This window comes from Anastrepha obliqua, chromosome 5, assembly GCF_027943255.1.
Source record: "Anastrepha obliqua isolate idAnaObli1 chromosome 5, idAnaObli1_1.0, whole genome shotgun sequence".
Lineage (NCBI taxonomy): Eukaryota > Metazoa > Arthropoda > Insecta > Diptera > Tephritidae > Anastrepha > Anastrepha obliqua.
This window is the reverse complement of record NC_072896.1, coordinates 76,791,266-77,064,422: the sequence shown is the minus strand read 5'-3', so window position 1 is coordinate 77,064,422 and position 273,157 is coordinate 76,791,266. Positions and strand designations below refer to the sequence as shown.

At 35.9% G+C, this 273,157-nt stretch overlaps 10 protein-coding genes and 1 non-coding gene across 17 annotated transcripts; 7 read left to right on the top strand and 4 right to left on the bottom strand.

Annotated features, from left to right (window-relative positions):
• The first annotated feature begins 7,917 nt into the window (after nucleotides 1–7,917).
• LOC129247782 (sodium- and chloride-dependent glycine transporter 1) lies at nucleotides 7,918–49,204 on the top strand. Of its 6 annotated transcripts, none has more exons than XM_054887083.1 (10): nucleotides 7,918–8,118; nucleotides 30,420–31,243; nucleotides 38,071–38,202; nucleotides 38,398–38,614; nucleotides 42,132–42,252; nucleotides 42,322–42,664; nucleotides 42,750–42,907; nucleotides 43,019–43,147; nucleotides 47,345–47,551; nucleotides 47,647–49,204. In XM_054887083.1, exons 2-10 carry the CDS (start codon nucleotides 30,805–30,807, stop codon nucleotides 47,917–47,919), a joined length of 2,019 nt encoding a protein of 672 aa, XP_054743058.1. In that variant the 5' UTR covers nucleotides 7,918–8,118; nucleotides 30,420–30,804; the 3' UTR covers nucleotides 47,920–49,204. The 6 variants fall into 6 exon arrangements, with proteins under 6 accessions (XP_054743058.1, XP_054743063.1, XP_054743061.1 ...); XM_054887088.1 differs by lacking the exon at nucleotides 7,918–8,118 and adding an exon at nucleotides 8,469–8,487; XM_054887086.1 differs by lacking the exon at nucleotides 7,918–8,118 and adding an exon at nucleotides 23,050–23,276.
• Nucleotides 49,205–61,309: 12,105 nt separating this feature from the next.
• LOC129248480 (sodium- and chloride-dependent neutral and basic amino acid transporter B(0+)-like) lies at nucleotides 61,310–73,263 on the top strand. Its single transcript, XM_054888039.1, has 10 exons — nucleotides 61,310–61,753; nucleotides 64,999–65,130; nucleotides 71,082–71,251; nucleotides 71,332–71,426; nucleotides 71,499–71,634; nucleotides 71,720–72,050; nucleotides 72,137–72,303; nucleotides 72,410–72,538; nucleotides 72,606–72,812; nucleotides 72,871–73,263. Exons 1-10 carry the CDS (start codon nucleotides 61,591–61,593, stop codon nucleotides 73,153–73,155), a joined length of 1,815 nt encoding a protein of 604 aa, XP_054744014.1. The 5' UTR covers nucleotides 61,310–61,590; the 3' UTR covers nucleotides 73,156–73,263.
• Nucleotides 73,264–95,268: 22,005 nt separating this feature from the next.
• Nucleotides 95,269–113,958, top strand: LOC129246804 (sodium- and chloride-dependent neutral and basic amino acid transporter B(0+)-like). The gene is made up of 10 exons (XM_054885426.1): nucleotides 95,269–96,508; nucleotides 103,906–104,034; nucleotides 104,135–104,304; nucleotides 104,399–104,502; nucleotides 105,265–105,406; nucleotides 106,296–106,623; nucleotides 106,920–107,083; nucleotides 107,406–107,534; nucleotides 113,120–113,326; nucleotides 113,441–113,958. Exons 1-10 carry the CDS (start codon nucleotides 96,346–96,348, stop codon nucleotides 113,723–113,725), a joined length of 1,821 nt encoding a protein of 606 aa, XP_054741401.1. The 5' UTR covers nucleotides 95,269–96,345; the 3' UTR covers nucleotides 113,726–113,958.
• Nucleotides 113,959–121,422: 7,464 nt separating this feature from the next.
• LOC129246803 (sodium- and chloride-dependent neutral and basic amino acid transporter B(0+)-like) lies at nucleotides 121,423–132,818 on the top strand. Of its 2 annotated transcripts, XM_054885424.1 has the most exons (11): nucleotides 121,423–121,750; nucleotides 122,325–122,511; nucleotides 124,821–124,949; nucleotides 125,013–125,182; nucleotides 125,277–125,368; nucleotides 125,430–125,571; nucleotides 126,344–126,671; nucleotides 126,924–127,081; nucleotides 127,372–127,500; nucleotides 132,093–132,299; nucleotides 132,414–132,818. In XM_054885424.1, exons 2-11 carry the CDS (start codon nucleotides 122,349–122,351, stop codon nucleotides 132,696–132,698), a joined length of 1,803 nt encoding a protein of 600 aa, XP_054741399.1. In that variant the 5' UTR covers nucleotides 121,423–121,750; nucleotides 122,325–122,348; the 3' UTR covers nucleotides 132,699–132,818. The 2 variants fall into 2 exon arrangements, with proteins under 2 accessions (XP_054741399.1, XP_054741400.1); XM_054885425.1 differs by lacking the exon at nucleotides 121,423–121,750 and having other exon boundaries at nucleotides 122,312–122,511.
• A 5,936-nt stretch (nucleotides 132,819–138,754) lies between these two features.
• LOC129248840 (sodium-dependent proline transporter-like) lies at nucleotides 138,755–151,658 on the top strand. Its single transcript, XM_054888452.1, has 10 exons — nucleotides 138,755–138,891; nucleotides 145,198–145,334; nucleotides 145,432–145,601; nucleotides 145,695–145,786; nucleotides 145,848–145,974; nucleotides 146,866–147,193; nucleotides 147,458–147,621; nucleotides 147,918–148,046; nucleotides 150,936–151,142; nucleotides 151,257–151,658. Exons 1-10 carry the CDS (start codon nucleotides 138,755–138,757, stop codon nucleotides 151,539–151,541), a joined length of 1,776 nt encoding a protein of 591 aa, XP_054744427.1. The 3' UTR covers nucleotides 151,542–151,658.
• Nucleotides 151,659–160,135: 8,477 nt separating this feature from the next.
• On the top strand, nucleotides 160,136–171,092 carry LOC129246802 (sodium- and chloride-dependent neutral and basic amino acid transporter B(0+)-like). The gene is made up of 10 exons (XM_054885422.1): nucleotides 160,136–160,659; nucleotides 163,053–163,181; nucleotides 163,245–163,414; nucleotides 163,509–163,606; nucleotides 163,668–163,809; nucleotides 164,588–164,915; nucleotides 165,188–165,318; nucleotides 165,646–165,774; nucleotides 170,328–170,534; nucleotides 170,649–171,092. The coding sequence occupies exons 1-10, from the start codon at nucleotides 160,497–160,499 to the stop codon at nucleotides 170,931–170,933; spliced, it is 1,782 nt and encodes a 593-aa protein (XP_054741397.1). The 5' UTR covers nucleotides 160,136–160,496; the 3' UTR covers nucleotides 170,934–171,092.
• Nucleotides 171,093–171,193: 101 nt separating this feature from the next.
• LOC129249362 (sodium- and chloride-dependent glycine transporter 1) lies at nucleotides 171,194–188,247 on the bottom strand. The gene is made up of 10 exons (XM_054889150.1): nucleotides 187,413–188,247; nucleotides 179,898–180,029; nucleotides 179,651–179,814; nucleotides 175,552–175,613; nucleotides 175,352–175,475; nucleotides 174,914–175,247; nucleotides 174,137–174,288; nucleotides 173,928–174,056; nucleotides 171,762–171,962; nucleotides 171,194–171,690 (listed from the first exon to the last, which is right to left on the bottom strand). The coding sequence occupies exons 1-10, from the start codon at nucleotides 187,645–187,647 to the stop codon at nucleotides 171,376–171,378; spliced, it is 1,848 nt and encodes a 615-aa protein (XP_054745125.1). The 5' UTR covers nucleotides 187,648–188,247; the 3' UTR covers nucleotides 171,194–171,375.
• On the bottom strand, nucleotides 180,285–180,481 carry Trnay-gua (transfer RNA tyrosine (anticodon GUA)). Its single transcript has 2 exons — nucleotides 180,445–180,481; nucleotides 180,285–180,320 (listed from the first exon to the last, which is right to left on the bottom strand). It is a non-coding gene; the product is annotated as a tRNA-Tyr (tRNA).
• A 5,324-nt stretch (nucleotides 188,248–193,571) lies between the features above and the next one.
• Nucleotides 193,572–200,216, top strand: LOC129249361 (uncharacterized). Its single transcript, XM_054889149.1, has 8 exons — nucleotides 193,572–194,642; nucleotides 194,708–194,963; nucleotides 195,026–195,495; nucleotides 195,567–195,860; nucleotides 195,928–196,019; nucleotides 196,103–196,248; nucleotides 199,470–199,558; nucleotides 199,626–200,216. Exons 1-8 carry the CDS (start codon nucleotides 193,716–193,718, stop codon nucleotides 199,917–199,919), a joined length of 2,568 nt encoding a protein of 855 aa, XP_054745124.1. The 5' UTR covers nucleotides 193,572–193,715; the 3' UTR covers nucleotides 199,920–200,216.
• LOC129249360 (thioester-containing protein 1 allele R1) lies at nucleotides 200,046–228,777 on the bottom strand. The gene is made up of 19 exons (XM_054889148.1): nucleotides 228,103–228,777; nucleotides 215,892–216,069; nucleotides 215,330–215,808; nucleotides 214,926–215,256; nucleotides 214,670–214,858; nucleotides 213,698–213,792; nucleotides 210,774–210,885; nucleotides 210,571–210,717; nucleotides 210,336–210,459; nucleotides 210,141–210,278; nucleotides 209,678–210,085; nucleotides 207,212–207,343; nucleotides 206,731–207,149; nucleotides 206,322–206,669; nucleotides 201,922–202,099; nucleotides 201,323–201,854; nucleotides 201,112–201,235; nucleotides 200,884–201,037; nucleotides 200,046–200,813 (listed from the first exon to the last, which is right to left on the bottom strand). The coding sequence occupies exons 1-19, from the start codon at nucleotides 228,201–228,203 to the stop codon at nucleotides 200,578–200,580; spliced, it is 4,425 nt and encodes a 1,474-aa protein (XP_054745123.1). The 5' UTR covers nucleotides 228,204–228,777; the 3' UTR covers nucleotides 200,046–200,577.
• A 3,296-nt stretch (nucleotides 228,778–232,073) lies between these two features.
• On the bottom strand, nucleotides 232,074–259,329 carry LOC129247280 (thioester-containing protein 1 allele R1-like). The gene is made up of 11 exons (XM_054886339.1): nucleotides 258,817–259,329; nucleotides 258,464–258,717; nucleotides 248,466–249,014; nucleotides 247,804–248,071; nucleotides 247,481–247,748; nucleotides 245,750–245,849; nucleotides 238,183–238,358; nucleotides 237,576–238,108; nucleotides 234,775–235,611; nucleotides 232,544–232,828; nucleotides 232,074–232,459 (listed from the first exon to the last, which is right to left on the bottom strand). Exons 1-11 carry the CDS (start codon nucleotides 259,297–259,299, stop codon nucleotides 232,241–232,243), a joined length of 3,972 nt encoding a protein of 1,323 aa, XP_054742314.1. The 5' UTR covers nucleotides 259,300–259,329; the 3' UTR covers nucleotides 232,074–232,240.
• Nucleotides 259,330–273,157: the final 13,828 nt, after the last annotated feature.

Below are 273,157 nucleotides of genomic sequence, written 5' to 3'. Positions count from 1 at the left end.
GCGCCCTTTGTTAATTGTTGAATAATTCGGAAAGAATTTATCGGATTCACTTCAAATTTTCACACAATATTTTTAAGATATTATATTTTAAGAAAATGCAAAAAAAGTCTCAATTTTTTGAAAATTCTGAATACCCCTAACTACTTAAACGATATGACTCGCGGCTCAACAATGCATTGAGACTATACAAATGTACTTTGCAAATGAGATTTCCTTTCATTTATAATATGAAAAATGAGCTTGAGCTTAAAAAAAAAGTTCGTTATAAAAGGTGCATTCTTTGTGAATTCCAGTTAGCTTCCTTTCAAACATTCACCTAAGAAATTTCAAAGTTTGCACACGCAACTTTAACCCAAAAAATGGAGTCTGAGCTAAGGCCCACTCAATGCAATGCCTGTTCGATCAGTTTATTTAACAAGTAGCTTTAGGTAAGTACCTATACTTATATATTGGAAATTCGCCGAAGTTACCTTGTGTCATTCCTAAGCCACGTAAATCATTCAACGCTCGATCAAATACGCACAGTCGAAAACACCATAGAAATCGCTATGAAAAAGAAAGTGATTTCAGACTTTTATTTACAATTTTTATCAATGAGACAGTCAAATATCTAGGCATAACACTAGATGCCGAACTGCGGTGAAAAGCTCACGCCAAGAATAAACAAAAATAGCTTCACTTGAGATTAAATAAGCTATATTATCTTATTGGTAGGTGCCCAAGCTTATCAATCCGCAATAAACTATTTATTTACAAACAATCACTAAGACTAGTTTGGACCTACGATGTACAATTCTGGTGATGCGCTATCCAGAAGTACATCACCTCTATCCCACGTCTGTAAAACAAAACCCTGCGGAGCATAGTAAACGCGTCTTACTATATAATTATAATGAATCATTGTGATCTTGGCATACCAACTGTGACTGAGGTAACGAAAGAATTTTCCATAGCTCACAGATTTTTTTTTTCCTTTTTCCTTGTTCACTCCACTCGGGAGCATAGGGCTTCAACAAGACTCAGTCTTGCGTTGGTTTTGGTTTTTGCTCACTGATAGCGACTAAAAAATCATGTCAACGAAGCAGCATCCAGCTTACTTCAGCTGAGTTCTTCTCAAATGCATAGCGGTAGCAGACCTTATTTGGAGTGAGTAGCGATTATAAAAATGTATTATATTATTTCATTTATAATATGAAAAATGAGCTTGAGCTTAGAAAAAAGTGTTGGTATTAAGAGGTAAGGAAACAAACAAATAGGAAAAACAAACAAAACATCCAAATAAGTGGAATTTTTTCGGGAATAATTTAACATAACTAGATTTAACATCATTAAATTTATTTTCCAGCAGCAAATGATTGCCTTACAGTACCATTACCAACTGTACATAGATAGGCTAGAATTCATTCAAAAACTGTTTTTAATTTTGCCTTGAGCGGTTTTCAATGGAACGCGCTATAAAGACACGATCTTCCCGTACTTAAGTCCTTTAAAGCCCATCAGTTCTCCCACTCTTGTCAGCTGTAAAAAAATTCTAGTAATATTTACGTTTAACCTGCTCCTATGGTTGGTTTCTAGGCCATTTCTTCAGACAGGAGTTAGCTTTAGTATTCCCTCTCGAATATCAAGATATTTAATGGATTATTTCAATCCATTCGCCAATATTTTAACTATCATTCCAGCACTGTTAATAAATGGCATTTGCTTCTTACCGTCAAGAAAACGGTTATATCCTCTCCCAGTAAACGACTGACGATGGCATGTATATATCCGACTTTTTATTTAACTGAAACAATTTAAATGAGGCTGAACAGTTTTATATCTCGGCACTTAACAAACTCCTGCATTTTCATGCACGCGCCAAACCAAAAATGATCTGCACGTTATGCGGTCTGCGCTACTTGCTTCCTTCACAGCTTCTTGCCGTCGATCTCAATTTGCACCACTTTCTTCCAACATTGCACGCGCATTTTTCTAAGATCAGCTTACACATTTTCTAGCCGATGCTTTCCATTTCAATTCAACCGGGCTATTCGGGTCATGTTCTTCGATTTCGATGTAACTGAAATATGTTGCTCTCTGGTCAAAATAATGAGACACGTATTTTTTTGTTCGCCCGAAAAATTTTTTTTTCAAGAGTTATCGGCAATTTTGTTTTTCGGCTCAAACTCGATTTTTTTTAATTATATAAGAAAAAAAATTTTTTAAATGCCTATAACTTAGTCAAAAATGAACCGATTTTAATAATTCTGGATTCAAAATGATCGTAATTACTTACACGAGCGACTTCATGTAGAAACAATTGCAAAAAAGTAGTTCAAAATTTTTTATTTAGCAAAAAAGAAAAAAATTGAAATTTTTTCGAAATTCAATATTTCAAAAAGTGTACTTTTTTTTATAACTTTTTCCAAATCAAGAGGACACCTCAAACTTCAATTAAGCTGAATGCCCAGTAGCTAAAATGAGTTGTTTTTGAGTAATGAATTTTTGAGTAAAAACCCCGTTTCGCACTTTTTGTTTTTTGCAAAATAAAACATTTTTAACTTCTTTTTTGCAATTGTTTCTGCATGAAGTCGCTCGTGTAAGTAAGGACGATCATTTTGAACCCAAAATTATTAAAATCGGTTCTTTTTTGACTAAGTTATGAGCATTTAAAAAAAAAATTTTCTTATATTATTAAAAAAAAATCGATTTTGAGCCGAAAAACAAAATTGCCGATAAAGCTTGAAAAAAAAATTTTTCGGGCGAACAAAAAAATACGTGTCTCATTATTTTGACCAGAGAGCAACATATTTCAGTTACATCGAAATCGAAGAACATGACCCGAATAGCCCGGTTGAATTGAAATGGAAAGCATCAGCCACTTTTTCCTCGGGCGTCCCCTTTCTTTCTCCAATTGGGCGAAGATCTAGTGCCTTTCTCGTTGATCGCTCCTTTGGCATTCTAGCCACATGCCCTAGCTATCTAAGTCGTTGAGACTTAATAAGTCTTATTATAGTTTCTTTCTTAACTATGTCTTCCAGTTCGGCATTGTGGCTAATGCGATAAGTGCCATTTTTAAATTAAACTGACATTTTGCCGTCTTTTACATCTCAAAACAAACACCCTTTGGACACATGACTATTTCATATAAGAATAAAAAATTTAATTGCAACTACACAGCGAATGCTCAAATGAACCTCTAATCTGTACGAATAGCTGCGGACCATTCAAACGAGTTTGTTACATTTAACTACCATTTGCTAATTATTAATACAAAATCCGTGTAATACATATTCGTTTTTAACCGCTTTAGTTTCTGTAGCTATACTCAGTGTGCAACTGAAAACAAATCCCCTGTGCATACTTGCATCGAAGTAGCAACAACGACGCCTCTTTAATACTCTGGGGATTGAGAATTTCAAGTTGGAAAGTTCAAAAATTAATAGCATAAATCTGACCGATAAATAATTGCTATAGTATGTTATATAAAATATTTTTTTATTTTTATTTTTTCATTTGGAGATTTTAAGCTAATCAAGATATAATGGGGCAATTCCTTAGAAAAGGAAAATGGTGGAGCACAGATTTTTCTTAAACTTTGTAGTAACTTTTGTTTTGTAGCACTTGGAGTGCTAAGTAACTGTGCTAGAAGATTTTTAAATTTGCTTTATTTTTTTAAATATTACCATTTGGAAATTTTAAATTAAAAAAAAAGTCTTTTTATCTCTAAAAATCGGACTAAAGGAAAGAAAAGTCATTTAAATCAAAGTCGGAAGTTTATAATATTCGAACATGAATTCGAAAACAATAACTTTTTAATAATTTGTTTAGCCCTTTGCCTTAAAAAAAAGGGTGGGAGACGTGATCCTATTTCTGTGTTTAAAGTGAGAGCTTCGTATCAGACACGTGCTGACTTTTTCTGCCCAAAAGAGAAAAGCTCGTATATAATACGATATTGTTTTTACGCACGAGGAAAGCTTTCATCGAAAGTGGCACACACAATGTTGGTCCGATTCATTAGACAAGGGGTTATGCTCTAATTTTTTATTGCTCAAAAATCATGGGATCTCAAAGAATTTTCAAACAAAAATTCCTAAAATTTGAAGTAATGAATTCTTCCGGTTTTTTAAGTTTGTGTTTCGAGTTTGAAAAGAAAAATTTCTGCATATTTTATTCAATCAAGCGCTCAAAATCAAAACTGTTGACAGTTTACAATTTTTTATATATAAAGTAGTGCAACAGTTTCTGTCGGTGGTGATATAAAAGACCTCCTTTAATATTTCTCTATTTTTTAGGAAGGTTCGAATTATTAGACATTTTTTTTTCTCCGGAATAATTTGATTTTCCCATAAAGATAAGTATTTAAACAAATTATAAAAAAAAATTATTTCTTACTTTTTCGAATTTTAAGAAAATATTTTTTGCAAAATAATTTGATTCTCCCAGCATTATTTCTGAATAATTAATGAACTTATTTCATTTTTTAATTTTTTTTTTTGAATTTCAAGAAAATATTTCTTTCCAAAATAATTTTTTTTAATGTGTTATTTCTGAATAATTAATGAAATTATAGAAAAAAAAAATATTTCTGAGTAATTAATGAAATTATAAAAAATATTGTTTTGAATTTGTTGGAATTTTAAGAAAATATTTTTTCCCAAAATATTTTTTTTCGAATTTAAAAAAAATATTTTTTTCTAAGAAATAATTTGATTTTCCCAGCATTATTTCTGAATAATATAAGATTAGTACTTAAATTAAAAAATATATATTATTATTTATCTATTATAATAATAAAGAATCCGACAATTTCCCTATATTTTTTACAAATGACTTTTTCTTGCAGGGCTAATAATTCTCGAGAAAAGGCTAAAGAAAATACATTTTTTTATTTGCTATTTTGAATTGTGAATATACCGTAAAATAGAAATAATTGTGCGCAATTCTTTAGCACAGTTATTTAGCCAACCCAAGTACAACAAAACTACGAAGTTTAAGAAAAATCTGTGCTCCACCATTTCCCCCTTCCCTCTGGAATTGTCCAATTATAGAAATATGAAAAATTAACTTGCATAGACATATAAACATATATTACTTCATTATATTGCGAGGTGGCACAAAATTAATCACTCTGTCAGAAGATCTACAATGTTTTGCAAATGTCAATCATATTTGACACTTGCCAAGGAACAGCTGCAGTCTACAATCAAAATAAAAATTTTCATCACTCAAAATCATTTTTTTTTAAATTTAATAAAAGAGTTATTCAAAAACTTAATTGGATGATTAATTTTGCGCCACCTTGTATTTTGCTTCTTATTATTATTTATTCTTAAATTCATTTTGAGTCTACAAGCAAAAAACTTCTGTGACCAGAGTGTAAAGAAAAATTGGAAATATTAACAAATTTGTATTGTATTTAATTAGCATACCGGATTCGTTTAATTTAATATAATTACAGTTAAGATATGCGCTTTCATACATACATACAAATTTACTTACTGGCTTCGGCAATTAGCTTCTCTTACTCATTTACATATTTCTTTATTGTTTATGTGCACAAATATATTGTATGGAAATATTTAATCACCTTTCATTTTTACATATACAAATATTTATATTTGTTTTGAAGTTCGACCCAACGGGAACAGTTGGAATAGTAGCTTACGTAATATCATAATAAATAATAATACAATGTGACTCAAAATTTGCACTGATCGTAAGTCATTAAATCACCCGTCAACCGTTGCAACGCCCGCTGCTTCAATTTCGGTTGTAGCTCACTTTTACCTAAAGGTGATTTTTACTCAAAGTGTTTGAAAGTTCAGAATATGGAAATAAAGATATAATAAAAATAAAGAATGCCCGATCTCAAAATTACTTAAAGGAAAAGTGATTCTTTTTTAAGAAAACACCTACATCGTTCAATATAAGTTTTTCCTTTTGCGAGAGCTATGAGGGTAGATAAAAAACTTAGCGGCATTAAGAAGAAGAATGCAAAATGATATAAAATTATTTTGCTTCTTCAATATAAATACAAAAAATTTCGCTTAAACTAGATTTTTAATAAACTGAATTTGTACCACGAAAAAAAATGTTTTGCCTTAGCCTTCAAAATCGGCAGAAATGGCAAACTCGATTTTATCATCAACATTAAACTTTTCCCCCCGAAGCTCTTCTTTACTTTTATGAATTAATTCTAGTCGCGAGAAGCTAAATTTGAATTAACTAGTTAGTTATTGGCGCAAAATTAATCATCCAATTTAGTTTTGAATAGCTTTTTTACTAAATAAACAAACAGAAAAGTATTTTGACTGATAGAAATATTTATTTTTACTTTTCACGCTCTATTGCTTGTCTTTAGTAACTTCCACTGTTTAGTTTACAAGTGTCAAATATGAATGACGTACGAATTGCATTAGCAAAATTATAAATCTTTCGATAGTGTAATTAATTTTGCGCCACTTTTTATAAGGAAGGTGGCCAATGTCGACCAAACTAATCGTCCATTGAGTCTATTTTCCCTTTCGATTTTCCTTAATGTCATCTTTTAATTTTCATGAGAGGGCATTGAATTCATCCGTTATCTGGACAACCTATTTCTTTATAATCGACTTATAAGATAACTTTTGAGTCCAGTTATTTCAAACTACTTCTAAATGGTATTGCAACTCTTTTGTGCCGTTGTATAGACTCTTATGATGGGAAAATGTTTACGAAAAAATTGATATTGTGTTGATGATATGTTAAAAAAATCGACGCAGTTACTTCTTTGCCGTTTGAATAACAACTGATTGGACGACTGTGTGGATTTGTGTGAAATAAGCGGGCAGAATTTTGTTGCAGAGTCCCCAAAGATAAAAACATTTTAAGTTCTTAATTGTTAATTAGACTTGACTCGTACTGGAAAAGAGAATTTAAATAAACATTTTAACACATTTTTTACATTTTTTTATTTTTAATGGGGTTCTAACTGTACCATTTTCATGACGATATTTGGCTTCTCCAGCTAAACGGGTAGTTAATAAATATTTATTGTGGTTCACAGTGTTAGAGATCGGCCAGATAATAACCATTAGGAGATTTGAAAAATAAAATAAAAAAGTTGGAAAAGTGTTAAAAAATGCAAAGAAATAAGCTATAACATTTAGTCATTCACATTTCAAAAGCTAACTTTCTGAGATCGATTTACTCCTCGCATTCTCCGAAAAGGTTAAATAACACCTCAAGCTTATGACATCCAGTTGTTTCATTTTATAGGAAATTTTGTAGGACGTCGTGGGAGAGGGAAAAATATTTTTTTAATCTTTCATATTCATTCACAAATTCCATACAAACACTCTCGTCTCAAAATAAAATACGATTATATTTCAAAATTATAAATAATTTGAAAATAATTAATGAAATTGAGAATTCGCAAAAATTTCCTACTGATCCCATTATTCACTTACTATTTGAAGATGTTTTCCGTACATTGCCTTTTGGACTCGCGACTCGTCGTTATTTGAAGCCACAGTAACAACTGCAAATAACTAACTACACCAACAATACTAAATATATGCTAACACAAAAATCTCTCAGAGAGAAAAAGCAGAGAAATGTGATTTGCGAATAAATCCCACTAATTCCATATTTGTGTGGAGAATGTTGTTGCTCCAACAAATACATATGTATAGCATTTCTACTGAGCGGGTAGTAGGCCTCGGCTCTCCAATATCAGCAGCCAACCAACAATGATAGCCACTGATAATAGAAGGTAATGCCAACAACAAATTCCCAACCAAAATACCCATGCAGCAAATAAATAAGCAAAAATTTGGCGAAAAGTGCAATGAAAATGAAATTGAATCGTCTCGGCATCGTATTGTGGCACACGGTGTGGCGCATCGTATTGCTTCGCGTTTTGTGTTGTTTGTCTGTTTTGGATAGTCTTTCGCGTCGTTGGCATCGGAGCGGTGCATTGATTGAAATCGATTTGTGAGAAGAAGCGTCACAGTCAGTGACAGAGTTTGCGACTGCAGGCGTTGTCTAGCCAAATCGGGCCAAAATAAGCCAAGTCGGGCCTGGCCAGACAGATGAGTGTTGTGTGTTGAACGGTTTTGCTGATTTCTCGCCTTTTTCGGGTGGAATACAAAAGTCGTGAGTTATTTTTCTACTGTTTGCCCGCTTTTCTTTGGCTAACTTTGACGGACTACACAAACAGTGATTATTGTGCTTGATTTTTAGGTAGTTGCGTAAAGTATTTTGCAATTTTATTTTTTACTGTTTTGATCAAATGCCAGTGCAAGCCAAAATTTATGGCTGATATGGCTAACACCAGAGCCAATGACAAAAGCACCAACATGCAACGGCAACAATAATTTCTGCTGCATAAACAACTAAAGCGAAGTGTTGGAAGCGTTTAACAATAAAAACTTCTAGTCGTGTAGCAGCAGCGAATGCGAAACGCAGGCCGTGGCAAGCAGCGGCAGTTGTGAAACGGTGGGCGAACGTGCAGTAGAGTGCAAAGTGTGAAAAAAATAAATAGTCTAAACTAAGAAGTAAAAAGTGCTAATAAAACACAATCATTTTTTTATATGCATGAAAACTTTAACAGTTTTATGTTAGAAGTGGAGTAGATAAATTAAAAGTTATGATAAAATGTATGAAAAAGGTGTGAAAAAATTCAATAAGAGTTCGTTCTTGCGGCAAAGTGGTTGCGAGTTTTCAGTGCCGTAATCGAGTTGCACTAAAAATAGCTGCGTCAGCCAAGGCAGCAACAAGAATAGCGTAACATTGGACAACAATAAATAAGGCAGACAATGCAGTCGATATGTTTGCAAACATTCACACACACATACTTATGTACACACACACACATAATATGCATGTAGGTAAATGAGTGGCGCCGGTATTGGCTGACTGTGTGTCTGGCTCATTGTGACTGTTGGACGCGCCAGCTTTGTTTGTGCATACCTATCTAAGTAGCAAATGTGCATACATAAATTTGTATTTCTATAGTTGGATACGTGCACATATATTACAAATTCCAGTGTGTGTAATTTACTTACGCGTTACATATTTACAAAGAAATTTATGTAGCTATGCTGGCGAGTGCAGTGCTCCACCCACGTTTTTTCTCGGCTAACCCAGTGTACCAAATCATAAGGCAAGGAGCAGCATAGTGTTTAATGGGATAATAAATACTTTAAATATAATTTCTTTCTCTCTAACGAAGAGGACAAAACTCTCGTCGTAATTTGTCTCAGAATAAATTATGAAACAAATGGCAGTATAACGGAAAGCCAGTTCAAGGCTAAAAACTAAAACTTTAGATATGAGATAGAAATATTTTTACTATTATGATGCAACTACTGGACTTGCAGAAGTTTTCACAATAAAAGCGACATTTTGCCAAGATTTGACAACTTAATTTTTTTAAATATTTGTTTTTATAATAATTAAGATTATACTACAATAAAAACCATATAACCATATAACCACACTTTACACAAAATTAAACAGAATTCCGCAAACCTTCACCAAACTTTCCTTCCACTTAAAACAAATTTCGAGTATTCCGTGTATGGCAGAAAATCAACAAAAAATAAAATAAATGTGAATATCAATGTGAATTTCTAGCCGTATTAAAATTGCGTAATATTAGATCAAAAAATTCTAATTAAAAAGTTTGAAATTTTGGTGAAAATGTGTTTGATTTTTTAAAAATTGTGTACAATGTGTGAAACTTGAGTTTTATGAATTTTGTTATAGTGTCACCTATGTTTTATAAAAAAAGGCATAAAATAAATAATTAGCCAAAACTTGACAAATACTGCTGTGCTATTATCGTGACCATGTCTGTATTTATATAGATACATCTTAGGGGCACCGGAAAATAATGCCCATTTTTACTTTTCTTCTTTCCTTAACCATACAAGTAAATTGAATGCAGAAGAAAAAAATAAATGTTAATAACATTACAATTTAGTGTCTTTGGTTTTACGGCTGGGCTACCAATCCTGCGCAAGCCACTCTATGTACGTCACATTTTTTAAAGCGAGTCTGTTGCTCTAAGAACACACATCGTCTTTCGATCGCATCCCATATGATGAATCAAACGTCAAGGAAAGTTAGATTCTTAACGAAGTTTACATCGCCGATCTGTGTATTACGCGGGAGATATTTCCTTTCTATTCTATCACGCAAATTTGGGAGGCATTCCTCTATCCTTGGGATACATCCTCTAGTTTTTCTTTTTAGTCAATGATGCCATCAACCTCGTTGGCAAGAACTTTTTACCATTTACTGAGCAAACTTTCAATGGCGGATCGATAAAAATCAATTGGTTTTTCAGCAAAATATCTGGAGATGGCATTTTTGGTATCAACCAAATTTAAAATTTTTTTTGTTAATCAAAAAGGCGCATTGTCGGATACTTCGCTGGATACTTTTCAAATAATGATTGATTTACTCGTTTTAATTGTTCACAATAAAGGTCTGTATTCACATTTTCACCAGAACTAAGAGCTTCAAAATGGATGTTTCCACGTAAACCACCCCAAACACATAAAAGCGCCTTTTTTGGATATAAACTTGGGTTAGCAGTCCTTTGAGGCGTTTCATTCAGAGAGAGCAACTGCCTTTTCCGTTTTGGATTATTATATCGGACTCATTTGTTACCTGCAGTGATCAAGATATCAAAAAACGGTGCTGTAGAGTACCGTTCAAGCAATAAGTTGTATGTCGTGAAACGGTTAGCTCTATTTTTTTCAGACAGATTATGCGGAACCCAAACACCTGCTCGTTTGTCTTATAATTTGTTGCAAATGTTTTTGGATGGTCGACTGAAGAGTATTTGGCAGTTCTTCGATAATCTGAAGGGGATTTGCTTAAACTTCCGCACCTAATGTGTCATTGTCTAAAGTTGTGGTACTTTCTATAGCTGCACACCATAACTCCATACGGGACTTAATATCTGCTTGTAGATTAATAGTTTGTTTTCTATCGTTAGAGCTGATCTGCTACCCATGAGCCATGACATGGTTTTAGCCGGTTGTCAAAAAAGGTGACTCAAAATTAATCACCCTAACGGAATATTTATAACTTTTGCAAATGGCATCATACAACTATTATATCTGACACTTGTGAATTAGACAGCTGCAACTGCGAACTGATAAGCAATGGAGGTGTAAGGTCAAAGTAAAAATGCCCATCACTAAAAATAATATTTTTATTTAATAGGAATAGTTATTCAAAAACAAAATTGGATGATAAATTTTCTGCTACTTTGTATAATAAAATTAAAAATAGATTTTGGTAGGCATAAGTAGAAAATATCACCAACTACTAGAAATCTTCAGAATTTTTTGTAACTTGATATATTTATAGGATTCGGTGATAGACTTTTAGAAACCAAAAGACTTTCGAAAATTTTGAAAAAGTTTTATTCTTCACCTTGATCGTTTTGCTAACCATTTTTTTAAGTATTCATGTTTTTGACACAATTAATACGATTTCAGTGAATTTTATAGTGAATATGTTATAGTGTAAATAAAGTTGAATCAGACTTTTTTTAATTTTAAAATTTTTATTCAAAAAAGTTAAAAGAAGTGTTTGACATAATTTTCGGTTAATTCGCATAAATTCTCGAGTTCCCTCAATACCAGATTTTTTAAACAGACTTAAATTAAAAAATTAAATTTTCATTAAAAATGTTAAAACTAACATTTGACTTGATTTCTGGTAAGCTGGCGTCGATTTTTGAGTTTTCTAAATATCGCTACAATATACTTTAATACTTTAAAAGGGAATTATATACACTGTAGTGGTACTTCGGTACTTTAGATATTTAAATTTTCTTTAAGGCGTGTGGAAACTCAAATCTGATGTTGTTATACGAAAAAATGTATAGGGGTTTTCAATAGGTGCGCTTCAACTTTTTTCCGATAGGGAGGGCGAACGACGCAATATTTTTTTATTTTTCGCTTGTCATTTGTAAACTTCATTAGTATACATTTCATCATGGAACGCTACACACTTGAGCAACGATTGCAAATCGTTCAAATTTTTTATGAAAATAATCGTTCTGTTGCTGCTACTTTAAGAGCATTACGGCCATTTTACGGTCCATTTAACAAGCCGTCCCGTTTTGGGGTTATGTGAAGTCATTGGTCTACAGTAACAAGCCGGCGACGATTTGTGAGCTCAGAGCCAATATTGAAAGCGAAATTGCTGGAATTTCGGCCGATTTATGCAAAAGAGTGGTCGAAAATTGGGTTCAACGATTGGACTTCGTAAAACGTGCACGCGGTGGTCATGCAAAAGAAATCGAATTTCATACTTAAATATATTTGTTCAAACTCGATAATAAAAAAAAAAATAGTTAAAAAAGTCAAACCGTTTGTGTTTTATTCAAAAAAGTTCAAAAGTTGAAGCGCTCTTACTGAGAGACCCTTTATTTCAAAGCATTTTTCCACAAAACAAACAAAAAAATAAAAAAAGATATATAACAAAAATTAGGCATATATAGTCAAGACACATTTTTATGAAAATTCTAAAATTATGAAAGAGATACAAATATTTTATTGCATAATACTCTGAATTAGGAACACTTTATTTCTATGTAGTAATCACTCCTTCGTAAGTTAGTCCATATTTATTGGTCCACGTATTTGTCTATTAAATCTTATTTGAATCTCGTGAGAGAAAAAGTGCATCTACATTAATTTTGTATTCAAATGAGCAAATCTGCCATCATTTGGTTCACTGGTCACAAGTTTGTATCTATTTTAGTTGCTGTCTCTTATCATTGCTACATATTTGTTGTTGCTTTTGTTGCTCTTGTTGCTTCAAATCGAGTATCTGCGCACTTCTGCTGATGCGCGTAAACAAGCGTTATACATATGTAAGTGGTAGAGGAAAACATATGTACATGCATACATATGTACATACATACATGAATACAAATATATATATATTACCTAGTATGTTGCCCTCACTTAGTTGGTTGGGGAAAGTAAGCAAATGCCTATGAAAGTATTCATAAAAGTTAGTAGAGTAGCTAAACTAATTTGATTACGTACGTAACAGATATATTCTCTGGAATGAGACTAAGTCATATGTCTAGATAAGCACAAGAAGTTTCAGTAAGATCAGGAAATATTTAGGATGAAATTAAATACGCACGTAAAATCTAAAAAAATATGACAAGAAAGTGCAAATAAAGCTTCGTATCTCACAACTTTGTTTGCACAAATAATTAAACGAGGAAGTGATAAATTAAGAAACCACTCATTTTGCCTCATATGTTTGTATAATATTAGAAGGAAAGTTAGTATTAAAAATAAAAATTAAAAAAATCAAATTATTTACACAAAAAATGATTGGTGAAAGTGAACAACAAAAAAAAGCTCCGCGTTACATAGTTAAAGTTAATTGTGAAAATAAGTTCATGTCTATGCACAAATTCTATGCATAATTGAATTATATTAGCTACTTTTGTTTGTTGTACAAGTAAAGTACGCGCTCTGCAAATCTTATCGCAAACTAATACGAACAACAAAAAAATGCAATAAATGTTTAATTGAATCTATAAAAGCATTAAAGCAGTAATCTGCTGGAGAAAAATAAATAAAAATTAAGAATAGTGATACTTTGTGCCCAACAACAAAGCCAACATGCTTTCTTTCACTTTATTTCACTTGCTCACGAATAGCATTACTATAATTGCAGCTGTAATCAACGAAATGACTCAGATCCATTAATAACCGACAAATAGCAAATAGAGACTGAAGAAATCGACAAATGACTTTTGCACTGCTAAGCTCATTTGATGAGAGTAAATAAAAAAGAACAAAACAAAAAAAGCAAAATATTAAAGAAAACTAAATGTGCAAGTTCATTTAAGTACATGAAAAGTAAGAAAAAATACAAAGTGATGTCAATCATTCAAGTATGTTAATTTGTAAGGCAAATAAACGATAAAATAATTCACTAAGAGCTACTGCCGCCGCCACTACCACGCTGCCTTTGCCACTGGTCACATCGGCATCAAAACAAAAATCAGCTGTTTTTCATCATGTTTGCTCATTGTTTACACACTGTGTTTACGCTCGTGCGCTACCGCTAAGCAATTAACACTCTCTTAGTGCCTCTCTTACTCGTCGCTCTTGCACTCTCACTTCATAAGCGTATTCTAATATATTTTCTTCGCTCTTCTTTTGCATTGTAAATTTTTTGTTTACTCACAGAAAAATACTAATACAACATTTTTAAACTGCTTCTGCTTATTTTGGCTAGCGCGCTGTCTCCACGCGACATTCCTCATTAGCAAACAATTATTTATTTTCTTTCCGCATGAATATGAATACGAAATTTTCACAGGCTCGTGTTAACTTCATACTTTATTTAAGGAAATAATTTCAAACGAAATAGCTTGCGTGGAAAAGGAAGTAATTAAATATACAGAATCTATTCAAAATAACAGCATCTGTTAAGCTGCCATGTTAAGGGTTATAATGTAGCAGATGCGTAGCTCCATATACTAGAAAGAGCTGTAAAAGTTTTACAGATGTGCTTTAACATTAGAAATTTCCCACGGCAATTCAATGTAATGTAAGAAGGTTTCTGCTCTATTTACATTTATTCTAAGCAAATATTGCGAGAGAGTTATGTTTCAAATTTACATTTGTTAAGAAATACATATAACCTGATAAAAATGGTTAAAGTGAATAACATTAAATATTATATTCAAATATTTAGATTCATACGAGTATATCTATATAATTGTCGCTTACACCTTTTTTGGGTGCTTGGTCGAGCTCCTCCTCCTATTTGTGGTGTGCGTCTTGATGTTGTTCCACAAATGGAGGGACCTATAGTTTCAAGCCGACTCCGAACGGCAGATATTTTTATGAGGAGCTTGTTCATGGCAGAAATCCAAACGGAAGTTTACCAATGCCTGCCGATGGGCGACCACTATGACATAGACAAATTTTTTTCTTCATTTTGGCGTTTCACGGAGATTCGAAGGTATGTAGCCCGAATTTCGAACGGTAGTCTGACAAATAATATGAGTACTACTGTCTGGCAAAATTGAATATATTTACTATTGCATTGCTAACATCTCCACTACCACCTATTATACTTGCGTGTCATATTCTCCAACAACAAACTTTCCTTTACTCGTTTCGTGCACGAACTGAGCACTCCACTAATACTAATAAGCACAAACAAAGGAGAAACTTCGTTAAAGTAGTGCTTAAGTTAGTATAATAATAATGCTATTTCGCTGCTTTCTGACAAAATTTTTACTCAAATATAGATTTTGCAAAGTATTTAAGTATTTTGTGATATCACAGGTAAATGGTTTCGACTTCTTTTTGGGCTATAAGTTTTAGATTAGATTAGATTAGATTAGATTAGATTAGATTAGATTAGATTAGATTAGATTAGATTAGATTAGATTAGATTAGATTAGATTAGATTAGATTAGATTAGATTAGATTAGATTAGATTAGATTAGATTAGATTAGATTAGATTAGATTAGATTAGATTAGATTAGATTAGATTAGATTAGATTAGATTAGATTAGATAGATTAGATTAGATTAAATTAGATTAGATCAGATTCTATAAGAGGTTTGCTCTTCGAACCCATGGTCTCATCAGAATACCTCATCCAGTCCCAGTTCCTCTTTATTATTACCATATTTGCTTTCACGCTATCTTGGATTTAGTATGTATTTACTTGAATTTATTGTCGCGTGAACATAAAACATGCCCACAAAACGCGAGGTACTCATTAGCAGAAATAAATTTTCTAAACCTATGAAATCTAAACGAAATCAAACAGTTTATTTTTTTTAAACCATCCAGAAAAAAATAAAAAATAAGATAAGATAAAATAAAAAATAAGTTGAGTGATAAAAAAGATATTAAGGCGAAAAATGACAAGTATATTGATAAAGCAAAGCGCTGGTTGACAAATGACATTGAAATATTTAGAGCATTAGAAGATTTCACATCTTTAATGGAACTCTAATTTTGAGAATGTTGGAAGATTGAAACAAATTATAATACGTTTCAGCTGCAGTAGCCAAATGCGTTGGTGCATGACTACCATTCGGAGAACATATGCTCGAATCTCTCTCAAACACCAAACTGAAGAAAAAGTTTTTTCTAATAGCGGTCGCCCCTTGGCAGGCAATGGCAAACCTTTGAGTGTATTTCTGTCATGAAAAAAGCTTCTCATAAAAAATATCTGCCGTTCTGAGTCGGCTTGAAACTGTATGTCCCTCCATTTGTGGAACAACATCAAGACGCACGCCACAAATAGGAGGAGGAGCTCAGCCAAACACCTACCAGCAGTGACGCGCCAATTATATATTAGTTTTTTTTTTAATTATAATTCTATGTATTGTATATATAATTATGTAAAACCAAACACACATTTTTACTAACTACTATAAATGGGATTTTCACAACCAGGTACTAGAAAATGTCTATTGATTATATGAATATTTTGCTAAAGTTAATAGTTTTAGTTAATAGTTAGTTTTGAAAATCTAATTACAGCAAATAGATTTTGACTTTTAATCCGCCCTACTTGTGGTTAATTAATCTATGTAAGAGTCACCACGGTTTCACCACGGAGGCTTAAACTTTTATCAATAAAATTAAAATTGCGTATCAACAATAACTAGCAGAATACATTTTCAGTTCACGTTTCGCAAAGAACCCTTAAATGCTTTAGTTCGATTTCTTTTTATGACATTCGGACAGGTTCTGTAAAAAACTTACGAGGAAATTTCAATGCAGTTGGCGGAGCATTTCAATAAAATTCACTATTTTATTTGCAACAGCAAAAAATACTTCTGTAGGTACTGCTCCTAATAAAAATACTTTTTTTATTACCGTCCGTCCGTTACTTTGGCGCTATAGCGGAAGCGCACATTCTGTGGGAATGTAAAGATACTCATACGCCCTGTAGGCGATGGTCAAAGTACATAAAATCCATCTATTATTACTTGTACGCCCTGTTGAGATTCAGCAATCCTTTGACCAATTCAAGCTCATATAATAGCCTAGTAAGACGGCGGCGTTAATAGCGATTACTGGCGCATTTAATTTTGATTAAAATTGTCGCGTGACAGACGGTACTTACGCAATTTACTGAACAGCTGATTTGCTTATTGGATAATTTTGTCTGTAAAAGATGGACCGCAGGCAACAAATGTGGGTATTGGCTGCTTTGATACTCAGAAATAATTATTTATTAAAAAAACATTAATTGCAATATCTCAAACGGCTCCGAAATACCAAAACCATTAATATAATTTCTAACGTTTTAGTACAAACTAGCATTCATCCAGTCTTTCTTTTTTCTATCTTTAAAAGTTTCATAATTTTTCATTCACAATAGATACGAACTGTTATTTTTTGGCAATTTTACCATCGAAAATTCCCCTAATCCACTTAAATTATAATAATTAAGTCTAGTTGTCAATCTGGATAGCTGCACTTAATTCCTGAGATAATTCACATTTAAGCCGTTAATCCCGATTAGCGTCAGTGAAGAGGCTATAAGGGTCTTAAAGTAGGTATTAATTCATGAGTATTTTATTAGAAAGAGTTTTGAACACCATTCTCATATATGAGGAGTAGATAAATCTAAAAACAAATTAGGCAAGTTTTCTTTTGCTGAAAAAATACTCAAATATTTTTTATCGTGCGCTAATTTTCCTTTATTACAGATGAAAATATACATATAAATTAACATTTGGAGCACTTTAGCGAGTTTTGATAAATACCTGATTCTTCGGCCCACAATATTTCTAAATGAGAAGGAAAACGCCGAACCAAGGCAGTGAAGTCACCTTGTGAGAAATGCGAAATGCTGGGAAGGAACACATAAACTGCTCTAGAATGCCTATAGTATTACCTCCTTTATAAGCTATGCGTGTTCCACTTTGCACCAGTCCTAATTTTAACACTTGAGTTGGTACGACAGTGTTCGATTAGCCCTTCAATTAATAGTGGATAAATTACCCTTGTGACCATTTAAAGTTCAAAGGCTCGGATTTCTTCTTACCAGCACTCAAAGTACCTGTATAGGTAATGAGCCAGCAATTTTGTTTATTATTTGCTTACAAAAGCTTTTAGCTACACTGCTTGCATTACTCAGTATTTGCTGCTGCAATTTAATTTTAGAAATATCAAGTAATTTTTTCCCCCAAATAAGTATAGCAGCAATCCATATTGTTTGCCAATTTTATTTAAAATTATCATAAAACAAAAACGACGGCCATAGCCGTTTAGGTTGGGCGTGACTACCATTCGGGAGTACGTAGGTTCGAATATCCATGCCTGAAACAGTGAAATTATAGAGAAAGTTCTTTCTAATTGCAGTTGCCCCTCGGCAGGCAAGGGCAAACCTTTGAAGATATTTCCGCCAAGAAAAGGTTCCTCATAAAAAATCGTGTGCCGTTTGGAGTCGGCTTAAAACTGTAGGTCTTTCGATTTGCGAGAAAATGTCAAACGCCTGCCACAAATAGGAGGAGAAGCTCGGCCAAACACTTAACAGAAGTGTATGCGCCAATTATTTATTTAATTCTTATGCTAAGAAGAAAAAAACACACAAATCACAACACAAAATCAATAAAATTTTATTTGTTTACCTTTCAAAGCAAGAAAATTCAGTAATTGAAACAGCCAACAAATTTTCCATTTTCAAATGGTTTCACTTATAATAAAAATTTCTTTGTATTTATAGCGGGCATTTCTGTTTGTAGCTTTGCTTAAACCTCATTACTTAAACAATATTTTGCGAGTTTGAAATGTAAGTTTTGAAATTAACTTACTTTTAAGAAAATAAAATATTTTCAGAAAGCCAATATAACTTACCTGTTTTATACAGGGGAACTAACAAAGTTTCTAAATATATTTTTATGATTATTTTTAATCTTCATTTTTTTATCTTCTCCACATAGCCACCTTAGTATCAATACATTTTTTGATCTGTTAATCCACTGTTGAAAAAAGGCCTCAAGCCGCGCTTTTACAGCTCCTTTAGTTCAGCATTAACTGCATCTATTATCTCTTCTTTGCTTCCAGAGACTTTTCCTCTAATTTTTTTTAATATTTGGAAATAACCAGAAATCACAATAAATGAAGTTACTTGCCATTTCAGCAGAGTGAGCTGGCGCATTATCCTATTTTCAACTAAATGTTTGCACACTTTTGGTAAGCAGTTTTCAGTATACCATTTGTCAGTTACTATCTAAGAAGAATCTAACGGAGTAGCAGCAACCATTTTTAAAGCTGCTAGACCCTCCGTTTTCGATTTTTTTTTAATATTGAGTAAAATTTAGTCTAGCTTCTTTTTGACACTCATTCAAAATTTGTGGAGCCCATTGAGCAGATCTCTTTACGTATTCCAAGTAACTATCCACTATTAGTAATATTGCCTTAGCATTCAAACCCAACTCACTACACATCATTTCTTCTATCATTAGTGGATTCCCGTCAGTTTTTCACTTCCCCAGGGCCACATTTATCTCGTCAATCGTCCTTTATTTCAGTCCTTCAGTCGCCACATTTTTTCATACTTCTCGAGACTCGTCCTCCAAATTTCATGCCTGGAATCTCTGATATCATTTACAAATAGTCTTAATAGATAGAGTGCCCATTTTATATGCAGTTTGGAACTCTCTGAAAATTTCCACAGGTTTTTATTGACGTCGAAAGCAGTGAAGTATTGAGTAATAAATTTTCTACTGCCTCGCTGGCGGCATTTCTACTGATATCAATTATTCTGCGTTTTCTCGTCTCCAATTTAAAGGATTTTTCTGCAATTTTAAATAAAACATTAATGACTATGACAACACTAATGGCATTTTAAAATAAAAATAAAAATAAAAAAATTTCGATCGATTTGCCGAACTTTTGTTAGTTCCCCCGTACATATAAACATCAAGTATTTTCTAAAGGAACGCCTTATTTCAAAAACCAAGAAAACAAAAAAGAAAAAAATAAAAGCCAAAATATCAGTAGAACCGGCGTGTAGTCTCCAAATTACGTTTCCTGTCTAAGTAAAAATAAAGACACTCTTTTTTTCAAGAAGAAAGAGTTGGTATATTTTTTGCTTATTCAACTAAAAAAAGCAATTTGACATACAGAGTTTTATATTTTCGGCAACAAATCTACTTAAGCTGATGTATAGTGAATATATGAATATGTTTTTTACATTTATGTACCTGGTATTGCATTTCTAATAATTTAGTGAATAAAAACTATATTTATTTACCTTTAAGCATTTGTCTAAAAATCATAATTGTACAACACATACAACTTGTTTTTTTAATTGACACTCCAAGATGGGTTGCTATTTAGCATTCGCTTAAATCACCACTAATACCCGTAGTAATTTAATTAACAGTTCTATGTCAATTCATAATTTTTTACTCTTTCACTAACATGAAAGGAATCTTAATTCAGCGTCTGCTAAAGAGGTGTTAGAGATGTGCTTTTCGAGCAGGAGCATTAATAGGCAAACATACATATATGTACATATAAAACAACATTGGTTGCCCTTTTCTTCTTCTACGAATAAATTTTGATGCAGCATTTTAATGGAACAAAAATTTTCGTATATATAAAGTTTTCTTGTTGGTCTTAACCAGTCCGTCTACGATGCTAATGCTCCGATAAATAAGAAGTGGCGCTAAATGAATCATCCAATTACGTTTTTAAATAACTAAATGAATTACTAAATGAACAAACAAAAACATATTTTGAGTAATCGAAATCTTTACTTTTACCTGTATGCGCTCCATTGTAAATGTAAATTCTAATATGGTTGACGCGCGAAGCCAATTCCAAATAAGAATCCGATAGGGTGATTAATTTTGCGCCATCTGTATGTAACTTTTTCTCAATTTTTTTTGGTTTCAGATTTATCTTAAACTAAATTTGCGCTACAATTAAAATCAGAAAATTATTTTTTGTGTAAGTGCTTAAGTTTCAAGTGTCTGTTGAGTAAGAAATACATAAATAAATAAATATATAACTAAAAAATAATGGCTATCTATGTGTATGTGTATCATTCATCATATTTTGAGTGGCGCTGACTCGCCAGGTAGTTAGCTAGAATAAGAAACAATCCATAAAGTGTTAAAAAAAATCTGTTTGAGTTTTGTTCATTGATTGACTATTAATGTGGCGTTAATTACTATGTTTATGTCCAATTTCTAATCTCTTATATTCAGCAAAGGTAAATTCAACACACACGCATAAGCATTTATGAGATCGATCAAACAGGCCTACTGGAGTTGGGTGTACAGGGTGGTTCATATCGTGGGGTCCTTTTTAAAAATGTTCTCCTAAAATACTCGCCTAAACGGTCTGATATTATTTGGGTTGTTCGTAACCTATTTTGAAATATTGAAAAAACCAAATAAAAATGGGGAGAATATTCGTAGAGGATTACCGATTATTTTGAGTTATTTCAAAACTAAAAACAAAAAATATTTTTGAGAATATTCGTAAAAGATTGCCAATTACTTTTGAAGAATTTAAAAATTAAAAGAAAAAATTGTGGGAATATTCCTGAAGGAATGCCAACTAAGTCAGATTATTTCGCAATTCAAAAAAATTGGTTATTTAAAATATAAAAAATGTATTATATTACTTATAATATATTGGCGCAGAGAATATTCGCGAAAGATAGCCAACTATTTTTAAGGAATTCAAAGATAAAAAATATGTTTCTGAGAATATTCGTAAACGTTTACCAACTTTTTTAGTTCAGCTATAAATTTAAGAAAATAAGGTTATTTAAAAATTTCAAAGTAGTACTCTAAGAATACTCGTAAAAGTTTGCCAACTATTTTTAGAGAATTTAAAAGTTGAAAAAAGAAAATTCTGTAAGTATTCGGAAATGATTACCAATTACTTTTAAAGAATTTAAAAATAAAAAAAATAAAAATTCTGTAAATATCCTAAACGATTGCCAACTATGTCAGGTTATTTGGAAATTAAAAAACAAAATGTTTCTTTAAATATAATAGCGGCAGGCTAATCAGCTACCCTGTCAAAAATCAAATAGATTAACAAAACCAATGCAAGAGGAGTCTTGTTGAGGCCCTATGCTTCCGAGAGGAGTGAACAAGGAAGAAAAAAATTTTATATATTAAAAAATTTACTCTGAGAATATTTGTAAAGATTACCAACTATTTAATATTATTTCAAGTTCCAAAAAAATATATTAGCGCAGAAAATATTCCCGAAAGATCACCAACCATTATTTTTTTTTAAATATCGTACTAAAAATATAAAAAATTATAATTTATAATTCCAAATATTTGAATATAAAAATAGTTTACATAGACATAGATTTCGTAAAAAGCTCTAAAGGTTTTAATGATGCTTTGAATTTTTTTTCGAAACTTAAATAAAATTACGAAAGAATAAATCAATTTTTCCTAAAACTTTAGACATTTTTTAATGAAAGGTTTTAAACGAAATTCAATTACCAATTGGCAGTAATAATTTCTAGTATAAATATTCTCTCCTGAAATTACTTAGAATGTCCCTTAAAGAGCAAAGCAAGCGAATTCGTATTTTATATTGATTAAACTTGCAAAATTATTCCAATACCAACAACAACAAGAATGCAATGTATGTACATAAGTAAAAGTAAATTGTGTGTAATCAACAAAGCAAACAAAAAAAGTATTCGTATCGGGGAATAACAATAGGCAGATCGAAAGAAAGAGTTAATACTGACGGTCAGTGAACAAAGAGACTTTGGAAGAATGACGCCAACAGCGGCAGTGATATATACACATGAGTGTGTATGTATATGTAGTAATATGTAGTATGTACTTATGTACATATGAATGCGGATAATCGCTGGCAGACGCTGCCAAACAGCCAGGCAATGTGGACAGCTGTTACCGCTTCCTCTCCCCGCCATCAGCGCCATAGCCAGACCAACACAAATGCTGGCGCATTGGAATTTTTAACAATGTCTATCTATCACCCGGCCATCACGTTTAGAATAAAATACAAATTATTTGCTTATTTTGTTGAAAAAAGAAACTTCAATGTTTCAGTTTGCGCGAAGGCAGCGTTGAGCGTAGAAGCAAATGTAGTTGTACGCACAGGACGGCATAGGTGGCGAAATATTCGGTTGATTGAAATTATAATACGTGATTACGCGATTTCAATTAAATTTCACACGAGTTTACATGGAATAGCGCACTATCGACAAAAGAGTTCTAAACGTGCATACATACATACGTACATGTATTGTGGTTTGTGTAAGCTTTTTCGTAATTTGATTTGTGTGAATTGTTTGTTTTTTTTTGGTTCGTTTTTGTTTTTGGAAATATATTTAGTGTTGGAGCATTTGGGTTAAAAGCGTATTTGAATGCGCTGAAATTAGCAGATTCCATGTGGCTTTGTTTACAAGTCTGTGGCCAAGTGCAAATTGTGATGAATTTGTAAATTTTGTGAATTGAAGTGCACGCGCGGTTATTGCAAATATATTTGGCATGCAGTTTCGAATTTGAAGGCAAGTAGATTTATTGTGCGGAAGCGAGTGCTGTCACTTTGACCCACATTGGGAAGCAATACTTTTTATTTTGCCAATAATGCGTACATATGCAGATTTGTGGTTTACAAGGTCAACAAGCAGTGAAAAATAAATGGGAGTCGTTGGGAAATATTTCGAAGCTCCAAAAAAGTAACTGTAGCTTGAAAATGAAAGTGTAATGAGAATGAAAGAAAACTGTGAAAGTGGAAATAACAAAATTTAAACGCTAAGACGCGTTTTTCGAACACATTCAAGAATATCCACAAATGTTTGCATGCATTAGAATACCGCCGAGTTGTTTGGGATTTGCAAAAGTGTTTATTTTTTTTCGCTCCCCGCGCGACTTTGGATAGCTTTAGAATAAAAACAAAATAAGATGCCAAAAAAAATAAAAAAAACTAGACATGTGTAGGGAGAAAAACTCAGTTAATTTGGACTTAAAGCCAAAAAATTTAAAAAAAAAATGTGTATAGCTCTATCAACTAATATCTTCTAAAATAGTTGTTTGTCGAAATATAGCGCAACGAATTTTTTTTATTTATTTATTTAATTTTTTAGTCAAAAAACTATTGACTTAGTGCTAATATAGACTATTAATAAAACAACAAATAAACTAAAAAACAACTTGATTAGAAAGAATACAATCATATTACCGAATTAAATGATGCAACAAAGAAGATAATTGAATTTTAGTTATTTTAATCTAACGATAACGGATTCGAGATCTCATTAAATTCGCGAAGTGCCCGATCAATAGGTGCATTGGACTTGAAATTCGTTGAGATGTCTTGAGATAAAAAGCGTAAGAGCTTCGTAAAGTTCTCACCGCAATAAGAAAGTTAATGTGTTGCAAAAGAAACGCACAATCAATGTCACTTTAAATTAAACACAAACGAAAGCGATAGAATCGGCCTTCTACACTCAAGTAAACGTTAAATAAAGAATAAATATTTGGCGCGTACGCTTCTGTTAGGTATTTGGCCGAGCTCTTCTTCCTATTTGTGGTGTGCGTCTTGATGTTGTGCAATAAATGGAGGGACCTACAGTTGCAAGTAGACTCCGAACTGCACAGGGTTTTTATGAGGAGCTTTTTCATGGAAGAAAAACACTCGGAGGTTTGCCATTGTCTGCCGAGGGGCAACTGCTAGAGAAAACATTTGCTATTATTTGATGTTCATGCACGGAGATTCGAACTTACGCACTCCCGAATGGTAGTCACGCACCTACCCACTCGGCTACGGCGGCCGCCTGTAATTCAATTATTAACAAGCGGGAGCTTTCCTCTTATAGCTGGATAGGAAAATTTAAAGATTATAGGGCAAATTTAAGAAACATCTTTTGTACCCGTTCTATTGCCAGCAAATTGCTGATAAGGTCTCCAAATAAGTAAAGCGTATCCCATCCTGGATCGAACAAACGCGGTAAACAGCAATTTCATGGTGTAAAGGTTTGAGAAGTTTGAACTGTTCGAGTATGATTTTGAGATAATATAATTGATATGACTTGAGAATGAAAGATGTCAATCAAAAATTACTCTTTGATCTCATCCACTGATTGGAGGGCATCATTAGAGATATAATAGGATGATTGTAAAATATCACGCGGTTTTAGAGTAAGTGACTTAAAAACATCTTTTAAAATTTAAAGAGATACATGAATATGTACACCAAGAAACGAGTTTATTAAGGTCAGCCTGGAGTCTAAGACATCTTCTGGGTTTCTTATTGAGACAAAATTTTGAAATCAGGGGGCAGAAGATTTTCCCTCAATTGTAACAAGACAACTTCTTTCATTTAGATAGGATTTTAACCCTAGAGGGAAAATCGATGCAATCAACTTGAAGTGCACATTAAGATTGAACACTGTCCGTTAGGTGTCCATGTCATGAGGCTGTCTGGAGGACGTGGTGGAATCATCTCAGCACTTTTTTTCAGCTGCTCTGCTCTCCTTCGGCTAAGGTTTAAACATCTGGGCTCTCACTTTTTCGCTACGCTAACGGATATTGCGGGTTTAAGTATCACACATCTGGTGAAATTCATCAACAGCTTGAAGCAAACATAATTCGCCACTCGTTGGTCGTCATCCTCAAATTCTCTAATCCAAGCCCTGGGTTCTGCATGGTTTCTCCCCCTCTCCTGTTAGGGGAGTCCTCTGAACGGTCATCTCTAAGGCAAGAACCATGCGGACAATATTCGTTTGATGACGAAGATCCGAAGATGATATCAGTGAAGATCCATTGGCTTTGTGATTTTGCAAATGAAGTAGACGAGTTCTCTTATCTTCATTACAAAAATGGCGAGTTAGCAAAAGACCTACATAAACAAACGAAAAGCAAAAGGACGAGCTACCTTTGGCATGCTTAATAAAGTTGCACAAAGTTGAAGATTTCCGACGCCAACGTGAAGTCGGTGGTAATATTTGGGTGTGAAACGTGGAAACTGACGAATTAGATATCTATCTTTAAACAAATCAAATTATAATACATTTGTTGAGGCCCTATGCCCTAAGCCCACCTAGGAACCACAAGAACGTATATACTCAATATATATACAAGGTGGCGCAAAAGTAAGCTTGCGATGTTTTTTGGCTGTAATTAAAAAAAAAATGAAAAACTTTGATTCTTCTTCTTTTTATTTGGTCTTTTAATTTTTTTTACATCAAGTCGAGAATATGATGTCATGTAAATGGCCGCCGCCACAGTTGATTGCCATTTGAGCCCTTTTTATGGCATTTTCCATCACTTTGGCCAAAACTTCCGGCGATAGGTCCTCACATTCTTGACGGATATTGCCTTTAAGAAACCCGCGACTTCAAAAAGCCCCAAAAAAAGAAGTCTGGAGAGGTCAAATCAGGCGATCTTGTTGGCCAGTGCAAATCGCCAAAACGGGAGATTAGGCGTCCGGGAAATGCATCCTTCAGCATATCGGTTGTGGCACGTGCAGTGTGTGCCGTTGCAGCATCCTGTTGGAACCACATGTTTTCCAATCCCAATTCATCAAGTTACCGCAAAAAGAACTCGTTGATCATTGCTTTAGCGCTCACAATTCACAGTAACCGTTTGGCCCGCGACGTCTTCGAAGAAAAAAGGTCCGATGACCCCTACAGCGGAAACAAACAGTGACTTTGAGCGGGTGTAATGGCTCTTCGTGGGTTAGACGCGGATTTTTAGTGCCCCAGAAGGGTAAACTTTGCTTATTTACGTACCCGCTAAGATGGAAATGGGCCTCATCACTCATGATTATTTTTGATGAAAAATCATCTTCCTCTTGGTGGTGATTAAGGATGGCTTGAGCGTATGTTGGACGCGATTGGCGGTCAGCAGTTAACAGCTGATGCACCGTCTGGACTTTGTACGGAAACATATTCAAATCCTGTATCAAAATTCGCTGTAAAGACCGTCGACTGATACCCATTTGCGTGGCACGTCGTCTGGTCGATGTCGACGGCGCTTCCATGACATCCTCGGCTACAGCAGCAATATTCTCTGCAGAACGGCTACTCCGGGGTCTGCCACGCCTGGCAGCATCTCGTGTTGTGCCAGTCTCTTCGAGGCGAGTGGCTAAACGTTGCAGTGTTTCACCAGTAGGCGTTGGACGGCGAGGAAATCTGCGACGAAATTCACGTTGTGCCAAAGACACCGACCGATTACTGGTCAAATAAATAGTCAGCAATATTCCGCGTTCTGGAGCAGTGTAGCGTAACATTGTTTATTAACGTGTATTTCGCATGTGTTTACTACACAAATGTCAAAACAGAACTGACATTAGGGGCCAATCGCAAAATTTATAGCACTTTCTGATAGGAGGATTACTTTAGCGCCACCTGTTATATCTATATATATTGCTTTTCAGGGCAACTTGAAATTAGATTGAGTTTTTGCTCAGCCAATGGTTTTGCACGTGATTGGAAAGGCTGGAGCTTTAGAAATCGTGCAATGAAAGTTTCAATGCTATACTGATAGGGGCTTTTCAGGACAACTTGAAATTATAGAGCGCGTTTTGCTCATTCGATTCCGTTGTTGTTTTACAACTGATTTTCAAAATTTACATAGTTCGAAAGGCAATCGTGCAATGAAATATTCAAGGCATTCCAAGCAAAATTGAAGGAGTTATGAAGTTACTTTGACTGAAAGGGGCTTTTCAGGGCAACTTAAAATTAGATAGAGTTTTTGCTTTTTCGTAACTCTTCTCAGCTACAAGAACAATGTTTTAAGAATAATGCAATTGAATAAACTTAGTTGGTTATACCACCAATAATAATAAAAAAAAACACTGATTCCAAACACTCCCTGTTTAGAGATTTAAGTAATTGAAGAAAAAATGTATTTAAATATTATTTATTAAAACCAAAAATTTCAAAAATGATTAAGTTTTGGACATCATGTCATATAAGCAAATTAAATAACAGAAATTAACCAGCCTGAAACGAATGAAATGAAAGAAACCTAAACCTTCTTTGTTAAACTATTTTGTTTTAAGTGCAAACCCATTGATCTGCCTGACGGTATCAATCAAGATCGATGAGCCGATTTATCTAAACCTATTGGCATACCACGCAAAACAGTGGCAAAGAATATGTCTGACATTCTTCTTCTCCTCCTCATTCTTGCATTCAATCTTTGAGCATGTCGACTTAGGGCGCAGTGGCCTATGATCAAGGCAACTAACGTAGAGAAGTTTCTCCTTGGCCGTTTGAGTAGCGCCTTTGCCTTTTTTAGTGTTACATGTCAGACTATCAAGCCATCTCGTGTTGGCTGAAGTGACAATGCTACTTGTATTATACCACGGAGTTTGTTGGTTAAGAGGAGTATACCTATAATATTCACATCAAGAGGCAGGCGAGAGGTAGTGTCCTCTCTCGCTAATGTATCTGACTTAAAAAATCTTGTATGTCGCTTTGCCCCGGCAGCCATATGAAACAGGTGAGGAAATATTCCGGCATCTTGTTAAGAGATGCCCGACATTTGCGAGCAATGATTGAATTAGTGACAGCCCCCACCAAGATATTAAATCGCCACTGAGCTATTAGAATATATGTATGTATATGCACTTCTCTAAAAGTAGTCACATTTTTGTCTAACTAGACAGCTACCCCATTAAAGGCTAGCATTTAAACCTGAAATATGCTAAAGTCATTAGGAAGGCAATTTCATCGTTAAGCTTTGAGCCATCAATAGATATATAAAAATATACTAATCTTTTGAGGTATTTTATAACTACATATATTTCATTGTCGCACTGGCCATTTTTCACCTAAACAATACTCTACAAGAGACCAAATGAGTTTTTTATTACTACTAATGGACTAAAGAGGTTAGCAGATAAACAATACCTATATTCCTTAAAAAAAATCGCGTATTTAATGTGGGGTATGTTAATATTTCAACCCGCAAAATAACCCCGCTCTCTCTACTAGGTACTAGGTTGTTAAATAAGTTTTGCGATTCGAAAAGAGAGGGTGTTGCTACTAGCTTACAGTTTTTTGTCATGTTGGTACACTCTTCATGTGAACGAATGTGAAGTTTCATTTTAATCTGTCAATTCATTTTTTTACAAGCCATTTAGTATAGACGTGAACGAATTTTGATAGTGCATATAGACTTTTCGCCCTCAATTAGTATAGTAGAAAGGTGGGCCGCTGAATTTAAACGTGGTCGTACAAGCCTTGAAGAGGATCCACGTCAAGGACGTCCAAAAACAGCAACAACAACACAAATTATAGAAAAATACAAGATACTGTATTGGAAAATCATTGAGTGATTGAACGAGACATTTTATTGGGCAGTATAAGCAATACTTTTACTGAAGTTTTGGGTATCAGAAAACAGTGTGTTTCGTGCGTCGATTCATCACTATAGACGAGACTTGGGTCTATCACCATGATAGGATCAAAACAGGAGGCTAAAGAGTGGTGTGGACCTAGTTCTTCGGCTCCGAAACGAGTTCGTGTCCAGAAATTGGACAAGAAGGTGTTAGTAACAGTTTTTTGGGATGCGAAAAAAATTTTGTTTGTGGATTACTTGCAAATTGGTAAAACCATAAATTCTGAATATTCGTTTAACCTTTTAGATCAGCTGAAAAAAAAGTCGAGAAAAAGACCCAGTTTGCGAGAAGATAAAAAATAAATAATGATAAAAAATATTTTCCATCAGGACAATGCACTGCGTCACAAGAGCATTTTGACAATAACTTGAAATCCATGAATTGTTGGAGCATCCACCGTTCGCACTAAATTTGGCCCCTAATGACTTCCATCTGTTTTCAGACCTTAAAAAATGCATGCGTGAAAAGCGTTTTTCAACAAATGATGAGGTCATAACAGCTGTGGAAGCATATTTTGCAGTTCTCCCAGATTCTAACTTCAGGGATGGAATTCATAAATTGGAATCTCGTAGGTGCAAGTGAATTGATGTTCAGGGGGGCTGTAGTGCATAAAAAGTGCATTTCAATTCATAAAGTTGTATTTTTCTTATCGAATCGCAAAAAATATTGAACTACTTAGTATGTTAAATTTTTAGTAAATCTATATTAACCCTTATTTACTTACTAACTCACTGGTCGGCAAATCCTGTGCCCCTGAGAAATTAACAAAAATTTTCCAAATATTAAAACATTTACAAGCTTATTCAGAGTTTTTATTTCTACCACTTAAAGAAAGCCCGTTCTATTTTTACTTTTCTATTCTATATCAAATATCGCGGCAAATTTAACATGTAAAAATAAGCGTTACTGCGAATCCATCAAGTGCGCAGAATGCAAAGTGAATTCTCATTTCAAATATAAATATTCCTACATGTATATATAAGTATGTATGTATTCATATATATTTATTGATTTCTAACGAGCTTTTTTCAATTTTTCAGCTGAACTAAGAATGAAAGTATGTGATTCCGAGAAACCGTATCAATTATTTCATTGATATATTTTCCAAATATGCAAATATGAGCAAATTAAATCAGTTGATAAACGCGAAAGCGCATTAAATGTTTTATTCAACACGTAACTACTGTACACAAGCCTTCCGAGCGAAATATTTACATGTGTAGTTGTGCACTACCACATGCATATACGGAAATCTACAAATGAATTTAGCAGCCAGCAGCCCAACTCAAATGCCCAGATGTGGCGAAATAATTGACAAATTACATCAAAACACACACAAAAAACCAAAAACTCATCAACAAGTAAACGTCATTTGTTGCCTCTTATCCCAGACACAACAGAGTCACACTAATAAAATCAACAACAATGAAATCGATTTACAGTGGCGCAAAACAACAACTTAGTAGCTGTATGCAGCACGACAGCGACGATATACCACCCGTCATTTTGGTGGCGAACAACGATTACAACCACCACCATCACCACCAAAACAGCTACCAACCACCGCCGACGCTTAACCACCATCCACGACATTACGACCACCAGCGCACACAGCTAACAAATCATAGTAGTAGTAATCACCAGACTAATAATAATAACAATGTAAATAACAGCTTTATCACAGCCGTTACGACGCCCATAACGGGCACAAGCACTTATGAGACGCTAGAGCGTCCCTTCAAACACGATCGTCGGCGAGGTCAGTGGTCAGCGACGGCAGATTTCTATTTTGCCTGCACGAGCCATGCTTTCGGCTCGATTATCTTCTCGGAGGTGCCAGTCTATGCAATGATTTTTGGCGGAGGTAAGTGGGTCTCATTGTTTATGTTTATGTACTATATATTCTGATTAGCATTCCAGAAATAATGACCTTAATTAATTTAATTAGTGCAGATGTGCTTAAATAGTCATTTCGTTTTCATCACTCCCTAATCTCCTTACCGGGTGGCCAACGTACTTCCTCCAAACAATTTTTAATTGGCAAAACCAGAAATATGCTACATATAATATATTAAGCTCTGCGCACACTTATCAACATACAAGGTGAAGTCCAAAATAAATAAGACTGAGCCAAAAGAAACGACATGAGCTTTGTTCTGATAACTTCGAGTATATTTATTCAAAATAATCCCCTCTGGCCTCGATACACTGTTTTGCGCGATCTAAAAGCTTTTTGAAGGTGTGTTTCAGGTCATTGACCGGAATGCCCTTCAGGTTGTCGGTAAAAGCTTTTTGGATGGCCTTTACGGACGCAAACTGTTTTTCTTTCATGGCTAAATGCAATTTTCCGAATAGGTAGAAGTCACAGGGAGCCATATCAGGCGAACACGGTGTGTGATTGATGGTTAAAATGCGATTTCTAGTCAAAAAATCATTCACAAGAGTGAATCGATGAGATGGTGCATTACCATGCAATAAGCGCCAGCTTCCTCCTTCGCGGTATTCAGGGCGAATCCGACTAATGCGATCCAACAAACGCTTCAAAATGTCAAGATCGAAAATTGCATTCACGGTTTGGTCTGTTGGCATGAAGTCCTTGTGGACGATTCCCTTGGAATCGTAAAAACAAATGAGGATCGACTTGATTTTTGACTTCTCCAAATGCGATTTTTTGGGTGATGGCACGTCTGGGGCCGTCCGGGGCCTTAGTTTCAGGCTTATGTTGGAAACACCACGTTTCACCACCAGTTACAATGTTGTAAAGAAAGTTCTCGTCTTTTCTCGCCTCTTTAACGAAGCTTTTCGAATGTTGAATTCTGAATTTTTAGTCCTCAGTTAACTTTTGCGGAATGAAACGTGCACAGACCTTTCGTAAGCTCAAATGATAAGTTAAAATGCGATAAATCGATGTTTTGGAGATATTCAACTAAGATTCCATGAATTTCGACGATGATTTCGGTGCATTTTTCATAAATTTACGAACGAATTTCGATGGAGTTTTCAGTGATTACTCATTTTGGGCGGCCAGTATACTCATTGTCATTTATGTCCTCACAACAATTGCTGAAACGTGTAAACTACGCATGAAGTCTGGCACGAGATAGACAATCTTCGCCATTTTCATCAATTTAAATGTTTCGTTAAACGTTTTATCGATTTTAAAACAATTGAAATTAGCTCTTTGTTCGAGATTCATTTTTGTACCGATGACATAAACATACTGATACTCTAGACGCATTAACTTCGCCTCCTCTAAACCGAATGTCACCAGGCTTTCACTGGAAGTGAGCTAGGGATGAAGCTTTTAACGCACTGACTCAATAGAAAGATACCGCCATCAAAATCATTTTTATGACGCCAGTCTTGTTTATTTTGGACTTCACCTTGTATGCATGAGAGCAAGGAATGTGTCTCGCTGTGTCTATTGTTAATCTATCTGCGACACAGATCTTGCTTACATTTTTTGTTAGCATCCATTTAGAATATTTGTGGGTTTCGTTTTTTTATTTTTTATTTATTTTTTTTTTTTTGAGTTGGCTTTTCAAGGCCTTTTGTTTACTCCGTTATTCGTTATCAGTTCCGTCATTAGCTGGCACCTCCCGGAAGCCGTATAATTAGCGCTCTATTTCGAATGAATTTCCTCTGCACGGCTCATTTGCAATTACTGCGTAGTTGAGTTGCCGAGAGATACATCGACTTATTGCAATAAGTGGACAATCGAAAACCTTGCAAACCTGTAAACCTGGCTTAGAGTTCCCCAGAGGGATGCCCGCTTTTTAAAGAGACAGATCCTTTGCAGATATCCTTCAATTTTTCAGTCCAAAGATTTTGGAGTCATCATTAATTGTGTCAATCCAGGTTTTGCTTTGGGCGACCCCTTTTATAAAGCACTTACAGTTGACTATTGTAGATCTTTTTTTGCAATCTCGTTTCAGTCCCTCCTCAGAACAGTTCGAGCATACTTAAAATACCGAAACTTGATGTAGCCGGTGATGTGGAAGTCGTTCAGCTCAGCTAGGCATTTATCGTTGTAACGAAGGCGTTAGTTGATGTGATTTATCCGCACCGGTCCAAAAATGCGGCGTGAGATTTTACTCGGAAATATGTTAAGCATTTCTTCATCTGCCTTACGCATCTCCCAGGTTTCAGAAGTACAAGGAACGTAAGGCCCAATTATTGTTTTATAGAGTTTCACTTGGAGTCTTGCACTAACTTTTTGTTTGGATGTTGCGTGCGCAGAGATGATAGATCCAAGATATTTGAATGCTGCCACCCGCTCAAAAGTGTAACTGGCGATCAATACAGCAGATCTACATTAATTTAAAACTTTTACAGTGCACACAAATTTTTATATTTGATTCGTTTATGCAGAGGCCCAAGATTCTGGCTGTGTTCTCAAGTTTTAGAAAATCCTTGTTCAAAGTAGCTGTGTTATTGCATATTAGACAATGTCATCCGCGACAGTTAGAATTTGCGATGATTTTACCATTGCAGGGCCGCACACTGGGGATTTTGCGGAAAAAAGTCAAATTTGCAACATACCACCTACGCAATGTTTAATGGTATTTCTAAATTCCAGAATAGAACCAACAATAAAATCAAAAAGAATTACTAAACTCCGACTTACAGTTTTTTTTTATAGATATGTCAAAAGTATAATTTTTTTATAGTATTGAACTGACTAAGAAGAAACTTCAAAGCCCAAGGTGGTTTTTTTTTCCTTTTGCTTGAGCCGACTTCCAATTTTTTATTTTTCATTTAGGGTACGATATTTTTATATATTTTAGCCGGAAGAACAAAGGCTGTAAAGCATTTGATTATCTATTTATAATTAATTTTACGAAAAAAAAAAAAAAAATCATATTCCTTCATATTCTTGGATCTGCAAGTTGAGCTACATTTACCTACGGTCAGAAACTAGTATCAACGTGTTGCTTAATAACGTCTCTTTCAGTTTTAATCAATTGCAGGTGCCACCAGGCGCCACAGATTATTTTTTGGCAATGATAATAACTAAACGCTTTCTAGTGTGTGCATAATGATAACGAAACACTTTTAATTTTGTTTTGACATTTTGAGGGTAATTCAGAATTATGAACTTACATGTATCCTGTGCGTAAATATTTGCTGGCTTATATTAATAAAAAAAAAATTAAAATTTATGAATTTAAAAAAAAAAATTTTTTTTAATTAAAAAAAAAAAATAGTTTTTAGACATGTTCTTTTCATACACAAATATATACAACTTCGTAATTAGTAAAAATGTAAATATTTTTTGGGATGTATATTTTTTTCCGCAACTCTATACAGAAATCCCCAGTGTGGGACGTTCAAGCATAGACATCCGCGCAATCTTCTCCAGAGCTAACCTGAATAAAGTTGAGGCAAGTGGATCACCTTGTTTCACACTCGTTCTAAAAACCAAAGGGATTCCTAATTATTATAGATGCCCCTATAGAATGAGGCTTGGACAAGTTCAAAACAAAATTTTTCACAATGTCACATGTCGGCTGTTTGAAAAAAAAAAAAATTTTTGCCAAACGTTTTTCCAAAATTCCGATTTTTTTTTTAAACTAAATGAAAAGTTATAGTTTTGAGCTGGGGTCATCTGATGAAGGAATTTATAAAAAACATTATCCTCAAATTTAAAGAAAATCGGTCTATTAGAACTCGAAATATCCTTACCGCCAGCTCGCAAAAAGTAATTTTGAGAAAAACGCGTTCAAAGTTTTCAGACAAGACTGATCGGAACCGATGCTATGTCACCTAAAAGGCTGTAACTCATGAATTTTAAAAAATCATCTTAACGATATATTCTTAAATATCTAAACTTTGAAAACAAAAAAATTCGATTTTTTTCAAAATTCATACCAGAATACCTCCTTAACATAAACTAAGGAGCTCGAAAAATCAAAATTGATCACATTTTGAACTGAGCAGTGAAATAGCGGTCTTTCATCGGTCTGCAAGAAAAACTGAAACTTGTTGTTTCAAATTGGTTAAATTTTTCCTCGTTAGAGTTTTTTAGAGTACCCAATACTTTTTAAAACTGCTTCGCACCTACGAGGTAAACTTTCTATTACATTTTGGCATCACCCCAAAGCAATTGAGTTTCACGGATCCTCAACTCCTTGTCATAGTTCATTGGTATTTTTTAATTTTTTTTGCCCAACCTCAACCTTAATATCGATTTACTGAGTTGAAATGTGGTTAAGGCTGGAGCTTTATGCTGGCCATTCCAAAACTGCATTTTTTTCTTTTGGAAACCAATTTTTCACCACTTTTGCTGTATGCTTGGGGTGGTTATCATACATGAGTAACGAGTGTAGTGCTATGGACTCGAAAGAGTATGGTTTCAAGCAATTTTGAAAATAGCAAGATAAGCAAACTTTATCCATATTTGTTTTGTCTATTAGTCCAACTCCATTCCAAGAAAATCATCACCAAACTTTCAAGTTTTCCCTATCGAGCTTCACCGACTTTGTAGTGTACCGGGAATTGAACTTTTGGTTTTTTCACGATGAACCAAAGTCTTTCCATCAGTACCAATAATATTAAATTTAGTTTCACCCATAAAACGTATTATTTCCCGAATTTTACGGCATTTGCGAAAGACCATCGGGCTGGATATTCTTTTCGACAGTAGAGGGTTTTTTTATGACACGGCTTAGTTTTCTTAACGATGGCCTTGTCCTGAATTGTAATCTTTCCCGCAGGCGACTTTCGCACTTAACTTCTTTGAACTTGACGACATTGAATACCATTTTATGTGAATAACTCATTATATCTGGCATTTTTATTTGTTTGTACCTTTTTCGTAAAGGTCCCAAATAATTTTGTGAGGTCGCATTTTCGTGACCAATAACGATTGTAAAAGAAACAATTATATTTGCAACAAGCAAGAATTTGCCAAAAAAATAAACTTTAATTATCCTAACTAATAATTGAAATATTATAAAACTGCGCTATTTCATTGTACCAACGCAATAGTATGCATTTCGAGTGAAACGTGGCACAAAAAACATTAACAAAGTTAACCTAACTTATTGTAGAGAGAAGTAATTCACAGCACAACATTGGCAAAAAAATATGTACGAATATTAACTAATATTCTAAGAAATAACAATTCGTATAGAGGACACTACAAGTGCCCTATTTCTCTGTCCATAGCTGTATATGTAAGAGTAAGCGTAATTCGCTGTGAAGATTAAAAATTACCATTATGAAATCCTGAAAACCATGATAACAGACTGCCTAAAGTGCTAAATGGCCTATTGATACCAGGTGTATAAGCTTAAATCCGCTGATTGCTCGTAGATGGCGTTAGTGAGCATATCAAGTTACCATAGAAATGCCATATTTTTTTTTGTATGTGTTCGACACCTGTTTACATCAATCACTGCACATCATCAGTGATTTCATACAGCAACACACTTTTTTCCTTGCGTAATCATGTCTAATTTTGTGCCAAAAAAAGAGCATATGCGGGAAGCTCTACTTTTTTGCTTTAATTTGAAGAAATCGGCTGCCGAATCGCATCGAATGCTTGTGGAGGCCTATGGTGACAGTGCATTATCGGAAACGACTTGCAGAGACTGGTTTCGTCGGTTCAAATACGGCCATTTTGACTTGAGTGACAAGAAGCGTGAAAATCGGCCCAGAAAAGTTGAGGACCATGAATTGCAGGCTCTTTTGGATGAGGACGATACCCAATCGCAAAAAATGCTTGCCGAGCAGTTAGGTGTCACTCAACCAGCCATTTCCATGCGTTTACGTGCCATGGGAAAGGTCCAAAAAGTCGGAAAATGGGTACCCCATGAATTGAACGATAGACAGATGGAGCGACGCCAAAACACATGCGAAATCTTGCTGGCTGGGCATAAAAGAAAGTCGTTCCTGCATCTTGTGGTGACTAGCGATGAAAAGTGGATATACTTTGAGAATCCTAAACGAAAAAAATCATGGGTCGATCCCGGCCAACCATCAACTTCTTCATCAAGACCTAATCGCTTTGGACGCAAGACGATGCTGTGCGTTTGGTGGGATCAGCAGGGTGCTGTTGAAACCTGGTGAAACTGTTAATTCTCATCGCTACCACCAACAACTCATCAAATTGCGCCGTGCTTTGCGTGAAAAAAGGCCTCGATATGAACAAAGACATGAGAAGCTGATTTTCCTCCACGACAACGCCCCATCGCACACGTCAAGAATGGTCCAAAACTATTTGGATACAATCAATTGGGAGGTGCTACCTCATCCCGCTTATTCACCAGACCTGGCCCCTTCGGACTATCATCTGTTTTCATCGATGGGTCACGCGCTCGCCGAACAGCACTTCGATTCGTACGAAGACGTCCGGAAACGGCTTGACGAGTGGTTCGCCTCGAAAGATGAAGAATTCTTTAAAAAACAGCGGATTTAAGCTTATACACCTGGTAAGCTCTCGTGAAACACAAGTCAGCGAACTTTCGATTGAAAGCAATTTAAAGGGCATTGAGAGGTGAAAATGAAATACTTGGTAGTGTCAATGACATTTCTGTCTATTACTTTTTTCAATAGCCGAGCTTAGTACCCCAGCTGCAAGCAAATGTTTCACCATTTTTTAATTCTTTTAAAATGTAACTAATTATGTATTTTATTAAAACAACTTCAGTTACTCTAAATCGCATTTTTATTTACAATTTCTTACAGTTTTCTTCCTGCCAATGTACTTGACCGCCATCTTCTTGTATGCTATTCCCATTTTTATTATACAAACATTTTTGGGACAATTTTCTACTTCCGGGTTAATATCGGCATTCCGTGTGGCGCCACTTTTCAAAGGTGAGTTCCGGCGACCTACAATTCCTGTTTGTTATAAAGCATACAAAACTCTTTGGTAACTTGACTTTTAATAAGTTTTTGAGACACCAGTTTTGAATGCTTTTTTAATTTAAATATCTTTTGTATTTAAATTTACTAAAAAAAAGTATTATATAAAAATTCAAATTTACCCTTTTTGTCGCCTTCCACTTTCAGGCATTGGTTATTCTATATTACTGCTAAATCTTATTTCTCTCGCCTATTATGGCATTGTGGCAGCTGTGCCGCTTATCTACGCTGCCAATTCCGTTCACGCTGTGATACCATGGATGAGTTGCGATAACGCGTGGAATACGCCCAATTGCTCGACACATTCAACATATGACGCTGATGAAATATCGCTCGATCCGCACGCGACGGTGGAGTTTTTTCGGTGAGTGTGTTTGCAAAGCGAATTAATGAAAAAAAATCGCACTAGAGCAAAAATGCCTTCTAAAATATTAGTGACTATGCTTAAAGTAAAAAATAAGTGACCTACTTTTAGGCGCTCATTTAGAAAATTGACCCTATTTCTAGCGAAGTACGATTGATTATGCTATTGATTAGTATTAATTTGTTGCCATTTACGTTTGTATATGCAGAGCTTGTTTTTACTACACAAAGAATTTCAAAATTTATTTTATTTGAAAAATGGAAAAATGTCACATTTTCTTTAAATATTTGCCTTTTAAGGAAATACATACATATGACGCTTCATGAGCAAGAACTTATTTTAATTTTCAATGTTAACTTTACTCAAAGTCAATTTAAACGACCCCAGCAGACCTTGACTGCTATTATCACTTCACATAAATATGTTGGATTTTGTTTACTTCAAATTGGAATGTCTGTATATTTAAGTATATGCGTCTGAGGCATATTTTGGGTTGTTGTGTTGTAAATTTGTTTCCGATTTATTTAGCAAATCATTAAATATTTAATTTAATTATTATTTTAGCAAATCATGAATGTGTTTAAAAACGGTTCATTCAATGTAGTATAACCATATTTTATTTAAACTCCTCCAATGCGTTCTTAAATTTAATTTATTGTCTGGCAAGGGGCCGTGTCAAGGTATCCTGAAGCGGTAGTAGGAATCGAGCTGCCGAAGCGATTATTTCCTCATTATTTGGCCGCTAAATTGCATTTTTTTTAATCACTCTAAACTGTCAAACTTTATTTATAGATTTTAACGTTCTAGAGGCGAAAAGCAAGAAAAAAATATATTGCTCTTGTTGTTTACGCTCTATTGCGCTTACCTGTTCAACATGGCTTGGACCTATTCACATGACCCAGGAGTTCAAGCAAATATCAGCAAATTTAAAGTTTAAGCTGGCTTTGAGGATCGTGAAAATTCTAATTGAAGCTAGCGCCTTTTCCTGGCTTGCAGAATCCAGTTTTTAAAAGAAGAGTGAATACTTAAAATTATTAGTTCATACTTTGACTTTTGCCAGCATGCGATTGAATGCTGGAAATTTTCACTTTGCTTCCCGCAAAATGGTTGACGGAAAACTTTTGTGACGAAAATGTCGGCAATAGTGAAGCATCACTGCCTCCAAGATCGAAATCCTGCGCTTTCATAAAGATTCTTGTTTTCAAAATTATGCGCCTGTTCTAAGTTGCGCGCACATAACTTTTTTTCAACCATTCTTCCATGAGGTTGTAACATTTTTTTCACTTCTGGCGATGTCCTTCTGACCATGGCTAGATCGAAAGTTCTCGATGGAACTTTTAAAGCAATAAAGCCTTAGCCTTGTGGGTGTCCTTACTGTATATTAACCGTTAGATAATCGCGCGGTGAGGCTTGACGTTGCATTGAGTTTTCTGTACAGCAGCTCTCTGGAAAATGAGATGTACTCATCTCAGTGGCTTCTCTTAAGCTGCCTCGTCGAGCTGCCATTCAGATATCTTGGCGCTCACTTTTTTACGCGTTGAATTTCATCATCGCGGTTAACGCGAAAGTAATTGAGCCATCACTCGGTCGTAAGCCTCTGTTCTACCTCTCTACTTCCTTTTTCCCTTTGTTCTGTTCTTTCTTTCTGGACCGATTTGATTCTTCGTCGAAGTGGGCGCTTCCATACGCAACTATTCAACGTAACTCAATCTACCCTCTAAAAAAGTGAGGTTAAGCGTTGTTCAGATTGTTTATCTGTGTACACAAATTCGTCAATTTGTATATTGCAATGCAGAAACTGGGGACGAGACGTAGTTCGTCAATCTTAAAAAGCAATATTACCTTAACGAAGGCATTTTTTGGAGGCATGTTTTACAGAAGCTATTGAATGATTTCAATTTACGTTTTATGAGTGAAGTCAGCTTTTTAAATAATCTCCTCAAAGGGAAAAAGAAAGAAAAGAAGGTGATTTATTTATTTATTCAATTTAGTCAATAAACATAAAAGTTCTTACTGATTATTGACTTAGTGCTAATATGAACCATTTTTTAATTAAATAACAAATAAAACCATAAAAATTATATTATTGTAGTAATTTAAATAATTAAGAAAGTAGGGAATTGATTTTTGGTAACTGTGAAATAAAACTACATGGAATCTGAGATCTCAATAAATTCGCGAAGAGTCCGAGCAATAGGTGCATTGGACTTGAAATTCGTTTCGAATATCGTGAGATAAAAAGGGTAAGCACTTCGTAAAGTTATCGCCGGAATAAGAAAGTTAAAGCGTGTCAAATAAACGCACAATCAATACCACATTGAATGATATTAAATAGAAAAGGAAGCGATTTAATCGGCACTCAAGCGATTTTAATTCAATTAATAACAAGCGAGAGCTAAAAAAGGGAAATGGGACAAAAAAATTTAAAGATCTTAGGGCAAATTTAAGGAAACATCTTTTGTTCCCGTTCTTTTGTCAGCAAATTGGAGATAAGGTCTCAAAATAAGTCAAACATATTCCAACCAGTATCGAACAAAAGCGGTAAACATCGTGTAAAGATCTGATAAGTTTGAACTGTTACGTCCAACAAAGTCCAAGATCAGGCATGATTTTGAGATAATAAAATTGATATGACTGGAGGTTGAAAAATTAGAGTCAAAATTATTCCAGGAACTTTGGTCTCATCCACATATTGCAGGACATTATTAGAGATATAATATGACGACTGTAGAAGATCACGAGATTTAGAGTAAGTGACTTGAACTTTTTTTCGAATTTAAAGAAATACACAAATATGTACACCAAGAAACGAGTTCATTAAGGTCAACCTGTGTTTCTTATTGTTAAAACAAAATAATATTAGTTAAATGAATTTATCACTTTGAAATATTTTTTGAATCCACTTTCACAAATTCCTTTCTTATTACTGTCTACAAATAACAGAAACTCCTCTTAAAGGAGAAAAGTAAATGCAACATAGCCAAAATTTTCGCTTTAGCTCTCATTTTTCTCTCTCTCATATTTCATTGTTCCCATATTTCATTGGTCACAAATTGCGTTACCGAATTGCCGATTGGACTTCACAAGAGTCACAGTCAAATATGCCCCTAAATCAAATGTATTCCAGTCTCCCCTAGTTCATTTGTTATGAACTACTTTCTAATGAATATTTAGGAATTTTTTTACTTTTTACCGGTCAAAGTATCCAAAACATCCAAACTTTAAGTGCTTCGGTTCAAAAACCAAATAAGACAATCCACGTCATTCACAGAATGTGCAGGTTTTGACTTACACCCTTAAAAAAATTAAATAAATCACAAAAGTGTACCTTGGTTCTGCAAAAGTTATGGTCATGTGCCTACCGCAAATTCCTATTGCAAATTTCTCTCTATGACGATTTCACAGGCATTGCATCGTTTAATCTCGAACATTTTTCAACAAATTTTTTGCATACATTTATATTGACTATTTCTTTAATTGTCCATTATATCTAAAACTCTCTCTTTCTCTCCCTCAGCTACATCATTCGTCCCGACGATGATACGACTCAAGAATATGCGATATCTTGGCCGGTGCTATGTGGTGTGGTGGGCGTTTGGCTGCTTACTTTGGGAATACTCCTGAAACGTGTCTCATTTGTGTGTAAACTTCTCAAAACAATTCTTTTACAATTTGCATTAAATTTTTTACTGTGTGTTCCCTTGCAGATCGGCAAATTTTTTCGCTGCATTTGTGTTATAATGTTTGCCATTTTTTTGGCGATTTTCGTGCATCTCATCTGTTACATCAAACTCGACTGGGACACCTTTACGAGCTACTTTAAACCAACATTGCAGAGCAGCTTTAGCGGCATTATGGGTGGTTTGCGTACAGCGATTTTCATGTCCACCTGGCTGCTGGGCCCCGGCTGGGGTAACGTACTAACACTAGCCAGTCATAATCGCTTTCACCGCGACAGCGAGAAGCTCACTTATTGGGTGAGCGGAACGCATGTGCTGCTCGCGTTCATGGCGATGATTTGTGGGCGTATCGCTTTCGATCACTTTGAAGGTGCTGCATATTTTGAAATAATTTGAAAAAAAAAAAATCTGTAAATGCTAATAATTATTTTCTTCTTTTTTCGTTTTCTATATAGATCACGTGGGCTTTCTGCACTTCCACTTTGACGAGGAGCACTACATGCAATTTCTTTACCTCTGTTTTGCATATCTTTTTGGTAGTTTTACAAGCTTGCCAAATTTTTGGTGTTTTCTATTCTTCGGCATGATTTTTCTGGCGGAGCTAAGTGCAATTGTGAGTGATCTATTGGGTGTGCGTGTGTACAAGTCGCTTACAATGTCATTCATAGATTAGATTTATCAATTTAATTGAGCTCTCTAATTGTGATTTCCTTTGTTTTCGCAGATAATCCAAATGATGTCTATTCTAACAGCTTTGTTCGATGAGTACGAACATTTGCGAACAAAGAAATCACGCATTACAATCGCTCTGGCTTTGCTGATGTTGACTGTGTCAATTTATTTTTGTACCAAGGTATGTAAGTGCGCATGTGTGTGCACGTATTTACATGCATGTGGCATGTAGGCAACATTTATATGTGGGTATGCGCGTATGTGTAACTGATTAATTTATAATATTCCATTGAAAATAATTATTTGTAATGGACAATTAAAACTGTCAGTGGCGAAGATTCAGATAATATTTGAAGGCAACAATAAATCAGCAGAGTTATAGTTTTGCAAATATTTAAATGTAAATACAGTACATATGCGCACTAAGTCACAGAGGGAGAGGAGAGAGAGAGATGTAGAGTTGAAATTTTTTCTCCTTCAAATCATTATTTAAGAAAGGGATCAACTCAGTTAATTTAATACAGAAAAATATTAAAAAAAATATATTTTATATTAATTTAGTGCTAAATTCCGAAATGCTAATCCCGATATATACATAGGGGCGTGGCATCTGACTTATAAAAATATATTTTATATTAATTTAGTGCTAAATTCCGAAATGCTAATCCCGATATATACATAGGGGCGTGGCATCTGACTTAGTGACCAATATATCTCTATATTAGCTAGGGAAGTGAGATTAATGCATAAATTATATATACCGTGCTTTTGGTGAAAACTGGTAGGTATTAAAGAAGGGGGCAAGGCACTTCCCATGCAAGTTGAAATTTCCAAATCGCTTTCCTTAGGCAACTTTATATATATTAGCTTTTCTCCCGAACCGCTTATGCTAAGGTACTGAAATTTCTCACAGTTACATAAATTACAAATGGAAATTTCAAAATCTTAAAATAATTTTTATCGCTACCAGGTTTTGAAATTTATTTTGTCACAAAAAAATTAAAAACAAAAAATGTTTTTTAAGCGCAGAAATCTCAAACAAGCTCTCCTATACAAGCAAGATAACTATTCGAAAGCCAGTGTTACGCATTTAAAACTTAGAAAATATTTGAAAAATGCTACATTTATTCTAAAAAAACTTGGAAGAGCTGGGGCATAATATTGCATGATGGATCCATTTCGCGATGACTATGAATTTGTGTAATTACATGGTTTTCAATAATATCTCAAATAGGTTAGTATTAAATTATTTGAAACCTAGAGAGGGGCACCTCAAATGTAAAAGACGATCAGGGGAGAAAAATTATTAGAATTCAATGAAAATCTGGGGTGCCAATTTAAACTTGCCCTTTTTTATATTAAAATTTAATGAGCTATAGAAATGTATACCCTAACTAATTTTTTTTTTATAATAAACTACAGTTTTCTAAAAATCATAAAATTTTGGTTTTGAATAAATATTTTACTAAATAAAAAAATTGATTTTGAGTACTTTTGAATAACTTTTTTACTAAATAAAAAACTAAATTTGATTTTGGGTGATGAAAATCTTTATTGTGACCTTTACGCGCTCCATTGTTTGTATGCTTGTGTATTGTAGCTGTCTAGTCCACAAGTGACAAATATGATTGACGTATGACAAATTTGAAAAATTATAAGTCTTCTAATAGGGTGATTAATTTTGCACCACTTTGAATGTATTCGTGTATATTTTAGTAAAATTAAATTTGTTCAGAGTATTAAATTTTACAATAAATCAATCAGTTTTTATGCCATCCCCATAATATTTAAATACATCCATATGAAGCGAGAAGCAACACGTGTACGCAGCTTCGGCGAGTTTTATTTGCAATATTTTGAATGCTAAATTTTTGTAAACAAATAAAAAACAAAAGCAAAAGTTGGTAATTATATAACAATTATATAAACATTGTAGAAAATTCAAAAAAAAAAAATCCAAAAAATTGTCATCAAAATTTTCAACTTTTGGTTCAGAATCTTTAGAAAAAAATCAATGCGATTCTTTAAACTTACATATATTTCGTTATACTATATTAAAACAGTAGGATACTTTTACTTCTGGGTCTGTATTCATACCTTCGTTTATCGACAATCTTAAGAATAAAAAGCTTTCGACTTTTCTCGACATTGCTGATAAATCAGAATCAAACGATTTAGCACTTAGAGGTATTAAATATTTCAAAGACGATTTTTTTATCTACGCCATTAGCTTAATTTTTGTTCAATAGGAAGTCCTCTTAACCTAAATGCGAGACCTTTTAAGTATGTACTTTTTAACTTACATTTTCTGCCTTACGAATATACTGTACCTAATTTGGGTGTCGCTGAAAACATCCAGCACTTCATAGGCATCTGCCCAATTTATAAGAATTTTCGTTTTGAGCATTTTGGTGAAAAGCAGGTAGATTTATCTAATATTACAAATATTTTAAGAGGTTAGGGGTAGTCAGAGACCCGAAAAAATGACGATTTCCCTTTTTGGGTGTTTGGCCGAGCTCCTCCTCCTATTTGAGTCGTGCGTCTTGATGTTGTGCCGCAAATGGAGGGGCCTACATTTTCGAACCGACTCTGAACGGCAGATATTTTTATGAGTTTTTTCACTCGAAAGTTTGCCATTGTCTGCCGAGGGGGGAACTCTATTCGAAAAAAAACTTTATACTTAATTTTGGTGTTTCAGCGAGATTCGAACCTATATTTTCTCTGAATTCCGAATGGTAGTCACGAACCAACCCATTCGGCTACGGCGGCCGATGTCTACTGTCGATTAAATTTTAAAAGCATGTCACTCACTTAACGATGATTTTATTTAATAGGACTATGTTTAAGTTCGTGCGGTTTTTTTTTCGAAATTTGAAACTTTATTGACGTAAAATGGTTACAAATTTAATATTCAAAGTATTGTCCATCGCTTACTACTACTTTTTCCCATCTTTCTGGCAATTCACGGATTCCCTTTGTGAAAAATTCGGTCGGTTTTGCCGCAATCCACGAATCGATCCATTTTTTGACTTCATCGTAATTACGGAAGTGCTGGTCAGCCAGGCCATGTTGCATCGATCGGAAGAGATAGTAATCGGATGGCGCAAGGTCTGGACTATACGGCGGGTGGGGTAGGACATCCCATTTGAGCGTTTCTAAGTATGTTTTGACCACTTGTGCAACATGTGGCCGAGCATTGTCATGTTGCAAAATAACTTTGTCGTGTCTATCGGCGTATTGCGGCCGTTTTTCTCGCAGTGCTCGGCTCAAACGCATCAATTGTCGTCGGTAGACATCCCCCGTAATCGTTTCATTCGGTTTCAGTAGCTCATAATACACAACACCCAGCTGGTCCCACCAGATACACAGCATAACCTTCAGGCCATGAATATTCTGCGCCGACGTCGATGTTGAAGCATGGCCAGGGTATCCATACGTTGCCCGACGTTTTGGATTGTCGTAATGGACCCACTTTTCATCGCCAGTCACAATTCGATGCAAAAAACCCTTTCTTTTGTGCCGTTGAAGCAGTTGTTCGCATGCCATAAAACGGCGTTCAACGTCTCTTGGCTTCAATTCATACGGCACCCAATGGCCTACCTTTCGGATCATTCCCATGGCTTTTAAACGTTTGGAAATGGTTGATTGATCAACTCCCAAAGTTTTTGCAACCTCTTCTTGCGTTTGAGCCGGATCTTGATCGAGCAATTCCTCCAATTCGGTATCCATGAACTTTGGCGGCGCACCCTCGCGTTCTTCGTCTTCCAAGCCAAAATCACCACTTTTAAAGCGTGCAAACCACTTCTGGCACGTTCGCTCAGCTAGAGCATGCTCACCATAAACTTCCACCAAGATACGATGACTTTCGGCTGCTTTTTTCTTCATATTAAAATAATGAAGTAGAATTCCCCGCAAAAACACATTATTTGGCACGAAATTCGACATTTTCAAGTGTGGTAAAAATATTGTTGTTTACGCTTCAAATAAAAAACTTATACTGACGTTTGTGCCTTACGACAGTAGCTCTCCAATGAATGTTTGGAAATGTGGATCGATGGAGTAATAATCAAGTTACGCCATCTGTTGTAAAACCGCACGAACTTATCGATAGACCTATTATAAAAAACTACTTATTGATTGTGGAAAAGTTACTAATAACCTGAAGAAACATTTGCTCAAAATAAAATAAAATTATTCTAGCTTCTGTAAGCAATTTCCACATTAAATGTTATTTTTTTTTTCGCACTACCAAATTATTTTAGCACCGCCTCTTTTAAAATATTTATACATGAAATGCATGAAATTACGGTACACACTTACATACGAGTATTTATTTACATATAATTTTATTTAATACTTTTTTATTTAAATTTTGCAGAAGGGCTTAGAGCACCTGGATCTACTCCCCAACATTGTTATCCTCTCACATTTGATTATCTCGTTCGTTTTATTGCTCATGACCACTTGGATTTACGGGCGTGAACGTTTCCAATGTGATCTGCAATTTATGTTGGGCAAAACTATTTCGAGTTTTAAAATATTTTTAATACGATTTTTAACGCCAGCATTTTTTGTGCTAAGCATTGTGAGTTGGAATAAATACAATAATAAAATAAAAATTAATAAAAACAAATATAATTTCTTTTTAAACAAATTTTTGTTTTTTCTTTTCATCCGCAGATTCAAACGCTTTATTTTTTGGAGCGCGACAACTCACCAACTGTTCTTGTTATCGTCAGTCAGTGTGTGATATACGCCATAGCACCTGCCTATATGATTTATAAAGTTTGCCAAACTAATGGCACATTGCGTAATAGACTGAAACAATGCTTTGCACCGCACGACTGGCATCCCGTCGATGCTGATAATCGACGCTTCTACGAAGAGATTATGGGCGTTTCGGAATTGCTGGTGTTGGAAGGTGGCGAAGAGCACTGCGCTGTGAATGCTTAAAACATTACATGCAAGCATACACATATTTAATATGAATAGATGTATTCACCTTGCAGTACTAGCTGGCGACGTTACAAGAAACGACTGTTTAGTTCGCTCTCTATCCCTCTCTCTCTCCGCTCATTTCGTTAGTGGTTTGAAACAGGCACAAAATGGTTTGTGGTGTAGTTCTGCGTGACTATGTACCATAGGCTCGATTTAGGTTTCATTACCCGTCGGGGACATGAAATGTCTAAAAATAATAAATATAATTTTCTTAAAGCGATCAACCCTCAACTGATAATGCCTGACCGTCGAGTGCATTTCTGCCATGAAAATTTTCTCATAAAAATTATCGCCGTGTGGAGGCGACATAGGGCTGTGCCTACAATGTAGATCAGTGAGACCAGTCCACCATGAATTGGAAGAGAAATTGATGCGCAAAACGGCTGGTCTCCCTCAAGCTCTAACATTATGAGCAATTATGAGTAATTCTAATAACTTAAATTAATGCTCAGTACTTTTTTTCGAATTTCAATATTAAAATTCTAGAAAATGGTATTTGAGAATATAAAAGGATAGTTTTTCCAAGAAATTTGGAAAAAAGTTGATAATGGGCAAAATATATTTATTTTTTATCACTTATCGTTATCTGCTCTTTCATATTTTTTATCAATCTAACTCTCAAAGCACAAAAAGAGCGACACACTGGTGGCTAAATTAAGTTACCAATGAGTATAAATAAGTTAATATAAAGAGTATCAGACTAATCCCTTTCAGATATATTTCAAATATAATCGGAGACCTAAACCTTAAAATGAAAAACCCAAAGTTACTGCTATGTTTATCAAAACGGCGCTTTATTACTACTTGAGGAGTGCCAGACTGGCACTTCAACCATTTCACCTACCTACCTACTGCTGTATTCATTGAGCGGTACAGGTGTCAACAAGTTTTTCAATACAAGCTCTTACTAATAATTCCATGTATCAGTCAGTTCCTAGTAGGTAATTAACAGACCTGTTGAAAGTTACAAGTAACTTCATCTTATGGCCCATCGAGTTACGAAATGTTACCTTAACCAGCTTGCTGTGGCAACTGTACCCATCTTAACCTGTTAACCGGGGAATTAGCTATTGCTCAACTCGTTTCAGAATGGGGACTTTTTCTTCGCAGCGATAAGTAATATCACACCTCAAATAATAAAGGAATATCGTTTTTAACTTATGGTTTTTATTTATTTTGATAAAATATTTTATAATTCAAATGTATTCAATATATATAACCACTTTAAGATTTAATAGATAAGAACGATTAACTTCCATGACGAAAAAATTCGTCATGCCCATTGCAGAAGGATTTTATGTATGACGAAATATTTCCTCATACCCAGTTAACAGGTTAAAGGTACTCTCAGTGATACTAAGCAGCTTAGTTAAGTACTAAACAAGGTGCTTCACCTATTGGTGAATACCCCTGATGCGTTTCGTGTAAGTGACGATGAGAGCCTATAATAGTTATTAACAACTCAAAGGGGGTTTTGCACTAGTGTTGAGTTGAGTAGTAGGCACAGCTATTGGACATTTTCAGCCTAAAGATTTTGTTGGGGATTTGTTTCGTTCTAAATATGCCAGTCCTTTGCGTGGCTTCAGCGAATATCTTTTACTGCAGGAAGTTGAATTTACACACGTAAATTAATCAAACCAGTCAATGAGTATGCCATATATGAATATAGAAATGCTTGTATGTAAATGCTTAAAAGTGGAATACTATACGAATATTCAAATACATAAATAAATAGTTTTTCAAATACGAGTTTAGAAATAATTATTAAAAAGTGCGTACATTTTTTTAAGCTGCATTTTTTTTATAAGATACCATAAGTCAATTTATATACAAGATACGATTATATTGTGATGAAGTGATATACCAGTTAAGAATACTCGATATTAATAGTAATGCATGTATGTGTCTAGATTATAAATAAATAATTATGTAGATATTGCGTAAAAAATGTATGTAAGAATTTAAGTATGGAATGTATTTTTCAATGTCAAATGAGCTGAAATAGACTTAAAATGCAGGAAAAACGTTGCAGTACCGTCTTTTACTTGAAGGTAATGTCAGACTGGACAAGGAAATTCCTTTTGGGAAAGTCAAAAAAAGGCATTCTGAAAAATGCAGGAAGTAAATAAAAGAGTAGGTATGTCATGCCCTATATGCCCTTAGGTATATAGGAAGGTTCTCAGTGTAAAGGCAAGTTCAGTCTAAATACGCCTTGGGCTAAAAACTAAAAAAAATGTAACAAAATATTTAATGAAATAAAAGCAGGAATATTAGTTCGAAATTCAAAGTTTAAACCCTTCTGCAGAGCTCCATGTTTCACGCACTAGATTACTTCTAAGCAATCCGATTGAAAGCATTATACCTTGGAAAGTTGTAATCTTAAAGTTCTTTCGAAGTTTCGAAAAAGCAATGGCATTCACCTCTGCCAATCGTTGGTTAAAAAAATTGTAATGGTGCCAATAAAAATAATACAATTCACGGTACAAAAATGTTGCGACAGTGTGAGCTAAAAATGCTCAATTTCATAAAGTATTGTCAAGCGATTTTAACTATGCATTTTTATGAAGTTTCAGAAGAAATAAATAAATAACCAACTTCGGTTCAAAGGCCCAAGATGCCAACAATGGTCGTGCTACGTGGTACATCATACCAGATGGCGCAAAACTAATCATCCAATTTTGTTTTTGAATAACTTTTTTAGAACAAAAAACATGATTTTGAGTGATTAACATCTTTATTTAAGCGCTCTTTTTTTTCCTGTTTGTATACTACAGCTGTCTAGTTCACAAATGTCACAATTGATTGACGACGTAGGACGTTATTCGCAAAAATTATAAATCTTCCAATAGATATGTCAAAAAGGAAAAGAAAAAAAATATGGAAAATGAGAAATTGTTGCAAAAGCTTGAGTGGGAAAACTTTCTGCCTCAGTTAAAAGTAAGAATTGCAACCAGTTAACTTAGGAAATTAATTTATAAGTTTGTTTATTTTGCAGACGCGCACAATATTTGTATGAAAGAGCTATTGCCTTTGCGACACTCGTAACCAAATTGGAAACAGAACAAAGTTTCTTGTGAAAGTTTTTGAAAGAAGAGAATCTTTGGTAAGACTGATTTGAAAAATAGAATTCTAAATTTTCACTAATACTTTTATACTTTTACTTGTTAGATGTTTAGCCGAGCTCCTCCTCCTATTTGTGGAGTTTGTTCCACAAATGGAGGGAGTTACAGTTTTAAGTCGATTCCGAACGGCAAATGTTTTTTTATGGCAGAAATAGACTCGAAGGTTTGCCATTGTCTGCCATAGGCATACCGTACCCCTATTAAAAACAACTTTTTCTGTAATTTTGCTGTTTCTTGCAAGGAGACTCGTACCTACGCACCCCTAAATGGTAGTCACGCACCAATCTTTCGGCCGCCTTTATATTTTTATAATTTTATGTTTCGTATTTAGTCTATTTCATTTAGTCGTATTGGTTTGTTAAAAATAAAAATAAATAAATTTAAACAAAAAGAGAAGAGTTTGGTTAGAAACGAATGTATTAGAAGACCTTTTGGGCTGAACTACCTCCCAGGCGACTCAGGACACATCTCTTAGACTAAATTGACGATATCCAGGACCAAACACCACTGCAACTACTGAATTGGATAATTTATAGCTAAACATTAAAAGACATTCACCAGGAGTCTCTTACTATCTTCCTAAACTACCGACCTCCGAATGCCGTCATCGGAGTACAACCACCAGCCATCGCAGATGAAGAAGTGCAGCTACCTCGTGAGACCCGCGCAATTTTGGCTCCATCGCGTTCTGGATATTATACCACGTTAAACGCCTATTCATCCAGAATGAACTTCGACATACTCAAAAGATGTCCGATATGTGAAGGTACATCGCAAAATACTAACCACCTATTTGCAAACTCTCTTCAGCCCACTTGCCCCAACACCGCTCTCACTCTGAACCCAACCCGTTGAAACAGCATATTTCCTGAGCCTACTGTTTGATGAGATAGACGATGACGATCGGTAACTATACCACACTGGCATGGCAAAACTGCTACAATAACAACAACAACAAGGCTTTTGAAAAATAATCCTATTAAGAGCTATAATCAAGTATTTCAAACCGTAATTGAAAAGATAGTCGAGAATTCATGCTTTCAAATACAAAACAAACGTTTTGGAATTTCGTTTAAAAATACTCTTTTTCATACGACTGTACTTACATATACCTATTGAAGACTTTTTAAAAACGTTTGTATTAAAAAATAAAATAAAACTAAATATTCAGTGCATCAAATTTGGGTCGAAACATTTTTATCAATGCAAATCCAATTTTTTGTGGTTTTGCTTCCAAAAAATATTACACCTGTCTATATCAACAATAAGTAATTTGTTTTAAAGATATTTGGATACTGTAAGACCATTGCTCTTCAGGATCATTAAGGAATATGTAATTCATTTGTAAAATATTTTCTATGATAATTTAGGTAAGTACATAAATATACTTCTTATTATTATATTACAAAATATCAGTTGGTGTTTTTCGTTTAAATCTCTTTTTATTGAATTTTTCTTCAGCAGGAAGCTTCCACATAGGCGGATTTGTGTGCGTCAGAAGTCTGCTTATGGACCTTCTGGTCGCAGTTTGTATCGCTTCGTCACCTGTGTCGATGTTTAACTCGCGGTGAATGTTAGCGTTTGGTAAATACCATGGTGCATTTGCATTGTCCTAAGTATCTTCGACTTCGACACGTTGCTTTTTTGTCAAATTGGATTTAGAAGTTGTGCCCCAAACTTCTATACCATACTTCCAAATTGGTGCAATTGTCGTTTTGTAAATTTAGGTTTTGTTCTGCAGCCAGAGCTTTCACCGAGGTCCTAGCAACCAGTGCCGTTGTCGAGAATAATTTTTAATTTCATTTCTTTTTTTTTATTATATGGTTCTTCAAGTTTAGTTTAGAGTCAATTGTAATGCCTAAGTATTTTGCGTTCGTATCAGTATTCGCATCAGAGTTTCAATCTTTAATGAGTATATGACTACCTTTCAGTTGGTTTGACTTTAATTGTTTTGTCACCATTAATTTCTAACATAAATTCCATTTTTTGAACCAGTCCAGTGTTGTGTTTAGGTCGTTTTGTAAATTTTTTTGTGCTATTTTCGGGTCTCTATGAGATGCCATTAGTACAGTATCATCTGCAAACGTCGCAATCATGCTATTTCCTGAAGACGGTTCCGGTAAATCTGCGATGTAGATAATATACAGAGTGGGTCCTAACACACTTTCTTGGGGAATTCCTGTGTTCATAGGTTCAATGTATCTATGAACATGCGTCGTTATATTTAATATACAATTTTCTATCTTGGATGTAACTTTTTAGCATTAGAAAGTAGTCATATGGCAACCAAGATTGAAGTTTCTGCAGTAATCCAGGGTGCCATACCTTGTCAAAGACTTTTGCTACGTCGAGATATACAGCCACGCATACTTGTTTATGGTTAAAGTCTTTATTAATTTTGTGAGTGGCTCTGTGCACTTGTTGGATTGTCGAATGCTTTCGCCTAAATCCGAACTGATGTTGGGGAATTAAATTTATTTTTGTTATAATGGGCTCTATGCGATCAAAGAGTAGCTTCTCAAATATTTTTGATATTGTCGGCAGCAGACTTATTGGTCGGTACGACGATGCACACGTGGCGTCTTTGTTAGGCTTTGGGGTCGCGATGATTTCGGCAATTTTCCATGTCTTTGGGAAGTATTTCAGCTTTATAGCAGCGTTGATAACGTTCCTAAGATAAGGGATTGCTCTGTCGGGCATATGCTTTAAAATTTTCCTCGAGATGAGGCCAAACCCAGGGGATTTGTTGCCTATTAATGTCGAAATTAATTGTTTTATGTCTCTTAGTGAGGCTTTTTTGATGATTTGCTCGTTGTATGAGTCAAATCGAAGTCGGTATTATTTTCATTTCGAAATATATTTTTAAAATGTTGAGCTAAAGTCGCCGCTTTTTCTGATGATGTTCGGGCCCATTGTCCATTTGTGGTTCTTATTGCTGGGAGGTGTATTGTAGCTCCGACAGTTTTTTTTGTCACCTTCCGCAATGAATAGTTTGAAGATTTTTTTGCGTCAATATTATTAAGTTTTAGTTTGACCTTTACGCGCTCCATTGCTTGTATGTTTGTATATATATTGCATTTGTCTACTTCAAAGTGTCAAATATGATTGACGTACGACGCTATTAGCAAAAATTATACATCTTCCGGTTATTATTATTACTATAAGTTGCTAGCGCCCCGGCTTTGGGCGCAGAATGCCGGTAAAGGTAATTAAGGTTATTAATTTTGCGCCACCTTGTTCAAAGTGGTCTCCACAACATTATCGTACGAAGTCTTTTTGCAGTTTTACTTAATTTGTTAAGTTGTTTTTTGTCATCCGAAATTCTTGTAGTCTGCCATTTTTTTGTTAGTTTTCTCTTTTTTTTAGTTTCTTTTTATTTGAGGTTGACGACTTGGTGTGGATCGGCTTAGTGACATAATAGTCGTATCATTAAAAAAGCTATTGCAGTTTCAATATCGTTGGTAGTTTTTAATGCAAATCCATGCAAAGTTAAAAATTTAAAGTTCTCTTTATATTAAGCGAAAACGACTTTCCCAATTTACTTTTCGCGTGTTCTTGCAGGAAAAATGTACCTAAAATTTTTTGTGAGAAATGCAAGTTAAATATTTTTATTTTTATATTTTTCTATTGGGTATGCAAATATGATTTTAAAAATAGTAATAATAATTTATAAATCCATGACCTCCTTGCTATAAAAAATTGATCAAGCAGCATTCGCAAAATTGGTGTCAAAAAGTCGGACATCTGGCAATATTCCGGTTATTTGGCGTTTTAAAACGGGGAATCCCACAATTAATTTGCTCTCGGTAGAAGAGTGCAAAGAAAGAACGAATCGTAAAAAATTAAAATAAAATTCCAACCCTTTTTTTGTTGACTAAAAGTCTAAATTATAAACATGGGTAGACAGCGTGGACAAAGCGCAAATTAAGTCAGAAATTTAATTATTAATCATCATGAAAACGGTAAAACTGTTCGGAAAATCGCAAAAGTAGTGGAGAAATCCCGTTCCGCTGTATACTACGTGATAAAACTTTTCAAAGAAGCAACATCCGTGGAAAATAAGAAGAAATCGGGACGACCAAAACTGTTTTCGGATGCAGATGAACGGTGGATAGTACAACAAATTGAGAAAAATTCAAATTTGAGCGCTCCTAAGCTTGTAACAGAAGTCGCCCAATACCTTAATATTAACTGCGACTCGGGGGGATAAGATTTCGAATTCTGGAAGCACGTTTGATTTACAGACGTAAGCAAGTTTAACATATTTCGGTCAGATGGACAATCATAGGTGTGGAGAAGACCTAATGAAAAATTGCTGGAAGTGTCAAACTTGGGGGTGGGTCGGTAATGCAGTTGTATGTCCGCTGCTGGTACTGGAAATTTGTGCCTCATTTAGGGCAATGTGGACCACAAATAATACCTAACAATTTTAAAAGAAAAATGTGCCAAGAAGACTAAGTGCTGTGAGAAAAATAAAGGCTTGCCGTCTAAATATTAATTATATTGTTTTTTTCTTAAATATTACTTACTTAAGGGGGAGGTAGGGTTTAGCGCTAAAAAAAAAACACTTTTTTTGTGAACTTTTTACAGAAATATGGCTTAAGATACTTTAATAAAATCAGTTACATGTTATTGTGCATCTTTTCAATAAGTTTTTAAAAAATATTAATAATAAAATATTGACAAATAAGCCCATGACAGAGTTTTTTTGGAGATATGTTTTTCGAGAGGTGCTCTGCGGTGCCAATCGGCATTCGTCGTAGAATCATCTGAAACTAAAAAAGTCGAATTTTTCAGTTAAAGTATGACGTAATGCTCCCCCCTATATTAATAAAAGTTTTTTTTTTCATTTTTGTAGTTTTGGTGGCAAAAAAACGTAAAACGAGCATTTTTGGCGAAAAATTTCGCCATATTTGTAAGTGAAAAACAACCTTAAAAAACAAAAAATAAAAAAAAAACAGTGTGGGGGGAGGTATTTTTGATTTAGAAAACGTGTGCCAAATTTGAAAAGAATCGGTTGAATAGTTTCGGAGTTGTGATTGGCACCGACTTTTAAGAAGTCGTTTCGGGGAAAACGCGTTTGAAAAAATGACTCTGAGAAATTATCGATGCTCCGCATTCGAGGTAGAGTGCCTACAAAGGCTATAACTTTGAGAGTTCTGCTCCGATCCACTTAAAATTTTGACACAACATTCTTGAAATTATTTACTATAAGATGAGTGAAGAAAAAAAAATTCGATTTTGTGACCCTACCCCCCCCCCTTAACTCTACTTCATATAAATGTCCGAGCTCTTTTTTGGCATGCATTTTGCTAAGTTTTTATGTTTGTATTTCCTATATTCGTATGAGTTGAAGTTTGTTTCTGTTTTCTGTAGGTTTTAAAAATACGTTTTTCATTTTACTATATATTTTTTAAATTTAAAACCATATCACTTGGGTGTCCGAGTTCTTTATTGCTCCACTGTTATTTTACAAATATTTCAAGTTTGTCAAACTAGGCAAAATGTCATATTAAGTTTTTCCGTCCTCCAATGGCGTTTCGTTTGAATTAAAATCACTCTTTACAGTTATCAGAGATTTCCTCGTAATCCAGAGGTGACTTCTGTTAATCAGTAACACAAATAAGTAAAATATAAGAAACCTTTTACAAATAAATACATACTTATCGCTTCAGTCAACTATTCTGGTGAACTTTGCACGCCAAAATACATCACAACAAATAAGTATTACAAGTAGAGCTGCTAGTGTACCAAATGCCCTATGCAGAGCTTTGATCTTTTTTATTTATATTCTACCGTAAGCTGAAGCTCTCACTTGTGAGATAAAATTTGCGGGCATGTGGCACGAATATGCTAATCCCATGAAGTGGCTTGAGTTACGATGAAATTCACGCGAATTCAATGCATTTCGAAGTTAAACCGAAACAGCTGATAGTCGGGCAACATAAATTTCTATTTAATTTTGCATTGAAGATTTGCAGAAAAATGGGCGTTTTTATTCTTTCTGCTTATGTAATTCATGGGAACAATTTGAAAAGTAATGAGAAAGTTGAGCGAGTCTTCTGACCACTCCAATCCTTTGAATCTTCCAGAGGTTTGCACAACCAGGTGCCGCAAAATTAATCATCCTATTTGGTTTTTGAATAACTTTTCTACTCAATAAAAAAATATGTTTATTTTTTTCCTTTATTTTGACCTTTACGCGCTCCATTGCATGTATGTTTGTATACTGCATTTGTCTACTTCAAAGTGCTAATTATACATCATCCGATTATTATTATTACTATAAGTTGCTAGCGCCCCGGCCTTGGGCGCAGAGTGCCAGTAAAGGTAATTAAGGTTATTAATTTTGCGCCACCTTGTTCAAAGCGGTCTCCACAACATTATCGTACGAAGTCTTTATGCAGTTTTACTTAAAAAGGATTCGCAGGGTTTACTAACGATATTATACCCTTAATAAAGTCGCCGCCCATTTTGAGCTGAAATTAGCAGCGACGTTGAGATTTCTTACGGAACGAAGTCTCCCACGATCCAGCGGAAAATATTCATATATGGTATTGCACTTGATAGAACGGTGCTTTAGATTTTTAATGAAATATTAAATATTTTCGAACGGACACAGCGTCCAAAGTGAATCAAATTTGCAAGAACGCAATATGGAGATTGCCAGTTGAATTTACTTTTTCACAACAAATGTGGGATACCTGGAGGGATTGACTGCATCAACGCGACGGGAATTACAAAAATTTAACAAGGAAAGATTGTTTTAGCGATGATAGTAAGTTAATTAATGAATTTTACACTACTTATGTACAAAATTAGCAACAGCACATTTACAGACATGCGACTATAAAAGGGTTATAAAAATCTAGATCAAGCCATGATTCTTCTTTAAAGCCAAGCGGTCTCTACTAGGTTCTCCAATAAGTTCGATAGGAAAAATAAAACTTCATCGAATACCTTCAGAGTGTTCCATAGTAACAGGATTTCACAGAATTCCTGTTCCAGGACTGGTATCAAAGGCGTTATTTAGCACATCATCAATTAAATTATTTTTACTGGCCATAATATGCAGCCTTGCTTAACACCTGCTGGCTCGGATAGAGCATGCAGAACTGTGCATCGGATTTCTGAATACTGAGCTTGCATTATGTGAGCTATCTTGTCCGGAACTCCTTTATGCTGGAGCTTCAAAAAAATTATTCTTATTAATTGGCGCGATAGCCAATTACGCGAATTTGGTCGAGTTTAACACAGCGCGTCAGTCGTTTCTTTTTCGTGCTAACCCGTGCCAGTTGGATACACCAAGTGAAGCCATGTCCTTCTCCATCTGATCTTTCCAACGCAGAGGAGGCCTTCCTCTTCCTCTGCTACCACCAGCTGGTACCGCATCGAATACTTTCAGAGACGAAGCGTATGCATCCATTCGGACGACATGACCCAGCCAACGTAGCCGCTGTATTTTTATTTATGGCATCGTAAAGCTCATACAGCTCATCGTTCCATCGCCTGCGATATTCGCCGTTGCCAACGTGCAACGGTCCAAAAATCTTGCGCAGAATCTTTCTCTCAAACACTCCAAGCGTCGTTTCATCGGATGTTGTCATCGTCCAAGCTTCTGCGCCATACGTTAGGATGGGCATGATGAGAGTCTTGTAGAGTGTTAGTTTTATTCGTCGAGAGAGAACTTTACTGCTCAGTTGCCTATTTAGTCCAAAATATCACTTGTTGGCAAGAGAGGTTCTGCGTTGGATTTCCAGGCTGACATTGTTATCGGTGTTAATGCTGGTTAAGTATGCTCTGGATGTCAGTCACCAGATCGCCGTCTTTGTTCTTAGAGGAAAACGCCCCGGTCTTGAAACCTTCTGTAAGCCGCCGAACTTTCTGGTAGAATTTTCGGGCGTTGTTCCTATTGGCCAGCATCTCAAGCTCCTCGCACTCACGTATTTCGACCTCTCGATTCTTCTGTCGGATGATACGTCTCTCTTCCTTTCTTAGCTTTCGGTAGCGACCCCACATGGCTCGCGTTGCGCCCGATCGCAGCGTGGCTCTATAGGCAGCATCTTTCCTTTCTGTGGCAGCATAACATTGCTCCTCGTACCAACTGTTTTTTCGGGCTCACCGGAATCTGATTCAAAAAATTATGTGTCAAACGTCATATGTATGTGTGAAGTATGACGACACGATAACCCCCATCCCCATCATCAACACTGGAATGAAATACTTTATTTTTGTTCGTTTTTTTATTTTCATTTGCGGGTATCCGGCAGCACAATATTGTTGTTAATTCCAATGAATTGTTATTAATTCCAATGAATTGTTATTATCATTTAAAATTAGAAAGTGATGAAATTGATAAGTGCATCTGCATTTAATTCTCGTTGAAATACCAGGTTGTTCAATAAGTTTTGCGGTTCGATAAGAGAGGGTGTTGCTACTAGCTTACACTTTTTTTGATACACTCTTCATATGAACGTATGTGAAGCTTCATTTCAAACTTTCATTTCATGCTCTGTTTACAAGCCATTTAGTGTAGACAGTATTTTCTACATTGGAAAAAATCAAGTACCGTGCAGTGATGGAATATCTATTTTTATTTTTGGAAGGTTTAAAAGCAAAGGAAATTTGTGAACGAATGTTCAATGTTTATAAGAACTTTTCACCATCAATTAGAACAGTAGAAAGATGGATTGTTCAATTTAAATGTAATCGCAGCCTTGAATATGATCCACGACAAGGACGTCCAAAAACAGCAACAACACAAGAAATCTTAGAATAAATACAAGATATCGCATTGGAAAATCGTCGAGTGACTGAAAGGGACTTACCAGAAGCCATAGACATCTCATTGGACAGTGTAAGCAATATTTTGTTTGAAGTATTGCGTTTCAGAAAACTGTGAGCACAATGGATGCCGCATTCGCTAGCAGTGGAACAAAAAAACATTTGAATGCGAATTGCTCAGCAATATTTAGAGCGCTTGCGAAAGGATAAAGTAGATGTTGTGCGTCGATTCAGCACCACTGATGAGACTTGGGTCTAACACTATGATTCTAAATCAAAAAAAAAAGGCTAAAGAGTGGTGTGAATCTGGTACTTCGGGTCCGAAACGAGTTTGTGTCCAGAAACGGGCCAAGAAGGAGTTAGCATCAGTTTTTTGTGATGCGAAAGAAATTTTGTTTGTGAATTACTTGCAAGCTGGTAAAACAATAAATTCTGAATATTATTGTAACCTTTTAGACCAGCTAAAGGAAAAAATACGTGGAAAAAGATCCCGTTTGCAAAAGAACAAAATTCTTTTTCATCAGAAGAATGCACCGTGTCACAAGAGCATTTTGACGATGTCTAAAATCCATGAATGAAAGTTCGAATTGTTGGAGCATCCACCGTATTACCCAGATTTGGCCCCTAGTGAATTCCATTTGTTTCCAGACCTATACAATGCATGCGTAGAAAGCATTTGTCATCAAATGATGAGGTCATAACAGCTGTGAAAGCGTATTCTGCAGCCCTTCCGGACTCCCACTTCAGGGATGGAATTCATAAATTGGAATTTCATTGGAACAAGTGAATTGATTTTCAGCCAGACTATACTAAATAATAAAGTATATTTCAAGCCAAAAAATTGTGTGTTTCTTATTGAACCGCAAAACTTATTGAACAACCTAGTGATTTTGATGAGAGGGAGTGTAGAAATAAGTAAAAACACGCCTGTAACTGTATATTTTATGAATTGCAGTGAAGTTTAGAAGAAAATATATTGTAATGTGCCAAGCTATAATGAAGCACTTTGAGGGCAAATAATTGCAAAACTATTATTCCCGGAATATTGATGAGGAACCACGAAGTGTCATTATATAAATCAAGATACTTTGCCTTAAATTACTCATGCGGCATTACACCAAGCCCGACCGCATTATCATTAGTTGTATTATTTTTAGGAAACTAAATGTAAACAGAGATAATTTGCGATTTTTTTAGTGAATATAATTTAAGAAAATCGCAACTATACCGCTCCGACTTTTGCAGTTACTCTCTGTTTAGCTAAAATCATTTCCGATGCAGTGAAACTACATATGAGTATAGTGTATGTGTGTCAAATTTTATTTTGTATTTCTCATTATTCTCTTCATTGAGCATTTTTCCGTATTTCAGAAATGCAGATTATTTCTATGCATACCAACTTATAAATAATTTACAAAACCCAAACAAAAGCCATCTGATCAGTTGCTTGTCGTTACTCTGAGCGAGTGGTGCGCTTTTTTAATTATAGCTTGAAGTTCGACGATTTTCGTTGTGCCGGAAGGTGTTTGCTTGCTGCTAGCGACTTGTGATGAAATTTGTGATTGTGAAAGCTTCGAACAATTCGTGATTTCAGAAAATCTAATAACATGAAAATATAATAAATATATTTTGAAGACTGCTAAAATATTTCATAAAAATATTAGATTTTAAATGTGTGTGTGGGGGTGTAAATGAATTGTGATTATTTATAGCTTTTAAAATGATTTACGAAACTTCATATGACAGCGGCCGCCTGCCGTACAAGCCTGATTTAACGCGCGGTTATTGGGCGAAGCCGAGCGACTTCATTCTCACCGGCATGAGTTTGGCTTTCCGCCTGGACATCTTCTCTATAACCTGGGTTATATTTGCATATGAAGGCTGTAAGTGTGTGTATTTTGTTAGAAACTATAGGGAGAAGCGTAATAGAGACGAAATTTTTGTAACGATATTAGGAAAATATATTTTAAATTAAAGTTTGCTGTGAACAACTAGAAACATTGTTTTTTAAGCTTTTCTGAATGGTCGATGGCTATGTGCGTGATCATGGTCATATACGTGTGTGTATATGTATATTAGGGTGCGCCACCTTCTATACGAAAAACTAAAAACAAAAAAAAAACGGTACTACTTTAACAAAGGAGTCATAAAATTTATTACATTTTAAACTTCCGTCAAATTACAATAGTTAAAAAAGATATATTAAGATTTACGTGAACTGTACCCACGTGAAAGTACCTCAAAAAATCATGCTCTAATTAGACTTCCAGACCACTGTAGTGCTTTCCAAGCAGACGTAGCCGCAATTAAGGAAGCAGTGGATTGGTTGCTTACTTCTGTAATTACTCTAAAGGATGTTAATAACGACTCCGACAGCCAAGCGGCAAGTAGGTCCCTGGATTCGTTATTTGTGCGTTCGAAATTAGACGGGGAATACCTGACTTCTTTCTCGAATCCATCCTCGCATCTAAATACTTCGATATTAGGCTCATTTAGGTTCCCGGTCACAGCGGCATAGAGGGAAGCTGCTAGGCTGACTAGACAGAGGACTCTTTCTTCGCAAAATGAGAGGATTGTGGTTTCCTTGAGAACCTGCGTTGTGCTACTGGAAAGATGGGCCTCGCGCCTACTCAGTGAGCGCAGGGCTAGTGCGTCGCAAGACCCTTCTGGTTAAGGGTAGATCGGGGGTGCTCGAGGGAACTTCTAAGGCTAACAAACCCACAGCTCTCGACTTTGGTAAGTATTCTTACAGAACGCGGCTGTTAGGTGTCCATGCGGTGAAACCTAGGATTGCTTCAATTCCTTTTTGCAGAAGGAGTCTGGAGGATGAGGTGGAATCATCTCAGGACCTTCTTCTCAGCTGCCCTGCTCTCGTCGGGCAAAGATTTACACATCTGGGCGCTCACTTCTTTGCTATACCAGCGGATATTGCGGGTTTAAGTACCACACAGCTGGTGAATTCCATCAGTTGCTTGAAACTTTTAATACGAACTTAATTAGCCACTGTTGGCTAATCAAAAGGTGTCTTCTTTTCCCACCTGTTTGGTCCTTTTGCTTCTTTACCGCTTGCCCCTGTATTACAACGGACGAAGGAGGCATATGCAAATACAAATATGCGAATTTATATACAAATGCGCATATACATACATATAAATGCTCACTCAAGTAGGAGAGAGCCAGATGCCGAACGTTGCCGAACGCGGGGGCCGATTGTGCCTCTTTGTAGTTCATTCTGCACTCTCGCTTGCAGTTCAAGCAAAGTAACGACGCATGACCAAGATAACAACGCATGACCAAGATAACGACGCATTTTTTGGTGCGTGCAGCCGGCTACATCGAATTATAAGACGTTATCAATGCAAAATATTTCGAAAAACTATTTCATTTACAAAAAATCGATTTTTATACATATTTTCAAATAGGTTCAAGTGACATAAATCTTATTTATATTTTTCCAAAATATCTTGGTGGGTATTTTAAAATATATTAAATTTTATAGTTCCGGTAGAAAAACCGCAACTTTCTTAGTAAGCCTCTCTAATAGATATGCATATACACGCACCTGTGGTCGCACGCAGTAATCGCCTTAAAAGTCGTGTTCTCGAGCATAAAATACTGTATATTATAAAGTAAGTAAATATAGCTTTACCTACTTCTGTTTAGAGAATAAAAATTTTGCTGGTAGATTAAGTTAGCATAAAAACAAAATTTTTCTCAAGTCGACTTAAACGGTGATTCCTTGCAATCGCACATATAATGCGGGGTGAAAAAAGTAAATTTGTGATAAGTAAAAAGTAATCATTTTTATACAAGAAATACTTCTTAAAGTTCTAAAATATTATAACTTTACCGAAAATTGATTCTTTCAAAAATTATATAATATATTGTAGAATAATTTTTAAAATTTTATGCACCGTTTACTCAACTAACCGCTAATATTACTGCTTGTTTTTTCATGTCTATAAACGCATTTTTGTGCTCTTCACAGCTTGTTAAGCACTCGAGTCTCCCTGCAAAATTTGCAATTAGGTTTAAAGTGAAATAAAATGGAGCGAAATGAAATAAAGCAATATAGATCAATAGGAGTTGAAGGATCCCCGGCTTGACCGCACTGCTCGATCGAGTGAACACCAAATTTCCATCATTGAGTACTTCGTAGAGAGAACTCATAATTTCTATTGTACTGAATAGAGCGAATAAAAAATGAGAACTGAATGAAAAGCCTGTTATAACAATGTCATGTCAGAGGCTGTTACAGCCGAAGAAAACACAAATTCTCTTGATAATATACTTGCCCATCACAAATTCAGATATTAAGTAGTGAAGGAGTGCTAGGTTAGGTTATTATGGTTGCCCAGAAAGTGGGCACACTTGAACGAAGAAGTTTAGTTCAGACTTCCTGATACCATTAAAGGAGTGTCGTAAAGTAAAAAAAAAAAAAAATCTAGCAAACCAATATTCAACAAACACGTCTGAATAGAATTTTATTTGATGTTCTAAGTAAATTATGTTTATTTAATAAATTAATCACTTTAAAGGTATTTAAGTTCCTGATTTCAGTTCTATGAGTAATCTTGGTTCGGTAAATGGGCCTTGCAAAAGTGCGTTTATCTATCCGGATTGTAGTGTTTAAATAAAAAAATAGCTGAGCTTGCTCATCGACCTTTTCAGCCTTGAAACTACATAGTTAAATAAAATAATATATTTCTATGCCAGCCTTGCCTCCAGTTTTTTTATAAAGCCAATGTGCAAGAATTAAGCAATAGACAGGTATAAAGTCAACAAAGTACAGTTTCCTGTCAGTTCTGCTAAGTTTTATCAATGGAACGGACAGTAAACTGCGCCCTTCTTGTCTTAATGCCAATGTTCTTTGCCGCAATCTCCACCCGTGCTTCTAATAAAATTCAGCTTTTTATCTTTTTGCGATTTTTCTTGTTGCAGAATTAGCCAAATTGGTTTTATCAGAGAATTTAGAAAACGCAAATATTTAAAATGCACTTTAAATTTAGGTGCGGTTAATAAAGATCACTTAGTAAAGCTATTGTTAGATGAGAAAACGGCCCTAAATATACAAATATACTTTAGATTGAGTTTTAAAATCCAAGCCAGTAACGAATATTCTTTTCAGGCGCGTCTGTTGTGCCATATATAATATGTTTGTTCCTCTTTGTGGTACCGCTATTCATCATACAGTCATTTATCGGCCAATTCTCGAGTAGTGGCTTCATCTCGGTGTTTCGTATGACACCGATTTTCAAAGGTAAGGAATATGATTATACATATATATGTTTTTAAGGTATGATGAGAATAGCAAACATCCATGGAAATGGAGCATTCCCGATATTGTAGCAGATTAAATTATACTTCGAATCGAATCGAATATACTCAATATACATATGTATGTCCGGCATGTAAAGATACCCCACACCCATACTAAACCCCTATTTACATGCCCCTTTAAATATACTCATCACTAACAACACATTCCCACTGGATAGACAACGACGAACGTTGACCGATGACCGACGGCCGACGGCCGACGACCGATGACCGTAGACCAATGACCAACGACTTCACTGCGCTTGACAGAGCTTTGTAAACTGCTACAACAACAAACCCAAAGGAAATGGGGGGAAATATGAGAAGCGCTTGAAAGTGCGACATCGTTTATCAACTTTTAGATGTAATGTTAGAAATATTAAAAGTAGGAGTATACAGCCTCGACCTATAATTATCATAAATTCTATGGTATATGTATATTCATTTCTCAGGTTATGGTGTCATTGCATCTTTCAGGATGTGCTGAGCTTATTATGCAAAGTTGACTTAAACACATTGAATTTTTCCAAATTAAACAAGAAAATAATGGATAATTGATAAGCAAAAACGAAACGCAGTCGTAGGAATAATTTGCAATCAAATGAACAACGCTGGTGCATTTTGCCTCCTACGTCAATTCGTTTAGTGAACCAGCAATGACAGCGAAAATAATATCAGCGTTTTAATTCGAATTATGACTGTTCTTATCAACACATGCTACGTTGAACTGAGTATGCAATGCACGAATATTGGTAGGGCTATTTTTGTCATCTATGGAAATCGAAGGAAAAAATCATTTTAAAACAGAACCGATGAACAGTCTAATATTTGCTTAGAATTTATACGTGGCGAGAGAAATTCACATTCCTGCAAAATCTCGTTTTGAATTTTAAAAAAATATTTATATGTTTGACGTAGCAAAATATTTGAGACTTAATGTAAAATTTTCAAAGTGCAAATGCGTAAACAGCAGCCAAAGTAGATCCTGGTTTTAATCCCCAATCTGGTTATGAAACTTCAAATATTTTTTTCTGGCTTCTCTAAAGCGATATAAAATTTCAGTTGGAACAGCAAAACAATAAATCTTGATTTCATACATACAGTGGCGCTAAAAAATAGCAGCGGGACATAGTGTAAAGTTTGAGTACTTTTGTTTTTTATTATTTTTTTTTTCTAGCCGGTGCGCTTCGATGAAACGTATAACATTTTCGTCACATTATCGTCGTTTCATCTTATGCGCCACTGGCCGTGACCTTTGTTTGCTCCAAACATTTTTTGAGTATTTTTCATTTGAAGGCCTGTAGTTTTGCTTCATCTGCTTCAATTAAAGTCCATGTTTCAACTCCAGAGCATAAGACTGGTCTAATGACATTTCAAGTAAAACCAAACCTTGTAAGTATTTAAAAAAAGCTCAAAATGTTAAGATTTTTGTCAGAATTTCTAAAAAAAATTCTGATCAAGCACGTTTTTACAAAATAAAAACGAACTTCTTATTTATTATTATTTTATTATTGTTTGCTTATTTATTATTTTATTATTGTTGGCTGTTTGTTTAGCTTGCGTCCAGGGGAAATAGTTGCTGAATAATTTCATGTGAAGGCTGCGTCGCCAGCATCCTTTTGAGCCTTCCTCTGCGCCTGTAACCTTGCGTGTCTCTTCTGAATCTATCGCTGGTATTTCTTGCGCTGGTTTTCTAAGGGCGTGTCCGACCCAAGCTTGTTTCCTATTACGGAGAAAAATATTGATTGCAAGCTGATTGCATCGTCTGTGTAAACCAATGCTGGATATTCAGTTTTTTGGCCACCAAGCGCGTACGGACACATCGATTTACAAAAGTTTGCAGTTTGAATGCTATTTCTGGTGTTGTTGGCCAGCACTTGCAGCCATACAACAAAACATATTTAACATTTGAGTTGAAAATGCGGATTTTCGTTTTTTCGTTCAGGTGTTTGAAGTTTTGTATGTTTTTAATTTGGCTTTTTATCTGATCGTTGTTTAATCTAGCTGATGTATCGGATAGAGCATCACCATCTGAAGTAAATTGCAATAAGCACCTGAACCTCGTTGATCTGTTCGCCAGGAATGGTGACAATAATGGGCTGGATAGCATTGGCATTCATAGATTTAGTTTTCGTAGTCTTGATCTTCATTCGCATTCAGCTATAATTGCAAATTACTTGGAAGAAGTACGATGTCGTCAGCATAATTCATATCCGCATCACTTAAATGCTCCATGGTAAGGAGGTTCTACACGAAACCTTTTTCAGGATTTTCATCAATCATGTTTTGTAAAATTGCGTCAATCACAAATAGAATCTTAATCTGAGAATCAATTTTATTTATAGCTTACAATTTGCTTATTCTAATTCCCACTGGATATTTCTAGATTACAACTTTGTTTATCTTAATTTTGTTTAAAAACTCAAATTGGATATTGGCTTTTTGTCATGCCATATTGAATTTCATTTTTAGACGCAATTTATATTAAACTCCTGTTCATACAATAGCGGAAATCGGTGTTTACTTTATTGATCTGATTGAATTTCTCCACATAAGTCCCAACAACCATGTGAATACAAAATAGAAAATTTATTTACGTTTGGCATATTTATAAGGGTCAAGGGCTATTGTTAATTTGCATGTTTAGACTAGCTCAAAATTCGCGTTGGTTTCAAATATTGTTTCATTGAGAGTGTTATGCATTTTTTCCATATAACGAGTGATCGAAATTTTTATACATGGAAGGAAATGTTCAACGTTACGTTAAACTCGCACAGTATTGACTGAGTGGCGTGCCCAAAAATTAAAAAAAAGTTTTAAATTTTGATTAAAATCTGTTGTACTTTTTTTAAATTTTGTACAAAGTTAAAAACTTTGATTCTTTTTTTGTTTTTGTTGTAATATAAACTATATTTCTATAAAAATCCGAAAATAAATAGTCAAAACTTTGGAATATCACGCGCTACTATTATTTTGGCAGCAACTGTATTTACTTATTTACTTGTAGCCCACTTCAATATAAACCCCTTCTCTGCTAATTCGCCGCTTCATACGAATCTTCCATTATTCAAAGTCCTCTGTTGCCAGTTTACAGCTTTAATGAACTCAAATTTTTCCCCTTCATTGCGCCTTTCCCTTCTCGTCCTTATTTGAAGTAACGCGTTGCAAGATCAAACACTGGATCGCTATTTGTTTTTCTGGGAAGACGCTCGTGGAGAGGAAGCTCTCATGAGTACTCCTATACCGGCATAGCAGTTTGCACGACTTGTTTCCTCTCAGATACACCTACGTACTAAACAACTCTCCATTATTTACCATTCTCCTCGCGGTACTGCCAAAAAAGTATTAACTCACGGGGCTGGTTATCTCAAATACTCCAAGTTATTTTTGACGTCTACGAAACTCCGCGAGTCTGAGATCGTTATGAATTTATGTTACATTAGTAACAGTTATTAGCTGATTTCAGCATAAAATCCATGATGTTGAGTTTTATTTGTATTCTCTACGAACCGAGCTTTAATAAAGGTGTTATTTTCACTATTGGTCAGCTCCTTAACTAAAGAAGAGAGAAGACAAACCGACTCGTCATTGTGACAGGTTTCAAAAGTAAAAGAGGTTAATGTTAATGACGTATGCGGTGTGCTGAGTTTTGAAGAGTCCTTTACATACATATTTTTTAACAAATATAAACCAAGTTAAAAATTCACACCGATTTCTGGATTCTGGGTGTCTATCATGCATTTTCTGGAAGAACGTCATAACTCGTAAAATCAAAAATTCGAGAAAATCACACCTTTTCAACTTCGTTATTTTCGCTGTTTTATAAAAACGTAAAAAAATATTGCGCTGCTTCCCATGAAATAAAATATACGAAATGGATACCTCTGCTTACGTTTCCTCAATAAATCTTTAAACTTAAGGTTCTTAAAAACTGAGTATGCAGCATAAAAAACTAGACATTAAAAATGCTTGATGCCTATGTGGCGCAATATTAATCACCTTATCGGAAGATTTACAATTTTATTTGTGAAGTAGATAGCTGCAGTACACGAACCGACAAGGAATGGAGCGCGTTAAAGATTTTTGTCACTTAACACAATTTTACTCAATTATTACAAAATAAAAGTTATTCAGAAACGAAATTGGATTATTAATTTTGCACCTCCTTGTCATCGCTTTGAACTTTTTACACATCATAAAGGAAGAGCTGAGAGTAATTTCTACATAGAAATTGAAATTTTAAAGGTCGAGCCAAGAAGCGCCGAGAGATTCGGCACCTCCTAAAACACCCAGGCTGAAAAGACCAGTGTATTAAAGCTTTAGAAAGTAAAAGGGTAGATAGTCAAGGACGAAAGGAGAGAAGTAACAGAAGAAAAAATATAGGATCGAATAGAAGAATACAGGTACTTAGTCCGATGCGAATTTTCCAGATTCTTTGATATATCTGAAAATATCCTCCACTTTGAGAGAACGAATTTTACTTGTTCTCATGACATCGAAATCCAAAATTCGCAGCCTTGCTCTAGCAAAACCAGGGCACTTACAGAGAGAATCTGTTCCAGAACAGATTCCGATTATTGGCTCTGGTCCCTATGGGAGAACCGTTCATCCAAAGTTGGCCAATTCATTTGAGTTATATAGGTCTTGAAACAGAATGCACAATAGTTCATAAAAACATAAAAAAATTCCTCTGCTGCTAAAGATGCTATTAAGATCATGAGGATTGAGCCTGCGCATTAGCTTACACAATTACGCGATTTTTGCACTAACATTTTTCCGGAGAAACAAAAACACAACTCTAATGCTGACGAAAGCTATGACTATCCTATACTGATCTGTTTACAGAAGTGAGGATACTACATTCAAGAGAGAAGGCTTCACGCTAAATACCTTGTAGTCGCTGGATTTTAACGCACGCATACTTCTTCTACAGCGGTATTAGTCTAGCTATTTGATAGATACTCCATTATATTTCACATACATACATCCTTTGAACGATAGTTGTTTTTAATCATGGTGAAAGGGTTTTAGAGGTCTTGCCAATGTCAGACCGTTACACAATCTTTAAGTTTTTTCGGTTTCTCATACAGTCACATTTGTAACTTAAATATCACTTGCATGTAACTCAAATATTGGTGCAAAATGGTGCGCTAAAGCTGCTGAAAACGATGCGCGAATTATGTTGTTTATTTTTTTTTTTTTTCAAATTCCTAAATTTAATTTAAAACACAAACTTTTCACAATTTCACAATTTGGTAACCACGTTTGTTTTTTGTTCTCTCTTCAACTAACCACACTTTACACCTTTTGTTTTCATTTAATTAGCCTCTCCCAAGTGCCGTGGCAGCCAAAGTTCCCCTTACAAATTTTTTTTTACCGTAGCTAAATAGCAATCCTGGTAAACTGTCATCCTGGCGACTGATTGGACCAGTGTGTGAATACATGTGAAATGATCGTCCAGAATTCGGCTGTCGAATCCCCAAGTGACGTGGCAGCCAAAACTCACCTCACAATTTTGTTTTTCACCTTTGTTATTGGCCAAACCTAGTAAATGATAGATTAGCTTGCTTCCAATTGTTCGGTGTATTTCTGAAGTTAGTTAGTGTTTCGTTTTTTATGAGGAGCTCTTTCATGGCATAAATACACTCGGATATTTGCCATTGCCAGCCGAGGGGCAGCCGCTATTAGAAAAAACACGTTTTCTATCATTTGGTGTTTCATGCACGGAGGTTCGACCCTGTACACTTCCGAATGGTAGTCATGCAACAACTCATTCCGCCATATCCTCATGCCCTCATAATTAGTGTAAGAATTAAATCCATTCCTTTATTATAAAGTGTTGTTGTATTTATACAGTCTACTTTACTAATCCATTTTATCCCTAACATCAAGGAATCGGCTATATCAGCTTGGCTGTGAATTTGGGTGTGCTTACGTACTACAGCATTTTTGCCGCCATACCGTTATTCTACCTCTTCCATTCACTACGTCCAACGCTACCCTGGAGCTGCGAGGGCATAAAAAATTGGTTGCACACGTTTAACGGGCAAGAAGTGCGACATGTGAGTCCAAAATCGTTGGAAACTTGTTACTAAAGTATGTTTTGCCATTAAGTATTTGTTGATAACAATTCTTCTCTTAGCTCTGCCATATGCTACACAATGAGACCGCGCCGGAGTTCAGCCAAGATGATTGGTTTATTGTAACGCACGAACTGCCGTCGAATTTATTTTTGAAGTAAGCGTAAGCTTTTAGTATCGAAGTTGCTACAGCTTTCATTCATTATTCCTTATTTTTTCTTTCTATCAGATCACATTTCGATGATATAGAAGTATTTGAACCCCGTAGCAGAGGTTTTTATATCTCATGGGAAGTCTTGCTTTGCACTCTGCTCGTATGGACTATAATTGCGGCCGTATTCTATAAATGGCACACCATTGAGAAGGTCCACTATATATTATACATAGTGATTTATAAAAAATTTTGTTGTCTTGTAAAATTTAACTTATTGAATATTTCCATTTCTACAGTTGGGCACGCTGCTGCGCTACTCCATCTTAACCACCTGCCTTCTACTCTTCATCGTGGTAGTACGATTTTCTTTGGTGCCCAAAGACCCTTGGCTTTGTATATATAATTTCTTTGTACCGAAGGTGTATACTTTCCTACGTGGCTTTCCAACAGTCAGCTTGTATATTGTGTCGGCATTTGGCGTCGGCTGGGGTACCATCATCGCCTTGGCTAGCTACAATAAATTCAAAACGAATATCATACAAAATAGTTGGACTATTTGCTTAGGACAAATGTTCATGTTTTTTTCATTCGCCTTCTTAATATTTGTGACCGATAGCTACTTTGAAGGTAAGCCACCACTACACAATAAATTGGAATACATAATTAAAACCAGCCACCTTGTACAAATATTTATGGACAATAATTTTTTTTAGAAATTAAAGATGCGTATAATGACGACAGTATGGAGGCGTATGCGTATATAACCCACACGTGGGCCTTGTTTTTGTCCACGGGCAGCGTAATGGCGGAAATGGCATGGCCAAATCTTTGGTGCATTTTGTATTATACAATGTTGCTCTTGGCAGCATTAATTACAATGGTAAGTGATAACATTAAATGATAAAATTAAATTAAACGCAATGTGGACAATTTCGCACATAATCCATCTCTCTATATTTATGTACTTATACAACTTATACACACAGACAACCAGTCTAAAAGCAACTCTTCAAAGTCTCTTCGACGAGTTCGAGGTACTCCGCGCGCGTAAAACAGAAGTGATGTTCATTGTTATATCCCTATTAGCCATGAGCTCGTTATACACCTGCACCAGTGTAAGCGTTAACATGCACGACAAATGCTTAGCATATCTTAAATGGCTCTTTTTCGTTGATTTTCCAGCAAGGCGTCTTTTTCCACATCATACTCTCCAACGATACGCTCGTCACTCAAACGGCTCTCAATCTTTTGTTGATTTTGGTAATCTTGTGGATTTATGGGCGTGTGCGTTTCCAACGTGACATTGAATTTATGTTGGGTCAAAGCTTCGCCACATGGAAGATTTATATGCTGCGATTTGTGGCGCCTCTGTGTCTCATTGTGCTCTTGGTATGTTAAGGGTACTTCCAATTTTATAGCTGCAAATATTTATAATGAAAATTTTTAGATCGGTGCACTTGCTCTCGCATTTGCGCATCATGAGTTTGGTTCCCTCGTATTGCAAATAGCTGCACTGCTCTTTATTGTACTGCCGTGGCTGTATGTGCCGGGTTACATGCTATATATTATGCTACAAACTACAGGCACATTTAAGACGCGTTTCGCGCGCTGCTGCCGTCCTCTGGACTGGTATCCGGTGGAGTTGGAAGATCGTCAACGCTATGAGGAATCCATGCGCAATGCAGATGCGTCACATCAATTGAGTCAATTGGATGACGAGACGGCGACTTAGCGCTCAGTCTAAAGGGCATAAAAGTGTATATTCCTTCAACATGAAACTTAATTTACATTAAAAAAAAAACACAAAATAATAAACAAAAACTAAAATGCTTTTATTAAATTCTTAATTTCAAATCTTACCAACTGCTAATAGCCACGAAATGCTGTGAATCAAATGCCCATTTTTTATCCAATAACTCGAAATTGCTTAGGAAACAAATGGGCAACACGCAGCAATTCCGTGCTAAGTAATCCTATGTGTAGGGGCATTTTTTTCAATTTTTCTAAAAATTCATTTATATGGAGCCTTAAGCAGACATGTATTAATTAAAAGCGTAGTACTAGACCAACAACAACGTGCTGCATATTGGAATGTCGCACAGAAGAATAAAGAAAAGAGAAAGAAAAGAACGAACTTCGTTGAACAGCAGACTAGCAGTTGGAGTGAGAAGCATACGACGATGGTGCGAATGGAAGGGCTTTTCGTCATTTCATTTTGTGCTGGCATCCGAATGTATACGAGGAAAAAAAAAAAACAAATGAGCCGCTCTGCTGCTTTTACCTATAAGGAATCCATCTCCTCCAAACAACAAGTTTTTCAATCATTTTTTGCGAAAAACGGAGGGTATCTATTATCTTAAAATAAATTACATATTAATACTTATGCTTAAATGAGTATACAAATATTTTTTTTTAAAAGAAAAAAAAAAACAAATGGTGACGCTACAGCTGCTCAAACGTGGGCCCTTTAATTTGCGCCGTGGAAGGTACAGACTGTTTTAATCAACTGAAATCAACCAGGAAAAAAGTTTCATATTCATATTTTCAAATAAGTTATTGCGCTTAGCTATTTTTAACGGAAAAAAACAACAACAAAAAATAAATATTTCGAGTGAAAAAATAAAATAAAAAAATAAAAATTTGAAGTGAAAAAGAAATAATTACACTTTTTTTAATAAACAAGTTGATCAAAACAATATATTTAGTGACAATTAATATAAAATTTGAGGTAAATGCAAAGACCAATATGTTAAAGAATATCCCTGTAAAATTTTAAGTTTGAGTTGGGACGGAAAAAAACGTATTTCGAGAAAAATGCGATTAAAGTTTTTGTTCTTACTCATATTTCGTTCAACGCTCATCATGCAAGGGCTTTATAGACTTTCTATTAAGCTTAAAACGTTAAAAGGATATTCTTTAGATTGTAAAAGTATTTTTAAAGAAAAAAACGGAAAATTTTAAAGTGCTGAAGGAGCTGCTTGGAGGGTTCCTTCAGCTTTTATATTTGACCAAATCACATGTTGGGGGCCGTAGTTCGATTATGATAGCACCATCTGCGTGCCATTTTTCGTCTACAATACAAAAAAAAAAAATACTATTACAAAAAGTGCGAATGCCTTAAGTACATGGTGACACTGCTAAGCAGCCAAAACTCGAGAAGCTGTATTGTCAAAGTTGCAACTTGCCACGTTCCCGCTTCATTACCGAGATCCATAGCCAATACACGATTACGGAGAAATGAGTCCACCGAGGAATGACAGAAGGTCAATAGCTTGGAACGTGACATGTAGAGTTATCATAAACAATTGGCGTATACAAATTTAAAATTCAGGAAAAGCGTAGATGGCAAAATCAAAGTTGACTCAGAATTTCATATGTTTGTTTTCGTTAACGGTTTCCCCTTTCAAAGGAGATCCCATAGAAATATAGGGGTCTCGATGCCTATACAAAATCGCTACAGTGTACTTGCAAATTGTAGCAACCTCAGCCGCAAGTGAAGGGTAGTTATCAGAGGCTGGTGCAACAATAACTCGCCAAAAGAACCGCTGAGCACAAGATTATCAAAATTGTTGTTCTTGAATGCCATTATTAAAAACACATAATCATCGTTTCTAACTTTGAAAACTAAATTGAATATATAAATATTTATGTAAATATAAAAATGTTATATAAATAATGTTTATGTTTTGTATTTATTATTATACCAAAATTTAACTTAGCAATAATTTATTAAAAATATTGGAAAGTCGTGTATGTATTGTACATAAAAGAGGCCTATTCTCCGTTCGTTTTCTGACATTCAGCTGCCTTATATTTATTTTGCAATATTGTCTTTATAATATACTTTGAATGTTTCATGTGGTGTGTCTTTGGGGGTACGTACTTATTTTTAGAGCACACTTTTTTTACTATCCTTAAACTATTTTCTGCTGGCAACATTGATTTTTTTCGTTGGAATTATGTGAAATCTATGAATAAAAAAGTGTTGACTTAAGCAATTTCTGCAAATTTAATTGATGTACTGATATTCGTTTCTGCGAAACGTGAACTGTTGAAGACGTAGATTTGTTTTACAGCATTCTATAGTATGCGAGCTCATTTTTAATTTTTTCCAGTTTTTCTTAGTGCTTATGACGAAATAGATTCTGGCACTACCAACTTCTCTGCGAAAATATTTATTACACCGCCGTGAAGGAAGCTTTCTAATGCCTGTAAGGAAATTTATTTTGTGCAAGATGCATGAAAAAATGTATTCTTTATAAATCTCTTATATTGACAAGACTATTTCGAACTCGTCGTTGAATTTTTTGTCAATGATATGAGGATATGGATGCTTCTAATATTTCATAGATTTAGAGTATCACAGTACAGTTAATAGTGAGAAATTCAATAACCTAAGTATTTACAAATTATTTTCTAAAATATTTGTTAAAACTTTCCGATATTGTTAGTGTTTGTTTTTATTACCAATTACAAGAGTAATCCATAAACTTTAGCTCCAGTAAAGAAAATGATTACATTTGGTTGAAATAAAAAAAAAATAAAAAAAATAATTGGAGCTCCTCCTCCTATTTGTGGCGTGCGTCTTGATGTTGTTTTGCAAATGGCTTAATTATTTTTCATAGTGGGTAATATCCCCAAAAGTAATTTTTAATCAAATATTTATTACAAAAAATGTATGTAATTGCTCCCTTAATAGTCAAAGAGGGCAACAGTTTTTTATACATATTTCTTGCCTTTAGCCCTTTTAGAAAATCTAAGAGACACACACTTCCAATAAGGCAGAATGAAATTTTGCGTATTGCTCTCATAACTTCACTTGTATTATTATTTATATATAATCTCGGCATGGGTTGGAGTAGAACTAAACTGAAAACATTTTGAAACAATTTTTATAATTTTTATATTTGTTCTATGTTGAAGATTTCTTCCAGCGAAATGTCTTCGGTTTTTCGTAAGGGGTAACACCACTGTAGAAATTTCAAAAAAATGATTTTTTTTATAAGCTTAAAAAATTCTTTGAACCTTTTAAAATACAGAACAAAAAGTTTTATACGTTACCGAAGTCTATTTCATAAATATTTTAAGCTTTTAACCAAGCGTTAGTGACTGCTAAAAACACGTTTTCTGAAAATTGGCACGCAGCATAACTCAAACAATTTTAAATATTTTTAATCAGGTTTTTCACTACGTTTGTATAATGACCTTCTTAAAAGAAGAGCGTAGGGGATTTTCGATAGATTAATTTAAACGATTGTTATAATTATTTAAGTGCCGTTTTTTTAGTCCAAAATAGAGTGTTTTCCTTCAAATGCTTGCTAATTCCACAAAAATAAATATTTTTTAAATCCCCTACGTGTTTCTCTAGCTATTCTTATCTAGATTAAGAAAAACAATGTTTCTTTGTTCCAGATTAAAATTTGCACCCTCTGTGCTGCGTGCCGCGGAGCTCCTTCAAGAGAAACCACATTACAAAAATGTCTCCAATGCCGCCATTTTGTAAAATTTTTCGATCAAACTTTGTAGTTTTGTATTTTAGTATATAAGTAATAACTTCCCAAATCAGAGTGATTGTTTCCCCTTTCCTTCTAAACAAAAAAATTCTTTAAAAATCGTGTTTATTTTACGTGTGTACAGTGGTGTTACCCCTTAAGAGTTTCACTATTTTTTTTTTAATTTTTTAGAATAAAGTATACTTTAAAACAACATTTTTTTTATTTTTTTTTGCGAATTTTTTTTTGTCAGTTTGCCACAACCTCCGGCCATAGTTTTTTCATATTTTTTTTTTATTAATAGCATCGAATAGTGAATGAATGAATGTTCTGCAATTTCGGCAAATTTCTTAATGGGATTCCCATAACTTTTAGAATTATATTTAAATACGTCCATCGAACCAACGAAAAATTTTAATAGCAAGAATAAAAAAAATCTGAGGGGGTGGTTTTTCAAAAATGACAAAAAAAATCTCCAATAATGTCTAACAAAAGAAGCTAATTACACAGGCCTGCAAAATCTCGCTTTTTTACAGCTTCTAAAATTGCTATGGCTGTTTCCTGAAAGTTTTTTTATGCTGAAAACGAATATGATCTTAAAAATGCTCCAGCACGTCAGGATTTTTGGCAATTTGAGGTTAAATAGTCAAAAAATGCAGATGTTGGCCATTTTTTTAATTTTTTTTTAGCAAGGTTGGGGTTGGTTGGTTTAAGGGTGACCCCGTATCTGAGTGCCACATAGACCGCAAGTTGGGTCCGTTGTGTTGCCCTAGAGCTCATTATGTTATATGATTTCCCCACCTAACCGAGATATTTATTGTGGATTTTGGTCAAAGATATTAATTCGTTTCGAGAATTTGATGAGAGATTCGATTTTCAGGTTCGAGAGTACTGAAAGATTGTCAATTGTTGGAGAGCCAAGAAGAGCGAGGCGACTTCTGGCTAGACCGGGACAACTGCACAGCAAATGTCTGCTCGATACTTCCTCATTTTCGTCCTCGCAGTATCTGCACAGGTCGTTTTGAGGAACCCCGAGCCGACGTGCGTGAGTGCCCAACAGGCAGTGGCCGGTGATAAGAGATATTATATGCCTTAGTTCGTGTTTCGAAAGACTTATAAGGGTTTTTGTCTGTTTCAGATTGTAGGATGGCCAGATTTGTCTGGTCGTAACGCAAGTAGTTTCCACTCGCCACCTCCGATCAGCAATGCTGTGAAATTCTCGATCAATGAGTAATTTACATGTTGAGAGCGGAATGTGGATTGTGGGTAAGTTACTAACATTTGATTGCGCAGCTCCAGCTCTTGCGAGCTCATCAGCTTTGCAGTTACCTTCGAATCCACTGTGACCCGGTATCCAGATAACTTGGACAGAATTCTGAACACTTATCTCGTTAAGAGACAAGAGACAGAATCGAACCACATCTGAGTGGGTATAAGAGGAGCTGAGTGCTCGAACGGCCGCCTGACTGCCGGTGAAAAAGCGGATATCCTCTAGTGATATTCTATTTCCTAAGAGAGTTTTCGCAGCATACCAGATAGCGCATACTTCCGCTTGGAATACACTACAGTAGTCGGGTAATCTAAATGATAGATTGATGTGAGGGGAATTGGAAAAGATTCCAAATCCCACTTTGCCGTCTTGTTTTGAACCATCTGTATATATAGTCAGAGGGCCATTGATTTCTGTTAGATTTGTCTTCCATTCTTCCCTAGTTGGGAGTGAACAGGAGAATAGCAAAGGTGGTGATGGAAGACTTACATGATAGTCTATGTCGGAAGAGATAACAGTGTTCCTGTTCAGTATGGCCGAATGGCCAAGATACTTATTCCATTTCGATATAGCATTCATGCGTGTCGCTGCTTTCGCTGCAATCGCTTTGTCAGCCAGATCGATAGGGAACAAGTGAAGCAACGTATTTAGAGCCTTAGTAGGTGTTGCACTTAAGCATCCTGTTATCAGGAGGCAGGCTGTTCTTTGAACTCGATCAATTGTGGCTACTCTGCACCGTTTTTCGAGTGCTGTCCACCATACAACCACACCGTAGAAGAGTATCGGTTTGATGATCGAGGTATATATCCAATAAATGATCCGAGGGGAAAAACCCCAGGTTTTGCCTATAGCTTTCTTACAAGTATAAAGAGCTATGAAAGCTTTTTTACATCTGTTTTCGATGTTCAATTTCCAACTCAACTTCCTATCTAAAATAACTCCTAGATATTTAGCTGAATCAGATAGGAGTAATGATTCCCCTTTTTAAGGTTATTGTTTGCAGTGGAGGAGATTGTTGTTTCCTATTGAAGAGAACAAGATCTGTCTTTGCTGGATTCGCATTTAGTCCGCATTCGGTGCACCATTTTGACAGAATATTGATTGAGCGTTGCATGAGCTCAGTGAGGGTATTCAGGTGTTTGCCTGACACGCAGAGAGCAATATCATCTGCATAGGCTACAACCTTGCAGCCTGCTTTTTCGAGATTTCGAAGCAAACTGTTTACAGCGAGATTCCAGAGAAGGGGTGAAAGTACTCCGCCTTGAGGAGTGCCTTTGACGGCGTACATTCTCATGCGGCGTAACCCAAGCTCTGAAGTGATTATTCTATTTTGGAGCATTTGTTCGATCATCTTTCGGATGGAGTAATTAATACCCAATTTGGCAATTTCAGACAAAATAGCGTTGGGTTCAATATTATTAAAAGCACCTTCTATGTCCATAAATGCGACAAGAGAGTACTCCTTATTGTGAAGGGAAGTTTCCACTGTTTGCACCAGTGAATGAAGTTCCGTTTCAGTCGATTTCCCTTTAGTGTAGGCATGTTGTGCCTCAGAGATCAACTTAGTATCAAGTTGGGTTTTGATTTGCTCATCTAAGACTTTTTCAAAAGCCTTTAAGCAAAAAGAGGTTAGGCTAATGGGCCTGAAGTCGTTTGCTTTGCAGTGTGAAGGTTTCCCCGTTTTCGGAATGAATACTACCTTCGATTTCTTCCAAATTGTCTGAAGGTAAGAGAGATTTAAACACTTGTTTTTAGCAAGGTAAAGTTTTTTTTTTAATTTTCCACAACGGCATCGCAAAGTACTACTCTTTAGCTTTAAGGTCCTTTTTTAAAAATATTTTTACGATTAATATAAAAAAAGTTATTCCATTTTGAACTGGAGACTTTTAGATATGCAAATTCAACCTTTCTAACTTTCTAACGCCCCTGTAAATGGCGAATTCAAAATAGTGGAAAATTAAAAAAAACTTTACCTTGTTCAAAAAAAAAACTTTAAAAAATGGTCAAAATCTGCATTTTTTGACTATTTAACCTCAAATTGCCAAAAATCCTGACGTGCTGGAGCATTTTCAAGGTCATATTCGTTTTCAGCATAAAAAAACCTTCAAGAAACACCCATAGCCGTTTTAGAAACTGTGCCTCGCAGGACTGTGAAATATATCCGATACATTTTGGTACATAACCTTTATTTTTACTTAATTGTAAAATATGAAAAATTAATGGGTGATATGACTTTTTAATAATTTTTTTCGTAATCAGGACACCAAATTACAAAGTAATTAGTTAAAATTATCGAAAAAGTTTTTTGGTTGTTGGCCTGTGTTATTTTCACAAAAAAAAAATTTTTTAAAGTATATCTTACCATAAAAACTTAAAACAAAAATTATAAAAATGTCAAAATGAAACGAAGATATTCCACCAAAGTGCTACATTAGTGCTAACTATTCATGCATTGGCAATTGTTATCGAAGGAAAGAGCTTCCTTCTCCCAAGCAAAGTAAAATTTTGAATATCACCATGTCAGCCTTTCATGATAAAATGCCAATGCATGGTGAAAAAAATTGTATATTTAGTTTGACAGTAGTCACATGAGATCTGTCCAAAAAAAAAAATGTTGGAAAAAGTGTCTGCAATCTGATCACCCTTTGGTAAAAAATTTGGGGGAACGAATGGATCATGCCAGCCTTAGCCGCAATGGACATATGCCGGATGTCATATTCAAAAAATAAATGCCATTAACTATTTACCAGATTATAAAAACACAAATTCCAAAAACATTTTTTTTTGTTTTATCATTTTAAGATCTCAATTTCTTAAAAGCTCACCCGTTATTTTGGGGCCACTGGTCTATAATAAGTTTATTTGCATTCACCCGGAAGCTGAAGTAAATTTATTAATTAATGAATTAATCCCATCATATCAGTTTTATTTGAATTATTATCAATCATTGCCAGCGTGCTGCCATTGCCGGCTCGTCTAGTGAAGCCTGTTCACCGACTGAATCTTTATTGTTTCCGTAAACAAACAAAATTTAGCACCACCAAGCAATGTAAATGTGCAAATTTGAATTTTTTATATTTTATTTTTGTAGCTCTGTATATATAACATTTTTGTTTTGCTCGCTTCCATGCCCAAACAGGTTGTTTGCTTTTATTGATTATTCTAAATTCTCAGAATTAATTCAAATACTCAGTTGAGTTAATCGAGAAAGTTTGCATCACAGAAGCAGAAGAAATTCCAAAGCTCTTAAGCTCAAAGTTATATTTTAGTCTCTTTTACGAAAAGCGTATGAGCTTGCATTTAGAGGCAGCAACAATTGCACTTTGCATTATAAATATAATAATAATACTTTTCCCAAGAAATCATGATGTGGCTAACTATATTTACAACTGATAAAATATTGTGTCACTGCACCAACAGCACCAGCAAACAAAAGAAGAATAAAGAAAATTACCGGAAGAAACGTCGCCTCACAATCTGCGCAGCTTTCGATGATATTCTTCTCACTCGAAATGTATGATGTGTATGTGTGTATGCAAATACATGGTACTTGTTTGTGAAATACATATAAATACACATATTTATAGTGGTTGGTGGCGTATGGCTAACTGATCGCACTCTACCACTCAAAAATGATCTTGCCAAAATAAGAGAGATGAGTACAGGTGCGCCTTTGGATGAGATGTGGCGTTTAGAGTACCTCGCTCTGCCAAAAAAATAAAACTCAAAAACTAATTTTTATTTCACAGAGAAAAGCTAACGCTCAAGAATGAGTTTTATTTTATCAAAAAACAAAACCAAGGCTTAAAACATAATTATTATTTTTGATGTAAAATTTGACACTGAAAAAACAATTAAAATAAAAATAAGTATTACTTGTGATCAAAAAAAGGCCAGCTCACAGAATAACTTGCACAAAAATCGGGTGTTATTTTTTATTAAGAATATAACTCGATATATCATACAATTTTCTGAATAATAAAATAAAACTCAGAAAATTATTATTACTGAGCGAAAGTCTTAAAATTTCAAAATAATGATAAACTATCAATTTTTTTGTTGAAACTCAATACGATTGTGATCTCAAGTTTAAGTCTTAGAAAAAAATAAAACAAAAAATTACTTAGTTTTAACAAAATATTCTCTAAATAAATATTAGTGACATATTGGAAACGTGAAAGATTGGAAGATATTCGGGTTTGATTTTATTAAGTTGGGCCATTTTTAAAAGCTTAATATTTTTGCGTTGAAATTGGCATGTGACTTATCAATTCTTGACTTACTATGGAATTTAAATATTGAAACATTTTGGTAACAAAAAAATTGCGTGATTAAAATCTCATTGTTTCCCCATAACATCCAGGCTTTTAAAACAGTCCCGAAATATTGATGAATGTAATCTAATTAATACATACTAGGCTGTTTAATAAGTTTTGCGGTTCGATATGAAAAACACAATTTTATGGTTTGACATACACTTTATTATTCGGTAGAATCTCCTTGAACATCAATTCACTTGTTCCAGCGAGATTATAATTTATGAACTCCATCCCTGAAGTGAGAATCTGAAAGGGCTGCAAAATACGCTTCCACAGCTGTTATGACCTTATCATTTGATGAAAAATGCTTTCCACGCATGCATTTTTTAGGTCTTTAAACAAAAGAAGTCGCTAAGGGCCAAATCTGCTGCCTGTTCTGCGGGTGGTCCAGTAAGCAGGAATAAGCAGATAAAAAAAGATAAAAAATGTATTGTCTGTGATTTCTGTATCAGCTGATTTAATTTTTTGTTATTCGTGTATGCTTTGCTTAACCTCCAGAGCGGCGCATGTCGGGTGCAAGCACGATAGAGAGAATAATGGTACCGTGGGGCCGTTACTTTGCTCTCAGCGAATTGACAATATCAGCGGATTTTCGTGGCGTGACTATCTGGTATTTTTTTTTACTTTAATTTGTATTCAGTAAATTCAAAGGCTCTTTAAAATTTATAATAAAAATTTAAATGTTTAGAGAAGTTTTGAGAAAAAGGTCCAGTACTCTTGCATAGCTTCAAAAAAAGCAAAAAATTAAATTTACACTTTCAAAATATAAAATTTTATAAGAATCTACAAATTTTCAATATTCTCAGCATTAAATGCAAGAGTGGCCTTTCTTTAATTATGGTTTTTTTAACTTACAGTTTTGGCAGCTACAAATTAAAAAAAAAATAAACACCAAACTCAAAAATAACCAACACCTACAACAATCGCAATCGCCGCGAAGGTGACCAGATGATAAGTAAAAAAGTATATCTAAACATAATTGAGTAGATTATTGAAGTAGTTTTTGAAAAATTATGTTTTACATAGTTATAAACATCGTATTTTAATTAGGAGAGGCTAGAAAACAAAATATCAGGAAAGAACCAAAACTACGAGGCTAAAGAACAAAAAAATGCTAAATCAAGTTACAAAAATGGTAGTCACCCTGCTTACCTATTGCACAAGGATGACGTCATGAAAATCAGCTGAGATTTTCAAATTCGCTGGGAGCAATTTCTGAGTACCTACAACTTGGCCAATCGATATAATTAGTGTAGCGAGCTTATTTGCTAGTATTTTTGGACTAAATTTTTTTACTAAAAGCCAAGTTTTGAAATTTCAACCGGCCATAAAAAATCGAAATTTTAATTTTTAAAATGCTGAATTTTTGAAATACTGAATTTAATAAATAACTTGGAACTAAAAATAACTCGGAAATAAAAAAAAATTAAAAAACAAAACAGACATGGGTGTGTCGCTTATGATTGCCAAGTGATATCAAGTTCGCTTTTTAAGTCTTTCGAGTAATGGCTTTTAAGGACATATTGAATTAGTTTATTAATACGAATATGTTAACACGGAAAAATTGTTTACGAAGATAAAACGGAGGAAGTGAAAATGTACCTCGAAGCCACACAAATTTCTTTCTTTATTCAATCATATCCAACAACAAAGTTGGTGGATCTCCCCTTAATTTTTACAGGAATGACTGCACTTAACACTTTGAAGTTTATTTCTTTCATATATTGGTAAGTAAGAATCTTAAAAAAGTGTGAGAAATATCTTTCTATATAATACACAGTACTTGGAAATTATAAAGAAGGCTAAAATCACCACATGCTCACCCAATTTTACAGCTGTCACGCCAGCGCAAGTGACACCGAAAGTTATGGTTATGGGTCCATTATAATATAATAGAATATAATTTACGGCCTTTTGTGTCCTCTACTCATCACATTATCTAATTCAAATAATTCAAAAAAAGGGAAGTCCCTTGTTAATCTTAAGATAGAGCTGGGTTGAGCTGAGCGTATGTGTCTTTCTTCTGGTTGCAGCTGTCCGAGATTTTTCCACCTTCCATACTCTATAGCGCCACATTCAAGGAGAGGGTGTATTGGAGTTTCCGGATAGTGGAGCTCTTTTGATTATACTTCCCAGTAAGGAATTCGCTTGCGGTAGCTTCATAATTTGGTGGCAGTTAATACCAAGGATCTAGTGGCTAACATGTTCAGTGCGACAGCTTTTGTTGTGTTCTTTGGTGACACATCCACTAGCCCCAGCGGTGCAGAAATTCAAAATCAAAATGGCAAAATTACATGAATTGAGTTACGAATTGCGCCCTCTCCACCTATATTATACAGATTTTGCCACCTGCGTTCATATTTCTATATATGGATCGACCGCAAAAGATTCAGGTCAATTGAAGTGATCATTGATGAAACTAACACTGCGATTCGAGATTATCAAAAAATTTAACAGATTTTATTGAAGTGTATCTCACGAAAAGGAGACTATATAGAAATTTTTAACACCTTTGGGTCTTATAGATTATTCCTTAATCGTTTTTGTTTTACATTTTGTTAATCATTTTCGTTTAACTCAGCCGGTAATGGATATATTTTCTCTTTTGGAAATGCATGAACAACTTATTAGTGGTTTCTAGAGACACAATTTAGCCTCGATTTTCCACAAATTATTATCAACTTTCACCTTTAACAAACTTATGCTTATGCTGCTTAAGTATTCTTATTTAACCAATTTTCTACCATGGGCCTATAATAATAAATAGAAAAATATTAAGGTTTGTACATTTGTTACCGCTAAGAATGTATTACAGTTGATTGGAACTACAAAAATAATGCAAAATCGAACTTGAATATATTCAATTTTTTAATTTAAAAGAGGGTGTGTTTTGATATATCAAAACAAAAAAATCGAAATTCGGGCCTAGACAGTCGCTTCCAAAATCATTAACGAGCATTTTAAGAAAAAAAATTAAACCCGATCAATAATTGCTTTCTATAGGATTTAAAGACAAAATTTGCGAAAAATCCCCATTATGAGCCGAGCAGGGCTAGTGAAAAATTTAACAGCTAGCAAAATCAAGAAAAAGTCCAAAATACATTATATTATATAAAGGAGATTGGGGAGTTGTGAGACGGGTTTTGTTTTTGGACCCGTATTACTCAAAATCTTAATATTCTGCATATGTCAACGATGGAATCTTTAGTCAATGAATACTGGAAGCTATTGGTATGGCCTATTTAACAAAACTACAATTTTCCTTACAATTAAAATTGTATATAATAATATAAAATATAATACAAAATACAAAAATGTGGGGAGTTGTGAGACTCCCTGGTTTAAATCAATAAAAATGACTTATTTTAGTTGTTAGTTCTTTATTAAGATGAAAAATAAAAAAGAAAAGACAATTGTTATAAAAAAGTGTATAAAAAATGCAATGCCATCAATCTGATGATTCGAGGTGAGAACATGTGTAATAACCAGTTCGTAAATTGGCACACTTTAGGTGCACAGCTCGATCGCATACTTTGCAATGAATGGAGTTGTTTCTGCTTAACTTTTTCGGCATTACACCTTTGCAGATGATGCAAAAATCTTCTTCTTCTTCAAATTCTGATGAACTTGAAATTATTGCTGCTGAAAGATGCGTTAAAACGTCGAAAAAAACGGTGTCTCACAACTCCCCACATTTGTTGTCTTACAACTCCCCAAATCGTTGTTTTTATAAGTGGCCACGTAGTCATAAACACATCGAACGTTCATGCCCAAGTCAATGTGTAAATTCAAAGCTAATAGGACAATTAATAATTTGTATATATTAACATTTGCAATTTGCTTCAACAACTGATCGAATGTATCGCAAAACAAAAGATGAAAAAAACTTACCGAGAAATTCCGAAACACAGTAACTGGAGAGACGCGTCGAATGCGTGTAAATATGACCAATGCTAGCTGAAAAGTGAGATCGCATCGAGAACACTTGTTGACACTTAAAATCGAATGTAAACAAATGAATAATGCCGAAAGGTAACAATGTCTCACAACTCCCCATTTTCCCCTACCATATACACATAAATTAAAAGATAACCAAAACGAGTCAAAACAAATGTATGGATTTGAGTTCCACAGGAATCGAAATATTTCTTAATAATTTTTGTTTTTTTTTAATTGCTCAACTCGCTGCTCTTCTGCACCAACGCAGCAGTCAAAATTGACATAAATCTACAACAGTAAAAAGTTACGAATTGGCACAACAAAAATGCAAGATGGAGAGCAAATCTTCAAAAAGTTTTCCCACCATAGAACTTTGCTATTGATTAGCACAGATTCCAATTGTGCATGCGTAAAGTAAATTGCACATATTTCCCCTACAGCTGAGCACACACATTGCGCCCAGCGCCAATAAGTAAGTATAAGTATATTCACCACCTTAGTGTATGCACTATGCATTTATGTGGTAAGATGCCCGTTGATGTCCAAAGCTACCTTGAATAAAATATTAGATTTCTTTTTGGCGATTACTGAAAACTTCCCAGCCGCTACTACATAAACATAAAAGTATTATACATATTAGCCTTTGGTGGTGGTTGGCGTACCGTTAGTGTTTTGCATTTGAAATTTTAGTAATATTTTCCAATTAAGCTTCAGCAATGGATTTTTTTAAGCAAACATATTTATATTCACATATGCATTTGCTGATGTATGCACTCCTCTAAAACTATACACCTCTCAATTACAACGTATATTTCATTTTTACATATGTATATTCCTGCGTTGGGTACTCTATCTGTCTACTGATAGTGTTTCGGGTGAAGTAGAATTAACTGAAGTGATTTATTTTCTATTCGATGCTGATGCTCGCAATGCAAAATGTGTCTATATCTACAGATATTAAGTTTGTTACATTTTTAAAAATAACTACAATGTAAAACAAAATCCAAAATTGTTCAAAGTAACATAGATCCACCAATGAAATATAGTAAAGAAGGCCAAGTAGTAATACTTATAATATGGTTTTTAAGTATTCATTAGAGCCCGTTCTAATTCTACGCCTTATTAGGATGAAAAGGTATACGAGATCTGAAGATATTTACCTCTAAGATTAAATATGTTCAACAATTTTATTGGATTTGTAGGATACGGAGAGGACGTCCTTGAGATGTCAGTATTAGCTTATCTTTAAATATAATACCGATAATAGATGTAAGACGGCTAAAGCATAGTGCCGAAATGTTTATCATTGGTGATTTTAAGAATAAGAATGCATTCGTAGAGAGTAACGGTTTGATGCCGATTACAATGATGGCATCACATATTTTTTCCGAAAATGCCGCTGGAAATGCCATATCGGTCATGCAGTAACATTTTTGTGCGATAAAATTTGCGACGATTGGACAATTTTTGTTTTCAGCAGGAAGGTCAACTCTTTTTCTTAATTGACGCAATAACCGCTTACGTGATTTTGGCCTAGTTTAACAAAGCGCGCTAGTCTTTTCTTTCTCATGCTAACCGGCACCAATTGCACACCAAGTGAAGCCAAGACCAGCTGGTACCGCATCGAATACTTTCAGAGCCGGAGCGTTGTATCTTTATTCGCTGCGCTATGTCTATGTCATCGTAAAGCTCATACAGCTCATCGTTCCATCGCCTGCGATATTCGCCGTCGCCAACGTGCAACGGTCCAAAAATTTCGCGCAAAATCTTTCTCTCAAGCACTCCAAGCGTCGCTTCATCGGATATTGCCATCGTCCAAGCTTCTGCGCCATACGTTAGGACGGGCACGATGAGAGCCTTGTAGAGTGTTAGTTTTGTTCGTCGAGAGAGGACTTAACTGCTCAGTGGCCTACTTAGTCTAAAGTAGCACATGTTGGCAAGAGAGATTCTACGTTGGATTTCCGGGCTGACATTGTTGTAGGTGTTAATGCTGGTTCCTAAATAAACGGAAGGTTAACTAGCAGTCGATATTCGTTAAAAGAGCCATTTAGACTTTTTAGAGAAATCTCGGCCAAGTTGAGAGGATGGACCACTGCAGTGTCAGCCAAAGCAACCATTTAAAAGAAGTTAATATTTTCTAAGACTTCTCAGAAGATCATTGAACTAATGTGAACGGTTATTATTACCATTTATTAAAAATTTTACAAGGTGGCTCAAAATTAGTCATCCAATTTGGTTTTTGAATAACTTTTCTACTAAGTGAAGTAAAAATGATTTTGAGTGATCGTAATCACCATCATTTCTTGATCTCAGTTGCCGAGCATAGGGCCAGTGATGAAAATCTTTATTTTGACCTTTACGGCCTCCATTGCTTATCTGCAGCGGTCTCGTTCACAAATGTCAAATATGATTGGCGTACGATGCTATTTGCAAAAAAATAAATTTAATTAGTTAAAGTAATTTTGTATCTTAGTTTTTAGCACAAACAATTCCAATTTTTTCCATCTCTGCGACTAAATAAATACAACTTTTTTATTATTATTAAATTAAAGTCTTTCCATTATTTCCTTCATCTCTATTATAGATAATAATTCTTCTTAATTCTTTTTCGCTGCCAAATATTGCAAAAATATAAATGTAATTACCTATAGTGACGTTGTTAGACGTTATCAGTGTTTGAAATTATTGCTGATTTTGTTTTTTTTTTTTTATTTTCGCTTTTATATTTTGCTATTTTGTATTCTGTTTTTTCTATCAACAAATTTGTACGTATGAAGTATTCTGATTATAAACAAGAATATCACTCGCAATAATCGAATGAGCCTGCGCCGATAACTCGCATTCGGTACTTCACGACCCCTAACTCTCTCCCTCTCTGTTGGCTTATGTTAAGCGCATTCGAAGCACACACACACACACACACCACATATGTCACAGTTAGTTAAAAATTGAGTTTGTGAAATTATTTTTATTTATTTATTTTATTTTCTATATTACGGCGTAATTTAGCCCATTTGATTTGTTAATTTTCATAATAATTTTATTTCTTTCCTCCAGAAAACTGTCACAAGTGGATACAGACAAACCTTATCAGATGCTGAAATTGAACATTTTTTGGAGACTTGTGATGACTCTGAGAAGGAGTCTCATTTGTCTCCTTTAGACAATACCAGAGAATTGGAGAAACCTACCGATGGTGGAGAGGAGTGCGCCTTGATCGTGAGTAGCAGCGAGGAGAGTATCGTAAGTGACTCTGATAATTCATCTAAATTGATTAGCATGAGCGCAAAGACATCTCTCAAAAAACACTTCCGAGAAAAAAATCGTCATAAATGGTCTGCGATCAAACCAAAATGCTACCACACTGAATGCAGTAATCTTTATTTGGCTTGTGGATCAATTTTATTTAAAGATCACCGTCATTGTTCACAAGAGATGAAATAACAACGAAATCGTCAAATGTACTAATGCTGAAATTAATTTGCGTCATAATGTCTCTGCATCAGCAACGGTAACAAATAAAAAAGTGACCGTAAAGAAAAGAAAGGGTTTGATCGGTTTACTTGTTCTCTTAGATGTTTTAAAAAGCCAACCAAGGAACTCCTTGACTGCTCTTATTCTGGATCTCGGTACGTTGCTGCTGTTGTAGAACATTGGATGCCCCAACGATATGGAAAGTACAACATTGATGTCTCATGCGCAAAAGAAATTTACATATATAAGCTTTGTTGTTTTTTATATCGGTAAGAATATAATTTAAGACTTTTGATTTATATTCATCTGGTTTGTAAAGTCCAAGAGAAATTTGGTTCCTTGCTTATTGTTGCTATTGTTGCTTATGTTGAGTACATAAAGTAGTAACGTACATATACATGGTGGCGCAAAATACATCACCCTATCGGGAGATTCAATGGCGTTGAGCAATTTATAAAAAAACATAAAACAAATGGGCCTGTGACAATAGGTTACTTTTAAATCCGAGCAAATCTTAATGTGTCGTTTTTCAAGAACACTTGCAAGCTCGAAGCCTGCAATGAAGAGAAATTGAACAACACTGTTATAAAATTGGTTAACACTGAGTCTAGAAAAAATCTAGGAAAAATGTTCAATAGAACTATACCGTAGAATAGCCACCTTACAGTGGAATGGGCAAGAGCTATGGTATAATCAGTTGATTATGGGCTATTCAGCATTTTACCCTAATGCAAATTCGATCTCAATTTTACCCTAAAAAATTTCTGTTAGCAACCTAATCGTATGGATGTGACTGTATGCCAATTGTGTTAGTCTGTGTTGTAGTCCACGTAATTTCCTCCACAACAACATCGTCAGATACGTGCATTGTGTAAAACGTCGTGAATTTAAGTTTTACCTTAAAAACATTTTCCGTAAAATTTGATGATTTACTAAAAGTAAAACACCTAATGCTGCTTCTCAAGGTCATTAACTTTATTGAGCCCAAATCCAATCACTAGATCATCCCGATCACTTCACCTGTATAGTATGACATACAGTTGACTTGTATTGGAACGCTCTGCCACAAAAGATCAAAATCATCCGAAGTACATTGCACTTTAAAAAATAGCTCTACATTATTTTGCCCACTGAATTGTTAATTAAGTATGCACGTACACATGCATGTATGTTCTTCTAATGCTTACTTGTTCTTCTCCTCCTACTTCTACTTTTTACAACCAACTATTGCCCCTTGTCCGCCGAATGAGTTGTTGCGTGATTACTATTCGGAATTCGGAGAGAACGTAGGTTCGAATCTCCGTCAAACACCAAAATAAAGAAAACGTTTTTTCTAATAGCGATCGCTCCTCGGCAGGCAATAGCAAACCTCCGAGTGTATTTCTGCCGTTGGGAGTCGGCCTGAAACTGTAGGCCCCCCCACAAATAGGAGGAGAAGCTCGGCCAAACATCCAAAAAGGGTGTAAGTGCCAATTTTATATATATATACTTCTAAATATATATGATATTTCCCCTTTTGAAATCTTTTCCCCTTAAGCATCTCTAACTTATTGTGTGTTTGATTAATAAATAAATAAATAGCATTTTAACGGCCAAAGAGGAGTTCTAATCATCCCATAAATATTTTAGAAGTATGGAAAAATACTATGAGCTCCACTCTGAGAGTTTGAGCCATACCTATTGAAGTTTAATATAACAATGTTTCTTATTCTAGTCTTTAAAGTTACCTCCTTCACAGGCTGGCAGATTTCTCTAACATGTAGGTGCTGAAGCAGTCAACAAATATTTTTGTAATCCTATGTAGTATTATTACTTTTATATTTGCTTTATTTAAGGGGTCCCGGTGGTCTATAGCTCGAAAATTTAGGGTGTTTTCAGGAATTTTTTTACAATAAAATGAAAAACGATATTTAAATTATTTAGGCTTTTTATTTAACTTCTTCTACATACAAAAATGAAAAAAAATGTTTTCTTTAATTTTATTAATTTGAAAACTGGGGCTGAAGTTGACCCTCCCGAAAATTTCGACCTGGACGGTGTTGTCCATTTTGGCTCTTTTATCTGAAACACAAAAACCCAAACAAATATTAATCAATATGACTGTAGCTGTGTATGTCTCGTACTAATAAAAAAACAAGCAATTTTGACAAAATGGCGCGGTTTTGAATTTGGCACTCTGAAAATCGAATTTTTTCTGTTTTTTAATAAAAAAAATACGAAGTAATTGACGGCTTAAAACTGTAGGTCACGCCATTTGTGGAATAACATCAAAGAGCACACCACAAATAAGAGGAGGAGCTCGGCCAAACACCCAAAACGGGTGTACACGCCAATTACACTGTGGAACAAATTCAGGTGAGCAAAAATTAGGTCCATTCTGAGAGTGGCGGGTGAAAATAGAGGCTAAATTAGAAGACCCGTATCGCGCCGTTTTTTTATGTTAGTTCGAATTTTTTTTTAATCGGCCTTCGAAGTTCGAAATCGGAGCAAAATTGTTTATATGGTTTTTTGGCTATAACTCGTCGACTAATTGATATTTTTTCAATCTGTAAAAGCCAAATTATTCCTAGAGACCTGTGCAAAAATTACAATTTTTGAAAAAATTGATTTCGAAAATTTTTGTGGTACTTATGAAACAATATACCGAAAATCGGCTCCGAATTCGAACTTCGAAAGCCGATTAGAAAAAAATTCGAACTAACATAAAAAAACGGCGCGATACGGGCCTTCTAATTTCGCCTCTATTTTCACCCGCCACTCTCAGAATGGACCTAATTTTTGCTCACCTGAATTTGTTCCACAGTGTTATATATCCATGAGAAAGACACGTTTCAAATTTGATAACTGCCTCCGAGGAAAAATTGGGAATTGAACTTTTTAAACATTTAAAATACCTATAAAACCAACTGGGTATTGTTTTTAAGACCTAAGACAAACCCAAAAATTTAATTTATCCCTTAAGCTTAGAAGTCTAAGAAAAATTGCTCCTAGAAAAAGCTAGTTAATTTGTGATGCATATCATTGATTTTTTCATAAGAAATCTGAAAGCGTATAATACATATTAGGAGTATTTTTTTAATGAAAACAAAAAGTTACAGAACGATTTCCTTCCATTGTCCGAATGAGACTATCCCAATTGATTAGTAACATTTAGTCTCAACAAATAAAAGTAGTTTCGGCATAATAACAGGAAATTTTTGTGAAAATTCTAATTTTTTTAGAAATGGAAGGTAATCTCATTAAAATTATCTGCATCACAAATTTGTACAATTCTTCTTAAGAAGCAAAAAATGCTAAGAGAACCAAGGCAATATTCTTGTTTTCCCTCTTTTCTCTTTCTAGCATATCGCCCACCATAGTGGGAAAATATCAGCCCGTTAGCCGGCTCTCAGCGAATTTGACTGAATCAGTTGATGGTCAGCCTTGAAATCCAATGTAGAATCTCTCTTGCCAACAAGTGCTACTTTGGACTAAGTAGGCAACTGAGCAGTAAAGTCCTCTCTCGACGAACAAAACTAACACTCTACAAGACCCGTCCTAACGTATGGCGCAGAAGCTTGGACGATGACAACATCCGATGAAGCGACGCTTGGAGCGTTCGAGAGAAAGATTCTGCGTAAGATTTTTGGACCTTTGCACGTTGGCAACGGCGAATATCGCAGGCGATGGAACGATGAGCTGTATGAGCTTTACGACGACATAGACATAGCGCAGCGAATAAAGATCCAGCGGCTTCGTTGACTGGGTCATGTCGTCCGAATGGATACAAACGCTCTGGCTTTGAAAGTATTCGATGCGAAGCTGGTGGTAGCAGAGGAAGGCCTCCTCTGCGTTGGAAAGATCAGGTGGAGAAGGACTTGGCTTCACTTGGTGTCCAATTGGCGCCGGTTAGCACGAGAAAGAAACGACTGGCGCGCTTTGTTAAGCTCGGCCAAAATCGTGTAAGCGGTTATCGCACCAATTAAGTAGAAGAAGAAGTTGATGGGCTGACGACATACGAAAAAAATTAACACAATGTTACTTCCTTCCCGTCGAAACAGCGACTCTTTGAACGAGTGTGTGAATATGTGTGAAATTATCGTGAAGATTTCGGCTGGCGATAAGATTGTGTTAGTGATATATGACAAAATATGAAGAGAGTCTTCGCTCACGTTGATTCGTTGCTATTGAACAACGACTGATTTAGACGAGTGAGGGAATACATGTGAAATGATCGTGCAGTTAGTTATAGTTATACAATTCAGTCATATTTAGTGCGTAAACAAAAATTCCTTTGAAATTTATCGTAACTGGAAAGGGATCGGATGAAGACTTGACTGTCACGGATAGTGTGAATCATGGCGCATCTATTATATTTGATATCAGTAGCTGATTGGTTTTTATTTTGTTTTGGTTCGCCTTGTCTATTAGGACGTCAGCACAAAATAAAATTACGAATAGCCGTTCTATTTTACATCACTCTATTTCCTTTTGTTGTGGCAGTCTATTGGACAAAAAGTTATTATTGGTTGAGAGCCACCATCTTTAATAGATTCCCCTTGATATAAATGGACACATTACTTTTTAATTGCTAATTTTACCTGAGAGGATCGAATTGAGAGCGAACCGAGATCTTGTCGTGTTTTTTACGATAATGTAAGAAGGCATTAACCAGTTGAACAGATCATACTGCGAATGATTAAATAAACAATTGTGCATGATTTTTTCTAGCGGTGAGTCTATTCGATGGATAGAACAAATTGGTAATTTTCGAACTTTGCGGCAGTCAATAACTTACACTCAATAGATCTGGAGCAACTAATTCATCTTGCTGATGTTCACGCCGCAGTTTTTGTTATGTATTGTATACAAGGTGGCGCAAAATTAATCATCCAATATTGTTTTTGAATAAATAAACTTGTTGATCTGTCAAAAAAAATCCTATTGGAAAAAGTACCTCCAATCTGATCACCCTTTAGTTACATCATAAATTAGTCATATCATGTCTGTCATCCTTTTTTGATTTAGACCTTTTTCATAGAGCCTTACTATAATCCGCAAATATATGAAAATGAAATACGTCTTTAATATCACGGCATGCATATGTATGAATTTGTATGATAACATATGAGCATATACCATCCCATACATATGTAAATACTTACAAGTACACACCGCCTACTCGTTGACGCGAGCCTGGCAGACAGTGCCCGCTCATCGCTACTTTGTTTTACATTTTTTTCTTTTTTTTTTTTGTGTTTTTTCTCTGTGTTTTTATTTTTTTTTAATGTGTGGCAATGGAAACTCAAACATTCTGAATTTTCAGATTTAGTTCAAATTTGTCGCATACGATTGATAGGTGTTTCGTGGAGGAGCAGTGACAATTCGCATATTTTGTGTTGAAAAGTTGCAAAATGTTTTTTTGTTCATTGCAAATTATGGCAAATGTAAATGCATACGCGCAACTTTTCTATGTGTAATTGTGCATATGTACGTATGTATGAAGGTATATATACATATATAAAGTCTGGCCTTCACTCAAACAGTACCACGAGAATTTTACTGATAATATTTCGAAGTTCACGAAAATTAATCGCGTTTCGGAAATTGCATTCGTTCAAACGCTATCGTCTGACCGTTTGTTCAAAACAAAAGCCAAAAACAACAAACCCAGTGTTACATATGAAGGTACATACAATTCTACAGAGCCAATATGCAATGTGACGATCTGAATGATCAACGATGATCAGTAACGCGCCAGAGCTGCTGCAACTAATTACAATGTACGGATATTTACGGGATAGAAATTGATAACTGCGATCTAAGCGAGTTAAAAAAAAGAAAAACAAAAAATAATAACAACAGTGCAAAAGCCCAACATCGAAGTATAACTGTAATCAACGAACACAAAAAAATAACAATAACAACAGCAAAAGCTCAGCAGGAGCAAATATTTTTGCAAAGCTAAATATTACAAGTGTTTTTACATACATACATACACACATATGCACATAAGTACAAGTACATAAACGTACATTTGTAAATGAAAACGAACATCCGAGTATTAATTCAGTGTGTGGCTTTTCTATTCATTTAACCGGCAATGTTGCTCACGTTTTAATTAAAATATCGCTCATACTCTCGTATCTTTTACACATTTACTATATATATGAAGAATTAATAGAATAAATTTTGTGGTTTTTATTTGCAATTAGTGCACAGCCAAGCAAAAGTTTAGTGTGGCATAAACTTGACATTCATTTCAGTGTTGGTACGCTTTTCGTCGACGCATTTGCATATGAATATTTTTTAGCGCCCGTCTTGCAACAACACAGAACAAATAAATTGTTGTGTTTGACATCATTAAATTCGTTACTTTTATTATTAAATAAATTTTTTATGAAAAGTTAACTAAATAGTGAAAGTGAAGAGTAAAATTAGTGGTGAAAATGGTGTACGAGTCATCGTACGACAGTGGCCGCAGGCCTTTCAAGCCCGACCTGACACGCGGCTATTGGGCGGCACCGAGTGATTTCATCTACACTTGCATCAGTTTGGGCTTTCGCATGGATGTGGTGTCGATGGGCTGGTTTCTTTACCAGCACATGGGAGGTGAGATAAATTGAAATAATTTTTTTTAACAATTTTAGATAATTATTATATTAAACTTTATTTAGTCCAAAAATGAATTTTTATGGGCCAATATCCCACCTGCTAGTTGCCTTTATTCATGTAATGTAATAATTTATAATAATATTTCGTATAAATAATATAAAATTAAGGATAAAAATATTACGTGAATGAAAAATTACAAACTCTACAAAAATTGCACACAGTAATAACACGTCGCAACAAAGGAAACTAACTTAGAATTTAACTGGGAATTTGGTCGATTATTAAATGGTCGCTGACACAGAAACGTTCGAAGTCTATACAGAAATATTTAAATTATAAGCAAAAGTATTATGAGGACACAATAAGATGCATTTTTCCTCCCAAGTCCAGATATTGAGGGTGTTTTTGCACTTTCGAGAATGTATCGCATCTTAATAAAAAAACCAATCAAAAATTCTTTTTTATAAGTTTTCTGAAATGCAATGCGATGAAAATTTGTCCTTACTTTCACTCTTTGCTCCGTGTAAAAGACGTTTGAGATTGCTCGGTCTCGCTTTTCTGGACAACATTGTGGCTGTTACCAATCTCAACCTAGCTGGTACAGTCAGCTTTTTGATTTCACCTATTCACAATTTCACCTATCCTAACCAAACCTTCAATTATTGCTTAGGGAAGCAAAGTAAATTGAAAACTTTGAAGCCATTTTGCTAGAATTTTTGATCTTTTGAGTTACAGTACTTTACTAAGAAGCGAACGCTATACAGTTTTTAGTGCTCGAATACAAGGTGGCGCAAAATTAATCACTCTATTTGGAAGGATTATTGTATAATTTTTGCAAATGGCGTCGGACGTCAATCACATTTGACACTTGCGAACTAGAACTTGCGAACAGAAACTGAAAAGGTCAAAATAAAGACTTCCATCATTCAAAAAGTTTGTTTTTTTGGATGATTAATTCTGCGCCACTTTGAACATTGAGAATCTGGTTTCGTTTGAAATATTTCTTTGTAACCCGTCTTTTCAGTTCTCCCTATATATAATTTTTAAGTTAAAAAATATGCTGAAAACTTTTAGCAATCTAATGACTGTATAAACAGTCCTTATCACAATTTTTTTCCCATAAATTTCACGAAAATCTTCATCTATCATCATCAATCTAAAAACATTTTTCTCATTTTATGTCAAGAAGTTTTATAAAAGAAAAGAGTTTTCCAATTTTCTCAGTATATTTGTTTCATTTGATAACCACATCATCCCCCCTAGGCCGGAAATATGATTGTGATATCTTGCGGAAATAAAGTTGGAAAATTTATTTCAGAAAATAACTTTCACATTTTTGGGCAAGGAAAACTTAAACCCCGAATTTAATAGGATTGAGTTATGGCATCGCATAACACTCGATTTTCTCATGGGTCAGAAAAAAAGCTACAATTTGCCGCTCTGTGAACTCTTTGCGCTGCTAAAACTTGATAATTTTGAAATCAAGCTTTGTAAGTTACAAAATATTTCAACGCAGAGTGCGATATGCAGAATTTTTATGCCAAAAGTGAATTTAGACAAAACTTTAATTTTTTTAATAATTATTATTTTTTTAGTAAAAATTAAATTATGTACCTTAAAAGTTATAAAGCAACTCTTCAGCACACCATCAAAAACGATTTATGCTAATGTTGGTGTTCTCTTCTTGTTAATTGGCGCGATAACCGCTTACGCGATTTTGGCTGAGTTCTCATCCGATGCTTCGCAGTTATTTTCATTGCGGGGCATTTTTAAGTGGCGGGTCCCAAACCCAGCGCACAACCAGCTATTCTGGAATGTTTCGCCTTCTCACGTTAGCTCACTCCCGAACGGGTGTTCGGAAGCTACCCAGAGGATACGCGGGCTAATCCCGGACGTTGTGATCTGCTTGAACCATATGTAGAAGAATCGTCCTGGCCACTCCCAAGTGCATGGCGATCAGTAACTTTCCCCACTTGCGTGGACTTCTACACATGGAACCATCCTCCATGGTTGGTGTTAGAAAGCTTAGTAATTCTAAAAACTCAATGGAATGCTTACCACATCAAAATGTTTAGAAAGAAAGTAAAGCAAAAACAATGCAATATGAAGAATGTAGATTAATAGTTTTTACATTTTAAAAACTTATGGAGGTGGATAAATTATATAATTCCTATTTTATAATATATTATTTTATATTATTTCAATTTTTTTTTGTTTTTTTTATAAATTACTTTTTCAAACACAATTATAAATGCATATTTGTAAACAAGAATGGATAATGGGCGCATGGACATGGTGTTGCATAGGTTTTATTTTTAATTATAATTAAAAAGGAAATTAGGTACGCAGTCTTATAACCCATTAAATTTTAGAACAACAAAGTGTAAGTTTTAAGTTACTCATATTTCTCGTTGATTTTTGATAATTTTTTCCCTTGAAGGTGTTTCGCATTTTCGCCATAATTTTCTTTTTTTTTGAAATTTTGATAAAAATTGATCGAAATATCACGAATTTTGTACAACGTTTGAAATTTGGATTGTTAGGCGATTTTGTTATAGAATGGACTATGTTTTTTCTAAAACATGTTAGAAATTAAAACTAAATATTAATAATAATTTCGGAGGGGTTTTAGAAACTTTTCCAAAATCTGATATTCTTTCATTATCCTTTCCTTGCATTGCGCTACTCCGCGAAATTGTTGGTCAAGATGAGTTTTCCTGGTTTTCAGTCAAAAGTTATGAGATATTTAATGATCGTAAATGAAGTCTTTCATAAGCGCGTCATAACCACACTTCAAACAGTGCAACAAATGGTCTTAATTTCGTTCAATTTTTCCTACCTCTGAGTGCTTTATGATTTATGGTTGCCTTGTGAGTTGAAACATCCCGAGAGTGATGTCACTTCTCATGATCCTACACTATTTCGAGCAATGATTGAATCGAATATTGGTATCGAAATTTGAATCACTAGACATTTTTGAATGCATGAAACGGAATCAACAACATAAATAAATGGCACGCATATTTAGCAACAAATATTTGTTGACTGTCGCTCTGTAGCATTACCTACTTATTTATTTACTTTGTTAACGAGTTCAGTTAAGTGCACAATAGATTTTTATCATTATACATTAATGCTCGCGTGCTCTCTTTTCATTTTGGAGGAAATATGACTCAATCTCTCTGCATTTAGTCCATATTGAGTAATCGCATTCACGTGGGTGTGGCGAAATTCCACAGTTTTATTTATTTACATATTATTTTAGGCAAAAAAAACTTTACGAAGGAGCTCTATGAGTTTCATATGGAAATTACCAAATTTTGTTGGCCTATGAAATCCATTTCTTGAAAAGGTTTATCAAACACTATTTTCAAATTAAATAAGGAATAAAATGGTGTACCACCTTGTTCAAAAAGTTTCCGAAATATATTCAGAAAATCCAAATACAAATTTATTACTCAAAAGTGATATTATCGCCTTTGAAGTACTCCCCCCACCAATCGCAACGCACTTATACTAGCCTTTGATCCAGCTCTCGAAATATTTGTGAACTCTAATAGTTTTTTGGCTCGATCAAACGGAAAAAACTTGTAGGGAGCCATAACAGATGAATCCGATGACTGTTGGATGATAGTCGTTTCGTTCTTGGTCGAAAATTCACGTATAACGACGATACTGTGCGATGTTGCAAAATTCAATTTTTTGACTAATTCCTCGCAAGCGTTTCATAACCCCCAAATAATAGTCCTCACCAACTTTCTGACCTTCTGGTAAAAATTCGTGGTACAGGACGGTTATCATGTTTTTGTTTAAGATGGGTTTGTTTTTGCATGTATAGGGTGGGCGGGTGTTAAAATTTGCTTTTTGAATCGGCTATAAAAAAAAAAACTAATCAATACTTTTTCTAACTTTTTTTTATTTTGAAGATTGAACATTGTCATTTATGAATAAAAAATAATATCGTTCAAATGACTGCCACGACTGGCTTTATAGTAATTCGATCAATCCAATTTTTAAGCACATTTTCGATTGTTTGGGCTCCAATTTCATGAATGGCAACTTCGATTTCGTCTTTTAAGGGGTTAGGTGGGTTTGAAAATTTCAAAAAATCGATTTTTTTTTTGTCTTATTAAATAGTATAATATGTTTAAAATATTCTCCTAAAATTTCAAATTGATCCGAGTAAAATTCTACGAGATAGACTCTTCAGAAGTTCCGCCCATCAGGCCATGTCAGTGCAGCGTTTCGCAGGTATACGCGTTTATCTCAAAACTCGATTTTTTAAGTCGGTGGACACGATTTCTCGAAAAGTTATGAAGCGATTTTGTTCAAATTTTGCACACATCTTTGGAATAACATTATCAAGTTATTGAATGAAGGATTTTTTTTTATTTTTATTACAACTAATTTTTTTGAGCCAACATATGACGAAAATTTGACCAAAAAATGAGTTTTTTTGTTCAAAGTCTGTCAAAAATTCAAATTAAATTTTTTTTTTCCTTCGTCCAGTAACGAGATTTATCCATGTACTAACGAAATATTTTCGGTTTTTTGATTTTAAGTGAACCAATAAAGAGTTATGCTGTCCACGGCAAGAGCATTTTTTTGTGAGACGTTAAGGGAGATGAGGTACCAACGGCTGAGTTTTCGGAATTTTTAAATAAAAATTTCACAAAATACTGTTTAAATATGTATCTTTGATATGCTGAATTGTTTAAATAAAATATATGATTGTATATATTAAAAAAAAAAATAGTAAAAATACCCTTTTTTTGAACCTCTGTAACCCACCTAACCCCTTAAAGCATCAATCGTCTCTGGATGGTTCGCATAGCATTTGTCCTTAACGGCTCCCCTCAAAAAATAGTCCAACGGGCTTAAATCACAGCTCCGAGGCGGCCAATTGATATCGGAATTCAAAAACGGTAGCCAAAAGTTCGAGTGTAACTTTGGCAGTGTGACAAGTCCTGTTGAAACCAAATGTCGTCCATGTCATCCTCTTCAATTTTTGGGAAAAACTCGTTGAGCATGTCACGGAAATAGGTTTTCAATATTTCCTAATTTTGTTCAAGCGTATAGTGTCCCATTTCGTAAATGTCAAACCTCTAAGTAAATTATGAACACATTTGACATGTCATTTGTGTTACCATTCTCAAAAAAATAGGTGGTTCAAAAAGCTAAAGCTATATGGCCCACCCTGTATTTACAGTTTGAGGATAGAGCACCACTTTTGAAAATCAATTACATTTTATAGATACAAAAATATAGTGTATGTTCATTTTAACCTCTGAAGGTTATTTGATGGATTTATCTGTAGCATAACGTCTCAATATCAGAGGAGGTATTCTATTCATAAAAAAAGTTTATGCTTCATTTTTAGTATTGCAATTAAAATAATAATATACTGCAGTTTATTCATTTCCAATACCTTTGATTATTGCTTTCCTTTTAATTCGTTTTTTTATTTTTATCATTCATCAAACACGTAGTTGAGGGCCACAACCTTACATTAGTATGCAGCACTAGTATCACAGCCTTTTTTTAATTCGTTTGTCTTATTTTTTATTGCATTTTTCTCCTGATGAACAAAATAATTCAATGTACTATCAGAATTTATTGCACTTAATTTTATTGTACGAAATTTTGCCTCATATTTTCACGTCATGATTTCATAGTTCAATGCTAGAAATTTTAATTTATTAAATATCTATTTTATAATTATTTCAAATAACTTATTTTTACAAATTCAGTAAATTTATTATAGCTTAATATATTCGAGATAGATAAGAACTCTATGCAATGAAATGAATACGCCTCTAAATTATACAAATTTTGCAATATCAGTTGTATGTACATATGTCAATCATCAACAACCTTTGGCTAAGCGATAAGCCAACTTATTTTTATTTTCAATACAAATCTGATAGGTGTTGAAAAGTTGAAAAAATTACATTCAAAACAAAAAAACTCAACCCTTTGTATTTACCTATTTTCATTAATGCTACGACAAAAATTTATTATTATTCAAATTTATTTATTTATTTATTCATTATTTATATAAATACTAATAAATTTTTAAGGACTTAAAAGCCGTTCCAGTATTTGTTTTAATTTAAAAGTGTTTTAAAATATATATAAATACATGCCTAGTGTGCTAAGTAAGTATCAAATTTGTTTCAAATGATTTTTTGCTCTTATCACAAAAATGTTTAAAGGAAAATCATGTTGCCACTATGACTTTTCATAACCCTCTGCAGAGCAGGCTTACTTTCAACAATGATTATACGCCCATGTTCTTATACATAGTAACATAGTTCATCAATATGCAATCAAATCGGTGGAGCGATTATTTAGAAATTGTGAAAAAATGTCGTGCATCCCCGCTGATTTTCTTATTAGCGAAATTGACCAGCCATTAGGATCATTATCATTATACCGAGCAAAAGTAGTGATCTGTCTAATGCTTATACCTAGAACCGTAGTATGGGACACCGGTGTACCTTCGTCACTCTTTTGAAGCCTTATTTCATACTTCCCTAGTCCAAAAATGTATTAGCTCATTAAATCCTTAAATTTATGAATGAACATTTCGGTAAATCTATTGCTCTCAATATTAAGTATAAGCAATCGTTATACGAATAGATTTATAAAACCTCAGAGTGTACTAGTGAATACAAAGTACACACAAAATCAATCGCTCTATTGAACCCCATGAAAAGACTTCTCATAAAAAGTATATCTGCCGTTCGGAGTCGGCTTAAAACTTTAGGTCCATCCATTTGTGTAACAACATCAAGACGCACGCCACAAATAAAAAGGAGAGATTGGCCAAACACATAACAGAAGTTTAAGCTCCAATTAGTTATTCAATTTTTTTATTGAAAGATTTATAAATGACGTCATACCTCACTCATATTTCACACTTCTGAACTAGACAGTTGCAGAAAAGTAATGGAGCTCGTAATTTAAAGTATCGGCACTAAATTTTTGATTACTCTCAAAGGTCAATTTCAATGAATTGCAAATTGAATGAAGTTGGCAATTCGCCTTTTGAAATATTTTAAGTCATATATTGCCTACATCTGTGAAACAATGAGCACCATTTTGCACATTTTAAGCTATTTGGTATTTGCTTGTGACGCTCACATTGACAAAATCTTTCATAATTTCATAATTTTTCCAGACTGTGCATTTCTCCTCTTATTTCCTCTTCATCGTATAAATCAAATTATGCTTTCAAGCAATCAGCTCAAACACAACGTATAGTCCACACTATAGTAGGCCGTAGTAAGCTATGCACAAAAATTGCGCTAAAACTAAAATATTTCCATCGATATTACAATAACAAAAAACTAATCAAATCTTTCCAACATTTTTCTTGCTTTCTTTAACAGGCGCCATTATTCCCTACATCCTTTGTATGTTTCTCTTTGTCGTACCAATTATTGTGATACAGTCATTTATGGGTCAATTCTCCAGCACCGGTTTCATATCGACTTTTCGCATATCGCCAATTTTTAAAGGTAAAAAAAAAAATGTATTTGTTTGTATATTCATAAATAAAATAATTACAACTTAGAGCAGAAAAGCATAAATTCTTATTTCTATGAATAAAATCTACAGGTCTGGGTTATATAAGCTTATTCGTCAATTTGGCTGTACTATCCTACTACAGCTTGTTTGCAGCTGTGCCGTTACTTTATTTATTTCACTCGTTACGCCCCACTTTACCCTGGAGCTGTGAGGGTATAGAAAAGTGGTTTCCAAATAGCACTGAAGCAGAAGTTAAGCATGTAAGTACATAGGAAAATAAAAATATTAATACATGTAAATAAATTTTTGTAATTTTTTTATTCATTTTATAACTCTGCAACAACCTGTTAATAGTCCTGTAAAATGCTAGATGTAGTGGAGATAAATGCTAGCATGATCGCTAGCAATGAGTCAAATAGATATATTGGCTATGAAGTGCCCTCTGTGTTGTTCTTCAAGTAAGTTCAAGTACAGGCTTAAGGGGTTATACGCAGTTATGAAGCAAATAAAAGACGGGTAGTCAAGGATTTATCCTGAAGAAACTTCAGAATATTTTAATTTGAAAATTGCTGGCGGTTATAAAAGCATCCTTCAAGAACGTAACAAAATTTTTTATTTATGAAAATGTTGATTATAGAGCGCGCTGCAGGCGATTTCTGGAACCTCCTTTAAAAAAAGACGATTTACGGTGTACATCGTAACTCAGGATTGGATTATCTGAAATCAAAAAACCAAACAAATTTTGTTAATATATTAGATTATCTAGTAATTAATCGTTCGGCTAATCAAAATAGTGAATTTTCACAAAATGGCAGCTTTTAAAACAAATGATTTTGATTTTTACGTTAAAATTTGGCCGAAAGGAACGATTAATTACTAGAAAATGTATCTTTAAAGATTGAGTTAAAACGGTTGACCGATCAAACAAGCCGTTTTCGAGATATCGTGTACACCGACTTGAAAAATGCCGTTTTGAAAAAAACACGTTTAAAGTTTCAATACCTACCTTAAAACGTGCCGAGGCATATTTTTTATTTTCTACATATTTAGGTATAACTCCGAAAGTATTCCTTAGATCTACTTCAAATTTCGTGCGTATACTTTTGAATATATGTACATTACAAAAATGCAATAAAAAAAATCGATTTTTTTGAAAGTCATAACTGCGTATAACCCCTTAATATTTCTCCGAGAAATCTCTCATCATTAAATACTTTCAGCTCGATTTTTGGTGGTGATGATGTGATGGAGAGTTATGAGTATGAGAGTCCTTTTCTGTTCTCATGGGAGTTGCTTGTTTGCACGCTGCTTAGTTGGGCTATCGTAGCAGGTGTCTTTTATCGTTTCTACAATACCGAGCTGGTTTGTATATTTGAAATGTTGTGAATTGTTTTTATGCTTGACATAAACATGAAGTTTGACCATTTAAAGTTCTGAAAAATAGTTAGTAAAATAAAGATATACAAATATTTTATCAAATAGTCTAATAAACCTATAAATATCATGATATATAAATAATAATAAAATTCAGATGCATATGTGAATGATCTGGCACCAAGGCAGTTGCAAGTTATAATAACTAACCATACTGGGTGGTCCATACAGTAGTTTTTTAATCAATGTTAATATTCCAGTGGCAGCTGCTTCCCGCTGGTTTGATTTTCGATTATTTTTTTTAATTTTTAAAAAGAAACCACGCATCGACCACCCTGTACATTAGGTTGTTGTGTCGTGAAGGTTATTTGCAAAGACCCTGATGCCAAGGTATTTCCATGTGGTTGTGAACCAAAGTGAAATGACTCTTAGAGGTGTGCTCTTTAGCATAATTTCACAGAATTAGTTAGTAGACTGTTATTAGGCTTTGAGCGAATTTGACAAAATCAGTTGATAGGCTGACGTCATTTGGGATGTGTTTACAAAAGACTGAGGTTGTGTTAGTGATATTCGAAAAAAATCAACACAGTTTTCACTCATGCTACTTCGTTGCCATCTGAACAACGAATGATTGGACGAGTGTGTGAATATGTGAGAAACTGATCGTGCAGGATTCGGCTGACTCTCCCAAGTGACGTGACAGCCGAAGTTCGCCTTACAATTTTGTTTTCACCATACTTAAGAAGCAAACTTGGTAAATCTATAATTTTTGGTTGTGAACTGCTTTCTAACTGCTTATTTACTAAAATGAATATTATTATTCTATTCTGCTTTGTGTCTGTCTCTCTTTCTCTCTCTCCCTCCCTCTCTTCCATAGATGAGCAAATTTTTACGCTATACCATTTGGACTTCCCTGATTTTACTGTTGATATGCGTCGGACGTTTCATGTTGTTATCTAATGATTGGAGTTATATCTTCAGTTATTTTATGGCAAAACCTGTTGATATTGTTGAAGGCATACCCAACACTGTACTCTTTATAGTATCGGCATTCGGTCCTGGCTGGGGTTCTATTATTGCCCTAGCCAGCTTTAATCGCTTCCGGGCAAATATCATGAATTATAGTTGGATTATTTGTCTGGGACAAATGGGCATATTTATGGCTTATGGCATTATAACACATATAATTCAGGGTTACTTTAAATGTAAGTATGAAAAAGGAGCCTATCAGTCCTATTCTGCAAGCCGTACGATTTGAAATCAATGAGATTTGCAAACACTATTTCAGATATTTTTTGACGAAAATTCAAAAATTTGGCACTGAAACATTGGATATAACGTAAATAATGTGTTTCTAGCAGTTTTCATTTGAAAAATGTTTTACTTTCAATACAAATATTCAAAAATATTTTGCGAACTGCTACGATTTGCAGAACATTCCTGTGTGAAAAACTTTGTAAAATACGAACATAGTTTACTTTCTTTTTCAATTTGTTTCCAGCTCTTACCATTCACTACGATGATGTAGACAATTTGTATGTGTATGTGAATCATCATTGGGCACTATATTTGTCCAGCGGCAGCGTAATGGCAGAGATGAGTTGGTCAAACCTATGGTCAATAATCTTCTATGCAATGCTGACGTTGACGGCGTTGATAACAATGGTATGAACTTATATAATGTGGCGCAGAATTAATCACCATATCTTCGTCGTTGTACGTCAATCATATTTGACACTTGTGAACTAGACAGCTGCAGTGTGCGTATACAAACAGACAAGCAGTGGAGCGCGCAAAGATCTAAAAAACGATTTCCATTATTCGAAATCGTTTTTTGTTTCATCTAAAAAAGGAAATTCAAAAACCAAATTGAATGATTAATTTTGTGCCACTTTATATGTGCTATGTCATATTTCCATTGATCTCAAGAAATATTTATTAAAATAATTTCAATTTATTGTGTTTGTTTTTTCTTCCTTTCAAACAGATAACCTGCTTATTTTCTATATATCAAAGCATTTTCGATGAGTTCGAAATACTTCGTTCACGAAGAACCGAAGTTACACTTGGGCTCATTGGCGTACTAGCATTTTTATCCTTATATACCTGTTCGAATGTAAGTACCCGTAGTTACAAACGTAATTTCCAGCGATATTCGGAGTCATAATAGAGTCACATTTCGGAGCTTGTATGCTCATAAAGACCGCAAGAGTCCGAAATGAAGATGTTTCACTTCCTGCAAAGACCGACCTTCATATGTGAGCTTAAGTTCATACATCAAAGAAGCCTCAGTATGAGTCATATGTGACTCTTATTGTCAATATATATGACTCCTATAGTCTCTTATGTTTCTTACTAGTCACATAAACGACTCTTTTTGAATTATTTCCCAGACTCACTTAATACTGTTCTCTGCAAATGTTTTGCAAAATGCATAAAAAATCACCAATATACCTACAGTGGCTCTTAGCTTATTGCGTGAGATTCTTTAGTCATAAGAATACGTGTGATATTTTTAAATTTGTATTTAAATTACAATAACAAAAAGATTAAATGTCCATTCAAATATTTAATTAATTTACAAAAAAATATTATACAGCGTAAAAAGACCTAACGGAATGTTACATGTGTCCAGGTAAACTTAAAAATTTATTTAAATTTTATGAAGATTTTTACTAACCAATATTTTGTAGGGTAACCTTTTGTAGGGTAACCTTAAAATTGATTTTAACCTAAATTGCATAGAGCCTTCAAGTTTTTTGGTAAATTCGGGTGCTACTTTCATCCACATCTGTTGTAACGACATTTGTAAATCCTGTCGGTTACTTGTATTTTATTCTTGATTTTCCTCAATATTCGTCTCTCGTGAGCCTTTCAAGAAAATTTATTAGGGGCATCGTGACCTTTGACAACCAATCTATAATAAAGATGATATTAATCAATGTTTCGAATTTTATATACGATTTATGAAAATTTAAAAAATTTTCATCGAAATTTCAATTTAAGTAAAACAAAGTACAAGGTCCCGCTTTTTTATATTGAGAACTCTTTCCGAGAAGCCACTGATGACCTCCCACGTTTCTTCACTACCTGTCGATTACATTTTCAGTGGTTATGTGACCGACTGCATCCTCCAGCATTCGACGTTCTTGATCCCAACGCATGCATTGGAGGAATGTGTGTTCAGCGTCATCACCGTATATGCATGGGGTGTTCGCATTTCCCTATTTTGAACAGGTATTTCTGGAAATACCCGTACCCCGAAAGCATTTGGGTTGTATAAAAATTGACTTCGCCGAAGTTCCTGTTGTTCCATGTTGCGACATCTTTTATAAGCCTAACCCTTCATCAGCCACGTGTTTCGTTAATCCAGCGGTCTTGCCGTAGACTTAGCATTTCATCGCTTATTTCGCGCGCTGCAGGCTTGCTAACTCTTCGTTCTATTCCCTCTTGCTTTAATGCTGATATCGTTTTCCTTTCAAAAGCTAATAAGTCTATCGGTATTGAACCGCTTATTGCTCCGATGCTTGTACCGATGCTAAGAGCTTGCATCGATGCTTTACCTTTAGCGCATTTGCCCACAGTTCAGCTCCGTATAAGAGAACGGAGAGCGTGGTAGCCATCATTATTTCCCGTTGGACCCCCTATGTTTGGCATCAGTAGTACTGAGTAGGGATGCCAATATTAGCGGCTTTCACTGCCGGTTTTCACTCAGGATGTGACGCCTATACAACGAGAATCCCCTGGAGTTTGGTAAACGAGTTTGCGGTCTCGTAAGTAATTTCTCATTACGAGCTGTAGGTATGCCGGAATTTTGAACCTTAGCTCTAAGGTGGTCAATATGTCCGCCCATCTTACGCTATTGAAAGCGTTCCTCACACCTAAGGTGGCTATGCTTCGCTTTCGGATTGCTACTATATAATAGTCTAAGAGCTCATGACCAAAAAACCTAACATATTTTATACTTCTTGAAATTTTGTGTGAGATTAGTTTTTTAATACTAGAATCGATATCCGGCGGGCTGGCTGCTCAATAGCGGTCTTAATTATGCGTTCTTATTTTTTAAAATTGTTAATAAAAAACATTTACTCAACATATTTTATACCACTTGAAATTTTAACAGAATTTCATTTACGGTCTGTATAAAATGAAACGATGGTTGCCAGCCCATTCTCATGGTCCCAAAGTACTGCCAGCCCATGTTGAAAGTGCGTTGATGGAAGCACAAGTCAACATATTTTATACCGGCTGTCTTTTTAACACGGCATTGGCAATATAATAAATTGATGAAATGTGTAGAGCCAGCCCATTCTGATGATCCCTTCACATGCAAAATTTGGAAAATTTCATTCCTGTGAGTGCGAGCGAGACCGACTTACGTGAATGTGGGCGCACGAAAGAGAGCGTATATTGTTCATATTCTGTCTCTCCGTACAGTCTTGCAAAAATGGGAAGGATGAAAGGTTTGTTCATCAAAAAATTAGAGAATGGGATTTTTTTTCTCTTTCTTAAAAAAGGTTTATTTCTAATTTATTATTCCTTTATTTATTTATTTAATTTATTAAATGAATAGAAAAAAAAAACAAAATTAAATTTTTAATTTTCTATGTCAGAACTGAAATAGTCATTTTCTATTTCTTCAGCTTCAGCATCTGAAAGAAAATCATACCGCCAATCAAAATACCTGATAGTTGCAATATTTCGGACTATGAATGAAGGCGTAAAATACTGTACCAGATTCAATGTTGTCATTCGTTGAAGGAGTTTCTATGACAGCTCCAAGGACTGATTGAGGGAATTGGTCGCCATGAAACCAATTAAAAGAAAGAAATTCTCCATTTCTCACCCAGCCATTCGATTCTGGGAGATAACAAGTTGGAAATTTCAAATAAGCGTTTCGCCATATATTTCCAATATATTGAGCTCGGAGAAGTTGCTGATGTAACTCTGTTTTACATGGCGGTAAAGACGATGCGTCCAAATTTTTCAGCTGTTTCTGGAATGCTGCGTTTACATTTGACGCTTTATATGTCTCCCAGAATTTAGAAAAGCGACCGCTGTTCACGTCATTTATGATTCTTAAATTGTATATTTCGCATACAAATTTTTCCAGCATTTTAAATGTATGATTTTTTGTTGCGATGGAGTTTATATTCCCCAGTTCAATAAAAGCATTTTGATATTCCAGTGATTTTTTAATATCTGGAAAGGTCTTTTCTTACCTTTTCTGTAAAAGACCGGCATGGAATCCTGGTAAACTCTGGCATAGGGATAGGCCGAGTTGTTCACTGAGATCATTGATATCAATGCAACGTTTGTTATTGCCAGTTCCTAATTCCATAAATATGTGCAATTCGTCACGCGAAATATGGTCCATGTTACCCAGCATGATGATCAGTATGTCAGTATCGGAACATTTTATTAAAACATTCTCGCAGACCGCTTTACACACATGATACACAATTTTTGTATCTGCTTCCTCCTGAAGTTCGCATGACATTTCCTCATCAACGATTTTCGATACAGAGGCGCCGTCACTTGTAAATGTATAGCACACATCGTAATTAAATTTTATGGTTGAATTGCCTATAAAGGCGCCAGTTCCACTGTTCCCCAATGCTCTATGAGAAATCTGACCAGTGCGTCCTTGAATTTGCTATTTCTTAATTCTTTATTCAAATCTTTAGGTCGAGTTTGTTCGGGTCTTGTGATATTATAATCGATACTGCTGACATTTCCTCTTTGTATTCGTTCATAATCTTTAATGGATGGAGTAAAATATTGGTCGAATATGATGTCGAATATTTTGGCCGGTGTCTTCTGCATGAATGAGATAATTTTTTTTTATAAATTTCCAAAAGTGTTTGGAATTTCTTTCATTAAGTGAAGCAGGAAAAATCCATCGATTATGACTATGTCGAATATTTGCGGTATGTTAGCAGCGGCATTTATTTGTAAAACCTGAGTGATTACAGATTTTTCAGTCTTACAAATTGTTCCACCAGAATGACATAGAGATAACGGAATTGGTGTTATTGGATAAGACAATATTTTTTCGACGTCGATATTGAAATCCATGGATAATGCCACAATTCGTGCAAATAGATCCCGTTGTAAGCGTATTTCGTAGACCTGGTTGGAAAGTTTTGCTTTATTATTTACTGCATTGGCTGAAAAATTACAAATTTTAACCCTTGTGATGGCTTTCTCATGGGCTGGCAGTACTTTGGGACCATGAGAATGGGCTGGCAACCATCGTTTCATTTTATACGGACCGTAAATGAAATTCTGTTAAAATTTCAAGTGGTATAAAATATGTTGAGTAAATGTTTTTTATTAACAATTTTAAAAAATAAGAACGCATAATTAAGACCGCTATTGAGCAGCCAGCCCGCCGGATATCGATTCTAGTATTAAAAAACTAATCTCACACAAAATTTCAAGAAGTATAAAATATGTTGGGTTTTTTGGTCATGAGCTCTCCGTCTAAAACCAGAGTAGAATACAGCCTTTTTGGAGATGATTAGAAAGTTTTCTTGATGATAATTTTATTTTATATATATTATATATATTCATGATATAAAGCAACATCCTTCATTTTTGTGAATCTCGACCGTCTTTAGTAGTGAAAAGCTTAATCAGGTTATAACTGGTTCATACTTGGTTCCTAAATACTGCTCCCAGTCAAGCATTTTAAAGCACTTCGTGTAAGAAAGTATGAAATAACTCTCAGTGACTTTTCGCATAAATCTGGAAAGAACGTATAATTTAAAATCAGTAAGGATATTATATTTGTAAAATAAACTTTTCGATATTATTTCTGTAGAAGGTGGATAGTAGGTGGTAGAGTTAGGAATTGAAAGTTGAACTGAAAAAGGTTTTGCCTGCACAAAAACTGAAAATAGCTCAATAATTAATATTTACGCAATAGCCTCATATTGCATTAAGTCTAAAGAAAGAAAATGTCCAACAGAGCAGAGAAGCCATAGAAAGGCTATCCGCAAACAGTAGGCTGCACATCTATTGGGTGCCAGGTCACATGCAAAACTTCAAAAGTCTAATGTCAACTAATGGCAAAAAACTGACTCAACTCGTTCTTAGGCACTCGCGAAAAGACTGCAGAACTGCCATAGGTGTGCTAATATTGCGAAGCGGCTGTTGATCTTTTAATAGTGGGCTTCATTCTTTAGGTGAATAGCGATAATTTTGCTTTTTGACACTCCCATTGAAATGAAAATGAGCTTCATCATTCCTAGAAAGTGTTTACAGCATGAAATCGCTCGAACATAGGCTCGCAGAAATTTTAACGATTTGAATTTGAAAGGAGTAAAATCTTAGACTTACTCTTAGAATATTCAATCCTAAACCTGCCTCACTATTTTATGTATATCAGTTTTTGGAAACACCAGTGCATTCGCTATCTTTTGCACGAACTAGTCCACGTCAGTCATCGTGCAAACTTATAGCCGACGAGTTCCATATTATGCGTTATTCTTCCGTCCAATGCAACAATGCAGTTAAGGAGAAACCTTAAATTGAGAACCTTTCTGGGGGTTTGGCCCAGCTCCTCCTGCTATTTGTGGTGTGCGTCTTCATGGACAAATATAATTTTGTATTCTTTTTCATCATGTTTATGTTTATATGCCTCCTATGACCAGTGTGCTTAGACTAATTTTTGTTTCTTATATTTCCAATTTGCAGCACGGAGTCGTTTTCTTCAGCGCCATGTCAATGGATTCACTCTTCACCCAAACAGCACTCAATCTGCTACTGTTGTTGGTAGTGCTATGGGTCTATGGGCGTATTCGCTTTCAGCGTGACATAGAATTCATGTTAGGACAACGTTTCGCCACATGGAAAGTGAATATGTTGCGGTTTGTTGCACCGATTTGTCTTTGCCTTTTACTGGTGAGTTGGAGTGAATATAAATTTCAAGATCAAATCACTTGAATCACCTAAAAGTTACGCTTGTAAAAATGATAGCATTATATACTTACACATATGCTTTTACAAACATTACAGTTAATCGCGATCATTGGTTCTTTCTTCGAGCACTCTATTAGCTCAATTGTGATTCTCATTGCTGCGGTTTTCCTCATCGTTCTACCTTGGCTCTACTTGCCCGGTTACATGATCTACGTACTGCTACAAACAACGGGTTCATTTAAGATGCGCTTCCAACGTTGTAGTCGTCCAATGGACTGGTATCCCGTTGAAATGGAGGAGCGACAGCGTTACGAAGAGGCGATGGGCAATATGGAAATTACGCATCAATTAAATCAAATCACAGATGAAGTCGTGCCATAATGAGATTTTAATGCAGAATTCCGTTTAAAAAATTGCAAAGAATTATCGATAGATACCAAATGTATATAAATGTTTTGAGCTCGTAATTTTTTAAAATAAATTTGTTTGCGCAGCCTAGAATCTTGTTATAGGAATTAAAATATCTAAGTAAGATTTTTCTCAAACACTCAACAATTTTTCACTTTTTTAAGCTTTATATCACCAATTACGAATTTATAGTAAAATGATATGTTTTTTCATGTATAAATGCTTACATTTTACTTTTGTGATTTTAAAATGTCTATGTTTGGTTTAAAATTGCTAAATTTGTTTATGGAAATATATTTATAAACATACATACATACATACTTTTCGATTATTTACATATAACTATGGGTTATAATTCTATATATGTGTGTATGTGCACTTAGGTATACATTTAATAACTTCATACTCTTATCGTATCTGGCGGCCGCCGTAGCCGAATGGGTTGGTGCGTGATTACCATTCGGAATTCACAGAAACAACGTTGGTTCGAATCTCGGTGAAACCAAAATGAATAAAAACATTTTTCTAATAGCGGTCGCCCCTCGGCAGGCAATGGCAAAGCTCCGAGTCTATTTCTGCCATGAAAAAGCTCCTCATAAAAATATCTGCCGTTCGGAGTCGGCTTGAAACTGTAGGTCCCTCCATTTGTCGAACAACATCAAGACGCACACCACAAATAGGAGGAGGAGCTCGGCCAAACACCTAACAGAAGTGTACGCGCCAATTATTTATTTTTGTTTTTATTTTACTCTTATCGTATCTACCGTCTCCACTCTGTACTGCGATTCACTAACTTTTAACGATTCGACAATTGTTATTTTTGTCTACAGTATTTGTCGTTTGCACTAACGATTTTGCTATTCACAAACTTGTGCTAACTAACACTGAACAACTGCCTTCTTCTCTTTATTCAAATTGATAGAGAGTGGCATCTTTGTCAAACTAAATATCAAAGTGAGCGAATAGTTGTGTATTTGAATGTTTCTTCAATTAATTTTGCACAAAGTACGTAAAATCAAATAATTATTTATTTGAAATTAATATTTACTTAATACTTTTTGTACATATATATGTATATTGCTTGAGAATATCCAAAAAGCCGCTCCACAACCGAAAAACTCATTCCAAAACTGATTTTGAGTCATAGAAAACCTCACCCTTGGGCAAACCGGGAAAGGTCTGTTACACTATGTACATATGCTTCGGCTAATGGTCGAGTGGCTCATAGATATTCTCTATTGTTCACCTGCGGGTCGTTAATAACACCAAATTCCAAATAAAGGCAGAGTTTAGTATTCAAATATTTTGAAGATTACAAGATTTACATGCTTTTCAGTTGAAATCGATGTTATTCTGGAGCCTCCAAGATGATTGTCAAACTGAGAAATTAGGTCTTCAGTCAAGTCTGTAGTTAACTGGAATAGTTTTTGAAACTCTCCTGTAGTCAAATAGTAAGAATTCTTCACATCCCGGAGCAAACGTCGATGTACCGTTGGAGGATTCACTACCTCCTCTCCACGCGAGAAGTCAAAAACCAAATACTCAAAGGACATGTTCGCGTTTTTTAATAAGTTTTTATCATATTTATTCCAAAATTTTAATTTAAACTACTAATTCTTGTTTTCTCGTTTAATTTAACCACTCCAAAATTATTGTCGTTTAGTTTGCGATAATCGACAGGTTAACCAAATAGCTGATTTTGTTTTAGGTCATAGCAAAATCGTTAAAATTGTGGTTAAGGATAGAAAACAACGCGAATATCGTTAAAATGTGTTAGTGAATCGCACTATTGATATTATTGAGTTCGCATGTAAATTTGTATTGATGTTTTTCACTTGCCGGCGTCCAGTCGATGGCTTGCAGTTGCTTTCGCAAAGTCTCCAACACCGAACCCTTCCCGCACATTAGCGCATATATCATATAATCTGAAATGCAAGCGATTGATAAACAACAACTCAACCAACCAAGTGCTATAGCCCAACGTGGATATATAATACCGTTGTAAGTTATATCGCTATTGAATATTATGGTGGTGAAAACCATGCCCTGTAGTGCGATTCACTAACTCTTATCGATTCGACAATTGTTTGTTTTGTCGACAGTATATGTCGATTGCACTGTCGATTGTGCTATTCACCAACTTATGTTAACTAACACTGAACAGCTGTTTTCTTCTATTTATTCAAACTGATAGAGAGTGGCATCTTTGTCAAATTAAATGTCAAAATGAGCGACTAACACAAAGAAAAAAAACAAAGAAACATACTAGCCAAGCTGTTAGATTCAATTTTAAGTGTTTTTTACCAATTATATTTGCATAAAGTAAGTACAATAAAATAACTGTTTATTTGAATTTATTGTTTTATTAATACTTTTTGTATATTGCTTTAGAATGACATCGACAGCTACTAAAAGAAGCCGTGCCACACCCGAGCAGCTAAATCGTATTCTTGACTACCTAATGGAAGTCCCGGGTCTAGCAGGATCTAGGTTCCACAGCCTCCATGGTAAGTTCGAATGCGACAAAAAATGGAGCGAGCTAGCAACAAAAGTTAAATAGTCTGGATGGAGCAGTGAAGACAGTCAATCAATGGCACACGGTAAGAAAATATTGTGTTTTTACTTAAAAGTAGAGAGATGTTAATCATTTCCCTAAAAAGGTATGGCGGGACTTAAAAGCCGCACCAGCATCAAAGCACGAAATCGGCGAAGGCAACAAGCTTTAACTGAAAACAGGTCTATCAGTGAGGAGCCCCTAACAGAATTCGAGAGGCGGGTGTCTGCTCTTATAGGGGAAGAATATATGAATGGGCACGATTCAACAGCTGAAAATATTCCACTAGAGGAGGCAAATTGCATGAAGTGTATGTTTTAAAGTGTAACTTACTGGTGTGTAAATTTTTAGGTAATCCAAATGGGTATCGAAGTGGAAGATGAAAGTATGATTTCGGAAGCCTCGTCGCCTTTACGGACGCCACTTGCAGAAAATTTCACGCTGAGGTCAGGTAATTCGCACATCTCAGACAGGAGAACACCACGGCAGATGCTTTAAAAGTAATTTATTTTCAACACATAAAACTGGCGTTTTATTAATTGTTTTTGCTATTTTTTAATAGATCTTAGCCGAAAGCAGCTCTGCAAGTGCCCAGGCGAATAAAATGATGGCGGAGGCAATAGCCGTATTGGGGAATGGTTTAAGCGCTACCGCGGAAGGATTCAACAATCTAACGAATGCAATCTATCGTATGTAGATTAGAAACCCGCAGTTCCTGATTACATTTTTATGTGCATATATAACAATTGTTTATTTTAGTACCTGAAGTTACTTTTTATTTGAATTACATAAGTAAACAAGCTATGCTAATGTTAAGTAACATTAATTAAATGAATTAGAATGTATTGTTTTCGTTTTTACAAATAGAGTGACCTTTGAATTTATACACCATGTGTACATACGCTTATGCATACCTATACCTATATATAAATACAATTATGTACCTGTAACCTAAAAATGTATGTAAACTGAATTTAAAGACTGAATTGTTGTTATTGAATCTGCATGTAATTTTGTTCAGTAAAAGGTTTTAACAATAAATATGAAAATGTTTTAACTTTTTATATCCGAGTGTTCACATAAATAATGTATGCGGAATGATTATAAGTGAAAATAGTATTTAAGTAAAGAAATTAGCAATCAGTCGGTCTTGGATGCGCTTTGCTGTTGAGGATGGAGCATCTTGGTATACAAAAATGTTGTTTGTTCTGGGCTCTGTGAATTCATTTTCGGTCTGGTATATTCCTTCTCTTAAACGAATATTATGTAAAACTGAGCACGCGTTAACTACTTGTCCAATAAATCCTGGATCATACAAGAGTGTCCTTTATTGAGACAAGCACCGCCACGTTGCCTCTCTCAACTGGGTTACGAGCTTTGCACAATGCCTCATTATACAAGAATTTCGGACTACCTTCCGGTTGGTTTGTTAGAGGAGTCATCAGCCAAGGCTCCAAAGGGTACCCGGAATCACCTGCAGAGAATTTTTGATTTTTAATTCCCTTATTTTTATTTAAATATATTTATTAATAGATTAAAAAGCCTACCAATCAAAAACATGTTATGGTTTCCAATTTCAAAATTCCGTTGCATAACACTTCGCACCGCAGAAGAACTCCAAATATATGAATCGTGCCGTGCTCCCAGAAATTTGGCATTTACGTTTAAAATTTTAAGAGTAGGATCACATATCTGTAAAACATTAAAAGGGAATCTTGATTCTTGAATACTTTACAAATTATGCTGTTACCATTTGTACATTAAGCGAATGGTAGCCGTGGTGGTTGACATACGCTTCTTCATGCCGTTTCGGGGCCAAAATTGACACGTGCGTGCAATCGATAGCTCCAATGGTATCTCCCACAAACGGGGAGGTCGCTGGAGCAAACATTTCTTTTGCCACTTGCCGCTCCATTTGGGTCATGGGAAATCTCACCTTTGCGCAAAACATGGAGCTGTTGATTGCAGCTGTTACCCGATGAATGCTACGGCTAACGGACGCCTGGCTCATAGATATTCCCCATTGCTCACTTACGGGTCGTTGATAACACGCGGTTCCAAAAAATTGCAGTGCAGCTAGAACCTAGTTGTATAAAGGCAGAATTTAGAACTGAATTAGCTTGAATGTTACCAAATTTACCTGTTTTTCAGTCGAAATCGCCGTTATTCTGGAACCTCTTAGATGGCTGTCAAGCTGCGAAACTACGTCCTCAGTCAAGTCTGGAGTTAAACGGAATAACTTCTGGAACTCCCCTGCATCCAAATGGAAAGGATTGTCCACATACCGGAGCAAACTTCGATCAACTATTTGAGGGCTCACTCCGCCTCTCCACGCGATAATTCATAAGCCAAGTACTCAAAGGACATACTCGCTCTTTTTAAATAAGTTTTTGATCATATAATTTCACAGTTTTGATTAAAATCACTAATTCTTCTTTATCGTTTGATTTAACAACACCAAAATTACTATCGTTTAGATTGCGATAATCGAGATCCTAACCAAACAGCTGATTTTGTCTTGTCGATTTTCGTAATGAAATGGGTTACTGAATAGCAAAATCGTAAAAATTGTGGTTAAGGAAAGATAACAAAGTGAATATCGATAAACTGTGTTAGTGAATCGCAGCACTGATAGCGAAAGAAAATAATTTTGGTTATAGAGAAAAATCTGAGCCAATGAATTTAAAAAGTTAAAAAAGTGTTTTATGCCTACGATTAATATAATCGGCGTTATATACATCCAACAAATTTTCCAACCGATCTCAGGCCTCTTGCCAATCATGAAGTAAATATCATCCATGAAATTGTCTACTCCATAAATCCAGACGGCCATCATAGCTTTCAGTAAACAAATGAGTATTACCGAAATCGAAGCAGAATACCAGCCAAGTAGTTGGAGTATAAACTTATAATAACTTTATTTTCTATTATTGGCTTATAAATTATTTATAATGGGAAAAGTTTCCGGACGTTATCTCTCGAAAAGGTGATCACAATTGGCTACCAATATCTTGTGATTTAACACCTTGTGACTTTTTTCTTTGGGGCCACGTGAAAGAGAAGGTCTACGCCAACAGCCCAGGGTCGATTCAAGACCTCAAAGATGGAATTCGTGATGCTATCGAGGACACAGGGCAGCCACTTTGCAATTCGGTTATGGAAAATTTCATGAAATGATATTGTTCTCTAAGCGTGGTCGTGTTGGTCATTTGCCTGATGTTATTTTCCACTACTAACAGCATACCTTCCCCTTTATAATGAAATAAACGTCCGATCGTTTTTATTAAAAAATAGCATTTTTCTTTGAATATCAAAATAACACCACTTATTGGAAAACCCTTTATTAGTTTAATAAAACCGTGAAATTGTTGAAAGAAAATGTCTGAGTTTCGCTAGATTAGTAGATGTTAAAACACTTTCTTGACAAACTGTAAATGTTTAGTGCCTTAAATGACAAATATGCAAATTATATGATTATTGTTGTTGTTATCAAATCTTTTAAACGTAGATCAACTTAGAGATATCGGTTTTTAAATTGAAATAAAACAACGAAAATTCCAACGATTGGGCAATCTTTATTATTTATTTTGTATATAATTTGTGGCATGACATTTATATTTTAAAGATAATCCCTTTCAAATGTTGGCTGCAACTGCGCCGTAACTCGGTCGTCCGTAACACAAATTTCGAATGCCTCGCTGGAAGACTTCAGTCGGCATCTCATGAATACCTTTAGTAATGTTGGCTTCCAATGCCTTAATGGAAGTTGGTTTACCCACAAGGCATTTAGACGTTACATACACCCACAAATAAAGTTCCAAAGATGTGATGTCACACGATCTTGGTGGCCAATTCACTTGTCCGAGGCGAGAGATAAATTGCTCACCGAAACAAGGACGCAGTAAATCCATTGTTTCACGGGCTGTATGGCAAATAGCGCCGTCTTCTTGGAAACAAATGTTTTGGAAATCACGGGCTGTAATCTCGGGTATCAAAAAGTCATTTATCATGGCGCGATAGCGTTCGCCATTCACTATTATGTATATTAGCATCAGCCTCGTCTTTGAAGAAATATGGGCTGTTGATTCCTCCAGCACATAGACCGCACCAAATGGTTGTTTTCAATGGATGTAATGGCAGGTCTTAAATGGCTTCGGGTTGCTCATCAGCCCAAATATGGCAATTTTGCTTATTGACATAGCCATTAAGCCAAAAATAGGCCTCATCTGGTCGCAAAATCTGGATCTTCGGCGCGTTTTTCGAGAGCCCAACTACTGAAATTATGACGCTTTGGAAGATCGGCCGATTTCAAATCTTGGACTGGTTGTATTTTAAATGATTTCAAATCAAGATTTTTGCAAAAAATTGCCCACGTAGTGCCATAAGACAGGACAAGTTGTTAAGATCGGCGCCGATACAATTCTTCCAACTCTTTGGCAAAACTCTCATTTACAACCGCAATATTCTCTTCACTTTCGGCGGTACGGGGTCTAATCGGTGGAGTACCATCCAATAATGTGGAATTGTTCTCAATTTTTCCGATGGTTTGCCGAACAGTGTGCTCGGTAAAACCATAAGTTGTCCTGAGCGCGCAATGAACACTTTTCACAGAGCATCGATATTCCTAATATAATTGTACGATTTGTAAACTTGTTGAGTCGCAGGGCTTTCAATGATGAAATGTCAATGAATACTGAAAAACATTATGTATTCAGTTGGACAGTAGTCACGCGTGATCTGTCAAAAAACCCCTAATGCATAAATTAATCATATCATTTTGATTCAGACTTCTCATAGAGCCTTACTATAATCAGGAAATATATGAAAATAAAATACGTCTTTAATACCACGGCATGCATATGGTATGTATGAATTTGTATGATAATATATGAGCATACGCCATCCCATACATACATATGTACGTACAAGTACACACCGCCTACTCGTTGACGCGAGCCTGGCAGACTGTGTCCGCTCACCACTACTTTGTTTTAAATTTTTTTCTTTTCTTTTTTTGTTTTTTTCTGTGTTTTTGTCTTTTTTTTTAATGTGTGGCAATGAAAACTCAAACATTCTGAATTTTTTGATTTAGTTCAAATTTGTCGCATACGATTGATAGTTGTTTAGTGGAGGAGCAGTGACAATTCGCGTATTTTGTGTTGAAAGGTTGCAAAATGTGTTTCTATTCATTGTAAATTATGGCAACTGTAAATGCATACGCGCAACTTTTCTATGTGTAATTGTACATATGTACGTATGTATGAATGTATGTATATATGAAGCCTGGCCTTCACTCAAACAGTACCACGAGAATTTTACTGCCAATATTTCGAAGTTCCCGAAAATTAATCGCGTTTCGGAAATTGCATTCGTTCAAACGCTATCGTCTGACGGTTTATTCAAAACAAAAGCCTAAAACAGCAAACGCAGTGTTGCATATGAAGGTACATACAATTCTACACAACCAATATGCAATGTGACGATCTGAATGATCAACGATGATCAGAGCTGCTGCAACTATATTTACGGGATAGAAACTGATAACTGCGATCTAAGCGAGTTGAATGAAAAAGTCCAAAATTGAAGTACAACAGTAATCAATGAACATAAAAAAACAGCAGGAGCAATTTTTTTTTCAAAGCTAAATATTCCAAGTGTAGAAGCCAAACTATATTACATACATACATACACACATATGCACATAAGTACAAGTACATAAAACGAACATCCGAGTATTAATTCAGTGTGTGGCTTTTCTATTCATTTAACCGGCAGTGTTGTTCACGTTTTAATTAAGATATCGCTCATACTCTCGTATCTTTTAGACTTTTACTATATATATGAAGAAATAATAAAGTAAATTTTGTTGTTTTTGCGTGTTGGTACGCTTCTCGTCGACGCATTTGCATATGAATACTTTTTCGCGCCCGTATTACAACAACACATAACAAATTTACTTTGTTCTTTTTATTATAACATAATTTTTTTTTTTTTGAAAACTCAAATAAATGGTAAAAGTGAAGAGTAAAATTAGTGGTGAAAATGGTTTATGAATCATCGTACGACAGTGGTCCCAGGCCCTTTAAGCCCGACCTGGCACGCGGCTATTGGGCGGCACCGAGTGATTTCATCTACACTTGCATCAGTTTGGGCTTTCGCATGGATGTGATGTCGATGAGCTGGTTTCTTTACCAGCACATAGGAGGTGAGATAAATTGAAATACTTTTTTTGTTTAACAATTTTGAATAATTATTATATTAAACTTTATTTAGTTCAAAAATGAATTTTATGGGCCTATAGTCCCATGCAATGTAATTATTTATAATAATATATTATTTCAAATAAATAAATAAAAATTTTGGTTAAAAACATTACGTGAATGAAAAATTACAAACTTTACGCAACAAAGAAAATTAACTTAGAATTAAACTGCGAATTTAGTCGATTATTAAATTGTCGCTAACATAAAAAAATTAGAAATCTGTACAGAAATATTTAAATTATAAGCAAAAACATTATGAAAACACTATAAAATGTATTTGTTTTCATCCACACTAAGACAAAAATGTATTCACTAAATATATTTTAAAATACTTTTGCAAATTTATAAATATTTTCGCGCATAGGTATGTAGGCATATCGCCGCTGCGCCAACGAAAACTGTCTGTGTTTTCCAATAAGTTTTCAGTAGAGCAAAAAAACCTTTTTCTAAGAGTATTTTTAGTACTGCGAACACTTCCCAACTAAAAGAGAAATAAAAAATGGCAAACGCAAGAATGTGGGCATTAGATAGTGTTATTAAAAGATATAATAAAAAAATTAAAAAAAAATTGCATATCTTTTTTTGGCTTATCGGCGATATATATAAATATTAATAAATTTTTAAGGATTTCAAAGCTATATATTTACGTTTCAGTTTTTGTTTTAATTTAAAATTAGTTTGAAAGATATACAAATATATAAATACATATCTAGTGTGCTAAGTAAGTATCAAATTTCCTTCAAATGATTTTTTGCTCTGAGAAATAATGAATCATTGAATTTTTCAGTGAGCAGTTCTGATTTGCGTTGAATTTACATACACAGTTATTTTCTTACATTTTCCGTTGATAATTAAATGAAAGCTTGTACTTTTTCCAAATTTTTAATTATTTTTGAAAAGTGGCAATTTGCTACAAAATATCCGCTGTCAAATCTCTATTTTTATTCCGCGCGCCATTGAGAATTTTTTCGGCGCATTTAGAAGCGCTTGAGAGGGCTTGATGATCACTTAAGTTCGTTGCTATTTAAAGATAGATTTTATTAAAATCGTTCAAAGAAACAGAGCCAGTTAAGACAGCATTTTGTGTAAACTGCTCGAATCAGTGAAATTTAAACATCTGACACTTTGCTAAAGATGCTGAGAAAATTGTTTCTAGATTTTAAAACGCAAAATTTTGTAAATAATCATTTTAAGAGACGCTAACATTATATCTTGTCTTTCTCTATTAAATAGCCATCAACTTTATCCTTCATATATGGGTATATATACATACGGCTCTTAACAATTATATATATATTATATATAGTTGGCGCGTACGCCCTTTTTGGGTGTTTGACCGAGCTCCTCCACCTATTTGTGGCGTGCGTCTTGATGTTGTTCCACAAACGCAGGGACCTACAGTTTCCAGCCGACTCCGAACGGCAGATATTTTTATGAGGAGCTTTTTCATGGTAGAAATACACTCGAAGGTTTGCCATTGCCTGGGGTATAGGGGGTTGACTTTCGAACTAACTAGGTAATGTTTTGATAAGGCAAAAACAGTTTTAAATCATATGGCAAAATTTAGCTGCTCATATAAAACAAATGGAGCATAAAGATAAATGATCTATCTGCAAAGCCAATTTAGTTTTGATTGCAGGCGAATCGTTCTGCTATTCAAAAAATGAAGAAGCGGTTGCACAGCATTCTTCTGGAGAAGCATACATTTGACATTGGCGTCCATACTCTGAAATACCTAACCCCATAAACAAAATAAAGCATTATGTATGATTACATCCACGTCTATACCACAAGTTACAGAGAGGGGGGGGGGGGGGGGGGTGCGAGCAAAAATTGAAATGCCTCGAAAGGTCAGAGGATAAAGCAAACAACTCAATAACAGGAGCAGAATGCCCGATGACAATATAACAACCAACTAAAGGGCCTTTCAAAAGACGCGCCTAGATGATGTTTTAAAATGAAACATGTAAAAATTTAGATCCTTTCGGATTTCACTATTTTTATTTGAAATGCGGCTCTTAAAAATTATCTGTAAAAAATGGCAGTCAATTCTTGAATGCCTAATTGTTGAGAAATCCGAGGTAATCCACACTGTAGTTAGCTGTACACAAAAATTGCGCTAAAACTAAAATATTTCCATCGATAACAAAAATCTATTCAAATCTAATCCAAGCATGCATTACCCTCATTTCAAGTTTAGTTTCTATATAGTATACATTTTTTCCAACTTTTTTCTTGCTTTCTGTAACAGGCACAATTATTGTCTACATCCTTTGTATGTTTCTCTTTGTCGTACCAATTATTGTGATACAGTCATTTATGGGTCAATTCTCCAGCAGCGGCTTCATATCGACTTTTCGCATGTCGCCAATTTTTAAAGGTAAAAAAACTAATAATTACAACTTAAAGCATAAATCCTTATTTCTATGAATAAAATCTACAGGTTTGGGTTATATAAGCTTATTCGTCAATTTGGCTGTACTATCCTACTACAGCTTGTTTGCAGCTGTACCGTTACTTTATTTATTTCACTCGTTACGCCCCATTTTACCCTGGAGCTGTGAGGGTATAGAAAAGTGGTTTCCAAGTAGCACTGAAGCAGAAGTTAAGCATGTAAGTACATAGGAAAATAAAAATATTAATACATGTACATAAATTTTTGTAATTTTTTTATTCATTTTATAACTCTGCAACAACCTGTTAATAGTCCTGCAAAATGCTAGATATAGTGAATATAAAAGCTGGCATGATGTACAATAGAGATATTCGCTATGAAGTGCCCTCTGTGTTGTTCTTCAAGTAAGTTCAAGTACTGGTTTCATATTTCTTCGAGAAATCTCTCAGCACTAAATACTTTCAGATCGATTTTTGGTGGTGATGATGTGATAAAGAGTTATCAGTATAATAGTACATTTCTGTTCTCATGGGAGTTGCTTGTTTGCACGCTGCTTAGTTGGGCTATCGTAGCAGGTGTCTTTTATCGTTTCTACAATACCGAGCTGGTTTGTATATTTGAAATTTTGTGAATTGCTGCTTCCATTATATTTTTTATGCTTGACATAAACATGAAGTTTGACCATTTAAAGTTCTGAAAAATAGTTAGTAAAATAAAGATATACAAATATTTTATCAAATAGTCTAATAAACCTATAAATATCATAATATATAAATATAATAAAATTCAGATGTATATGTAAATGATCTGGCACCAAGGCAGTTGCAAATTATAATAACTAACCATACTGGGTGGTCCATACAGTAGTTGTTTAATCAAATGTTAATGCCAAGTTATTTCCACGTGGTTGGGAACCAAAGTGAAATGACTTATAGAGGTGTGCTCTTTAACAGAATTTCACAGAATTAGTTAGTAGACTGTTATTATGCTTTGAGCGAATTTGACAAAATCAGTTGATAGGCTGACGTCACTTGGGATGTGTTTACAAAAGACTGAGATTGTGTTAGTGATATTCGAAAAAAATCAACACAGTTTTCACTCATGCTACTTCGTCGCCATCTGAACAACGAATGATTGGACGAGTGTGTGAATATGTGCGAAATGATCGTGCAGGATTCGGTTGAATCTTCCAAGTGACGTGACAGCCGAAGTTCCCCTTACAATTTTGTTTTCACCATACTTAAAGAGCAAACTTGGTAAATCTATAATTTTTGGTTGTGAACTGCTTTCTAACTGGTTATTTACTAAAATGTATATTATTTTTCTATTCTGCAATGTGTCTGTCTCTCTTTCTCTCTCTCCCTCCCTCTCTTCCATAGATGAGCAAATTTTTACGCTATACCATTTGGACTTCCCTGATTTTACTGTTGATATGCGTCGGACGTTTCATGTTGTTACCTAATGATTGGAGTTATATCTTCAGTTATTTTATGGCAAAACCTGATGATTTTCTTGAAGGCATACCCAACACTGTAATTTTTATAGTATCGGCATTCGGTCCTGGCTGGGGTTCTATTATTGCCCTAGCCAGCTTTAATCGCTTCCGGGCAAATATCATGAATTATAGTTGGATTATTTGCCTGGGACAAATGGGCATATTTATGGCTTATGGCATTATAACGCAAATAATTCACGGTTACTTTAAATGTAAGTATGAAAAAGGAGCCTATCAGGTGTATTCTGCAAGCTGTACGATTTGAAATTAATGAGATATTTTTTGACGAAAATTCAAAAATTGAAATATTGAAAATATTGAAATAATGAGTTTTCAGTAGTTTTTATTTGAAAAATGTTTACTTTCAATACAAATATTCAAAAATGTTTTGAGAATTGCTACGATTTGCAGAATATTTCGTACAATTCGAATAGAGTTAAATTTTTTCTTCATTTTGTTTCCAGCTCTTACCACTCAGTACGCTCTTGTGAATTATTTGTATGTCAAAGATCATTGGGCACTATATTTGTCCAGCGGCAGCGTAATAGCAACGATGAGTTGGCCAAACCTATGGTCAATAATCTTCTATGCAATGCTGACGTTGACGGCGTTGATAACAATGGTATATATTTCTATACATACATACACGCACAGTTGCTATTGATACTTATAAAAGGTGGCACAGAAATAATCACCCTATCGGTGTCGTACGTCAATCATATTTGACACCTGTGAACAGGGTGATATACAGGGTGAAAATAAAGATGTCCATTAATCATAACCAAGTTTGTTTATTATTTAGCAAAAAAGTTATTTAAAACCAAATTGGATGATTAATTTTGTGCCACTTTATATGTGCTATGTCATATTCCCATTGATGTTTTGGTAAAATAATTTCTTACTTTCCAACAGATAACCTGCTTATTTTCTATTTATCAAAGCATTTTCGATGAGTTCGAAATACTGCGTTCACGAAGAACCGAAGTTACACTTGGGCTCATTGGCGTACTAGCATTTTTATCCTTATATACCTGTTCGAATGTAAGTACCCGTAGTTACAAACGTAACTTCCAGCGATATTTGGAGTCATAACAGAGTCACATTTCGGAGCTTGTATGCTCATAAAGACCGCAAGAGTCCGAAATGAAGATGTTTCACTTCCTGCAAAGACCGAACTTCATATGTGAGCTTAAGTTCATACATCAAAGAAGCCTCAGTATGAGTCATATGTGACTCTTATTGTCAATATATATGACTCCTATAGTCTTTTAAGTTTCTTACTAGCCACATAAATGACTCTTTTTGAAATATTTCCCAGACTCACTTAATACTGTTCTCTGGCAAATGTCTTGCAAAATGCATAAAAAATCACCAATATACCTACAGTGGCTCACAGATTATTGCGTGAGATTCTTTAGTCATAAGAATACGTGTGATATTTTTAAATTTTTATTTAAATTACAATAACAAAAGAATTCAATGTCCATTCAAAGATCTCATTTAATTTCAAGTTTAATTTACAAAAAAATAATATACAGCGTAAAAAGACCTAACGGAATGTTACATGTGTCCAGGTAAACTTAAAAATTTATTCAAATTTTATGAAGATTTTTACTAACCAATATTTTGTAGGGTAACCTTTTGTAGGGTAACCTTAAAATTGATTTTAACCTAAATTGCATAGAGCCTTCACGTTTTTTGGTAAATTCCGGTGCTACTTTCACCCACATCTGTTGTAACGACATTTGTAAATCCTGTCGGTTACTTGTATTTTATTCTTGATTTTCCTCAATATTCGTCTCTCGTGAGCCTTTCAAGAAAATTTATTAGGGGCATCGTGACCTTTGACAACCAGTCTATAATAAAGACGATATTAAGCAATGTTTCGAATTTTATATACGATTTATGAAAATTTAAAAACAAAGTACAAGGTCCCGCTTTTTATATGGAGAACTCTTTCCGAGAAGCCACTGATGACCTCCCACGTTTCTGCGCTACTTGTCGATTACATTTTCAGTAGTTATGTGACCGACTGCATCCTCCAGCGTTCGACGTTCTTGATACCAACGCATGTATTGGAGGAATGTGTGTTCAGCGTCATCACCGTATATGCATGGGGTGTTCGCATTTCCCTATTTTGAACAGGTACAGGGTGGCTGATGAATTTTGCTACATTAAGAAACTCAAATAACTTTTTTTTAGTGTATGGAATTCATTTATTTTTTTGTCAAGTTGAAGGTCATTAAATTTTATTAAATGTAGCTTATCTAGTTTTAAAATAATTGAATTTAAATGCCCCCCATGCTCGTTGACACAAGTGCGGCATCTTAGTAAAAAGTTGTTCATTGCTGCTTTGAGAGTTGCGACAATTATTGCCCGAATGGATTGTTTTAGTTCATCCAAATTTGTTGGCTTTGTTTTATAAACTTCTTGTTTACATAAACCCCACAAGAAAAAGTCAGGTGCAGTAAGGTCAGGCGACCTGGGGGCCAACGAAATTCGGAGTTTCTTGAAATCAGTTTATTGGGAAATTTTCGTCGCAACTCTGGCATAACAGTCTGGGCTATGTGAGACGTTGCCCCATCTTGTTGAAACCACACAGAGTTGAAAGGAATTCTCTTTCGGCGTAGTTCTGGATAGAAAAATTCTTTCAGCATTTTCAAATAACGGTCTCCAGTAACCGTAACGGTGTGACCATTTTCTTCAAAAAAATAAGGCCCGACAATACAGCGTGAAGAAACCGCACACCACACTGTCACGCGAAGAGGATGCAATTCCGTCTCGTGGAGTATCTGTGGGTTAGAAGTACTCCATATTCGACAATTTTGTTTGTTCACATTGCCGTTCAAATCGAAATGGGCCTCATCAGACATGAAAAGGCAGTTTAACATGTTTTGGTCTTCTTCCACCATTTGCAGGATCTTCTGGCAAAATTCCAAGCGAATCGGCAAGTCTGCTGCATTCAGTTTGTTAACCATTTGAATTTTGTAGGGAAATAAGTCTAAATCTTTGTGCATTATTGTTTGCAAAGACTGTCGGCTGGCACCAAGTTGAGCAGATAAGCTTCTTGTTGAAACCCTTGGATTGCTTTGTATAGCTGCAGCTACAGCAGCGATCGTTTCCTCCGTCCAAACTTGTGGGTTTCGATGATAAGGCCTTCTTGCGACTGTTCCTTGCTCAGCAAAGTTATTCACCAGTCTCATTATGGTCCATCTGCTCGGGGGATCGCCGCCAAACATCCGCCTGTACTCTCTCTGTACCAAAACTACGAACTCCAGTGCGTGATAGCGGCGGACTATCCAAATTCTTGTTTGCGTGTCCCAGTTATCCATTTTAATAAATAATAAAATAATCAATCTGCAAATTAAAACAAAAATGGAACAGATAACTTAAAAAGAAAAAAAGTTATTCAATTTTTTTTTGGTAGCGGCTTTCATCAGCCACCCTGTATTTCTGGAAATACCCGTGCCCCGAAAGCATTTGGGTTGTATAAAAATTGACTTCGCCGAAGTTCCTGTTGTTCCATGTTGCGACATCTTTTATAAGCCTAACCCTTCATCTGCCTCGTGTTTCGTTAATCCAGCGGTCTTGCCGTAGACTTAGCATTTCATCGCTTATTTCGCGCGCTGCAGGCTTGCTAACTCTTCGTTCTATTCCCTCTTGCTTTAATGCTGATATCGTTTTCCTTTCAAAAGCTAATAAGTCTATCGGTATTGAACCGCTTATTGCTCCGATGCTTGTACCGATGCTAAGAGCTTGCATCGATGCTTTACCTTTAGCGCATTTGCCCACAGTTCAGCTCCGTATAAGAGAACGGAGAGCGTGGTAGCCATCATTATTTCCCGTTGGACCCCCTATGTTTGGCATCAGTAGTACTGAGTAGGGATGCCATGTTAGCGGCTTTCACTGCTGCGTGCTTTATTTGGGACCAGAAGGTTAGTCTTAAGTCCAGTCTTATACCTAGATATTTTAGAACCTTCTTTTGTGTTTAGCGATTATGAGCAAGTTTGCAAGCTAACTTCTAACGGGATGTACTTCTTGGTTCTAGCAACGTCTGTGATCATATCATTACTTGGTTAAGTTTTCTACGAGCTTCTTCAAGGTTTCGTGCTGTGACATTGTCTGCGTATCCGATTAGAAAGGTACTATCGGGCATTTCCATATTATATGTCTCGTCATAACTAATGTTCCCCAAGTCAGGGCAAAGAATTGATCTTTGTGCCACTCAGGATGTGACGCCTATACAACGAGAATCCCCTGGAGTTTGGTAAACGAGTTTGCGGTCTCGTAAGTAATTTCTCATTACGAGCTGTAGGTATGCCGGAATTTTGAACCTTAGCTCTAAGGCGGTCAATATGTCCGCCCATCTTACGCTATTGAAAGCGTTCCTCACACCTAAGGTGGCTATGCTTCGCTTCCGGATTGCTAGTATAAAAACCAGAGTAGAATACAGCCTTTTTGGAGATGATTAGAAAGTTTTTCTGTTGATTATTTTATTTTATATATATATATATTCATAATATAAAGCAACATCCTTCATTTTTGTGAATCTCGGCCGTCTTTAGTATGAAAAACTTAATCAGGTTATAACTGGTTCATACTTGGTTCCTAAATACTGCTCCCAGTCAAGAATTTTAAAGCACTTCGTGTAAGAAAGTATGAAATAACTCTCAGTGACTTTACGCATAAATCTGGAAAAAACGTATAATTTAAAATCAGTAAGGATATTATATTTGTAAAATAAACTTTTCGATATTATTTCTGTAGAAGGTGGATAGTAGGTGGTAGAGTTAGGAATTGAGAGTTGAACTGAAAAAGGTTTTGCCTGCACAAAAACTGAAAATAGCTCAATAATTAATATTTACGTGGACAGTCAAGCATCAATAAAAGCAATAGCCTCATATTGCATTAAGTTCAAAGAAAGAAAATGCCCAACAGAGCAGAGAAGCCATAGAAAGGCTATCCGCAAACATGCAAAACTGCAAAAGTCTAATGACAACTAATGGCAAAAAACTGACTCAACTCGTTCTTAGGCACTCGCGAAAAGACTGCAGAACTGCCATAGGTGTGCTAATATTGCGAAGCGGCTGTTGATCTTTTAATAGTGGGCTTCATTCTTTAGGTGAATAGCGATAATTTTGCTTTTTGACACTCCCATTGAAATGAAAATGAGCTTCATCATTCCTAGAAAGTGTTTACAGCATGAAATCGCTCGAACATAGGCTCGCAGAAATTTTAACGATTTGAATTTGAAAGGAGTAAAATCTTAGACTTACTCTTAGAATATTCAATCCTAAACCTGCCTCACTATTTTATGTATATCAGTTTTTGGAAACCCCAGTGCAGTCGCTATCTTTTGCACGAACTAGTCCACGTCAGTCATCGTGCAAACTTATAGCCGACGAGTTCCATATTATGCGTTATTCTTCCGTCCAATGCAACAATGCAGTTAAGGAGAAACCTTAAATTGAGAACCTTTTTGGGGGTTTGGCCCAGCTCCTCCTGCTATTTGTGGTGTGCGTCTTCATGGACAAATATAATTTTGTATTCTCTTTCATCATGTTTATGTTTATATGCCTCCTATGACCAGTGTGCTTAGACTAATTTTTGTTTCTCATATTTCCAATTTGCAGTACGGAGTCGTTTTCTTCAGCGCCATGTCAAAGGATTCACTCTGTACACAAACAGCACTCAATCTGCTACTGTTGTTGGTAGTGCTATGGATCTATGGGCGTGTTCGCTTTCAGCGTGACATAGAATTCATGTTGGGACAACGTTTCGCCACATGGAAAGTGAATATGTTGCGGTTTGTTGCACCGATTTGTCTCTGCCTTTTACTGGTGAGTTGGAGTGAATATAAATTTCAAGATCAAATCACTCGCATCACCTAAAAGTTACACTTGTAAAAATGATAGCATTATATACTTACACATATGCTTTTATAAACATTACAGTTAATCGCGATCATTGGTTCTATCTTCGAGCACTCTATCAGCTCAATTCTGATTCTCATTGCTGAGGTTTTCTTCATAGTTCTCCCTTGGCTCTACTTGCCCGGTTACATGATTTATGTATTTCTACAAACAACGGGTTCATTTAAGATGCGCTTTCAACGTTGTAATCGTCCAATGGACTGGTATCCCGTTGAAATGGAGGAGCGACAACGTTACGAAGGGGCGATGGGCAATATGGATATTACGCATCAATTAAATCGAATTGCAGATGAAGTCGTGCCATAATGAGATTATAATGCAGAATTCCGTTTAAAAAATTTCAAAGAATTATCGATAAATACCAAATGTATATAAATGTTTTGAACTCGTAATTTTTTAAAATAAATTTGTCTGCGCAGCCTAGAATCTTGTTATAGGAATTAAAATATCTAAATAAGACTTTTCTCAAACACTCAACAATTTTTCACTTTTTTAAGCTTTATATCACCAATTGCGAATTTATGGTAAAATGAAAAAAATTATATATGTGTTTTTTATGAATAAATGCTTATATTTTATGTTCGTTTTGTTTGTTTGAAAATCGACTTTTTTTTTTGGTTCTCCGTCACCTTTGGAAAATGTGTAAGCAGTAAGCAAACTTTATTCATATATTTTTCCTCATTTTTGCATCAGTAAAAGTAAACAAACGCCGTAGCTGAATGGGTTGGTGCGTGACTACCATTCAGAATTCACAGAGAGAAAGTTAGTTCGAATCTCGGTGAAAACACCAAAATTAAGGAAAACATTTTTCTAATAGCGGTCGCCCATCAGCAGGCAATGGCAAAACACCGAGTGTATTTCTGCCATGAAAAAAATCTCCTCATAAACATATCATAAAACAAAATAAATGTATAAAAAAAAATTTTTTTTGTGATGCGAACCAAGGATTTTGGAACGGAAGCCCACATTTCTAGCCGCTCGGCTATCGCGCTATGCTGTCGGCACTGGCCTAAAAGTTATTTTGTTTGTCGCTACGTTTATATGTAACTGGCACTGAAACGAATCCATATGTATGAAAGGGATAGAAAATCACACGTACACAAAGTTTTTGGCACGATTTTCCCAACGCTCTTAGCAAAGTGATTGTAAAGAGGCGTGGTTAGTGACCTTTTAACGGTCACGCGTCCCGGTAACGTGACCGGTCACGTGACAGGGACTCTTCTTGCTGGGGGGTGTTTGTAACATACAAAAAAGTGTAATTGTGTTACAGTTTCGGTCACGCAGGTTTTGCTGGGTAGGTTATAACTCTATACCTATATGTGTGTATGTGCACACATGCATTTCATAACTTCATACTCCCCTACAAGACAGCTGACTATCATATTAGCACTCATATTATCATCATCACTATCATCATTTAACTACACATTTTTGTTCTATCTATGGGAAAGTTCTGATAGTTTCCCCTTGTCGGTGTGATATTCTATCTCTCTTTTACCAATAAAAATTTCTTATAACTGAAAAATATATCTGCTTTGCTCTAAACTACTCATTTTCGTCATCCAAAAGTAATCAGTACAAACTCCTCAATAACTCCTCATTAAAAAGTAAACAGGCTGATGAGTTTCGTTAAATTCTTTTATTTAGAAATTATAAAATTTATATTTTTCATTGAGATTCGAACTCACGAATTTTCAATATTTTTTTGTTTACATTAAAAAACTTGTACACACCAATTCGGTGTTTCATCCACTGAGATTCGAACTCTCGAATTTTCAAGCCTTAGCCAAGCACGTACTCGCTCGGCTATAACAACTGCACAACAAATATAGCTAAATTTCAGACTAGAACCTTTTTCAGAGCACCACATTATTTCCTTAAAATTAATCAGCACTGATGACAAAAGCTCCTCATTTTCGTTAAAAAGTAATTAGACTGCGGAGTTTACTTAAGATGTTTTATTTAGATATTATAAAATTTATATTATTGTGTTTTCATTGAGATTCGAACTCACGGATTTTCAATATTTTTTTGTTTTCATTAAAAAAAAAATTTTCACACCAATTCGGTGTTTCGTCCACAGAGATTCGCACTCACAAATTCTCAAGTCTTAGCCAAGCATCTACTCGCTCGGCTATAACAAGTATGAAAGAAAGACAGCTAAATCTCACACTAGAACTGTTTTCAGAGCAGCCACATTATTTCGTTAAAATTAATCAACACTGATGCATTGGCGTTTAAAGTATAGTAGATATATTTTTCACTTATATAAAATTGCTATTGGTAAAAGAGAGATAGAAGTCACACCGAACAGGGGAAAAGAATATCAAATGAAATATTTGATTTCCCCATTAAAAAATGTTGTATATGCTATTCTGATAATGAGCATGTATTAGAGACTAATAAAATACTTGTAACTGTGTTGGAATTTTTGTCAAAAGTGCTCTACACTGTCTTGTAGGGTCTTATCGTATCTACTGTCACTACTCTGTACTGCGATTCACTAACTTTTAACGATTCGACAATTCTTATTTCTGTCTACAGTAATTGTCGTTTACACTAACCATTTTGCTATTCACAAACTTGTGCTAACTAACACTGAACAACTGCCTTCTTCTCTTTATTCAAATTGATAGATAGTGACGTCTTTGTCAAACTAAATATCAAAGTGAGCGAATAGTTGTGTATTTGAGGGTTTCTTCAATTATATTTGCATAAAGTACGTACAATAATATAATTCATAATAAATACACTTAATACTTTTTATACATACATATGTATATTGCGTGAGGATATCAAAAAAGCCGCTCCACAGATGAACAACTCATTCAAAAATTTTGCCGCTCCACTTGGCTCATAGGAAACTTCACCCTTGGGCAAAACATGGAAAGGGTGATTGCATCTGCTACACTATGTATATATGCTTGGGGTAATGGAAGACTGGCTCATGGATATTCTCTACTACTCACGTACGGGTCCTTAATACCATTAAGTTGCAAATAAAGGCCGAGTTTAGTATTAAAATATCTTGAAGATGACAAGATTTACCTGTTTTCCTATTGAAGTCGGTGTTATTCTGGAACTTCCAAGATGACTGTCAAACTGAAAAATCGGGTCCTCAGTCAAGTCTGGAGTTAAACGGAATAGCCAAATGGTAAGAATTGTTCACATCCCGGAGCAAACGTCGATACACTGTTTTTTTAGGATACACCACCTCCTCTCCACGCGATAAGTCATACGCCAAATACTAAAGGGACATATTCACGTTTTTTTAATAAGTTTGTATCATATTTATTCCAAAATTTTTGTTTAAACTACTATGTAATTCTTGTTTTCTCCTTTAGTTTAACCACTCCAAATGTTTGTCGTTTAGTTTGCGATAATCGAGAGGTTAACCAAATAGCCGATTTTGTTTTATCGATTATCGTTATTAAATGGGTTATCAATAGGAAAATCGTTAAAATTGTGGTTAAGGAAAGAAAACAACGCGAATGACGTTAAAATGTGTTAGTGACTCGCACTACTGATATTATTGAGTTCGCATGTAAATTTGCGTGAACGCTGATACTCCTCATTTTCAAGTTGATGTTTCTCACTTGCCGGCGTCCAGTCGATGACTTGCAGTTGCTTTTGCAAAGTCTCCATCACGGAACCCTTCCCGCGCATTAGCGTATACATATATCATATGAACTGGAATGCAAGCAATTGATACGCAACAACTCAACCTCAACTCATTGAATATGATGGTGGTGAAAAACATGCCCTGATAGGGAAAGAAAGGAATTAAATTAAAAAAGTGTTTTGTGCCTACGATTAGTATAGTCGGCGTTATATACACCCAACAAATTTTCCAACCGATCTCAGGCCTCTTGCCAATCATGAAGTAAATATCATCCATGAAATTGTCACTCCATAAATCCAGGCGACCATCACAACTTCCAGCAAACAAATGAATATTACCGAATTGGAAGCAGAATACCAGTCAAGTAGTTGAAGTATAAACGGAGTAACTTTATTTTCTATTATTGGCTTATAAATTATTTATATTAGTCAAAGAAATCCATGAAATCGTTGAAAGAAAATGTCTGAGTTTCGCTAGATTAGTAGATGTTAAAACACTTTCTTAACAAACTGTAAATGTTTAGTGCCTTAAATGACAGATATGCTAATTATATGATTATTGTTGTTGTTATTGAATCTTTAAAAAGGTGATCAATTTAGAGGTATCGGATTTTAAATTGAAATACAACAACGAAAATTCAAATTGATTGGGCAATCTTTATTGCTTTTGTGTAGACAGATTCATGACATTTATTTTTTAGAGATAATCCCTTTCAAATGTTGGCTGCAACTGCGCCGTAACTCGGTCGTCCGTAACACAAATTTCGAATGCCTCGCTGGAAGACTTCAGTCGGCATCTCATGAATACCTTTAGTAATGTTGGCTTCCAATGCCTTAATGGAAGTTGGTTTACCCACAAGGCATTTAGACGTTACATACACCCACAAAAAAAATTCCAAAGATGTGATGTCACACGATCTTGGTGGCCAATTCACTTGTCCGAGGCGAGAGATAAATTGCTCACCGAAACAAGGACGCAGTAAATCCATTGTTTCACGGGCTGTATGGCAAATAGCGCCGTCTTCTTGGAAACAAATGTTTTGGAAATCACGGGCTGTAATCTTCGGTATCAAAAAGTCATTTATCATGGCGCGATAGCGTTCGCCATTCACTATTATGTATATTAGCATCAGTCTCGTCTTTGAAGAAATATGGGCTGTTGATTCCTCCAGCACATAGACCTCACCAAACGGTTGTTTTCAATGGATGTAATGGCAGGTCTTAAATGGCTTCGGGTTGCTCTTCAGCCCAAATGTGGCAATTTTGCTTACTGACATAGCCATTAAGCCAAAAATAGGCCTCATCTGGTCGCAAAATCTGGATCTTCGGCGCGTTTTTCGAGAGCCCAACTACTGAAATTATGACACTTTGGAAGATCGCCCGATTTCAAATCTTGGACTGGTTGTATTTTAAATGATTTCCAATCAAGATTTTTGTATAAAATTGCCAACGTAGTGCCATAAGATAGGACAAGTTGTTAAGATCGGCGCCGATACAATTCTTCCAACTCTTTGGCAAAACTCTCATTTACAACTGCATTATTATCTTCACTTTCGGCCGTACGGGGTCTAATCGGTGGAGTATCATCCAATAATGTGGAATTGTTCTCAATTTTTCCGATGGTTTGCCGAATAGTGTGCTCGGTAAAACCATAAGTTGTCCTGAGCGCGCAATGAACACTTTTCACAGAGCGTCGATATTCCTAATATAATTGTACGATTTGTAAACTTGTTGAGTCGCAGGGCTTTCAATGATGAAATGCCAATGAATACTTAAAAACATTATGTATTTAGTTTGACAGTAGGCACGCGTGATCTGTCAAAAAACCCCTACTGCATAAGTTAATCATATCATGTCTGTCATCCTTTTTTGATTCAGACTTCTCATAGAGCCTTACTATAATCAGGAAATATATGAAAATAAAATACGTCTTTAATACCACGGCATGAATATGTATGAATTTGTATGATAATATATGAGCATACACCATCCCATACATATGTACGTACAAGTACAGACTGTGTCCGCTCATCACTATTTTGTTTTAAATTTTTTTCTTTTCTTTTTTGTTGTTTTTTTCTGTGCTTTTGTTTTTTTAATGTGTGGCAATGGAAACTCAAACATTCTGAATTTTCAGATTTAGTTCAAATTCGTCGCATACGATTTATAGGTGTTTAGTGGTGGAGTAGTGACAATTTGCATATTTTGTGTTGAAAGGTTGCAAAATGTGTTTCTATTAATTGTAAATTATGGCAAACGTAAATGCATACGCGCAACTTTTCTATGTGTAATTGTACATATGTACGTATGTATGAATGTATGTATATATGAGGCCTGGCCTCAGTACCACGAGAATTTTACTGCCAATATTTCGAAGTTCACGAAAATTAATCGCGTTTCGTAAATTGCACTCGTTCAAACGCTATCGTCTGACGGTTTATTCAAAACAATAGCCAAAAACAACAAACCCAGTGTTAAAATATCGCTCATACTCTCGTATCTTTTACACATTTACTATATATATGAAGAATTAATAGAATAAATTTTGTGGTTTTTATTTGCAATTAGTGCACAGCCAAGCAAAAGTTTAGTGTGGCATAAACTTGACATTCATTTCAGTGTTGGTACGCTTTTCGTCGGCGCGTTTGCACATGAATATTTTTTCGCGCCCGTATTGCAACAACACAGAACAAACAAAGTTAACTAAATAGTGAAAGTGAAGAGTAAAATTAGTGGTGAAAATGGTGTACGAGTCATCGTACGACAGTGGCCGCAGGCCCTTCAAGCCCGACCTGACACGCGGCTATTGGGCGGCACCGAGTGATTTCATCTACACTTGCATCAGTTTGGGCTTTCGCATGGATGTGGTGTGGATGGGGTAGTTTCTTTACCAGCACATGGGAGGTGAGATAAATTGAAATAATTTTTTTTAACAATTTTGAATAATTATTATATTAAACTTTCTTTAGTCCAAAAATGAATTTTTATGGGCCAATAGTCCCACCTGCTAGTTGCCTTTATTCATGTAATGTAATAATTTATAATAATATTTCGTATAAATAATTAAAAATTATGGATAAAAGTATTACGTAAATGAAAAATTACAAACTCTACAAAAATTGCACACAGTAATAACACGTCGCAACAAAGGAAACTAACTTAGAATTTAACTGGGAATTTGGTCGATTATTAAATGGTCGCTGACACAGAAACGTTAGAAGTCTATACAGAAATATTTAAATTATAAGCAAAAGGATTATAAGGACACAATAAGATGCATTTTTCCTCCCAAGTCCAGATATTGAGGGTGTTTTTGCACTTTCGAGAATGTATCGCATCTTAATAAAAAAACCAATCAAAAACTCTTTTTTATAAGTTTTCTGAAATGCAATGCGATGAAAATTTGTCCTTACTTTCACTCTTTGCTCTGTGTAAAAGACGTTTGAGATTGCTCGGTCTCGCTTTTCTGGACAACATTGTGGCTGTTACCAATCTCAACCTAGCTGGTACAGCCAGCTTTTTGATTTCACCTATTCACAATTTCACCTATCCCAACCAAACCTTCAATTATTGCTTAGGGAAGCAAAGTAAATTGAAAACTTTGAAGCCATTTTGCTAGAATTTTTGATCTTTTGAGTTACAGTACTTTACTTTTTAGTGCTCGACTACAAGGTGGCGCAAAATTAATCACTCTATTTGGAAGGATTATTGTATAATTTTTGCAAATGGCGTCGTACGTCAATCACATTTGACACTTGCGAACTAGAACTTGCGAACAGAAACTGAAAAGGTCAAAATAAAGATTTCCATCATTCAAAAAATTTGTTTTTTTGGATAATTAATTCTGCGCCACTTTGAACATTGAGAATCTGGTTTTGTTTGAAATATTACTTTGTAACCCGTCTTTTCAGTTCTCACTATATATAAGTTTTAAGTTAAACTATGCTGAAACCTTTTAGTAATCTAATGACTGTATAAACAGTCCTTATCACAATTTTTTCCCATAAATTTCACGAAAATCTTCATCTGTCATCATCAATCTAAAACATTTTTCTCATTTTATGTCAAGAAGTTTTATAAAAGAAAAGAGTTTTCCAATTCTCTCAGTATATTTGTTTCATTTGATAACCACATCATCCCCCCTAGGCCGGAAATATGATTGTGATATCTTGCGGAAATAAAGTTGGAAAATTTATTTCAGAAAATAACTTTCACATTTTTGGGCAAGGAAAACTTAAACCCCGAATTTAATAGGATTGAGTTATGGCATCGCATAACACTCGATTTTCTCATGGGTCAGAAAAAAAGCTACAATTTGCCGTATTGTGAACTCTTTGCGCTGCTGAAACTTGATAATTTTGAAATCAAGCTTTGTGTGTTCGGAAGCTACCCAGAGGATACGCGGGCTAATCCCGGACGTTGTGATCGGCTTGAACCATATATAACGAATTCAGTTAAGTGCACAATAGATTTTTATCATTATACATTAATGCTCGCGTGCTCTCTTTTCATTTTGGAGGAAATATGACTCAATCTCTCTGCATTTAGTCCATATTGAGTAATCGCATTCACGTGGATGAGGTGAAATTTCACAGTTTTATTTATTTACATATTATTGTAGGCAAAAAAAAAAAAAATTACGAAGGAGCTCTATGAGTTTCATATGGAAATTTCCAAATTTTGTTGGCCTATGAAAATCCATTTCTTGAAAAGGTTTATCGAACAATATTTTCAAATTAAATAAGGAATAAAATGGTGTACAACCTTGTTCAAAAAGTTTCCGAAATATATTCAGAAAATCCAAATACAAATTTATTACTCAAAAGTGATATTATCGCCTTTGAAGTACTCCCCCCACCAATCGCAACGCACTTATACTAGCCTTTGATCCAGCTCTCGAAATATTTGTGAACTCTAATGGTTTTTTGGCTCGATCAAACGGAAAAAACTTGTAGGGAGCCATAACAGATGAATCCGATGACTGTTGGATGATAGTCGTTTCGTTCTTGGTTGAAAATTCACGTATAACGACGACACTGTGCGATGTTGCAAAATTCAATTTTTTGACTAATTCCTCGCAAGCGTCTCATAACCCCCAAATAATAGTCCTCACTAAGTTTCTGACCTTCTGGTAAAAATTCGTGGTACAGAACGGTTATAATCTATAAAAACTGTGAGCATCGCTGTCTTTTCTGACTTAAAAGGTCGTGTTTTTTTTTTTTGGTCTTGGTTCATGCGGTGTTCTCCACTCAATGGCGTGATGTCCGTATTGGGTGTCGTACTCATAAATTCACTTCTCGTCTCCAGTAACGATACGTTTGATGAATGTTGGGTCGGACTCAGCCTGGGAAATCATGTTTTTGGGAAAATCAAGATGGGCTTGTTTTTGCATGTATTTACAGTTTGAGGATAGGGCACCACTTTTGAAAATCAATTACATTTTATAGATACAAAAATATAGTGCATGTTCATTTTAACCTCTGAAGGTTATTTGATGGACTTATCTGTATCCTAACGTCTCAATATCAGAGGAGGTATTCTATTCATAAAAAAAGTTTATGCTTCATTTTTAGTATTGCAAATAAAATAATAATATACTGCAGTTTATTCATTTCCAATACCTTTGATTATTGCTTTCCTCTTACTTCGATTTTTTTATTATTATCTCCATGTATGCACAGATGGCTCGAAGCTCGAGGGGATCTCCTTCAGTTTTCGGCTCCCCGACTACTGTAGTGTCTTCTAGGCTGAACTGATGGCAATAATAAAAGCCGCAACACTGATACAGTGTGATGCGATATCCGGAAATGATATCTACATTTTCACTGATAGCCAAGCGGCGATAAAATTCCTCACAAAACAGTCGACAACCTCCAAGGTAGCCATGAAATGCCGCACATCTCTTAACGAGATGGCTGAGTCATTTCACCTAACATTGAGGGCAACTGTAGAGCCGATGAACTAGCAAAACTCGGCACTAAATTGTCTGATGAGCACATAGATAATGACATAGCGATACCCTTACAAACATGTAAGCTACACATCCTTGAAGAAATTGTAAAGAAAGCAAACGAAAGATGGCGTAATGAAGCCACCTGCAAAATCGCCCGTCAACTGTGGCCGACTCTAAATGCTAAACGTACGGAACTTCTACTAAGAAGAGATAAGCACAGTCTTAACACACTGATTTCAGTTATTACGGGGCACTGCCTAATCGGTAGGCCCGCCCAGAGAATGGGTGTGCAAATACATGACTTTTGCAGAAGTTGTCTAGATGAGGAAGAGGGAGCGATGATCCCGCACCTTCTGTGTCACTCTTCTGCTCTATCCAGACGTAGACTCGCCATTTTGGGCGGACAATTCTTTAATGAATTAGAAGATCTCAGCTCTGTTGAAATTAAGGATCTTACGAAATTTTTGAAAAGTATTATACAAATTGGTTTCAGGAGCGATAAGGGCTAGTTCCCTGCGCGGCATCACAATGGGCCATGAGCCTGAGTGTGTCCTACAGTGGACAGCCGCTTCAACCTAACCTAACCTTTATTATTATCATTCATCAAACACGTAGTTGAGGGCCACAACCTTACATTAGTATGCAGCACTAGTATCACAGCCTTTTTCTAATTCGTTTATTTGTTTGTGTTATTTTTTATTGCATTTTTCTCCTGATGAACAAAATAATTCAATGTACTATCAGAATTTATTGCACTTAATTTTATTGTACGAAATTTTGCCTCATATTTTCACGTCATGATTTCAAAGTTCAGTGCTAGAAATTTTAATTTATTAAATATTTATTTTATAATTATTTCAAATAACTTATTTTTACAAATTCAGTAAATTTATTATAGCTTAATATATTCGAGATAGATAAGAACTCTATGAAATGAAATGAATACGCCTCTAAATTATACAAATTTTGCAATATCAGTTGTATGTACATATGTCAATCATCAACTCGTAACAATCTTTGGCTAAGCGCTAAGCCAATTTATTTTCATTTTCAATACAAATCTGATAGGTGTTGAAAAGTTGAAAAATTACTTTCAAAACAAAAAAACTCAACCCTTTGTATTTACCTATTTTCATTAAGGGGGGGGTAGGGTCACAAAATCGAAATTTTTTTTCTTCACTCATCTTATAGTAAATCATTTCAAGAATGTTGTGTCAAAATTTTAAGTGGATTGGAGCAGAACTCTCAAAGTTATAGCCTTTGTAGGCACTCTACCTCGAATGCGGAGCATCGATAATTTCTCAGAGTCATTTTTTCAAACGCGTTTTTCCCGAAACGACTTCTTAAAAGTCGGTGCCAATCACAACTCCGAAACTATTCAACCGATTCTTTTCAAATTTGGCACACGTTTTCTAAATCAAAAATACCTCCCCCCTACACTGTTTTTTTTTTATTTTTTGCTTTTTAATGTTGTTTTTCACTTACAAATATAGCGAAATTTTTCGCCAAAAATGCTCGTTTTACGTTTTTTTGCCACCAAAACTACAAAAATGAAAAAAAACAATTTTTATTAATGTAGGGGGGAGCATTACGTCATACTTTAACTGAAAAATTCGGCTTTTTTAGTTTCAGATGATTCTACGACGAATGCCGATTGGCACCGCAGAGCACCTCTCGAAAAACATATCTCCAAAAAAACTCTGTCATGGGCTTATTTGTCAATATTTTATTATTAATTTTTTTTTAAAAACTTATTGAAAGGATGTACAATAACATGTAACTGATTTTATTAAAGTATCTTAAGCCATATTTCTGTAAAAAATTCACAAAAAAAGTGTTTTTGTTTTAGCGCTAAACCCTACCTCCCCCTTAATGCTACGACAAAAATTTATTATTATTCAAATTTATTTATTTATAAGTTTTTAAGGATTTTTAAGTATTTTTTTTAATTTAAAAGTGTTTTAAAATATATACAAATATGAATATATAAATACATGCCTAGTGTGCTAAGTAAGTATCAAATTTGTTTCAAATGATTTTTTGCTCTTATCACAAAAATGTTTAAAGGAAAATCATGTTGCCACTATGACTTTTCATAACCCTCTGCAGAGCAGGCTTACTTTCAACAATGATTATACGCCCATGTACTTATACATAGTAACGTAGTTCATCAACATGAAATGAAATTGGTGGTGTGATTATTTAGAAATTGTGAAAAAATGTCGTGCATCCCCGCTGATTTTCGTATTAGCGAAATTGACCAGCCATTAGGATCATTATCATTATACCGAGCAAAAGTAGTGATCTGTCTAATGCTTATACCTAGAACCGTAGTATGGGACACCGGTGTACCTTCGTCACTCTTTTGAAGCCTTATTTCATACTTCCCTAGTCCAAAAATGTATTAGCTCATTAAATCCTTAAATTTATGAATGAACATTTCGGTAAATCTATTGCTCTCAACAGTAAGTATAAGCAATCGTTATACGAATAGATTTATAAAACCTCAGAGTGTACTAGTGAATACAAAGTGGCACAAAATCAATCGCTCTATTGAACCCCATGAAAAAACTTCTCATAAAAAGTATATCTGCCGTTCGGAGTCGGCTTAAAACTTTAGGTCCATCCATTTGTGGAAGAACATCAAGACGCACGCCACAAATAAAAAGGGGAGATTGGCCAAACACAGAGAAGTGTAAACCCCAATTAGTTATTCAATTTTTTTATTGAAAGATTTACAAATGACGTCATACCTCACTCATATTTGACACTTCTGAACTAGACAGTTGCAGAAAAGTAATGGAGCTCGTAATTTAAAGTATCGGCACTAAATTTTTGATTACTCTCAAAGGTCAATTTCAATGAATTGCAAATTGAATGAAGTTGGCAATTCGCGTTTTGAAATATTTTAAGTCATATATTGCCTACATCTGTGAAACAATGAGCACCATTTTGCACATTTTACAGCCATTTGGTATTTGCTTTTGACGCTTACATTGGCAAAATCTTTCATAATTTCATAATTTTTCCAGACTGTGCATTTCTCCTCTTATTTCCTCTTCATCGTATAAACCAAACTATGATTTCAAGCAATCAGCTCAAACACAACGTATAGTCCACACTATAGTAGGCCGTAGTAACCTGTGCACAAAAATTGCGCTAAAACTAAAATATTTCCATCGATATTACAATAACAAAAAACTAATCAAATCTTTCCAACATTTTTCTTGCTTTAACAGGCGCCATTATTACCTATATCCTTTGTATGTTTCTCTTTGTCGTACCAATTATTGTGATACAGTCATTTATGGGTCAATTCTCCAGCAGCGGCTTCATATCGACTTTTCGCATGTCGCCAATTTTTAAAGGTAAAAAAAATGTATTTGCTTGTATATTAATAAATAAAATAATTACAGCTTAGAGCAGAAAAGCATAAATTCTTATTTCTATGAATAAAATCTACAGGTCTGGGTTATATAAGCTTATTCGTCAATTTGGCTGTACTATCCTACTACAGCTTGTTTGCAGCTGTGCCGTTACTTTATTTATTTCACTCGTTACGCCCCACTTTACCTTGGAGCTGTGAGGGTATAGAAAAGTGGTTTCCAAATAGCACTGAAGCAGAAGTTAAACATGTAAGTTCATAGGAAAATAAAAATATTAATACATGTAAATCAATTTTTATAATTTTTTTATTTATTTAAAACTCTGCAACAACCTGTTAATAGTCCTGCAAAATGCTAGATGTAGTGGATATAAAAGCTGGCATGATGTCCAATACACATATTCGCTATGAAGTGCCCTCTGTGTTGTTCTTCCAGTAAGTTCAAGTACTGGTTTCATATTTCTTCGAGAAATCTTTCAGCATTAAATACTTTCAGATCGGTTTTTGATGTGAGTTATGAGTACAAGAGTCCATTTCTGTTCTCATGGGAGTTGCTTGTTTGCACGCTGCTTAGTTGGGCTATCGTAGCAGGTGTCTTTTATCGTTTCTACAATACCGAGCTGGTTTGTATATTTGAAATTTTGTGAATTGCTGCTTCTATTATGTTTTTTATGCTTGACATAAACATGAAGTTTGACCATTTAAAGTTCTGAAAAATAGTTAGTAAAATAAAGATATACAAATATTTTATCAAATAGTCTAATAAACCTATAAATATCATGATATATAAATATAATAAAATTCAGATGCATATCTGAATGATCTGGCACCAAGGCAGTTGCAAATTATAATAACTAACCATACTGGGTGGTCCATACAATAGTTTTTTAGTGAGACGTTAATTTTCAAGTGACAGCTGCTTCTCGCTGGTTTGATTTTCGATTATTTTTTTAAATTTTTAAAAGGAAACGACGCATCGACCACCCTGTACATTAAATTGTTGTGTTGTGAAGGTAATTTGCAAAGACCCTGATGCCAAGTTATTTCCATGTGGTTGTGAACCAAAGTGAAATGACTTTTAGAGGTGTGCTCTTTAGCATAATTTCACAGAATTAGTTAGTAGACTGTTATTAGGCTTTGAGCGAATTTGACAAAATCAGTTGATAGGCTGACGTCACTTGGGATGTGTTTACAAAACACTGAGATTGTGTTAGTGATATTCGAAAAAAATCAACACAGTTTTCACTCATGCTACTTCGTTACCATCTGAACAACGAATGATTGGACGAGTTTGTGAATATGTGAGAAACTGATCGTGCAGGATTCGGTTGAATCTCCCAAGTGACGTGACAGCCGAAGTTCCCCATACAATTTGGTTTTCACCATATTTAAAGAGCAAACTTGGTAAATCTATCAGTTTTGGTTGTGAACTGCTTTGTAAGTGCTTATTTACTAACAATGTCTATTATTTTTCTATTCTACTTTGTGTCTCTCTCTCTCCCTCTCTTCCCTAGATGAGCAAATTTTTACGCTACACCATTTGGACTTCCCTGATTTTACTGTTGATATGCGTCGGACGTTTCATGTTGTTACCTAATGATTGGAGTTATATCTTCAGTTATTTTATGGCAAAACCTGTTGATATTGTTAGAGGCATACCCAGCACTGTACTTATTATAGTATCGGCATTCGGTCCTGGATGGGGATCTATTATTGCCCTAGCCAGCTTTAATCGCTTCCGGGCAAATATTATGCATTATAGTTGGATTATTTGTCTGGGACAAATGGGCATATTTCTGGCTTATGCCATTATAACGCAAATAATTCAGGGTTACTTTAAATGTAAGTATGAAAAAGGTGCCTATCAGGTGTATTCTGCAAGCTGCACGATTGGAAATTAATGAGATTTGCAAACACTAATTCGGATATTTTTTGACGAAAATTCAAAAATTGAAAATATTGAAATAATGAATTTTCAGTAGTTTTTATTTGAAAAATGTTTACTTTCAATACAAATATTCAAAAATGTTTTGAGAATTGCTACGATTTGCAGAATATTTCGTACAATTCGAATAGAGTTAAATTTTTTCTTCATTTGGTTTCCAGCTCTTACCACTCAGTACGCTCATGTGGAGGGTTTGTATGTCGAAGTGAATGATCATTATGCACCATATTTGACCAGCGGCAGCGTAATAGCAACGATGAGTTGGCCAAACCTATGGTCAATAATCTTCTATGCAATGCTGACGTTGACGGCGTTGATAACAATGGTATATATTTCTGTACATACATACATGCACATTTGCTATTGATACTTATAAAAGGTGGCACAGAAATAATCACCCTATCGGTGTCGTACGTCAATCATATTTGACACTTGTGAACTAGACAACTGTAGTATACAGGGTGAAAATAAAGATGTCCATTAATCATAACCATGTTTGTTTATTATTTAGCAAAAAAGTTATTCAAAACCAAATTGGATGATTAATTTTGTGCCACTTTATATGTGCTATGTCATATTCCCATTGATAATTTGGTAAAATAATTTCTTACTTTCCAAAAGATAACCTGCTTATTTTCTATTTATCAAAGCATTTTCGATGAGTTCGAAATGCTGCGTTCACGAAAAACCGAAGTAACACTTGGGCTCATTGGCGTACTAGCATTTTTATCCTTATATACCTGTTCGAATGTAAGTACCCGTAGTTGCAAACGTAATTTCCAGCGATATTCGGAGTCATAACAGAGTCACATTTCGGAGCTTGTATGCTCATAAAGACCGCAAGAGTCCGAAATGAAGATGTTTCACTTCCTGCAAAGACCGAACTTCATATGTGAGCTTAAGTTCATACATCAAAGAAGCCTCAGTATGAGTCATATGTGACTCTTATTGTCAATATATATGACTCCTATAGTTTGTTTCTTATGTTTCTTACTAGTCACATAAACGACTCTGTTTGAATTATTTCTCAGACTCACTTAATCCTATTCTCTGACAAATGTCTTGAAAAATGCATAAAAAGTAACCGATATACCTGCAGTGGCTCACAGCTTACTTCGTTAGATCCTTTTATTCTACGAATTTATTCTCGCGATATGCATTGTAAAACTTGTCACAGAATTTATGGCAAAACTAAATATATACTTAGACTCGTATAGTAAAGTAAAATACAATCTTTTTTGGGTTAATTTCAACGTTTTCTTCTTGATAATTCTCTTCTAGATTTTTCGTGATAGCATATAAAGAAACATCCTTCATTTCTGTGATTGCCCACGACCGTCTTCAGTGGTGTAAATATTCATCAGATTTTGAGTAGTTCGTACTTAGTGTGTAAATACTGCTCCCGGTCGGCATTTTAAAGCACTTCGTATAGGAAAGTATAAAACAGCTCTTACGTATAATTGAATATGAATAGGGATATTATATTTCTAAAATAAACATGCGTATGTGAATATAATATTTATACAGGAACACCCGGATAATGTACACACAAGTCAGATTTCTTTTATTTTTTGTATGATATTTTATTTTTCTTTTTCTTCTTAATTGGCGCAATAACGCTTACGCGATTTTGGTCGAGTTTAACAAAGCACGCCAGTCGTTTCTTTATCGTGCTAACCGACGCCAGTTGGGCACACCAAGGGAAGCCAAGTCCTTCTCCAACGCAGAGGAGGCCTCCCTCTTCCTCTACTTCCCCAGCTGGTACCGCATCGAATACTTTCACACACAATTGTACGCTCTTATAAAAAATTGTGCCTGAGCGATTAAGTTCTGCGGCTCGTACGATGCTCTCCAACATCAGGTTAAAGAAGTCACCCGACAGCGAGCCACCCTGTCAGAAATCTCGTTTGGTATCAAACGGATCGGAGAAGTCCTTCCCAATTCTGACGGCGCTGCTGATATTGAGCAACGTCATCTTGCATACACGTATACATTTTTGCGGAAATACCAAACTCAGACATCACGGCATATAGGTAACTCCTTTCCATACTGTCGAATGCAACTTTGAGGTCGACGAAAAAATGGTGTGTGTCGATTTTCCTTTCATGGGTATTTTCCAACACTTGACGTATTGTAAATATCTGGTCGATGGTGGACTTTCCAGGTCTAAAGCCACACTGATAAGGTCCAATCAGTTGGTGGATGGTGGGCCGCAGCCTTTCACACAATACGCTCGCTAGGACCTATGATCACACTTCTTACGCTCACGTATTTCGGTCTCTCGTTTTCTTTTTTATGATAATACGTCTCTCTTCGTTTCTTAGCTCCCGGTAGCGGTCCCATATGGCTTGCGTTGCGTCCGATCGCAGCGAAGCTCTATAGGTAGCATCATTTTTTTCTACGGTAGCATGGCATTCCTTACAGCTTTGCGTAAGTAGATGTACATTTTTTGCTGCACAGAGGCGTAAGGGTAGTTTGGCTACAACAACGTAATGATCCGAGTCGATGTTGGGTCCTCGGATTGGACATATGTACATCTAAAACACTAGAAGCGTGTCATCCATTTACCACAACATGATCGATTTGGTTTCGCGTTTCTCGACCAGGAAACAGCCAGGTACCTTGGTGTATCTTCTTATACTGGAATATGATGTTGCAGACTACCATGTTTCAAGCATTGGCGAAGTCGATCAGCCTCTGTCCGTTACCGGAAGTTTCATTGTGCAGGCTGAATTTTCCTACTGTGGGACCAAAAATTCCCTCCTTGCCCACCCTGGCACTGAAGTCGGCAAGCATGATTTTTGTGTCGTGGTGAGGGCAGCGCACCTAGGAACGTTCCAGGCGCTTATAGAAGGAATCTTTGGTCGGATCATGCTTCTCTTCCGTCGGGGCGTGGACGCAAATTAGCGAGATGTTAAAAAAACGGGCTTTGATGCGAATTATTGGGACTGAACGGGAGTACTTGGCGACGAAGTCTCTCTACCACAATAACGGGACGGGTCGCAAACCCTGCGTATAACCAGCTATTCTGGGATGCTTCGCTTTTTCACGTTGGCTTGCTCTCGAACGGGAAGCCCACGAGTTTAATATTTTCACTCGTTCTTCATGTCAGGTCGAGCCCTAATCGCTGCTAGCCACGTAAATATCGAATATTGTAACATGAAGCCTTAAATTTAAAGCCTTGTTGGGTATTTTGCCCAGCCTCTCCTCCTAGTTGTGGAGTGTGTTTTCATGTTTTGTACAAATAGAGGGGCCTACAGTTTTATGCCGCCTCTGAACGACAGGTGTTTTTTTATGAGCTTTTTCATGGTACCTGGAGATTTGCCATTGTTTGTTGAGAAGCAGCTCTTATTAGAAAAAAAATTTTTGTTTCGAGCCTCTGCATTTACGTAGTGACGCACCAGCCCATTCCGCTTTGCCAGCCGCACACATTAAAGTAGAAGGTCTCCCAATTTTCTCACAATTTTGTCTCTTCCCACTTTTATTGCTCCTGGGTGTATAAATTGGAAAACGGGCAACGGGCTTATGGACTAATATACTTTTGTATCCTCTTTCATCATATTAATGTCTATATATATGATACATCCTATGACCAGTGTACTTAGACTAATTTTTGTTTCTCATATTTCCAATTTGCAGCACGGCGCCCTTTTCTTCAGCGCCATGTCAATGGATTCACTCTTCACCCAAACAGCACTCAATCTGCTACTGTTGTTGGTCGTGCTATGGGTCTATGGGCGTGTTCGCTTTCAGCGTGACATAGAATTCATGTTGGGACAACGTTTCGCCACATGGAAAGTGAATATGTTGCGGTTTGTTGCACCAATTTGTCTCTGCCTTTTACTGGTGAGTTGGAGTGAATATAAATTTCAAGATCAAATCACTTGCATCACCTAAAAGTTACGCTTGTAAAAATGATAGCATTATATATTTACACATATGTATTTACAAACATTACAGTTAGTCGCGATCCTTGCTTCTTTCGTCAGGCACTCTAACAGCTCAATTGTGATTCTCATTGCTGCGGTTTTCCTCATTGTTCTACCTTGGCTCTACTTGCCCGGTTACATGATTTATGTATTTCTACAAACAACGGGTTCATTTAAGATGCGCTTCCAACGTTGTAGTCGTCCAATGGACTGGTATCCCGTTGAAATGGAGGAGCGACAGCGTTACGAAGAGGCGATGGGCAATATGGAAATTACGCATCAATTAAATCAAATCACAGATGAAGTCGTGCCATAATGAGATTTTAATGCAGAATTCCGTTTAAAAAATTTCAAAGAATTATCGATAGATACCAAATGTATATAAATGTTTTGAGCTCGTAATTTTTTAAAATAAATTTGTTTGCGCAGCCTAGAATCTTGTTATAGGAATTAAAATATCTAAGTAAGATTTTTCTCAAACACTCAACAATTTTTCACTTTTTTAAGCTTTATATCACCAATTACGAATTTATAGTAAAATGATATGTTTTTTCATGTATAAATGCTTACATTTTACTTTTGTGATTTTAAAATGTCTATGTTTGGTTTAAAATTGCTAAATTTGTTTATGGAAATATATTTATAAACATACATACATACATACTTTTCGATTATTTACATATAACTATGGGTTATAATTCTATATATGTGTGTATGTGCACTTAGGTATACATTTAATAACTTCATACTCTTATCGTATCTGGCGGCCGCCGTAGCCGAATGGGTTGGTGCGTGATTACCATTCGGAATTCACAGAAACAACGTTGGTTCGAATCTCGGTGAAACCAAAATGAATAAAAACATTTTTCTAATAGCGGTCGCCCCTCGGCAGGCAATGGCAAAGCTCCGAGTCTATTTCTGCCATGAAAAAGCTCCTCATAAAAATATCTGCCGTTCGGAGTCGGCTTGAAACTGTAGGTCCCTCCATTTGTCGAACAACATCAAGACGCACACCACAAATAGGAGGAGGAGCTCGGCCAAACACCTAACAGAAGTGTACGCGCCAATTATTTATTTTTGTTTTTATTTTACTCTTATCGTATCTACCGTCTCCACTCTGTACTGCGATTCACTAACTTTTAACGATTCGACAATTGTTATTTTTGTCTACAGTATTTGTCGTTTGCACTAACGATTTTGCTATTCACAAACTTGTGCTAACTAACACTGAACAACTGCCTTCTTCTCTTTATTCAAATTGATAGAGAGTGGCATCTTTGTCAAACTAAATATCAAAGTGAGCGAATAGTTGTGTATTTGAATGTTTCTTCAATTAATTTTGCACAAAGTACGTAAAATCAAATAATTATTTATTTGAAATTAATATTTACTTAATACTTTTTGTACATATATATGTATATTGCTTGAGAATATCAAAAAAGCCGCTCCACAACCGAAAAACTCATTCCAAAACTGATTTTGAGTCATAAAAAACCTCACCCTTGGGCAAACCGGGAAAGGTCTGTTACACTATGTACATATGCTTCGGCTAATGGTCGAGTGGCTCATAGATATTCTCTATTGTTCACCTGCGGGTCGTTAATAACACCAAATTCCAAATAAAGGCAGAGTTTAGTATTCAAATATTTTGAAGATTACAAGATTTACATGCTTTTCAGTTGAAATCGATGTTATTCTGGAGCCTCCAAGATGATTGTCAAACTGAGAAATTAGGTCTTCAGTCAAGTCTGTAGTTAACCGGAATAGTTTTTGAAACTCTCCTGTAGTCAAATAGTAAGAATTCTTCACATCCCGGAGCAAACGTCGATGTACCGTTGGAGGATTCACTACCTCCTCTCCACGCGATAAGTCAAAAACCAAATACTCAAAGGACATGTTCGCGTTTTTTAATAAGTTTTTATCATATTTATTCCAAAATTTTAATTTAAACTACTAATTCTTGTTTTCTCGTCTAATTTAACCACTCCAAAATTATTGTCGTTTAGTTTGCGATAATCGACAGGTTAACCAAATAGCTGATTTTGTTTTAGGTCATAGCAAAATCGTTAAAATTGTGGTTAAGGATAGAAAACAACGCGAATATCGTTAAAATGTGTTAGTGAATCGCACTATTGATATTATTGAGTTCGCATGTAAATTTGTGTTGATGTTCCTCACTTGCCGGCGTCCAGTCGATGGCTTGCAGTTGCTTTCGCAAAGTCTCCAACACCGAACCCTTCCCGCACATTAGCGCATATATCATATAATCTGAAATGCAAGCGATTGATAAACAACAACTCAACCAGCCAAGTGCTATAGCCCAACGTGGATATATAATACCGTTATAAGTTATATCGCAATTGAATATTATGGTGGTGAAAAACATGCCCTGTAGTGCGAATCACTAACTCTTATCGATTCGACCATTGTTTGTTTTGTCGACAGTATATGCCGATTGCACCGTCGATTGTGCTATTCACCAACTTATGTTAACTAACACTGAACAGCTGTTTTCTTCTATTTATTCAAACTGATAGAGAGTGGCATCTTTGTCAAATTAAATGTCAAAATGAGCGACTAACACAAAGAAAAAGAACAAAGAAACATACTAGCCAAGCTGTTAGATTCAATTTTAAGTGTTTTTTACCAATTATATTTGCATAAAGTAAGTACAATAAAATAACTGTTTATTTGAATTTATTGTTTTATTAATACTTTTTGTATATTGCTTTAGAATGACATCGACAGCTACTAAAAGAAGCCGTGCCACACCCGAGCAGCTAAATCGTATTCTTGACTACCTAATGGAAGTCCCGGGTCTAGCAGGATCTAGGTTCCACAGCCTCCATGGTAAGTTCGAATGCGACAAAAAATGGAGCGAGCTAGCAACAAAAGTTAAATAGTCTGGATGGAGCAGTGAAGACAGTCAATCAATGGCACACGGTAAGAAAATATTGTGTTTTTACTTAAAAGTAGAGAGATGTTAATCATTTCCCTAAAAAGGTATGGCGGGACTTAAAGGCCGCACCAGCATCAAAGCACGAAATCGGCGAAGGCAACAAGCTTTAATTGAAAACAGGTCTATCAGTGAGGAGCCCCTAACAGAATTCGAGAGGCGGGTGTCTGCTCTTATAGGGGAAGAATATATGAATGGGCACGATTCAACAGCTGAAAATATTCCACTAGAGGAGGCAAATTGCATGAAGTGTATGTTTTAAAGTGTAACTTACTGGTGTGTAAATTTTTAGGTAATCCAAATGGGTATCGAAGTGGAAGATGAAAGTATGATTTCGGAAGCCTCGTCGCCTTTACGGACGCCACTTGCAGAAAATTTCACGCTGAGGTCAGGTAATTCGCACATCTCAGACAGGAGAACACCACGGCAGATGCTTTAAAAGTAATTTATTTTCAACACATAAAACTGGCGTTTTATTAATTGTTTTTGCTATTTTTTAATAGATCTTAGCCGAAAGCAGCTCTGCAAGTGCCCAGGCGAATAAAATGATGGCGGAGGCAATAGCCGTATTGGGGAATGGTTTAAGCGCTACCGCGGAAGGATTCAACAATCTAACGAATGCAATCTATCGTATGTAGATTAGAAACCAATTCCGCAGTTCCTGATTACAATTTTATGTGCATATATACCAAATGTTTATTTTAGTACCTGAAGTTACTTTTTATTTGAATTACATAAGTAAACAAGCTATGCTAATGTTAAGTAACATTAATTAAATGAATTAGAATGTATTGTTTTCGTTTTTATAAATAGAGTGACCTTTGAATTTATACACCATGTGTACATACGCTTATGCATACCTATACCTATACATAAATACAATTATGTATCTGTAACCTAAAAATGTATGTAAACTGAATTTAAAGACTGAATTGTTGTTATTGAATCTGCATGTAATTTTGTTCAGTAAAAGGTTTTAACAATAAATATGAAAATGTTTTAACTTTTTATATCCGAGTGTTCACATAAATAATGTATGCGGAATGATTATAAGTGAAAATAGTATTTAAGTAAAGAAATTAGCAATCAGTCGGTCTTGGATGCGCTTTGCTGTTGAGGATGGTGCATCTTGATTTACAAAAATGTTGTTTGTTCTGGGCTCTGTGAATTCATTTTCGGTCTGGTATATTCCTTCTCTTAAACGAATATTATGTAAAACTGAGCACGCATTAACTACTTGTCCAGTAAATCCTGGATCATACAAGAGTGTCCTTTATTGAGACAAGCACCGCCACGTTGCCTCTCTCAACTGGGTTACGAGCTTTGCACAATGCCTCATTATACAAGAATTTCAGACTACCTTCCAGTTGGTTTGTTAGAGGAGTCATCAGCCAAGGCTCCAAAGGGTACCCGGAATCACCTGCAGAGAATTTTTGATTTTTAATTCCCTTATTTTTATTTAAATATATTTATTAATAGATTAAAAAGCCTACCAATCAAAAACATGTTATGGTTTCCAATTTAAAAATTCCCTTGCATAACACTTCGCACCACAGAGGAACTCCAAATATATGAATCGTGCCGTGCTCCCGGAAATTTGGCATTTACGTTTAAAATTTTAAGAGTAGGATCACATATCTGTAAAACATTAAAAGGGAATCTTGATTCTTGAATACTTTACAAATTATGCTGTTACCATTTGTACATTAAGCGAATGGTAGCCGTGGTGGTTGACATACGCTTCTTCATGCCGTTTCGGGGCCAAAATTGGCACGTGCGTGCAATCGATAGCTCCAATGGTATCTCCCACAAACGGGGAGGTCGCTGGAGCAAAAATTTCTTTTGCCACTTGCCGCTCCATTTGGGTCATGGGAAATCTCACCTTTGCGCAAAATATGGAGCTGTTGATTGCAGCTGTTACCCGATGAATGCTACGGCTCACGGACGCCTGGCTCATAGATATTCCCCATTGCTCACCCACGGGTCGTTGATAACACGCGGTTGCAAAAAATTGCAGTGCAGCTAGAACCTAGTTGTATAAAGGCAGAATTTAGAACTGAATTAGCTTGAATGTTACCAAATTTACCTGTTTTTCAGTCGAAATCGCCGTTATACTGGAACCTCTAAGATGGTTGTGAAGCTGCGAAACTACGTCCTCAGTCAAGTCTGGAGTTAAACGGAATAACTTCTGGAACTCCCCTGCATCCAAATGGAAAGGATTGTCCACATACCGGAGCAAACTTCGATCAACTATTTGAGGGCTCACTCCGCCTCTCCACGCGATAATTCATAAGCCAAGTACTCAAAGGACATACTCGCTCTTTTTAAATAAGTTTTTGATCATATAATTTCGCAGTTTTGATTAAAATCACTAATTCTTCTTTATCGTTTGATTTAACAACACCAAAATTATTGTCGTTTAGATTGCGATAATCGAGATCGTAACCAAACAGCTGATTTTGTCTTGTCGATTTTCGTAATGAAATGGGTTACTGAATAGCAAAATCGTAAAAATTGTGGTTAAGGAAAGATAACAAAGCGAAAATCGATAAAATGTGTTAGTGAATCGCACCACTGATAGCGAAAGAAAATAATTTTGGTTATAGAGAAATTTGTGAGCCAATGAATTTAAAAAGTTAAAAAAGTGTTTTATGCCTACGATTAATATAATCGGCGTTATATACATCCAACAAATTTTCCAACCGATCTCAGGCCTCTTGCCAATCATGAAGTAAATATCATCCATGAAATTGTCTACTCTATAAGTCCAGACGGCCATCATAGCTTTCAGTAAACAAATGAGTATTACCGAAATGGAAGCAGAATACCAGCCAAGTAGTTGGAGTATAAACTTATAATAACTTTATTTTCTATTATTGGCTTATAAATTATTTATAATGGGAAAAGTTTCCGGACCGCGTTATCTCTCGAAGAGGTGATCACAATTGGCTACCAATATCTTGTGATTTAACACCTTGTGACTTTTTTTCTTTGGGGCCACGTGAAAGAGAAGGTCTACGCCAACAGCCCAGGGTCGATTCAAGACCTCAAAGATGGAATTCGTGATGATCGATGACATAGGGCAGCCACTTTGCAATTCGGTTATGGAAAATTTCATGAAATGATATTGTTCTCTAAGCGTGGTCGTGCTGGTCATTTGTCTGATGTTATTTTCCACTACTAACGGCATACCTTCCCCTTTATAATGAAATAAACGTCCGATCGTTTGTATTAAAAAATAGCATTTTTCTTTGAATATCAAATAAAACACCACTTATTGGAAAACCCTTTATTAGTTTAATAAAACCATGAAATTGTTGAAAGAAAATGTCTTAGTTTCGCTAGATTAGTAGATGTTAAAACACTTTATTGACAAACTGTAAATGTTTAGTGCCTTAAATGACAAATATGCAAATTATATGATTATTGTTGTTGTTATCAAATCTTTTAAACGTAGATCAACTTAGAGATATCGGTTTTTAAATTGAAATAAAACAACGAAAATTCCAACGATTGGGCAATCTTTATTATTTATTTTGTATATAATTTGTGGCATGACATTTATATTTTAAAGATAATCCCTTTCAAATGTTGGCTGCAACTGCGCCGTAACTCGGTCGTCCGTAACACAAATTTCGAATGCCTCGCTGGAAGACTTCAGTCGGCATCTCATGAATACCTTTAGTAATGTTGGCTTCCAATGCCTTAATGGAAGTTGGTTTACCCACAAGGCATTTAGACGTTACATACACCCACAAATAAAGTTCCAAAGATGTGATGTCACACGATCTTGGTGGCCAATTCACTTGTCCGAGGCGAGAGATAAATTGCTCACTGAGACAAGGACGCAGTAAATCCATTGTTGGACGGGCTGTATGGCAAATAGCGCCGTCTTCTTTGAAACAAATGTTTTGGAAATCACGGGCTGTAATCTCCGGTATCAAAAAGTCATTTATCATGGCGCGATAGCGTTCGCCATTCACTATTATGTATATTAGCATCAGTCTCGTCTTTGAAGAAATATGGGCTGTTGATTCCTCCAGCACATAGACCGCACCAAACGGTTGTTTTCCATGGATGTAATGACAGCTCTTAAATGGCTTCGGGTTGCTCTTCAGCCCAAATATGGCAATTTTGCTTACTGACATAGCCATTAGCCAAAAATAGGTCTCATCTGGTCGCAAAATCTGGATCTTCGGCGCGTTTTTCGACAGCCCAACTACTGAAATTATGACGCTTTGGAAGATCGCCCGATTTCAAATCTTGAACTGGCTGTATTTTAAATGATTTCAAATCAAGATTTTTGTAAAAAATTGCCCACGTAGTGCCATAAGACAGGACAAGTTGTTAAGATCGGCGCCGATACAATTCTTCCAACTCTTTGGCAAAACTCTCATTTACAACGCAATATTCTCTTCACTTTCGGCCGTACGGGGTCTAATCGGTGGAGTATCATCCAATAATGTGGAATTGTTCTCAATTCTGCCGATGGTTTGCTGAATATTGCGCTCGGTAAGACGGCTCATACACCATAAGTTGTCCTGAGTGCGCAGTGAGCACTTTTCGCGTCGATATTCGTAATATAATTGCCCGATTTGTAAACTTGTTGAGTCGCAAGGCTTTCAATGATGAAATGCCAATGAATATTGAAAAAAATTATTTATTCAAAATTATTTAGTCAAAAACCCCCTACTGCATAAATTAATCATATAATGTCTGTCATCCTTTTTTGCTTCAGACTTCTCATAGATCCTTACTATAATCAGCAAATATATGAAAATGAAATACGTCTTTAATACCACGGCATGCATATGTATGAATTTGTATGATAATATATTATATCGTCCCCTTAGTATTAAAATAGCCTATAAATTTTTTGATGTTTTGAGAAAATGAATTTCAAACTTTTTGTCGAAAGTAGCTCTCACTCAAATCTTGTTATGTCTGTAAATATTTATTATTTTTTGACAGACGTTTTGGCCCACTTTGTGGAACAAGAATTTGACAAAATTTTTACCACATATGAAATCGGCGATGGAGAATCCAAAAATTCAATAAAAAAATAATAGCCTATGAGCACATAGGCTATTGTTATACTAAGGGGACGATATGAGCATACGCCATCCCATACATATGTACGTACAAGTACACACCGCCTACACGTTGACGCGGGCCTGGCAGACTGTGTCCGCTCATCACTACTTTGTTTAAAATTTTTTTCTTTTCTTGTTTTTTCTTGTTTTTTTTCTGTGTTTTGGTTTCCCTTTTTTTGAATGTGTGGTAATGAAAACTCAAACATTCTGAATTTTTTGATTTAGTTCAAATTTGTCGCATAAGATTGATAGTTGTTTAGTGGGGGAGCGGTGACAATTTGCATATTTTGTGTTCAAAGGTTGCAAAATGTTTTTTTATTCATTGTAAATTATTGCAAATGTAAATGCATACGCGCAACTTTTCTATGTGTAATTGTGCATATGTACGTATGTATGAATGTATGTACATATATATGAAGCCTGGCCTTCACTCAAACAGTACCACGAGAATTTTATTGCCAATATTTCGAAGTTCCCGAAAATTAATCGCGTTTCGGAAATTACATTCGTTCAAACGCTATCGTCTGACGGTTTATTCAAAACAAAAGCCTAAAACAACAAACCCAGTGTTACATATGAAGGTACATACAATTCTACAGAGCCAATATGCAATGTGACGATCTGAATGATCAACGATGATCAGTAATGCGCCAGAGCTGCTGCAACTAATTACAACGTACGGATATTTGCGGGATAGAAATTGATTACTGCGATCTAAGCGAGTTAAAAAAAAAACAAATAATAACAACAATAATGAAAAAGCCCAAAATTGAAGTACAAAAAAAGTACAAACAAAAAACAGCAAAAGCTTAGCAGGAGCAATTTTTTTTTAAAGCTAAATATTCCAAACTACAACACATAAGTACAAGTACATAAAACGAACATCCGAGTATTAATTCAGTGTGTGGCTTTTCTATTCATTTAACCGGCAATGTTGCTCACGTTTTAATTAAGATATCGCTCATACTCTCGTATCTTTTACACTTTTACTATATATATGAAGAAATAATAAAGTAAATTTTGTTATTTTTGCGTGTTGGTACGCTTCTCGTCGACGCATTTGCATATGAATACTTTTTCGCGCCCATATTACAACAACACATAACAAATAAACGGTTTTGTTTGGCACCATTTACTTTGTTCTTTTTATTATTAAATAATTTTTTTTTTTTTTGAAAACTCAAATGAATGGTAAAAGTGAAGAGTAAAATTAGTGGTGAAAATGGTTTATGAATCATCGTACGACAGTGGTCGTAGGCCATTTAAGCCCGACCCGACACGCGGCTATTGGGCGGCACCGAGTGATTTCATCTACACTTGCATCAGTTTGGGCTTTCGCATGGATTTGGTGTGGATGGGCTGGTTACTTCACCAGCGCATGGGAGGTGAGATAAATTGAAATACTTTTTTTGTTTAACAATTTTAGATAATTATTATATTAAACTTTATTTAGTTCAAAAATGAATTTTTATGGGCCTATAGTCCCATGCAATGTAATTATTTATAATAATATTTCAAATAAATAAATAAAAATTTTGGTTAAAAACATTACGTGAATGAAAAATTACAAACTCTACGCAACAAAGAAAATTAACTTAGAATTAAACTGCGAATTTAGTCGATTATTAAATTGTCGCTAACATAAAAAAGTTAGAAATCTGTACAGAAATATTTAAATTATAAGCAAAAACATTATAAAAACACTATAAAATGTATTTGTTTTCATCCACACTAAGACAAAAATGTATTCACTAAATATATTTTAAAATACTTTTGCAAATTTATAAATATTTTCGCGCATAGGTATGTAGGCAAATCGCCGCTGCGCCAACGAAAACTGTCTGTGTTTTCCAATAAGTTTTCAGTAGAGCAAAAAAACCTTTTTCTAAGAGTATTTTTAGTACTGCGAACACTTCCCAACTAAAAGAGAAATAAAAAATGGCAAACGCAGGAATGTGGGCATTAGATAGTGTTATTAAAAGATATAATAAAAAAATTAAAAAAAAATTGCATATCTTTTTTTGGCTTACCGGCGATATATATAAATATTAATAAATTTTCAAGGATTTAAAAGCTGTATATTTACGTTTCAGTTTTTGTTTTAATTTAAAATTAGTTTGAAAGATATACAAATATATAAATACATATCTAGTGTGCTAAGTAAGTATCAAATATCCTTCAAATGATTTTTTGCTCTGAGCACAAAAACGTTCAGGGGAATCGTGTTACAGCTTTCCTTTTCTATTTTCTGTCATTCAACTGGCTTATAGAAATAATGAATCATTGAATTTTTCAGTGAGCAGTTCTGATTTGCGTTGAATTTACATATATTTAGGAGGTAATTCCACAGTTATTTTCTTACATTTTCCGTTGATAATTAAATGAAAGCTTGTACTTTTTCCAAATTTTTAATTATTTTTGAAAAGTGGCAATTTGCTACAAAATATCCGCTGTCAAATCTCTATTTTTATTCCGCGCGCCATTGAGAATTTTTTCGCCGCATTTAGAAGCGCTTGAGAGGGCTTGATGATCACTTAAGTTCGTTGCTATTTAAAGATAGATTTTATTAAAATCGTTCAAAGAAACAGAGCCAGTTAAGACAGCATTTTGTGTAAATAGCACGAATCAGTGAAATTTAAACATCTGACACTTTGCTAAAGATGATGAGAGATAACATTGAGCACAAAATTGTTTCTAGATTTTAAAACGCAAAATTTTGTAAATAATTATTTTAAGAGACGCTAATATTATATCTTGTCTTTCTCTATTAAATAGCCATAAACTTTATCCTTCATATATGGGTATATATACATACGGCTCTTAACAATTATATATGTATATAGTTGGCGCGTACGCCCTTTTTGGGTGCTTGACCGAGCTCCTCCTGCTATTGGTGGCGTGCGTCTTGGTGTTGTTCTACAAACGCAGGGACCTACAGTTTCAAGCCGACTCCGAACGGCAGATATTTTTATGAGGAGCTTTTTCATGGTAGAAATACACTAGAAGGTTTGCCATTGCCTGGGGTATAGGGGGTTGACTTTCGAACTAACTAGGTAATGTTTTGATAAGGCAAAAACAGTTTTAAATCATATGGCAAAATTAATAGTAATAAAATTTTCAGTTCTAAATTTCAATAACTTCTACATTAGCTGCTCATATAAAACAAATGGAGCATAAAGATAAGTGATCTATTTGCAAAACCGATTTAGTTTTGATTCGAGGCGAATCGTTCCGCTATTCAAAAAATGAAGAAGCGGTTGCACAGCATTCTTCTGGAGAAGCATACATTTGACATTTGCGTCCATACTCTGAAATACCTAACCCCATAAACAAAATAAAGCATGATGTATGATTACATCCACGTCTATACCACAAGTTACAGAGAGGGGGGTGTACGAGCAAAAATTGCAATACCTCGAAAGGTCAGAGGATAAAGCAAACAATTCAGTAACGGGAGGGGAATGCACGAGGACAATATAACACCCAACTAAAGAGCCTTTCAAAAGACGCGCCTAGATGGTGTTTTAAAATGAAACATGTAAAAATTTAGATCCTTTCGGATTTCTCTACAGTCAATTCTTGAATGCCTAATTGTTGAGAAATCCGAGGTAATCTACACTGTAGTCAGCTGTACACAAAAATTGCGCTAAAACTAACATATTTCCATCAATATCAAAAATCTATTCAAATCTAATCCAAGCATACATTACCCTCATTTCAAGTTTAGTTTCTATATAGCATACATTTTTTCCAACTTTTTTCTTACTTTCTGCAACAGGCACAATTATTGTCTACATCCTTTGTATGTTTCTCTTTGTCGTACCAATTATTGTGATACAGTCATTTATGGGTCAATTCTCCAGCAGCGGCTTCATATCGACTTTTCGCATGTCGCCAATTTTTAAAGGTAAAAAAACTAATAATTACAACTTAAAGCATAAATTCTTATTTCTATGAATAAAATCCACAGGTCTGGGTTATATAAGCTTATTCGTCAATTTGGCTGTACTATCCTACTACAGCTTGTTTGCAGCTGTGCCGTTACTTTATTTATTTCACTCGCTACGCCCCACTTTACCTTGGAGCTGTGAGGGTATAGAAAAGTGGTTTCCAAATAGCACTGAAGCAGAAGTTAAACATGTAAGTTCATAGGAAAATAAAAATATTAAAACATGTAAATAAATTTTTATAATTTTTTCATTTATTTTATAACTCTGCAACAACCTCTTAATAGCCCTGCAAAATGCTAGATGTAGTGGATATAAAATCTGGCATGGTGTCCAGTACATATATATATATTGGCTATGAAGTGCCCTCTGTGTTGTTCTTCAAGTAAGTTCAAGTACTGGTTTCATATTTCTTCGAGAAATCTCTCAGCACTAAATACTTTCAGCTCAATTTTTGGTGGTGATGATGTGATGGAGAGTTATCGGTATAATAGTCCATTTCTGTTCTCATGGGAGTTGCTTGTTTGCACGCTGCTTAGTTGGGCTATCGTAGCAGGTGTCTTTTATCGTTTCTACAATACCGAGCTGGTTTGTATATTTGAAATTTTGTGAATTGCTGCTTCCATTATATTTTTTATGCTTGACATAAACATGAAGTTTGACCATTTGAAGTTCTGAAAAAATCGTTATTCAAATAAAGATATACAAATATTTTATCAAATAGTCTAATAAACCTATAAATATCATAATATATAAATATAATAAAATTCAGATGTATATGTAAATGATCTGGCACCAAGGCAGTTGCAAATTATAATAACTAACCATACTAGGTGGTCCATACAGTAGTTTTTTAATCAAATGTTAATGCCAAGTTATTTCCACGTGGTTGTGAACCAAAGTGAAATGACTTATAGAGGTGTGCTCTTTAGCATAATTTCACAGAATTAGTTAGTAGACTGTTATTAGGCTTTGAGCGAATTTGACAAAATCAGTTGATGGGCTGACGCCACTTGGGATGTGTTTACAAAAGACTGAGGTTGTGTTAGTGATATTCGAAAAAAATCAACACAGTTTTCACTCATGCTACTTCGTTGCCATCTGAACAACGAATGATTGGACGAGTGTGTGAATATGTGAGAAACTGATCGTGCAGGATTCGGTTGAATCTCCCAAGTGACGTGACAGCCGAAGTTCCCCATACAATTTGGTTTTCACCATATTTAAAGAGCAAACTTGGTAAATCTATAATTTTTGGTTGTGAACTGCTCTCTAACTGCTTATTTACTAAAATGTATATTATTTTTCTATTCTGCTTTGTGTCTGTCTCTCTCTCTCTCTCTCTCTCCCTCCCTCTCTTCCATAGATGAGCAAATTTTTACGCTATACCATTTGGACTTCCCTGATTTTACTGTTGATATGCGTCGGACGTTTCATGTTGTTATCTAATGATTGGAGTTATATCTTCAGTTATTTTATGGCAAAACCTGTTGATATTGTTGAAGGGATACCCAGCACTGTACTTATTATAGTATCGGCATTCGGTCCTGGATGGGGATCTATTATTGCCCTAGCCAGCTTTAATCGCTTCCGGGCAAATATTATGAATTATAGTTGGATTATTTGTCTGGGACAAATGGGCATATTTCTGGCTTATGGCATTATAACGCATATAATTCAGGGTTACTTTAAATGTAAGTATGAAAAAAGAGCTTCTCAGGTGTATTCTGCAAGCTGTATGATTTGAAATTAATGAGATTTGCAAACACTATTTCGGATATTTTTTGACGAAAATTCAAAAATTGAAATATTGAAAATATTGAAATAATGAGTTTTCAGTAGTTTTTATTTGAAAAATGTTTACTTTTAATACAAATATTCAAAAATGTTTTGAGAACTGCTACGATTTGCAGAATATTTCGTACAATTCGAATAGAGTTAAATTTTTTCTTCATTTTGTTTCCAGCTCTTACCACTCTGTACACTAATGGGGCACTATATTTGACCAGCGGCAGCGTAATAGCAACGATGAGTTGGCCAAACCTATGGTCAATAATCTTCTATGCAATGCTGACGTTGACGGCGTTGATAACAATGGTATATATTTCTGTACATACATACATGCACATTTGCTATTGATACTTATAAAAGGTAGCACAGAAATAATCACCCTATCGGTGTCGTACGTCAATCATATTTGACACTTGTGAACTAGACAACTGTAGTATACAGGGTGAAAATAAAGATGTCCATTAATCATAACCATGTTTTTTTTATTATTTAGCAAAAAAGTTCTTCAAAACCAAATTGGATGATTAATTTTGTGCCACTTTATATGTGCTATGTCATATTCCCATTCATCTCAAGAAATGTTTATTAAAATAATTTCAATTTATTGTGTTTGTTTTTCTTCCTTTCAAACAGATAACCTGCTTATTTTCTATATATCAAAGCATTTTCGATGAGTTCGAAATGCTGCGTTCACGAAGAACCGAAGTTACACTTGGGCTCATTGGCGTACTAGCATTTTTATCCTTATATACGTGTTCGAATGTAAGTACCCGTAGTTACAAACGTAATTTCCAGCGATATTCGGAGTCATAACAGAGTCACATTTCCGAGCTTTTATGCTCATAAAGACCGCAAGAGTCCGAAATGAAGATGTTTCACTTCCTGCAAAGGCCGAGCTTAAGTTCATACATCAAAGAAGCCTCAGTATGAGTCATATGTGACTCTTATTGTCAATATATATGACTCCTATAGTCTTTTATGTTTCTTACTAGTCACATAAATGACTCTTTTTGAATTATTTCCCAGACTCACTTAATACTGTTCTCTGGCAAATGTCTTGCAAAATGCATAAATAACCGATATACCTACAGTGGCTCACAGCTTACTTCGTTAGATCCCTTATTCATAAGAATACGTTAAATTTTTACTTGTATTTTTTCTTGATTTTTCCCAATATCCATCTTTCGTCAGCCTCTTTAAAAAATTTATGGATGGCTTCGAAGGCGTTGTAATTCGTTCTATATTGAAGACTTTATTTTATTCGAAAAATTTTCATCGCAATTTCAAACGTTTTATAGCCCATTAAATTTTAGTAGAATAAATTGGAAATTCCAAGTCGTTTGAAATTCTGGTTGATTTTCTATAATTTCTTCCATTGAAAGTGTCGCACATTTTCTCTGCATGAAAAGTGTTGTGCATTCGTAAAACAAAAAATTCAAATTAGTTAGAAACAAAAAAAAAATTGTCAAAATGTATCAAATCAAGGTGACCTTATAAGTATGTCACTCACATTTTATTTGTTGTAATATTCATTAGGCTCCGTTGGTGTTATGGATCAAGAAGCCTTAGAAACTGCTCAAATTCATGAGAATCTTCCAGTTCGCGCAGTGCAGCAAATAGGCTGACGCATACCTACTTTAGTTTGCTTATCCTCCACATGGATTTGTACACGGTTTTCAACAAACCATATAACTTTTATGGGTCACGTCTAAGAACCAATTTTGGTCAGTGGCCACAATTTGCATTTCTAAATAAAGCAATAATTCAGGATATTCAGTGCCAAAATTTTGTCTTCTCTCCGAGTAAAATTAAAATTATAATTCTTTTGCTGTTTTTTTGGTTCTTTTTCTATTTTCTTTTTACCTAATTTCAGCACTACTATTTTTCTAGAAAATGAATCTCAGCTGCTGCTTTTTTCTCATAAACAAATAAATAGCTAATACTCAGTCCTGCCATAAGTTCTGTTGCAAGTGAAGCTAGTTTTAGATATGAAATTATAATATTAATGAAGTTAGCTTTATTTAATCATGTAAATATTAAAAAAAAAAAATCGTTCGAAATGGTCACCAAAAGCCTTCAAACGGTTAGGCCATTCAGCTCTTACAGCATGCACGGTATCCGTGGATATTGGAACCAAAGATCACTGCTCGAACCAAAGATTATTTAAGACTCTCGAAATTTCTGTGAGGGCTGGAGCGTACTCTTGCTGGAAGATCCAATGCTCTCCATTGAAGAGAGTACTACTCAACTGTTTCCCCACAGCTTCTAAAACATCCTGCTGGTACACTTATTTGTGTCTTTAGAGGTTTTGGTATAGATGTCGTCGTTTTTCCTATTAAAAACTTTTTCAACAGTGAACATTTTCCATCTGTGAAAAGGATACTTTCATGGCCGTTGACCGCGTGCCACCGAAGAAGCTGCTTGCATCTGTCGAGCCTAATTTTCTTCAAGCGCTTTGTCTAAAGACGATTTTCTGCTTTCTAAGGGGATCTCTGCGAATTCTTCCTCGAACGTCTTTTATGGCTGCACTGGTTCGTACTACGCGAGGGCGACTACTTCATTTTCTGTCTGTCACTTCAGACACTTAGAAAAAAACGATTTATCATGCGGTAAAGAAACATTCTCGAAATATTAAGTTTTTTCAGCAATTCGTAAATCTCACTTGCACTTTTACCCTTTTTGTGTAATTGAATCACTGCAATGCGATTTTCCTTAGTTGTCACGAAACTGAATATAATTTATGAGTAGAAAATGCATACGAACAAAAAAAAAAATAGCGGAATTTTATTCTACGAATTTATTCTCGAGATATGCATTGTTAAACTTGTCACAGAATTTATGGCAAAACTAAATATATACTTATACTCGTATAGTAAAGTAAAATACAATCTTTTTTGGGTCAATTTCAACGTTTTCTTCTTGATAATTCTCTTCTAGATTTTTCGTGATAGCATATAAAGAAACATCCTTCATTTCTGTGATTGCCCACGACCGTCTTCAGTGGTGTAAATATTCATCAGATTTTGAGTAGTTCGTACTTAGTGTGTAAATACTGCTCCCGGTCGGCACTTCGTATAGGAGAGTATAAAACAGCTCTTACGTATAATTGAATATCAATAGGGATATTATATTTCTAAAATAAACATACGTATGTGAATATAATATTTATACAGGAACACCCGGATAATGTACACACAAGTCAGATTTCTTTTATTTTTTGTATGATATTTTATTTTTCTTTTTCTTCTTAATTGGCGCAATAACCGCTTACGCGATTTTGGTCGAGTTTAACAAAGCACGCCAGTCGTTTCTTTATCGTGCTAACCGACGCCAGTTGGGCACACCAAGGGAAGCCAAGTCCTTCTCCAACGCAGAGGAGGCCTCCCTCTTCCTCTACTTCCCCAGCTGGTGCCGCATCGAATACTTTCAGAGCCAGATCGTTTGTATCCATTCGGATGACATGACCGCTAGATGATGTCAATATCATCGGCATACGCCAACAATTGTACGCTCTTATAAAAAATTGTGCCTAAGCGATTAAGTTCTGCGGCTCGTACGATGCTCTCCAACATCAGGTTAAAGAAGTCACCCGACAGCGAGCCACACTGTCAGAAACCTCGTTTGGTATCAAACGGATCGGAGAAGTCCTTCCCAATTCTGACGGCGCTGCTGATATTGAGCAACGTCATCTTGCATACACGTATACATTTTTGCGGAAATACCAAACTCAGACATCGCGACATATAGGTAACTCCTTTCCATACTGTCAAATGCAACTTTGAGGTCGACGAAAAAATGGTGTGTGCCGATTCTCCTTTCATCGGAATTTTTCAACACTTGGCGTATTGTAAATATCTGGTCGATGGTGGACTTTCCAGGTCTAAAGCCACACTGATAAGGTCCTATCAGTTGGTTGATGGTGGGCCGCAGCCTTTCACACAATACGCTCGCTAGGACCTATGATAACACTTCTTACACTCACGTATTTCGGCCTCTCGTTTTCTTTTTTATGATAATACGTCTCTCTTCGTTTCTTAGCTCCCGGTAGCGGTCCCATATGGCTTGTGTTGCGTCCGATCGCAGCGAAGCTCTATAGGTAACATCGTTTTTTTCTACGGTACATTTTTTGCTGCACAGAGGCGTAAGGGTAGTTTGGCTACAACAACGTAATGATCCGAGTCGATGTTGGGTCCTCGGATTGGACATATGTACATCTAAAACACTAGAAGCGTGTCTTCCATTTACCACAACATGATCGATTTGGTTTCGCGTTTCTCGATCAGGAAACAGCCAGGTACCTTGGTGTATCTTCTTATACTGGAATATGATGTTGCAGACTACCATGTTTCAAGCATTGGCGAAGTCGATCAGCCTCTGTCCGTTACCGGAAGTTTCATTGTGCAGGCTGAATTTTCCTACTGTGGGACCAAAAATTCCCTCCTTGCCCACCCTGGCACTGAAGTCGGCAAGCATGATTTTTGTGTCGTGGTGAGGGCAGCGCACCTAGGAACGTTCCAGGCGCTTATAGAAGGAATCTTTGGTCGGATCATGCTTCTCTTACGTCGGGGCGTGGACGCAAATTAGCGAGATGTTAAAAAAACGGGCTTTGATGCGAATTATTGGGACTGAACGGGAGTACTTGGCGACGAAGTCTCTCTACCACAATAACGGGACGGGTCGCAAACCCTGCGTATAACCAGCTATTCTGGGATGCTTCGCTTTTTCACGTTGGCTTGCTCTCGAACGGGAAGCCCACGAGTTTAATATTTTCACTCGTTCTTCATGTCAGGTCGAGCCCTAATCGCTGCTAGCCACGTAAATGTCGAATATTGTAACATGAAACTTTAAATTTAAAGCCTTGTTGGGTATTTGGCCCAGCCCCTCCTCCTATTTGTGGAGTGTGTTTTCATGTTTTGCACAAATAGAGGGGCCTACAGTTTTATGCCGCCTCTGAACGACAGGTGTTTTTTTATGAGCTTTTTCATGGTACCTGGAGATTTGCCATTGTTTGTTGAGAAGCAGCTCTTATTAGAAAAAAAATTGTATTTCGAGCCTCTGCATTTACGTAGTCACGCACCAGCCCATTCCGCTTTGGCAGCCGCACACATTAAAATAGAAGGTCTCCCAATTTTCTCACAATTTTGTCTCTTCCCACTTTTATTGCTCCTGGGTGTATAAATTGGAAAACGGGCAACGGGCTTATGGACTAATATACTTTTGTATCCTCTTTCATCATATTAATGTCTATATATATGATACATCCTATGACCAGTGTACTTAGACTAATTTTTGTTTCTCATATTTCCAATTTACAGCACGGCGCCCTTTTCTTCAGCGCCATGTCAATGGATTCACTCTTCACCCAAACAGCACTCAATCTGCTACTGTTGTTGGTCGTGCTATGGGTCTATGGGCGTGTTCGCTTTCAGCGTGACATAGAATTCATGTTGGGACAACGTTTCGCCACATGGAAAGTGAATATGTTGCGGTTTGTTGCACCAATTTGTCTCTGCCTTTTACTGGTGAGTTGGAGTGAATATAAATTTCAAGATCAAATCACTTGCATCACCTAAAAGTTACGCTTGTAAAAATGATAGCATTATATATTTACACATATGTATTTACAAACATTACAGTTAGGCGCGATCCTTGCTTCTTTCGTCAGGCACTCTAACAGCTCAATTGTGATTCTCATTGCTGCGGTTTTCCTCATTGTTCTACCTTGGCTCTACTTGCCCGGTTACATGATTTATGTATTTCTACAAACAACGGGTTCATTTAAGATGCGCTTTCAACGTTGTAATCGTCCAATGGACTGGTATCCCGTTGAAATTGAGGAGCGACAACGTTACGAAGGGGCGATGGGCAATATGGATATTACGCATCAATTAAATCGAATTGCAGATGAAGTCGTGCCATAATGAGATTATAATGCAGAATTCCGTCTAAAAAATTTCAAAGAATTATCGATAAATACCAAATGTATATAAATGTTTTGAACTCGTAATTTTTTAAAATAAATTTTTCTGCGCAGCCTAGAATCTTGTTACAGGAATTAAAATATCTAAGTAAGATTTTTCTCAAACACTCAACAATTTTTTACTTTTTTAAGCTTTCTATCGACCAAATGCGAATTAATAGTAAAGTTAAAAAATTGTATATACTTTTTTTATGGATAAATGCTTACATTTTATTTTCGTGATTTTAAAATGTCTATGTCGCTAAAATTGTTTATGGAAATAAAAATGTATTTATAAATATACAATACAATCATACATACGTGTATACAGATGTATGCACTTTTCTATCATTTACAAATAACTATAGATTGTAACTCTATATATGCATTCACATTTAATAACTTCATACTCTTATCGTAGCTACCGTTTCTACTCTGATATTATTGAGTTCGCATGTCAATTTGCGTGAACGCTGATACTCCTCATATTCAAGTTGATGTTCCTCACTTGCCGGCGTCCAGTCGATGACTTGCAGTTGCTTTCGCAAAGTCTCCATCACGGAACCCTTCCCGCGCATTAGCGCATATATCATATAAACTGGAATGCAAGCGATTGATACACAACAACTCAACCAACCAAGAGCTATAGCCCAGCGTGGATATATAATACCGTTGTACGTTATATCGCGATTGAATATGATGGTGGTGAAAAACATGCCCTGATAGGGAAAGAAAGGAATTTATAGAGAAAAATGTGAGCCAATAAATTAAAAAAGTGTTTTGTGCCTACGATTAATATAGTCGGCGTTATATACACCCAACAAATTTTCCAACCGATCTCAGGCCTCTTGCCAATCATGAAGTAAATATCATCCATGAAATTGTCTACTCCATAAATCCAGGCGACCATCACAACTTCCAGCAAACAAATGAGTATTACCGAAATGGAAGCAGAATACCAGTCAAGTAGTTGGAGAATAAACATGCCGCCCTAAAGAAGAGGGGAGGAGTTAAAATAATTACGGAAAAAGTAATTCCAGCAAAGTATTGCATAAAAATTAAGCAAAAATGAAATTGTATTAATTGGGAACTGCTACAAGAGCTGCTATTTATATTTCTGGCCTTGGACACTTCTACTTTACATTAGACACCATCTGACGTTTCCATTAAAAAGTTTAACATATTTTACAATAAACGCGCTCAGAATGTTTTGATGTGTGAGCCATATTAGTGTTGATACAGTGGCTTTAAAAATTCATCTCGGCGAAAAGTGGAATTAAAGAGTGAACATTTTCGTGCGATTATTTTTCACTGTATTCAACGTGGGTTAACAAGACAAGAATGCATCGATGAACCAAAATCATTATTTGGCGAGCTATCACTAATATTAGCACCATAAAACACTGGTACAATGAACTTTTTCGTGGTCGCTGTTCGCTCACCGGCAGATTCTGGGAAGGTCGTCCAAAATCAGTTTTTGTGCCAGAAAATAGAGATGCTGTAAGTGAAATGATGAATGAATCTTTAGGCATTTGTATGACAAGCATCAATAGGATTTTGCATGATTACGTTGTAGTAAAAGAGGTGCGTTCGCGGTGGATCTCTGGAAATGCGACTAGAGAAAGTGCTTCTAAAATTGGTTCAAAACAACTCCAAAGTGTATTGATCAGAGTAGAGAATATTTTGAAGAGCAGTAAAACCGTTTTCAGCCACCAATATTAATATTTTCATTGTTAGGATAAAAATATTAAAAGTTCTTATAGGTGTAGCAAAATTAATCGGTACAACGGATGGTTGATAATTTTTGCAGGTAGCGTCGTACGTCAATCATAATTGACACTAACAAGTAAGAAGGAGTAAAGGTCAAAATAAAGATTTTCATCACTCAAAATACTATTTTTATTTAGTAAAAAAATTATTCAAAACCAAAATTTAATACATTTTTAAATATCACACTTAAAATAAGAACATATTCGTATAAACGCACCAGAATAAGGAAGCTGAAGACATTGAAGTGAATAAAAAATAACTCATTTTTGCGTTAAATTGGTAATTGTAAATGCCATGGGGAAAATATCTTAATGATTCTGAAATGGTCCAAATCAGGCTGTACCTTAACGACGGCTACTCAAACCGTGAGATTTTGTGAAGAATCGGAATATCAGAGCCAGTAATGCGGTCTTTTTAAAACAAAATGGACAAAATTACGGTGTGAAAAAGCCTACGAAAGGCGAAAACTGACCAATTGCCAAATAAACCAAATCAAAAAGGAAGCCACAAAAAGTTTTTTTAAATTCCGCTTAAATAAAAGAGAAACTGAGTCTTCCAGTGAAAACCAGGCACATCCCACACATTCGTACATTCGACTTTCGATTATTAGTTTTTCTATGTAGCAATATAGCATCTTTAGTTTGTTTGTAATATGCATAAAAAGGACAAGTGTTTTGCGTGTTCGACAATTTTCTGCTATCGACTCTTGGCTCTCTTGGACTCTTCTATTGGCACGACTAGGCTTTGATTTCGATGCCATAACCATATACCTATGATTTGTCACCAGTTATGACTTATTTAAGCTAATCTGGATCATCGTTGACGTTATTCACCCATTCTTGAACGATACTCACGCGTTTGTTTTTGGTCAAAATTCAGGAAAGATTGCATGGCATGAGCCACCCGGTATGTCGATATGCCGGCATCCTCAACAACTTCTCTAATTGTGAATAAGACCCAAAATACTTGTCTTATTTCTGCCTCTCACAAACAAACTAAAGATGCAATATTGCTAAAACCGTGAACATATCTTCGAGTCGAGTGTACCAACATAAAAAAGTAATAATCGAAAGTTGAATGTACGTAGCTCGCGATATTTGAAAATTCACCTCATTTTTTTAACAAACCTCATTCAAACCTTTCACCAAATCGTTCGCCACTTATAAATATGTGTATAGGTTCTTACCCGTGTCACCATAATGATCGACATCAGAAACATAATTATGACCGAGCCCAATGTGACGAGTGCTTTATGTCTACGCAGTTTTGGTACCTCATCGACGACGGACGATATAATAGCCTCAATTTGCACAAACTAAAATTGTTTACAATTCAATTTAATATAGTTCAACTTCTAACGGTGTATAAATTTCCAAACGAAGTGTAAAAACTCACCACACTATCCAAGCCAAGCAGGAACAGCATGAAAAAGAAAAGTGCAGCCCACAAATGCGGCAGTGGTAGCATAGCGATTGCCTGAGGATATGTCACAAATGCTAGTCCAGGGCCAGAAGTGGCCACAGTGGCGACAGGTATACCTGACTGATCTGAAATAATGTAAACAAAAATTTACTCGAAATCGTTAGCGATATATACAGATAGCACAGGTCTACAAAATGTATATTTTTGAGTTTTTTGTTTTTGTTTATATGAGACTAGTTTCCAAAGAATTTTTGTACGGTGAACACGATTTTGGGGTGCAAGAGTGCATACTAAGTCATCATTTTTAGAAAATTGGGAGTAAAAACCTGTCAAAACGTGATTTTAGGTGCTTAACCCCTCATTTTCGTACAAACCTGACGGGCCAAGAACTAAAACTTATTCCCAAATTATAGCTTGAATCTTGCACTATGACCACCATATATGTAAGTTAAAAAAAAAAAAAAAAAAAAAAAAAAAAAAACAACTCTGAATAAAATGGGGTGAGACCTTTAAGGTTCAGTGATTACGATCGATTATTCGGGGGTTTTTGGGATTATAAATCTGATATCAGCGCTTAAAAATTTAAGATATCGGTAATCAACGACTCCAAAATTATCATTTTGATTCAGTTTGATGACCTTAGCTAAACTTTTTAACTTTGCGTCCACCTTATTGAGTTCGTTTCATATTAAAAAAAAAAACAAAAAAAAACACATATAGACCTGTGTAATTTGCTTCCTTCACACTCACGTGACAAGAAACCCAGCACAGAGAAAACTACGAATCCCGCAAATATGCTAGTCGTACAATTCACTATCGGTATGACAAACGAATCACCTCTGGCGTTATTTCGAAAGTTATTAAAGCTTGCCATATTCACAATACCACCCCAACCAGGTCCCAATGAGAAGAATATTTGTATTGCAGCATCAGCCCAAACTTTAAGGTCCAAAAGACGAGACCACTCCGGCTTGATGTAGAACAAAATGCCTTTCATAGCACCAGGCAAAGTAATGCCGCGTATGAACAATACGAAGAGTATGAAGAATGGGAAGACCGCCGTGAAGTATACAACTTTGCCAACCTGGGAAGGTTTTTGAAAAAAATGAATGAAGAAATGGCATGATTATTTAGATTTTTCATAATTCTATATAGGAGTAAATTAAGAGAAGATAGCGTTGGACTTACTGTTTTTATGCCGCGAATAATGCAGATATATACGGAGAGCCATACAAAGATTAGACAATAAAATAGCGGCCAAACTATGCCACCCAATTCTTCAATACTATCGGATACTTGTAATATTTCATGACTGTAATAAATGAAAACCAAAAACAAAAAAACAGGATAATTTGCTGATTCACATACAAGAAACCGTTAATACTCACTGAAAAAATTCATCGGCTGGCGTGCGAAAACCCGTATGATGAGTAAAATTACCATTACCTAACTGAAATGATAAAAAATTAAAAATTGACCAAAAAAACATAAAAAGCTCTTGTGGGCAATTAGGAAATAATAATAATATATAATATATGTGCATGGCAGCCGCCGTAGCCGAATGGGTTGGTACGTGATTACCATTCGGAATTCACAGAGACAACGTTGGTTCGAATCTCGGGGAAACCAAAATTAATAAAAACATTTTTCTAATAGCGGTCGCCCCTCGGCAGGCAATGGCAAACCTCCGAGTGCATTTCTGCCATGAAAAAACTCCTCATAAAAATATCTGCGGTTCGGAGTGGGCTTGAAACTTTAGGTCCCTCCATTTGTGGAACAACATCAAGACGCGCACACCAAAAATAGGAGGAGGAGCTCGGCCAAACACCCAAAAAGGGTGTACGCTCCAATTATATATATATAATATATGTGCCCTAGGTTGGGTTAAATTTTTTATCTCAGTATCCGTTTGTAAAACAGTCCTTAGAAACATTACTCTAAAATGGATTTCGAGCCTCCTTATTTTTAATTTCATTTATTAATCCCCAATAAACTTTATTTTATTCGGTTTTTGTTTTTTTGGAAGAAAATCTATGTATCTGGTTTTTGAATGCAAAAAATAATATTTTTTTAAAACACATATAAAAATAGTCTATTTGCATATAGTCTTACATTCACACTAGTTAACAAAATAATAATTTAAAAGGCGATTCAAAATCGGAAAAAATTAAAATTTGTTGTTGTTGTAGCAGTTTACTACAGTCCAGTGTAGTCACCAATCGTCATCGTCTAGCTCATCTAACGGTAGGCCAGGTGCTGTTTTAACAGATTGTGTACAGGGGAAGAGGGGTCTTAGGTAAGTGGGTTTGAAAGGGCATGTGAATAGGTGATAAGCACCGTACGGTATGCCTTCACATGCCTTTAACCTCTTACAATATCCAGAGCACAATTAAAGTCACGCGGATCTTGCGAGGCAGCGGAAGCCCTTCATCTGCAACAAGTGGTTGTTGGACTCTGATAACGGCATTTGGGGGTCGGGAGTTTAGCAAACTCGTGAGACTATACCGGTGGATGTCGTTTAACGTCTGTCTATATATAATATTGTCCGGTCCAGTAGTTGCAGTTATGTTATGTCCTGGATCTCGTCAGTGTAGTTCAAGAGATGCCACCTGAGCCTCGCCTGGGAGATGGCACAGACTATAGCAAATTATTGCAGAGGTGATTCCTACGGCAACACCCAAGCAGGAATTACTTGCTGAGCATTTTGCTGTGCTTAACTGGGGACATGGAAGCCTCATTGTGAAGGTGTTGCAGTTTTTTGACAGATCTGGAACTTTGTCCACTGCAAATCACTAGTGTCAGGCGACCAGACGAAAGCAGCATACATTCCCAATACAACCGGTTCTACGTACCGGAATGACTATGGCTTTTCCTGACCAAGGCCCGCCACCCCAGGAAACCAGGCCCATCTAGAGCGCTGAACCTCACAGCTCGATTTAAAATGTGTCTCATATTTTACCCTCATGCTTCGAAATTTTTTCTTTTGTATGACATACAAAACCTTTTCACCATATGTAATATATAAATAAATATAAGTACGAGTAAGTAATTTATATGTCAACCTATAAAACATTAATTTTCCTACCTTGGGTGCAGATTTTGGTTTGTTAGATTTTGAAGTTTCAATTCAAAATTCGAGTTATGCAGTTTTTTTACACTAAAAAACTTGAGTAAACCTGAGAAAAAGTAGTTTAAAAAAAATAGTTTTTTATCACAGAGTTTAATGCAATATTATAAAGAAAATTACCGTGAGTTATAATGAATAGAATTCTTTCCGTAACATTATGTTGCTAGAGTTTTTCCTTTGTTATCAAATACTTGATAATTTAAAAAAAAAATAGTTGCAATAAAAAGTTATTTTTATTTAAAAGTAGGGAAATTCAATTTTCTTTCCTTAAAAATAGTCAACAGCGGAGAGTTTTGAGTACAATAAACATCAATAAGCTAACTTCTCGTATCTGTGAACTACATATAAATATATCCCTTCAAAACATTAAAATAAAAAAAATGTTGGGGATTAATAACCTGAATATAAAAATAATGAGGCTCGAAATCCACTTTAGAGTCATACTTTCGTGGACTTTTTTGTTCAGTATTACCAGTAGAATATTGTAGACGCTAAAACAAGAATGTATTGTATGTATTGTACACATATACTTATCTGAAAATCAAATATATGAGTATGAGTAATGAGCTGACGTAATTCTAAGTTTTGTTTACATTTTTGTGTTTATAAACCACTTTCCTTTTTCAGGTATCTTATTTGTTTACATTAACCTAACCCCCCCCAGAGATAAAGGGGGAACAGTAAAAAAAGAGGATAGAGCTGTGGTATTAAGAATGGGGGTTAAGAAAAACCAAAACCCGAACGATGACTACGCCCGAGTTTGTGTTAACCGTCTCTTGCCCATGATGTAATTCATCAGATGCTTGATATCAAGGCCTGCTATATCCGTAGGCGTAAGACACATTACAAGAGCAGAATAACTGCGACGAAGAAGCGGATGTGATTCCACATCAGCATTCTGACAGCTGCCGCAAAACGACCTGAAGTCATTTCGAGTCCAACATCGCCCACAAAACTCGAAAACCGCGGTTTTATTAATCTTTCGAGCTCACGAGTTCCCTGCCTGCTTAGCTCGAGAATTTAAGCGAAGTGATCCCCGACCAATGTCGAGCGCCCCATCATCGCAGTCAGGGCTCCAACTACCGGCTGGTTGTCGAAGTTAATACTCAGTTACCTGATAACCAGTCAGCTGCTTCTTTGAGTGTGTCCCCTGCCTCCATTTGAATCACTATGCTTCGGTAGCCTTAACTTGAGTTTAATGAGGAGCTCCTCTCAGACTACTCATCCACTTAACCTTCCATCCCACTTTGAGCTATCCGTGAACAAGTTAGTGTGGTATTGTCCACAAATGCTAAACTACGTCCACTCTTTCCTTGAGGGAATATGAATGGAGAATGTCCAGCTCTGACCGAGCGAGTGAGTGTATGCATTGAAGTCCTTGTATTCAAATTATTTGCTAGAGCGCCGGTCGGGGGCACAAAGTGTCAAAGAAGTCCTTGTATGCCATAACTTTAAATTGCTCTACTGGACAAATCGTTTTGAAACTTGAACAGTAGTACTGCTATTTTTTTTATTAATTATTGTTAGTGAAATAAAAAACTTGCTAATTTATTTAGTATAGGGTGGGCCATGTAAAATTTGCTTTTTGAATCGGCTATAAAAAAACTAGTCAATATTTTTTCAAACTTTTTTTTTTTATTTTGAAGATTGAACATTGTCATTTATGAATGAAAAATAATATCGTTCAAATGACTGCCACAACTGGCTTAACAGTAGGCCATTCGATCAACCCAATTTTTAAGCATATTTTCGATTGTTTGGGCTCCAATTTCATGAATGGCAACTTCGATTTCGTGTTTTAAAGCATCAATCGTCTCTGGATGGTTCGCATAGCATTTTTCCTTAACGGCTCCCTACAAAAAATAGTCCAACGGGCTTAAATCACAGCTCCGAGGCGGCTGATATCGGAATTTCGGCTGATTATTCGGTTTTCAAAAACGGTAGCCAAAAGTTCGAGTGTAACTTTGGCAGTGTGACCAAACTAGTGTTTGGCAGTGTAGAAGCCAAATGTCGTCCATGTCATCCTCTTCAATATTTGGAAACAAAAACTCGTTGAGCATGTCACGGCAACGCTCGCCATTTACTGTAACCGCGGAAGAAGGAGAAGACTCACCACTTTGGAAATAGGTTTTCAATATTTCCCAATTTTGTTCAAGCGTATAGCGTCCCATTTCGTAAATGTCAAACCTTTAAGTAAATTATGAACACATTTGACATGTCATTTGTATTACCATTCTCAAAAAAAGGTGGTTAAAAAAGCAAACGCTATATGGCCCACCTTGTACTTTTTGGCTTCCAAGTGCTGGGAATATATTATCTTTCTTTATAAACAAAACCTTGCATATGTCTGCAGTACTTACATCTAAAACCTCTACACAATACTCCGTATTCCACGGGTTCTTACAATCAATCCATGGTAATTTTTGCGAAAATAGTTTACTTAAAAACATTATTGGATATGCAATAATCACAGAGTAGTAGCAAGTGCAAATGAAATTCACAATTACTATGGCGAAGCCAGCGCCTGAAAAGTAAATAGGATAAAATTGAATTATTGCATTGTTTATATGTTGCATACTTTAAACTTAAACATTCAATTAAACTAACCTTTAAATAAAGGAGCCAAGCGAAATACGCCTATGCAGCCAACGCTGGAAAATTGGCCCATAACAATTTCCATAAGAAATAAAGGAATGCCACAACAAAACAACATTAGTAGATAAGGTACCAAAAATGCACCTAAAAACGTGTAAGGTGGTTTAAAAAATAAAAAAATAATTACAATGAAATTATAATAAAAAGGAGGAGATAGAGAGCTTTTAAGCAACTTAAATTTACAATATAAAATTATTAACGTATTTTAAGGTTTAATAAACAATAAAGAAATTATATTTATTCAAGATTTTTACACAATATTATAAAAGCTTCACAGTAGTTTTATTAAAAATTAAAAAAAAAAATAGTTGCAGTTTCGAAAAATAAAGTTTGTAAGTCTCCTTCGAGCCGGATTTGAACCAGCGACCTATGGATTTCAACATATCAGGATTGCAGTAGGGATGGCAATACAAAGCGTTTATCATATACGCATAGGAAAATTGTTTTCCATGGGCATGAATATTCGGCCGCACTGGCTCTCTACTTAACAACTGAGTTTCTACAGTCCACCGCTCTACCAACTGAGCTATCGAAGGCGTTGTGAGCCACCTGGAAAAGTGCATTCTTGTGTATTTCACCGCTTGGCTTGCGGAGATACGCGCGCGCACCATAAATGCATCAAAAGCTACGTACCCGTATGTACATACGTAAATTTATATATCACTAAACGTGGTGTGTGCTTTACTGCCATTCGTTTCCCTCGGAAGCCGAACTCACAGTATGCATGAAACATTGAGATGGTAGGAAATTTTATTGGTGAAAGCGGATGAATGCATTTTGGCCTTGCAAAATTTTCTCATAAAAAAGTGTCGGCTGGTTCTAAACTAGCATTAAAGTTCATCTTATGAATTTTTATTTTTATTTTATTCATTTATTATTATAAAAAAATAGTTGTCCTCTCCGTGGCTTGAACCGAGGTTCTTAGAATGCAATGCCATTTGGCTACTGCGCTATGAGCGCCGACGTTTGAAATTCACACATACAAGGGGAAACTGAGCACAGCGCCTGCAGAAATATAACCACTTTTGTGCACACACATATACATACAGTGGTGACCAAATCATATGCAACGATTACTCTGTTACAAAATAATAGAAATAATATAGAAAATTTTGTTTAGTTCAATTTTGTTCGAATGTTGTTTCAATGTAAAATTATTTTAGTTTGGTATTCGCACTTATATTTAGTTTTTATATAAAATAACATTCCATTCTAAAAGTAAAAAATTAAAATTTTTATAACAACTCAAAAAATGCATGAACAAAAAAAAATGAAATTTTTTGAAAACAAAAAGAAAAGTATGTTAAACTAATTCCTTGTAGTAAATCCGTTATTTTTTATCACTGCTCGACATTGTCTTGTCATTTATACAAATAAATTATCAACGGTTTTCGTAGAGATTGATTGTCATTCCTTTTGAAGTTTATCGCTATATCTAGCTTTGCAGTTACCACAAGTTTTCAATTGGGTAGAGATTCTATTACATTGACATTTTTATAGCTAAAATAGGACAGTGTACTTTGAGTCTCTATCCTGTCAGTAGAGCCAAGGCAATGGCGTTTCCCACTCCTCATATGACAACATCTCAAAAATATTTTTGTACTGATATTGGTCTATAATTACATTAACTTTATGTACTAATTATACATACTACCTCCATAGTGCTTTACGAGGGTTGCCTTTATATTTTCCGCCCAATATTGAAAACTTGGTAAAATAAAACGAAAATGGCTTTATTGTTTTTTCAAAATATTCTCCTATGAAGTCAATACACTTTTGCATTTGAATCAATTTCCAAAGCACTTTTGCCACTCAGAGGTAAATACCACCAAAACAAACTGTTTAAACGCTTCAGCAGCTTCCTCAGGCGTTGCAAAATATTAACCTCGCATTTTATTTTTGATGTTCAGGTACTAAAGACAGCGCCAAATTAGGGCCGAGGGATGACCCATTAATTCGATGTTTTGAGTGATCAAAAACTCTCTCGTCTTCACCAGTTGGTTTTCCTTAATTCTCCAAAAGCTTCTAGCAAAAAATTAGTTGTGCACCACTCGGAATTTACTGTTTTACGTATTTTTAAGTTGGGTCTTGACCAGGTTTCCTCAAAAAGCAGGCGACCATTTGCTTTGAGGTGCCTTTTTCACGATTCGTCACCTATAGTGTTAGGATGTCATATACATCCTTTGAACAACCGCTGTTGCAGTTTTTCTACATTTTTTACACTAATCGAAGCCATTTTTTTTTGGGTATTTCTCAAATTATGCGATATCCAACGAGAACAAATCTTTTTGACGAGCAAATGTTCATGGAATATTGAATATATACTAGTCCTACCAAAGCTCTGACACAACAATCGTTTTTGGACGACATTCACAAAATTCATCCTGCACGGATCGACGATCACGTTGGAAGTCGTTATACCAGCTTTTCAAGGTGACTAAGTGTAGTGCTTCAACGCCAAAAGTCAAGGTAAGTTGATCAATTTGCTTCTGTCTCAATAATCCACGTCGAAAATCGTAATAAATCATAGCACGAAAATTTGCATGGCTTAATTCCGTCTTTTGGAGGAGATTAATATTGCAACTCACTGAAAAATGCGCAAAACAAATTTTTCGATAAAAATATCGAATTGGAGCTCAGCACAGATAGTTTTGCAAAGACGTAACTGACGAATCCAGATATGATTGAACAAATTTTAATTTATTTTTTAAATTTATTTTTTACATATCACATAGGTTTTTGTGTTGGACGGCAACCTGTGAACAGTCCTTTACCTCTACTTTTAACAGTCGTCTATTGACGCTTCTCGATGCTTGCAATTTTAATACTTTAACAGGCATTTTCTCTGTTTTAATGAACTTATTAATTATTCTCGAAATTGTACTATTGTGTATGCTGGCTCTTTTGTGTTATTCCTTCTAGGAACTTAGTAATTACTTAGTTGCCAACCCAATAATTATTCCATAACAGAATAAAAGTTGCATATGATTTGGCCACCACTGTACTCGTACATATGCATGCGCAAAAAATCGACTAAAAAAACTTTGCATGGATTCTGCTTCAATTTGCTCGGCAGCTGCACACACACACATCTGGGAATCTATTTGCGAATATGTAATCTAAAAATACATTCGAATACGAAATTAGTGAAAGCAATGCACATTTATACATACATAATATACATACTCGTACATATGTATGTACAGAAAAAATTTAAAGCAATTGCTACAAAAAAAAACAAGTAAAAGCACACAAAAAATGTTTGCAATTTAAGTGCGACACAAATTTGCATACTTTGTATAGAAGCTGACACATTAAGCAATTGAAGCAATTTGAGGGTTAAAATAGTAACAAAAAATTTATTTAGAAATTAAAAAAAAAACTTACAAAATCGTGTTGGCAACTTAGGAACTGACTGAGTATAATTTTGATTCTTATGAAGATATCGAAAAATTGGTCGACCTGACTTTTAAGTGCCAAACAAACAAACTTTTACAAGTGACAAAAATAAAGTTTATTAATGCAAAGGAGATGTGAAGTAAATAAAATTAAACATCCTAGTCTTTTTACAATCCATTTTTTAATTTGTTCAAATTTTGGGCATTTGTTGGGAAATATCAGACAGTACGAGGTATGATATAGGTATGATGAGTGAATAAGGTCGAGAGAGGTCCTAAACTCTGCATAATAATATTCTTTTGGGTGAACATTCTGAAAAAATATAGAAAAAATTTACTTCATAATGCTCATGATTCAATTATAAAAGGTTGTGTAAAAATTCACAACTGATTGAGTTATTGGTGAATGGATTGCGCTAACGAGTGATGATTAACGATTTTTTATGGGCGGATGAGGATGGTATTGATCTGGACAACGTTTATTTTCAACAATACGGCGCTACGTGCCACACAAGCAACGAAACCATTGTTCTTTTAGGGGAGAAGTTTCCGGACCGTGTTACCTCGCGAAGAAGTGATCACAATTGGCCACCGAGATCTGGTGATTTAACCCCTTGTAACTTTTTTCTTTGGGGCCCCGTGAAAAAGAAGGTTTACGCCAATTGCAATTCGGTTATGGTAAATTTCATGAAAAGGATATTGTCCTGTAAGCGTAGTCGTGATGGTCATTTGCTTAATGTTCTTTTCCACTATTAACGACATACTTTCCTCTTTATAATGAAATAAACATCCGATCATTTATATTAAAAAATAGCATTTTTCTTTGAATATCAAAATAACACCTCTGTTTGGAAAATCCATGACTTAATCCATTGATGCAATTTGGAAGTAAGGGGAAAAGAGGCATTCGCTTATTCCCTTTCTGAAAAGGTAGTAAAAAATTAAAAACATTTTTCATATTTTTATTTGCTATGATTTTTTTTTAAGTTTTAGATTCTTTATGAGGCGTTCACTTGGACCTCTTGACTTTTTGTAATTTTCAGATTTTAGAAAGGTGAATATCCGAAATATCCAAAAGCTCGTAGTTGGACAAACTAACTAACCAAAATCATGCAAAAATAAATTACAACTTAATTTTTCAACTTAATTTTTGGATTTTAACAATTTCTGAAACTTTCGGAACGTTCACAAAAGTTTTGACAACCTATATCTAAAACTACATGTTTCTCACAAAAAAAAAGAAATTTTCCCTATTCCCAGAAGGCTTTTGTTCATCCATGTACGAGTTTTAGATATTACCTGTGTCATATCGTCCTAAGCCTAATGCATAGTTTTGGTTAGTCTTCCAACTTTTTAATCTGCTTCAGAACCCTCAGAGTGTATTTGACTGATGTGAGCTTTGAATTTATCTAGTTTCCCAAAGTCGTTCCTTAAAATGCCCATCTCGGGCTCATTCAAGCAATGCAAAATTTCAATAGGCATTCAAAGAGCATCACTACATAGAAAACTTCGATCTCTTCCGATCTGGCAGGATGGCGAGGAGCGTTGCCGAAAAGTGATGCACGCAAACTTTTTCGCCTGGTGTCAATGAAGTGCCGCACGATTTCACAATCTTTTCTTTTCATTTTGACTTTTGAAATATTAATAAACTTAACGCCCTCTTTGGTCCACGTTTTGTGGCTCAACAAAAAATGGATTGCCTGCTAACTTTTTAGCAAAAGTTTTTATTTTAATGCTTTTGAGTACTGTTTCTTTTTTAGAATTTGCTCTGATCTGCCCTCCAAAAGGTCATCAGGCATTTATGAAGTAGCTCAAGATAGCTGGCACTGGGTGAAAATTAGACATCTTACATCACCTTCAATTATTGCTTCATGATAGTTCTGAATTTTCAATATTCTGGGTATTAAAAATCAGTGTATGTACATATTGATTCTGTATTTTTAAAGTACTTTATGAAAGAAAATTATATTTTGTTTTGAATGAAGTAATTAGTATTTATTAAAAATTCAGAAAGATTGAAAAATTTTGAAATTTTTCTTAGATTAAATTTTGGATTTTAATAAGATTAGGCATATCTAATGGGGCTGATTAATTACAAAAATTTACTTCGGTTGTTGGTACGATTTTATGAAGATGGTTACACGGTTTTCAATTTGAACGGTTCCTTAAATTAGCACTGGTTATTTTAATATTATTGCCAAAATCTACCTCCTGTATTGAAAATTTTGAGGGGTTCGCACGTCTTCTCATTATCCGTACAGTTCCCAGAATTTGGAGTATAGAATTTTGACATACATAGTTTTGCAATGAAGAATTTTATCAACTACCCCAGATGCCAGAAGTTTTAATACAGAAGTAACATAAAATTTCTGTATCCAACAAAATGGGGTGACTACATATTAACAAGTTTTTCTACATATTAGATGAAACAAATTAGCCTTTGTTTTGTCTTTTTTTTGCGACACGCACTCCAAATATCAGGCGAGTGACTGGATGGCTTCGAATAAACCAAGACCACAAAAAGACGTCGTTTATGGACTATAATGGTATTGTACAACACGAATTTTTGCTAGACGGTCAGACAATTAATAAGAGACGTTTACATGAAGCCATTGGACAAAAAAAAATTTTTTTTGATGTTTCCACTTCGCACAGTGCTATCATTATTCGTGAATTTTTTTAACAAAATATCGCTCCCTACGATTTTTTTCTGTTTGATCGAATCAAAAAATCACTATGGGCGCGTTTTAACAGCCGAGAAATAAACATGCATTTTGAATTTTCTGATTGTATTCCAGGAACTTTCTGGTCAAGGCGGAATTTGTTCACACATAATACCTATGGGTAATTCCATAGACATTTGACATAGCCAATTTTTCAAAAAATTAGTTTGCTTACAAAACTGTATGGTACAAACTCCAGTATAATAAGAAGAAACTAAAAAAATGTGTAAGCAAAAATCAAAAGATTCGAGATTTATTCAATGTTGAAAATTATGCTATAGAGCTTTTATTGCTAAAAAAATACCATCGATTCTTTTTAACATATTTAAAAAATATTTTATTTTATTATTTTTTTATTATGCTTATACTACTTTAAAAAGATTTATTTAATACAATAAAAAAATAACTTTTTTTGTTCAAAATTTAAAAACCAAATATGTATTTGTGTGTTTCCCTCTGTGGGGCACCTTTTTGAAAACCTGCGGTTGAGCACCCAGGTCTGGCCTTTTTTCGCCCTGTTCGAGGATCCTTTTTAAAAGATTAAACAAGAAATCGATAGAAAATTAAATTTTAGGAAGCTACCTGGAAGCTCAAGTCGTTAGCTATAGTAGAAATATGTTAAATTTACGCACAAAGTCGAAAATGTGCAGAAAAGTCTAGTCAAACCCGGGTTCCTTAAATTTTCGAGTTATATTCAAGCGAATCAGTGAAAAATACCACCCTAGCGAAGCGCTGTGCATACTTGTTGCGGCGCTAGAGTACTGCATTTCACTATTGCTGAAATTCAAAAGGGCACGTGTTTGAAAAATTATCAAAAATAAATGTTAAATAAATTATCATACAATAAAAAAAATGTTTTCCAAAAATTTTTAACAAAAATTTTTTAGTTTTTCAGAATTTTTTTATATATGTTATCATAAAAAAATTAAAAAAAGCCGAAAACATTTCACTTCAAAAAACTTTGTGCAACACTTTTCAACATAAAGTAAATTTCAAAATTTTTATATATTTTTTCAGATTTTTTTAGTTTACTTTTATTATACTCAATTCTACAAATAAGCCAATTTTTTTTAAATTGACGATAATATCCAAAATACTTGGATCACTTGCTATGGTATCACCCCGTTTACGAGTGTATACAATTCAGTTCATAATATATTATTTGTTTATACAATATAATTGTAATAATTGTTTTTTTGTTTTAGTTTTAATTTTTTCACACTTTCTTACTTGTGCATCCTTTAAATTCACTTTTTTTATTTATATTTTTTTATTGCTTTTTGATGAGTATTTCTTTTCATTGCATAGATATATTTGGAATATTTATTTTCAAAGCACACACTCACCTCCTCCACTGCGATAGCACAGATAAGGAAAACGCCACACATTGCCAATGCCAACCGCATAGCCAATGCAGGATAAGATAAACTCAGTTTTCGAACCCCAATGGCCACGATCAGAATCACGTTCGGGAGCTTTTGAAGCGGTCTCTTTGGGCTTGACTGGCGTAGTGTTGGTATACCCTTGCGTGTATGCATCATTTGGTGCATTGCCAGGATGCGAATTGCTGCGGCTGAACATTTCGAGAATGTGGAGTTGGTTAGTTTAAAAAAAATACTCAATTGTGATGTGTCTTTTTCCTGTCGGCGTGACGAAAAAGTATTGGAAAATTGGAATTTGTGTATATTTTTTATTTTTTTATTTAATCCTTTATTTTATGGCAGTATTTGTATAGTTTTTTTTAATTTTAGCTTGGAACCGCTTTCGGACAAAATTTATTTATTTTTATTAATTTTAAAAATTAGCTTTGCACTTTAGGATCTCATCTCATTTCTTATGTACTTAATTATTTCTTACTTTTGTACGTATGTGGAAACAAAAAAATTTCAAAAAATCACAGCTCATTCTTTGGATTTGTACAACAGTGCGTATGAGTAATTAAACTTGATATGGAAGCTTCCCTTCACTGAGTTGCCTTCCGTTTCTTATCCTTTGAATATATTATGTAAGGATTCATACAATGAATAGAAACTTTGCCCCAATAGAACTTTCGTTTTTTCCTATCTTGAATTTTCACACTCCGTCGTAGTGGCTTATCACTGGCACTTATCATTGGGATCGCATGTTGCGACCTATTGAGTTCATTACACGCGCGCCGTCCATCGACAACTGCGGCAAAAGCATTTCGAGTGCACAATTTTTAGTCAACGTCAGCCAAATTAACGCAAATCTGCGTATTTGCTTGCCTGTCTGCCCGCCTGCCTGTTTGCTTGTTTACTTGGGTGTTTTTTAGCATACAATTTTCTAAATAGTAATCACAAAATTTAAATCGCTCCCACAACAATTCTTGGACGACAATGCACTTGTACTCGTAAGCGCATACATACATACATATCATAATGACACAAATAAAGTGTTCAGTTGACCGACAAGTTGACGATGACGTCCCAGTAGTTAAATTTTTTTTTTCTATTATTTTTTTTAAATTTGAGTTTTCTTTGTGCGCTCTAGTTAAATGAAATTTAGCAGTGATTGCGCTGAGCTGAGAGATGTAGCACCTAAAAACTCAATTGAGATAATTTAGCGGCTACTCGTACGCTACACTTTGCTGCAAGCAAATGTACACCAATACAAATATACGAGTATGCATGCGCTTGTGATTAAGCACGTTCATATATACATTCATACTTCCCTACATACATACATACGTGTGCACAGACGACACATGTTGCTTGCTTGGTTACTAAGTTTTAGTGTTTCTACTTTTGGTTTGGTTATTCCGACGCACGTGTACATTCATACAGTTTTTGCTACTCGTCAAATCGCATTCATTCACGCTTGACTTGGAGTCTCAGCCAATTTCGAATTACTGCAAATGGGTATACTATTTAATTTTAATAAGTAAACAGTTTTGATTAGTTTGTAATTTTGAGCGGAATAGTTGCTAAAAATCGAAGTGCGGAAATGATACATCAAACAGTAAAATAGTAGAAAGCGTTAAATTCTTATGGCTGGGAGAACATAAAGGTTGTGGAGGATATAAAAGGTACCATTATTTGGTGAGCGGCCGCCGTAGCCGAATGGGTTGGTGCGTGATTATCATTCAGAATTCACAGATAGAACGTTGGTTCGAATCTCGGTGAAATCAAAATTAATAAAAATATTTTTCTATTAGCGGTCGCCCCTCGGCAGGCAATGGCAAACCTCCGAGTGTATTTCTGCCATGAAAAAGCTCCTCATAAAAATATCTGCCGTTCGGAGTCGGCTTGAAACTGTAGGTCCATCCATTTGCCGAACAGCATCAAGACGCACACCACAAATAGAAGGAAGAGAGCTCGGCCAAACACCCAAAAAGGGTGTACGCGCCAATTATATAACAGGTGGCGCTTAAGTAATCCTCCTATCAGAAAATGCTATAAATTTTGCGATTGGCCCCTAATGTCAGTTCTGTTTTGACATTTGTGCAGTAAACACATGCGAAATACACGTGAATAAACAATGTTACGCTACACTGCTCCAGAACGCGGAATATTGCTGACTATTTATTTGACCAATAATCGGTCGGTGACTTTAGCACAACGTGAATTTCGTCCCAGATTTCCTCGCCGTCCAACGCCTACTGGTGAAACACTGCGACGTTTAGCCGCTCGCCTCGAAGAGACTGGCACAACACAAGATGTTGCCAGGCGTGGCAGACCCCGGAGTAGCCGTTCTGCAGAGAATATTGCTGCTGTAGCCGAGGATGTCATGGAAGCGCCCTCGACATCGACCAGACGACGTGCACGCAAATGGGTATCAGTCGACGGTCTTTACAGCGAATTTTGGTACAAGATTTGAAGATTTTTCCGTACAAAGTCCAATTGCGTCTAACATACGCTCCAGCCATCCTAAATCACCACCAAGAGGAAGATGATTTTTCATCAAAAATAATCATGAGTGATGAGGCCCATTTCCATCTTAGCGGGTACGTAAATAAGCATAATTTACGCTTCTGGGGCACTGACAATCCGCGTGTAACCCACGAAAAGCCATTACACCCGCTCAAAGTCACTGTATGGTGTGCTGTTTTCGCTGGAGGAGTCATCGGACCTTTTTTCTTCGAAGACGTCGCGGGCCAAACGGTTACTGTGAATGGTGAGCGCTACAGAGCAATGATCAACGAGTTCTTTTTGCCGCAACTTGATGAAATGGAATTGGAAAACATGTGGTTCCAACAGGACGGTGCAACGGCAGACTCTGCACGTGCCACAACCGATATGCTGAAGGATGCATTTCCCGGGCGCGTAATCTCCCATTTTGGAGATATGCACTGGCCAGCAAGATCGCCTGATTTGACCGCTCCAGACTTCTTTTTGTGGGGCTTTTTGAAGTCGCGGGTTTATGTCAACAAGCCTCAGACTCTTGCAGCTCTTAAAGGCAATATCCGTCAAGAATGTGAGGACCTATCGCCGGAAGTTTTGGCCAAAGTAATGGAAAATACCATAAAAAAGGGTTCAAATGGCAATCAACTGTGGCGGCGGCCATTTACATGACATCATATTCTCGACTTGATGTAAAAAAAAATTAAAAGACCAAATAAAAATAATCCAAAAGAAGAATCAAAGCTTTTAATTTTTTTTTTTTAAATTACAGCCAAAAAACATCGCAAGGTTACTTTTGGGCCACCTTGTATACATATTTGGTGAGCTGAGTTTTGCCCACATTTTCTTTGTTTACAAGCAAATTCGAACATAAACATTTGTTTTTGTTTATAAAAACCAGAGCAAATCTTAACCTAAACATATATTTTTGTGTGCAAAAGCTTACTATTTTGACTCTTTTCTCTCATTTCTCGCCATGTTCTCTCTAAAATAATATGAAGGCAAAATTATCCTCGAAATTCAACCGACAACTGCGTAATCTTGTATTTTATCATTCCAGTTTAATTCGAATGGATTCTAATTCAGATTACTAGGTTCAGCCATACGAAGCAAGCATTGTGCTTATTCTTCGACAGTCACCTGTGAGTGAGTTTCACAAGCAGTCAAGTGTGCGATGGTGAGAGTGCTAATGAGAGCACCATGTAAATGAATTCTCACCACCGCTCCGTTCTGTAGTATCGCAGATGGTTGGCGTGGGAGTGTGTCCGTACAATCGTGACAGCTGATTGCTCTCTCACCACACAGTGTTGGCAAATAGTACATTTCGAAATCATTTACAAAGTAAACTTAGAGAAATTTTAAGTTTTATTCAAATAACTTCAAAACAATTTTGAATAATGTTAATTTAAAATAAATAAACTATTTGCATTTTTCGTTTTTGGATTTGGTTTATTAAACAATGAAAAATTGTAAGGGCTAACGTGGATGTGTGCATGCCAAAATATCAATGGCAACAATGTGGCGATACCACAAGACACAAACACACACAAACCAATGTATTGTGTAAATATGTAACCAAAGGAAAGCAGCTGCTTCCTACCAGCACAAGTGTTGCTCAATTTTGTGTATCCTACGGTCAGCGGAACGGGACTACGATGCATTGGTGAGTGTGAGCACCATTCCACTCTTCCAATCAGCCGTTGTTCAGACGGCAACAAAGTAACTTAAGGAATGGCTGCGATAATTTTTTCGCACTACACCAACAAAATCTCAGTTCTCTCCAACCTTTGTCGTAAACAAATCGCTGTCATATCCCCTGTTACGTCGGAAAATCATTTGATTTCTTCAAAATCGCTGAGAGTCGGTTTAAGACCTGATGTATTCCACGGTTTCGGAATTTTGTCCACCGTGTTACCTCTCAGCAGGGAATGATAGAAGAGAAGATTGCACACTTTAATATCATAAGTAAGGTGAATCTATTAAAGATGGTGATACTAGACCAACAAAACCGATTTGTATATTAGAATGCCACGACAGAAAAAAGTGGAGTAGTGTAAGATAGAACGGCTATTCGCGATTTCATTTTGTTCTGACATCTTAATGTACACGACGAAAGAAAAACAAAAATCAGCTGGTCTGAATACTGAAGCTGCTGCCTATCCAAAACAGTTACTTTATTTTTTTGTTTTTTGATTTTGACAAATCTGACGTCAGCTCCCTTCGCAATACAAAACAAACGACAACTCACTTGAAGAAAATTAGACTCGACAGATGCAAGCAGCATTTGCGGTGGCACGCGGTCAACGGTCATGAAAATATTCTTTTCCCAAATGAGAAAATTTTCATGGTTGAAGAAGTTTTTAATAAGCAAAACTACAAAATCTAAGGTAAAATTTCTAAAGACGCCAAAAATGCTGTTCGAAGGGGTCAGAACGGCCCCCATCCAGCCTCCGCAATGGTTTGGTGGGGAGTGTCTTGTAAAGGCGTTACATCTTGCATTTTTGCGAAAAAGAGATTAAGACCGGGGCAGAAGTGTACCAGGAGGATGTCTTAGAAGGCGTTGTGAAGCAATATTCCTGAGTTAATAGCCGCAGATCTAAATTCATTGTCCTACAGTTTGTGGTCAGAATTAGAGAACATGGCTTGTCGAAGACCTCACAGAAATTTGGAGAGACTTAAACAATTTTTGGTTCGAACAGCGACGCCAATATCCATGGAAACCGCGTGCTGTAAGAGCTGAATGCCCTAAACGTTTAAAGACCAATGGTGACCATTTCGAACAAAAATTATTATTTTTTTATTAATTACATCATTAAATAAAACTAACTTCATTGAAAAAAGTATAATAATTTTATCTCTATAACGAACTTAACTTGTAACAGAACTTATGGCAGGACTAAGTACATACATAACCTCCAATGATTCCACGGGGCGAGCCATGGAGTAAAATCATCTACCTAAGTGCTAGGCTGTATAAGTGGAAGGCTGAATATAAATTTTTATGTGCATACATAAATGTATAAGTATATGTAAATATTACCTAATGGCTAACAACGTTTTACTTGCTTTTTTTGCTGTAATCGTATTTACTTAAAAAAATTTGAGATTACATGTACTAAATCTTTTATTTTCTTAAATAAAACATACAAGGTTGCTTTCTAATAACAGTACGTATTAAAATTTTAATATAACCCAGGTACAGTACGAATAAAACATGTAATCTAGAATTTTATTGCATATGAAGAACACTGTGTCTGCACTCAACGAAGTAAAATTTATAAATTTACGATGATATATTATATTAAATAATAATAACGTTGCATATAATTGGCGCGTACACCCTTTTTGGGTGTTTCGCCAAGCTCCTCCTCTCATTTGTGGTGTGCGTCTTGTTGTTCCACAAATGAAGGGACCTGGAGTTTCCAGACAACTCCAAACGGCAGATAATTTAGTTTAATCTATATTTAATTAATCTTAAATAAGCAATAAGAGATTTGCAATATGATAATAACCAGAGAACGTAAATTGATTCTGTAATAACTATTGAAATTATGATACACGTTATATTAATAACCTAAAATTATGTTTGCGTCACCCTGTACGTCATGCATTCCACATTTCCCACATTCGGCTTTCAAATTTTGACAGTATGGCGCTAACTTTGTACGTCTGTTGGTTTTTTGTTATGTGATTTGATTTGATTTTGTGCGCCCTTTGTATTTTTATATTTATTTAATTCTTCGATAAAAACCAATAAATAATTTCTTAGCGCCCGAACGAAAATATCCGATGGCTCCTCCTTCCAAACACGTCAGCGGTAGTGTTACAGTTAGCGGCTTCTCCACTCTTGGTGATCCTGCGAATGACACGGCAGCACAACAAGCGCTCAGCTATGTACGCGATTTTTGTATGCATGCGACAAATTATCGCAACCAACAAACTATTGAATCATTAGCGCTCCTAAACCGCAGTGCTTCACTTCTCAGCACAACCGTGCAACCGCAACTATTTAATCCTGTACAGCTGGAAACTTCGAAACTCTTTATAGACTTGCACGCTGTAATGGGCACTTTGGCCGCCGACTCCGATGCACTTTGGGCTTGCGTTACGCTTTTACAACATCTTAGCCGTAATCTAACAGCACGACGTGCGTTGGTAGAAGACTTTCGTTTTGTGCCGCTTTTGGCGTTTGTGCTTAAGCGTTCGCATGGACAAGAAAAGGTTCAAAAACTGTTGACACTTTTGCAAGACTTAACTTATGGTATACAAATTAGCTGGGAGGAACCATATTTGATAGTGCTTCTGGAGCAGCTTGTAAATATCATATATCAGGCTGCTGAGGAAGATGAAGATGGGCTGGCACAGTTGGCTTTATCTGTTTTAATCAATTTGTGCTATAAGAATTTTGTGGTAATGTTCCTATTTTTGCGTTCAGTGAATATATCGAATTTCACAAAGCGTATTCAAAGTTATGGCATGTTGGCTAGTAAAATGTTGATAATACTTAGTGAAGATACACACACGCCAAATCAGAAAGACTTGGATTTATTTATACGTTCAACATTTGCGGCAGCTGAGGAATGTATCAAAAGTTGGAATGTGCCACATTTGAGGCATATAATAGAATTTTTATTGGACTCGGAATCCCATGCGTGTCTGAACCACTCAATGCTGAGTTATACACATTATTGTGAGGATGTGGAGCGGATACTTAATGTACGTAGCTAAACCATTATATTTTTTATAAATAATGCAACCATAATTTAATGTTCATTTTTTAGGCACTAGAGTCCTGTGTCGTCGCTGAGGATGCAGATGAGCAAATATCCAAGCAGAAACACACCTGTCTTGGCTTGCTTTTCCAACTGATACTTTATATATTGCAATTAAGCAATATTCCCGAAGCTAATGGTAAAGAGAATGTCATAAGTCTTGATTCAAACGTGCCCAGAATATTCGAATTTCTGGGCAAGTGGCTGGACTCCGAAGTGTGTGGCATTGATGCTGTAGATTTACTGAACGGTTTAATAAATTTGGGTACATATTGAGCTATTAAAGAAAAATATTTCACTTTTATATTATAAATATTTCAATTGCAGTTCCCAAGGAATCAATTGCTGCACGTATTGCTCGTGATCCTTCGTACATCGTGCACTTGATTGCTATATCGGAGAAACCAGAAACTAGTGCACGCCATAAATCTGTCATTCTGCAGCTGTTGTTATCTCTACTACATCAGCCAAAGACAGAAAAATTGATTCTATCGCGCATTACGGAATCATATTTTGACAAAATATTTGCCACGCTCCTAAATACTACCCGAATAGATTTGCCATTTAATGTAATCACACCAGAAGATATCGAAAAGTATACCTACTGTTTGTTGCTGCTAATAAATTTCGCTGGTATTGCAAAAAAAGCATATTTCGAGAAATGCTCTACACTCTTACAATTCGCCTCCATGCAAAATGTGTTGGCGCGCGCTATGGTAGGCAGCAGTGAGAAAGTATGTGAAGCCGTTTTTGAAATTTCGCAATTTGAACGCTTTCCGCAAACTGAAGTGGCAAAGGTAAGTGGTCGAAAATTGCATTTAACTTCATTTGAAACGCCACTTGGCTTGATATGTTTCACTCTTCTCAGCAAATCTCAAAATTGACTCCTTACAAAAGCGTGGGTAGCACTGCCGGCTCAACTGCAGATGGTGATCAGTGGCAAAAGTTTAATAGTATTATGAAAAGTCACAAAACCTTTGTTGGTAAGGAAATGGAGGAGCGACTTAATGCATTGGTTGATTTGATAAGCAATGCGCAACGTAACAATCAACTGCAGAATGTAGCCATGTCCCAAATCATCGAGATATTCAATTATAAAAGTGAAATGTTTAGCGCTTCAGAAAGTTGTATGCAAAGGCGGTTAGAGATCGCAAGCCAAGAGGTAAATAATTATCGAAATTCAACTTAAAAGTTATGCGTTCAGTTACATTGTTTTTCTTTTTTTTCAGATAACAAATCTAACACAACGCATCAATTTGCAAAACGCTGAGTTGCAAAAATATGAAATGATGAATCTTGAGCTGCACGTCAATCAAGAAGGGTTAGTAAATACTAGATATTTGAATATTAATGACTTCATTGGCGCTACATTTTTCTCGAATTCATTATTATATTATTTTACAGTTTGCAAACACAATGTCAGGATCTCAAACAGCAAAAAGATAATTTGAAGCACAATTTGGCGAGTCTGATGAAAAAGTTGTCGGAACAGTCGGAGTCGTTGCAAATATGTGAAAAGCGCTTGACCGTTAAAGTATCCGAAGTAATAGGTAATTAAAACGAGAGGATATAGTTTTTCTATAGATAAATGTAGGTTAGGTTAGGTATATCTGGTTGATCTGAATAGATCTCACAAATACTACAATGGTCCTTAGTGTTACCAGAGTTGTTGGAGTCTGGTTGGGGGAGGTCGAGGCTTCCCATATATACTGTGCTTCCTGGGTTAGTTCCGTGGACGCCTGCCTTAGCAAGCTCATCATGCATATAGTGTTGTTGGGATGTGAGATATATTTCATTTCATTTCATTTATTGCCCAAAATCATTTTAACATAGGAGTTTACAAAGTTATGATAAAATTAGATTATTTAACATTATCCTAACATACATTTGTATTTATCTAGGAGTTTAAAACTTATGAGAGATATACAATTTGAAATTTGCTACAAAAGAAATTTCGGACCCGCCTTACAAATTCTGATAGTTTCAGAATATTGATGAAGAAATGTTACTTAAAACTTATGAATTTCTAAAATATTTAAGTTACACTTTTGTCGGGACAACTAGCAAGTACAGCACTCAGACAACATTAAGCCCATTGCATTGTACGCGGGTTCCCTTTTAATTTTCTTTAAATCTACCTGAGCTCCAAAGAAATCTGAGTAGATTTTGTGGTGCCAAGGAGCCAAGGTGGTCGCTTCTTAACACATCAGTGCCGTATTTGGCCTGATTCGAGCGAAAGGCCGGGCCATCTCCAAATGTTGGGCTACTGTCTGAGATGCCTACCTTTTCCATGGACAGGCAGTGGGTTGAAGTAACCCGTTTGCTAACCATGGCTATCATGGCTGCAGAAGGGAGTGGCAGAACTGGCTCCGGGTCAAAGAAGTTGACCTCAGCACCCAACCTAGCTAAAGAGACAAAAGTTTTGTTACCCGCTATACCCACGTGTCCCGGGATCCATGTTAGCATCAGGATATTATGTCTACGGACATAGTTTAGCGTGGATTTATACCAGCACTAGTTCCAAATAATTAGTAATGTAATATCATGGGGCGGTTGTTGTTGTTGTAGCAGGAACTTTGCCCTGTCAGTGTAGTGTAATCACCGGTCGTCTTCGTCTAGCTCATCTAACGGCAGGCCCAGGAAACTAGCTCTTTCGACAGGTTGGGTCCAGAGGGAGAGGGGTGTTAGATGAGTGGGTTTGATGGAGCATGTGAAAAGGTGGTTAGTGTCGTGCGGGGTGCCTTCATACGCTGGACATATGTTTAGTATGTCAAAGGTAACTCTCAATATTTTGGGGTTGTTAACCGTCGGAATTGTTGTGTCGTCGACTTTTACCTTAGGTTGTAGCTTGACCTCTTTTGTCCAGGTGGTGGAGAGGGTCGCCGTGGATTTAGTTGTAAGTTCCTCGCAGTGAAGAAGCGAGATAGGCAGGCGAGATAGTCGTTTACCTTGGAGCATAGGCCATCAATGTCATTGCCCGACGCCATTATCGTGCAGTCGTCGGCTTATGAGACAAGGGAGACTCCCTCTGATGGCTGGGGGAGTTTCGAGATATAGAAATTGAAAAGCAAGGGTGAAAGAAAATCACCCTGCGGAACCCCTTGCTTTATTTTCCTCTGTTTGGATGTTTTGTCTCGAAAAAACACCTACAAATGACGACCACGCAGGTACGTTTCCACGACAGTCGGTTCTACGTTAACGAAACGACCCGGATTTATATCCGGCCAAAGACTGTCACTCCAGTAGCAATCCCCGTATGTAAATATGGGGAATGTTTATGCTGCTACAACAACAACAACAACCACTCAGGTAGTTCGCGGTCCACCTCTTCAGCCTTGACGGGAGTGTCGACTGTAAAATGTCATCTAGCTGTTGTTGTTGTTGTAGCAGCACAGACATTCCCCATACTTACATACGAGGAATGCTGCTGGAGTGACAGTCCTTTGACGGATATAAATCCGGGTCGTTTCGGTAACGTAGAACCGACTGTCGTGGAAACGAGTAGAATGGCGTGGCTGACTGTATCGAAAGCTTTTTTAGATCCAACGCTACTAGGACAGTCCTCCAGCAGGGGTGATTTTGGTTAAGTCACCGTAGCTGCTGTTGTTGTAGCAGTATAGAAATTCCCCATACATGTACGAGAAATGCTATTAAAGTGACATTCCCTGGCTGTATATACATTCAAGTAGCTCCGGTAACGTAGAACCAACTTCCGTGGGAATGCGGTCGTCGTAGCCGAATGGGTTGGTGCGTGACTACCATTTGGAAGTGCTTAGGTTCGAATCTCCGTGCATGAAACACCAAATGATAGAATACTTGTTTATCTAATAGCAGTCGCCCCTCGGGAGACAATGGCAATCCTCCGAATGTATTTCTGTTATGAAAAATTTCCTCATAACAAAAAAAAATGTACCGTTCAGAGTCGACGTAAAACTGTAGTTTCCTCCACTTGTGGAACAACAGCAAAACGCACGCCACAAATAGGAGGAGGAGCTCGACCAAACACCAAATAAAGGGTGTAAGAGCCAAATAATTATATATATGTAGGCACCTTCGATTCGCCACTGCTCTGGTCGCTATGCCTGTCGTGAGGGGCGAGTAAAATCCGGCAGGAGAGGAAGAGGCTCGGCTCGAAAGACCTCATATACCCCAAACACCTCCAGCGGCAGAGCTGTAAAGCTCATCAGGATCGAGATCAGTAAGATTCTGAATACTGGAGCTTAGTATACTAGAAAATATCTCAGATTAGGCAATCTATGTGCTGGTGAAAGTAGTATTCTATCAGCTAAGTACAGGAGAGTGACGGGTTTTAGTGGCCACACAACTTGACGCAGTAGACGATGGTCGCTACAAGTGCGAAGGCATTTTGAATCCTATCTCACCCACCGAAAAAACTGCGTGCATACAGGGAGGCTTTAATTGCTGCAACTTTCAAAATTCTCTTTTAAAGTTGCCGGCCATGCTCGCACGACAACTCCGTTGCTTACAATTGCTTAGTTTTAGGTGTGCAGCAACAACATTGTGAAGAACGAGAACACAAACACAACACGAGCTTCACAAGAAACGAGTTGAAGCAACAAATGTTTCCCTGTATGCTTCCAGGCAAATGTAATTTTTGGCAACTCTATTCTAGCATTACCAATATTTGTTTCTTTTTTGTATCGCAGTTGCTTCATCTATTCGCCACTAGCTAACGCTTGGCGAATCGAAGACGCCTTATGTAATAGAATTAGCCATATTAGTAATATTTGCTTTCGATGTAATTTTATAGTTTTGCAAAAGGAAAATGGCGAGTTGAAAGAGGAACTGACCGCAAAAATCAAAGAATTGGAAAAAATGCAAACCAATGCAAAGGAAAATGTAACTAAATTAGTCTTATTTTTTTGTCGTAAAATATAAAAAAATGTATCTTCACCATATTCAATAGGCCACTCGTATAGAAAAGCTGAAGAAGTCGATCGCTGCTTTCGAATTGGATATAAAGGAAAAATCACGTATCATTGAGGAGCGTGAACGAGATCTAAGTAAAACGCAAAAACTTTACGAGGAGCAGAAGGAAGCGAAGAAGAAGTCGGACGATGTTATATCAGTTTTAGAGGCACAAATCCAGGACAAAAATGAACAAATACGTAATTACGAGTTGGAGCTTAGTGAAACAGAGGAGTTGCGCAAAACTATTATGAGTCTAATGGAGAGTAAGAAGCCGAAACGAAAAACGTAAACGATCAAAAGTTCGACGTGATGTGGAGGTGTTGTCTGAGTGGCACAGCCCAGACCCAATTAGCACAAAAGATGCCATTCGGATCCGGCGTGATATAGTGGCAAAAATAATAATAACAATATTACGTTTAGTAATGTAAGAAAGTTTATTTGTGCATCGTTAGGACGTAGGGAAGAAGGGGAGTAGAAATTATTAGCGTTATAAATTATTTTACAATAGTAGTTTAGCGCTTAGTTACTAAGTACATATTTAGTTAACAATTCATAATTATACATACATACATACATTGCAATTGCACATTTGATTTTGTTTTTAATGTAATAATGAACATATTTCATTAGCATTTCATATTTCACAAGTCTGTCAAAATAAATTTTAACAACAAGTATAACTGAGTGTATATAAGTTCTTGATTCTAACTGATTTATAAGTACATAATTTTTACATATATATCTAGAATGCAGTATGCACAGCACCGCACACAATCATAGAGTTTATACACATATACAAATACATATGAAAATAATATTTACTGGATCGCGGCACACGTTCGTTGAACTGTTTAGTATCACTTCTTGTTACTTTAAAGTGGTTAAAGCTCTGTTTTTTTTTTTTGTTATTTGTTATTTGTTTGTATAATAAATGCATATATTGCAAACTATATTTTAAAACTAAAAGTTGCTGCAACCGCCACCAAACTAAGTATGGCGATTGTGCAGACTGAGACGCGATTGTCCGTGCTGCCTGATCTGCTTTCGACGTCACTGTCACTGCCATCCAAACGACGCGATTCACGCTTCTCAGCTTTTTCACACAGCGTGCCGCAGTTGGCATGCTCGCAAATGTCGCAAACAACGGATTTGGGTGCACGATAGAATTGACGCGCACGACGTGCTAAAAGAGAGTATTCGACATTTATATTTTAGTTATTCATAAACAGTATATACTGCGCTTGGACGCTCACCGTTGTCATAGTAATCGTACATGACCACTGGCACCAGCTGGTGGCCTGTAACTTTCACTGTTTTGTAAGCATGCAGCGTTGGACAAACTTCCCGCCGGTCCAAATAGTCGAAGTAAATAATAACCACAGTGTTGCGGCGCTGTGTTTCTACGCGCTGGAGATGAGGTAAGAAAAATGAAAAAAAAAAGTTATACAATGAAGCAACTTTTTGTAATTTGCAGTTTCCACCTTAATTCTTTCGCTGGATTCCAGTGTGGGCAGCGTTTCAGTGTCTACCACGAAGCCACTGGGCAAATAAATTTCCATAACCGCCATATTGGAACGGCTGGCATCCTCCTCGACTGGCACGAAGCTGATAAAAAATAACGAAAATACCGTTCAGTTGATATACAAAAAAAAAAAATAATAATAATAATTAAGACAACTTCTTAACACTCACCTTGCACACGCTGATAAATGCAAATAGTCTGAATGCGAATTCCGATTCACCGTTGGATCGAGCACAAATCGAGGCCACGCACTCGTCACATTGGTATTGTAACTGTAGCTTAATTGCGCAAAAGCGATGCCTTGGCCTGTAGCTGATATGGTAAGATTTTTCACCGTATTCGGAAGTTCATAGCTTTGTAGCGCCAGCGAATTCTCTCCATTCACGTTAAGCGTAGTCTCGGCACCCTGTCCATATTGCACGCTCACCTGCACATTATTAGCTTGACTTGAGAAACGTGCAGCGAAGGCCATCAGCGCTTGTATGCCGACTACGGTGTCTTGCGAAGAGACAAAACCACCGAATGCATTGCGCTGATCCGCCAGCCATTTGAGTACTGGCAAGGCGTCGCCGATGAGATTGTTTTCAAGCAGCGCAAGCGCCGCATACGAGGAGATTTCAATATTCACCGAGCGCGTGCGATTGTACCAAGGCGAGGGTCCTTCGGCAATGGGTGCTGTCTTATTCCACCACTTCTTTCCATCTACAAATGCAAATGCTCATCGTTTATAAAAGGTGACATTTTAAACCATTCCAATTAGTATACAGACCTTCGTTGACCGCCATAGCATCGAGCCGCTGCAAGAAAGCACTCTTGGAATTATGGTTGGCTCGTGACAGCACATAGGTGCCAATTGCCGTGGCATGTAAATCACTGGAGCTATCCAAACCGCGCGTTATAAAATCCAAGGCCTTGTTGATAACGTTCGTGTACTCGGGATAGGCTTTCTGTTGGAATAGTAAGTAAGATAAAGGATAAAAATGCAGTCTATACTAACTTCAAAGAAATCCTTCCCCCCAAGTTCATTTAAAGACACAGAAAAGGAACACATTACATTTACAAGTTACTGTGGACAACATTTTAATCTATAGGGCCGCCGTATGAAAATATTTATTTATTTATTTATTTATTTACAAGAATTATAATTTATTATTATCGGCAGAATATAAAAGAGGAAGTCTGAGTTAATGCTCCAGGGTATTCATTTCATTTTTATGATAATCTTTTAATTTTTAGAAAGAATATCCTGTACTTAAAATACAACTTTTATTTTATCTTGCTCTATTTTATCCTCTTTCATCGCTTTTATTTTATTTTATTTTATTTTATTTTATTTTATTTTATTTTATTTTATTTTATTTTATTTTATTTTATTTTATTTTATTTTATTTTATTTTATTTCAGTTTAAACCATCTCGGCTATTGCACATCTCGGAGATTACACATCCCGGATAAAATTGTTAAGGGATTGTGCTCTGGTGGAGCGTTGTCCAAGTTCTACGCCCATGCGATTGCTGTTGCTTAAATATTTAAAAATCTTCGAACTATTGCACATTGCACTTTCGCATGTATTCAAAAAGGTGTTGGCAGTCATACTTCTTTAAGTTTTTTATTAGATGCTTAGGCACTAATCCAGTGGAAAATATAATTATTGAAATTATGGATATTATGGAATTATATTTCAGTGGAGTATGGCTGTGGACGTTACGATTAAGAGGCACCGCTATATCAAACACTTCGCTTGTTTTATTTGCTTTGTCGAACAAGATGATCAGGTTTGTTGGCAGCTGCTGTTTGATTTGTAAATAAAAATCTGTCCCAGTACAGTTGAAAATTTTCATTTTCCAATATTGCCTTTGGTTCATATTTAAAATACTTCTTCTTGTAAGAGACTGCGTTTTGTCGCAAGTTGTTGGTAGAGGATCTTTGCTATATTGTTATGTCTTATGACATATTCATGGGAGGCAAGTACGCTATATCCAGCAATTACATGGTCAATTGTTTCACCATAAATGCCGCACCTTCGGCACCTATCTTCTATTACCTCACCGTGTATTGACCTGCGAAAATTTCTGGTTGGAATAACTCGGTGCTGGATAGCGATTGCGAAACCTTCTGTTTCAGAAAATAATTTTCCTCTTTTTAACCATAAATTGGATGATTGTGCGTCTATCCATTCCATTTAAAGGTAAAGGGGATGAACATCGTGTATTGTTTTGTTTGCTGCAATCCCCTGAGGTACTGGGAAGTCTAGCTCCATCAAACTGAACGGGATAAAGCCATTATCTGTCATAGCGATAGCCTTAAGTAACTGAGATTCGCTTCTAAGAAAATAAGTACGTAGCTTTGAAGTTTGCGAAAAGTGTAGGTGCGCTATCTTAATGAGGCGTCATCACCACCAACGTTTAGAGGGAGCAATACTCTTTCCACGGCGCTTTGACGGTAATAGCTCTGGAACTTAGTAAATATGGTGCGTATCAGCGTTTCAATCCGAAGGATATCTGTTTGAGACTATTTTATTACTCCAAACGAGTAAGTCAAAAGCGGTATGGCCTAGGTATTAATTGCTTTGCATTTATTTCCATTGTTCAGACTCGTTTTTAATACAGCTTTCAAACGTGTCTCAAATTTGTTAATGAGGCTTTGCTTTACTAGCGTGTTACAGGTACAGGGCCCGCCAGCTATCGTTACGGATTTGAACTAGGTATTATTTGAAGAATGGTAACACTTAGCTGTCATCTAATTTGACAGAAAATTAGTTTTATTCTTCCACTGAACGAAAATGGTTGTGTATACGCTCAAAGAACGCTGGGAAATATTGCGACATTACTTTGAAAATCATGGTGCTACTTGTTACACAGCGAATGCTACGATCAATCTTTTGCGCACTGTCTTCGAAGATGGCATTATTAGCCGAAATTCTGATATCGTTTGGCCACCTCGGAGCTGCGATTTGACGCCGTTGGATTATTATCTTTGGGGTGCCGTCAAGTATCAGTGTTATGCCAACAAACCAACAACAACTGATGCACTGAAGACCAACTTACGCGATGTCATAGCTGAAATACAGCCGCATACAATCGAAAATGTGTTGAAAAATTCGACCGATCGTATGGGATGGTGCATGGCTAGCCGAGGCAGCCATATGAATGAAGTTGTGTTCCATCATTAACCGGAAAGATTGGACTTCAAAATAAAAAAAACAGTTTGGAAGAATATTGAGTAGTTTCTTTTTTATAGCATTTTTAATTCCGTAAAGTTATATGGCAGACCCTATATAACAAAAAGTTATAGAAATCCTAAATATTTAGATATAAGATTCGATCCTGTACAAGTTGTCTATGATAATCTTTTGATCTCCTTCTATTCCTCGGTTTCATCAAGCTGACTCATCTGCCTACATCTGATTAGTATTATTTTGCACTTATCTGCTCCAAACTCCATCCCAATGTCATCACTAAAGGCTTTAGTGGCATCTAACAGCTCATAAAGCTTTTGCGTTTCGTTTGCGTAATTTTATTTTATTTTATTTTTTAAATTTTCTTTTCTTTTACTTAGTTACTCTACTTTTATTACTTAATGTTTTATTGAATTTTATTTTATTTTACTTTATCTAATTTTTTATTTTATCTCACTGAATTTGTTTATATATTTTATATTCATATATTTAATTAAATATTTTCTTATAGCTTTTTTAATTATTTTTTAGGGGGGAACGAAATCTTCCCGTTATACAAAGCTCTAGTTTCCTCACTTCTTTTCAAACGAACGAAGCTGAATCTCTATAAAACTATAATTAGGCCTTTCGGTATTTATGCTTCGGAAACCAGCGATGAATGCCTAGCTGAGCTAAACGACTTCCATATCACCGGTATCAAGCATCAGTGTCTTAAGTTCGCTGGGCATGTTCTGAGGATGGACCCAAACGAAATTGCAAAAAAGGTCTACAATAGTAAGCTGTATGCGCATTATAAAAGGCGTCGTCCGAGGAAAACCTAGATTCACACAGTTAATGACGACGCCAAGATCTTTGGTCTGAAGAACTGGAGGATGTTTGCAAAGGATCGAAAATCTTGGTCGAAGCTATTGAGGAAAGCTAAGATTCAACTCGGACTGTCCCCCAACAATGATGAAAATTAATATATTTTACTCTATTCGTTATTTTTTTTTTATTAATACTTATTTAAAATTTTGGTTATATATTATATATGTATATATTTTTTATATTATTTATTTTATTTCAGTATAATATACAGATATTTTTTATTTTATTTTATTTTTTATTATTTTCTTTTTCTATTTAATTGTATTCCATTTTACATTATTTTATTTATTTATTTAAAAAAATGTTTATACAATTTTTATATTTTTATTTTATTCATTATTTTATTTCGTTTTGTTATATTGTATTTTATTTTTCTTTATTTAATTATTTCATTCTACTTTCTTTATTTTATAATTTTGCTTATTTCCCATTTATTTCCCTTTTTTATTTAGTTATACTCTATTTTTGTTTTATTTTTTTGTATAATATTTTTAAAATCATTTTAAATTTATTATTTTTATTTAATTTCATCGCATCATATTTTATTTTTTTATTTTATTTCTCTCATTAATTTCACTACGTTCTTTATTTTTTTGGATTTATTTATATAATTAAATTTTTATATTATTTAATTTATTTTTTCTTTGTATTTATATATTTTTTTTGATTCAGGTATTACTTATTTCACTTTATTACATAATATTTTAGTTTTTATTTTATTTCTCTACATATATAATTTTACTCTACGTTCTTTATTTATTTTTAATTTTCTTATACTTTTGAATTATATTTTATATCATTTCAAATTATATTTTATTTATTTTTATTTGATTTGTCTTTGTATTCAATTTTATCCTAATTTCTTTATTTTATTTTATTTCATTTTTTTTAATTTTTATATTATTTTTTTAATTGACTTGCTTAATTTAATTTCTTTAATTTTAATTTAATTTATTTGTTTTATTTAATTTTATTCTATTTTATTTTATATTATATTTAATATTTTCTTAGATCTAATTTTATTACTTTTTGCTTTTAAATTTTATTTTACATTATTAATTAATTTTACTTTATTTCATTTATTTACTTTGATTTAGTTTCGATTTTAATTTCATCTTACTCACCGCATTCTCCATGAAGGCCATTGTTCCAAACGCCGTTAAACTCAAACCTTCATCACTAAATGCCTCAAAAACGTCTCCTCTCTCTTCAAAGCCTCCACCAGCGGTTTGGGTACTAGCCAAATATTCCAGAGCTTTTTTCACAATTGCCTCGTCAATGTAAATGTAAGGAGCAGCTTGTCGGAAGGCACGCGCCACATAAGCGGTCAACCAAGTCGAACCACTCTTCTCCTCTAAACCAAAAGCGCTGAAAGCACCGTTCATATGACGATAATAGAGCAAATGTTGATAGCCCACTTCTAAATTGCGTTTAATGCGCATTTCAGTCGCAGGCGTCAGTTGGCGGAGACGCTACGTTAATTATAATTAATAAATAATATTAATAAAAACAAATTGTAATAAAAGTGTTTACCTCCAGGTATCGCAGCACCAATAAGTTGGGCATAAAATGAACCATTGCCTGTTCGCCACAGCCCGTTGGTAAGGCTATTAAGTGCTCAATATTTCCCAGTAAGCTGCCTATCACATCTCCCACTGCAGTCATTTGTATCTTCGTTGAGCCGGCGATGGCATTACGTGGCACATTGGCAGAGATATTTATTTTGGTTTGTGGACCTGAACTAAGTTCGAAGAGGAAACCATGATTAATGGTCTCTATAGCGCCTGGATATTCGACAAGCAGGGTGGTTTCGACTGTGTCGGCAGCCAGCGGAGAATTAGCCACCGCCTTGACGTTAATAGGACCGACACGTTTGGGTTTCACAATGAAGGCTATAGGTTTTACGGAATGCGCCAGAACTCGCACTGTGCGACGACTGTACAATTCGATTTCTACGATAAGTGGGGTTTGAATAAAAAGTGTGCAATGAGAGCAATTTAGAGGGGTTATTTACTTGGTGTAGGATCGCCCTTTGCGTCAAGTGGCGGAAACTCAAATTCTTGCGCGGTGTTGTAAAATGTTACCTCAACATCCAAATCGCTATCCTTATTGTTGGTGATGACGAATGGCAGTGCGATGATCTCTCCTAAAAATTGAAATTTAGCGAAATGAAAAACGATGTTTGAGATATACATATATATGTATAAACAAATTTACGAATTTAAAGATGTCTACATTAAGAACTAATATGATCGAGTATGGTTCTCTCGGCAGAGGGAAAGTCGTTAAAAAAGTCCGCTGAAGCGTTAGCAAGATCAGTTCCTGCAGCAACCATTTCAAATAACCATTTTTTATCCGGTACGCCGAAAGGTTTAGTATTGGCGGGACATGTTGCTACAAACATGTTGCATTTTTAAATGTTGTGCACTAATACTGATGTGTCGCATATACAAAAGTTTAGCAACATTGCCACCTTGTCGTTTAAAAAAATACATGGGACATATGGTCAGTTTGGGGGTATGTTCCACAACTTTAAAAAATCGATGATAAGATGAAAAAACTCTAAATATTTTCCTAAAAAACTGTGCAAAAGAAGTAAAAATTAAATCCATATTACATAAGAATTTATAAAACAAAAACAAATCATTTTTATTACAAATTAAATAAGTGTACTGTGAAAAATCAATATATAAGGACAAACCAATAAAAATTCTAATTGAAATTTTGCAACTATTCATCATTACTTGACACTTGCACGTTTATTACGGACTGGATCAAAAATACTATCATCTGTAGATGCCATATGTCAGATATATTCAGTCCATCTGTCGGGCTTAATCCAAATTATCAACGGCTTCTGTTGGTCATTGTAGCAAAGTCTCTTATTAGCCAACGTTTTTTTCTTTATCGAGTTGTTCATACAAGGTGGCACAAAATTAATCTCTTTACTGGAAAATGTATAATTTTTGCAAATGGCGTCGTTCGTCAATCATATTTGACACTTGCGAACTAGACCGCTGCTGTATACAAACAGACAAACAATGGAGCGCGTAAAGTTCAAATAAAGATTTTCATTACTCAGAATATTTTTTTTATTCAGTAAAAAAATTATTCAAAAACAAAATTGAATGATCAATTGGTATGGTAATTGCTAAAACACTCAGGCTAAAGAGCCCATTGTATTCGAAGCTTTGGAAAGTAAAAGGGTTGATAGTCAATGAGGAAAGGGGAGAAGTGACAGAGAGAAAGAGATAGGATAGAATTGTGAGAATATTCTAGATTCTTTGGCAAATCTGAAAATATTTTCCAGTGAGAGAACGAATTTTACTCATTCACGTGACATCGGAACCAAAAATTCGTAGCCTTGTTCTAGCAAAGGCGGGACACTCACAGAAAAAATGCTCAGTGCTATCCGCCTCTTCCAAGCAAGACAGGCAAATCGGGTCCTCAATGATTCCAATTGTGGTCATATGTTGATCCCATGGGTTGTGTCCTCTAATAACACTGACCATCAATCGAACGCCTTTTCTCCCAAATTTCAGAAGAAATTTCGACGTTCGAGCTTGTCACAAAACACTTTGCAGTTCTGCAGCGTTCTAGACCGGAATTGTAAATTGCATACATAATCGCTGATCGAATTCATGATTCCTTCGGAACTAATTCGGATTATTGGCTCTGGCCCCTGTGGGGTGACCGCTGATCCGCAATTGGCTAATTCAGCGGCAAATTCATTTCCTTGAACACCGCGGTGTCCTGGAACCCATATAAGTACATGCTCATTCCGTCTTGCAACAGAATTCAGCTGATTCTTACATTCTTGAACAATCTTTGAGGTTTGCTTGCGCTCTTCAGAGCCTTCAGCGCAGCCTGACTGTCACTAAAGACTCTAATCTATTTCTCGCTCCATCTCCTCTCAAGTATCTACTACATTCAGAATGGCAAAAATTTCCGTTTGGAAAACATCTTTACTTAATCTTATCTGAAAAAGTTTTGCTTAATAAGGAATTTTTTTAGGAAATATGTTTTGATTAGAAAAATATTTTTTGTTTTGAGATTCGTGCAAGATTCTTGTGAGAAAGAAAGTTTCGTGTAAAAAAAATTATTAAAGAGCCGTGTTATTTCAGAAAAGGCCGTGTAAAAGAGAGTTGGATGTATAATAGGCTGACAAAGATTGTGTGTATCTGAAAAGAACCGAAGGGCGGGATGAACTGCTACAACAACACAGCAAATTCGGCAGTATTGCTCAAAAATAGATGTGGAATTTTTTATACCGTTACAACAACAACAACAGCAGCTTGGATTCCTATTCGGACTTTCATCACTTCAGCAATAGCTCAAAAAATATTTCACAATGTTTACAACAAAATGAATATTTACATCGCTCAACTCAATTATGACTACTATTCAATATTGTTTTTGCTTTGTCTTATTTCCATTGCTTCACTCACTCAAAATGTAATATTACATTATCCCCTCTTACCTTTCCTAATCGAGTATGGGACTTCAGTGCTAATGTAAAACTCTTTGTACGACTGCAATGTTTTTGTTGGGTTTGTCAAGCCCAAACCGGTTATTGGATCCAATGAAAATGCGGACAGCACCCACGAAGTCATAGAACTTGGTATACGACGATGCAACGTTGTGCGTCCTTCATTACTCGCCGAAATGTTCAGGAAAAGCCAAGTGTCTGCAGGCTCATGCATCAAATGAATCCGAGGATTATGCCAATAAGGCTTGGGTGTATACGAGAAGGCATAACGCCCCTTGCCAGGAGCGAGTGTATTCACTTCGAAGTGATGTGCTGGTCCTATATCCGTCTTGCGTATTGTGGTTAATTTGTTATCGTCATCATCATAATCGCGCAGCAGATTCGGTGTAGTCTCGGGTTCTGTAAAAGGAAGAATGTGAATTTATTATAAAAAAATGCATAATAATAACTTTACCTTTTTCTATTATAAAATCTGCATTCGACATTGTTATAACGCCCGATTCTTTACCGGGTGAGCCGCGTTGTGTATTGATATCACGCAACTCGTAAGCGTTCAAGGCTTCCATTAGGCCACTATAACTGAGATCGTTACCTGAAATGGGTGAAAATGCGGGGATATTTTAAATTACTTATAAATATACTGAAGTACCTTTTCTTATATTGACGGCATTCTGATCTACCAACATAAGACCCACATATGAGTACGGTTTGGTCGTGATTGTTATATCGATATCCTGCCCAGGAGGTGCTTTGAGTGGTGCCTCAACTTGTATCTATAAAATGACAAAGAAGCGAGGTATTGAATTAAATTAAATAACTGTTTACTGTATATTAAAATGAAAGAATTTCAACAATTTCTTCTTATTTTTATTTACGTTACTCACATTATTTATCAATGTGTGCTCGAATTCGATCACCTGCTCATCGTAGACAAACTCGCCATTTACTACCATATAGAGTAGCAGCTTCGCGCGCGGCATCATAGCAAATGTGGCCAGAAATTTAAAAGTGTGATAGTTGCTGTTATCCACCTGTCAATAGTTTACTTAAGTTTTTATGGTTTTTTTAGCACATAAAATACGCTCACTTGCACAGCATGGGTTGTAATAATATCACCACGTCCAACTAACTGATAAATGAAGTACTTCATTGGCTCATTGGAGCGCACAGCTACAGCAACATCCTGATTTATCATTGGCCTAAATAACCGAATATTACACAATTGAGTTTGAGAAGTTTCATAGAGAATAAAGTTAGTAAACTAAGCATTCGGAGTCTGCAGCATAGCAAAGCGTCTACGGCTCTCTTGTGCCGTAGGCATGCAAAACTGCAAACAAACCCACACATAATACTAATATAAGAACCATGGGTATGTCACAAGCGTATCTGTGGTCTAGGTGCTATGTCGTGGGGACAAATACTTCATTGTGAAGGGAATGTGAGACCGCGAGCATGTATTATCATGCCGAGGTTGATCGAACACACGATGTTAAAAGAGCTATGCTCCGGAGATATCGTTGCTGCAAAAATAAAGTACTTGAAAAGTGGGAACAGTGTCGAAGCTATCATAGTTTCGGCCTACCTACCCTACGACTCTTTACGGCCACCTCCTTCGAGGGAGCTAAGAGAAGTGGTGAAGTATGCAGAATCCAATAATCTGGGGCTAATAGTGCGCTGTGATGCAAATTCACAGAACATTGTGTGGGGAAGCAGCAAATGCAACCCCAGAGGTCTCAAGTTACTGGATTTTATCCTGTTATCCGATTTGGTCATTCAAAACACTGGTAACAAACCAACTTTTGTGACCAGAAGGAGACAAGAGGTGATTGATTTAACACTTACCAATAGGTCAGTTGGAAAACAAATCAACCGATGGCGAGTTTTGGAAGAGGACTCTCTTTTTGATCATCGTCTTATCGAATTCCGACTGGGAATTGACACAATATCAATACCTTCCGGTAGGAATCCTCGAAATGTGGACTGGGGCAGGTATGGTGAGCTTGTAACAGAGCGATCACCAAACCTGAAAAAACTCAAATCAGCAGAAATGATTGAAGATGCTACTAAGAAATTAGAAGGTACTCTAATCAATTGCTTTGCAGACAGGGTGGCAATCATGTGAATCAGCCATACACGATCTTGTTAGCAAGATTGAAGCCGGGCTGGAAGCTGACGAATACACAATGGGCGTGTTCGTGGACGTTGAGGGGGCTTTTAATAATGCACTTTCGGCACGATATGTTCTTCTGCCGAACGACACTGAGTTAATCAACCCATTATAAAATGGATATATTCCATGCTCTCTGAGAGGCTTTTAACCGCTGGTGGGAGCAGTGATGAACAAATCACAGTCAGGGCCAAGCAAGGATGTCCCCAAGGGGGTGTTCTTTCTCCGCTGCTGTGGTGCTTCGTCGTAGACTCTCTATTAGTGGAGATGCAGGAACTCGACAAAACAGGCTTGTACTTATATGGGTTCCGGGACACTCCGGTGTTCAAGGAAACGAAATTGCCGACGAATTGGCCAACCGTGGATCAGCGGTGCCCCCACAGGGGCCAGAGCCAATAATCGGAATCAGTCCCGCAGGAATCAAGAATTGGATGAACGATTATGTAGGCAATCTAGATAAAGAGCGATGGTCCGGTCTGGAACGCTGCAGAACTGCAAAGTGTTTTGTTACAAGTCCGAACAGAAAACTGTCAAACTTTCTACTGAAACTTTGAAGGAAAGATATTCGGTTAATGGTCGGCATCATTACAGGGCACAACCCATGGGGTCAGCATATGAGCACCATTGGAATCATCGAGAACCCGGTATGCCTGTCATGCTTGGAGGAGGCGGATAGCACTGAGCACTTTCTCTGTGAGTCTCCTGCCTTTGCTAGAGCAAGGCTACGAGTATTGGGTTCCGATGTCATGAGAATGAGTAATATTCGTTCTCTAAAACTGGAGGATATTTACAGATTTGCCAAAGAATCTGGAAAATTCTCACAGGACTAACTATCTCTATCTCTGTCTCTATTCTTTCCTATCTCTTTCTCTGATAGGTACTTTTCTCCTTCCCCCCTGACTATCTACCCCCTTTCCAGAGCTTCAAATACAATGGGCTCTTTAGCCTGAGTGTTTTAGGAGCCACCAAATCTCCTGGTGCTCCTTGGCTCGACCTTTTCAAATTCAAAAGCATTCGGAGAGGCTATAATTATTTGAATATACTGTACATTTAACTCAATCACTCATCCTCCCAGTCTTACTATATGGCGCTGAGCCTGGACATTGACGAACTCCGATGAACGGTTATTAGGAGCTTTCGAGGGAAAAATTCATCGCAAGATCTATGGTCCGATTTGCGTGAATGATGCATATCGAATACTATGGAACCACGCGCTGTACGAGCTGTACGCCGGCATCGACGTAGTAAAGTGCATCAAAATTCAGCGGCTGCGCTGGATATGTCACGTTGAGCAAATGGAAAATTGCGATCCCGCAAAGAAAGTGCTCTTTTCGAAATTCACTGGTGCAACTAGCAAAAAAGGACGTCTTCACCTACGTTGGAAAGACCAAGTCGACGACGACCTAACTGCTCTTAATGTTTCTGCTCTGGCGTCAACGCGCACAATGCAGAGGCGATTGGCGCAACATTTTGGTAGCGGCCAAGACCGACCATCGGTAGTAGTTGCTAGCTATGTAAGTAAGGGCATTTAACTCACACCTTTACTAAGTCTAATTTCGCTAGTGGCGGGAGAGAAGAAAACTCAGCCGTTTTTAAATCACTGCCATTATTGCTTCTTTCTTTCTTTATACTTTTTTTTCGCAAATAACAAAATTAAATAGGCTACTGAAGTAAATAAGGCGGCAATTTGAGGTCATAACCTAATAACTACACTAGTGAACAATATTTTTCGTCCAATGGAACAGTCGTAATAGGATTTTGAATAATCGTATATTCCGCTTGTGTAAATTTCTGGATAGTTAAATGTTTTAGCTAAAAATTTGTATTGTAATTTCTTTACTTACTTATCATTCAATATTTTTGCAGTAATGTAATTTTTGCTATGTAAATGTTTACGAGGTATTTTGCCCACATCGGTGATAATGCCAATATAGTTCACCTAGAAAAGAAACATTTTACTTATTTTTGCTTATTAACTGAAAATCGGAATGCCCTTTAGGTATTCACAGAAAAACAAACCACTCTTTTTTCAGAAGGAGTATTCACGTACCAAAACATTATTTTTAGAAATATTGTAGTTTGAAGGAGTTTGCTAGCAAATAATAACCATTTTTAAAACTATAAAAAATCGAAAACACGTGCAGAGGTAGATTTGCTTAAGACGGCGTAACTTTCACAAATATCAAATCTTAAAATTTTGGTAGGAATATTAATCACAGATGGGGCAAGCTAACACAAAAAAAAAACAGTGCTCAAATCAGTTGACTTAGAGCGTCATCTGGCAGCTTTTTGGGAACCTTATGATCAATGTGATATTTGGAATTCGATAATTCGTTCAAAAGGCGTACTTTTAATTAATAAGGTGTTAGGTATTTTTTTTTTTTGCTATCTTATATAACCTAATTGAGTTCTACCGCTAAGCGGTGCTTGTTTCAATAAACATATTGGCTTTTTTTAACACGTTCACGCCGGCGCGTACCACCGGTGGCTCGCACAAGTCTGCTTCATGGGGCGGCGCGTACCACCGGTGGCTCGCACAAGATTGCGTCTTTAGGCAGCGCGTACCACCAATGGTACTTTATTAAACGGTACCTATGAGATGAGATGCCATAAACGACTACCCTTATGAAAAAATTTCGTTTTATGACCTGCAATCGCTTCCGATAGAGCGAAAAGGCTTAAACATTACCGTCTGTGGGCGAAGACCATGAATAACAGCGCCGGCGGGAACGTGTTAGGAGTTTAATTTATTTTTTTTTGTGTAGTGAATACCCTTATTCGCACCACTACACATGCATATTCTCGCCTCTACTTACGATAACTGAGTGATATTCATCCTTATCGCCTTCCGGCACAGTAAATTTCATTTTAAATTCACCATTCGTGTTAATGCCATAAACTGTTTTATTGTACATTTCGCTGCTGCCATAAACATTGGTCAGATATGCCGTTGCCTCGGGTGGGAAGTTCTTAAGTTGAGCACCGTCACTGCGAACGACTTTTGCCTAAAAATATAAATTCGTAAATTAGTTTGATTTTTTAAATATCTATGCTCAAAGTGAATTTACTCACCGTCACCTCGAACGGCACACCTGGTATATAATAACTGGGTATACGCACAGTCTCGACTCGATAAGCATCTAAATGCACCGTTATCACAGTGGAGAAATTCTGCACCGAGCCGGTGGACTTCTCTTCAACCAAAGCGTCTAGCAAATATTCACGTTCATAATCCTCCTTCAATTTAAGCTCATTGCGTATATCGAATTCGAAATAGGCATTGCCGTTAATGGGCACCACTTTTCTCGTAATTAAATCATTCACGAACGGTTGCAACGAACCGAAGAAGGTGGGATATATAGAGAGTGTAGCCTCGCCTACAATTGGTTCGCCATATGCATAACTACAAAAATATGGGATGTGAAATAACTTAAGAAATATATGTATAAATAATCGATAGGCTGTTGATAACTTACTGCGCCTTGATGTTCGCCTGAATTTTGTCATCCTTGTAGATCGCATGTTTGGCTGTGTCTATTTCAACTACGAATTTAGGCAAAATGTATTCCACCACCTCGAAAGTGCTTTTGTGTAATTCTTCCATTACCTCCACATTCACCGACCATTCGCCCATTTTCGGATAGTCGGACAATTGTAGTTCATTGCTATATACAGCATTTGTCAGTCGTATATCTCGGTAGCTTTTTATGATATTATCGCCAGCATCTCGTATTGTTAAGTGTACACGACCGTAATTTCGGGCTGGTTTCAAATTGGCGTCTAACAGTAGGACGCGATAATGCACCAAATCACCAGGTTGATAGATGGCTTTGTCGTTTTGCACCAATACGGTGAATTGTTTGGCTTCAAAGTTGAGTTGGGTTTCATTGGTGAATATGGCGCCACTGACACCTTCCGCAGTCAAGCTGTAGCGATCTCGCTTTAGTGCTGGTATCTACAGATTTTAGCATTAGATATATAGTAAAGTTTACGAAACTATAAAATACTAATAGTAAATCGTTTACATCGACACCATACCTCAAAATCCACCAACTCCGTTGAATAGGGCCGCACTTCTGCAAATTTAAAATTGGTGTAACTCGAACCGATAATGCCCACTTTCACTTTGACCGGTTCTGGGGATTTATGTACACTCACAGCTACATGGTAATGTGAATTGGGCCGCAAAGTGTTGGGTGCAATTATCGAGTATATACTGTAAACAAACAAAAACAAAAAAACAATTGAATACACATTTCAAGAAAAATATTGATTTTTTTATTATAATTTTGAAGATTAAATAAACTCGTTCGCAGCGGATTTTCTGCGTTTCAGTCAATCAAATTCTACAACGCGCAGGTAAATTTCAGGCGTTAAAAAATAAAACTGCATACTCAGAAAAATAATAAAAATTCTGGTTAGAAAGTAAAAAATTATATAACTTTTGTTGTTGTATGAAAGGGGAATAGCGTATTAGTGCAACAGCGGTAATATCGGATGTTTGTTTAAGAGATAATACATAAAAATGATAATACAAAACAGAAATATTGTTGAAATTATTTTTTTTTTACAATCTGGTGGATAATTACATGGAATTTATTTTTTGAATATGATTTCCGTCATATGTGAGCCACGGCTACAAGTTACATAGTCCATTCGACGAATACTTTTTGCAATAATTCTGGGTATATGGCATCAATTGTGGTTTGAATATTGCAATAATTCGATTGTTAAGCGCGCTATATGCACGTGCCATCTTGTTGGAACCGATATCAAACGCCGTTCACCGTAACGGCAGCACTTTCCTCATTTAGAAAGAAATTAGGACCGATGATGCCGCCCGCGGGTAAACCACACGTAAAATGGATACATTTATCAAGGAACATCGCCAACAGACTTTTTTTAAAGTAAATTTCCACAATTTGGAAACGTTGTACTGGCGTTCTTGTGAAACCTTATTGCACAAAAATCTTAACACTGTTCATTTAACACCGCCGATTTGTGAAAATTTGCCTCGAAAAAAATAAATCTGTTTGCGAAGTTCATAGAGTACTGCTGGCATAGTCGGTTCTTATTTCTTTCGAAATCAGGAAGGAGCTGCTGCGGCGGACATATGCCGGAATACATACTCGTATATAAAATAAATGCCTTGAAAGTATCTACCAAATTATAATAAAAAAGAATTCATTCCAACAACATTTCTGTTTTGTATTGGGAATAAGTTTTCGTCCTTTCTTACCCAAAGTTACGAATTATTTAAACAATTAAATAATGCATGATATTATGTGAAGTATGTGCCATTGGAAGCTACCACTTTACTCCATCTTTCAGGCAGCATACGGATTCCTCTGACAAAAAATTCGAGTTCTTTTCACTTGATTCATTCATTGAGCCAGTTTGCGATGCTCTCGTAAAAAGTGAACCGCTCTCCAATAAGGACTGACTGCATTGATCGGAACAGGGTGGCGCAAGATTTCCCAATTGAGATTGTCATGCCTGCCGTCCCATTCCGGTCATTTCTTTGAGAGCTCGATTCAAACGTCGTAGTCGATTCTGTAGTCGGTAACGATCGCCAGTGATGATTTCAGATGGTTTAAGGAGTTCATAATAGGGGACACCCTTCTGATCCATCCGTTGCACAACATAAGCTTTGAAGCATGAATATTTCTTTTCGCTGTCGATGAACCTGGTTCACCTGGCAGGCTGCAACATTTTCGATGCTTAGGGTTATCATAATACTATAGATCAATTTTTCATCGCCACTGACGATGCAATGCAGCAAACCTTTTCTTTTCTGCCGTCCAAGAAGCATCTCACACGTCACCAAACGTCTCTCGATATCTCTCACACATACACTTTCAAATCACCAGTATATTACTAGAGCGAACACAAAAATAGTAACTATCAGCAGCGACTCCTCTTTTACAAGAGCGGAAACTTATTCCCATACCCAATATTATCATTTTAAGTTCTCAATCTCTTAAAAACACACACCCGATAAAGATATATATGATGATGAAAGATATATAAGATGTATATTAATATATGCTTTGTGTATGCACGTACATGCATATGGCTCAAAATTAATCACTCCAATTGAATAACTCTTTTACTGAATAGAACAAATGATTTCAAGTATTGGAAATTTTTATTTTGACCTTTAAGCATTCCATTGCTTACTTTTCTGTATACTGCAGCTGTGTAGTTCACAAGTGTTAAATATGATTGACGTACGACGCCATATGCAAAAATTATAGTTCTTCCTATAGGGTGATTAATTGTGCGCCACATGCGTGGGAAAATGTATGAAATAAATGTAATGCTGTTTATAAACTTTAGTGCATTAACCAGGAAAATAAAGCGTCTACAGGTGTAAGAGCTTGCATGGAAGCGGAAGTTTCTCTATACATACATATGCACATATACACTATACGTATTCATACAAAGCCGCTTGATATGTATGTATATTTCTGGCAACTTTGCATAGAGACTAATTTACACATAATCAGTCAAAAAACGAAAGCAAGAGAAATAATGTACACAAATTCAGTGAACAATAACTAGCATTTGCATATTTTCATGAAAAGTGTAAAAGTCAAGTAAATTTTTAAGTGAAATGTTGTAAACTGAAATTGAAGTTGTACACTAAAAATTATGGCTTGTTCATTTTTTAGGGCATTGCTTAAAATATGTTTTACGTGCGCATGTATGTATGTATCTCCATTAGGGCTAGCCCTTTTTCGTGTGATTTGAAGTTTAATAACATTCCATCAAATCTACGAAGTGCTGAAGTGAAGAATTTCTAAGAAAAATTTCGCAAAGAAGTTAAATTGTTTTACTATAGAGAAACCCCAATAAAATGTATTAAAACGTATTCAGTATTGAATTCATACTTAAAGATTAGTTTATGTATTAGGTCATATGAATTGGAATAAGATTATGGTGACGGTCAAAAACAAGTATCAAACAAAGGAGTTCGTTGTCGTACCATTAAATAAGAGAGAGCAAATAAAATAGGAAAAAAGTGAACACTATTTCACATTGTTCGCCTAATATTGCCTTTTACAGCTGACTTAATCGTCAGCTCACTTCAGTTTATTTCACTCCGGAATCAAAACCATCGTCTTCTGAGTGGACAGCAACTGGGGAACCTTATCCAAAACGCACGAAGCATAACAATCGGCTGGGAAAGTTATGACCTCGGTATTTTGGGATGTGCGTCGTGTGATATTCATCGACTATCTTGAGAAGGCAAATAACATCAACCGTGAATATTATATAGCATTGAGATTTTAAAGACCGAAATTGCAAAGAAACGTCCGCATATGGCAATGAAAAACATTTTGTTTCATCAAGACTACGCACCGTGTCACCAGTTAATCAAAACAACGGCAAAACGACATGAATTGAACTTCGAATTGATCCCACAGATTTGGCTCCCAGCAGCTAATGGCTGCTCGCAGACCTAAAAAATTGTCGCCGTTAAGAACATTTCGCTCGAATGAAGAGGTTATCACTGAAACTGAGGCCTATTTTGAGGCAAAAGATACATCGTTATACAAAAGTTGTATTGAAATGTTAGAGCGACGCTGGAATAATTGCGTTGTTTTTGATGGAAATTACCTTGATGAATAAGGCAAATTTTGAACAAAAAAAACGTGTTTTCTCTATTAGCTCCAGAGTTTATCAGCCTATTATTTATTAAAAAAATAAAAAAGGTATTTGCTATTAAGAAAAACCTGTATATTTACTTTTTACACGCAGAGCTCGAAATTTGTATTAGAGCCCCGGTGTGTGCAACAATTTTTTATTTCGTTTCATGCGGCTAACCCTAATGTATTTATAGAAGCATGTAAGAACATTCTTACTTGAAAAACATATGACTGTGATGTGTAATGTCAATAAAGGATGAAAAGAATCTCCAAACTTTCAAAAGAAGAGTCTTGGGAAAAGTGTATGGTCCAACCTGAGTTGTGGATGGTTGTTATAGAATCAGATACAACGAAAAGCTGCTGCGGATTTGCAAATGGAAAGATGTCGTTGAGTTCGTCAAATCGCAATGACTCCTATGGTTAGGATTGACGAACGTCTACAAACATCCTTCTTAAATTACAACGCAGCAGCTTGGTAATCAGCAGATATAAAGGAAGGCCTAGGAAACGCTGGTTCCACGATATCAAGATAATCAAGAAACTGAAAATACATATATGTATAACTGCTGAATCATGTAACTTGAAGAAAGCTAGTTGATAAAGCTAAAGCTCACCACGACCTGTAACGCTGCCTGATTATGATGGTATGCTTAATTTAATATTTGCGCACTTTACTGTAAATTAGAGTTCAGTATGGCAATGTTCGGCCCGGTTTGGAATGTTTTTTTTTTTACTTTTTTTCTTGAAGTATTTTATAAAATTCTTTAATACTGACAACAAAGACAATATTTTCATTTATTAAGAGTAGCTTTAAAATACTTACAACTCTGCTCAGTCGTCGAGTGGCTAAGTGGGCAATTATTTAGTGCTGCAGGACAGCTCCACGGAAATACATAGGCACTGCCGCTTGCTTGGTGTAAATGCCTCTAATTGTTTTGATGTTCAAGCTATTGTTTTTTAACATACAATTTTGTTTGAATAGTTACACTATGTAACACTGAGTCTTTCATCAAGAATCAGTAATCTCGAAAATGTTATATCAGATCTCCCTTTAGAGGAAAATGCTATTTCGCAATTTTTTAAGATTGATAGTAAATAAAAATATGTCATATTTACGAGTTGTTGAAAATTGAAGCCAATATTTTAATCAGTTACTTTTATTTAGTTAGCATTTCTTCGCAAACATTACAAGTATTAAAGTTTTAAGCGTTTAACAGCAGGTGCTAACATAAAGCTGTTTATTTGCATCTATTGCGGTCAACAGAAATGAACCCACCTTGCTAACTAAAGCTTCGAATAGTGTTCTTTGAAGTATAAAAAGTATAGTTGCATCTTCGATTCATTTGCCGATTTTTTTTTTCTTACACACAGTCCCTTAGATGCCTGCTTTAGGGGTCCCGGTGGTCTAGAATTTTCAAAAAATCGATTTTTTTGCATTTCGAAAATATAGGCTTTTAAGAATATACTGTGACATTTTTGGAAGGATATTCCCAGCCGTTTTAGCAGGTAGAAACAGATTCGTCACGCGGTGGCACCAATGATCGCATTTAAATGGTCATAACTTTAAACTCAATTATCTCAAAACTACTTTTTTCGGCCTGGTGTTGTCAAAAAAACAAAAAAAAAACTATTCAATCGAATCGTCTGAAATTTTAATATGTTATTCACAAAATCAATGGCTATCGCCTGTACTTGAATTATTATATTATTATTTTAATTATTTCGTTTTTTTATTAAAAAACTAAAACAAAAACCGATTTTTAGGGTGTCAAATTCAAAACCGTACCATTTTGTCAAATTTTTTTTTATTCTAGTACGGGATATAGCTACAGTCATGCTGATTAATAATTTGTTTGGTTTTTGTGTTTCAGATAAATAGAAGAGCCAAAGTGGACAACACCGTCCAGGTCCAATTTTTCAGGAGAGTCAACTTCAGCGCCATTTCGAAAATTATTGAAATTAAAAAATAACTCATTCATTGTTGTATGTAAATTAAGTTAAATAAAAAGCCTTAAAAATTTAAATATCGTTCTTCATTTTTTTATTGTAAAAAAAAATCCTGAAAATACCCTAAATTTAAGCATTTAACAGCAAGTGCTAACATAAAGCAGTTAATTTACATCTATTGCAGTCAACAGAATTGAGCCGAGCACGGTGACTAAAATTTGAAATAGTGCTCGTGAAAGTCTAAAAAAATATAATTGCCTCTTCGCTTCGTTTGCGGGAAATGCTTTTTTTCTCTAACACACTTACTTGTCTTGATTCTGACTTAAATACGAAATTTTAAATCAAGTTTTCTCAAAATTCTGATGTGGTGAAAAATGTTTCTTTTTGTGGCCGCTTTCGAATTCAACGAAAAAAATGCTGTACAGTGTTATCGCCGATATGTAAGTATTTAATCCAACAGCTTTATTCTAATCTTTTAAATGTGATATGAAAGTAATGTGATTTAAACCAATTTATCCTGTTGTTTTATTAATGAAGTAGCTCAATTTAACAAGAAAATTATCTAGTTTTGTACACTTGAAAATATGTTCGATTATTACGTACTGGAAATTTTGTTTCTGTACTTAACTTTGTCTTGCCTTCTATTAATTCTCTATTTTTTGCAGTTTTTACCGGTCTTGTAACTGAACCACTTAGTTGAATCACTTACCAACATTTTTGGACAGATTACAAAGCTATGCCTAAAAAAAATACGATACAGCAGCTGCAGAGAAAAGAGTAGGAAGAAACGAGTAGTGAAATAGAAAATCGAAGAGGTAGGTCATAAGCGTCAATAGCTCTAATAATTACTACTTTTCTAAAGAATCGCCGTAATAATTCGAAATCAAGTTAACAAGAACAAATATGCGTAGATATGTGTGTGCCTGTGTATTTACTAAAATTTTAGCTCATATACTCGTCCATACATACCTACATGTGCGTACGCATGGGTGCAGATTATATAAACGTATGTGGGCTTTTGACAAAACAATTTCAATCTATTTCGAGCTGTCTAACTGTAAAATGTTAAATTACAGAGTTGCAATGTAAAATTGAGCCTAATAATCGTTCATATCTGTGGATTGAGTTTCCTATGAGAGGGAAGGAATTATCGATTTAAAAGCAAAAACTGCTACATTTAAATACATTTCTTTTTGTCAATTTACAGGTTCAATACACATACGTACATACACACATATAAGCATGTATGTAGAACGGTATTTGAGAAATTCTTTTTAAAATCATAAATAGGTTAACAGTTCAATGATTCAAGTAAAATATTTTTCGGGCTTACATAGCTAATTCTAAATCTTTTGGCAAACCGTCAATTTGTATAAAAAAATAAGCAAAATGATTGACACCTGTTTAACTTTATAAGAATAGAGTTTTCGTAGTTGAAAAGGTGTTCGACAATACCAAATAGAACATGCAAATATTTTATTGAATTTCTTTCACATAATTCAGCCATTCAAACCGTTGACCATTTTTAGAAGACGCCCGAAAAGGTTCGAAGGCAGCTTCCACAAGCGCTTGTGCAATGAAAATTGAGTGAAAAAATAGTAAAACAAAAATTTATATTCTAAATTATCTTGTAGCCCAGTAAAGCTATGAGAAGTTAAAAAAATTTCATCACTAACTTAACTATCTGGTTACTTTAACTTGAGAGAAATGCTTCCAGGTTTGAAAAACTCGAAGTTCCCATTTCTTGAATATTTGTATAGTAAATCGGCATATGAAACTATGCTTTGATATGTGCTGTGTTCAACATTCGATAGAACTATTTTTGCTCTACACAATTATTTTAATTGTATTTTTGAGTTATTTAAGTTTTTATTAGTTTTGAGGCTTAGAAAGAAATGGAATACTCAGGCGACAAAAATAAACACTTTCAATATGTGCTCTTCTTTGCTTTTCATCGAGGTCAAAAACCTGCCGAAGCATCCCGACTCATTGGCGGTGTGTATGGAGAAGGTGTCATGGACAATTCTTCAGCACGGAAATGGTTTGCAAAGTTCAAAAATAGCGACCTGGACGTTGATAACTCTTCCCGCAGCGGAAGGCCTTCTGAATTCGATGAAGAACGTCTCAAATTACTTTTGAAGGAAAATGGTTGCTAAACCAGTCGTGAATTGCCGGAAAAAATTAACTGCGATCAATAAAAAAAAAAAAAGAATTCGACTTCAAATTGCTTCTCAGTATCTCGCCCCCCATCGAGCAACACGCGGTCATATACAGTGATTTTTGTACCGAATCGTCACGGAAGATGCGAAGTGGTGCCTGTATAGGTATTAATATAATACAAATAAAGAAGTGGTTGGCTCCAGGAGATAGGCCAAAGCCGAGAGTGAAGCCTGGTTTTCATCCAGAGAAGAACATGATATGGGAGGGCGTCGTGCACTGGGTAATGTTCAAAAAGAATTCCACGGTCAACAAGGAGTTCTATATTGCCCAGCTACACCGCGTGAATGATATAATGATCGACATGGTCAAACCATACTGGACCCATGTTGCACAAGTCGTCAAAGCCGCGCTCCAAGAGTTCGATTGGGAGGTCTTTCAGTCGATTCATGAATGCTTAATTTTTGAAAGTTGTTCACCAACACTTTGCTCTACCGCTGCAATATTCTCAATGGAACGTCCAGTTTTTGGCCGGCCAGTACTTTTTCTATCTTCGACAGAACCAGTTTCTTGAAAGTTTTTCACCAACCTTTGAAATGGCGACTCATTCCGATGGTTATTTCCACCAAAAAAATCACGAAGTTTACGTTATCCTGCTCTTAAAGATCGACCATTTTCATAATAATTTTCAATAATACTAACGGGTCGTTCTATAGTGTAAAATTATACATCTATCTACTTAGTAGAGGTCAAAAGGACATGAAAAAGGTACCGTCACTACAGAAATGTGGGCGTCACTAAGTTCGGCTACAACAACCTCTAAAGTGGTGGAACACAGTAGGAATAGCCTTACCACTTTGAGTGAAAACCATAAAGTTACCTTAATCTGAGTCCCGTGACATCGCAACATTGAAGGTAACGAAAAAGCAGATGAACTGGCAAGAAGGGGATCTGCCATGAATAACGCTCTTGTGGAATCGGTATCACACCCTCAGATGTCAAGAATATAATTTCCCAAAAATACCTTCGAATCGCGGATTGTAGATGGAAAGGTCACACGAAATGCAAAATTAGCAGAACGTTATGGCCAATCTCAAACAAACGTCGACATTGATAAACATGAAACGACGGGACGCCTGGAGACTAACGGCAGTCATAACTGGCTTTTGGTCTATCAGAGAACAAGCAGCCAAAATGGGTATCGCTCACAACACATACTGTAACAGTTGTAAACAACCGGAGAAAAAGGAAAGAATCTTCTATTTCCTCTGTAAATGCCTTGCGCTATGGAAGCACAGAATGTTAACTTTGGGGAAACTCTCTGGCTTAGAGGGTTTTTGATCAAAATGATACTTGTCATTACAATAGTTAATTCCGCTAAGCAGTAATTAATTGCTTTGCTGACTAATGTAAAGGCAAGTCAATGCGGTGGAGTTCCCATAGGAGTTAGATTCATGCGAGCAGATAATTTTTCTCAGCAAACTTCCTGCGTAGTAGACTTTAACTATTTTTATACGGTCCTCGAGCAATATCGAACTTTGTGTTTAGTAAATTGTAGACATTCTACTTTACATCTGTCAACTGAAAACACTGCAAAAAATGATACTCAAACTTGATAGAACCTGTGCAAACCCACATAATAGCAAAGCTGTTAAGTTTTGCAAAACAAAAAAAAACAAGAATAAAAACCTACATATGCTTCATAATCCATGTGTAAAAAATATTTTTAAAACCTGGCAAATACCACGATGCTTAATGACGTACGTATATACTTAAATACTCGCAGCTTTCCCAATTAAGCAAAGTTTCAATGACTTTTCGAGTGAACTTTGGGCTGGCAAAATATTTTATTAAACTTTTATTTTGCCTACTTGTGGGTGTTTTAAGTACTTTAAGATTTTTTATATAAAATTATTATAAGCAGAGGAATGTTAAGATGTTTTACTATAATTCAAACGCCGAAATAAAACTACTGGTGCGGAAATACTTACATAGATCAATTTATACGTATTGAGGTCATAATTTTGTAATGAATAGAAACATTTACTAACAACCAACATTAGTTAACTTGCGATACTGGCTTTCGAAAAGGTAACTTTTCTATTTCAATAGAATGCATTGATACGCCTCAGATTTTCATGTTACAGCCCCAACGCTACCGCTTTGCTATGTTTAATGGGATAATTTAAACTTGTTATTTGGTATTAAACTTATTACATTCGTAATTGAAAAATTATGGGTAATTAGGATTTATATTTTATCCGAGGTTTTTTGTGTTTTCATTCGAAAAGCCTTTTTACCAGGCGGGTCCCAAACCTTGTGCTGCTATTCTGGCCTGTTCCGTCTTCTCACTTTAGCTCGCTCCCAAACGGCTACTCGGAAGCTACCCAGAGGATACTTGTGTGAAGTCTGGATGTTGTGCGCTGCTTGAACCGTATGCAGAAAAATTCCCCGGCCCTTCCCAGGAGAGTGTCGATCAGAGACTTCCCCCACTTGCGTGGACTTTGGCACGTGGAACCAATCTCCGCAAAACCAATATGGATGTGCAAAATGACGTAAAGCAATACCAACAGTTGATACCATACGAGGTTTCCGACTGAGAGAGCCACAGAACTTAATCGCTGAAGCAGAACTTAATCGAGAACAAGGCGAAGTACCTCCTGTCATCCAACAAACAGTCGGTACACTCGCATGCCGGCACCCACGCCACTTTGAGAGTTACAATAATTTCTACCTGTCCAATAATAATGTCTGCCCTGAAATGCAATGGCGAATCTCTCTTACCAATAAGTGCTACTTTGGATTAAGTAGGCAACTGAGTAGTAAAGTCCTCTCTCGACGAACAAAACTAACACCGTACACGGCTCTCATCATGCCCTTCCTAACACATGGCGCAAAAGCGTGGAGTGTTTGAGAAAAAGATTCTGCGGAAGGTTTTTTTGACCGTTAGACGTTGGTAACGGCGAATATCGCAGGTGATGGAACAAAGAGCTGTATGAGCTTTGTGACAACATAGACATAGCGCAGCTAAAAAAGATCACAGTTGTAAATAACTGGAGAAAAAGGAAACGGTTTTGCATTTCCCCCGTGTAAGCTCTTGCCTATGAAAGCAGAGAATACCAACCCTGGGCAAACTACTGCTCGGGCGTCTTGAACAACTGTCTGGCTTAGATGTCAACAACCTAAAAAGTATCTTAAGCCATATAGACTGGAAATAGTCGTGCTGTAAATAACCGTTAAACAAGTTGGTAGCGAGGATTTGGCAACAAAACGGTGCGGAAGCGCTAGTTGAACCCTGACTTAATTACCACTTCAACCAACCAACAAAGAGCGATATCAAGGAAAATCAGCTTATTTATGGTATTTTGAATATTTATGCTGATCCCAAATTAAGGGTAACATTTGTTGTCAAGTTGAGAAAACTTTTTCACCTCAAGCTCAGTAGCATTCTTTTTACCATTACAAAAAAAAAACTAAAATCATATTTTCTTTAAAATTTTATAATTCTCAATTTTAGATACGTTTAAAATTCATTGTTGGTGAATTGAGAAATACTTCAGTTGGTCAACTCAACCTCAAGCTGATCGCAAGCGTAAATGATTATTGAGTTTGGGTCTGCGCATTTGCTCATATATGTATGTATGTATGCAGGTATGTCTCTATATACATACATATATGAATAATATATACTTATAAGAGCATACGAAGGCAACATTTTTCAAAAATCTACTCCAACCCACTTGAATAGACCAAACACCATTAAGGCGCACATGTTTTTAAGTAAACTCTTTAAAGCAAATATGAAATTGTAACTGTTTCCCTAACTAGCCATGCTTTACTCAATTTTTTAGCCACATTAACTGATTTAAGTTCTTGTTTTGCCACTTTTTATTAAATTTTTAATTATTTTCTCGCTCGTCGCTTAAGTCTTTTGTTTCGCTGAAGAGTGCTGCCAAAGCCAACGCGAAGCGATGCGTTTTGAGTTTTTTTTGGTGTTTTTTTGCCTTCTGCTGTGTGGTGTTTTGTTCGTATGAGATCACTTCATGCCCAAAAGTAAGCAAATAAGTAACTAAAGTGGAATTTTCGCAAAGCTTACGAATGACTCAATGAGGAATGCCTCAATTGAAAAACATGCATTGTATTCGCTTTTCTTTAGAATAACAAATAACGTGTCATACTTAATTAGTCATTTGTACTTAGTTAGAGGGCCTAAGGTGACAGCTGTTAAAATAGTGCGCCCAATACATACACATCTATTAGTATATTTATGAATAAATAAGTCTATGCAGAACACCTACGTACTCGCAGTTTACTTGTTATTCACTCATTCCATTCGCCTCCCATTCATTCATTCATTCGGCCGTCTCATTAAAGTGCTTGCATTTATTATTTACTGTTTTACACTCATTACAAAACTCACTTTTCACATTTCTCTTTATGGTACACAATTCACAATCCACCTACATAAAAACACGTTAGAACGACATACTAACCTCTGACCAGCTGCCAATTGCGTCCAATAAGCCACTGTGCCCAAGAGGACCAAAACAAATGAGATGCAGTTACACGGTACTTTACACTGATGGCGCAACATTTTGATAATTTTGATTGTTTACTTGCACTTTTTAATTGCATGCACTTCTTATTTTATTTACTTATTTCGCGCTTTGCATTCGACACTCGCTTCGCCTTTTGAACTCACTTTGCTTTTACACTGCTTCTTCAACATCAAATATTTATTTAGATTTTGTGGTCAATGCTTTGTTTTATTTCAGATTTGTAGGTCTGTTTGTATTTTGTGAGTCGTGCATTTGCTTGTACTATGGCATGTGTGTGTGCCTCTGTGTTTGCACTGCTGCTGGTGTTACTTGATGCGATCTCCTTTCCACCTTTCCACCGCTCCTCTTGTCCACTAATCCACCATTCACAATGCGCTATTTGCAATTAGCCCAACTCATTGACTCATTTGTTATGCGTAAGTTTGTATGCGCCTTATATATTTCGCAATATTTGTATTTTGTAATATGTGTGTTGTTGTACCCACATATATTCACATTCACTGTGCCAACTACCAGTTAGCGATTCACTAACTCGTTCACTTGTTCGCTCGCTCTCGTTTACTGTGCGCCTGCGCATTAGTGTTTTAGCAAAACTTGTGTTGCTCACTAGCCGAGTTCCAATTTGATACTGATTTTGACCATTTTAAGTGTTGTCTCAGAAACGGGCTCTAATGCTGCTGGCGATTAAGCTTTAAGTTGGGCTTTTTGTTAGTAACTTTTCTTGTTTAAACTTTTTTTTGGAAAGCTTTATATTATATTACTGTTACGCACATACCTGTATATAAGTTTTAGAGCTCAGTAAGCTTTGGCAAAACTTTTGCGTTTGTGGTTCGCATCCGTGCTGATAGTTGAGTGAGATATATATATATATTTCTAAATATATCCATTTACAAGGTGGCTCAAAATTAATCACCCTTTCGGAAGATCTAAAATTATGCGTTGCAAACCCCAAATGGCTTCGTCTGTCAATCATATGTGACACTTGTGAACTAGACCACTGGAGCAACGGAGTTGGTAAAGATCTACATAAATATTTCCTGCACTCAAAATCATTTTTTTTTGCTTAGTAAAGAAAGTTTGCGTTTGTGGTTCGCATCCGTGCGACATATCCCAGCCAGCGTAGCCACTGGATCTTTATTCGCTGCGCTATGTCTATGTCGTCGTAAAGCTCATACAACTCATCGTTCTATCGTCTGCGATATTCGCCGTTGCCAACGTGCAAAGGTCCAAAAATCATGCGCAGAATCTTTCTCTCAAACACTCCAAGCGTAGCTTCATCGGATGTTGTCATCGTCCACGCTTCTGCGCCATATGTTAGGGCGGGCATGATGAGAGCCTTATAAAGTGTTGGTTTTTTTCGTCGAGATAGGACTTTACTACTCAATTGCCTGCTTAGTTCAAAGTAGCACATTGTTGGCAAGAGACATTCTACGTTGGACTCAAGGCTGACATTGTTATCGGTGTTAATGCTGGTTCCTAAGTCTAACGAAGTCTTTTACAACCTCATAACTGTGAAAAGTGACGTGGGTGCCGATACGCGAGAGCGCCGACTGTTTGTTTGATGTCAGGAGGTACTTCGTTTTGTCCTCGCTTTGCGTCTTTATCCAGTTTGGAGAAGGCAGAACTAACAGCGCGGTTGTTACGGCCGATGATGTCAATATCATCGGCATATGCCAACAATTGTACGCTCTTATAAAGTACGAGTATTGTGCCTGAGCGATTAAGTTCTGCGGAGCGTACGATGCTCTCCCACATCAGGTTAAAGAAGTCACTCGACAGCAGCTTTGAAGTCGACGAAAAGATGGTATGTGTCAATTCTCATTTCATGGGTCTTTTCCAAGATTTGGAGTATTGTAAATATTTGGTCGATGGTAGACTTTCCAAGTCTAAAGCCACACTGATAAGGTCCAATCAGTTGGTTGATGGTGGGCTTCAGCATGGCATACAATACGCTCGCTAGAACATTATAGGCGATATTTAGAAGACTAATTGTAATTGGCACAGACTGCAGGATCACCCTTCTTATGGATTAGGCGGAGCACACTTAAGTTCCAATCGACATGATGATGCGTCGCAATTTGATGTGCAGAGCGAGGTGTAAGAAGCTTTTGAGGATGTGGAGAGGGGAGAAATGCCAACACCTAGAGAAAACGAGCCCATACTCCAAGAGAATATTGAACAACTAGCTTCATCATCAGGATTTCAGAATATCAGATTCCTTTGAAGGAGAATTTTAAATATTAATGACTCATATTAGACAGGAGTCTTAGGCCAACATTATACTGCACACTTTGTTTTACACATTGACTTTACACTGGCCCATTTTGCTAAAGGGAATACTTGTGTCAACTCAAAAGGCAAGTTATACGAAACTGCAGAGCAAGGTACAAAGAACTGCGTTTTTATGCATAACCAACGCTTTAAGGACTACCCCAAATAAATTACTCGAGGTGCTAGTCAACTTGCTTGGAATACACGTGGCCGCCGCTTCAGCGCTTATACTTAATAGAAGGTTCGGCGGTTCGGTCACGTTTCTATGGTATATACTATGAGTAGTTATAATCAAGAAATCGATTACTACTTCCTTAAACCGTAAAGAAAAGAGTGGTAAACACAAAGTCCATGGAGAAGAGGGGAAATAAATTTTTACACGGATAAATCCAAGCTAGAAATTAAAGTAAACTATGGAGTTTCTTCAAAAGAATTAAACTGGAATTATCTGTCCGACTTCCGGAGGCAGAAGTTCAAGCCATAAAGGAGGTAACTGTATACCTTAACACACACGCCGTAACAAAAGTAATAAGTACATATTTTCTCGGATAGCCAGGCGGCCACCTAGTCAATGGAGGCAGTAATACTACTATCAGATGTTGCCCAGGAAAGCCGGCTAGCATTATCTTCACGGTCAGCCTTACTTGGATTCCGGAACATAGAGATATTGAAGGAAATTGTAAGACTGATGAGCTGGCCAGAAAGGGTACTAATCTTCCACTGTTTGAAAACAGAGAGAAAAGGTCAAAAGGATTGCTCAACCTCTCAACATAGAACATCTCGAAGGTCGTGGCTTGTGTCACCTGCCATTGGTTGTTGGGTAGGCACTCTTCTAGGGTAGGAGTATACGATGATGAGGAAGAGACAGTAATTGTCCAGCTCTAGCTAGATGTAGAGCAAGGTTGTTAGGAAAATACTATTTTGACTCTCCTACAGAACTATCCGGTCTTGGGATAAAACCTATATTACGCTTCATAAGAACGTCGAAATGATTCCATGATAAATAAACACATAGGTTCCCGTGTTACATAGTGGTACCACAATGGACCTACGTGGTCTAAGTGAGTTGGCTATTCCAAACCCACTGCCACAAAAACCCAACCTAATATTTTGCGTATATGAGAATATGATTATCTTTCTAGGGTTAAAGAAACCTTTTCTTCCCTTAAAAACTTTTGAATAAAAACTCTGAAACGCATAATTTTGCTATATTTATAGCAATATTTATTTGGAGTCAAACCAATCAAAAACGGCACGGATTTGTCACGATTTTACTGTATTTTCTGCAAATATTCTGTATAAAGTAAAAAATATGAATAACTGCATGTGACAAATTAAAAGTTCATTTTTGTGGATCAGTGTTATTTTTTTTTACTTTTTTGACTGACATTGAAATAGGAATACCCGATTTTTGTGCTCGTTTTCATCTGCGTCTCAGCTCGTATAAAAATGTAAAAGTGTAAAAGATATAATAACTAGTTAAGGCCGACCTGGTATTTATCAACAGGAGCGAATAACAAAAAATTCTTGTACGCAAATATTTTAGATTTGATAAGTGATTGATGAAAAAACTCATTTTTTTACCCCACACACTAAAATACCCTCTTAAGACTTGAAGGAAATAAATCAGTCGGTTGAGCATTAAAAATTTAGGCTTTATCACTTGGCAATTTAGCTGTCATAAATTCAAAATTTCTCTCTATTGAAAAAAATCATACACAAAGAGATCACATTTAATGTTTTACATACATTTCACAACAGCTTTAAACGGATGTCAGTGGTCAAATAGGAGTATAATAGATTATATAAAATAGCCTAAATTATTTGACGGCTCGATTTTATAATAGTATTTATCTATTAACTCATTGTTATAGTAATCGTATATAATAATCGAGCCAGGCTTTTGGTTGGTTATATTGAACATAGTCACTATTGGTATCTCTAAGCAATCACCAGCATCCTTTGAAAACTCTTTATAGTAAATGTCCAACTTCTGGTTGAATCTTGACGTTTGTACATTCTAAAAAACAGCGAAATATGAAGTAATAAATATTAAAATGATAATGAAATTTTGTAAATAACTTGGACTAAAACTGACAAATACCTGAGCGTGTTTGGAATAACTAAGGTCGCAACAGTTGGGGGCTACTTGTTCGCCAGATGGCAGATGTACTTCCATCAATGCCATGCCAGTTCGTTGAATATAAAACGGATTTAAAGAGACGCAGATTTTTAAAGTTTTCCTTTTTGCTGATGAATTGGAAAGCGAGGAGTTTACTATGAATATTGTGTTCTCAGGTGTCAAGCTGTTGAAGCGATAGTAGATTTGGAGTGTTGCCTCGCCGCTACCAGTAGCAGTGAACTGCAATTCTCGAATGTGTTTGGGTAACTGCGATAATAAAGAGGAGAATAATCACATTAAATTAATATTTTCGTTAGAATTTATTTTTTTTAATAAAAATTATTTATTCATAAAAAATGTATTAGTCAAATTGTTGTCCCTAATTTTTTTTTTTGTTAATATCAGCCCATAAGTTCGTGCGTTTTTTAAAGGTGGTTTTAAAATTAATAAAAAAGATGTTTAAAGTATTTATTAATCAATAATATATTTTCCTTTATTATTTACAAAATCTTTCCAACTTTTAGGCACATTTTTAATTCCTTGCTCAAAAAATTGTTTGTCCTTGGAGCCAAAATACGCTTCGATATCCCTTTTTATAGCTTTTTTTGAGGAGTAGTTCTTTTTACTCATATGGGATTGAAGTTCATGGAAAAGGTGATAATCACAAGGTGCAATATCCGGAGAGTATGGTGGATCGGCTTTAGCTCCCATTCGAGCTCGTTCAGCTTGCCTAATGTTTGCCTTGCGGTATGAGGTCTTGCGTTGTCGTGGTGAAACAAAACTTTGCGTCTATTCACTATTTTGTTTCATTTGTTTTAAGTGCCTCATTCAGGTTTGATAGCTGATGGGAACAATATTCAGCAGTTATCGTCTTGTTTGGTTTCAGAAGTTAATAATAAACAATACCGGCCATATGCCACCAAATAGACAGGAAAATCTTCTTGGGGTGAAGGCCATCTCTAGAAGTCGGTTCTGGTGTTTCACCTTTATCTAACCATTGGCGTTTGCGAACAGGATTATAGTAAAGGACCCATTTTTCATCACCAGTAATGATACGGTTAAAAAAACTTTCATTTTCAAGCCGTTGCAGCAGCATATTCACTCACTGCTGAAGGTTAGCGACGGAAAGTTTATGCGGAACCCATTTTCCCAGCTTTGAAACCCTTCCCAACAGAACCAGGTGCCAGTAAACTGTTCCATGCGATGAATTTAACCTCTGAGCTATCATATCGACTGTCGAATTTGGCTCAGCTTCCACGAGTTCGAGCAAGGCGTCGGAGTTAAAGACTTCAGGACTTGTAGAGTGCACAATATATCAAAGAAAATATAAATAGTTCCGTTATATTCCGCGAATAAATTTTTGTATGCAAAAATCGTACAAAAGAGAAATTATGGGTAAAATACGCACGAACTTATGGACTGACCAATATTTAATTTTCCTTCGGATGGATTCTTTGGAACAGAAACTATTTCAATTAATACAGTGATGCAAAATGGAGGTTTATGTCTCCGTATTTGATGAAACCAAAAGTAAATGAAAGTTTACACCTTCCGTAATAAAATCCAAAAGAATGTTTATAGTTGTTGAGGCCGAGAAACTCGTTTTTGATATCTGTTAGTCCACATCAAGTTGAAAATTACATAGTTCTATGTAACTTCGCTGTCAGAAATTAAGCAAAGAAATAAGTTTCCTTAATAAAAAAAAAAATCTTGTCATCGCAGAAATCTTTTTCAAATTTTACTAAATATTTTCTTTAAAAATAAGCTAGGCGGTAGCCGTAGCCGAATGGTAATGCTTGGATCATCTTGCATGAAACATCAAATAATAGAAAACGTTGTTTGCCAATTGCAGTCTCCCTTCGCCAGGAAATGGCAAACCACCGAGTGTTCTGCCATGGAAAAGCTCTTCATAAAAAACATTTGAGGTTCGGAGTCGGCTAAAAACTACAGCGCCCCTCAATTGTGGAACAGCATCAAGACGCGCACCACAAATTGGAAGGGGAGCTCAGCCAAATACCCAATAAAGGGTGTAAGCGCCTATTGTATATACATATGTATACACATATATATATATATATATATATAGGATAAATATTGTTTTGGGAGACGTAAACATTCATAAACTTTTGGTTTCATTAAATATATTTATAATAATATACCTGGAATCTTGTTGCAGTGCAATCTTAACGCTTAAATTTCTTAAATAATTTTACCTCAGTTTTTTGATTCGCGTATGTACTTTTTTCGTCAACTTTGAACGTCTTCAGTAACTGCCCTTTGGAGTGTACATCGATCTGCCTATTATTGCTTTGTTTCCTATAATTGGCCGCATAGAGGGCCAATGCGCGCAATCCCACCTCAGTAACGAGGGTTGACGAAAATCCACCATTACTATTTCGTTTTGACACCAACCACTTGACAATCGGCGTAACTGGCTTTTTCAATTCGAGCAGTGTTAGTAATATGTATCCTGTTACATAAACATCCATATTCGCCGGTTCATCAGAATATTGCCACCATTTGTGTTCACCTCTGATCATTGCTTTCGTCTCCAATGTTGTTAGCAGCTCATTAACCATGGGGTCTTGGCGCAATTGCAACACATACAAACATAGAGCAATTGAATGCATATCATTGGTTTCCTTGACATGTTGCTTCACATATGCCAAACCTCTGTCCACAATGGTCTTGTATTTATCTAAATATTGTGTATTTTCTAGAAAAGCATGTAGCACAGATGCAGTCACGGACAATTTATTGAGGTTAGCAAAATCGGTTAATCTGCCATCTTCTCTAAAGCTCCCAGCCGCCTCTTGCTTCTTTGCCATAAAATCTAATCCTCGTTTAAGGACCTTATCATCCACGAAAATGTACGATTTGGCTTCATGAAAGATACGTGTCACATAAGCAGTTAGCCAAGTAATGCCGGGCGCGTATCCCCAGGTACTAAAAGAACCATCCCAAATTTTATAAGTAAGTTCACGCTGATAGCCGATTTGTAGATAACTTTTTGCTTTTTCATAAAGTACATCGTTTGACGTGTCTGTGCTCTGAAAAAGAGTGATGTGAATTTTAGTAATCCAAAAAACAAAATTTTAAAAATAGTCGAGGTTTTTATGCTGAAAACGATACTTGATTTACCTACGTAGCTTAAGCATGCCATTTTTATTAAATGGGCAAAGATTTAAATTTTCTAAAAAAGTATTCAGTTTGGAGCATTTCAACTTGGGGAGGTAAGAAATTGCTTACTTGAGCGCCTAGTAGGATTTCGAAATTTTATGAAAGTTTTTAACGTTTCGTGCAAAAAGGACCCGGAATTTTTCATTTAAGCGTACGGGGCGCAAAATCTGAAAGTCCTGATAGAGTCCTTTAAGATTTAAAGATTGATAATGTTCACACTGACAAAACCCAAATTTGCGACATTGCAAAGGCTTTACATAAATCGGGCCGTATTGTGATTTATCTCGTTCTAGACGTCCTTTCAATTCTTTGGTTGACAAAAATATCAAAAATGTTATGAAAATTTTGCTCAAAGCCTGATATAGGGATATGAGAGAGATACCAGCTGAAGGGTCTATGAATATGACGATTCATAATCAAAGTTTTATTGACCCTTTGTTTTTATTTAACGAGGTGTGATCCGGTGGCAGAATTAGGTTTTAAATTTAAAGTTTCTCCCTAACCGATGATCGTATGAGTGCGTTAGCTTCGTTATTCATCGGATGTCGCAGTAGACGGTTGAACAACGTGCGTTCGCAACCGAAGCTTTTTTCAAGGCCAATGTTTCGTGTGCAACTGCTCGTTGTAAATTTTTTTCACCTTCGACGCTTATGTGATGGTTCAAGTGAGAATTTGATTCGTTCATGCGTGTAAAGTTTCCGGGCAACAAGTTCCGGAGCAAAGAGCACACGTGCGAGGCCCATCCATCGAGAATAAATAAAAATATTGAGCTCGTCACTTCAAGTTTGCATGGTAATACGTGTCAGTTTGTGCGCAAGAGAGCGGATGCACTGGGATTTCTAAAAACTTTTGATCATGAAATTCTGAAGAAGAATCTTAGACTTTACCACTTCAAAATTCGAATCATGCAAGCGCTTAAGCCTTACGGTTACAATTTGTAAACACTATCTTTTGTGAGAGATGAAGCCCATTTTCATTTAAATGGAAGTATAAATAAGCAAAATTTCCGCTATTGGTCACCTAAAGCACGGAACCCATCCATCAACAGCCACTGCACAGTCCCAAAATGATGGTCAGTGGAATAGTTGGGCCAATTTTTTTCGAAAATCTTCGAGGTCAAACAATTTCTGAACTACTTTCTGCCAATAATGAAAGAGCATCCTTCCATTAGTACACATGTGTAAAATCTATGGAACAAACCCAGCACTAAAAGAAAATATCGTTCGAGTGGTTAATGGAATCCCGACAACACTTCACCAGCGAGTGGCGCGGCTTACGGAGGCCAGATTCCAAGAGTATACCCGAAGTAGCTATTGTCTGCTATAGAGTAAATAATTATTAAAAAATAAAATCCGCACTTTTCATCTTTGTAATAGTTATTGAAATTAACTTTTATCGTAGTTATTTTTCAATTTTTATTCGTAATTATTTTTCAATTTAGCTTTTAATTTCTAATTCTAACACCGAACACCCGGTATTTCAAAAGCGCACTGATGAAATTTGTTTGGGTAATTTTTCATTTTTTCCTCTTCCAAAGAATCAAATTAGCGCTTTGGGAAAAGCATTTTGGAAGCATGAGACGATAAAGGATAATTCAATAATTAAAGGCAAACAGTAAAGCGCCCTAGAAATAGTATTCTTAAGGCGAGAAGAAGCGTTGGAAAGAATAAACGAGTCGCTTTCGGTTTATTGATAAACTTCGAGTACGTTGGGTATAGAATATAGACTACTACATAGTTGTAAATACATAGACTAAGCTTAAAAATTAAAAAAAATCTAAATTAAAAAGTCTCAATAAAAAAAGTCACAAGCAAACTCACAAATCATAACTCACCTGTAAATACTTCAATACCAACAAATTTGGCACAGAATACATCATATTTTGCTCGCCACATCCTATGGGGCTGCGAATTAGCTCATCGAAATTCTCACCACTATTAATCAAATTTAACATAGAGCCCATGATAAAGTTCATCACAGATATTTCAATGTATTCAGACCCCGGAACGCTGTTCGGCGGTATATCCAATTTTATTGTCTTGCTCTCCTCTCCATTAATATAGAAATCCGTATTATTGAACACTGGGGTACCTTCGTATTCGACTCTTAGCTGTTTAACGATTTCATCACTACCGAAACTACTTTCGGCTGATATTCTCAGTGTTATCATACCAGCCACTTTTGGGCGTATTTTAAAATGAACTGTTATACTTTTTTCTTTACGTACATGCGTCGTCAATGTGTATTTTGTAGAACTTGGTTTCCGAACAAATTCAAATTCATTCTTCTCGCTTTCCATGGAGACACTAGCGCGTATGTCCGTCCGCAGATAGTTGAAAACCACCACAGGTAGTGTAATAGTTTCCCCTGAGAAAGAAAACCACAATTAAAAAAAGTGACAGTGCTTTTTGTTTGTGTTTTTATTATGTAGGTGCACTTGCCTATCTTTACAGAATATGGCAGATTTACTGAAACAAAGAATTCCATAAATGTCCTGAAAACCGTTGGAGTTTTTGTAAGCGTCAATCCAGTTTTTGGGTTAATTGAAAATCCCGTTATCACCCACGATGTTATGGTGTCCGGTACTTTTTCCAATAATGTATCTTGACCATCAACACTGCAATAAGAAATGCTCGTTTGCAGGCTTAACTATGTAGTTACAGACAGTTGCGAACACGAAAATAGCAGTACCAAAAATTTTATAATAGATTTATTTCTTCAATTTTAATCTACGATGTGATTAGAAACTTTTTATTATTATTTTGTTCTGCTACTACTCTTTGACTGAACATACAGAGGCGGATCCAGAGGTCGTTTTTGAGAGGGGGAAATTTTTTATCAAATTCGATATCTGGTACTCAATTTATATGAATCATAATCAATAATTTATGAGTCCGGTAGCCTTCAAATAGAGGAAATTTCCCCTATTTTTCCCCCTTGGATCCGCCACTGGAATATACATATATTTAAATCAATTCTATAACGAAGAACCAAACTTTTTATAACAAACGATAGAAATCCAGTGTTAACATTAAAATAGTAATACAAATTAATCAGAAACTACATTCACAAAGTTTGTAGAATTGCAGCTGAATTTCCCAAATTTTGTATAACGACAGCACAATGACGGGCATTGTTGTTGATTGATATTCGGTTTGGCAATCTGTGCAGCTCTTTCTGGGAGGACTACAGATTTTCTATATGATTGAAGTAGTGGAGCTGAGCTGGCTATTCCATAACCTCAATATTGTTTGCGCAAAACCAATCCTTGGAACCTCTAGGCACAGCTGGTATATTGCTAGTCGGATAGTGACAAGGGAATCCATAAGATTTTCCTTATCTTCCTTTGAGAACTTTAAGTCCCCTAGACCTGACGGAATATATCCAGCAATGCTTAAAAAAGGAGGAGACAGGCTGATTGAGGCCACAGCCTGTCTTGCATTTGGTTATATACCATTCCAATGGCGACGCGTAAGGTGGCGTCCATAAATTACGTGAGGTGTTTTTTTCAATTTTCTGTACCTCCCTCCTCCCCTGATGAGATGTCGTGAGATTTTATTCAACCCCCTCCCCATCCCCCAATCTCACGTGAGATTTTTCAAAATGTGGGTTTCTTATGTAAACGCGTTAGATTGTTATTGTAAAAAGAAAAAAAATTGCTTCGTGCTTTTATTTACGACTAGTTAAGACTAGTAATCAATATTGCTGAGAGTTATAAGTGTAATAAAAATTTAACAATACTCGTAGAAGACTTAAATCGTAACTACTGCGATTAAAAAAAGAATATCTACTCTAATTCAGTCCATGGAGAATCATGTGCGGTTTCAAGAGAGACTATTGGGACCAACATGTCCATATGATTTTCAGTAAAATCATCTGCTTCTTCAACTTCGTTCTGATCTATCCACTCTAAGCCGTTGATGCTTGCGCACAGTAACTCATTAGCTCGTCTTTCGACAATCCGTGAGGGTCGCACTTTGCGGTACATACGCGCTTGCTTAGCTGGTGCAATGTGAGCTGCTCGCCTGTGCTCTGCAGCTGTTGTGATAGATGCGAAGTAAATACCGCATGTACTGCAGCATATTTTCTCTAAATCATCACGTATACTTGGGCTATAGAGATCATAAGGCGTGCTGATAAAGGCATTCAACGGTTGAATCGGTAGGCGTATTAGAAATGGAGCAAATGACTTTCCGTCATGTTCTTTAAAGTCCGAAATTATCAAACGTCAATCAACCTAAGTGATGGGGTATGGAGGTGGCAGAAAGCGGTCGTGAAGAATCATATGCAGATCACTCCGGCGTGGGCTGCAGCAGTTCTGATCATCGCATTTCACAACCTAAAAAAAAATTAAAAACAATTTCCCTTTGTAACTCTTAATAAAAATTTGTTGACCTTCGCGCTCGTTAAAACACTAAAAAAAAAAAATAGGCACGCACAAAAATTTGATATGAATCAACTGCAATGTACCTGGAGTAAATATTGGCTCTCTCTAAACAAAGAAGGTTGGAGCCTGTCCGTGTGTCGCTGCCACTCAGCTCGTACGCTCTTGTTCATCGAGTCGCACGTTCGGCTGATAGTGGCGCGAAAACAAACGACGGCCTACACTGTACCGTAAATTCAGATTAAATTGAGCTATTTGGTATAAAACAAATATGGTGGTTTGACAGCAGTAATGTATGACGTCGAAGTATGAATGAAATTATTTTCTTTCGAACGAATTAGTGAATGATCTTAATCATACTACGATTACGCTTAAGATTAAATCTTAAGCATGTACAATCTGGATAATGGACCAAAATAGTATAATTTTTTTTGTTTCAATCAGAAAAAAAATTACGTGATATTTGCCGAGACCGCCTCCTCTCTCCAACGTAAGATTAGATGAGATTTGACTCGACCCCCTCCCCCCTTAAATATCTCACGTAATTTATGGACGCCCCCTAAGAGTAGTATTTATTCCGAAACTAGGAAAAGATGACTATTCCCTAGCAAAAAGTTTTAGACCAATCAGTTTGACATCGTTCATGTTGAAAAGTCTGGAACGAGTGGTGGAGAAACATATTCGAGTGGGGGTATTGCTGAGAAGTCCACTTAGTAGAAATCAACACGCTTACCAGAGTGGAAAATCATGTGAATCAGCCTTACACGATCTTGTTAGCAAGATTGAAGCTGGACTGGAAGCTGACGAATACACAATGGGCGTGTTCGTGGACATTGAGGGGGCTTTTGATAATGCCACTTTCGGCTCGATATGTTCTTCTGCCGAACGACACGGAGTTAATCAAGCCATTATAAAATGGATATATTCCATGCTCTCTGAGAGGCTGTTAACCGCTGGTGGGAGCAGTGACGAACAAATCACAGTCAGGGCCAAGCAAGGATGTCCCCAAGGGGGTGTTCTTTCTCCGCTGCTGTGGTGCTTCGTCGTAGACTCTCTATTAGTGGAGATGCAGGAACTCGGTTTTCACGTCCAAGCATATGCGGACGACGTCTGTGCGCTAACATCGGATAAATCCTTAAGGAGGCTTTGCACGAAAGTGCAGAGGATTCTTGACAAAATCGATGACTGGTGCATGAGACAAGGTCTTTCCGTTAATCCGAACAAAACAACCATAGTTTTGTTTACGAGAAAACGGAAATTGGATGGACTCAGTCTTCCAACACTGAAAGGTGTGACACTTGGTCTATCCAACGAAGTTAAATATCTAGGAGTAATCTTGGATAAGAAGTTGACTTGGGAGACACACGTTTCACTGAAGGTGAATCGTGCATTGAAGATTTTTCGCCAATGCCGTAGAGCCTTTGGCAAAACCTGGGGTCTGAAACCTGCTGTGGTCCTATGGATATACACAGCATTTATCAGACCAATCATCACTTACGCTTCTGTGGTCTGGTGGCGACGGAGCATGGTTAAGTCCACAATCCGGGAACTATACAGCCTGCAAAGAAGTGTATGTTTATGCATCACGGGTGCCATGAGTACAACCTCTGGTGATGCCCTAAATGCTATGCTTGATTTGCTCCCCCTGGATCTTAAGATACAACAGGAAGCAATAAAAGCAATGTGTAGACTCCATAAATATGGTTTCTGGCACGAAGATGGAACTTCGGGACACAGAGAAATCTTTAAGTTGCTGTCGGAGCAGTATCCACTGTTTTTGGCACCTAAAGATGACCTGATACCCACAGTTTCATTTGGAAGGAAATTTGATGTCAGATTTCCATTGCGTGAGCAATGTGACAAGTCCGAACAGAAAACTGTCAAACTTTCTACTAAAACTTATAAGGAAAGATATTCGGTTAATGGTCGGCATCATTACAGGACACAACCCATGGGGTCAGCATATGACCACCATTGGAATCATCGAGAACCCGGTATGCCTGTAATGCTTGGAGGAGGCGGATAGCACTGAGCACTTTCTCTGTGAGTGTCCTGCCTTTGCTAGAGCAAGGCTACGAGTATTGGGTTCCGAGGTCATGAGAATGAGTAATATTCGTTCTCTAAAACTGGACGATATTTACAGATTTGCCAAAGAATATGGAAAATTCTCACAGGACCAACTATCTCTATCTCTGTCTCTATTCTTTCCTATCTCTTTCTCTGATACTTTTCTCCTTCCCTCCTTGACTATCTACCCCCTTTCCAGAGCTTCAAATACAATGGGCTCTTTATCCTGAGTGTTTTAGGAGCCACCAAATCTCCTGGCGGCCGCCGTAGCCGAATGGGTTGGTGCGTGATCACCATTCGGAATTCACTGAGAGGTCGTTGGTTCGAATCTCGGTGAAAGCAAAATTAATAAAAACATTTTTCTAATAGCGGTCGCCCCTCGGCAGGCAATGGCAAACCTCCGAGTGTATTTCTGCCATGAAAAAGCTCCTCATAAAAATATCTGCCGTTCGGAGTCGGCTTGAAACTGTAGGTCCCTCCATTTGTGGAACAACACCAAGACGCACACCACAAATAGGAGGAGGAGCTCGGCCAAACACCTAACAGAAGTGTACGCGCCAATTATTTATTTATTTTTAAATCTCCTGGTGCTCCTTGGCTCGACCTTTTCAAATTCAATTCAATTCAATCCTTGGCCTTCTGATTCGAGTGCTTAGGATCAATATCCCATTTCATTGGCATTTCCTCTATGCAATGCGGCAACATAACGTTCTGCATTATTTTCACATAAATATTAATGTTCATTCCATCCTCATATCCTTATTTTCGAGTCCCCATGTTCAATGGTTTTTAGCATGTATTGTCTCTGATTTTCGGTGCGAGGTTCGTCTAATATATTGTCATGAACCCTAGCCACCATACAAAACTATTTTAGACTCGTCAGTCCATAAATTATGAAACCACATGTCAGCTGTCCAGCTAGCATATTTTCTTGCAAATTTCAAACGTTATGCCTTAATCTAGCTTCCCGTAGTCTTCTACGTACAGTCATATCAGAAATATTAAAGTTCAGCTCTTTTTTAATTTGTATGGCGTACTTTAAGGGATTCTTTGGAGAATCTTACAATTCTGCGATCGTCTGCAGGGAAGTTTTTCGTTCTCCTCCTCTGTTTTCAGGCTTTTCCGTAAATTTGAATGCATTTGAAATTATTTTTGCTGAGCATGAAATAATATTTTGTATTTCTGTGTAAGATTTTCCATCTTCTCTCAATCTCAGAATCTGCTTTTGTTATTCTGAGGTGCAAATTTCCCTCGACCAATCAAAGTGAAAACATAAGAAATGTATGCATGAAACTTACTAAAATAAAAAGAAAGGTAATAAATAATAAGAAACGTACTTTCTTCTAAACCTGTGCCAAATTTTATTAACATTTCTTGTATAACCTTAAAAAGCTGATACAACTATTTCAATGTTACATTTAAAAATGTAACGACGCCAATAAAGATCCGTTATTTACGTAGTTGCCAGATTTCTTCAGATAACCTCTACACATCTGAAATCCCTTAACCTTTCTAGATATTTGGCATTTAAATGATCTGTTGTATGAAAGAAAGAAATGACTTTAAAATAATTTTTTAAGAGTAATACTATTTTCATGTGCCAGCTGTATATAACTATATACATACAAATACCTATATACAGGATGAACGATATGAAGTGTTACCTATTGAAAACACCATAACTTTTTTGTGTGAAATTAGTTTTTATTGATTTGAAATACAAAATTGTTTAAAAATGATTACAATTTTAACATATATTCACTTTAGCTCGATATGACCACCTTTTGCCTTGACTATAGCCTTCAAACGGTTAAAACATGAGTTGCATGCTGCACGAATGTGATCTTGAGGTATTTTGGCCCATTCCCGTATAATCGCTTTTTACAGCGCATCCATACTGGTATATTTTTTAGTCCTCACCTTGCTCTCCAAAAAGGACCAGATGGAATAGTCCATCGGATTTGCGTCTGGCGAATTCGAAAGCCATTGTGTGGACGAAATGAAGTGTGGAACATGATTTTTTAACCATTCTTGGTTCACACGAGCTTTATGAGACGGTGCCGAGTCCTGTTGGAACGTCCATGGTCTACGACCGAAATGTTTGCGTGTCCACGGCTCTAAAGCAGCTTCTCGTATGAGCGTTCGGTCAAGTAAACACGATCGTTTTGAGTGTTTATGAACTGCTCAATTGGGACATTTTTTTTACCAGAAAACACAATGTTAGGAAATTCGCCACGTTTGTGCAAGCGCAACAACTCCTTTGCTCTTTCGCACCGAACTTTTTTTTGCTGGGGTGAAAGATCGTGTGCTTTTTGGAACTTGTAAGCCTTGATCTTGAGCTCATTTTCCAATATGCGTCGAATGCTGTCTTGCGATATTTTCAGTTCTTTGCCCATGCTACCAGTATCATTGTAACGTTTTATAGTGATATAAACATTTTATTCACTTTGAGGTGACTGAGAGCACGAACAATGGCTGGTTGTGATTTTCCAGCCAAATATATATAACGCAATCACATTATTACGTTTGAATTCCATCACAGAAAAAAAATTCTACAAAACTGAGACGCAAATGCTTTTGATGGCTTATAAACAATATATTGAACTGTCATTAGAACAATTTTGACGTTGATGTCATGAGCTGTTTTACAGATACAAGCAGTGTGAAGTTGGTAACACTTCATATCGTTCACCCTGTAGTACTTGGCACCCTTTTAGGTGTTTGGCCGAGTTCCTCTTTTTTGTGTATTTTTTTCTCTATTTCTTTTTTTTTATGAGGAGTCTTTTCATGGCAGAATTACACACGGTTGCACAGGTTTGCAATTGCCCGTTGACCACTATTAAGAAAACTTTTTCTATCAATTGGTGTTTCCTGCCCATGGTTTCCAACCAAACCCGCACTTCCGACTGGTAGTCACACATCAACTCATTCGACTACGGAGGTTTACAAAAGTTCCAAAGTATGTACTAAGGGTGTTTAAACCATCACCGTTTCACGGAAGTTTCGATGAAGCAAAATTTCTTCACCTAACACTTACTTCAAAAAACGTATGATTTTGCAAATAGTTGTCATGTGGCACCAGTCTTATCTTTCAGCAATTTCAAAAGGACACAAAACAAAGGTGGCTCGGCGGAAAAAAACGCGTCACTATCCAATTGTTTATATTGCATGTAGCATTACTTAATTTCGTGCTATTTATTATTTTTGTTAATTGTAAAAGAAGTAAGGAACACATATTTTAACAAAAGTTGGGCTGGCTGCTAATAATTGGAATCAAACGGATTCATAGAGAATGAATAATGCTGGTTATTGGCCGATTTCGCCCATTTCCAATACCAAGATACCTTGGATATAACAACTATCATAAATAATGCACAATTTATGACCAAAAACATCAAACTTATATTGAACTTTAATTTCCTCGTTTAAGAACAATTTCTGAGGCCCTCGGTTACTAATGAACAAAACAAGAAATTGAAAAAGGTTGAAACTATTATATAAGTACGGTCCTTACCAAATAACAATCACGCACCAACCCATTCGGGCTCCATACTTACCTCATAAAATCGTGAAAAGCAAAGGTTTGAAAGAAATTTCGGCGCACTTTCCTTGATTTTGACGCTCTGACTCTTATATCGGATTCTTCTTGTTTTAGCTCTATAAATATTGAAGATAAAGATGTAGTTAAAGTTATTATTTATCTTAGTAAGGGATTATTAATTGAAGCATAACATAACTTTTTACATAATTTGATATTTTAAGGGTGTTTACGGGAAACAACCACGTCAAAGTGAGTCAAAAGTGAAAGTCATGTTACTCGTTTTCTTTGATTGTCATGGTGTTATGCACTCCGAACTTGTCCGAATGGTTCTGCGGTAAATAAAGAATATTATTTCGAAGTTATGCGACGTTTGAAAGAGAATGTGCGGAGGAAAGGGCCCAATTTTTGGAAAGAGAACACATGGACCCTGCACCATGACAACGCACCGTCTCGCAAGGCTCATATTGTGAACACTTTTTTGGCCAAAAACTCGACATATGTATATCTTCGAACAACCACCGTATTCACCAGATTTAGCCCCCTGTGACTTTTTCCTTTTCCCAAATTAAATTGCCACTCCGCGGACGCCGCTTTGAGTAGATACAGGCCATTAAGGAGAATTCGCTGAAGGAGGGGAAGAATATCTCTTCAAACGCGTTTAAAAGGTGCTTTGATGACTGGACTAATCGTTGGCGTATATATATTTCTTCGAATGGAGCCTATTTTGCAGGTGCCAAATTAAATTTTGATGATTAAATAATTATTTTGCGTTTTATTGAACAATTCCCGGTACTTTTCTGACATAATGTATTAGCCTTTGGGGTGGTCAATTTACATCGCCGAGTCGCCTCATAACACGATTATCGAACTTGGCGCGCATAAGAGCTATTCTGGCATGGCCTGTGTGGCATATGTCGTCATTCTGCTAAGACCAAATATCGTCCAAGCCTATATCTTCAATGATGCCACCGATCTACCAAAGCTGCACTAAACTCTCTGAGGATGCATTAGCTTCTAGACGCGCACGTGCGGGTTTTTCGGCCCCCACAAAAGATGATTTGAGTTTGCAATATTTCTCAACGGTGTTCAAGCAAAAAACGATTTATTTCGCTTCGTGTAGATATGATACTGACTTTTTGTTAAGGCTTCCAGCGGGAGGAAGTTTTCAGTGTCAAAATAACATATCACCATCATCAAGCAGCGTTACGGCTTGGGATGAGCTTTAGCTTCATTCACATTTTCTTCCAGGCGTCACTATATTTAGCTGCTTCCCTCAGATCAATGATGACTTAATCTATCCAATACACTTTTAAGGGCGTCCTCGCTTTCGACACCAGCGGATTATAAGTGATCAAGGTTTTGTGCGGGCAGTCTTTGTTCATGCGTTGAATTTGACCCAACCAACGTAATCTTGGTGATTTAATGGTATGAAAAAGATATGATAAGATATATAAAAGGTATGATTCAAAAATCACTATTGGGCCACCCTGTAGGTTGCATTTTTTGGTATCTAATATTTAATAATTTCCAAACGTTGCTTATTTGCGAACTTCTAATTGATAAACGTTCAATCAATTTTTGGCATTGCTAGGTAGTTTTTTATTTAGATACAAAATTTTTTATGCCCCTATTTTAAAAACCTATATTTGTAAAGCTTGCTAATATTGTAATAATGTATTGCATTTAATGCCACAAAAAAGAAGTCTATAACATAATTATGAACAAAAATATTAACTAATAGTCTCACCTGTATCGTAGTGGGCATTTGTCATTGTTACAAGGCCGGCTATTTCACCAGGATAACTTTTATTTGGAGGTAAATATTTTTCGGGTGTTTTCGAGACAACATTTTCCAAACCATTAAATATCATTTCAGCATCGAAATCATTACCAGATCTAAGCAATAAGGTGCTTTTATCCATACCCAATAAGCCCACGTAAGAGTTTGGATCGGTCTCGACAGCTACAGAAATATGTGTTCCTGGCTTGGTGGTTTCTAACGTGTCGATAGAAATCTGCGAATTTTAATACATAATTTTATGTGCACATACGCATCTTTTTTTTACTCACTTTATTTTGAAATTCCTTTTCTACCAAAAAAGCCGTTTCGTAATAGAACATTTTACCATTTTTGAAAAAATACACTAAAATATGCGCCTTCGGCATCATTTCGTAGGTTGGTTCTATAGAGAATGTATGCGACCGACTGCTGGCGCCATTGGGTATCGTTATAATACTGTTATATACAATATTGCCACGCCCTACTATCACACAAATGAAGCTCGAAAATATTTCACCCGATACTACGCGTATTTCCATTGGGGTAGCGACCTGTGGACTGAATTAAAAAAAAAGATTAATTCATATAAATGATACGCAGTGAGTGATTCTCAACTGTATTTCAAAGAGTATATGGTTTTTCCTTTTCACGGAATCGCGGAATTGCTTATTGTTTACACCAGAACTTTAATTAGTTAGATAACTTGTTTAGTTAGATTCTCTTTTCTTTAATCCCTCAATTATTGCAGTTACCGAATGGAGCAATTGCGCTGTTATGTTTAAAAATTTCGACAAAATTTAAGAATTTTTCTTAGTCAAACTCCTGCGAATGGCTATTCTTGTTTTTCTGCGTAGCTAAAGATTTTTATTATAAAATTGCGCACACTTCCGGTTTCGAAAAGGCAAGGAATCCGCGCTCTGAATTTTCGCATAAATTAACTTAATTTTCTTACTAGTTCGTTTTAACATAGACTCCTGGTTGTCCGCTCACTAGTTTCACTGGTCCCGTCGATGTTTCTCCCATATATTCGACCGTTATATTAATATTCTTGTAATTCGAACACTCAATTTCCATTTCAACGTAGCCGTTAGAATCGGCATAGGTGACTGTTTTTGTAGGACTTCCATTTAGACCCTTATCAAACCGTATTTGAACTTCTTCATCAACATCAACTGACTTTCCATCGTAGTGCGAAATGTGTACACGATATGAGAATGTGTCCTTTGGGCCCTCGCATATGTTTGTCATTGATGGTGTTTCGATTAAGTAACGTTTATCCACAATTAATACTTGCTTCGAAATTGTGCGTGTAGTCGAGGTTACAGTGTCTTGAATGGTGACGTTTATATATATCGTTTGCATCTTTCTGCCAATCTCCTCTAGAAAAACAAGCATTGTCTTCTGACCATCAATTAGAGGATACTCCCTTTCGATGAGCGGTTGACCTTTTCGACTAATATTGAATAAACAGTTTCCATATATGATTTCACCAAAAGTGTAGCTAAAGAGATAAAAATTATTATTATTATTACTTACAATAGGGCATTCGGTGCTAAAGATAAGTATTGTTATTATATTATAGTCAAGTTTAACAAGTAAGGAAATTCGGTCCCAACCCAACTTTACACATTTGCGCATATTTTAGTAATATTTAATTTGACCGAGTTATCAATGTTTTGAGTCAGACAAACACATAGAAACAAAGTTATAGCTTGTACCATTAGACGTACGGCCGAATGGAAACTTAGTCTCAAAGTATAAAAAAGGGCATGGCTTTTATTTGATCTCAATAACATTTTTGCCAGATCTAAATGAGGTATGGGAAAGAAATGACTGGCGCACTTTGTTAAACTCAGCCAAATACGCTTAGCGGCTATTCCGCAAATCTAGAAGAGGATTAAATGAGATTTAGAGCAATACGTGCATTAAGTAGGGGCAAGTTTTATGAAGTCGTTAACGAGACACATGCATTTAGCCAAAAGTGTGCGTAAGGCGGCTCATTTTATTTTTTTGGGTTCGTCGTTTGTGCCACATGTGAATAATTTTTTTTTATTTATAACAGAGATATAACGTTTTCTCTGTTTTGAAAATTGCCGTGATGTCACTATTTAATTATTATATATATATGTATGTACCTATCTCTTTATGGCTCTACATTCAAGCGTTATGTGAACAAAATCATATTACCCTTGGCACGCGTGTATATACATTCTGTCAAAAAAGTACGGGGAACTATTCAATAAAACGCAAAATAATTATTTAATCATCAAAATTTATTATATCGCCTTCAAAATAGGCTCCATTTGAAGCAATACACATACGCCAACGATTAGTCCAGTCATCAAAGCAACTTTTAAACGCGTTTGAAGAGATCTTCTTCAGCGCCTTCAGCGAATTCTCCTTAATGCAGAATGGGAGTATCAAAGCGGCGTCCGCGAAGTGCCAATTTAAGTTTTGGGGAAAGGAAATAGTCACAGGGGCTAAATCCGGTGAATCTGGGGATTGTTCGAAGATATACCTTCTACTCAAATATGAACGAGACGTTATCAATAAAACGGTCCGCGGATGACATATGGCAAAAATAAATTTTTTGTTTTTTGGTAGGACTGTTATAAGCTTACATGGCAAATTTCAGCGTGATATGTCACATAGTTTTTTTTCTGTGCTACTGTAAACAAGTCAAGCTCAAGTGTGTTCTTCGAATTCTCGTTTATGACTTCAATTGTCTCAAAATGTTTTCCACGGAGCGGCAACTTGAGCTTGGGAAACAGGAAAAAGTCATATGGAGCCATATCAGGCGAATACGGTGCTTGCGGAATGATATTAACATTATTTTTGTTCAAAAAATCGCGAACAAGACGTGATGTGTGAGCTGGTGCATTATCGTGATGCAAGAACCATGATTTGTTGTCCCACAATTCCTTCCTTTTAAGACGAATGTTCTCGCGCAAACGCTTTAAAACGTCTAAATAATATTCAGCGTTAACCGATTTTGCGATTTGTGCGATTTTCAAGCACAATTTCCTTTACTTTTCCGATGTTTTCGTCGTTTACTGATGTTGCTGGACGACGTTCATGAGGCAAGTTTTCAACCGATGTACGGCCCTCTTTGAACGATTTGTACCACTGGAAAACTAGTGCACGCGATAAAGCAGAGTCCCCATAGGTTGTCTGCAACATTTTTAAGGTGTCTGAAACCGAAATTTTGTTAGAATAACAAAATTTCAAACAAATTCTTTGAATTTCCATAGTTAAATTCGAAGAACACATTCGAGCTTGACTTGTTTACAGTAGCACAGAAAACAAACTATGTGACATATCACGCTGAAATTTGCCATGTAAGCTTATAACAGTCCTACCAAAAAACAAAAAATTTATTTTTGCCAAATGCCATCCGCGGACCGTTTTATTGATAACGTCTCGTTCATATTTGAGCTTTTGGTCAAAAAAGTATTCACAATATGAGCCTTGTGAGACGGTGCGTTATCGTGGTGCAAGATCCATGAGTTTTCTTTCCACAAATTGGGCCGTTTCCTACGCACATTTTCTCTCAAACGTGGCATAACTTCCAAAAAATAGTCTTTATTTATCATAGAACCATTTGGAATGAATTCCGAGATTCCGATTGCACAAAACCATGATAATCAAAGAACTGACTAGTTTGCATATCAAACTCATAAACTCACATCTCATCACTTGTTATGATGCTCTGGATAAACGTTGGATCCGAATTCCATGTTTTCAGCCACCATCTTTCTTTTTGGAAAGAAATTCAACTATCTTGGAACGGGTCGAGCAGACACGCGTTTTGGCGTCTCATGCCCAATTGGTGGTGTAAAATGTTGCGAATTGATTCGTGATACACGCCAAGGGCACAGCTTTCTCTGTTGGACTTAAATGATGGTTTTCCAGCACCATTTTCTAGATTTATTGACATTTTCAGCCGTTGAAGACTTTGATGGCCGACAAGATCGGGGCAAATCTTCTGCGACGTCTCGACCCTCTGCAAAAGTGTTATACCACTCATAGACCTGTGATAATAAATTTGATAAAGCACATTCGCCATCGGCACACGAAACTCCGTTCAAAACGCACAATTTAAGAGAAATTCTTTGGTCGATACTTTTGTCCATAGTGAAAATGGCAGAACAGACCGCATACCTGCGGTTGACTGATATAATAAAATGCTAAAAACAATCTAATTAACAGATCACGCTCAAACTCTGCGTGGTACCAACGTTAAAGCAAAAAAATTTAGACATTCGTGTAATGCGCTTTTTAAATGAAGAATTATCGATATTTTTTGGCAAATGTAAGCTTGTTAATTATATTATTCTGTAAAAAAAGTATGTATAGATATACTGTGGCACAAAATTATTCATTCGATTTTGTTTTTGAATAATTATTTTACTAAATAAAAAAAAATATATTTTTAGTGATCAGAATCAGACTTTTATTTCTTCTTTTTTTTCTTACATCTGCTTCTTTACCTTTGCTTCTCTTCTAAATCTTTGCTAAATCTTGCGATAGGGTCTAGACATGAAAATTTCGTTTGATAGTCCAAAAAAGCGAAGAAGTTTAGAAAAAAGTTTTGTATTTCAGATAAACGTATTGGCTAGAGAGTAAGAAAGCTCTACAAAAACAACATTATTAGTTTTGTCTCTCCTTGTAAAAAAGCCACAAGTCAAATCTGTAGTGCTTTGAGTGCAACATAAAAAACACAAAGTTATAAATGTAAACAACTTTCGAACATCAAATCACACATCTTCTGGAATAATATCGTATTCCGCAAAATAAAAATATCGAAAATGCCAGCATAAAACTTTTCAATTTACCATAGCCCACATTTTCTTCTAGTGAATTTTTAATTCAGACCATCAGTCTCTTTTATTTCTAAACCTGAATAGATGCAAATTTGTAAAATGCTTCTTGCAGTAAATGCGCAAATTGGCGAGAAACAGCACTGATGCTTTATTTTAATGATTTTATAAAGCCATCCATTAACTAAATTTTTTTTTTTATTTATGGCATTTTCAACAAACAATAATAATAAGACAATACAATTTGTTTTGAAACGACATGCATATGCTGGTACTAGGGATGTCAATTCCGATTCAGGGTATTTTGGGTTTTATAATTTCTTCTTGTTATGCCTTTTTGGCAATATTTACTAATCAAATCTTGGATATCTTTTGAGATTTGTTGACTTCTTTTTTTAAGATTTTGTTTTTTTTTTTCAAAACATGATTTAAAAAATCACTCGGGATGTAAAAATCTCTTAGAATCACAATAATAGCGGATAAAAACAATGGTGCTTGCATTTAAAGTGTTGCCAGCGCAAGTGTACAAGCTTTGTTTTGATCTTCAAAAGTGGAGTTATAGAATTGACAGACGGCGGTGTTAATCTGGATTACTGGGGCAGTTAATCTGATTAAAATTGTGGTGAGACAGATGGTTGTTACGCGGAGTACAGCTTATTTGTTTATTGCATTGATTTGTTAGTAAAATATGGACATCAAGCAACAAATACGGGTATTAGCTGCCCTGAAACTAAAAAAAAATAATTATTTAAAATCAAAATACTAATCAAATCTTGAATCACGGGATCGAAAAACCTGGCATCCTGAGTAGGTACATATATCAAGTGCCATCCTATAGAGCTTTAATTTAGTACATGCCTATGCCTCCGCCTCGGTAGTTTAGCGTAAGTGCACTAGCCTGCCATCCCAGAGGTTGTGGGTTCGAGTCCCATGTAAAGCACAGTCCTCGCACTTTTCCAAATTTACCTCTTTCCCTGTTTCTAAAAAAACAACACAGTCGCATCCTCAACAGGGGCTGAAATAAAGTTCCTTGGATTATCGTGGAACTAATTAAAATCCCTAGGACAAAACCGTGCCGGTTGGCGAAGAGGAGTGGTTGAGCATATGGCGCCAAATAGGACTTGAAGGATCGCATACGAGTATATTATCTCTGCATGTGCACATGTGTAAATCGGGCAGGTTCTGTAATCCACTTCCGAGTGTTATTTTTTAATTAAAATATTTTTGTAATCAATTTTTTAATTTCGATAAATTAGGTGGTAATATCAGATTAAATTTTCGTATTTTTAAGCTTTCATTTGATACTTATTTTATATTGATTAATTGATAAGGTGCAATAAAAAATTGTTTTTGGAATAATTTTTTCAATTTTTTCTCAAAAATATTTGCTGTAATACTTGTGCTTAGTTTTTAACAAATTGCGTGTTTTAGGACCATGAAAACATCAAATGAATCACACCCATCTACGACCTATTGGTGTTAAAAAAAGAGGTTGTCTGTAAAGTCGGTTTACTGACGATAGTTTAATGTGATAACGTCATAAGAAAATACTGATTGAATGGTTGCATTTCTCAAAAGAAAATTTTAATTTTATTTGTTTGATAGATATTTTGTATGGATATAGAGAATGAGGTAACATTAACATAACATAATATACTTTAACATAACATAACATAACATAACATAACATAACATAACATAACATAACATAACATAACATAACATAACATAACATAACATAACATAACATAACATAACATAACATAACATAACATAACATAACATAACATAACATAACATAACATAACATAACATAACATAACATAACATAACATAACATAACATAACATAACATAACATAACATAACATAACATAACATAACATAACATAACATAACATAACATAACATAACATAACATAACATAACATAACATAACATAACATAACATAACATAACATAACATAACATAACATAACATAACATAACATAACATAACATAACATAACATAACATAACATAACATAACATAACATAACATAACATAACATAACATAACATAACATAACATAACATAACATAACATAACATAACATAACATAACATAACATAACATAACATAACATAACATAACATAACATAACATAGCATAACATAACATAACGCTCTCGCTTGCAGTTCAAGCACATTAGCTTACATTTGCTTGCGTACAGAATAGATTCGTATATTTGATATGTCCATATGATTTGTATGCATCTTTACATATAGATTTGTTCGTTTTGAAAATTCCGCGAAATTGTATATGGTGTATAAGCTTAAGTCCGCTGTTTTTTAGTAAAAAAAAAACCATTTTTTTATAGAAAGCAAAAAAATAATTTATTCAAAGTATTTGCCCTCGTTAGCTATACATTTTTCCCATCTCTCGGGCAATTTGTGTATACCACGCCAAAAGAATTCTTCATCTTTCGAGGCGAACCACTCGTCAAGCCATTTCCGGACGTCTTCGTACGAATCGAAGTGATGTTCGGCGAGCGCGTGACCCATCGATGAAAACAGATGATAGTCCGAAGGGGCCAGGTCTGGTGAATAAGCGGGATGAGGTAGCACCTCCCAATTGATTGTATCCAAGTAGTTTTGGACCATTCTTGACGTGTGCGATGGGGCGTTGTCGTGGAGGAAAATCAGCTTCTCATGTCTTTGTTCATATCGAGGCCTTTTTTCACGCAAAGCACGGCGCAATTTGATGAGTTGTTGGTGGTAGCGATGAGAATTAACAGTTTCACCAGGTTTCAACAGCACCCTGCTGATCCCACCAAACGCACAGCATCGTCTTGCGTCCAAAGCGATTAGGTCTTGATGAAGAAGTTGATGGTTGGCCGGGATCGACCCATGATTTTTTTCGTTTAGGATTCTCAAAGTATATCCACTTTTCATCGCTAGTCACCACAAGATGCAGGAACGACTTTCTTTTATGCCCAGCCAGCAAGATTTCGCATGTGTTTTGGCGTCGCTCCATCTGTCTATCGTTCAATTCATGGGGTACCTATTTTCCGACTTTTTGGACCTTTCCCATGGCACGTAAACGCATGGAAATGGCTGGTTGAGTGACACCTAACTGCTCGGCAAGCATTTTTTGCGATTGGGTATCGTCTTCATCCAAAAGAGCCTGCCATTCATGTTCCTCAACTTTTCTGGGCCGATTTTCACGCTTCTTGTCACTCAAGTCAAAATGACCGTATTTGAACCGACGAAACCAGTCTCTGCAAGTCGTTTCCGATAATGAACTGTCACCATAGGCCTCCACAAGCATTCGATGCGATTCGGCAGCCGATTTCTTCAAATTAAAGCAAAAAAGTAGAGCTTCCCGCATATGCTCTTTTTTTGGCACAAAATTAGACATGATTACGCAAGGAAAAAAGTGTGTTGCTGTATGAAATCACTGATGATGTGCAGTGATTGATGTAAACAGGTGTCGAACCCATGCAAAAAAAAATATGGCATTTCTATGGTAACTTGATATGCTCACTAACGCCATCTACGAGCAATCAGCGGATTTAAGCTTATACACCGTATATGCATGTTTATATACATATATTAGTATACAACATATCTTATAAGGTATATGGTAAATATAACCATACATTTTTTCCTTCATATATAATAAAAAAATTAATAATAATAACATTAAAACAACAGGTATTATTAACAAACTTGCTTTTATTTTAAATTCTTCAAGTGAATCAAATTAATAATAATCAATAAGAAGGCATATGCAAATACAAATACGTGAATTTATATAGAGTGATCAATCATGAGGTGCTTTTTTCAAAAGTTAAAAAAAAAAAAAAATGTAAATTATGTTCAAAACCTTTATTTATCATTTGAAAGGACATTCTTTGACATTTACTTTTTGAATATGACTTCATTCAAATGTTGGCCGCAACTACGCTTAAGGTGGTCCATTCTGAAGGTCCAATTTTCAATCACTCGTTCGAGCATTTTGACTGGTATGTCGTGAATAACACGCGTAATGTTGGCTTCCAGAGCTTCAATCGTAGCTGGTTTATCAGCATAGACCTTGGACTTCACGAATCCCCAAAGAAAAAAGTCCAAAGGTGTGATATCACAAGATCTTGGTGGCCAACTCAAATTTGTTGATGGTAGGCCGATTATGTTGACCATAATGCGGTCTAAGCGCATGAAAAACATTTGTCACAGAACGCTGATTTTCATAATACAGTTGAACAATTTGTAGACGTTGTTGCGGTGTGATTCTTTCCATGATGAAATGCCAAACGCTGTTCAACAAATCCACGATGACAGTTTGCGACAACTCGCGCGCGATCTGTAAAAAAAACGCAAATGAAAAAAACTCCTCTTAATTGATCACCCTATATATGTACATATGCGCATATACATACATATATACGCTCACTTAAGTAGGAGAGAGCAAGATGTCGAACGTTGCCGTTCGTTTGCTTTGTTTGCTTTGTCGTTCGTTCCGCGCTTTCGCTTGCAGTTAATTCAATGCAATGAGCAAGGTAACGACAAATGAGCAAGGTAACGGCAATGAGCAAGGTAACGACATATGAGCAAGGTAACACTAATGAGCAAGGTAACGACATATGAGCAAGGTAACACTAATGAGCAAGGTAACGATACATTTTTTCGTGCGTGCAGCCTGTTAAATCGAATTATAAGACGTTATCACGTCAAAATGTTAAACATTTCTATATGGTCGTACAGATATTGTACATACATATGTTGAAATAATATGTACAAGGTGAAGTCCAAAATAAACAAGACTGAGCTAAAAAAGAAACGACAGAAACGACGACAACTTCGAGTTTATTTATTCAAAATAGTCCCCTCTGGCCCCGATACACTGTTTTTCGCGATCTAAAAGCTTTTCGAAAGAGTGTTTCAGATCATTGACCGAAATGTCTTTCAGGATGTCGGGGCAAGCCTTTTGGATGACCTCTATGGACGCAAAACGTTTTCCTTTCATGACCAATTGCAATTTTTCCGAATAAGTAGAAGTCACAGGGAGCCATATCACGCGAATGCGGCGAGTGACTGATGAGTAAAATGCGATTTCTAGTCAAAAAATCAGTCACAGGAGTGGATTGATGAGATGGTGCATTACCATGCAATAAGCGCCAGCTCCCTCTTTCGCGGTATTCAGGGCGAATTCGACGAATGCGATGGCACAAACGCTTCAAAACGCCAAGGTAGAAAATTGCATTGATAGTTTGGTTCATTGGCATAAACTCCTTGTGGAAAATTCCTTTGGAATCGTAAAAACAAATGAGCATCAACTTGACTTTTGACTACTCCAAACGCGATTTTTGGTGGCTCATCTGGGGCTCGTCTGGAGCCTTCCCTTCGGCACTTTCACGCTTAGTTTCAGGTTAATGTTGGAAACACCACGTTTCGTCACCAGTTACAATGTAATAAAGGAAGTTCTCGTCTTTTCTCGCCTCTTTAATGAGGTATTTCGAATGTTAAATTCCGAGCAATTTTGGTCCTCAGTTAACTTGTGTGGAATGAAACATGCACAGACTTATCGTAAGCCCAAATGATCAGTTAAAATGCGATAAATCGATGTTTTGGAGATATTCAACTCCGATTCCATGAATTTCAACAATGATTTCTGTTCATTTTTGATAAATTTACGAACACTTTCAATGGAGTTTTCGGTGATTACTGATTTTCGACGGCCCGTACATTCATTATCATTTATGTCCTCACAACCATCTCTGAAACGTGTAAACCACTCTTGAACTCTGGCACGAGACATACAATTATCGCCATAAACTTTTTTCATCAATTCAAATATTTCGGTAAAAGTTTTACCGATTTTAAAACAAAATTTGATATTAACTTTTTGTGCCAAACTCATTTTTGTACGGATGACACAAACATACTGACACTTAATAAACACAATAACTTCGCTTTTACTGAATCGAATGTCACTAAGCTTTGACTGGAAGTCAGCTAGGGATGCAACTTCCACTCACTCATTAAAAAGATGTTGCCATCAAAAACATTTTTATGACATCAGTCTTGTTTATTATGAACTTCACCTTGTATGTACATATGTAGCTGTAATAGAAAGTTATCCAACTCACCGCGCTCGTACTGTAACAGGAAATGATTCCTCATTGAGAGATGCATGACTAGGTGCGTCCAATTCCACCTCAAATAAAGGCAACACGTAATCTTTAATTTCAACATACTTTTCGGCCACTTTGTCCTGTCCCACAAAAGCTTCAAGCGACCACATACCCGAAACGACAGACTCAGCTAATTTTAATTTTCCCTTAAAAACACCAGTATTAAGCTCAATATTATTGAATCGCTGAATGCTATTGTCATCAGCATCCTGCCAAACAAAAGAAAAGCAAAAACAACAAGCATATGTTAGTACATTTTTAAAATAATCAAATTTGTTAAACTAATTTTGCATTATTGCTTATCACACCTTTATTAGCACAGATATTGGTTGAGTGACCTTTGCTGGCAATAAATACTGATCTATGAATATCACACGGAATTGTATCGTCTCTGCATGTTTGTACATTGCCTTATCAGTTTGTATGTAAGCACGCGGCATATTGTCCACAAAGTCCAAATTGGTCGCATTTTTGAAAATAATTCCCGATAATCCACTTGCTTCCAAAGAGTAGGCGCCTTTTGTAATTTCTCCTAGATCAAATGTTACACTCCGCTCAGAGTTAGGTGGTATATCCAGCTCTGTAAACTTGATGTGTTCTGGGCCTTTGAGAGTGAGTTTAATTTTTGTATTGCGCCACACGTCTGACACACTCACATGCACGCTATATTTCGAGTTGGGTCTTATGTTGCCCGGTGATGTTATTGTATAATATCCTTGGGCCTGTACATGACCGCCAATTGCCACCAACACAAGAAACAATGAAGGCAGCCATTCCGAAAACACAAACATTTTAAATGAATAGCAAGTAAGTACTGAAATGATTATGTTGTGCAAATTATTTTGCGAATTATTTAAAATGTGTACACACATACACATATGCAGACCTGCCTATGGGAGAGTGCAAGTGCAGTAGAAATGCTCACACGTATTACATGAGCCTATCTCTGCAGAAAATTCGCGAGGTACCAACTAGTGCGCTTCTAGGCAGTTTAAAGCAATGCTATTAGTTCGCTAAATCAGACAGCCAGAACACAATATCAAGCCTTTCAGGCCCTACGGTTTTCAATGCTTTATTAAGCTAACAAATTGTATAGCGGCTGGGACGCTTGGCATGAAGTTCTAGCTTCAGTTACTAGTAAGCTTCATATGCGAATGCCTCTAAAGTATTATTAAGACTAATTTTCAGAAAGTTTCGAAATAGAATGGCAAAGCAAAAATTCACTTTATTGTATACCACTATAAGTATCTTAAAAAACATGAAATTCCCAATCCGAGGTGAGTACATTAGTAATATTTAGATGGATCATAAAAGAGCGAGAAAAAGGGTGCAGTTTAGTAAACTCTTCATCTTAGTAAACTCAAGTCTTAGATAAATGGCCTACCAATATATAAATTTAACTGATAGATTTGTTTATTGAGGGGGAATGTTCTCACCATGACTAGGTATGAGACTTCAATATGCATACTGGGGTTTGCACCATTACTTCAAAGTTACTTTCAAATATCCATATACCAAGGAGTTTCTTTATAACTCTTTTATTTTATTTATAATTCACACTTACACCCTTTTTCGATGTTTGGCCGAGCTTCTCCTTCTAGTTATGGTGTGCGTCTTGATGTTCCACAAGTGGAGGAACCTAAAGTTTTAAATCGACTCTAAACGACAGAGTATTTTTATATCAGAAGTTTTTTCATGGCAGAAATGCATTCGGAGATTTGTCATTGCCTGCCGAGGAACGATCGCTATAATAAAAACTGTTTCTGCCATTTTGTGGTTCACGCATGAAGACTTGAACCTGGGCACTTCCGAATGGTAGTCATGCACCAAATCATTCGGCTGCGATGGCCAGAACTCTTTAGTTCGTTCAAAACCCGAGTATGCTTCTGTTACATGCAACGTAAATTCATTTGCTTTGCACTCCAGTCGATAAAATTCGAAGAGCCACTTTCTTTCACGCTGTATGCTAATTAGTTTATGGTAAAAGCACTTGAAAGCAGAAAAAAGATGAAATAATCCAGTGTCTTATGTTCGTACACGAAGTATTCAGTGGTTCCATTCACTGTTCTGAACTTCTCGGTTTGTTTAATTTTTATATTCCCAGCACAGTTCTTCGTCTTCAAAATCCATTTTTTTTCTTCATGCGCTAATAGCCAATTATATTTCACATGCACCTATAACTAGAGCATTTTTGGAGTACAATAAAATCGCAAAAAAGTGGTTGCTCAACTCCAAGATCTGCTTTTAAACCATCCATTGACACTCAGCACTGTTAGTTTCCATTACCCTTTGATGTTATTAAATTGCATTTAAATTAGTTGTAAGTTAAATTGTATACCTCTAATCTGAAAGAAGAAAAATAAACATTAAATTGACCTAGCGTCCGCATGACACAAGGGTTGAAAAGTATCGGGCCGCCATTTGTGGTGAAGAACAACTCCACGTTCAGGCTTATAGTTAAGGGGGTAGTATGGTTAATTCGGTGTAAAACAAGCATATTTTTCGAAATTTTTTTTGTCGACACAGTTGATTTATTCAACATTTTAAAATTACTTCATTATAAAGTCATATTTAAAGAATATTGTGTGAAATTTTCATTGATTTTTATGAAGAAATGAGTTGGTGGCAGCGAATCTTCGCGGACGTATCATAAAAAAGTTTTATTGCGGTGTCCCTCAGAACTCATTACTGGATCAACTAAAATCAAAAAACCAAATTGATTTCATCAGCTAATAAAGTTTCGCAGGTAACAACGTCGAATTTTTATTATTATTTTTTTTTTTTAATTTTTTAAAGCGCTTTGAAGTCAAAACACCGATTTTTCATAAAAAAAACTTGAAAACTTTGTTGTTTTAAAATATGACAAAATTAAAAAAAAAAAAAACTCGACGTCATTACCTCGTGAATAAAGTAAAGAAACAAAAAAACCAAATTTGAAAAGAATCGGTGCAGTAGATATGAATCTACAGTGGACACCGACCGTAAAAAAGGCAAGTGTGAGAAAAACGCGTTTAAAGATTTTCGGCAGCGTGAAATCCGGTTGGAGAGGTAGATACTTAATCCTTTGTGTCTTTGTCAATTTTACTCTAATGCACTTCAAACTTTCACACAATAATCTTAAGATGTTATAGAATAATTTAAAAAAAAAAAAAAATGAAAAAAAAGTACCATACTACCCCCTTAATTCCAAATACATAACGCCTTTGATTTTTGTGAGTGCGATTTTTATGCACAACAGACCACTGTGCAGGGATTATTTTCTACCTATGTTGTTGTTGTTTCAAAAAAATAATAAATTAAGTTTTGAACTGGCATATATCTAGTCTGTAGGTTACTGATTCTGATTTAGCAAGCTGGTACCAGTATTGAGCTAGAATTTTCGGGTTTTTGTCGGCTAGGTTTTGAACAATTGCACTCATATATGCAAGTACGATTATAAATACATACATATGCATATATATATTTCGCTATCAGAGAATTGACATGTGAATATTCTTGGATCTTAAGTACAATACCTATTACACTGATTACTCAACGAATTGTAACTGAAGAGTAAATTTAAAAAATACGCCCAGTAGTGCTCTATATGATTAAGATCCGGAGAATAGATTGAGAATATGTGAAAATTCAAAATATTGAGACCTTTCACACTTACTCGCGCTGTTAGGCAGAGAGCACCACCCTGCACAAAGATATATTTCTCTCCAGGATATTGCAGGATATCGGTATATAGCGATAAGATGACTTGCGGCACCTTTGTATAGTGCGAAGAGCGCATTTTTCCTTCAACAAAATGTAACGAATGTAATGCAGCTCTAAACCATCAGTGATGTTGGCTGTTTAATGCAATAAACAACACAATCATCTAAATACCGTTCACCCTGCATTCTACGAACGAAATTTTTCGCTTTGGCTAACGCTGCGAAAAGACATTCATCGCTGAAGATAATATAACCCATAAAATAAAATGGAAAAAGAAAGCAATATAGCAAATACTTTTAAATATTATGAAAAAAAAACAATAGTTTTGTCGGAACTCTTTTTGACGCCTACTTGAAGTCAGTTTTGGCTTTTTTGCTCGGTACCTAGAAAATCAGTTCGTGATAGCAGAATCAGTAAATTGTTCTAAAATCACACGAGATGTTGCATTTCAACTTTCCATAGCTTTCTGAGAGATTTTATGGTCCATTCTCAGTTTTGTATTACGAACTCCACAGCAGTTCATTCTATTACTTGGCAATTTTCATTATCTCGACTCTTTTTTGCAATATTCACCACGGACTCCTTTGACCTATCAAGTTTGTCAGCTTTTTGAGAATAACTATACTATAACTATACTCTTTTTTTTAAACTAATTGTTATTTCTTTCTATGGATTTTATAAGTGTCGCAATTTGGCGTTAAGCGCAATTTTTTGCTCATACAGATAATTCAAAAATTTCATTATTCTCTTGGTTAGCTCCATTTCAATAACATCGCTAGAGTTTCCGTGCACGATACAATGTATTCTCTCTTAAGCGGACACCTAATGGACTGACAAATCTGTCCGTTTATGAGAAAAATATAACGAGAGTTCATAAAAATGTGTAATAGATGTATGTTTAAACAGTTTTATTTCCAAAACAAGAATAATAATACATACATACAAATAAGACAAAGAAAGGATTTTCATCAAAAATTTTCAAAGAATTAAAAACAAAATTTATTAAACAAGATATTCAAATTGATTTAAAAAAGACAGCAATTTTAGCTTGCCGAGTTTATCCTTAAATTCAATACCTTGATGATATATTTGAAGATCAGTAAGTAGTTCAACACCCTTAAGGTCGTTGTGGTTTAGAGGAAAAGCTTTTAGTATTCTTATAGCTACATTAGTCTCTTTATAGGAAGTTAACTTGTCGTCAGTCTCATTTTCTTTTGTATTTCATCTTGAGAAGAGATGGCTAAAGATTCTTGGGAAACAGTTAAGAGTATTGATATTTTCCAAATCTTTGTCAATATCTAAATTAAGATAGTCTTCCATGACAACTTGAATTTCACTCTGAACTCGATTAATAACGTTGGAGAACTGAGCAAGTGCTGATAGCGGAAGGTGATCTTTTGCGGTCCAACCGCTATCGTTATTGGGCATATCTGTTTTCGCAAACCCAGCTTTAATGAAACAATTTTGTATTGCCTGTGGACCCACGCTTTGTGTATGAAATAAACAACATCTAATAAATTGATTGATTTTGACAACTCCATAGCAGAGTTCTCTCTTCCATCCGAAACAAGATTTGTTTTAAAAATATCGATTTATTCATGAATATAAAGTTTTTTTATGCCTTGGTGAAGGGGCTGACAAAGTGATGTTATATTTGCTGGGAGAAAAATAACTTTAACATTTTTCAATCTCAGATAGCGACGATGGGAAGCCGCATTATCTAGAAATAGAACGACGCTCAGCTCTTGAAGTTGTATTTTTCTATCGAATGAATATGCATGAAAAAATATGTCATCAAATCAGACGTCATCCAAGGCTTTTTGTTTGATCGCTGCATAATGGGTGAATTGTTCAAATTTATGTTGCGAAATGCCCGAGATCTTGCAGATTTCCCAATAACAAAAAGCCTTTTTTTCTGCAGCTTTATTGAAGCAGTGTAAAGTCGTGCGCCTATCTTTAGACATTTTTCCACCTGTGCATTTTTCACTTTTTAATGCAAATGTTTTATCCGGTAATACTCGGAAAAACAAGCCAGGCTCATCTGCATTATAAATGTTTCCTGAATCATATCCTTCAATGGAATAGGCACCTTTTTCAATATCCAATATCCCGTCATGAAGTACTAAATGATAGAAAAATGTTTTTCTAATAGCGATCACCCCTCGACAGGCAATGGCAAACCTCCGAGTGTATTTCTGCCATGAAAAGCGCCTCATAAAATATCATCTGCTGTTCGGTAGCAATGTAAAACTGTAGGTTTGTAGAACAACATCATGACGGCACACCACGAATTAGAATAGAAGCTCGGCCAAACACCCAAAAAGGGTGTCAGCGTTGATGGTATGGTATATATAGAAACAATGGAACAAACAAAAAACAGCAAAATAATTTTTTTTATTGTAAAATGCCCCCTTGACAACGAGCATTAACTTTAAATTGTGTGATCGATACTTTACGAGCAATTTGCCGAGAAAATAATGGATTTCTTTTTCTCCAAGGGATACACTCGTATGCAAAAGAAAACTATCCCGTAATTGATTTGAAAGTTTTTGTTGAAATAAATTCCATTATATTAAAGGAATATTGCTATAAACTGAAAAATTCGAAAACTCATCACCGGTCATAAGTAGGCACTGTGCACTTATCAAGTGGTGTTGACCTTTTATGCACTTGCATATGTGAAAACACTGTAAACACATATTTCATTTGAAATTTTAAATATACAGGGTTGGCCATATTAAACTGACCCATTGAGTAATCCTATAACTTTTTATTTTAATTTGAAATCTAAGGTTTACGTCAACAAGCCAAAGACACTAGGCGCACTTAAGGCCAATATCCGACGGGAAATAGCCGCCATATCGGCCGAGACGCTGGCCAAAACTATGGAAAACCCCGAAAAACGGGCACATTACGCTATACGAGCTAAGGGCGACCACTTGCGCGATATCATATTCAAAAAGTGATGCAAACGAATCTCCTTGAACTAAATTAAATGTTTTCACAATGAAACACAAAAAAATGTTTCTTTTTCCATATTTTTTTAATATAATAATCACATGGGTCAGTTTAATATGGCCAACCCTGTATTTGTGCGCGTAAGCGATTTGAAGTTCACATATACATATAATTATAATCGCTACAACGCTAATATATTTATATGTACATAGATACATTTTAAAGCTTTATCAGCTGTTTTCCCAAATTTCAAGTGGAATTCCCATGTCGATACCAAAATTTGGAGTTCCCCACACAAAGCCCATACCAGTAATTATGCACGGTGTGCTGGACCCTTAATATTATACAATAGTAACTGTGTCTTGTCTTGCAAGCTTTTGGTTAACATACAAATAAAAGAGAAATGCAGGGCCTTGAACTCATAAAATATAAATGCGAAATTTAAATATTTGGAGGCCCCTAAAAGAGTTCAAATGTTATTTTATTACATGGTTAATACCTATACCGAATCGGACTATAAATCTGATTTTTCAGAATATCTCTACTGCAGCGCCGTCTATGGACAGACCTACAGCTATGGACAGAGAAATAGTGCTTCTCCTCAATAACATACAGTCTATCTAATAGAAGCGTGATCGGCAAAATTCTGTTATAAAAAATGTTAATGCTGCTAAATCGGTGTATCTTTTTCGTAATATGCATTGTTCAATTTTTTGAGGGTGGTGGTAGAGGTGTTGTCTGAGTGACACAGCCCGGACCCAATTAGCACAAAGATGTAATTTTGAAACCCCACTTGTAGAACCACTGCTTTTTATTAGTCGGAATATCTTGATTTGAATATGAATATGTCTATGTCGTATATTTTCTGTTCTGAAATCTCTTTCAAGCTAACCAACGAGAATAGCTCCAACATATATATCGTATAGCACTCAGGCTTGAGCACTCACACAGATAGAGAAACATCGTTTCTTTAGATATTGCCACCTCTTCTTCCTGGCATAGTCTCCCAAAGGCCAGTGGGCGGTTATTGTTGACGTAATTCTGCTCGTGACTTTCTTAAGTTTTCTTTGTTTAGTTCTTATGCAGATATCCGTATTAGGATGCCCCTTGTTTTGCCAGTTCATCAGTTCACATTTCCTTCTATGTTTCTATGACCAGGTACCCAGATGAGAGTGATGTCTTAGTGCGCGCTAAAGCATTAAATTATTTTTTGCATTGTAGGTGAACTTAAAGCTAAGATGACTTGACTATGTGAAAAAATACATACTTCCGATAGTTGTTGTGGATGATTTCTAATTATCTTGTCAGCTTCCCTTATCCCGAGAACTTGTGCTTGAAAAATACTATTCCAAGTTCTTAAGCGAAAATACTTGGAAGCTTCGAGGTCGTTCGAGTATACACCGGCGCTGACGCCAAATTTCATCTGAGATCCTTCAGTGTAAAGTGCGGTGGTATTCTCTTTGATTACTGAATTCAAATCCCATTCCTTTCGCGTGGGGAACTTTACCTTAAACTCTCATCTAAAGTCTAGGGTAACGGTAGTTGCTAGTAAGCCTTTGGCTGTCTAAAATATGCAATTTGTTAGTTATATCAGAAGATCATTGATTTATGTCGATTCCAAATGGTAAATGGTTTTTATAAGGAGCTCTTTCACGTCAGCAATACACCACTAATAGAATAAAATTTGTCTTCATTTTGGTGTTCTATGCATGAAAATTTGAACCAGCCTATTCGGCTGCGTTTGTTAGAATCGAATTAGTCAAATAGTTTCAAAGTTATAGAGGTCACACTTTCATTAGACAGACTGTATAATGATGATTCATTTTGATGGATGACCTAATGAAATAGTTATTTTTGTGAAAAATCCATTTACTTGAAAATAACTACCCTAATTTTCAAGGAGCTCGAAAAATGCAGATTTATCATATTTTGAACTGGGCACAGAAATAGCACATTTTTTGTCGATCTGCAAGAAAACCCGAAATTAGTTATTTCAAAGTGGTTAAATTTTTTATTTATTTCTTACCTGATTAATATTTGTTGGAGGATCCATTGTTTTTGAAAATTGCTTCGCATCTACGTGGTAAGGTTTGGTTAGGTTAGGGGAAATGGGCACTCTTGCGAGGAGCCCACTTGGACAAAAGTTCAAAATTTTTCCGTTGTGATACCAGGTGAAGGGAGGAGAAAAGGAGAAGCGAAGGAACCAGACAGGTAGAAGAAAAGGAAGAAGGTGCTTTGGATTAAAGGATGACGACCAACAGTGGCGATTTCAAGCCACTGATGCATTTCACCAGATGTGTAATACTTAAACGCGTAATATTCACAGGTGTAGCAAAACCCAGATGTGTGGGTGGAGAACCAAGATATCTATGCCCTTGCCCGACGATTTTTAAACCATTGCTAAGAGGATAGTGCCGAGACGATTTTCACCTTCTGCACAAGGGCTGGAACGCAATCCCAAGCCCTACCACATGGACACCTAACGGACATTGTCCAGTAAGGATACGTAACAAGTTCGATAGCTACGGCTTTGTTAGCCTTAGAAGTTCCCTCGAGCGCCCCCAATCTACCTGTGAACAGAAGGATCTAGCGACTGTGCACATTTGCGCACTAGCCCAGCGCTCGCTGAGTTGACGCGAGGCCCATCTTTCCCGTTACTATTTTCCCGACTATTTTCTCGACTACTGTGGGAGAGGAACACGTTTTTCTCAACACAAGCCAGCCTCTTAAAATAAAGGTTGGTGAAAACAAAAAGAGGAAAGTAAAAAGGAAGATGCAAACTTTTTTTACTTCTCGTTATCACAAAACGAAAAGTGACTCCCTATTCGCAAACGATTGGCTTTAATGTGAACAACCACAACATCGCGAATTATTTTTTTTTTTGTAGTCTTAAAACTTACGGCTATTACGTTTATTCCATTTTTAGTTTCGAAATAGTATTGAGCCAGGCAAACTTCATCAAATAATGCCTGTTTCCTTATGAAATGGCGTATTGTGCGTGAATTATTATTATCACTATGAAATATGACAATTGTTGTTCACATACCCATTAAGCCAGAAACGTATGTTTGTCAAAGGTATGCATGTATTTAACTAGCCAGTTTTACGAAAATATGCATTTAAATTGATGTTGTACACTTGCTAAATATTTCGAAAATCCATGCTCTCCCTCTCTTAAGTGGCTATAAAATAGTCGGACTTATGCGGACATTTCAACGAACAGAACTTAAACAAAAACAGTTTTTTTTTTTTCTTTAGTGACTTTGTAACGCATGCCGGGTATTAGTCAATACGAAACGAACGTACGAATAAGCATCAAGAATAATTAAATTGGTGCCAGTTAGTGAAGAAAGTCTGAACATACAGACTCAGAAAAAATTATTCATACAAAATATAATTTTTCATTAAATTAACTATAAATAATAGGTGTAATAAAGAAATTCGTTTGAAACTAGCAAATATCCTGTCTGCAACTTATTACGCCTTACCCAACATCTACACTTTCTACTAAATGGGTCTGTAAAATTTTTGTTCTGACTTTGTCTAATCTAATAATTAACTAGAAACTTCAAATAGCAGCTGATGTTAAGACATTGAAGGCAAGACGGTTCCAAACGAGTGGGCGTTTTTTAGTCTCCGGGCATACCATTGCTGCGATGGCAGCTTTGATGATGCATTCGGCATTTTCAACCCACTCATCTGCCAAAAAAAGGCAAGAAATTTAGTAAGACAGATATGTTCTCACAGTGAAATTCACGATCTTTCTATTTTAAGAGAGCTTTTTTTATATAATCTATAGAAGGCGGACGCCGTAGCCGAATGGGTTGGTGATTGACTACCATTCGCGAGTGCGTAAGTTTGAATCTCCGTGCAAGACAACCAAAATGATAGAAAGTTTTTTCTAATAGCGGTCGCCTCTCGGCAGGCGGCAGGCAATGGCAAGCCTCTGATTGTATTTATGCCATGGAAAAGTTCCTCGTAAAAAATATCTGCCGCTCGGAGTCGACGTAAAGCTATAGGCCCATCCATTTGTGGGACAACATCAAGCGAACCCTACAAGTAGGTGTAAGAGTTCGGCCTAACACCCAAAAAGGATGTAAACGCCAATTATATGCACATATAAGTATAGATGTGGGCTGAAGGTGCACTACATTTTTCCCCCTTTTTCATTTTCTGCAAAAGTACAAGCAAATACGTTTTTTAAATTTATTGTAATGGAGAAAACAGGACGCACGAGACTGTGAACTGTAACCACTTGAATTCAAATGATTTGTTGATGTGAAACATAGGAGTTCTACGCATCAAAACATGCTCTCCTTTCCATTCGCCATTGAAAATTGTTGCTTCAATAATATTGGGAACCAGTTTTTTGTTATAGCATCTTCTTCTTCTTAATTGGCGCGATAACCGCTTACGCGATTTTGGCCGAGTTTAACAAAGCGCGCCAGTCGTTTCTTTCTCATGCTAACCGGCGCCAATTGGACACACCAAGTGAAGCCAAGTCCTTCTCCACCTGATCTTTCCAACGCAGAAGAGGCCTTCCTCTTCCTCTGCTACCACAAGCTGGTACCGCATCAAATACTTTCAAAGCCGGAGCGTTTGTATCCATTCGGACGACATGACCCAGCCAACGTAGCCGCTGGATCTTTATTCGCTGCGCTATGTCTATGTCGTCGTAAAGCTCATACAGCTCATCGCTCCATCGTCTGCGATATTCGCCGTTGCCAACGTGCAAAGGTCCAAAAATCTTACGCAGAATCTTTCTCTCGAACATTCCAAGCGTCGCTTCATCGGATGTTGTCATCGTCCAAGCTTCTGCGCCATACGTCAGGACGGGCATGATGAGAGTCTTGTAGAGTGTTAGTTTTGTTCGTCGAGAGAGGACTTTACTGCTCAGTTGCCTACTTAGTCCAAAGTAGCACTTGTTGGCAAGAGAGATTCTACGTTGGATTTCAAGGCTGACATTGTTATCGGTGTTAATGCTGGTTCCTAAATAAACGAAGTCTTTTACAACCTCGAAATTATAACTGTCTACAGTGACGTGGGTGCCGATACGCGAGTGCGCCGACTGTTTGTTTGAAGACAGGAGGTACTTCGTTTTGTCCTCGTTCACCACCAAACCCATTCGCTTTGCCTCTTTATCCAGTTTGGAGAAGGCAGAACTAACAGCGCGGTTGTTAAGGCCGATGATATCGATATCATCGGCATACGCCAACAATTGTACGCTCTTATAAAATATTGTGCCTGAGCGATTAAGTTCTGCGGCTCGTACGATGCTCTCCAACATCAGGTTAAAGAAGTCACACGACAGCGAGTCACCCTGTCTGAAACCTCGTTTGGTATCAAACGGCTCGGAGAGGTCCTTCCCAATTCTGACGGCGCTACTGGTGTTGAGCAACGTCATCTTACATAGCCGTATTAGTTTTGCGGGGATACCAAACTCAGACATAGCGGCATACAGGTAACTCCTTTCCGTACTGTCGAATGCAGCTTTGAAGTCCTTTCATGGGTCTTTTCCAAGATTTGGCGTATTGAGAATATTTGGTCGATGGTAGACTTTCCAGGTCTGAAGCCACACTGATAAGGTCCAATCAGTTGGTTGACGGTGGGCTTAAGCCTTTCACACAATACGCTCGCTAGAACCTTATAGGCGATATTTAGAAGACTAATCCCGCGGTAATTGGCACAAATTGCAGGGTCGCCCTTCTTATGGATTGGGCAGAGCACACTTAAATTCCAATCGGCAGGCATACTTTCATCCGACCATATTTTGCATAGGAGCTGATGCATGCACCTTACCAGCTCCTCGGCGCCATGTTTGAATAGCTCAGCCGGCAGTCCGTCGGCGCCCGCGGCTTTGTTGTTCTTTAGCCGTGATATTGCTATTCTCACCTCGTCATGGTCGGGTAACGGAACTACAATTCCGTCGTCATCGATTGGGGTATCGGGATCTTCACATTCTCTACGACATGCGCAGCTGTCACTGTTTAACAGGTTCGAGAAGTGTTCCCTCCATAATTTAAGATTGCTCTGTACGTCAGTCACCAGATCGCCGTCTTTGTTCTTACAGGAAAACGCCCCGGTCTTAAAACCTTCTGTAAGCCGCCGAACTTTCTGGTAGAATTTTCGGGCGTTGTTCCTGTTGGCCAGCATCTCAAGCTCCTCGCACTCACGTATTTCGGCCTCTCGTTTCTTCTGTCGGATAATACGTCTCTCTTCCTTTTTCAGCTCTCTGTAGCGATCCCACATGGCTCGCGTTATAGCATCTGCTTCCATTTTTTATATCTGTAGCGGAGAAAACTTCCTTCCGGGTAGGCTCAAAGTTCGGAAAAATTCAATGGGATCGTTAATGATTTCATCTAATTTTCTTTAAAGTACTTTTTATTTTATGAAAGTTGTGCAAAAAAAAGGTATTCTTCTGCATCAAGTAAAGTATTTTATTATGCAGATTTTTCATAAAAAGCGGAAGTGCATGAAAGAAGTGTTTTCCGTAAAATTTCTAACCTTTTTATATGCAAAAAGTATTCTATTTCTTTTAATCTAAAGTTGTATGTACTAAATCTCGATCGTATCGAGGCGCAATTTCACACCTTAAAATATAATTTTTATTTTAACATCTGAATTTTAATGGTAAATGTATTTCCCGCATTATATTTTAGGTACCGAATTCATCTTTCAAATTAAACTATGAACAGAATGTTTACAAATATCTATATTACTGCGCCACCTAGCGGGTATATTTTTTATTAAAAAAAATTATATTTTATATATAAGCCAAGTCGGACTATAAACGCGACATTTACAAATTTCTCCGCCTTACCTAACAATACCAAAATTTCATTGCAATCGGATAAACGGTATAGGGATGTATATCCGACTGACAAAGAAGCATTCATTTCTATGTAGTAAGTTGAATTTTCTTGTACATGCATATTTTTTAGTAAATTTGTTAATGTTTTTCAATAAGTGATCTCACACCCAATTTTTTATAAATGCAGTATTTTATAGTTTGTTGAAATATTTATTTGTTGAAAGATATAAATTGGAGAATTCAGAAAGTACTGCTGTGTGTGAATAATTTTTTTTACTACTGTATGTAGGTAAGCAACTATGAAAAACGATGCTTAAGATTTGTAAACACTATATTTGTTGGTTTTTTCTACACCAAGTATGTATGTTCACATGCAGCTAGTTACATATACAGATATTGCGCGCAAACAAAGAATGAGGCAGACACAAACGAAACTATATAAAAAGACTGGAAGAGGAGGGAAAAAATAAACACATAAGTAAACGCATAGGCGGATTTAGGGGGAACAGTTGGGGGTTCAAAGTTTGACAATTTGAAGAAAGCATATTGCCGCATTGAAACGCTCCTATATGGTTGTCTGTTTGACGTCTAATTAATCAGAATTTAATCGGAAGATGGCTAAAACAACTTTTCCAATGTTACGTAGATGAGTCAAATTGAAATGTTAGCTGATAATATGAAAGAAAAACACTAATTAGAAACAGGAAAAAGTGGTCGTTTCCCATCTATCAGACAATCTTTGGAAAAGTGAGAGCCGGTTAAAAAAAATGTTTTCTCATTTATTTTCAAGAAGGGATGCTGTTCAGAAGGCTAATCATATGATGCCTTTGCAGGTATTCAGTCACAAGACTCTAAATTTAAGATTTTTTGTGAAGTACTATTTTAAGACGATTCTGGCATTCAGTAGCTTTCAGTCACAAAAAGTTCAACAAATTTGGGTGTGAAAATCAATAGAGGCAGTCAGTTGATAGGATGTTTCAGTAAGAATGTATAGTATAAGTATAAAAGGATTGCCAGAAAGTTTATTAATCGAATCCTTGAAATAATTCTTTTGAAAAAACTTTTCAGTAGCATAACTGTTTATTAAAAATATAAGATATACGTACAATGTAACGCAAAATTAATCACCCTATCGTAAGTTTTATAATTTTTGCAAATGACGTTGTATGTCAATCAGT

What these genes read in the sequence shown, in the direction of transcription:
- LOC129249360 (XM_054889148.1), bottom strand. Translation starts at nt 228,203, where the DNA reads ATGTTGCGCCATCAGTGTAAAGTACCGTGTAACTGCATCTCATTTGTT. An exon ending in TGCTATGGCGGTCAACGAAG is followed by an intron (nt 201,855 to 201,921) that starts GTCTGTATACTA and finishes TTGCATTTGTAG; the next exon opens with ATGGAAAGAAGTGGTGGAAT. An exon ending in AATCCAGCGAAAGAATTAAG is followed by an intron (nt 201,038 to 201,111) that starts GTGGAAACTGCA and finishes CCTCATCTCCAG; the next exon opens with CGCGTAGAAACACAGCGCCG.
- LOC129248480 (XM_054888039.1), top strand. Translation starts at nt 61,591, where the DNA reads ATGATTTACGAAACTTCATATGACAGCGGCCGCCTGCCGTACAAGCCT. An exon ending in CCGTCGAATTTATTTTTGAA is followed by an intron (nt 71,427 to 71,498) that starts GTAAGCGTAAGC and finishes TCTTTCTATCAG; the next exon opens with ATCACATTTCGATGATATAG. An exon ending in GACCGATAGCTACTTTGAAG is followed by an intron (nt 72,051 to 72,136) that starts GTAAGCCACCAC and finishes AATTTTTTTTAG; the next exon opens with AAATTAAAGATGCGTATAAT.
- LOC129247782 (XM_054887083.1), top strand. Translation starts at nt 30,805, where the DNA reads ATGAAATCGATTTACAGTGGCGCAAAACAACAACTTAGTAGCTGTATG. An exon ending in GCGACGGTGGAGTTTTTTCG is followed by an intron (nt 38,615 to 42,131) that starts GTGAGTGTGTTT and finishes TCTCTCCCTCAG; the next exon opens with CTACATCATTCGTCCCGACG. An exon ending in CGCTTTCGATCACTTTGAAG is followed by an intron (nt 42,665 to 42,749) that starts GTGCTGCATATT and finishes TTTTCTATATAG; the next exon opens with ATCACGTGGGCTTTCTGCAC.
- LOC129247280 (XM_054886339.1), bottom strand. Translation starts at nt 259,299, where the DNA reads ATGTTTGTGTTTTCGGAATGGCTGCCTTCATTGTTTCTTGTGTTGGTG. An exon ending in CAATATCTGTGCTAATAAAG is followed by an intron (nt 258,718 to 258,816) that starts GTGTGATAAGCA and finishes TTTGTTTGGCAG; the next exon opens with GATGCTGATGACAATAGCAT. An exon ending in GCTTTTCACGATTTTATGAG is followed by an intron (nt 238,359 to 245,749) that starts GTAAGTATGGAG and finishes TTCTTATTGCAG; the next exon opens with TGTTGATGGTCAAGATACAT.
- LOC129246802 (XM_054885422.1), top strand. Translation starts at nt 160,497, where the DNA reads ATGGTTTATGAATCATCGTACGACAGTGGTCGTAGGCCATTTAAGCCC. An exon ending in CTGAAGCAGAAGTTAAACAT is followed by an intron (nt 163,415 to 163,508) that starts GTAAGTTCATAG and finishes ACCTCTTAATAG; the next exon opens with CCCTGCAAAATGCTAGATGT. An exon ending in AATTCAGGGTTACTTTAAAT is followed by an intron (nt 164,916 to 165,187) that starts GTAAGTATGAAA and finishes TTTTGTTTCCAG; the next exon opens with CTCTTACCACTCTGTACACT.
- LOC129246803 (XM_054885424.1), top strand. Translation starts at nt 122,349, where the DNA reads ATGGTTTATGAATCATCGTACGACAGTGGTCCCAGGCCCTTTAAGCCC. An exon ending in AATTCACGGTTACTTTAAAT is followed by an intron (nt 126,672 to 126,923) that starts GTAAGTATGAAA and finishes TTTTGTTTCCAG; the next exon opens with CTCTTACCACTCAGTACGCT. An exon ending in TGACGGCGTTGATAACAATG is followed by an intron (nt 127,082 to 127,371) that starts GTATATATTTCT and finishes ACTTTCCAACAG; the next exon opens with ATAACCTGCTTATTTTCTAT.
- LOC129246804 (XM_054885426.1), top strand. Translation starts at nt 96,346, where the DNA reads ATGGTGTACGAGTCATCGTACGACAGTGGCCGCAGGCCTTTCAAGCCC. An exon ending in TCTTTACCAGCACATGGGAG is followed by an intron (nt 96,509 to 103,905) that starts GTGAGATAAATT and finishes TTTCTTTAACAG; the next exon opens with GCGCCATTATTCCCTACATC. An exon ending in TTTGTCTTTGCCTTTTACTG is followed by an intron (nt 113,327 to 113,440) that starts GTGAGTTGGAGT and finishes CAAACATTACAG; the next exon opens with TTAATCGCGATCATTGGTTC.
- LOC129248840 (XM_054888452.1), top strand. Translation starts at nt 138,755, where the DNA reads ATGGTGTACGAGTCATCGTACGACAGTGGCCGCAGGCCCTTCAAGCCC. An exon ending in ATGGATGTGGTGTGGATGGG is followed by an intron (nt 138,892 to 145,197) that starts GTAGTTTCTTTA and finishes CATTTTTCTTGC; the next exon opens with TTTAACAGGCGCCATTATTA. An exon ending in AATTCAGGGTTACTTTAAAT is followed by an intron (nt 147,194 to 147,457) that starts GTAAGTATGAAA and finishes TTTGGTTTCCAG; the next exon opens with CTCTTACCACTCAGTACGCT.
- LOC129249362 (XM_054889150.1), bottom strand. Translation starts at nt 187,647, where the DNA reads ATGTTCAGCCGCAGCAATTCGCATCCTGGCAATGCACCAAATGATGCA. An exon ending in CTTGGCTCCTTTATTTAAAG is followed by an intron (nt 179,815 to 179,897) that starts GTTAGTTTAATT and finishes TTTACTTTTCAG; the next exon opens with GCGCTGGCTTCGCCATAGTA. An exon ending in TGTGCTGGGTTTCTTGTCAC is followed by an intron (nt 174,289 to 174,913) that starts GTGAGTGTGAAG and finishes ACATTATTTCAG; the next exon opens with ATCAGTCAGGTATACCTGTC.
- LOC129249361 (XM_054889149.1), top strand. Translation starts at nt 193,716, where the DNA reads ATGGCTCCTCCTTCCAAACACGTCAGCGGTAGTGTTACAGTTAGCGGC. An exon ending in TAGAGATCGCAAGCCAAGAG is followed by an intron (nt 195,861 to 195,927) that starts GTAAATAATTAT and finishes CTTTTTTTTCAG; the next exon opens with ATAACAAATCTAACACAACG. An exon ending in CTGCACGTCAATCAAGAAGG is followed by an intron (nt 196,020 to 196,102) that starts GTTAGTAAATAC and finishes ATTATTTTACAG; the next exon opens with TTTGCAAACACAATGTCAGG.